Genomic DNA, 286,385 nt, shown 5'->3' with positions numbered 1-286,385 from the left:
GCATCACAAAACGGATAGGGTGTGGGTTTTACTAACCTCGTTTTACAGATGAGGAACTTGAGGCACGGGCCGTTAAGAGACTTGCCCAGAGTCACACAGCTATGTGGCAGATGGGGGAAGGAACCCACACCCGTCTGACTTTGAGGCCCAATTCTTTTTCCCTATTTTCCTATTCTACCGCTCTAAGAGCCCGGGGAAGTAAAGGACAGGAAAGGAGGTTTATCCGCAGCTGTAGAACGGACGCGTGGGTGAGACGGGCTGGGCGATAAGTGTGTACCGGAATGATCCTGGACGTATGTGGGGTGGGGTGGTTTTCAGATGCTGAGAGGAGGGAGAGGTCCGGCCACAGCTAATGCCTGACACCAGACTCTGAGTTGGTATATGGGTGGCAGCTGGCAAGAATGAAATACAGACTGATGCAGGCAAGGGACTGGTGCTTGTGGAAAAGAGCAAACCTGGGACTGGATAGGTCGCAGAGGAGGGAAGATGAAGGGCTGTGTTCTACTGAGGAGCTTCTCCTCTCATAAGCAGTCGGGTGCTATCTGCACTGTATACATTATTATAGTATTATGTAAGTAATAAATGTTCATGGCAGGAATATACAGACAAATAAAAAACCATCCATGATCCAGCCTCTCAGCAAAACTTCTTGAAAGCTACGAACCGTTGCCAACTATACATTCACGCCTCTCCTTCCCCGTACTCCAGTCAGGCCAGCATCCCAAACTGCGTTTGTCACACCCACCATAATGTCTTAACCTGTGGCCAGATCCCATGTTCTTATCCCCTTTGCACCCTTGTCTTACGCCACTTCTGGTGATGCCCACACACAGTTGACCACATTCTGCGTCTGGACACACCTTCCTCAGTGGGAACTGGGGAAGCTCCACCCTTCTGGTGTCCCTAGGCTCCTCAGACCCTGTTTTCTCAACCTGCAAATGCAGGAGTACACCCGGGCTGTCCTCCACCCTCGGATCTGGTTATGCTCTCTCCCAGGGTGATCCCTCCCAGCCTCATGACTCCGTGCTGGTAACGCACAGATGGAAATCTACAGCAAGGACCTCTCTAGGAGCTCCAGACTCAATTCTCCAGCAACCATTTGTCATCGCCACTGAATGATTAGCGTCTCACAGTCAACATGTCCAAAGCCAAACGCAACTTTTCTTCCCTAATCTATCCCTTTCCCAGTTGTCTCAGCAAATGACATCACCACCCACCCTAAGTCATCCTTAATTCCTTCCTGCCACTCACCCTCATTACCAGTCAGTCCATCAGCAAGCCGTCTATCTGACCCATAAAATAAACCCTGTAAGTGACCACTTCTCTCCATGTCCTTGGACGGCTTGGACACAAGCTGCCAACAACTCGGCCAGAGCCAATACCACATCAGCCTACCTTGCCCCTGCTTCCATTCATGCCTTCTCTCCCTCCCTCACTCCAAGCCATCTATCTAATGGTTTCTAATCCTAGAATAAAATTCAAAATCCTGACAATGATATGCTATAGCCTTTGCTCGCATTCATCCCATCCCATACTACTTTCCCCAGTACCCCACTTGGCATTCACACGGGCATGCTGTCCTCAAAAATGCCAAACTTGTTTCCCATCCAAGGGCCTTTACTCTTTGTTTTTCTTCTGTCTAGAATATCCTTCTCCAGATCTATGTCCCGCTGACTCAGCTTAAATATCAGCTCTTCTTCAGAGGACTTTCTTCTGATCAGTTTAATCTCAAGTGATTCCCTGAGTCACTCTCATGTGACCCTGATTGACTTCCTACTGACTTTCCTATTGTTCTTTCTCTCCTTGCTAGACTGTGAGCTGTGAGAAGCCAAGATCTGTATCTGTTTTGTTCCCTCATACATGCAGTGCTTAGAATGGTGCCCAGCAAACGGTGGGCACACAATAAATATTTGTTGAATATCTAAATGAGTAGGAGAAATTTTAGAAATAAGCATGGTTTGGGATGCCTGGGTGACTCGATTAGTTAAGCCTCTGCTTTTGGCTCAGGTCATTGATCCCAGGGGCCTGGGACCAAGTCCCACATCCGGCTCCTCACTCAGTGGGGAGTCTGCTTCTCCCTCTGCCTGCTGCTCCTGCTGCTTGTGCTCTCTCTCTCTAACAAATAAATAAAAATCTTAAAAAAAAAAAAGAAATAACTATTGTTCATGTTTTGTATAATAATACACACACACACACAGAAAGAGTTCATAGTTTCATATATTATTTGTCTAATCTTTTCCACCTCTAGATCTTTCCTAGTTCACACACCCAACATCTCTCACCTGACTGAAAACAGCCTCATAGCTGGGCTTCCCTCTTTAGATAAACACCATAGATATGTAGGTTTAGATATCCAACAGAGCTTCTTAGAGAAGGGACGTGATCAGATTTGTTTTTTTAGGTCAATAGCTGCGCTCCAGGGTGGGGGTGGGGGGATTAGAGACCAGAGACAGAAAGAGGCCTAAGCTGTAAGGTAGAACCAAGGCCTGAACCAAGGTGGGGGTGAGACAAGGTGTCAGGCTATAGGTTTAGAGGTTTTAAATTCTGAGGTAGAATTGACCCCCTGGGCTAGGAGTGGGCTGTCAAGAGGAGGATGCCTGCTACCTGGAAATACGTGGAAGTCCAGCGCTATAAAACCTGTTGGCCCCAAGGCTTAGTAGGTTAAGCATCTTTTAGCTCAAGTCATGATATCAGGGTTGTGGGATCAAGTCCCACACTGGACTCCCCGCTCAGCAGGAAGCCTGCTTCTCCCTCTGCCTGCTCCCCCTGCTTATATGCATTCGCTCCTTCTCTCTCTCTTTCTCTCTCTCTCTGACAAATAAATAAATAAAATCTTAAAAAAAAAAAAAAAAAAAAGTCCTGTTGGCCCTAGGAGGGTGGGACCCAACCCCATGGGTAATGTCGTCTATGATCCCTTTTCTGTACACTGACTTTAGAGCCTCTTCCCCACTCCCCTCTCTGGTCCCATTTCATATGGACCCCATAACAATCACAAAGTTACTTAAGTACGCATAATGTCTTCTGCAGGCCCCAGTTCCAGGAAGTAGGGTAGATATTGTTATAAGCCCCAATTTATACATGACAAACTAAGGCTAGGTTACTCACAAGGCTGAGACTTGTGTCTTGGGTCTTCGACTTTTCTAGCTCTAAATGCCATGCCTGGAGTGTATGACTTCTTGACTCTCCGATCTCTCTCTCTATCTCTTACACACACACAACACATTTAAGAATAATGAGACACCTGTGTCATTTACCCTCACAGCCCCAAGAGAGAAATTAATCAGCGATTATTTATTAAGCAAACCCTTACAATGTTCAGGACAATCTGTTCAGTGCTGTAAAAATTATAAAAGAAACACAAGATGTGGTTCTTGTCCCCCTGAGGGATTAATTGTTTAATCAGAGGTACAAAGCCAACACATAAAACAATTAAGGCAGAATGGAAAAGTCTATCACTGAGAGTCAAGTGTGTGTGTGTGTGTGTGTGTGTGTGTGTGTGTGTGTGTGTGTTTCTATGTGATGGAGTTTCAGAGGGAAGAGACAGAGCCGCGGGCCAGAGTCGGCCAAGGGTGGTCTGATGGATATAAATGTCAGCTTTTACACAGGCTGGCTCTGGCCTTACATAGGACTGATCCAAACCTGGCCATCAGCTTTTAGGCAGCTGTCCTGGGGAGAGACATGACAAAAGACCTCTGTCTCCCAAATATTCCTTTCTCTAATTAGGATTTCTTAAATTTGAAGCAAGTTATAAGTGATGGGATTACGTAGATTTTAAGAGGGAGGGTGGGCCTTCCTTGAATGTAAATACTTAAGACTCCTTACACTATGTTATTTTTAACACTGGGCCCTAAAGACCTCCATGGTCTCTCATATCTCAATCACAATGTGTGAATTTGGGAGATTGGGGGGAGGTGGTATTGAAAGTATTTAAAATAGAAAAATGGAAGCCACAAGATACACAACCTCATTTTATCTGTCAGGTTTGCAAAAAGAACCTATTCAAGCTAGTTTAAGCAGAAAAAGAGTTAATGGAGGACTATTTAGTCTCTTTCAAGATCTTCAGGAGGGCTGAAGAATCAGGCTGACAGGCTTGCCACTCAAGAGTGATGGCCAAGTGACGCCATCAAACTCTGCCAGTGGAAATGCCGTTGCTCTGGCCGCTGGGCTCAGGTGTCTCTGCCCACATTGCTGATGCTGGACGCAGGATTAGCCAGGACAAGCCACAGCCACCTTTGACAATCGGTATCTGTCTCTCAGCATCCTTGCTAGAAGGAATTCTGCACAGCATCTCCTTTATGGTGTTCACATCCAAACTGACATCTTGCAGCTGGCTGATGGAGCTTAGGCACGTGCCCATGCCCTAGCCGCAAGGGAAGCTGGGAAAGCAACCCCAGGAGTCAGGAGTCGTAACTTGGAAAACTGGGCTACATGAGGCCAAAGCTTGATAAACATCCACCACACCCAGCAGTCACTGAATAGGCTACTTCGTGAAGTTTAAAGGGCCCTTAGACAAATTGGCTTCCTAAAAATCCAAAATATATCAAAAGCATTAAAAAGCATGGTGGCACGCTGAGGCTCACATGGGAACCCCATGTGGTCTTCGGCCTCCGGGAGCTCCAGTTTCCTTACCTGCAAAGTGGAAATCACGAGATGGAATCTAGTTCAGGACCCAGTATATAGTAGATCCCGAATACCGGTTTCCTAAACTCGTCACTCATAATATCAAGTCTTCTATGCAATAGGAACTCCATGATTTTAAAAAATTCCAGATGTCAGAAATAGTGAATGCAGAGTCTCAGGGATGTGGGAGAGATTGGTTTGTTCCAAATGACATGCAGTGCTCTGGTCTAGAGAGCCACTGTCAGTGAGGAATGGCAGGAGGAAGGTTGGGCAGGTAGGCGAGAGGGTTCAGCAAAAAGGGAAGTATTAGCATCCCGTCTGCACCTGGGGTAGAAGCAACGTGGAGGACAGATTGGTGGGGAGTAAGACCAGAGTTTTGGGGGAAGATGCAGGGGGAAGATTCTACAAGGTTTATGGCAAAAGGTCAGAGAAGTGAAAGAAGTGGGAAAGGTAAGAGGTAGCTCAAACAGAACATGAGAGATGATGAAATGGGAGGGGTGAGGACAGGAAAGACTAAGCCTGTGATTCTCACCCTTGGTAGCTTTTGGGAAGAGTGGTGTGCCGAGGCGTGGAGGCCGCTGGCCTTGGGTACAGACAGCAAGGGGTACCTTGCCATAGCAAATGTATAAATAATAGTAAAACCTTTCGTCAGTTTGGGTTTTTATTATCGTCATGGGCTGGCAATTCTAAATAATGGCCTTGACAATGTATGCTTTCCTGGATTATACCTCAGGGCCCTCTCTGCATGCCCACTTCCCACCCTGCAGTCACCACTGTATTAGAATCATCTGGAAAAGGCACCTAGGTGGCTCAGTTGGTTAAGGGTCTGCCTTCAGCTCAGGTCATGATCCCGGGGTCCTGGGATCCAGCCCAACATCAGGCTCCCTGCTCCGTGGGGAGTCTGCCTCTCCCTCCTCCTCTGCTGCTCCCCCTGTTTGTGCTGTCTCTCTGTGACAGACAAATAAATAAAATCTTAAAAAAAAAGAAAAAGAGGAATCATTTAGAGAACTTTTACAAATCCTGATGCCATATAAACAATCAACAGATGTTAATGGCATCTTTTCTTCCGTTGTAATAGTGAACAAAAAGACAAAATGTCTAGGAATTTAAATAAACGGACAAGGAACTCGGGATGCCGACTAGTACAAGTAGGGAGGTGCACCGTGGCTTCACAGAACTTCATTTTGTCTTATGTAAACTTGTAAACTTTAAATATGATCCAACTGAAAATAATGGATTTTTTAAAATAAACAGGCTGATTATAACATTCATATGGAAACGTAAACAAGACTTTCCTCCCAAATTCTGGAAACCACAGGAAGAAGCTTGTTCATTTGCTTTTTCTAATGTCAGAGCAGTGAAGTCTTTTCTGAGAGAGACAAAAATCTAAATGTCCTAAGAGAAGAGACCCATGTCCCGGCTCAGCAGGGAGTCTGCTTCTCCCTCTGCCCCTCCTCCCCTCGTGCATGCTCTCTCTCTCTCTCTCTCTCTCTAATAAATAAATAAATAAATAAAATCTTTAAAAAAGAGAGAGAGAGAGGACCCTTAAAAGAGTGTCCATTATGTAAAATCAAAGGTCAACCTAGACAAAAATACAGATCAGACATAAAAGGCTCATTTTTCTACTATATAAAGAGCTTCTTCAAATTAATAAGAAAAGGAAATAAAAAACCCTTGGGTAAAGAACACAGAGAGTTCACAGGAAGGGAACAAATGGCTATTTGATATATGAAAAAATTATTAACGTTGCTCGGAATGGTGAAAATGCACCTATAAAATATACTGATAGACCATTTCTCACACATCAGGTTGGCACAAATCAAACAATGATAATACACTTTACCATGAAGAACGAGGTGTTCTTTCTCCCAGCATATTGTTTTTTAAAAAACATTTTATTTATTTCCTTGAGAGAGAGCAAGCACAGAGGGAGAGGGAGAAGCAGACTCCCCGCTGAGTGGGGAGCCCGATGTGGGCTTGATCCCAGGGACCCTGGGATCATGACCTGTGCCAATGGCAGACGCTTAACCGGCAGAGCCACCCAGGCGTCCCCTCCTAGCATATTATGGATGAAGAAACACAGCCTCCATAAGGTCCGCATGACACTCTCCATAAATCCCAAGTACACTGGCCCATTGACATGGAGAGCCCATTTTTCTTACAGGTAAGCCTACACATGCTGTGTGAGGTGATTCCCTGGGGCATCCATTGTCAAAGCAAGGCTGGGGCCAACTTAAATCCTATCGCTTGGGGACTGGTTAGGTAGAGTAAGGCATATCCATACCATGGAATAACTCGGCTGCATATAAAAAAGAAGACGCTCTCTCAAAGTATAAACATAGGGCAATCTGTAAGGTACAGTGAAGTCAAAAGTGCTAGATGTAGAAAGTATGCATACAAAGTCCTGTCAAATAAAAAGGAACTGAAAATAAAATAAACATATACCCACACAGAGTTATGAACTATCCTCTAGGTAAAGGAACTGAGTGACAGGGAGACAGGTACCTGTACCAGGTACAACGAGTATTATCTATTCACAAAAAAAGAGGATGAAGTTAAGAGAAGAACCTACTGGTGTAAAGGTAGGGGAGGAAAGGAAACTAAAGGGACCCCGTGAAAAACTGCTTTTCTGCTCCTTTTCCTGATTCTGTTCTTGCTAGGACCTACACCCTTCCCCTCCCCTGCCGTACACATGCCTCATGAAACAGGTAATGTGGGTCCTCCTTGTACAGGTTAAGGAGTTAATGATTTCTTTAGAGTTTTCCAGCACAAGACAGCACATCTAAGGGGTGACCAGGTGGGGCCATCAGGAACATTTTCTAAGACCACTGATTCACCAAGACCCCTGATTCCGGGGCAGAAGTGACATGGAGGAAACCTCAATGCTCGTCTATGTTCCTGGACACCTGAGAAGGCATCTGCACCAAACTACAATCCTCCATAAAAACCCCAGACCCAGGGTGCCTGGGTGGCTCAGTGGGTTAAAGCCTCTGCCTTGGCTCAGGTCATGACCTCAGGGTCCTGGGATCGAGCCCCACATCGGGGTCTCTGCTCAGCGAGGAGCCTGTTTCCTTCTCTCTCTGCTACCTCTCTGCCTACCTCTCTGCCTACTTGTGATCTCTCTCTCTCTCTTTGTGTCAAATAAGTAAATAAAATCTTTAAAAAAAAAACAAAAACCCAGACCCCAAGCAAATACCAGACACGCTCTTCTTTCCTTTCTGAGTATCCAGGATGCTCTGTCTGTATTTGCTTTCTCTGTGTCTCAGTAAACTCTGCTCTCACTTCCTCTTGGCTCAAGTTTGATTTCTATCCTGCATGAAGCCAAAACCCGACCCTCTTAGCTGGGGCTGCGGGCACACCGTCCCCCCCCTCCCCCGCCCGGGTGCTCCAACCCAGCCAGCCTGCTGCAAAGGCAACACAATAGAGTAAAAAGGACAGGGGACACCTGAATCCACCAAAAAAAAATTTTAATCTTAAGTTAAAAGAAAAAAAAAAGGATGCCCAGGTCACACCCCAGTCCAATTATACCAGGATGTGTGGGGGTAGGGCCCAGGCATCGGTATTTTTAAAGCTCCCTAGGTGATTCCACTGTGCAGCCAACAGTAAAGACCATGGCTGTAGCATGACTCTGGGTTCTTGGTCTCGGTGCTCGGGGTAAATTTGCATCTAAGTCTGACTCCTCCACTCACTAAGCCCTATCCCTTTGCACTTAACTTCTCTGATCTTTGTATCCATTCCTGGTCAGGGCTATCTAGTCTTTCTCTTCTTAGCTGCCTCATTCTTCCCCTCTAGACAGTAGGTGCTCAGTTTTCTTATCAACTTGCCAAGAACCCAAGTAAATTCCTGACCTCCTGTCACTTTGATGATGAGAAATGTATTTCTTTTAATTAAGAGGGCACCTGTCCCGGTCCGAATGGGCAAGGACGCTGCCTCTCTCTCTGCCAGTTTGATGGTTTCAGGTGCAAGGAACAGAACACTCAGGCTCCAACAAAAAGGTATTTGTTGTTTCAAATAAAAAGCCACCCAATGGTGGGCTGAGCTTCCTGGGAGCGTCAGGGCTCTGCCCCTCCTTCTCTGAGGAGCTCTGGGCTTCCTGAGTTGACTTCATCTTCATGCTGGTAGTGAGACGGATACAACGTTGCCTGCGTTTCAGCTACAAACTGTAAAATCCAGAGAAAGGGAAAGGAACTGCTTCCTCCCTGGTCTCTCTCTCTCTCTCTCTTTTTAAAGGATTATTTTATTTATTTGAGAGAGAAGAGAGCACGTGCGTGAGCCAGGGGAGGGGCAGAGAAAGTGGGAGAAGCAGACTCCCCGCTGAGCAGGGAGTCTGATGGGAGTGGGGGTTCCACGTGGGGCTCTATCCCAGGACCCTGGACTGATGACCTGAGCAGAAGACAGCCACTTAACCAACTGAGCCATCCGGGTGCCCCCTGGATCTCTTTTTTATAAGGAAGAAAACATTTCCTCAAACCTTCCTGCCGTTTTTCTTCCCCCTAATCTCATTAGCCAAAGGGTCACATACCCATTCTTCTGACAGCTATCTAGAAAGAAGAATGGATTATCATGGTTGGCTTACACCCATGGCTTGGAGGGGTGCACTTTTCCTCCCAGGAGACATTTGACAATATCTGGAGACACTTTGGGTTGTTTCAACGGTAGTTGGGGTTCTACTGGCAGAAATGCTGCTCAACATCCTGTCCTACACACAACAGCCCTGACAATTCCCCGGGCTCAACGTCAATAGTGTCAAGACTCAGACACTCTGCCTGAGACTAATCAGGGCCCACCCTCCAGCTGAGGACAGGGTCACCTTCCCTTAATCATGTGATGGCTAAAAGAGCAGGGTTTTTTCACAGAGAAGAACAGACCAATCTTCCCTACATCATAGGTGTTGGGATCCTATACCAATTTCCTGCAGAGTAATCCAAATGGAGAATTTCAAAATCAGTGGTCTAATCACAATAGATTATATGGATCTACAGTTCTAGAACACAATGAGGTTAATATTCTTTTTAAAATTTTTCTATTGAGATATAACTGACATAAAACATTATATTAGTTTCAGGCATACAACATAATGATCCAATATTTGTGCACATCAAAAAAATGATCACCCCAATAAGTCTAGTTAACATCCACCGCCACACAATTTTTCCCTTGTGATGAGAACTTTTAATATCTACTCTCTTAGCAACCTTCAAATATACAATATTATTAACTATACTCACCATGCTGTATATTACATCCCATGATATTTATTTCATAATTGGAAGTTTGTACCTTTTGACTTCCTTCACCCATTTCATCCACTTCCATACCCCCTAACATTCTTGATTTAATAGGCATATTTCTGCAGAACTAGAAGGCTAGGCACTCAAGATGGCCACAGGACATTTGCTCACTGGTCAATCAAAGAGCATTACAAATGTGCTCTCTAAATCTTTTCAGAGAGGGAGGTATGACTTTACTATTGGTAGAATTTCAGCAGTCAGGGAAAATGTGAGGTTGGCTGCTTCTGCTTGCAACATTGGCTGGTATCTCAAGGAGACATGGGAGTTCAGGGAGTCAAGATTAAAGTATCAGCTGAAATACGCAGAAGAACAATATATCCCTGTTCTTTGTTTTTTTGCTGAGACAGTTATTTACCCAATATCTCTCTGGCCTGAAAACAAAACCATTCATTACAAAGACCAACTTTTCAGAGCAAAGAGCAGGGTTAACGTGCCATCCCAACAACTGCATATGTCTGTGTAGATTTCTGATTCCTACACCTCTGGAAATCTGGAGAACTAACTCATGCCCATGGAATAGGCACAGATTCCTGGTGTATCAGGACTCAGCCACCCTCCAGTGGATGGCAGCAGGCTTGCATGCCAACAGAACTGTCCCAGAGTTCTCTTCTGAAACTTAAAGTCAGGTTCATTCACTCACACCCCTATAAGTTAGTCACTACCTGTGGTAATCATTAGTTCTAGTCACCAAATATTTCTCGTTTCCCCTCAGGTTCATGGTAGGATTGCACACCCTGTCCCTTTAAATTCAGAGGTGGTCATGTGAATTGCTTTGTTTAATGAAAACTCCAGCAAGTGCACACACAAAAAACTGAGCTTTAGGGGCTCCTGGGTGACTCAGTTGGTTAAGTGTCTGCCTTGTCTTGGGTCATGATCCCAGGGTCCTGGGATGCAGCCCTGCATCGCATCGGGCTCCCTGCTCAGTGGGAAGCCTGCTTCTCCCTCTCTCTCTACCCCACCCCCTGCTTGTGCACACACTCTCTCTCTCTTAAATAAATAAATAAAATATTTTTAAAAAATTGAGCTCTGGCTATCATGGAAGCATAGAGAGACAGTCTCCATCATCCTAGATCCCTAGGTAAGGAGGACATGGAGCAGGGTCCACACCAACCTGTAATGGACAAGTAGTATAAGCAAGAAACCACCATTTAAGCCACTTAGATGTGGGGTCATCTGTTGCAATAGTAGAGACTGGTATATCCTGACTGACACAGTTCCCAAAATGCTAACTCACCTCCTGTCTTTTGTGCCCTCCATCTCCTCCCTGTATTTCTCCAGTCTGATCTTCTACTTCTCTTTCCGCATCCCAACACAGTGTGTCTTCTGGAGCCCCAGTTTTGCACCAAACCAATTCCCTTGCATCCTTGGCTTCTCCATAGAATGTGTCCTTCACCTTTGGGCCTTACCCGACCCTGGCTCTCCTCTAGAGGCTTCTCCTCTCTTGCACCTCAGACCCGAGGGTTGGGAGGTGATATTGGTAGTCCCAATGCCAATGCTGCTTTTACTCTTGAGTAAAAGTTCCACTCCTTTTAGGACTCCTGGCCTCCAGCTGGGTCACCCCAGGCCTTTTCACATTTGACAGACATCCTGGTCACTCCTCTTCCACTGCCCTCTTGGGCACTTGGATCATAGTTCTCTTCTCTTCTCCAAGTCCTGCAGAATCCTGGGAGGCTTCAGTTAGCCTATGGACAACTACCAAACACCCTAAACTGGTAGCTTCCTGACTTTTCCAAGTGCGGTAGTCTCCACCTTGTTTGTGCTCTGGGCACCTTCTCTGAGGTTACATCGTAAATCCTGTCTCCACTCAGAACTGCTTCCCTTTAGCCATTGAAGCTGTGATGACCCACCATGGGGGGACAATGAGTTGGCTCAGTAGGTTGAGCTGCACTGGACACTAAGCAAACTTCCACTTGCCAAACCATGTCCTAGAGCAGAGGTTCTCAAATTTTAATGATTTATTCTAATCACCTGGGGATCTGGTTAAAAGTCAGACTCTGCTGAAGCAGATCTGGTGTGAGACCCAAGTGTCTGCATTTCTAACCAGCTCCCAGGTGATGGCCGTGCCTCGAGATCTCACTTTTAGTCACAGGGAGTGAAATATCCCTGAGATGGGGCTGTCCTGTGCTTCCCAGTCTTCCTTGGAAAGAGCCAGCCACCACCTCTTTGAGCTGTCATCAGTCCCCATGGAACCCACCCAACAGTGGGAGACCTGTCTCAAGGAGTCCACACCAAATGGTGAGCTCTGCCTGGAGTCTTCCATTTTGACTTTTAATTTTTTAAAGGATCCCAGATGCAAATGGTTCACTGATCTTCACTGCATAGCACACTCTCATCAGCCCATGAAATGCCCCTCCACTTGTGGTTTATTTCTTTTCATTTTCATTTTTTGCAACCCTTCAACCCTGATACCCATACCTCTTTCCTCCCCAGCCCTTGTCATAGGTCAGCACACTAATATGTTTGGTATAGGTCCTTAAATATGCCTGCATTCAACCTTGTAAAATGAGTTTTATATGTTTACGCTTTTAAATTAGGTAAATGACGAGCAATTTAAAAAGAAAAAAAAAAAAGAGACCTTCCATATGCAGTCTTGTATGGCTCTTCCTGATGAGGTGGCTGACATTATGTCCCCCTTACTTATACAGGAAAACAATGCACCCCTTATTATTTGAACCAGCCCTGGCAAGTCTGTCTCTTGCAACCAAAATGACCTAAGGAACACTCTGCTCCGTGGAGGTGGTTGTGAGGCTTAACTGAGAACAGGATGTGGTGTCTGGACTTCCCAGACCCATGGATCCTTAATGTCAGATCCTCTTTTGTTGTAGTTGGCAAGGGGCTGAATGAAGAGTGATTTAGGCCAGGATTAAGGATTCAGTCTCCATATGGCCCAGTTAGCTTTGCCAGATACCAAGAGCACCCCTAACGCTAGCCTAAAATATTATTGCAACCCCTTTGACATAAAGATAGAAGTAAAAATGTTTAAAACATGCAGCCAGACTTGACTAGACAGACAAGCCAGTGGGCAAAGTAAAAAGTCCGGAAACAGACCCAGAGACATACAAGGGTTTAGTTTACGCTAAAGGTGGTTTTTCAAATCAGCAAGGAAACGATGGATTAACTCGTAAACGTTGGAACATCAGGGTGGCCATCTGGGAAGACAAATTAACTTGGATTCTTATCTTACTGCTTCTAATACAATAAATTCCAGATGAAGCAGAGAATAATATGTTAAAAAATTAAATTATTAGAAAAAATTATTAAAAATTAAATTAGTAGAGAAGTTTTAAAATAATCTCCAATTAAAGCTTTTCTAAGCATCACACAAAAACCCAGATACCTCAAAAGAAAGATGAATTTAGGTACATTAAAATTTTATAATTCCTCAAGACAAATCCACCATAAACAAATGTCCTTAAAACATAAGTAGCCAATATAGGTCAATAAGAGAAAGACCATTGTCCCATTTGAAGAAAAAGGGGGGGGCAGGAATATGAAGAGTTCATAGAAAAAAATATATAAATGCTCTAAGTATATGAAAAAATACTTGATATCGGGGCACCTGGGTGGCTCAGTTGGTTAAGCAACTGCCTTCAGCTCGGGTCATGATCCCAGCATCCTGGCATCAAGCCCCGTGTCAGGTTCCTTCCTCAGCAGGGAGCCTGCTTCTCCCTCTCCCTCTGCCTGCTACTCTGCCTGCTTGTGCTCTCTCTCTGTCATATAAAAACAAAACAAAACAAAACAAAAACTAACCTAAAAAATACTTCAGATCACTTTTAAAATGAAAATATACTTATAATATTAAAAAAATTACAATAAAAATGTATTTTTCAGCTCACAGTTTGACAACATTGGAAGATTTAGAAACCACACTGACAAAGATGTGTGAAAATAGGCACTTTCATAAATTTCTCCAGAGGATAATTTGACAATATCTATCAAAGTAAAAATGAGGGCACCTGGGTGGCCGAGTTGGTTAAGCACCCCACTCTTGGTTTCAGCTCAGGTTACGATCTCAGGGTTGTGAGATCTAACCCCCCTCCAGCTCCTCATTCAGTAGGGAGTCTGCTTGGGATTCTCTCTCCCCCTCCTCTGCCCCGCCCTCCCTCTCCCACCCCGGGTGCATGCTCTCTCTCTTTCTGTCAAATAAATAATTCTTTAAAAAATATTAAAAATGAACATAGCCTTTGACTTTTAGGAATGTATTCACAAACATACTTGAATATGAGTGAATTACATGTGTCATTTTATTACCGTCAACTATGATTTGTCCAAGTAATGGAACACCATACAGCTATAAAAAGCTGTGAAGCTTTTGGATTACTAACGCGGAACTCGTCATTTAGAGAAAAGAGCAAGATACAGAACAACATCGAGTAGGGGGAGGAGGAGAGTGAAAACACAGGCCTGCTTGCAAGTGCAAGGAAGATCTTCGGAAGGTGATGAAAGTGACTTTGAGGGGAAGAGGGAGCAGCTGGCATAGGAGCGAAATTTCACGTTTCATGTTTGCCTTTCATACGAATTGAGTTTTATAGCATGGGCACCATTATTAAATGTAATATAAAATTTAAATAATACTAAATATCTCAAACGCTACCGGTTTTTCCAGCAGAAACCTTGGTGCCCACTGAGTTTTGGTTCTCATTTCTGTGGACTGTGTAAACAAACAAATAAAAAAAGGAAGCTTAAAAAGGAAGTAGAAAGAAACTCTCTGGAGAGGGTCTGTTTTTATTCTGCAGTTTGGGTGTTCTAGGTATTTGGTGATGAAGTAATGCCTGCTCTCTCAAACCGGGAGCAGGAGAAGTGGCTCTCCCTCCCTCCCTCCCGAGAGGAGGGTATACACGGACACAGAGAGTGGGCGCCAGGTTGTGAACCTGACAGACTGATCGAGGAGAGCTGGTGCTGACTGGTGGGGACAGGCAGGCAGCAGGGGCTCTCTAGACCAAAGGGAGAGACAGGAGCCCACAAGCTGCTGATTCAGCAAAAAATCAAAGGCCAGAATGCCTGGGACCCCTCTGGAACACAGTTGACCAAAAAGAAAGGGAAGCCTTCTGGGCGTGGAGAAGGGAGCACAAAAGAAATAAAGTGATAGATGAATAGCAGAGGCAGAAGCCAGGGAATTGGAAAGGCAAAGAATATCAGGGTTTGGAGTGGGGATGTAAGGACTGGGGGAGAGGCAGGGGTTCAATGCAACTGAGGCAGGGACTCCAGATCTCTCTTCATTTTCTGTGTGTGGTGATCAAGTCGGGAGATAAGGCCTTCCACTAGCACTGCAGGGCCTGATCTCACATTCAGGATAATGACAGCAGGTTAATATTTAGCCCCACTTGGAAACCGATCAGCACACAGTTCTAAGAGCTTTCACAGATGGGCCTCTAAGAGCAGCACCAAGTGTACCATGCCCTCAAGCTTCAAAATTCTCTGGGTACTGGTACCGTGTTGTTGCTCTGGTCGTCTTTACCCAGCCCTCTATCACCCTGCTTCCCTTGCCCTATAGACTTGCATTCATTCATTCAACCGGACCTACAACACCAAGCACTGTACCAAGCCCAGAAACACAGTGGTTTACATGACAAACCTCCATGGAGCTTACAGCTTAGGGAGGAAACAGACAGTTGAAAAGCTAAACCCAAATAAGTGTGTAATACAAATTACGACACGTGCTATGAGCAAAAAAGAAAATGTATTCTGAGAGTGAGAAGCTGGCAGCCCAGTTCAGATCGTGTGGTCAGGAAAGAGGGCTGCCTCGATGCATAGCTCTAGGGGACATTGCCCACGGAAAACACAGTGTGCACGGCACGCCGGGAGGTCAGCCAGGCAGAGTGGGGCCAAGTAGCCTTCCAGGAGAGGGAAAGGCATGCTCACAGGCACCAGAATAGGAAATATTTGGGCAAGGACAAGCCACTGCAAGAAGTACAAGGGAGAGGCAGCATAGAGGAAGGGAGGCATGAGATGAAGCCCAGATTCATGGGGAGTATAGGAGACCATGAGAGGAAAGTGGGAATTCCAAGCTGAGTGGAAAGACTCTAGAGAGCACTAAGCCGGTAAGTGACATGGTCCAAAGTATAAATGCTTACAAGCCACTCGGGCTTCCCTCTGGGACACGGGCTGGAAAAGAACAGGAGAAGAAGTGGGTAACCAGTTTGGAGGCCACTGAGTCAACCGGGCCAGAAATGAAGGTGCATTGGCAAGAGATGACAGCTGCAGAAAGAGAGAGACCAGGGGAGGGAGTCAAAAAAGTTCTAGACATGGAAGACAGAACACTTCCTGGTAGGGTGAATGACTCCAGGTTTCTGGCTTCAGCAAATGAGTAGTTCCATTTATTGAGACAGGGGAACATGGGAAAGAATGGGTTAGTGAGTAGATTCAGAGTTCCATAAGCTGAAATGCTTACAGTAACTAAGGAGACAGACTTCATGAGCTTGTGTTCATATCAGAGATCTGATTGGAGACAGAATATGGGCAGCGTAAGGTTGTATTCAAAGCCTTGTGGAAGTTTGGATCCTCTAGTGAGGGAGTGTACACAAGGAAGCCTTATTTTCCAACGTGTTTAAAGTTTTTCAGGGTCTCCCATACATTGCAGACCACACCCTATAAAGTTTTTTGGGAGCAGCTGAGAACAGTTCTTTACCTCTGCCTTCAGCAATGCAGACAGCTAGAGCACAATGCCTCACTTCCCAGCATCTCTGCTCATTCACATGTGGGAATCCTTCATTTATTCTCTACCTCTGATTCTGGGTCTAGTCACACACTAATTAAAAGGCCTCTTAATTGTCTTAGGACACAATGATATCACAGTGCAAAGTTTCAAGCATGGATTGGAAACAGCAATGAGGGTACAAGGGAGTGTGAGGGCATGCAGGATCTGTTCATCCTTAACTATTTCTCCCAGGTTCCAATGGATCCTGGACTGGGATGCCCAGCCGGCCTCTGGGAGAACTGAAACACCCAGAGCTTTGCTTACTAAGGGTATGCCAGCATCTCTCTTCGGCTCTGACATTCGTACTCTTCAATAGAGAGGATTTGTTTGGGCTTATTGTCCCAGTCAACGTGGGTCCCCTGCACTGAGTTAAGTTTTTCTCCCAGCCGCCTCCCATGGGTTGAGCTCCATCATGTCCAATCTATACCAGTTTCCTTAAGTATGGGTGATGATCCCCATTTCAGGCAGTCACTGTGATGGAAATGAGGGTCGTCGCACTCCTGGTGCAGGCTTGGACCCCTGCAACAAATACAGCCTCTATTTGAGCCTGCTGGCCTCTGAAGGGGCTGCGGATACAGCATTTCAGAGCATTGGCTTAAAGTAACTACAGTTCCTAGTCCTGAAGTCACAGCTGTTGCTACAATTCTTCCTCATCTGAAGGTGCCAATGTGTGAACATTCAGTCTCGTGAGGTTTTAAAGTGACATGAGGAAGGATCATTGGAAGGCAGGAAGGCAGGGACAAGACCTACCCCGCTCCCCAAGGGGAAAACCACCCTTAAAAGGATTTTACCCTGCCCTGAAAGAAGCCCTTCACCCTTTCCCATATGACAGACAGGTAACAAAAATCTGATAGAATGATGGGCGCAGGGAGGGTTAATCAGATTAAAAGTTGATTAAAAACCCCTAGCCATAGATACTCCAGGGACAACCCCTTCAAGTCCCCACCCTCCCCGGGAGCTTTGTACTATCACTTTGCTGTTGTTAATAAACCTTGCGTTGCTGCCCACCACCCTATGTGGTCTATCTCTTCGTCCTTCAAGCGGCATGACCAAGAACCACAGGCAATGACGGAGAAAAAAATCCTGCAATGCCAAGACTGGTGGTTTACAAGGACCTTCAACAGCCTCATAAACTCTTTCCCTGGGGTATGTGCTTGCGCTGTTTTACAACTCCTATCTGCCAAGTTCTACATGCATTTTATTTCTCTCAAACTTGAGAAAACTCAGTAGGAAAGTTTCTGAACATTCCTCAAACACCTCTTAATTATGGGCTCAGCCTTTGGGTCCAAGTAAGTAAGACTGATCCAGTTTCACAAAATTCCAATCTAGTCAGGAACTGGGGAGCTTTGAGGCAAAGCAATCAAGGTAGCTTGAAGACCCAAGCGGTGAAGGGTCATTAAACTAACCATGTACAGACAAGTTGAACTTCCCTTTAGGGTTGAACTTCAGTTACAGATGGTCAGATCTTTGAGACATTTTAAAGAGTACCCAGGTAATAGAAGTTCCCACCTTTGAGGTCAACCAGAAAAGTCACCTATGTGTTATGGATCCAATGGAGGAAAGGGATAGGGACTGAAGGGGTTTTGTCAACCCTCCAGGAGGACATCATTTTCAAAGTCTTGTCATTTTAGGACACAGCTCTCACAGTTTCCTGACATTTCTGAATATCCTGGGGTCACAGGACTACCTGATGGTGAGACTGTCTTCTCCAGGATATTGGCCTAGCAAACAGCCTTGGAAGACAGAGATAATGTCTCCTTCCAGAGCACTGGCAAGTTTAAATTACTGTTTGGTATAATAAAGATAGTGTCTCCCTCCAGGGCAAAGTTCAGGTAGGCTTACTGTCCATTATAAAAGATTCAAGTTCCCCAGGCTTGGGGTTCCTCTCTTCTGATGTAGCCCCCTCCTTGTACAAGCATTACCTGGCACTTTCATGTATTACCCTGTGGAAATTGAGGTTTGAGGAACAAACACCAAAGTGATGTTACCTGAGTTACTGCTATTGCTGTAAGTAATAGCCTGTGCTTTATCTCTGACCCAGGAATTTTATGTCTTCTGCCCACACCTGTGAGCAGGCTTACTAGCTTGCAAGTAAGGTAAAATCTCAGACCCCTCATAATTATTGATAGTCAGGCACCTGTCTATGTAATCCTGGCCTGGAACTCAAGGCCAGTGTTTATTTTATTTTTTTAAGATTTTTATTTATTTATTTGACAGAGAGAGATCACAAGTAGGCAGAGAGGCAGGCAGAGAGAGAGAGAAGGAAGCAGGCTCCCCGCCAAGCAGAGAGCCCGACATGGGACTCAATCCCAGGACCCTGAGATCACGACCTGAGCCAAAGGCAGAGGCCCAACCCACTGAGCCACCCAGGCGCCCTCAAGGCCAGTGTTTAATCTTCCAAACAAAACTCCCTTGACAGCCCAAGTGGAAGGATTCTTTCCCTTCTGCAGATTGGCAGACTGCATGAATGAGTGCACAGTATTACAATTTCCTTGAGACTCTAAATCTGAAAGTTTATTCCAGAAGTTCTTCAAAAAAGTCCCAGCACTGATCAAAGGCAAGCAGGCAGGAATGACCATCTGTGACAGTGACCGCACATCTGGACCAGGTGTTTTCTAAGTTTTCCTCCCTGGTGGCAGCCAAGAGCCTCACCCACGACCACACCAGAAGCTCTCCTTCCTCCCTCCTGCCTGAGGTTGGGTTCTTCCCTCTCCTGCCTGTTGCTTCTCCCTGCTAAGTTCTTCAAGATCACCTTGTTCCCTTCATCTCTGCTGCTTCCTCCATAAACCACCCTCATCATCTCTTTCTCACCCTGACCCCAGCTTCTACCTTCTCCCACTCTAGTCTGGATCCCACGCAGCCATCAGAGTTTCAGTTTCCTTAGCTTCCCATCACCTTCCGCAGGGGCTTTCAAGCCAGGCAAACCTGGTGGTTGCTTGTGTCTGCTTGATTTATTGGACTGCTTTATAATATTTTGAAAAAAAAATGCTAGCCTGAAAGATAACACTTCAAACCTTTAGCATATCACGTAAAGCCCTTCCTGCTAGTGCCCCACCCCTATCCTCTCCCCATCCTCAGAAGCCCTCATTTGAGCCACTTTTCCTATACCCGTATCACCTATATTTTTGTTTCTTGTTTTGTTTTGTTTTGACCATACCGCTGTTTTGATCAAGCCTCACTGCCCACAAGATCAGGTCCAAACTACTTAAGTTTGTATTCATCGCTCTCCCTGTTCTGCTATGTGTCCTTCCTGATACAAACTCTCCCCACCAGCAAGTTTGGTCTCTTCCTAATACAGTAGAAACTGGGTTCCTAGGAGCCTTCTTTGAACGTCTGTTTACATTATGATGGCACCTTTTCTTTCTGCTATCTGTCCCCACCACCCCTGGGTTCCCCATCCTCCAGCACTGCAAGCACAAGACACATAGAACCACAATGGACAAAGCCATCTCTGATCACTCCAGCCCATGGAGTACCCCAGTGTGTGTGTGTGAGGAAGTGTATGTGTGTGTCCCCAACCTGTTAACTCTGACATCTGGAACACCTCACTCCACCCCAGTATCCTCTCTCCCCCAACACTCATATACATGCTTAGTACCTGGCAAAAGTCGACTCCCAGTGAATACATGTTGCTTCATTGAACCCAAGGATCTTTCCTTCTGGTTTCCCCCATCTTTCCACTCGAGTAACACAAATTCCTGATTTACAACATTGCCTCTGATTCCTGACTTGTGCCATATGTCATGCTATCACCCCACAATCCAACCTGAAATGCCCTGTTCTTTTCTTCCTTCCTTACCTACTCAATTCCTATGTATTATTTTTTTTTAAAGATTTTATTTATTTATTTGACAGACAAAGATCACAAGTAGGAGAGAGGCAGGCAGAGAGAGAGGAGGAAGCAGGCTCCCTGCTGAGCAGAGAGTCCGATGCGGGGCTTGACTCTGGGGGACCCTGGGATCATGATCTGAGCTGAAGGCAGAGACTTTAACCCACTGAGCCTCCCAGGCACCCCAGTTCCTATGTATTATTGAAGATACAGTTCCGTTGTCACCTCTTTGTCCAGCCCAAGTCCTGGGTCAACCTGTACAACTTCAACCATGAGGCTGATTTATTCTGTGGATTCAAAGTTCCTTGATCTTATGATTTATTTAATAGAACGAGGTCAAACTTTGTATCCTACAAGCAGATAACCCATTGCTTACCTCTAGTACCCCTTCCATCCTGATACTCATCACTGTATATTATAAATATCTGCTTCTATGTCCACCTCACTCCAAGAGATGATGAGCTCCTTGAGGAGAAAAGGATTGGGTCTTATCCATTTTTATGTTCTCAACCATAGAACACTCTATGTGCTCAATAAATATATGCTAAATGAAAATGTGAGTTCTTCCAGCTCCTCACTATGATAGTTCATTTTATGCATCAACTGGATTAGGCTATGGTCTCCAGATGTTCAGTCAGATTCTTTTTTAGACATAATTACATTGAAATCAGTAGACTTTTAGTAAATAAAATTACTCTTCATAATGCAGAGTAAACTTCAAGTAAAGCAGATTATGTTCCATAACCATCCAGTTAATTGAGGTCCTTAAGAGAACAAATAATGACATCCCCCAGACAAAGAAGGAATTCTGCCTCTCGGAAGAACGCTTACTAATGTATCAATCATGTGGGTATAGAAGTGAAGGCAGCAGCTGGGAAGCCTAATCCAGAGTTGGAAACTGGAAGGACAGCTGGAGCAGAAGAACCAAGAGAAGGGAGTAGAAGTTTGGGGGAGGAAAGTGACTGAGATAATGGGATGTGGAAGCGGAAGCTGGGTCAGGACAAAGGAGTCATCCAGAAGAGGGCTGGTGGATGGTGAAGAAACAGGAGGATGACAGGACTGAATGAGACCACAGAAACAGATTTAGACACAGGTGTAAGAGTCAGAGGGTGGCCTCTGACGTTCCTTGTGCGGGTACAATTTCAGAGCTGGTGCAGGCTCTGACCATGGCACAGTCCAGATATGGTTAAAGAAATGGACAAGGGAAGAAAAATATAGGAAGGACCTTGTATTAGACTCCAGAGAAGTAGAACCAATAGGACATGTATGTATTCAGAGAGGAGTTTATTTTAAGAAATTGGCTCACACAGTTGTGGGGGATGCCAAGTCCACAATCTGCAGGGCAAGCCAGCAGACTGGAGACCTGGGGAGGAGTTGATATTGCATTCCATTATATTCCACATGTATTGTTTCCGATTTTACTGTTGTAAGAAGTATTGGAATAAACATCCTTGTCTAAAGCAGCATCAGTTTTTGTAAGTATTTCATGTATATACAACTTTGTATCTTAAGACCACACACTGCCTTTTCCAAAATATGTATTTCTGGACAGCAGATCAACCTAGTGATTGTGAAAATTGCAGAGCATGATGCAAGCTTTTAGGGTGGAGAGGAAGTGTGTGGCCGTGAACATGAACTGGTAAGACATTTTTTCTTTCTTCCACCTTCTTTATCTTGTCATCGTGTTTTTCACTTGCTGTTTAATGTTGTTCTCAATAGAGAAAAATTAAAATTTTAAATTATTAGCATGAATTTTACTGTTCCTCTTTATACATCGTGCAATGCCAATTTCAAATGCAAACACAAGAACACCTTGACTCATATGCAGAATAACTGCAATTACAGAGTTTGTATTTTATAGCTGGCACGTGCACGTGTGTGTCATTCTTACCAGAATAAAATTCACTCACCTGTTTTTCTTTTACTTCTTGATGTACATACCCATCTACAAACACTCTCTACCTTAGGCTTACCAATGAGTAAGGAAGGAACTGTGGGTCTCCCAGTCTCTCCCTTTCCTTCTGCGTCATCATTTGCAGAGTAAGTGGCTGGCTTATGATACAATTAGAAGGATATGATAGGGTTCCTTGATTTTTTGTTTCTTAAAGTGCCTTCTTCCTGCATTTGAAGCAAGTTCTAGTTGAAACAGGAAGCGTGGCCTCTGGGGCTATAAAAATCCCACTTAAACAGTCATAGAAATAACACACTTACCTAGTATTCATTTTAGGTCTCCCTGAACTCCCACACATCATGTGTCCACCAGGATTCCTTTCTTGTGGGGCATCATGAATGCAGTATACATGGGACAACAAGGAATGGCAGACCCACATGCTGCACGTATCCCCACTGTTCACAAGCCTGCTCCATTGTCCTACTGGATTTCACTTGTTAACACAAGTTCAAAGACAAAATTATTAAGAACTCCAAGACGGGGCACCTTGTTAGCTTAGTCAGGGAATTCAAGTGCCACATTGGGTGTAGAGCCTACTTAACAACAACAAACAACAACAAAACCCTTCAAGATGGCAACAGAAGCGTTAAACCAAGTGTGGGACCCTTCTGACCCAACCCTGGGACCACCCATGTCCATGATGAGATGAAGGGGCAGAGTCAGATGGCATGGTCCTCAAATGAGATGGTTTCTGGGGCATCTGTCTGGCTCAGTCAGCAGAGAATGTGACTCTTGATCTTGGGGTTATGAGTTCAAGCCCCACTTTAGGTATAGAGATTCGTTAAAAACATTCTTTTAAATAAAAATAAATAAATAGGTAAGTAGTTGGCTTCTGAAAAACAAAGGAGACTGGAGGAGTGGTATGTTAGGAAAGAGTTTGGAGAACAGCGGTAACTTGGCTTCTTGGTAAATACCCCAGGAATGCCAGAAAATACAGTATATTCTCTGTAAGATAGAAAATTTAACGTAGATCAGTTAAATCAATACTAAGATCAGGGAACTTAGAGTCCAGATATAGGGGGGGATCAACTGCATGGTTAAGGTTTTCCAGGATGACACAGAACTTGGGTAAAAACACTGGAACCAGGGTCCCTCGGACCTCAAGGACTAGGAAGAAGATCCACAAGGCACACTGACAATATAGGCTGGTGATGCTCTCTTGACTGTCATGGTTGTCCCCTCTCCTCTCGTAAGTGCCTCCTAACCAGTCTCCCTGCCACCAGTCCCATGCACACTCATCCACCAACAATTTTGCTACCGGTTATTGTCTTCCTAAAATATAACCCCCAGTAATTTGCACAGCTCACAAGGCCCATCCCAGTGCAACCGTCCATCATCCATGCAGCCTCAGTGCCTACCACTGCCCAGTCAACTCCTTCTGGGACAGTCAGCCCCTTCTGGCTGGCGTTCCCAAACACACCAGTGCCTCTATACCTACCTGCCTGGTCTCTTATAATTTCTGCCTAGAATGTTCTTCTCTCTCCTCTGCCAGGTAAGAATCCACTGGTGTGCTAGTAAATTGGCTCTCCTAAAAATAAATAAAGAAGCCCAGATTTGTAGCCTTTGCTAATGTACTGTGGTATAAGTACTCCCACCATGGCTGACTGCAAGCTACTGACAGGAGGTTACTGAAAAGGAAACTGAGATGAGACGGGCATAGTCTTTTCCTGGGAGCCAGGATGATCCATTCCAACACACCACTGTCCCTCAGCAGATCACCTTTCTTGCTTGAAAATTCCTTTCAGCAAACCCTACATACTGGAACATAGGAGAGACACATCAGTCTATTTCTTCCTCAGAGACTCCAGAAAAAGCTAAACCTGCCAACACCTTGATTTGGGATTTCTGGCTTCTCGAACTACAGAGAATAACTTTCTATTGCTTTAGGCTACCCAGTTTGTGGTCATTTTAACAGCAACCCTGGGAAACTTATATAGTCCTATGCTTCAAATTTTTCTGTATCAATTCTATATTACTATATATTTTAACTTGAAAATGAAAGTTTTATGGCTATCCTTTTGCCTACCTATTAAATATTATGTTCGTATCTGCCTTTCTATCCTTACCTCCCACTCCTCCTCAGCTCAGTGTGAACTCTCGCTCTTTTCTTAGAGAGAGGGAAGCAAATCATAAGAGACTCTTAAGGATAGAGAACAAACCGAGGGCTGGTGGAGGGAGGTGGGGGTGGGCTAAATGGGTGACGGGCATTAAGGAGGACACTTGTCGTGATGAGCACTGAGTGTTGTATATATAAATTCTACTCTTGAAACCAATATTACACTATATGTTAACTAACTAGAATTTAAATAAAATTTTGAAAAAGAAACTGCTTTTTTCTTACAATGTGTCAGTTTGCAGTTCCCCTAACATGCCACATCTTTACATACTCTACCCCACAGTACTGTCTCCATGAACACATGGCCAGTGCAGTCACACAAGTCTCCACATTCACAGGGCTCCGTGCTTGGAGTAGAAGGCTCTGTAAGGGCTCTCTTGAAATTCTTAATTGTCTCTTTGAATTTCTAAGTGAAGTCCAGTGGGGCATTGAAAGGTATGCCAGGCGCTCAGAGCCTCTGCTCATACTTGGTCCCACCTCTTGGCCACCTGCTCCCTGCCCCTACAGGCCGATATCTCCCTTCCCACTCTGCAACATCTGCTACCCTCTGCCTGGGTGAACAACTGAGTCAGTCCTCCATTGCCCTCCAGCCTGAGCTGCGGCCCAGGGGTATGAGTGGGGAGGGTCAGGTTTGGGCATAAGCCCTGCCGGCCATGGTCACAGCCATCCCTGCCCCCTGGGCTGGCCGTGCCCTGGTGATGTGTTTTGGCAGGTAACTCAGTGGGGGCCTCTCCCCCACCTTTGATCCAGAATCGGAACATGTCCCTGTGTAGAGACTGCAATCTCCTGGGGGTCACCATCACATATGGGTTGGGGCAGTGGACCGACAGGAAGGGGGACTGATTTCCCAGCTCCCTAGCCACACCTCAAATTCTCACTTTGCTCCAGGACCCCAAAATTATGTCACCGACCCCACTGTTCTCTCTACCTGGGGTGCCCTTCCCCTCTTCTCCTGTTTAATACAAAGTAACAACAATAAAAATAGTAACTATTATTAACTGAGTTCTTTTCTATTGCTAAGCACGTTAGACTCTAAGGAAGACAAGACATACAGAGATGGTTATAATACCAGGTAGCTGGGGAGCAGAGTAGGTAGAGATGAAGCGGAGATGGCTTCTAGGTGAGGCATCTGAGAGTTGGAAGTTTTGGGCTGTCCCTGAAGGATTCACAGCAATTCAGAGTCCCCCTGACCTCCTTGTTCTGTGGGAGGCCAGGTGGGAGGCTCTGTCCTCGGATAATGGGAACAAGCAGGGAGCAGCCACATGGTCTAGAGAACCATCAGGGAACACATTGTAACACCTCAGGACTAGAGGACCCAGCGTCTTCTGAGGACCTCTTTTGGGTTACTTCTGGATCTTTTTAACTCAAAGAGAGAAGCAACTCATTTGAGAAAGCACTGGGAAGTCTGTCCCTCCCAGACGCTTCTCTGCCAGTAAGTAAAACCCCAACTAGTCATTCAGAGGCACGTCCTCGCCTCACTGCTGTTAGGGAAAGGAAAAGGACATCTCTACAGCTGGGAGAGCCAAACCGGGGGACCTGCACAAGAGGTTAATAGATAATGGAGGCAACTGGCTCTTTTTTGCTAGCTCACTGGGGGCAGAGACCCTTGTCCCAACTTGGGAATATTTTACACCAGGGGTTTTCAGGTTTCAACATGCACCAAAATCACCTGGTGCTTTATTAAAAACAGAGCTGGGCTCTATCCCCAGAGTTTGATGCAATATGTCTGGGATGGAGCCTGAGAATTCACATTTCTTTTTTTTTTTTAAGACTTTATTTAATTGTCAGAAAGAGAGAGAGAGAGAGCCCACACACAGCAGTGGGGAGGGGCAGAGGGAGAGGGAGAAGCAGACTCCCCACCGATAAGGGAGCCCGATGAGGGGCTTTATCCCAGGACCCTGAGATCATGACCTGAGCCCAACACAAATGCATAACTGACTGAGCCAACCAGGCGCCCCAGAATTCGCATTTCTAGAAAGTTCCCAAGTGAGGACAGTGCTGCTGGTCTGGGAGCACACATTGAGACAGACGGCTTCAAGCTGGGACAGAGCGTTATAGAGCCTTTGAAAAACAATGACTCCACAAACAGAATCTCTCCTGCCCCATTTGCGACCTCTCCACACACCCCCCTTCCAGCCACACCCGGCCTCTTGTGGTTACCCAAACCCTCCTCACTCAAATGTCCGTACCTTTTTTTTTTTTTTTTAATGCAGAACCATATAAAAATAAAGTAAGAATCAACTCTAATTCTGCTCTCCAGAGATAGCTGCCACGGATGTTTGGGTATACCTGGTAGGAAAAATTGAGTTGCCAGCAAGTTACTCTGGAGCAAACTTTGCAAATAAATCTCTCAAATACCCACTTGTAAGCACTCAAGGATAAAGCAGCTGAGCCATTGCCTCAGTAAAAGTGGCACGCAACATTCTCTCACGTCACAACTGACCTTCTAATGAAGGTTGGCCAACTTTTGCAATAATATCTTGTTCTTGTGTGACATTTTATTTATTTATTTATTTATTTATTTATTTATCAGAGAAGGGAAGGACAAGCAGAGGGTCAGAGGCAGAGGGAGAAGCAGACTCCCTGCCGAGCAAAGAGCCCAAGATGGGGCTCGAGCCCAGGACTCTGGGAACATGACCTGAGCTGAAGGTAGCTCCTTAACCAACTGAACCATCCAGGCATCCCCTGCTCAAGGTTTAAAAAACACAAGTTAAGACTGAAATTCTGATCTTCTGGCTCCAGAATCTACTGTTCCCACATGGTGACATGGGCTCACCGTTGTGACCACAGCATGATTGACCATTTCCTGAAGTGGTCACTTGATAATAACAGTCAACTGTCTGCCATTTCTAGCAGCTTTTTCTCTAGTAGACGTGTACCCTCCCCCACTCTGTCCCAGCTGACCCTGCCAAATACCTTGGGACAGAAAATGCAGGGGCTCAAAATCCTCACCTTCAAGGCATTCTCTCCTCGTCACCTCTGTGCCCTGTTGCCAGTCCTCCTCTCCCTCCCACCATTTTCCTCCTCACCCTGACAGGTGGTCACAGAAGACCAGATGGTGAGGGGTAGTGGGGAAGTGTGGGCGCCATCCAGCCCGGGGGGGGTGCCTGGAGCTGGAGGCCCGGAAGCTGTCTCCCCGACTCACTGGGTGATCTGGGATGAGAAACCTGTTTCTTTATCTGTAAGATGTGGATGATAGTAAGGGTGTGGCACTGAGGAAGTGTGCAATAGGTTTAAACAACTCTCATTAATATTTTCACAGCCCAAGGAGAAGAGATGAGCTTGGGACAGGGAAGAGGCTTTGGAGTCACAGGGGAAAAAATGGTGGCAAAGGTAGTTCGAGCCAAAGATAAGTGATTATCAGCAAACCCTGAGCACTCCCAAGGCCGTTTGGGCCCAGGTGATCTGACGGTGATCACAACCTCATCAGCTCTTCTCCTTGGTCTACTTATAAGATGTCCCTGCCCGCTTCCCGCAGCCTCCTCCCTGCAGACGGTCACCCAGCTGGTAGCTCTTGTGCACACTCGGGGTACAGCTGCCGGAAGTGGCCTTTCACCAGGTGTGCACAGGACTCCTTGCTCACTTGCTGCACGACTTTATTCCACTGCTCCCTCTTGCTTCGGCCTTCTCCGGCCACTTGGTCTGAACCGGCAAATGCTCTCGCTGCCTCCCCCCTCCCACCCTTTCATTGCCGGTTTCCCACCCCTGCTCTCCATTTCTCCTTAGCATGTTTCACCTTTTAAATACTACATAGTTTATATCTCATCTTAATTACTAAGATTGCCCCCCTGCCCCCCACAAGAATGGTAGCTCTATCAGGGCAAGAATTCTTGTCTCTTTTGTTCACAGTTATTTCCACCGTGCTAAAACAATGCCTGACCCAATAACCATCTGTTAAATAAAGGAATAAATAATACAATAATTTTTGTTCGGCAGCTCATTCACTTCCCGGACTGAGCCTTCTGTATTTTGCTATCAGCAAGCAACAGTTAAGAATCAGGAAGTCAAAGGATGGTTCCTCATCTCTCTACAGCTCATTGCAGTTTAAGAAGCACTCAGACACGGGCAGCATCACAATCACTGGAGAGTGTGTTCCAACAGGCTCCTGGGCCCCACCCCAGAGTTTCTGATTCCACAGGTCTGAGCAGGGCCTGAGCTCCAGCTCTGCTGACAGCCTCCCAGGTGCCAATCCCAGGACCACACTGTGGTACAAGGGTCCAGATCAGGAGCAAGCCAGGACCAAGTCCCTCCTTGCAGCAGTGACTAAGTGTCTGGTATATTTCCAGCTCAGCGCACCTTTCCTCATTGTCTCTCCAGAATGGGTTTCCCCCCATCCCACCTTAGACTCCCACCTGAGCTTTCCTTGACATGCCCACGAAGGCCCTAGAGGCCATCGGGTGGCAAAGACCTGCTATACCTCTGGCCAGGCTGGCTCTCAGACCCTCTGCCACTGTCACCAGCCTCTTCCACAGCCTCAGCTACACTCCTAATTCATCCCTTCTGCTTTCTTTCCTTCCCTCCCCTCCGCACAGCTTTTCAGTCATTCAAGTTCTGCTTTCATCACTACAATGGGTTTGCCCATCAGGCTCTCCAGGTCCATGACTAGCTCAAGCCCAGAAGCAAGTGCTAGTCTCAGAGCAGCAGCGGGTTCCACCCCATCTGCACTAAAGCAGTGGGAGGCTAGAAGGAGCCTGATGGGACAGCGTCTTCCCAGTGCCCAGTGCGAGCAAAGGCTGAAGGTTCTGGGGTAGGGGAAGCAGGGGGAGAGATGGAAGCAACCCACAAAGAGAACTGGAAGAGAGTTTGTGATAGGAACCAGTGACACCAGGAGGTTATGGAAGGAACGAGGGGGTCCAATGGGGCAACAGATTTTAATCCAAAAGACACACATGAAGAGTTGACTGTGTGTCAGGCACAGTTCTAAGATCCTCGCATTTATTAACTCTCTTTAATCCCTGCAACAACCCTATCAGGTGTTTTGACAACAGGAAAGTTTACCTTAAGTAAACTTACCACTCCCCGCCATGAGGCTCCACTCCTCCCTCGCAGAGTCTGGTTCTGAGCTGGTGCCTTGAGTTCACAATTAGGAGCTGGATGACCTGAGCCCAAACTGCATTTTTCACTTTGCCTGCTAAGCTCTGCCTTTCCTGGGCTTGTCCCTTCTGTCCCCTCCTCACTCCGGCAAGTCCCGTCTTAGCCCGTGTTACTACTAAATGCCAGCCTCCCCATCTGTGGACAGGAAGTCCTGGCTTCAAAGAACACCTGCTTTTTACCTCTTTTGGCAACTGCCGGGATTTGGAGCCAGGTGAGGTGTGAGCCAAGCACAACTCATGGTAACGAACCACAAATCTGTTGGCCCTGTCAGAACCAGTTGGTGGAAGGGGGGACCTAAAAAAGTACCTGTTCCTGGTACTCCTGAAGCCAAATCAACAGAGATGAGGGAACATTTAAAAGCCCAGGGGGTGGAGTTCCACGAGCTAGGGCAAGAGCAGGACAAGATGAGGGAGATATTCTACACGTCCAGCTTGCATAGCTTTCAGCAAAGCCACTCTTCAATTGCCCGTTGTTATCACAATAATGACAGTGATAATAATGACAAAGATAACCAGCCATTTTTGTTTGTTCCTTTCAGTTGTGAGGCTGAGTGCATTCTCCATCCTTCTGTAGAGCATGCACTCGGAAATGGATTCAGTTTTCTGCCTTTTGTCATCATATCTTGGCGTTTGAGGTTGCAGCCAGAGAACAGTAAAGGTCGAGAGCTCTGGGACTTTCATATATTTGGAACCTGTGACTTCAAGCTACCTCCAGGCTCGGAGTTGGTAGGAACAAATTGACTGATTGGAGAATAGTTTCAAGCAGGTTAATTCTGGCATATTTTAGCCCCAATCCCATACCTTATATTTTATTTGCTTTAAATTATTGACCTGAAACCACTTTGGAATGTGTAGCTGAATGCCCCCCACTGCTCCTGGGAATTGAAAGGAGCATATTGAAGGCAGCTATCCTTGTCTATGCTGCTGAGCAAGTGTCATCTTTTACCAAGAGGTCTTAACTGATCAGCCCAACTGTTGTCAGAAAGCATGACCCAAGACCTACCCTTCTAGGATCAACATTGTCCTTTATGTTTGTTCCTACATTTAGCTGGCTCATTGTCAACAGTCATACTCAGTAAGTTCTTTCATTCAGTTACTCAGTGATTCTCGTCCCAGGGCAGTTTTGCCCAGGAGACACTTGGCAATGTCCAGAGATATTTTTCATTATTACAACTGCGGAGGGGGGCAGAGGACACCACTGGCATCTAGTATGGAGAGACCAGGAAAGCTACTAACAACCGGAATGCCCAGGACAGCCCCCACAACATAATTATCTGGCCCAAAGTGTAAAGAGTGCCAGAGTTGAAAATCCTTGAGTCACCTGGAAATACATTTTAAGATGATTATATTTTGGAAGGTTCAACAGGAGGTTACATTACTTAATATTATAGTTCATGGTTTTTTAATGGTATGTCAGGCAGGCAATTGGTCGAAATTCTTTGAAGCTCTTCCAGATAAAATATTTTACAGTCCTGCCTTTGTGTGAAGAACATTGAGGACTTCACGACCTACGACCTTGGTATCCACGTCCTTGGTATCCACAGGTACTTTTCCGAGAGAAATCTTGGCCCTCCCTGTGTGCCGGGCATATGGCTCAATTAGTAGCTTTAAATTTCATAGAAGAATGTCCTCTCTGTCCTCAGTTGTGTTCACAGAGTCACCCTTAATCAACGTTCCTATCCACACCCAAGTTCTTGCCCACCCATGTGGCAGGGGCTGTCGAGAACCCATCACCCTTGGACTCTCTTCCACAAAAGAGTACCTACAGTCTCTATCAGCACTCCCCACACCCCCCTTTGATGTCTAAATGTGGTCCCACTGTGTGTGCCCCTTCTGGGCTGATGCGGTTGAGAAGCAAGCACACCGTCCCCTCGTCTTCCCCATCCACTGACGGGGAGTGGAGCCACCAGGAGGCTAGAGCTCGGGTCCCTGGTTCAGCCTTTGGAGGAGAGCCACCCACTCCCTAGGAACACCTGCTTGGATTGCATGGTAGCAGAACTACCCCTACGGTAAGCCCCTGAAACGTCGAGGTTTGTGTGTTATAGTAATAATAGCAGTAATACAGCAGTTACTGCCAGTGGTCTCCAAACGCACCTCAAACCCTTCACTTCCTACTTTCTTAATTGGTGATAAAAATTACTCTTTATGGAGGAGGATCCTTGGAAGCAGGAGGCAGCAAACTATAGCACATGCACCAGTTCCAGCCGCTGCCTACATTTCAATAGCTGGAGCCCACAAGCTGAGAACGGTTTTCGCACATTTGAATGCCTGAAAGAAAGGAACCATAAAGAATTATATTTGGTGACACATGTACTCGAATGTTCTGTCATTGCCTTGGCTGTGCTGGGAACTCTGTCTCACAAAATCTCCTTGACTGCCTATCTGGTCATGGGTCTCAGCAGCCATCACCTCCTCTCTTCGAAGAGGGGCGAGCTGCCCACAGAGGCACAAGCAGTCTTCCCACTCCTCGACTAGCTTCTTGTCCAGCTCTCCGCCCCTATCATCAGCCCCACGGACCAGTAGTGATGCCAGCTCCCACCACCAGACAGACATCTTGCTTCAAACTGGCTCAGCAATGCCATGCCGAACCCCCCACCTTCCACAGACTTCTACACCAGCCCCCTTGGTGGGGTAAGTCCAGTGGCAAGGTGTGCCCGGCTTCCAGATTTCCCTGCAAGTTTCACCTCATCTACCAGCACTATGGCTGGTTAGTGACTGTTCTGTGAGCCTTCAGATCTCCTTCTCAGGCCTGTGCTCTCCCAGTCTCTCCCACAACCGTGAACCAGTCTACTTCCTCCAAGCTCCTTGCTCTACAATGTTCCTCGTGTTCAACTTCCCTGACTGAGCTCGGACCAGTACAAATGATGGAACACGTTTCACTGCAAGTAGGGTTTACAGTAAAGAACATTTCTCTACCAGACCTCCCAGCTTCTGATACTGGCTGCCCACGATATTCTTAGTAAGTGAAATTGTCCTCATTTCTAGATTCCCACTTGAGGAAGAAACATCTCTATTCATGCAAGTTTCTGGTGCCATGAAAAGTTCTCAAGCCTTGGCCCAACAGCAAGGTGCAGGCTGTGTTATGGGCGGGTGGGCTCTGCGCCACTTTGAGCCACCTCCTTCTTCCTTCCTCCCCAGAGAAGTGGTGTGGCCAGTCCTCAAGGTTCTCCTCTCAGGAGACATAGGTTCGTGATTTCGATTGCTGCTTCAGACCAAAAACCACCCTGCTGATGGAGTATTTCTAGATCTCCTGTCAGTCCCAGCAAAAGAGATCCTGAACAGGGTCTTCAATAACATTGCCTTTCTTGTAGATTTTGAGAAATGTTGGAATTCGGTCACTAATGATTCATTCTTTGGGGCTATAGGCAATCTTAAATACATCTGCTTTTGGAGTCTTTTAAAAATACAAATGCTGGGGCGCCTGGGTGGCTCAGTGGGTTAAGCCTCTGCCTTCAGCTCAGGTCATGGACTCAGGGTCCTGGGATCGAGCCCCACATCCGGCTCTCCACTCAGCAGGGAGTCTGCTTCTCCCTCTCTCTCTGCCTGCCTCTCTGCCTACTTGTGATCTCTCTCTCTCTCTCTGTCAAGTAAATAAATAAAACCTTAACAAAAATACAAATGCTTCTCAGGTGCCTGTGTGGCTCAGTCGATTAAGCATCTGCCTTCGGCTCAGGTCAGGATCCCAGAGTCCTGGGATAGAGCCTTGTTGTGGGCTCCCTGCTCAGTGGGGAGTCTCATCTTCCTCTCCCTCTGCCGCTCACCCTCCTGGTTCTCTTTCTCTCTCTCAAATAAATAAATAAAATCTTAAAAAAAATACAAATGCTTCTCAAAGCAATAATAGCAAATCACCGTCTAATTCTCCCTATGTGCTAGAGAATGTTCTAGACACATTCCAGAGACTAACTCACCTAAGCCTCACCACAACTATCTGAAGGAGTTGGTTTTATAATCATCCCTTCTTTTTCGGATAAATAAACTGAGGCACAGAATAGTTCAGTAGCTTGCCCAAGCTCTCCTAGCCAGTTAGGACCAGGACTGGAACCCCAACAGTCTGGCTCTGGAGTCTGTATTTAACCAGCATGTTGTATTGTATCTTTGCGGAGAGAAGTGGATTTGGCTTGACTTTATTTATTCATTGATTTAGTTGATGAATATCTATTGAGGACTTACTATGTGCTAAGTAGTTTGCCAGGCCCTGTGGATGTGGCAGTGATGGTACCCTCCGTTCCCCTCCCCCACCCTTCCACCATGGATGGTGTCCCTTTTATCCTAGACCCATTTGCAGTCTCATATCCATTGGCTTTTGCATTGTCTGGGATTTCCAGCCTGCAGAATACTTTGAAAAACAATAGTGTGCAAATAGTAATAATAACTACCATTTATGAAGTGTGTACTACGTGCTAAATCTTGCGTTTGTTTCTGCAAGGACCTTCCTGGTTTCCCACAAAGTAATACCAACTACCCCACCCTGTCGTGCTTTAGCCAGCCCTCCACAGTCCACCCCTGGGGCATTTAACCACCTTCCTGCCCAGGACCAGCTCAGACCCATCCTAATTTCTGTGCTGTCTTGTGCTTGGCTTGGAGGGAGGAGAGGGACTGGGGCAGGACCCCTATCGGTCCTAGAAGTTGGAAGCTGTCATTACACTGGAATTAAGTCAAATGAGCCTTTCCTTTAACTGAAAAAAGACTGGAATTTTTTAAAGAAAGGTTTTTAAGTATTTATGGAGAACTTCTTTTAGAAAACTTTTTAAAAATCTTGTTTCTGTTATCACTATTTACCTGTACAACATCAAAACATGCTTACAGAACTCAGAGTAAAAGAAAAGTTTTTATCTCAAATTCCCCCTTTGCCCCACTACCCCTCTTAGCCTTGCATTCACTCATACCTATTGTTGGTGGGCATCGGTACGGAATGAGGAAGCCCCGGATCTGGGTTCTGATTCCTTTGCTCTGTAAGCCGTAAGAACTCAGGGAAGTGTCTCACCTCTCAAGGCTTCAGCTTCTCATTTGAAAATGGGAGTGGGGGTGGCTGTGAGGATGAAGCAACCTGAGGGAAGAACAGTGTTTTCCTCTGGCCTGGTGAATTGGTAAAAATGATTAGTCCCTCACATGGACCTCAAAGAGGCTGTCCAAGTTTTCTTCTAGAACTCTGAGGCCTGACTATATCTTGGCAAGTTGCCCCCATTCCTCCTAATCTATCTCATCTGGAGGACCACTGTAAGACACCATTATGGAAACACAGGGGCCAGTGGAGAAGACAGGAGCTAAGCCCCTCAGTTCATACTGAGAAAACTCAGTCCCAGAAACGACAAGCTCTTTGCCTCACCCAGTGAGTTACAGTTGAACTGAAATTGAGCCAGGTATCCTGATTCTCAGCTGGGAAGCTTTGTTCTGAGTAGTTCTCCACCTGGTCTCTTTGGGCATTCCTTAATCTGTGGGAAGAACTTTGGAAAGACTAGAGCAAATCCACCAAGCATCCAGTGGCGCCAAGCCCAAAGGCCCATACCCCAGTTGCTCTTCACTCTTTACCTCCACCCTTGAACTCTCTTCTGAACTCTAGACTTATGGAGTTTGCTGAGTATAGGACAGCACCTGGATATCTCACAGAACTCTAAACAAACAGTTCAGAACTGAGGTCAAAATGTTCTTCCCCAAACACATTTTTTCTCCCATATTCTCCATATTGCTTAATGGACTCTCCACTCGTCAAACCAGACCCCAGAGAGTATCCTCACCTCCTCCTGACCCTTGTCTACCCATCTTCTCTCCACAATTAGTCCATTTTTTAGCCTATTCATTTGAGAGGGTTTCACTAATCAGTGCTCATCCAGTGAGCACTCATCCAATGAGTGTTGTGCTCATCTAGCTCTAGGCCAACCAACCCCCCTCCCCGAGACCAGGTCCAAAAGCTGGTGCCAAGGTTGGAAAAGAGAAAATGGTGCTTAAGGAACAAAGGCTCCCTTCTGCCTTATCTCCAGCCTATCTGGATCCTAGGAGAAACTTGTTCAAATGCTTTGAGGAAGACAGGTGTACAATTAGGTGTTATCTAACATCTTCGCTAAATGTTTGGAAAGCCCAAATTAAAATTCTGGGATGGGACGCATTTATTCTCCAAACAAGAGAAAGGTAGACTCTTCATCTTGTGTGCTCATCCCTCTGTCCTAAGAGTCAAGTCCTGTTCTGGATGCTCAATCCCCAAAGGGCTGAAACTGCCACTAAAAACCAGTTGGGAACAGCTGCAACCACCTCTGGGAAGACCAAAGGCAACTAAGGGCCTGACCTGGGATTGGTTTTTAAATTCAACTGTATTAAAGGCAGAGAATTTTTTCATTGTTAAGTAATTAAGTTCACTTCTCCTTAACTTCCCGTAATGTCTTCAGTTTTCACTATTCTCCAGAAACTACCCTTACCATGTTACCACTGATTACCAGTTTGCTTATGATGCACTTTCTTGCCTCACTTCAACTTGGGCTCCGGAGCTTTTACCACTTTCTAAGCCCCCTTATTCTTTCTCTTTAGTTTGTATTCTTTTTTTTAGTCTTAAACTTCCCTTCTTAACTGGTTCTCATCTCCTTCCATTTCTCTTGATCCCTCCCCTGGATCTCTTGAAGATTCCACTCTCTATTCCCATCCTCTAAATGCCAGTGTTTGCCAAGGACCAGTCCCTGGATCTCCCTTTGTCTCTCTCTACAACTTCTCCCTCAAAGAACTACCACTCCACCCTAATTAACCCCAACAATGTCTCTTGCAGGTGAACTATTCACAGGTATTGTCATCTGTAATAACCCATCCCAATTTCCTTGCCTTTCTTAAGACCAGTGCCATTCTTTTATCTCCAAGTTCAACACTGAGGAGTTGTCTCTGCCTCTTCCCACTCCTTTGTCTTCCTTATTCAATCAGACCCCAAGTCTGTCCCCTTGTCCAGCTAAATCTTCCAACTCCACTCTTGTTTCCATTGCCACCGCTGTAAAATGAGCCTTCAAGGCATGCCTACATAAAAATCTCAGCCTTCAGGACCCCTGGGTGGCTCAGTCGGTTAAGCATTTGCCTTCAACTCAGGTGGTGATCCCAGGGTCCTGGGATGGAGTTCCGCATCAGGCTCCCTGCTTGGCAGGGAGTCTGTTTCTCCCTCCCCTTCTGCCTGCCAGTTTCCTTACTTGTGCTCTCTCTCTCCCTCTGTCAAATAAATAAATAAAATATTAAAGAAAAAAAATCTCAGTCTTTTAACTGGTCTCTACTGGCATAATCCTGAGTGCTGACTCTAGGCTCTATGAAAAGGTCATATTTGGCTCTTAAACTCCCCTTAGATCCAAATAAGACATTTGAGTCATTCTGATCATTTCTTCTTTGGATTCACAACTTTTTAAAAAAAAGATTTTATTTATTTATTTGACAAAGAGGGACACAGCGAGAGCAGGAACACAAACAGGGAGAGTGAGAAAGGGAGAAGCAGGCTCCCTGCCAATCAGGGAGCCCAATGTGGGGCTTGATCCCAGGACCCTGAGATCACGACCTGAGCTGAAGGCAGACGCTTAATGACCGAGCCACCCAGGTACCCCTGGATTCACAACTTTTTAAGTCAGATGCCAAGAACGAACTCACCTTCCATCAATCCCCATCCCAGTGATATGTTGGGATATTAGATTAATCCTCCTGTTGATAATTAAAGATCCTAGACCAAAAAAAATTTTAAACAACTGTTTGAAGATACTGGAGATCAGTTTTGGACAGACTGGAGGGGATTTGATCTTTAAAAGAAGGATAACACACTAGATTAGATTTGTATTTACCCAATCTTCTCCTTAAGGATGGTGGGGTGTGGTGAATGGAAACAGACTCAAACAGAAAGCATCAGTCCTACTTAGCTAAATGAGAGGTCAGAATTTAGGGCTACCAAAGCAGCTAGACATTTAAGGGCGGAAATCTTGGAAAGGAGGGAGTCACAGAGAAGGAATCCCAAAATCTGTGTAAAAATTCCCTTCAAACCAGGGCACTTGGGTTGCTCAGAGGATTAAGCCTCTCCTTTCGGCTCAGGTCATGATCTCAGGATCCTGGGATGGAGCCCCGCATCAGGCTCTCTGCTCAGCAGGGAGCCTGTTTCCCCCTCTCTCTCTCTGTCTGCCTCTCTACCTGCTTGTGATCTCTCTCTCCCTCTGCCAAATAATTAAATAAAAAAATTTTTAAAAATTCCCTTGAAACACTTGGACAACTCTGAACTGTACATGTTCAGGGAAAGAATCCAAGAAATCCAGCAGAAAGCAACAACTTAAAAGACTGAAAGTCCATACAAAGATTTCAACAGCTGCCTGATACTGAGGAGACAGAGTCTGAAGTTTAATACCACCAATTTAGAGAACCCTAATTTTCCAATGAAACCCCAGAAGAGCCATATCTTAGTAGTAAGAATTCCATCCCAAGACTAAAAGCTATTGCTTCTTGGCCTTTTGGCTAAGATCATATGTAGTATCTATTATTATCAGTTTAATATCTGCTACATCCTCTGTCCAAGAATAGAAGATAAATTCTATGATTAAGAGAAAAATAACCTAGCTATATAACAGAGCCTGAATGAAGTCTCTAAGTAATCCATTAGCAATTTAACTGCCTTCTAGAACAAAACTGAACCCTCTCTGGAGTAAAATAACTAAACTCAGAGTCTCCACAATGTAACATCCACAATACAAAATGTACAATAGAAAAACTATTAGACTTATGAAAAAGCAGGAAACTATACCCGATAATCAAGAGAAAATGAGAAAACAGTCAATAGCAATCCATACATTATAATTAGCAGACAAAATTTTTAAATAACTATGATAAATATGTTAAAGCCTCTCTGGAGTGATACAATGGATGAAAGGATAGGAAGTTTCAGGATAGCTACAAAAATCCTAAAAAATAACCAAGTGGGGGTTATAAAACTAAAAATGCTAATATTTGCAATCTTTCAAAAAATGTATTGAATAAAATTAAGAGTAGATTAGACAATGTAGAAGAAAAGATGGGTGAATCTAATAATAGATCAATAACATCATCCAAACTGAATCACAAAGAGGAAAAACACTGAAAGAAATGAAAATAACCTTATGATTTGTGAAGTAGTAAAAAGTCTAACACACAGGCTGGAATCCCAGAAAGAGACAAGAGAGAGAACTGAACAGAAGGAATGTTCTTCAAAGAAATATGGACCAGGGGCTCCTGGGTGGCTCAGTGGGTTAAGCCTCTGCCTTCAGCTCGGGTCATGATCCCAGAGTTCTGGGATCAAGCCCCACATCGGGCTCTCTGCTCAGCGGAGAGGTCTTCTCCCCCCTCCCGCCTCTCTGCCTACTTGTGATCTCTCTGTCAAATAAATAAATTTTAATAAAATAAATTTTTTAAAAAAATCTTAAAGAAATATGGACCAAAATTGTTTCCAAATATTATTGAAACTATCAATTTATAGACCTAAGAAGTTCAGCAACACTTGAGTACGACAAAAACAAAGAAAATGACATTATCTTTTAAATTTAGAAAATCAAAGAAAGAGAAAATCTTAAAAGCCACAAAAAAGGGTGAACCATTACATACAGAGGACCAGTAATAAGAATGACAACTAACTTCTCACCAGAGACAATAGAGACCAGAAGACAATAGGGTGATAGCCATAAAATGTTGAAAGAAAAACCCTGTTAAACTAGAAATCTGTATCCAGTGAAAATATTCTTTAAAATTGAAAGTGAAATAAGGGTATTTCAGGGAAATGAAAACTGCACTTATCATCAGTAAATTACATATGAGGAACATTAAAGGAAGCCCTTCAGGCTGAAGGGATGTGATACTATATGAAAATTTAAATCTACAGAAAATTACAAAGAGCATAAAAAGTGGTAAATAAGTGGGGAAATATTTTTAATCTACTTTTCGATCTTATTCATTCTCCACAGAAGGGGAAGCTGTTGATTCTATTCAGGCTGCAGGCATTGACAGTCTTTTTTCTGTAGGGTCTTTGCATTCTGCTTCCTCTTTTTTTTTTTTTTTTAAGATTTTATTTATTTATTTGACAGAGATCACAAGTAGGCAGAGAGGCAGGCAGAGAGAGGAGGAATCAGGCTCCCTGCTAAGCAGAGAACATGATGTGGGGCTCAATCCCAGGACCCTGGGATCATGACCTGAGCCGAAGGCAGAGGCTTTAACCCGCTGAGCCACCCAGGCGCCCCTGCTTCCTCTTTTTAAAATGCTCTCCTCCTCTCTTCCTGTGTTTAATTCTTACTCATTCTTCAGATGACCACACAAATATAATTTCTTCAGGCAATTTCTCACTTCCCACCTCCCCTTCTCCTCCCCCACCATCGTGTCCCATGTCTTTGTCCATGCCTGGGTGCCCTGCCCAGTCTCCCACCCTCTCTGGACAAGGCACTAGTTATGCCTCTAGTTATGTCTCTTAACTAGAGACATAACTAGTTATGCCTGGGTATGCCTCGTTATGCCTCAGAACCCTAAGGGTGAGTTCACACAACCGCTGCCAAATTCATGGAATACACACCTACTTGTTTAATTTTCACCTGCCTGCCAGGATAGTCATCTTGTCTGAGCTATTCAGATCTTCTTGATGCTGATTGATTGCTAGTCTGAACATCTCGTCACTAACTGAGAGATTATTCCTGCCAAGGAAACCTTCTTTTCCTCAATCCATCCAGTCTGCTGTCACGGCCAACTTGTTTGTTTCTAGTAAATGCCGTTCTGTCTGCATATAACTGAGATTTGGAAATGCGCATATGTAGAAGCAGGAGAAAGGCAAGAAGATGTAGGAGCCCACCTTGGTAGAGAACCACCCCCCCAGGTACTCCTAGAGCACCCTCCTAGCCCTCATGACTCCATACTGTAGTTGGCCGAAAACCCTGTCCTTTTTGGTTGTCCCAGTGCGTAACAGAGTCTGGCTGTATACATGCATTCAATCCATGTTTGTCGAAAAAATAAATGAAAAATCGAAGAGTCAGGAAAGACCAAGGGAATGGATTTGCTAAAGCGAAGGAAGGAAAGTTTCAGGAAAGCATTAGGAATCCTATTCTTTGCTTCCCCCACACCTCTTGCAGCATTGGTGTGACAATTGGTAGGTGACAGTCACCCAAGAGAGGCTGTATGAATGCCTGTTCATTTCTGATGCTAAAAAGTACACCCTTCAAGTTATGCTTCCTAAGAGGTTTCGGTGAAGGTCATTTTCTTTTTTGTACTAAAAGGCACTACATATGAGGTTAAGTCGCATCACTGCCATAAAGCCTGGGGCTAATCGAATAACATACTCTTAGGATAGTCCCTGCAATATCTGAGTGTACTTGACATTTACATCTAATTCAGTGATGCACGGTCCTGGTGTGACTGCTTTGGAGGTACTGGTAACTACCTCAAAGACATCAACAGACTCTCCAAATGAAATGAATTTACATTCACCTTAATACAGATTCCCGGGGCCCACCTCAGGCATATTTAATAGGGATCGGTGGATTGGGCTTAGAAATCTGCATTTTTATTAGTTTTTTTAAAAAGATTTTACCCAATTATTTGAGAGAGCGAGCAAGAGAGAACATGAGCAAGGGAAGGGAGAGGGAGAAGGAGGAACAGACCCCCTTGCTGAGCAGGGAGCCTGACCAGGCCCAATCCCAGGACCCTGGGATCATGACCTGAGCTGAAGGCAGATGCTTAACTGACTGAGCCACCCAGGTGCCCCAAAATCTGCATTTTTAAATAAAGAACTCAGATAAGTCTGATGCAGCACTTTGAAATCATTGCTCTATTCCAGAAGGGTAAAAATGACTTGCCTACAGTCATCCCATGCCAGAATTAGGGCCAGAATCCAGGCCCGCTGACTCCAATTCCAGTGCTCTCTCCACGATAGTGCACTGCCTCAGAGTCCCCAGACAATTCATTGCTCCTGGCTTCAGGGAAACTGAGCAAGGCTGAATTAAAGCAATCCTGCTCTTCCCGGTCTTGCTCCTAAATCCCTTGCAGCCTGCAGGGGCAGGGCAGCGGGTGTGGTGTAATGCAATCAGCTACAAGGGGCTTCACCAGCCACCAGTCTTGGTGTAGAGCTTCGAACACCTGCAGGAGCCACGGCCCCACAGGTGTGCCGGGAGCCCCATCACCCACCAGCTGTTTTCCTACCCACGCTCTGCTCAGCCTCTCCCCACTGTATTTGCCAACAACCCCTCCTCAACTTTGTAGCTTCCTAGAGATAAGAAAAAAAGAGGAGACAGCTATGCGTGTGTCTCCTTGGAATGAACAGCGTTGAAAAGGGAACCTAGAAGTTGTGAGTGGAAAGGCTGCCTGGGCAGTTTCCATAGCAACGCCTCCATCCCTGCCCTGACAGCTACGTGCTATCTCGCACGTGCACTCTGCCAGGTCCCTGGAGGGCACAGCTGTCCCTGGCTTGCTCAGGGTTCAAAAGTGAGTTTTTAATTCTGGTATTCAGATAATAATATACAAGGCATTTATGGGACCTGGAACCAGTAGGAGCTGAAGGCACGTGTCAACAGACCATCCAGGGAGGGGTCCAGAACTTGGACACCTTCACATTCCTCCTCCTGCCACAGGTCTTGGCACGCAGCAGGTGCTTAAACACTGTTGGCTAAGTGACCCAACCAATGAGAGTTTCTTTGATGCTTCGGGAAACTCTTCTGCTCGTTGAGGTTAGAAAGGTCAGAGCGGGGCAAGCAGCAGAGCATAGAGGGGAGAAAGGCCCTCCCCAGGTATGGGGGGCACACACTGGTCTCCAAGCGGCTCCTAAGAGCCTCCCCTCTTCACACTGAGTGTCAGCTGCCCCCCCACACCTCAGGCTGCCAGCCACTAGTTCTAAGGAGATAGTCACCGAGTGTTACCTCTCCCAGGGGCCTGCGCACCCCTCCTTCTGTTGAACTTTATTTGCATACCACCTGCCCGACCCCCCAACACACACACACACACACACACACACACACACACACACACTTTGGGAGAAAGGTGTATGGCAGAGAATCATGAAGAATGGAGTTTCGAGCCCTTGTGATGAAAATGTTTTTAGAAAAGGGTAGGAAAGACTTGGAGTTGTGCAAATAAATGATTCGCCACCATAATCACAGCCTGGACTGTATTTTAAAACACGTATCTTAAATATCTTCCTTCGAGAGTAGTTTTCCTATTTGACAACAGCAAACAAGTCCGGTAAACCAGGTAGGTAAAGAAGCTGGAGAAGACCTTTAGGGGATAAAAGACGCCTTTGGGCTTTAAGAAAGTGATAAAGACTTGGGGTTTGTTTGTTTGTTTGTTCTGGTTTCTGCAGAGTCAATGAATAACTTAGGAAATATTCCGTGGGTGTGTCCCCTGATTAGCCACCCGCCCCCCCCCAGCAGGCCTGGGCTGGGCTGGGACTCCTGGCCCGGAGGGGTTGGGGGTGGGGTGGAAGGGGGTCCCTTGGAATGGGGAGACACACAGGCAGCCACGGGATACAACTGCTCCCCCTCTCCCCACATGGCCTCAGACCTCATCCACTCTGACGCCCCCAATCTGCCGGCGCCCTCTCTCCTTCACTTGCTGCAGGCCCTATGCTCAGGGTCTGGGGTTGCTGAAAATTGCCGGGGAAGACTCAGCTGAGCAGACCACCACCACGGATGGCCTATGGAGCCCTCACAGCAGCCCACCCGCTACCTCGGGGCCTCCTCGAGGTTTGCAGCTTTCCCCACAGTAGCTACTTTAAATTTTAAGCACCGTCCTGTCCTCCCGTCCAGTCCTCCCGTGGCTGGGCCACCATCTGCTCCCTGAGGAGCGGCAGATTAACTTATCTCCCACTTTCCAGAGAATATAGAGGCCCTGAGGCTGGAGCTCTGTCACCCCACCCCAGCCCCAGGTTACGTCTCTCAGGGACCAGTCCTCCCCTTACCACGTCAGTCCCCAAGGAAGGAGGTGTGTTTGCTCCTGCCCAAAACTGGGGTCTCCGTCCTGATCCCGCGTTCACTTCTTGGATAACTGGCCCCAGCCGCCTTTCCTTTCTGCCATAGTCAGCCCGGTCACAGGGACACGACAAGCCCCTGCTGGCTGTGTGAAAACACGGGGAGGACAACAACAAATCCTTGACCCTCTGACCCTTCCTGTTGCCATTTTACATCGCTCTTTCCCTCCCCAGGAAAAAGAAACTTTATGTAAAGATGAAGGAATTCTTCTGGAGAGGTTAAATATCCACAGGGCTTTTTTCTAAATCAATATTTAAAAAGCACACGGTGAAATATGTCTTCTTTCTATGCCGGTCCTCTTCCCGGAGGCCACCTTTCCTACCGGCCTCTTCCCGGCCCAGAAAGAGGTCTGTTTCATACCCCTCTCTGGTCTGACACTAGCTGTTTCCACACAGGGACAGTCGTTCCATATTAACATATATAGATTGGCCTTATTTTTTTTGAACACGCCACAGAGTACTTCAAAGTACACATAATGGACACATTAAAATGTGACAAGTTGTCTATTGACAGATGTTTGGCTCTACCTTCTGCCTTTTCAAATAATATTACAGTTAATAATCTTGTACATACTTCATTTTGCATGTGAATATTTCTCTTTTTTTAAAGATTTAATTATTTATTTGAGAGAGAGAGAGCACGAGGCAGGGGGAGAGGGTGAGGGAGAGGGAGAAGCAGACTCCCTGCTGAGCAGGGACACTGATGTAGGGCCCAATCCAAGAACCCTGGGATCATGATCAGAGCTGAAGGCAATCGCTTAAACTGACTGAGCCACCCATGTGCCCCTACATATGAATATTTCTATAGAATAAATTCCTAGGTTTGGAATTACTGGATCAAATTGCATGAACACTGGGAAATTCAACTGATAGGGCAAAACAGGCCCATCACAGTAAATATGCTACTTTATATTATGTCTCATCCCCACCAGGGATTCAGAGGGACTTTTTCCTAAGGGCCTGACCAACAACTGAGTTATCCAACCTTTTTTTTTTTTTTTGTCTTTTACAATCTAAGTGATAATTATATTTTAGTGTAGTTTTAATTTTATTTTCTTTTACAGTTAGTGAAAATGGTCTTTTTTCATGTGTTTAAGAACCATTTTTATTTTCTTTCTTGTAAACTATTCATATCTTTGACCCATTTTTATAGTGGGTTGCTCTTTTTGTTATTGATTTGCAGAAGCTCTTTATATGTAAATCCCTTTTTATGGTAGGGTACCTTATTTTTTTCAATTTATGGTTTATATTTTAATTGTGCCTATGTTTTTTTGTGATGAAACTTATTGTGGTAAAACATATATAGCATAAAATTTGTTATTTTAACCATATTAAAGTATACAGTTCAATGGCATCAAGCTCATTCACGTGCAACCATTTAGCTCCAGAACTTTGCATCTTCCCAAACTGAAATGCCCTACCCATTAAACAATATCTAACTCCCCACTATTGAATTTATCTTTGTTTTCTTTCAGAACTTTGGAGTTTCTCTTTTCCCAGATTCTTTTTTTTTTTTTTTTTTTTAAATCTCTACATTTTTCTTTTGGTCAGTGCTTCTCAGTCCTGGCTACATTCTAACCACCAGGGGAGCTTCTAAAAATTCAGGTCTAGGGTGACTGGGTGGCTCACTTGGTTAAGGGTCTGCCTTCAGCTCAGATCATGATCCCAGGATCCTGGGATCCAGCACCCCCCCACCCCCCCTTGCTCAGCAGAAAGTCTGCTTCTCCCTCTCCGTGTGCCTGGCACTCCCCTGCTTGTGCATGCTCTCTCGTGCTCTCTGTTAAATAAATAAAATCCTTAAAAAAAAATAAAAATAAAATAAATTTTTAAAACTAAATAAATAAAAGTTAAAAAAAATGTCTAGGTCTTACCTCCAGAGATTCTGATTTAAATTTGGAGTGAAGCCCAAACACTGGTAATTCTAAATTAATACCCCAGGTGATTCTGAAGCTCACCCAGCACTGAGAAGCATTGTTTTTGCATATTTACAATTTTATCTTTTTTTTTTTAAAGATTATTTATTTATTTGCCAGAGATTGAGAGAGACAGAGAGAGAGAGCACAAGCAGGGGGAGCAGCAGGGGCAGGGGAGAAGCAGGCTCCCCACTGAGCAGGGAGCCTGATGCAGGACTCGATCCTAGGATCCCGGCATCATGACCTGAGCCAAAGGCAGACACTCAACCAACTGTGCCACCCAGGCATCCCAATTTTATCTTTTATATTTAAGTCTTTGACTCATCTGGAATTTTTTTTTTAAAGATTTTGTTTATTTGACACAGAGAGAGAGACACACAGCGAGAGAGGGAATACAAGCAGGGGGAGTGGGAGACAGAAGCAGGCTTCCCACTGAGCTGATAGCCCGATGCGGGCCTCGATCCCCCGACCCTGAGATCATGATCTTAACCCACTGAGCCCCCCGGGGGTCCCTCATCTGGAATTTATACTAAGATAAAGTGTGAAGTGAAAGTCAACTTCATTTTTTTTCTAGATTGACTATTTGATTATTCCAATACCATTTAGTGAGTGTAATCTACCAAAACAGACTTCAGAAGAGAGAGAAATTCCTGCCCCCACCACTTAGTATTTGCGTGATGTGAGGCAACTTATTCAAACTCTCTCTACCTCAGTTTCCTCATCTGTAAAATAGGGGTAATAATACCACCTCATAGAATTGTTTTGAGGATTAAAAAACCTTATAAATTTAAAGTCCTAAGAACGGTACCTGGACCTTAGTAAAATAGTATGTTAATATTTTCTACTATTATATGTTTCCATTCAGCAAATAAACACATGCAGAGCCAACACGGATGTGATAGAATATATTTATATATAAATATATATATGATATAAAATTAACTCATCTAGATTCAATTTCTATAGGCACTGAATGAGCACTGCAAAGAATCACACTGACGTGTTAGCAGTGGTTATATTTAGGGAGATCAGGAGATCACGAATCCTCGTTCATTCTTCCCTAGCCTTTCTTCTATTTTTCGAATCACCCACAGCGAGCAGGTATTGCTTACATTCGGGGATGGGATGGTGGCAGGGGAGGTTTCAAAAATTGCCAAGCATGGTCTGCCACTCTGGATTCCATCCCCCAGCACGTATGTTGCCCTGCCCAGCGCCAGGCAAAGAGCCTGTTCTCTCTGTTGCATCCGTGTCATGGACAGCGTTCTCGGGGGTGATGACCCAGATTAGAACTCTGCCTCCAGGCTGGAATGAAGAGCATTTCTGGGTTATTCTAACACAGCCGATAGCCCTGGCCTCCGGTCTGCGTTGTGCTAGCACTTTATCAACCAGGTCAGAAAGACCTTCTCAAAAGCCTTGCAAAAGCCTCCATTTGTTCTGTCAACAGATATGGATTAAGTGCCTATTATGATTAGGCTTTTGTCTATTTCCTTAATAGATATTCTATTACAGATATGATATTAAGGAACAGAAAAAGTCAAGCTGACACACTTCGTTTTTGAACTCTCAGGCTGCATGCCGGTGATTGTTGCTTTTCTAAAGTCTTCCAAACTTTACTACTATCACTACTTATTTTGAACAATCGAGTCTAGGGCCCTGTGTAGGACTGAAGCCAGATTTGGCCAGCAATATTTGAGCAAGCAGCATTCTCCCCGCTTGAACATCCAAATGACTTTTACTTAACTCTCTTCCCCCACAACTTCTGTCATTGCTCTAAAATGACCCGAAGAACATCACTGGGGCCATTCCTTTATCCTGCAAACTTCCCAGGAACTGGGATATGATTCCTTCTCACCCAGAGTCTAAAACACAGAACAGCAAAATCCTAGAAACTCGTCCCTTACCTTGGCACTAGTATGGGAGAAAGTCAAGGCGACTCCAGACACTTTCAAAGTGCTAGAGAAAATTTCTCCCACCTCATTCAAATTCTTTACAAGTATAAACTTCCAAATATCATCAAAAATACTTACTCTTTAAAAAAAACCTGGGGGCTGCTGGGTGGCTCAGTTGGTTAAGCATCTGCCTTTGGCTCAGGTCAAAATCTCAGGGTCCTGGGATCAAGCCCCACATCAGGCTCTCTGCTCAGCAGGGAGTCTGCCTCTCCTTCTCCCTCTGTGTGCTCGCTCTCGCTCTCTCTCTCTCAAATCTTTTTAAAAATTTTGAAAATAAAATCAGATCCATTCTTTCCTAATGCACAAAGGACCACTCTAAGCTGATAGATGACAGACCACTACTTCAGAGAGCTGAAGTCTGCACAAACTAGATATGGTAAGTGGCAACTACAGAAAAGCATTTTCTGTTTTAGAATTTAGAAGGAAATTAGGTATATGACCCAAAGTTCTTTTTATAAGTGGTCCAGAGACATTTAAAATAATGCTTTCTTTAATGTGGGTTCTCATTGCCAGCCCCCTTCCCAGGCTCTATGCCAGGAGAGCCTGGCTCTCCACTTTTCAGCTAAGAAACAGAAGGAAAAGAGCAAGGGGCACTCTTGTGGGAGGGCTTGATGCTTCTATCACTTGCTACAGAAAACACAAAGGGGAAAAGCGTGACAACACCATCTAACATTTGTGGATGGTTCCACTGTCCTCTTTTTTTATACAGGTGACTTCATTTAATCTTGAATCAAGCCGAGGAGATGAGTATCAGCACAGTCATCACCATCATCACCATCTCTACCACCATCATCATCATCTGCTTTGAACAGATGAGGACACTGATGCACACAGTCATTTAAAAAGCCAAGATTTGGACCCAAGAGTTTTGACTCCTACATTAGCATGCTTCACCCCACCCACACTACCGACCTTCCTGAGGAACATCTGACCACTTGGCCATCCCCCACTAGAGCAGATGTTGAATTGTCTTTCCCTCATGACCACTCAGAAATGCCTTATGGACAGTCCTTCACACAGGACCACTGAGAGATGGGACCCCACCACCACCGGCACCCAGAACCGGTTCTTTGGCAAGAGACCCCATGAGCATAGGACAATTCAGAGGAAAGCCCTCCCAGGCTAAGGGCCCTGTTTTGGCAACCTGGGGACAAAGCCACATGGTCAACGCTACAAGCATTTTACATGCTGTTATCTCTAATCCCCAACATCCTCCAAGGTAGATTTTTATCATTTTCTTTATTTTATAGGTGAAGAAAGTATCGCTCAGAAAGTGTTAAGTTCATGGAAAGCCTCATCATGCCTTGGGGGACCCCCTCCTAGGCTTTTAGCAACACCGGCCACCCAGGGAGCTGTGCGCTACGCACCACACTGACCCTCTGGGGCCACCTCCCGCAACCCCATCTGTCCCACCGTGTGATGGGACAGTTATACTGGAGCTATCCATCTCCACCCGGCCACGCTGCATTACCTCAGCCTCACGGTGTGGTGCAAATGAGTGTTTTTTGAGGTGTGAGTCCTGGTTTTGCCATTCACAGGCTGCAGGACCCTGGTGTGTCCCATAACCTCTCTGAGCTCAGTTTCTTCATCTCGAGAATGGGGGTTAGAAATAGCACTAATTTCTAGAGCTGTTGTGAGAACTAAACAAAGGAATGCTCCTGAAGTGAACACTAAGAAATGGGAAATTCATGTCATGTTCCCCATTCCCACAGACCCCTTTTGCCGCCTCTGGCCACTCTCCCATCAACCCTGCAGGGTACGACTTCAGAGGCCCCTCTCCCTCCAACAAGCTTGGGGCAGCTTAAGTGGCTTCAGCCCTTTATTTTGGGGGCTCACTGTGCTTCCTAGGATAGACTAGGGCCCAACACTCATCCACGATTCAAATCTGGGCTTCTAGGAGTCCCCTGGGGATCTGCTGGGGAACAGGTAGGGGAAATGTGTGTGGTGAGCAACGGAGGCAACGAGGAATAATTTCTTTTGAAGAGAGTTTCATGACTTTTTTGCTTGTTCTATTTTTAACTTGAAAACCACTGACTTGCAACATCCTTTCTGTGAAAGAGAATGTGCTTCAAGTTCCAGACCACACGCTTAGGACACAACCTGTTCCTTCCGCAGGTAACAATACAATAATCAATGAGCCAGTGTCTAAATGCCACGAGGGGCACTGACACAGAACCTGGCCTCTCAATCCAGACATCAAAAGCGTTCCAAGATCAAGAGTGGCTAATATTATGGCTTCTTTTCCCTTCTCTTAACTAAATGCATCTATTCATTGGACAACAATTCAACCAGCCCCTGCTATGAGCCAGCAACAGAGGCCAGCGCTGGGGATACAGAGATAAACAAGTCCTGAGTCCAGTCTTCCAGGAGCAATTAGCCTCACGAGAGAGATGGACAGGGAAGCTAGGAGTTCTCTCAAATAGGGCAGGAACTCAAAGACACAGAGGGGGCCTCCAAGGAGAATGGCCAAACTTCATGGGGAAAGGAATGCTGAGCTGAGACTCAAAAGATGAGTAGGGGGTCCTGGGAGCAGGTGATTCTAAAGCATGGAGCACAGTATAGCAAGATAGGAAGGTCCAGATGCCACACAGGTCCACAGACACCTGCCACTCCAACGTCCCCTTCAGACTGAAAGTTCCAGGCCCACAAGCCCCTAAACTGGCCAACTGTGACAGCTGGTCTTCAACAAGATCGGACAGGTATGCACCCAACGCAAAGGCTCAGGCTGGTCCGAGTGCCCTGTGAGGTATTCACTATAGGTGATATTAATTAAATTAGCCAATCACCCTGGCTCCCTTTGCAATTTCAAAAGGAAGAATCGCAAGTATCTGGCCGGTAAGTGAACAGAGTCAAGTTCAGAAAAGCAGGACGCTACATGAGATGGGACACTGTGCGCTAACGCAGTTATTTCAAGTCTCTTCCACATAACAAATCTCCCAACCTAGTGACTTATTATAATCGTCATCGTTTTATCTCACAATTTTCATGAGTCAGGAATCTGGGAAGGGCTCTGCTGAGTGGTTCCGGCTCAAACCGTCTCCAGCAGTCATAGTCGGGTCAAGAAGAGGTAGAACGGCAGGGAGCTGCTAGCTCTCTTTATATCCCCCTCAGAACATTTGCCATGGTGTCTCTCCCGCAAGTTAGTCTGGGCTTCCCCACAGCATGGCAGCTCCAGGGCAGCCAGCTGTCTACATGGCCACTGAAGGAGACAAGAGGGAGATTTCCGGAAGCTGATTCACCTTTTATGAGCTAGCCTCAGAAGTCCCCTAGGGTTATTCCCATATTCTCTCTTGATTGAATGTGTCACAAAAGCCCACCCTATTTTCAACCCCCCTGACCTAATGGAAGGAATATAGAACAAGGTTGTCAACATATGTTGGAATTACCACACAGTCTCAGCTCAGTGAAACTCCGTTTTCCTCAAGGATTTAGATTAAGGCTAACATAGGCTCTCTGTTCCTTGTACATGAGACAGTTACAGTTAGCTCAGCAGGGCTGAAGCATAAAGTATGAGGGGAGTACAGGGAAGGATAAGTCTGGAGAAACAGGCAAGGGTCTTTCACGTCAGACTAGGGACAGGACTTTTTCCTACAAGTGCCTACTCTTCCTTGCAGGAAGAGCGAGAACAGGTATGAGTGACTTTTGTAAGCAGGTGGCCTCTAGGGAGAAGATTGAAAACTGGTGGTCCATGGCAGAAGACACCCCATACAATATTCCTTAGATTGGGATATTTCTTACAAAAAGTCAGCATTTCTGGCTTCTCTTGAAAAATTAGAAAATCTAACCACAGTGAGCTCTCCTTGCACAGATGCAGAGCAGGGAAGAAAATAACATCTGTCCTCCAAATGGGGTGTGTGCTCTCCCCATTTCCTATTGCATCACAGTTGTCTTGTTTCATTATTTATGTTATATCTTCCTTGGGTCTGTGACCTCTGATCTCAGGCTTCCCATAGGCAATAGCTTTTATGGCTCCAGACTAATAAATCCCCCTCTTATTTAACACTTGGTCATAGAATGCAGACATAATCTCTCTTCATTTAAAGTATAATATACTTATCACTTTGTACACACTATATGCATACATGTGATTTCAACTATTTTTAAAGAGAAACTTTGTGCTTGGGGCCATCTCCCTTGCTGAATTGGATTTGGTTAATTTATTTAGAACAAACAGGAACCATTATAACCCCCGTAAAATGTAAATCAGGTCCAAGGTGACATCCTTGCAGAAGTTACTTCAGCTGCCATGGTGAGTCAGCATCCGGGCCTGGGGGCGGGCCCATTAGCCCACAGGTGAGTACAGCCAATCAGAGCATGGAAATGCCCCCTCAGTGATATGTGACCTCACCTCATGCATCGCTGGAAGTGGCTTGTCATACCCCTTCTCCGCTCTGGAAATCCTACCCTTTTCCCCAAATCCAGTCCCAACTGCTTCTGAAAGCCTTCCCAGATTCTGCTAGTTAGGAATGTGGCTGGCTTTGTGTCTGTGTTTCCAAGTTCCTTCATCTCAGCTCCTCCATCCCCAAGTCTCAGCTTCTGCCAGACTCCTTTTTGGCACAGAGCCTGCCTGGGTGACGGCTGCAGGTCTAGCTTGTCCGGCAGCCTGCCGCATGGCTATAGCCTCTCTGGCTGAATCCATTCTCCCGAAGCCTGTGCCTCCCCACGGGCTAGTTTTAGAGCTAGTACTGCACACTCTTCCCACCTGTTCCTCCAGAAATGCCTATTCCTGTGAGAGGGTGAGAAGAGGAAAAGACCAGGAGAACAGAATCTCAGGAGGCAAAGAAATGGCCAGAGGAAACTCCAGCCATGAGTGGGTGGATGTCCTCATTCAAAATTGAAAATGAACCATGGGAGACACATGGGCCCCTGAGTGGCCGCTATTAAGCCATACCTTCGTTTCCATTCGGGTTGTGTCTTTAGATTCGAGAAGAAGAGCTTGAGAAGGCAGGCTATCTGAGGAACCAAGTGGGGGAAGCACCATAGTTAGGAATAAAGAGAAGAGCAAGAGGACAGTGGGGATCTCAGAACTGTTCATGAGACGGAATCGTGAGGGTGAGAGGGACTGGATGCTTTTTGCCGATTGGCAAGTGTCAACAGGCAGGATTGAACAAAGTGGCCAGACCCAAACATTTAAAAATCAAAAACTATTGTAATTGAGAGTGTAAGGATGGCGTAGCAACAGGAGCTCACATGACAGAAAACCTCATGCTTGGATTAGAATAGTCAGATAAAGGGGTGCCGGGGTGGTTCAGTCAGTTGGGCGTCTCTTTTCATCTCAGGTCATGACCCTAGGGTTCTGGGATCGAGTCCCCTGTCGGGCTCACCACTCAGCAGGGAGTCTACTTCTTCCTCTCCCTCTGCCCCTCCCTCTGCTAGGTCTCTCTCCCTCTCACTCTCAAATAAATTAATAAAATCTTTAAAATAAAATAAAATAGATAACGTAAATGCAAGAAGCGACAAAGATTTTACTCGTGTGTTTAATGCATAATAAACACTGAATACTATCACGGGCATGACTGAGATTATTAGATTAGGATTAGATATCCTACATGACGTTTAAATGCTGCCCATCTATTGTCACACGTTTTTGCATTCGATGACCTGTCACCTACTAAAGGCCTGCTCTGAGCCAGATGCTGGGGATCTGGGGGTGAGCAAGAAATACACAGACACAGGCCTTGACCTCATGATCAGTATATTTTAGGATTAGTTATCTTCAACTGGAGGACGTAACGTTTCTATCCTCAAGGGACATGTGGACATAGGCGGACACTACTGGCTGCACATTGACCAAAGTCCTCATTGGCATTTACCTGGAGGGGACCAGAGGTGCCAACCTGCTACACTGTACATCCTCTGACTGAAGGCCAACAGCACCCCCCTCGGGAAATACTGGTTGTACAAGATATGACGCATCATTTTTGGAGGCAGATTTTTTTCAAAATAACAAGACCAAGCACATAATGTTTATTTTCAAAGCATACATTTTTCAAATTCCTTCACAGTGTTCCTATTTAAATCTCGCTGAATGTTTGTCTTCGAAATGACACACTTTGGAAAATACTAGAATACAGGTTAAGAGCAGACACTTCTAGGGTTGAATCCCAACTCTAACGAGTTTAGACTATGCTGAAGCTACTTAACATCTCTGAGCTTCCTGACATGAAGTAAATAATAGCTAACTCATTGAGGTTGGGTTTTTGAGAGGATGAAAGACAGTGATGTCTATAAATTGCGTGGAAATCTGGATGTTCAAAAGAGGTGGCCAGTATAGACAATGTAGCCCGAGCAGTTTTGAGGTGGAAAGGATGATGTGATAGATGGAGAAGGAACAGGGGACAGGGGATGGCTTCTTGAAGAATAAGGACACCTGAAGTAGGAAAGGACACAGAGGAATGATGAGAAGGGGAGAGGAAGGCCCAGCAGGTGAGGCTGGAGGACAAGGGGGGAAATGATCCAGGCCAGAAGACACACCTGGAAGACGTTCTTCCCAGTCCATTGCACATCCCATCCAAGGAGTGATTCACCTCCCATACAGAATCCCCAAAGCAAATAGGTCTCTCCTGATACTCACTCTACTTCTATCCTTCAACTCCTTTGTGTATCCAGCGCCACTCCCAGAGGAGACATACAAACTATTCTCTTGGTCTCCTGTGGTCCTGCCACGGATGATTCACTCACGGAACAGCCCACTGGCGGATATGGCAGTGTCTAGGCAAGATCTAACTTAGCCCTTTGGCCTAGTCTCTCTTGGCAAGTCATCTCGGGGGCCCCATCAGTGTTTGGTGAGGTCAGGAGCAGGGACAATAGCAGGAAGTCTAAGCAAACAGCAGAATGAGTTTGCTTCTACTCTCTACGGTTTTGCTTATTCATTTGCTTTCTTGGCATGTTAACTATCTTGACGAGATTTCTGCAAAGTTCCTTTTGATCACTTCTATCAGGCAGAAGCTTGTCTCTTCGCCAAAGAGTTCCCCCAGTGACCACGAACAGTGTTCTCATGTTCTGGAGGTAATTCACGTGCCTGTTGTGAAATACAGAGCAGTGCTTCAGGTGTATGGTAGAGAGAGGAGGTAGAACCATGGGAAAGACGCTCTGTTTCTTGGCATTTATCCCCAGTAGGCCACTGTAGACTTCCTGCTTGTCGTAGGAAGCCCCAGTTCTAAAGTTCAAGTGTTGGTTTCACGCACACTTCATTTTTTAAAAAAAGATTTTGTTTATTTATTTGGCAGAGAGAGATCACAAGTAGGCAGAGAGGCAGGCAGAGAGAGAGAGGAGGAAGCAGGCTCCCTGCCAAGCAACGAGCCCAACGCGGGACTCGATCCCAGGACCCCGAGATCATGACCTGAGCCAAAGTCAGAGGCTTAACCCACTGAGCCACCCAGGCGCCCTCACACTCACTTTAATAAAAGAGAACATCCCAGCTGCTGTCACCTCCCCCTTTGTCTCCTTCCCTACATACAAATATTCACAAACTGGGTAAGACTTGTCCCATTCTTCATCTCACCCTTGTTTTCCTTTCATTCTCTCTCTTCTATCCAGGTATTTTTCTGGAGCCAGCTGCTCTCCAAGAAGATGAGTTATGGCTGCTAGTCATGGCCAGTGGGGAATACCTCTGTCTTGTGCTTTTGGATGTCACCAGGCAGGTTTTCCTGGTTTGGTTTTGGCGTCTGTCCTTAGCCAGATCCTGAGCTCTCCAATTGGTCCCCTTGATCAGGGTATATGGGGTAATAAAAGTGTGGTGCTGTTTGGTTTGTTTAGGAAGGGAAAAAGTTAAGACATGCAACTATCCCTTCTTTTCCTTATGCACAATCTAGAGTTGATGGTGAGGCAACATTACTTATAGAAGAACTTGACCTTTCATACTGATGAGGTCTTCCCCCAAACCTGTCTTTCTATGTAAAATCTCATCTTCTGCTTGTACTATGGATTCAATCATCCAAGAGGCAGTAAACACTCTCTGTAGGTAAATGAGTTGTGATAGATCAGTAATGTCTGACTTGCAAGCAGAATGAGAAGTGGCAACAGGTATGCCGTGTGTTCATCATCCTTGGTCTGTAACCAACAAGATTATGGAATTGCTTTTCCTATTATTTTTAGGGTCACAGTTCAGTCCATTGTTTCTGTTCCTGGAACCTATAATTACCTTTGAAAGAAATCTATTTTTACCTGGGTAATTTTATCCCATATCTCCATGCCACTCAACTTCTTACATTCAGTCAAGACATATTTATTGGGCCCCAGCTATGTGCCAAATACTATCCTAGGACCCTGACAATCCAGCAGTGAACAAGAAAGACAAGATCCCTGTCCTCATAGACATTATTTCCTAAAGCAGGGAGGCAAATAATATGTAAACAATGATATACATAAGAACATTTCAAGTAGCAAGTGCTTTGAGAAATGCACCAATGTGATAAAGAGTGACTAGAAGAGGATGTTGCTATTGTTGGTTTTTAAGATGAGAGATACCCTATGGCCTGCTCATATGACATTGGAGAATTGCTGGATGGAAAGAGAAAGAGAAACTGATTATTCAGGAGAGAGAAAGAATAATTACAGAAACTCCTTGGATGTCCCTTTCTTTTCTGTACACTCTGCCTTCCCCAGAGCAGATAAGATTTTCTCTCTCCAATTGGTCCTCACCTTCTCTGTGCTTCCAGAGCTGTTTTCCATCATATACACCATGTCCACCACCTTCCCAAAGAAAGTCATGCATGACAGCATTATTCGCCCAGGTATCCAGTATTTTCATATAGGTTATGATATTTTTCTACAATCTAGACTCACTTGCATGTTCTCAAATGTTAAGTGTGGATTGACTTCCTTCTATTTCTTCAAGAGGATCTGTTTTCTTAATCCTTTCTCTCAAATAATTCTCTGCCTCTGTTTTTGGCAATATATCAAAGACAACTATTGCGGTCATATAGTATAACTCTTCCCCTGCAGAAAGTGAGAGAGAGATTCCTATAACCAAATCGCCAAATTTATGGTCAGCTGCTCAACTCTTTCATAAATTCTTGACAAAATAAGCAAACACGTGATTCACAAAGGAAATTTGGCCCTAAATCCCCACTTGGATTTCCTAAATTTTGTGAGCTTAGCCAGGTCATGCATGAATCTTTCAGACACCTTACCCCAAAGCCCAGGCTAACTCCAGACCCAAACTTACTCCTGATCTGAACTTAATCTTGACCCAAGAAGGAGTGTTTTTCTCTAAAATTCTAGAGCAAAGCCAACCAAGGCTCACCCCAGGGCAGAGTTTTTCATTAACCTGGCTGCTGTAGAGGAAAAGGGCCAAGATCCAGGAGGTGTCAAAAGAAAGAACCTAAAGAAATATCAACAGGAAAAAGGAACTAATGCGGAAAAGCTTTTAATCCTTTATTGATTTTACCACCGTGGCCCAAATGTTTCCTTGGCTTTGACCCATATCGAAGTTTCTCTTTTCTTCCTCTTCCTCTTCCTCTTGGTCTTCCTTTTCCTCCTCCAGTGTGTACATGAAAGGGATTGGCAGAAGGGTTCACTGGCTCTTCCTAGAGATTAGAGCGTGCTATTGACATAAAGCTGACAGTTCATAATTAAGGACAATCAGATTTCCAACTGTTACTTCTTTAGCAGCTCCTCTCAAAAGCAATTTTCATGCATTCTTACTCTTACATTATTTAGAGCAGAGATTGAGACCTGGATCCCTGAGACCTGTCCCCTCACCACAAGGTACTTGTTTGTGATGGTTCAGTGAAGGAACAGCCCTTCAGGCAGCCAGCTTGTCTCAAAGACAAGCTCTTTCACAAAATTTCCATTTGCTATCGGTTAGAATCCTAATTGAAAATGTCTCTTTTATACAGTGTTTAAATTCTCAGCCCAAAGCACAATTTCTGTTTCTTTGCTTCGAGTCTTAACCCTGACCCCACCCCTACCTCATGTTAATTAATTTTGTCGGGTAAAATCTGTTTTGGGTGATCTCTCTTGGTCAATTTAATTCTACTATCAGGTGCCAGTTGAATAAAAGCAAGCAGTCATATTTGTTAGTTGTATTAATTTCAAATGTTTCATACAGTTCTCTGTGTTCTGTTGTTTCCAAGATGTTAGAATGAATTCAAAGTCAATTATACTTTTTCTTTTATAAAATGCTTATGTTCACTTTTCTACTCAATTGGTGGACCTTTTCCTTATTGATTGGTAAAAGTTCTTTCTATATACAAATGTTTCTCCAGTTTTTCATTTGATATTTATGTTTGTTAATTTTTTTAATGTGGAAAAGTTTTTATTTATTAAATGATTAGATTATCATTTTTTCCTTTGTTTTCTGGTTTTTATTCTTGCCTTATGGTAGTCTTCATCATCCCAAGCTAATGAAGTTATCCATTTAACTTTCTTCTAGTGTGTTTGTGGTTTTATTTACATTTGTATATGACATAGGTCAACAAACTACAGCCCTCAGGCTAAATCCAGCCAGCTGCCTATCTTTGTAAATAAAGTTTTATTGGGACACAGCCACATTCATTTGTTTATGTATTGTCCCTTTGCCTGCTTTCACACTACAGTGGCAGTTAAGTAGTTGTGAGAGAGATGATATAGTTCACAAAGGCTAAAATATTTATTATCTGGCCCTTACAGGAGAAGTTTTGTCAACTTCAGGTATATGGCATTAATATTTATTCTAGTTCTTTGTATTAAATAATCAGTGCTTTTTCGCACTGATTTGTCACCCTCATTAGATACACACACACACACACACACACACACACACACACACACATATATACAGGCTATTTTGTTCCACTAATCTGCTGCCTATTTCTACAACAGTATCATACTTTAAAAAAAAAAATGTAGTTTTAAAATATGTTTAAAGTGCTGAGAGTGAAAAATTTTCCACTATCACTGTGAAAAATTTTTTTTAAGATTTTATTCATTTATTTGACAGAGAGAGAAATCACAAGTAGGCAGAGAGGCAGGGCAGGCTCCCCGATGAGCAGAGAGCCCAATGTGGGACTTGATCCCAGAACCCTGAGATCATGACCTGAGCCGAAGGCAGAGGCTTTAACCCACTGAGCCACCCAGGTGCCCCACTGTGAAAATCTTATTGACCATCTTTAAGTCCATTCTTCTGAATGAAGTACAGAATCATTTTGTAAAATTCTTATATCTGTTATGAGCATTCATATACAAGTCCTTATGTGGACATATGTTTTTATTTGTCTTTTTTAAAATTTAAATTCAATTAATTAACATATAATATATTATTGGTTTCAGAGGTGGAGTTCAGTGATTCATCAGTCTTATACAACACCCGGTGCTCATTACATTCTGTGCCTCCTTAATGTCCATCATCCAGTTACCCCACCCCCAACCCATCCCCTCCAGCAATCCTCAGTTTGTTTCCCAATTACTAGTCTCTTACAATTTGTCTCCCTCTCTGGTTTCATCTTCTTTTATTTTTTCCTCTCTTCCTCTATGATCCTCTGCTTTGTTTCTTAAATTCCACATAAAAGTGAGATCGTATGATAATTATCTTTCTCTGATTGACTTATTTGGCTTAGCATAATACCCTCTAGCTCCATGCACATCATTGCAAATGGCAAGATTTCATTTTTGATGCCTGAGTAATATTCCGTTTCATATATTCATACACACACACACACACACACACACACACATCTTCTTTATCCATTCATCTGTTAGACATCTGGGCTCTTTCCATACTTCGGCTATTGTGGACATGGCTGCTATAAATATTGGGGTGCTATTGTTTTTATTATCTTGATAATTATTATCTAAGAGTGGATAGGACTGCTGGGTTATATAGCAAGTGTATGTTTAACTTTTTAAGAAACCACCTACTTTTCTTCTGTTATATTTAAATTTCTTTTTCTTTCACACTATTTTGATTTTCTTTTTTAGGGAAATCAATTATGCCTCTGCTGTATCTCTTTTGACTGTTTCTTACGTTTACTATTTTCTCTTTAATCCTTTTTTAACTTTTATTTCCATTTCACTACATTTAGTTCCCTCATTCCTATCTTACATTCTGCCACAGAAACACCATTTCTTTGGTGTTTTCTGGGTCTTCTCTAGTTGTTAGCCCCCTGATCTCAGAATTTCTAACTAAGCTTAGCCTTTCAATGTATTTCTGTTACTAACAACTTTTGCTCCAGCTACTACACTTTAAGGTTCCATTTGGTACTCATTTTGGAAAACTCATTTGGAAAGGTTTATCATTATCTACTAAATTGAAGATATACACAGCATAAGATCCTGTGAACCCTGGATCTTTATATATGAATCTTAATAGGTGATCTTTACATATGAATATATATGTATGTATATATAAAATTTGTTAGTCATATGTATTATGTTAGTCATATGTATTAGTCATATGTATTTTTAGTCATATGTATTAAATATATTCCCCTTCTTTGGCTTCCTTTTTTATTTTCTTAATGTTATTTTTGATTAACAGAATTTTTATTTTAATGTATTAGTAGATAGAGAGATATATAGATAGATGATAGATTCCTTATAGTTAGTGCTTTATATATATATATATTTATATATATATATATTTTTTATTTGTTTATTTGACAGACAGAGATCACAAGTAGTCAGAGAGGCAGGCAGAGAGAGAGGGGGAAGCAGGTTCTCTGCTGAGCAGGGAGCCCGACGCAAGGCTCGATCCCAGGACCCTGAGATTGTGACTTGAGCCGAAGGTAGAGGCTTAACCCACTGAGCCACTCAGGTGCCCCTAGTTAGTGCTTTTTAATCTTCTAAGAAGTCTTTCCATATCCTGAGATCATGATTCATTTATTTATTTATAATTTATACTATTTTCTACATTTATACTACTTTATTTTTATTTATTATTATTATTATATATAATATTATAGATATTATATATTAAGGATAACATATATAATATTAAATATAGTGTATATTTATACTACATTTATACTATTTTCTAGGAACTTTATTGTTTTGCCTTTCTTTTAAAAGAATAGTTTAACTGAATTTTATTTTTGTTTATGTGTGAGGCAGAAATTAATATTAATCTTTTTCCAAGTGGGTATTCAAATATCCCAGCACATTCATTGAAAAGACTCTTTTTCCCACTGCTCTATTTCATCACCTTTGACATAATTGAGTCCATATATCTGTTTTACTGTTCTAATCCATTGATAAATTTGGCCATTCTGGAGTCAATACCACAAAATCTTAGTTGCTATAGTTTTATAACAAATCTTGAAATTGTTAGCTAATCTCTTCCATATTACCCTTATTTATATAGACATAATGTTAACATAATATTTTATATATTAAATAAATTAATTTCCTATTAATACATATATGTTATTTAATAAATAATACATTTATGTAAATACTTACATCCATATTATTTAGTATCTATTATTTGTATATTTATACATATATTTATATGTATGTATATATATTTCCCTCTAGGCACAGCTTTATCTACATATATCCACAACTATGAACATGCAGTATTTTTATTATTGCTCAGCTCAAAATATTTTATAATACTATTAGGTTCATAGCTATTTGGTATTGTTGTACCTTCCTAGTGAACTAAACCTTTAATTTTATCTTTTTCCAGAGTGAATTTATGTTACTTCTGCCATGTGCCCAGAAGCGCTAGTAACCTGGGATGATGGAAATCCAATTTTGGAGGACGAATAATTAAACCTGAGTTGCTGTCCCTCTAAAGGCCTATTTATTTCTGAGTCAACCTACTCATAGGGTACAAGCATCCTTGGAGGTCTCAATCTAAAGGGAAGAGGGTTCATCAAGCTTATCTCTTGTTTTGTTCCTATATTATCAGTTCTGTTCTTCATTGGCTCCCTGTGCATGTTTAAATTTTGTTATCTCATTTGCTTATCTCTTCATGGGTTTCTGTACTGTTTCCTAAAGACTATCACTTCCTCTTTACTGAAGATACCAAGCGGCTTCCTGAAATTTTCTTTTGGAGCCTGTAGTACATTATTCTGAAGATATATTTGACCTCTGAATCCTCCGCCTATTTTCTTTTGCTTGTTTCTGTCATTTATTTACAGGTTCTATATTAAATTCTTTTCCTCTTTAATCATAATTCTCATCACATACTGTAGATCACATTTATCGAGTGCTACTGTGTACTGTCCTAAAGCACTTCTCATGTATTGACTCATGTAACCCTCACAACAACAATGAAGAAAGAATTATTAACTTCATTTTATAGATGCGAAGCTGAGACACCAAAGTTAGGTAACTTGCCCAAGGTCACGGAGCTATAATTGGTGGAGTCAGAATTTGAACCCAGACAGTCTGGCTCCATAGTATTGATGCCATACTGCCTCTCAGTCATACTTAAATCATTTTCAAATGGTAAAACCTACTAAAACTCAGTATTCTGACAACAGATAAGGTGTGTAGGTTTCCCCTGGCTCCATTTCTATTTGTGTGAAGGTCAAACTCCATTCTCAGTTCCACAATTGAAGGGCAGGTTGGAGTACGTAACATTCAGCCCAGTTCTGATTCCAGTGGGTGTTCATCCATTTAAACCCTGCACCTGAGACTCTGAACCAATTTGATTCTTGAAAAGCTACGGTTCTCACTGGTTCCGACAGAGCTCTTTCTCTCAATGCCAACTTCAATAGCTCTTTACTTCTAGGGATTTATCTCACAGGATGTAGGTACTACGGCCAGCCCCGACCCCAGGGTTTCTCAATGTACATGCGCATGCATGCACACAACACACACACACCATCTCACTACTTACTGCTTAATTAACTCTTGGGGACTTGTGGTCTTTAAGTAGATGCACAGAGATGACAAGGGAAGAGAGGAGAATCAACCTTGGTTATCTTACAGGACCCCACAGCAGAATGGTGGTTGGGTCTTTGAATCAAGAGGTAAACAGTGGCGAGTTCTGAAGAGTCTTATGTTTTTCATGTATGTTCACTTTCATGATCTGAACGAGGGGAAGAGATGTCTTAACCTCCATTTGTCTATGTTGAGGATTCCTCTAAAATTCTGGGTTTAGGCTGTCCATAAGACTTAGTTTTTTGGGGGTGGTTTTAAGTTTCCCCACACCACTCCCTGCCCTGATTTCATAGATAATTTATTTAAAATAAGTGAGAGATTGGAGCACCTGGGAGGCACAGTTGGTTAAGCATCTGACTCTTGATTTCAGCTCAGGTAGTGATCTCAGGTCCTGGGATCAAGCCCCACATCGGCCTCTGAGCTCTGCATGAAGTCTGCTTCTCTCTCTCCTTCTGCTCCTCCCGCAACTCATGCTTTCTCTCTTTCTCTCAAAAAATAAATAAAATCTTAAAAAAAAAAAAGTGAGAGATTGGGTCATCTGGGTGGCTCAGTTGGTTAAGCATCGTCCTTCGGCTCAGGTCATGATCCTGGAGTCCCAGGATCAGGCCCTGAACTGGACTCTGCTCAGTGGGGAGTCTGCTTCTCCCTCTGTCCCTCACCCTGCTCTCATGTTTTCTCTCTCTCTCTCAAATAATTAAATCTTGAAAGAAAGAAAGAAAGAGAGAGAGAGAGATGCTGTGCTAACAGCTGTTAATCAAGAATTCTTCTCAGCTGGGGCGTCTGGGTGGTTCAGTGGGTTAAAGCCTCCGCCTTCAGCTCAGGTCATGATCCCAGGGTCTTGGGATGGAGCCCCGCATCAGGCTTTCTGCTCAGCAGGGAGCCTGCTTTCCTTCCTCTCTCTCTCTGCCCGCCTCTCTGCCTACTTGTGATCTCTGCCTGTCAAATAAATAAATAAAATCTTAAAAAAAAAAAAAAAAGAATTATTCTCAGCTAATGAGACTCTTGGGTGGCTCAGTCAGTTAGGTGGCTGCCTTTGGCTTGGGTCATGATCCCAGAGTCCTGGATTCAAGCCCTGCATCGGGCTCCTTGCTCAGCGGGAAGACTGCTTCTTTCTTTGCCTCTGTCTGCTTGTGCTCTCTCTCTCTGACAAATAAATAAATAAAATCTTTAAAAAAAAAAAGAATTCTTCTCAGATATTATTTTTAAAGCTTACCAAACAGATCAATGATCAAAGAAATTCATAAAGGTATTCATATTCATAAAGTGCCATATTAAATTCAAAACCTGATCACAGCTTCATCAGTGCCCTTTGTGTATCTACAGATACTTTTCACCCACTTACCACCTCCCAAATGCTCAACACATAAAAGTAACCAATCAAGCCTGTCTGTAAGGACAACCTCCTTTCTTGGATATGACTAGGAAGCAACCACTGTTTTCCTATCCAACTAGTACCACTCTTCTCTTCTTCCTGAGTAACGCAACTCTAATCTTATTTGGAGTAACTACACTTTTGATCACTATTTAAAACTATGGCTACGTGACATTATTTTAGCTAAGGAAATGTGAGTAGAAGTTGTTGGGGGAGGGGACAATGCACAGAAAAATTCTTTCTAGAGGGACAGGCAGCTGGGGATTGCTCCTCTCTTCTTGTGTTTCCCCACTTCCTCCGGCTTCCTGCCTGAACACACACATGATGGCTGGATCTTCAGCAGCTGTGTTAGACCATGAGCAGCCTAGAGATGCTGACACAGAGCAGATGGACAGAGTAACTGGTATGGGTCCCTCACGCCAATTTGGGGCTTCATCCTTCTGGACATCTCTTGTACAACAAAAATAATAATACAACATATTTTGTTTAAACCACAGTTACTTACAGTCTTTTACTAACAGTCCAATACAATTTCTAGCTGAGATTTTTCTCTAAATAATAAAATTAATAAAAAGTGAATGCATGTTTAGTGCCTATGATGTGCTGAGCAATGAGTGATATTTTATGTGATTTTAAGTGATGTGAATGCCTTGAAGTCTCACAGCATCGTCATTACCTCACCATACAGGTAAGAAAATCTCCATGAGAACACTTGAACAACTTGCCCAAGGAGCAAGTAGTGGACCTCGAATTTGGTTCCAAGCAAGGCTCCATACATGCACACTCAACCACGTGCTAACTGGGTCTAACGTCCCAGCCCAAACACCAACAATGGCCCCAGGATGGGGTGCCTGGGTGGCTCAGCTGGTTAAGCGTCTGCCTTCGGCTGAGGTCATGATCCCAGGGTCCTAAGATCAAGCCCCTCATCGGGCTGCCTGCTCCGGGGGAAGCCTGCTTCTCTCTCTCCTACTCCCTCTACTTCCTGCTTTTGCTGTCTCTCTCTCTCTCTCTGTCTCTCTCTCTCGCTGTCTGTCAAATAAATAGATAAAATATTTTTTAAAGTAAATAAATAAATAATGGCCCCAGAAAACACACGGGGCACAGCGTCTGGGCAGCGGCAGTGCCTGCAGTTAAAGCTGGGTAGTCTCCAGGCTGCTGGGCGTCTTTCACAGCATTCTCTGACTTTTCTAAGCCTCAGATCATAAATGCCACCCAAACCCCAAACTACACAGACTGAGCAGCCGTCCCGGGCAGGGACTGGCCAGCAGCTGTTGCATCCAGGTGCTGGGCCTCCCACCACCGTGGGGCCTGCCAGCTGGAGTTCCACATTCCCATACCATTCGGGAATCTTGCAGTATAAGTCATCCTTTGGCAAAATCCCATTTTTCTCCTGAGTAAAACAGGAGCAGAGCGGTTGTCAAAATTACTGATTAGCGATCCGTCAGCATTTCTACCACTAAGTGGTCAGGCACATTAACACATATGCAGGCCATCCCCAGTTTTTCTGTTCGCGGCTGTGTTAGCCTTCACAGGTGAGCCCCAAGTAATAATCAGATTCATTTCTAAGAATTTGCCCAGATACAATGGAACATTTGTATATATTCTTATAAGGTAAAGTTTTTTAGCCCTTTCTCACTCAACTTCAAACCTTTTGTCTATGTTGAACATTCCTCTGAAATTCTCACTCAACTTCAAATTAAAATGTTACTATTATTGATACAAAAGTTGGGTATTCATCCTTTCTGATGGAGGCATAATACTCCATAGTGTATATGGACCACATCTTCCTTATCCATTCATCCGTTGAAGGGCATCTTGGAAGAGATTATGCTGAGTGAAATAAGTCAAGCAGAGAGAGTCAGTTATCATATGGTTTCACTTATTTGTGGAGCATAACAAATAACATGGAGGACATAGGGAGATGGAGAGGAGAAGGGAGTTGAGGGAAATTGGAGGGGGAGATGAACCATGAGAGACTATGGACTCTGAAAAACAGCCTGAGGGTTTTGAAGGGGCAGAGGGTGGGAGGTTGGGGGAGCCTGGTGGTGGGTATTATGGAGGACACGTATTGTATGGAGCACTGGGTGTGGTGAATAAACAATGAATTCTGTTACGTTGAAAATAAATAAAAATAAATAAATAAATAAAAAGAGAAAACTTAAAAAAAAAATGTTACTATTGTGCTTATAGGATGGTGCTGCTTTTCCACTTTTCTCTTTCTCACCCGAAATCTGTTCAGACTGAGAGCATCTGACTGAAAAGGTAGAGTCAGTGATATACAGATTTCAACAAATGGGAAAAACACTGAAAATTTTACCAAACCTCAAACACACATGAGCCAATATTGCACGAGGACCCCCTTTTGAATGCATGCGTTGCTGGGTCTCTGAGTTTGAGAAGCCTGAAGAGATGGGCCAGGTGACAGGAACAAAGGACCATTCCTAAGGCAATCTGGATAATTCCTTCCCTGCAAAGCATGATTTGATAGTGAATAGGAAGACTCCTCTAGCAGCAAACCCCGTGCCCACCGCCCCCCCCCCCCATGACCTATCACTAATGTCTGAAATCCTACCACAGAATTTTTTTCAGTTCTTACACTTAGGGGATACAGACGCTACCGGGAAAGACAGCAACATATGGTTTTCTTCAGTAGGTAGAATGACCCAGTTTATCAGTGCCTAAGAGCTACCAGCGCGTATATAAATCAGGACACCAAAAAAGGAGTGTGGTTGTGGGGGGCGGTGAGGGCATGAGGGGCACCAAGAGACATGCTGACCAGTGGGGGAGGTCAGAAGCTTAGGGGCAGGGGAGGAGGGGCCCAGGAGGGGCCCCAGGAGGGGTGAGCTCCGTGGAGAGGTGGGGGCTCACAGAGAGGTGGGGCACAGAGCAGAGGGGTCCAGTGAGGGAGCCTCAGAGAGGACAACTGGACACAGAGTCTTCAGCACCCAGCCTTGGCCCGGGTGGGGCACCTGGTAGATCTGATCATTGAGTGAGGGGCAGCAGCATGTGGGCCCCGGGTCCCAGAGGGAGAGGGGGTTGAATGAGGGAAGAAGAGGAAGAAGACAGCGTAGTCCATTGTCTCCCACTTCACACAGTCACCCTCCTCTGTGAGCCTAGCCCTGACACATGGTGGATGCTTTCCCAGTCAGCCCCAAGCCCCGCCTCACTGCTCCCCTTGCCAAGGTCAGTCTCCAAAAACTGGTTGTCCAATCACATGGGGTTGAGTCAGGGCCCTGCCGGGCTGCGGAGGGCGTGGGTGTGGGCGGGAGCCGGCAAGACTTGCACAACCCTGGACCGCTGAGGTCACTGGAGGGAGCCCAGCTGCCTCATGAAGCCGCAGAGGGACCCTCCAAAGACTTCAAGAGGAGGGGTGCCAGGCAGCTGGATTTCTGGCTTCCCATCTGGCTTGGCCCTCTGATGTGCTCTGTCACTTCCTGGACCAGAGTATTAGCAGGGATAATGAGTCCCTTCCTGTCTGCCCCTGCGGATAAGGGGAGGTCCTAGGAAATGTTAGAGCCAACACCGCTGACATCCCCAAGCTTGACTTTCTGTTCCAGTGTTGCTCTGAGCATTCCTGGGTTGTAAAGTGGGATTGTGGCATCCAGGGCACTTCCAGAACCTCTGGCAGCGTGGAACGTTCCACCTTTCCCAGGACAACTGGCCTGGGGGATTCCTGGTCAGTTTGAATCTGATGGGAGGCGGTTAAGGGATGCCAAGTCTCCAAGCCAGGTCAGCTCAATCTTGGAGACTTCAGAGCCAGCCCGAACTTGTGCCAAGTTTCAGATCCATCCACCTCAGTCCTCCAAAACCATCTGCTGACGCAGGAAGCCAAGCTGATAGGAATAAGGCACATATCCCTGGAGATGGTACAGAAAACACCAAGTTAGAGATAGAGAAACCTATCCCTTGTCATATATAGAGCTTGTCCCACCTGAGCTGAAGGCAACAAAGAAACTCCAGGGCAGCGATCCCCAAAGTATATGCCTCTAATCGGGGGAGGGAGCAGAAGAAGGAGGGGAGATTTTTAAATTCCCCCCAGCTGTCACCACACCCACTTGCAGAAATTCTGAATCATCTTCCAGGTAAGAAGGGCTGCAGTATTGACAGCCAAAAAGATTCAGTAACTTTACTAAGCACCTCCTTATTCTGGCGTCATGTGTAGATTTCCTCAAGTGCTGGGACACACACGGTTAAAGAACCTTTGCTCCCCAGTGGGTCATCACTCTGGACCTGTCTGAGCATGACGATTTATTTACTCACGAGACAATCCTTTAGGGAGTACCTGAACCAGCCTAACTTCACCCTTAGGGTGGGATGCTACTGAGGAAGTAATCCGCTGGCCCAGCCTGATCCCAGATGCTCATCCAGGCAAGTGAGGCTGGGTCTCACGGTCAAAGGCAGCCTCCAGCTCTGGTGGGAACAGGTAGCAAAAAAAGCAGGGGTTAGCCCCACAGATGGAAAGAGTGCAGGCAGTTTCAACTGTGCAGCATTTGGGAGTCTGGCCAATCAGGTTTCCATAGCCAGGAATCTGCAACTGAGCTCCGGAATTTAGGAGAATTCTCCAGTCTGCGGGCTGGGCAACAAGCAGGTATAGGCAGAGAGGCAGGGGTCTTAGGAGGTGACCAGGAAGGGAACCCAGGAACAGAGGCCAAAGGGAAAACAAATGGGGTTTGTTCTGGGATGTTGGGAGTTGGCTCTGGATCACCTTGCCTTGGATCAGACGGAGGGAGGGAAGGGGAATGAACAGCACAGTCATGGGAGAATATGGGCCAGATGGAGGGAGCACTAGTGAGCCTGCCGCAGAGGGCATCCATGGCTCTGTGGAGGAGAACCGGGAGCTGAAAATAAGGGTCTAGTCGCTGAGCAGCAAAGGAGTCTGTCCTCTGTCTCGTTAGGGTGCACAGTCAGGGTCCTCACCAGCCCACATGGGGCCATTGTATGAACGGAAAACGGCACCCCCGGCAGGCAGACCAATTGAGTAGATGCACCAGAGACTCTCAGGTGGCACCTCTGTACAAAGAGAAAGACTGCGCATCCTTCTGCAGAAGCAGCCCACACAAAGACACACGACTTGAGAACAGAGCAGGCGCTGAGTTGCAGCACCCACTTAGTCTCTCGGTCGGCTTCTGCTTGCAGTCTGCAAACGGCACGTCTGTATCTAGATGCTCTGGGAACTGCTCAGGGAGGGGGCGTGTGAACCCTCCTGTTCTCCATGGCTGTGGGCAAGCCTGGACCTCCCAGCAAGAAACAGCAACTGTAGGTGGGCTTAACCCCGCAGTGGGAGGAAGGGGTGTTGAAGTAAATGGGAGATCGTGTCTTTGAAAATCCCACCCACGCCTCAGCTTCCACCCCGTTGTGTAGCCCTTAATCGATTTCCTGTTCTCACATGTCGGAATTTCCAAGAAACCGTGCTAGTGACACTCTCTCCCCACCCCAGTGGCCACCGAGCCACAGCTGGAGACTGACAAGATAAGCAGCCTCAGCCATAAGCTTCTGGCATGAATCCTGACCTGCAGGTTATAGTAATTACCAGTAACAACTAACATTTATGGAGCACACTGCAATTTATCAAATGACTTCACACAGCATCTCATTTCCTCCCTATGAGGCAGGGATGACTGGCAGAGCTCTCACAAATGAAAAGACAGACTCCAAGAAGTCTGACCTGGCCAGGACAGGGGGCGGGGAGGGGGTGGGGCAGCAGGGTAATTGGGAGCATGCCCCTCTGGAGTCTGACTGCCTGGGTTCCCATCCCAGCCCTGCCATGTCCTGGCTGTGTGACACAGAGCAACTTGCTTCACCTTTCTGTGTCTCTGTTTCTGCAAGCATGAGATGGGGGTGTCTGTAGCTGCTTCATGGACCTGGGGGTTGTGGCAATTAAAATGTTTAGAACACTGCCTGACATGGGACAGATGATCCCAGCAGAGAGCGTCTGCTTTCCTAGCCAACTCTGGAAAATCAGATCCACCACTATGTCCAAAATCTCACATCTTTCAGCAGCCCATTTGAGGTCCAAATTAAGATTGGGTCCGATCGCAGTGTCACATGTGGGAAATTTAACCACCTGTAAGTTTGTGGAGCATGACTTGGCCCCCATGTATCCAGACACAGTGGGCTGAACACTCAGGGAAGGTGGCCACAGTGCAGGTGACAGGATAAGTGAAGCAGATGGACTGGGTCCGGGCTGGGCTGGCCAGTGTGTGCCCCCCACGAAGGACCCCCTAGCCAAAGGGGCTCAAGGGGGAGTACCGACTCAATACAGCCCCTTCCGCTTTTCAACAGTATCCTCCCAGTTTTCCACAGAAGCCCCAAATACTGACTTCTAATGTGCAATGTCTTGGTTTTCAATTTTAGGAACTATTTTGAATTTCCTAAAACACTGCATGGGCCAGACCAGAGCCAGCCGCAGGCCCCCAGCCTGAGCTACTTCTCCAGGCTGCCCTCCCTGACTGCCACGCTCTGGAGCCTTCAGTGCCTGCTGACCTCATACCTCTTCCCAGACCAGTTCTTTTCTGTCCCAGCTGGACACCCTGCTGGTTGCTCTCCTTGAGGTCTGTAGGTGGGAAAATGCCGGCCACGGAAGCAGTGGGTGTTCCACCTGGGGCGCAGCAGAGGGAAGGTGCCGTAAGTAATTAATTACTCAATTACCATGGAGCATGAAAAAGACAGTGCTATGTAAACAAGATAAACCGAGTCACACTTCTGCATGGGAAGGCGTGGGGGAAAGTGTTAAGGAAGTGTCACACACATGTAAGATACCATGTGTTTCTTGGAAGACAGTTCGGCAGCTCCTAACCATGGTGATAGTTGCACAACCTTACACTCATACAAAAAACCACCGAATTATATGTTATAAATAGGTTAAAAAAAAAAAAAAAAAGAAAAGAAAGACCATGTGCTTGCCGGAATTTGTTAGTAATACTTGACTCGGGGGAGAGCTTGACACCGCATGAAAACCCCTTCTGAAAGTTAGGAACCTCAAGATCATCTCCCCCAACCTCTCATAGTAAGATGGGGAAACTGAGGGGCGCCTGGGTGGCTCAGTGGGTTAAAGCCTCTGCCTTCGGCTCAGGTCATGATCCCAGGGTCCTGGGATCGAGCCCCGCATCGGGCTCTCTGCTCAGCAGGGAGCCTGCTTCCCTTCCTCCCTCTCTGCCTGCCTCTCTGCCTGCTTGTGATCTCTGTCTATCAAATAAATAAATAAAATCTTTAAAAAAAAAAAAAAAGATGGGGAAACTGAGAGGAACACACTTACAATTCCAGAGCTGGTGCCCGGCCTTCCAACACCGACGTGGAGCTCCCCGCATACCCACTAAACCCACTCTCCCGGCCGTGATTGGCCATCCTCGCTTTCCTCCTCATTTCGCTCCCCGGGGTACATCCCCATGCCTGTCCCCAGGCATGCTCACTAGGATCACGTGTGCACTGGAGCCTCGGGAAGGTGACGACATAGAACTCACATTCGTAGGGTGCCTTGTTTGTTACCCAGGGGCCTCAGGGTGTCCCTTTTTCTGAAAAAGGCACAAAGCATGGAAGAGAGGACCCAGCCCAGGGTCAGGCAGACCTCGTACAAACACCACATGTGAGCCAGGTGACCTTGTGTGGGGGCATTTGGCATACTTCCTCTCTCCGGGGCTGCATCTGGACTCGCTCCCACTTGGTATGGGTGTAATCGTTAGGAGGTTTCCCTACCCCCCAGCTGCAGACATGTTGCTGAGTGACTGCAACACTGAGCCCCTGACTCTGGTCCAGGAATGCTTTTTGGCTAATAAGTAACATCTTGAGAAATGACACAAGGTCCCTCAACCTACCAAAGGGAGAGTTACACGCACACACACATACACACACACACACACACACACGCACACACATGTACCACCGAGTGGCTGTGGGCACAGGGCTGCTGAGGAGGTGGCCCTCGGGAACCCACCCCTGGAAGCTAAAAGCCAGTCTTCAGGTCACCCAGGTCCTCCCGGCACCAGGGGCCAGCAAATGCCCAGGCTGAAGGTGGTGGGCCCTGTCTTCATCTGGTCGCTGGCACCGAGACGCCTTCTCCCTGACTTCTGAATCCATTTGGCAATCCCAGTACACGTTGAGACCAGACTGCTTTAGCAGTGAATTACAGAGACAATGATCTCAGCAAGACTGAGGCAACAGGATGAGAGCTGAATGGCACCTGTACTCCTATGTGTGTCAGTAAACACAAGCTACTCGTGCCTACACTTGAGGGGATCTGCATTCAGGGCAACAAGGATTTGCCAGAGAGGAACAGCCAGGGACTGAAGAGGAGCAACATTTGAGAATCTATACAGGCAGTGACGGAACAGGCAAAAGAAATCAGGGACTTATTATAAACTCCATCATTTGGGTCCTGATTAAGACAATCGCCTAGGTTTCTCGGCTATTGTCCTCTCCATCTATAAGGGGGTAAACTGTCTGGTAGTTAACGGCTAATAACTGTTTTCAATACGCCAGGTGCTGTATTGAGCAGGGAATCAATACTGCCCACCCACAAATGCATGTGTGCGGACACACGGGGGGCGCCCAGACCCGGGAAGAGAAAACAGTAAGAAAGAAACCAGGAAGGAGGTGATTCTTCCTAAGAGGTAGCTGGAGCAGTAAAAGAGGTGGGTCACAGAAGCCAAGGGGAGAGGCAGAAGAGGGAGCAGCTGGCCGGCACGTCACACGTTGCCAAGAGGTTAAATTGGATGAGGACTAAAAAAAGGCGCTGGGATTGAGCAGTGAGAAAGTCACGAGGGACCGCGAGGACAGTTCCTTGCTCTGTAGACTGGAACACAGACGGGAAGAGGAAGGGGTGGAGGCAGTAGGGACAGATTGGTGCGTTCAGGAAATTTGCAAAAGGAAAGACAGAAAGAGTGATGGGTCCGGTGGGCTCTGTAGTTTGTAGGGAGGGATGAGGAGCACAGCGGCGGAGGGGAGCTTCCCGCAGGTGGAGGGGGTACACAGGAGGAACGAAGCCTGACCAGTAGAACAAATGTTTGACAGAGGAGATGGTCAGGCAATGGGGATGGGGAGACAGCTTAGAGCTAAGCTCCAGTTTTCCCTTGGAGTGGCAGCTGAGGGGGATGTGGGCCATCCGCTTGAAGGAATCTGAGAAGTGGGTTTCCATCCCTTCCCCGAGGAAACACTGTTGTGGTCATTGCCCCAGCTGCAGAATCCCGACACATACTCCTGTCCACCCACTCCCCCCAACACACAAGCAAGCTCACATGTTTCCTCACTCCACGTACCCAGGGACAGTCCCTTCTCTGGGCCTCATTTTCCTGTCTGAAGCTCCTGACAGTCATGGGGCTACCTTGGGGGTCATCTGGGGAGGGGAGATGGCAGGGAGTGGGGAGGTGTGGAGGGCGGTAACTCAGGGCTTGGTCACGCAAGATCAAGGCTTACGGATTCCACATTCAAAGCCCAGCCTCCCTTCGAGGGCTGGGATCTCCCCAGTTGATGGGCAATTCCCGTTCTACCTGTTCTCCAATAATGCTTCCGTTTCCAGTCCAAAGATGAACTCAAAGAAGCTTGTATCCAAAAGAAGGATTAAAAAAGAGTGAATCGGACGGGAGAGGTCTCGGCTGCCGGCATGTACGCAACACCGCCTGTTCCCGAGTGCTTTCATAATCCACAGTGAGTCACGGCTGCCCACAGAGCTGGAACCTAGGTCCCCACAACCCCTCTGCCTGGAGCAAGGTAAGGTATGCTCCTCACCCCATCTGCGGCCGTAGCCTCGCCGGGGAGAGCGCGGCCCCTGAGCAGGCAGCCACTCCAGATGAGGCTGGAACACTGGGAGAGATCCCCCCTGATGGGCAAAATTCCTCTCTGAGACAACAGCAAAATCGTTCTGTTCCACCCCATGAACACCTCTGGGAGGGATAACACAAGGAATCCCAGCATTTTAAAGCTGAGAGGAACTTTAGACTTGTCCAGTCAAATCTCCTGGCTTCAGATGAGAACATGGAGGCCCAGTGTCCAGTGGGAGAATAACAACCACGCAAGGTCACGCCGTGAGCTAGTAGCGGAGTAGGGACTTGAACTTGGGTTTCCTGACAGTAAGCCCACGATGTATAGTAGGGCTGATGATGATCTATTAAGAATATTGTCCCCATTGGGACACCCGGGTGGCTCAGTCGGCTGGGCGTCCGGCTCAGGTCAGGATCTCAGGATTGTGGGATCGAGCCCCGCATCAGGCTCCCTGCTCAGTGTGGAATCTGCTTGGGATTCTCTCTCTCCCTCTCCCTCTGCCCCTACCTCCCCACACACACTTGCTCTCTCTCTCGCTCTCTCTCTCTCTCTCAAATAAATAAATAAATCTTTATTTTAAAAAAAGAATATTGTTCCATGTCCACTGATAGATGAGTGGGTAAAGAACATGCGGTGTATATATATGCAATGGCATATTATTCAGCCACAAAAAAACACAAAATCTTGCCATTTGCAACAATGTCGATGGATCTAGAGAGTATAATGCTAAGCAAAACAAGCCAGTCAGAGAAAGATAAATACTGTATGATTTCACTCATATATGGAATTTAAGAAACAAAACAAAGCAGGGGAAGGAGACAAACTGCAAAACAGGCTGTTTGTAAGAGAGAATAAACAGATGGTTACCAGAGGGGAAGTGGGTGGGGGGATGGGTGACATAGGTGAAGGGGATGAAGAGCATCCTTATCCTGACCAGCACTGAGTAATGTACAGAATTGCTGAATCACTCTATTGTACACCTAAAACAAATATAACGCTGTCTGTTAACTATACAGGAATTAAAAATTTTTTTAATTAGAAAGAATATTACCCCCCTATATTTCATCAGGAGACCAAATGGTTCCCCCACTTCACTATGACCTACCTCCACCTGCTCTCCTTACACAGTCTTAGCAAGAGTGATCCCAAAGAAGTTTCCCTTAAGCTCCCAAGTTGTCAAAATTCTCATAGTTGGAGTTCTTGAGAAAACAGTATCTGGATGCCGGTGGAATCTCCAGGTCTGGAGCCTGTCCGTCTGGATGTGGTTCTATCTCAGACACTTCCCAGTGTCTTTAGGCGTTACGCATGTTATCTAACTTACTTGAATCTCAGTTGTCTCCTCTGTAAAATGGGATAAAAACATAAAGATTATTGTGAAATCACTGAAATAATTTCTGAAAAGTGCTTCACACGTGCCTGGCACAGAGCAAACGCTCACCAGAAGGAAGCCACTGTTTAAAAGGGAGACACTCCCATACCTCCACACAGAATGGGGACTTCCGGCTGGGGGCACCCATGGAATGCTGCCTGCAGGCTGACCCTCAGATCCTTGCAATCCTCATGATAATCTCTGTCCAGAGCCTTCTGGGAACACCTCAAACTCCACCAGCAACATAGGCACTGGGTGACCTGAATCCTTTCTAGGTCCTGGCCCTGTGGTTGCTGGTGTCCAGGTATGAGAGCATCGGAATTGCAACATCCTACCTGGTATTTTCTCTGGCAGTGGCAGCAAGGGATTGTCTGAAGGAGAGCCGGCTGTCTTATTGGCTTCCTCCACAAAAGGTTAAAATGCCACCCCCCACCACAACATCTGTCCTGGTCTCACTTAAGAAGCAACCAATTCTGCATTCCGAGAGTTATCTAACAAGCGATTGTCAGAAAATCTTTTCTTTTTTATAATTGTTTTATTTGAGTATATTTACTTGTTTTTTAAATATTTCATTTATTTGACAGAGAGAGAGACCGTGAGAGAGGGAACACAAGGAGGAGTGGGAGAGGAAGAAGCAGGCTCCCCGCTGAATAGAGAGCCCAATGTGGGACTTGATCTCAGGACCCTGAGAACCGAAGGCAGACATTTAATGACTGAGCCACCAAGGCGCCCCTATTTGAGCATATTTAAAGTATATATTCTTCTAACACTTCTCAGCCTTTGGGCTAAGATCAAGTGTAAAGTATGTATTTTAGAGGAATATTGACAGAAGTGAGAGAGGCGTCTGACTAGAGACAGCAGGCAAAGGGGAAAGTTGGTTCCTATGATGCTGGCAGCCAGATTCACATCCCCCAGGAAGGAGAATAAGGCACCTTGAATAGGAGAACTGAATCACATGTGGAGAAAGACCTACAGATCCTACAGATAATGACATTTGGAAGTGCCTCATTGCAAAAGTGCCATCCTTGCCCTGGTTGCCCTATGGCAGTTGGCTTCAACTCTACTAGATTCAACACCTTTTTTTTTTCTTTTAATAGCTTTATTGAGGTATAATTGACATATAGTAAGCAGCTCATTTAAGGTATACATTTAGAGAGTTTTGACATATGATCTACTCATGAAACCATGACCATAATCAAGGTAATGAACATATCCATCCTCTCAAAAGTTAATCTCCCCTCCTGCCACTCCCTTTTTCACATCCAATCCCCAGTTATTGATCTTCTTTCTGTTGTTATAGGTTAGTTTGCATTTTTGAGAATGTTCTTAAAATGGAATCATATGTATGTACTTTTTTTTTGCCCAGCTTCTCTCATGGAGCATAACTATTTTGAGATTTGACCATGCTGTGGGTGCAAACACCTTCTTTTTTATAAGTATTTTGAAATATCCCCTTTACAAACAGAAGTGAAATTCAGTTAAAATAATCAACCTAATAATCATTATAGCGCCCTTACAAAGGAGAACTAGAAGAAAAGTAATTATGATACAATTAACCGTGTTTCACTGTGAAAGCACATGGGCAACATAATAGTGGATATTTTCATCTTTTTACAATGAATAAGCTTGGATTTAAGATAAGTTACACAATATTCAGCTGAATTTTGCTGAGACTTCTTTCATTATATATTTTTTTAAAAGATTTTATTTATTTATTTGAGAGAGAGAGAGCTCAAGCAGGGAGGAGGGTCAGAGGCAGAGGGAGAAGCAGGATCCCCGCTGAGCAGGGAGCCCCATGCAGGACTCCGATCCCAGGACCCTGGGACCACAACCCGAGCTAAAGGCAGATGCTTAACCGATTGAGCCACCCAGGCACCCTCTTTCATTATATTTTGTTACGTTTTTTATATTTGTCATCTTAAAATAAGGTCTAAATTGGTATATTTGAATCCCCATGAGTAAGACATTACTTGCAGACTAATATCAGCATATTTGATTACAAGCTGGGCTGTTGTCAGTGATATGTCCTTCTAAATGGTAAAGAGCCCTTGGTTATGTTTTAAACAAAACTAAGCCCAGTGTTCCCTTAATTTAGATGGTCGTTGCATTCTTAGAAATGCAATTTTACAGAAATCTCAAGGTATGTTAAATCCATGTAAAAAAATTTATTTGTGTTTATATATCCTAGATCAAATCATTAAGTGAAGCAGAACACAGATAGGGTTGCCAGATGGAAAAAAAGCAATATTTGAGACATACTGATACAAAAAAAATTTGTTTGTTTACCTGAAATTTCATTTTAACTTGGTGTTCCTTATTTTATCTGCCAACCCTTCACACGTGGCAATCTTTATTGCATGGGAGTATCTGGCAAGCCAACTAGCCCGCCTGGCCCCACATACTAGACCCTGGTAGACCTTTAAAAGAAAACTTGATTCCTCTACACTTGCAATACTCCTGACACCAAATGTGTCAAATTTTCTAACTTTCTAGGTATATATCAACTGAGTATCCTACAATTCAATTTTGATACTTAACTACCCAAAGTTAACTCATACCCCCCACAGGTTAAGGACTCAGTCCCACAAGACTGTCCCCACTTCAGATACAAATCACAAGTCCCAGGTTGTCAACTCTACTTCTGACCAATCAGCTATAAAATTAGGCTTCCCACAACCCCCTACTCAGGTTTGATAATTTGCTATGTAGCTGACAAAACTCGAAGAAACATTTGCTTACATTTACCTGTGTATTATAAGAGATATGATAAAGAATACAGATGAACAATAAGATGAAGAGGTACGTAAGGTGAGGTCTAGAAGGTTCTGAGCACAGGAGCTTCTGTTTCAGTGGAGGTTGGGGTGCATGACCCTCCCAACACCTCATTGTATACACCAACCCAGAAGTATTCAACATTCTCTCGGTTGGGAATTTTCATGGAGGCTTCATCATTCAGACATGACAGTTTTTTAACTAAATCTCTAGCCCCTCATCCCTTCACAGAGGAGAAGAAGTAGGGCTGAAAGTTCCAAGCTTCTAATCATGACTTGGCCTTTCTGATGGACAGCTCCTATTCTGTCCAGGAGCCCAACAAGAGGTACCTCATTAGAACAAAAAAATGTTCCTATTACCAGGAAATAAATCAAGGGATTTAGGAACTCTGTGTAAGACACTTGTAGCACTACTATTACTCAGGAAATTACAAGAGCTCTAGGAACTCTAGAGGGCAAAGACCAAATACATATATATTTCTTATGACACAGTCCCCCAATAACTATGACTACTAAAAATCTTCACAACTTTCCAAAATGTTCCTAGGAGCTATCCCTAATGAGAACCACTGTCCTACAGTGAAGATTACCAGACGAAAACCCTACCAATGCACTCAGAGACCCCCCATCAGCATTTTAGCAATTGACTCAAATATTAATGAGCAGCTAAAAATCCACAGACATTGAAAAAGACCCCAAAAGTAAAAAACAAAGACCAGAACAAATACACAAGAAATTGAGACTTGGAGAAAAGATTAAGAAGAAAAGAACTTCGGGAACAAAAATTGTATTCAATGTTTGGAAGAGATAATAACAAGAAGGGGATCCTAATAGAATGGGCAGAGGAAGTAGGAAACCTATAAGAGCACCTGAAAATTAAATACGCAATAGCTAAAGTTGGGGGAAAATCAATAGGAGGGATGGAAGATAAATTCAAGGGAATCTCCCAGAAAACAGAACAAAATAATAATGAAAGAGAGAATGAGCTGGAAATTAGGATAGAATGATCAGGAATGCCAGACAATAAGGAGATTAATTCAAGGAGTCCAATAAGAATTAATAAGCATTCTAGAAAGAAAAAAAAAGAATTCTAGAAAGATAAAACAGAAAAATGAGAAAGGAATTTATCAAATAATTCAAGAAAAAATATTAGTAAACAAAAGACTTGAGTTTCTGGATTAAAAGGACCCATGAAATGTCAGCACTAAAAATACAATCCATATCAGGATAACATTTCAAAACACCAGGGAAAAAAACAGAGGTTGCTAAAGAGAAGAAAAAAAAAGTTTACATCAAAATAATCAGCAATAAGAATGGTCACTTCTCGGCTGTAATACAGGAAGCTAGAACACATGGAGCAATGCTTTCAGAATTCTAAGGAAAAATACCATTTTGAGTCTACAATTCTATACCCAGATGAATTAACTACCAAGAGTGAGGATAAAGAAAAATTCAGGTTTGAAAATCTCAAAAGACTTTTCTTCCATGCCTTTTTTTCTCAGGAAGCTATTTAAGAATGTGATCCATGAAAACGAGGAGGGTTAATGCACAAAAGAAAGAAAAGAGACATGGGATTCAGGAAATTGGATCAAACACAGTTGAGAGTCAAAGGGGATTTCCAGGATGGAAAGTTCCAGAGCCACTGCTGTGCTGCTAGCCCAGAGAGTGACAAGTCAGCTTAGAGCAGGACCTGGGAGGCAGAAAGTTTATCTGAAGATACTTGGGAAGTTATCTGATACATTTAGCTATGCGAACAATCATGTTAAGAAGCTATCCATTTGGAACCAAGACATTTAAGTGGGGGAGGGGGAGCGATTATTAACCCTAATAATACCAAAAAGTTTATAAGAAAGGAAGCATAATTACAATATAGTCCTTGGCTTTGCAACAAACAGTATTTACACAGACATGATAAACTAAATACTGAAAAGAGATTTAACCAAAAATAACACCATTGGCAGAGAGGGGGTGGAAAAGGAAGGTTGAAAGACAGCAAGATAACTCATTTAAATGATGAGAAAGCCAACAGGTAAGTTGAAAACTCACAACTTAAACCAACAATAGATGCATACCGCATAGGAAAGAAAAAAACAGAGATAAATAGTAAAGAAAAAAAACTAAAAAATAGTTTGAGTAAGATGGGGCGGGAGACAACTGTTTTGCCTCATGAGCCTTTGGCATTGCTTAACGTTTGAAGCTATGTGTGTTTGTCTCAGAGAAATGTGAAAAGTGATTTCTGGAAATTAATATGGCTGTGGTGGAAGTGGTCTGGAAATTTTCAAGGGCAGGAAGATCCACTGATTTGGACTGATGTAAGCTCCTCTCTGCCCTGGGATGAGGCAATGCACACCAGCCCCTTTGAAAAGGGAAACCACTGACTCTTGATTGTAACGGGTTGGTGGAGGGAGGGGGGTGGTTGGGAAGGACCCTGCTGTGCACACCTGCCACGGCCCTAATCTCTCTCTCTCTCTCTCTCTCTCTCTCTGTTCAGTTTTGTCAAGTCACCAGGAGCAGGAAGCTGCTTTCTCTATTACACAGAGCAACAAAGAGGGAATGAGTGGTTTTGATAATGAGAACTGATAACTGTCTCTCACAGGGAGAGCCTGGGCCTCCCAAAAGCTTTAAATTACAACTTTAAGGGCACTGATCGGGGTTCCTGAAGTGGCAACTGGGGCACGGAGAAGCGGCAGAAGATGCCAGGTGTTTTTCTCAGACACAGACAAAGACCTGGAGTCAGATTAAACAAAGATTCCCAGCTAGCAAAGCAGATGGGTGGGAAAAGAACTAAGAGATGTGCCTGTCTCTTTAAATCTGGCTCTAAATTGCAGGTTGCCTCGTCTGTATGGTGAAGATTAGAAATTGTTTAATTGCTGTTTGGTTTTAATGGAGATTTTTATTTTGGGAGGAAAAAAAACACAAATGGGTTGGGTGGGGTGCCATCGTTTGTGACTCAGTCAGCCATACTTGGGAAAAACCTGTCTGCTTGGATCACAAGCCCACGATTCACACAGGTGTGAGCTTTACCTGGGCTACAGCGTCTAGGAAGAGAAGCACCTTGTGGCCTCCTCAGCCTGAACCTGGGACGTGATGAGAAACAGCACGTCCCTTCTTGAGGCTATATTTTCAACCGAGGCCACCGCAAGCCTCGGTAGGATTATTTGTACATCAGTTTATCACAAATTCTGGTTGAGACATTGACATGAGTTGGCCCTACAGACCAGAGCATCCTAGTCCATGCTGTGTGTCAATAGCAATCCCATTTAGAAACTTCGGCTGTTCAGTAAGCACAGTTGAAGATCTGTAAAGTAGAGTTTAAAGTAATTATTTCCAGGGGCACCTGAGTGGCTCAGTGAGTTAATCCTCTGCCTTCAGCTCAGCTCATGATCTCAGGGTCGTGGGATCAAGCCCCGCATTGGGCTCCCTGTTCAGCAAAGAACCTGCTTCCCCCTCTCTCTCCGACTGCCTCTCTGACTACTTGTGATCTCCCTCTCTCTGTCAAATAAATAAATAAAGTAATTATTTCTGAAGAGGTTTTTACCAGACTGGCTGGTTTTTCAAGACATATTTTACTACCTAGACCCAAAATACCACCCCTCAAATGGACCTGACTTGACCAAAAAGGACAAAAAGGCAGACATAGGACACATACAGTAAGTTACCCTCTTTAGAAAGAGCACCCCTTAACTCAATGGTGTCTTACAGGATTCTCCGCGTCCTGGGATGCTGGGATCCACCGTCCCAAACCACAGAGCTCTCGGTTCCCCAGACAATCTGGGGCAAAACCTCCCTTCGTGAGGGAGAAAGTTTGGAGTTCTCCTGGACCCGGGCTACAGGGTCCTGCCCAGTCGTCAAGAAACAGTCACTCGCACTCAGGGCGCTGTGGATGTTCCCTGGGGAGCTCGTGGTGGAGGAGGGTGTCAGCCACGAGACTGTCCACCCTAGCAATGTGTGCAGTGGGACACGGGAGAATGAACGACAGAGTGGACATGTAGAAAGGAAGCTCCTGTCTCACTCCTTGTCTCCTGCCTTCCAGCTTCCATTAGTAACAACAGGCTAGCAACACAACCTGCGGACACCAGATACTATTCAATTACCGCCGATACCAGATGCCACTTATGGAGTGGTACCGTGCATCAGGCACACGCCCTATTTCATTCAAACTCTGCAACAACTTCTCGGGAAGATGGGTACCATTTTCAAGAAGAGGAAACACGGACTTTAAAAGGTTAGGTAATATGCTAAAGACCACGAGAGAGCCAGTATTCAAATTATAGCACCTGAGCAACCACTGTTTCTTTTGTATTTTTTTTTAAGATTTTATTTATGAGAGAGAGAGAAAGAGAGAGAGAAGCAGACTCCCTGCTGATCAGGAAGCCTGACATGGAGTTTGATCCCAGGACCCTGGGATCGTGACTTGAGCTAAAGGCAGACACTAAACCAACTGAGCCACCCAGGTGACCTGACATTCTGTTTCTATTCATGCCAGTTGGGTTTCTGTCACTTACAACCAAAAGGGTTGTAGCACCCATGGGCAAAACATGAAACCACTAAGCCACAAGCACTGAGTCTCAGAAGCTTCTGGAGCTGGAGGTTCACACGTTTCCAGTGCTTTATCTCTTGTTTCTGTTTCTCTACGTGTATTGATTTCTTATATTGAGTGATTAGTGGTTATGTTGCACAGGGTGATTACTCCTGAGATTACAAGTGATTTTTTTTCATTTATTTCAATATTTTGTCTTTTTTTAAAGGTTTTATTTATTTACTTATTTGAGAGAGGGAGAATGAGAGAGAGAACATGAGAGGGGGAAGGTCAGAGGGAGAAGCAGGTTCCCTCCTGAGCAGGAAGCCCAATGCATGACTTGATCCCAAGACTCCGGGATCATGACCTGAGCTGAAGGCAGTCACCTAACCAACTGAGCCACCCAGATGCCCAATATTTTGCCTTTTTAGAACAGTTTTTCTGCAACGAACACTAGTTTCTTATGTACTTTTTAAGAGGTGTGAAGAAAACAAATAAAATCAAGACAAACTCCTGCGTGCTAATTGCTCACCATCACTTAGCTGCTTATGATTCCAGAAAATACAGCAGGCAGATTCCTGAGTGCCAGAAGGATGGACCAAATGTGGCTAGATAATATGTTGAAATGCCCCTTTTTTTCCCTCTCTGTCTCATTTTCTTTCCCTTTTCCTTTCACCCCAATTTAAGGACTGCCCTGCTCCATCTCAGGCGAGGTATGCGGCAGGACAGGAAACAAAAATAGGGTACAACACCCTTTCTTTCTTCCACACTTGCACACTTTAGTTCCCAAAATATAAGTACCAGAGAGAGGAGACAGCTTGGGATGAGAGCTGAGTATGTGGAATAAGCATGAACAGAAAAGGATTTCCTCAAGACTAGAAAAAGACTCCCCAGGGAGCTGAGGAGAAGGCTGATAGTCTCCGAGCATTGGCACCAAAAATTAAGCATTTTTTTTTTTTTGCTAACATTAAATAATTATCTAGAAAAATTTTAAACAACTTTCTAGTAATCACACACTGAAGAATGTACAACTGTACATGGAAAGCACAGACGTTAAGACAATGTCTTCTCATCAACACCTAAACAGACACTCCCACCAAAAAATTTTAGGGAGTTTTGAAGCGAGGAAAAAGCCACTGAATCAAAGGTCTGGAATTATTTCTACTTGCAAGCCACTCCTTTAACTTTACAGCTCACTAGAGACAGAGTTAAATTAAGCAAGATATAAAGTCCTGTGAAGACAATTTTGGGACTCTGCTTTCTTAAAACTTAGGGGAATTGTACATTCATGTTTTTTCTGCATAAACACCTCTGTCCTGGTTTGTGCTTCTCAGCTTGTGCATGTCTTCCACCAAAGATCCATGAATGGGAAGCTCCGTGGGTGTGGGGCACAAAACCTTCCCTGCTGACTTTTTTCCTTCCATGCTGGGATCACCCCAGGACCACAGGTAAGTCACCTCCTCCTACCAGTTAAATAACCAACTCTTCAAACCCAAGAAGGAGAACAGGGCTGGGAGTTGGGGGTAGGTAATGGGCAGCAGCTTGCCACCTGACTCAGTTTTCTGTTTAAAGGGTTTTTTTTTTTTCTTTAAATAGATGTTTTATTTTGGAATAATTCTAGATTTACAAAAAAGTTACAAAGATAATCCAGAGAACTACCTCTCACCTATTTCTTCTAATGTTAGTATCTTCCCTTATCTGGTACATTTGTCCAAACTAAGAAACCCATATTAGTATATTATGATTAACTTTATTCCAATTTCACCAGCTTTGCCATGAATGTCCTTTTTCTGTTCCAGGGTCCAATTCAGGATAACACATTTTGTGATTCACTGCTTTAAAATTTAATTTTTATTTTTATCAAGGTTATACATGTTCATGGTTTAAAATGTGAAATGATCATATACGACTCCTAACAAAGAAAAGCCGCCTTCTGCCCAAACCCACCTCATTTCCATTTCCTTCTTCCAAGGACAAGCAATTTCAGCTTTCCCATTGCTTTCCCTCACTCACCGCAGACCACCCCAGAGCCTCTGCCCTGCCCCTTGAACATGACACACTTGCTCTCATTGTAAGGCCACGTCTTTACTCAAATGTCTTCTTCCCAAAGAAGTCTACCCTGACCACACTATTTAAAATTGCAATACTCGGGGCACCTGGGCGGCTCAGTCAGTTAAGTGTCTGCCTTCGGCTCAGGTCATGATCCCAGGGTCCTGGGATTGAGCCCCACATCCAGCTCCCTGCTCGGCAGGGAGTCTGCTTCTCCTTCTCCCTCTGTCTCTCTCCCTGCTTGTGCTCTCTTTCTCTCGCATGCTCTCTCTCAAATAAATAAATAAAATATTTTTTAAAGATTTTTTTAAGATTAAAAGGGGCAGAGGGAAAAGCAGGCTCCCTACTAAACAAGTAACCTGATATGGCACTCGATCCCAGGACCCTGGAATCATGACTTGAGCCAAAGCAGACGCTTAACCCATGAGCCCCCTAGGCATCCCTCAAATAAATAAGTGAAATATTTTTTAAAAATTTTAATAAATAAAATTGTAATGCTCACCTACGCACTCCCAACCACCCTTACTCTTTGTTCTTTCTTTTTCCCTGCAACACTATGTAATTTATTTGTAATATACATTGTTTACTATCTCTCTGCACTAGAAAGTAAGCTCTATGGAGGCAGCATCATTGTCAGCAAGTCCTAAACACTTAGAACAGTGCTTGGCACACAAAAGTCACTCAATCAATCTGTGTTGAATAATTGTATGAATGAATGAACACTAGAGAGAAGGAAGAAGATGGGAAGGTGTATACGCTTTCCTCTTCCAGATCTGCACCTTCACTGTAGTTCCCTGTTGGCAGAGCCTCACACAGAGCCAGCGAAGAAGAAAGGCAGTTTGCAGAGCAGCAACTCCAGCATTGGCAAGGCAGAGTATGGAAGGCTGGGTTTGAAGCCGAGACACAATAGCGCAATAATGGGCACACGCGTGCATGCACGCACACGCGCGCGCACGCACACACACACACACACACACACCCATTTATCATGCCCTAATCTTTAAAATACAGTTATAGCTCAATTTTTGTTTGAGTCTATATCAATAGTTTATGTTCTCATTAATCTATAATATTGTTCACAGCTGAGTCAAATAATGTGCCACAATAACTCTTCCTTTCTGGTACAGCTGTCTGTTTTTCCTGGATTCGATTGTTGCCTTATTTTCTATGTCTCAGTTTCATTCCCAGAATTCTCACATAGGACCATAAACCTTCTCTCAATACAGCTAAGCACATCGAGAGTCTATCAGCTCAGTTCTTTTCTTGGCTGCCCTCTGTCCTCCTACCTGTGCTTTCATCATTAGTCTCTTTATTCCTGTGGTTAAGTCTTCCCATATTCTGTCACGGCCTTTCAGTACAATTTTCCCTTGGTCAGATGTATGAGATGATCCATCAGTTCTACTTTCTTTCTTCCTGAAGCCCTATACCCTCTGCTCCAGTCTGGCGGCTGCTGCTTGAGACCGGCTGCCTAGTTGTTCCCCATCACCCAGAGTGTCTTCTCTCTTGCGTAAATCCCTTACTTCCTCAATCCCAGTCTTCCTCTTCCTGGTTTAATTGTTTTAGAGGGCCATATCCTGCACCATCTTCCGTAGAAAGTATACATGGAAGATAAGGCTTTTGCCTGTCTGAATTAGCCTATTTTCAGACTTGATGGATGGTTTGTCTAGGGAAGGAAATCTAAGTCAAAAACTATTTTCTGTAGAATATTGAAGGTATTCTTCCATTGTCTTCTAATTTCCAACTTGCTCTTGAACAGTCTTATGCTATTCGGTCTCCCAGTTCCTTACGTAAAACCTGTTTTCCTTTTTTGTACTCTTGTCTAGACCATAGGCTCTTCCTTACTTCTGAGATTTCCATTTGTTTGTTTGGGCCTCTGGTGATCGTGACTGTTTATTCACATGCGAAAGTGAGAGGACCAAAGGCTGACTGACAGCTCAGTGTGCATGGGCAGGGCTTGTTGGAAACCAGCCATTTGTTGATCAATCTTCTCTGTCAGTATTTCCTCTTAGACTGGTCGGTTTCTCCAGATAGAAGTGACCCAGTTTTTTGTTTCAGATATTTCTGATGACAGTGTACTAGGGGAGGGGAGCCTGCTCGGTATGTGGTCTCTCACCTAATTCCGCTCCTCAGTAGGTGCCCTGCTCTAAGTCCCAGCTCCAAAGCCTCCTCAGCTCAGCCTCCTTAGAGAACACATTTGCTTTCCCCCATGACTGACTGGCTGTGTGGGGTAGGGAAAGTGTTAAGAAGTCTAAGGGTTGGGCACCTGGGTGGCTCAGTGGGTTAAAGCCTCTGCCTTCAGCTCAGGTCATGATCCCAGGGAGCCTGCTTCCTCCTCTCTCTCTCTCTCTCTCTCTCTCTCTCCCTGCCTCTGCCTACTTGTAATCTCTGTCTGTCAAATAGATAAATAAAATCTTAAAAAAAAAAAAGAGAAGTATAAGGGTTTTATTTAGTCCTTCTGTTTGGAGTCACACCCTGAACTGTGTGACCCTGACCAGATCATATAGGGACCTCAGTTTCCTCCTTGGAACCCTGAGGGCCTTTGAGACACATCTGGTCTCTAGGGTGCTCCCAGCCTTGGCATTTTGTGATCTATTCACCATTTACAAGGTGGAGCTCTCTGCCTAGTGACTAAGACAGACAGGAAGATACCAGAGGTCAAAGAGGGGGAGGTAGCAGAGGGATGGAGTGGTAGGGAGACTGCACACAAAATGTGGAACTTGAGAACTAGAGCTGGCTGGAGAAGGAGGGGCAAGCAGGGCCTCCTCAAGTGGTCCAACCTGAAGATATATATTGGGGTCCAATAAGTAGAACAGAGGGTTCTAGAGGATAATGACATTGGGTCAGACTGTGGAGAGTTTGAGGCTATTCTCTACGTCGGTGCATCTCATGATGAAGATCATCTGGGGAGCTTAAAAAAATGTCAGACCTTATACATCAGAATGTCCAAGAAGAGAGCCCAGAAACGTGTAGTCCTTTAAACCTGCCCCATGATTCCAACAAACTGGAAAGCGTTGGGACCACTTCCTTAGACAATGAACCATGGATGGTTTATAATCAGAAATCATGATAAAAGTGGGAATTTTAGGAAGATGAATTTGACAGCAACATGCAAGGAGGACCAAGGTTGAGGGACAGGGACCAGGATGCAAGTGAAGCAATTTCACTACTCCAGGCAGAGGGTCATGTGGGCCTACAGGACAGAAGTGGTGAAGAAGAGACAAAGAAGGGACCACCAGGCCAACCCATCTGTTATGGTTTGAATTGTGCCCCACCCCCAAATTCATATATTGAAGTCCTAACCCCTGGTGCCTCAAAATGTGACCTTATTTGGAAATAAGGTCATTGCAGAGATAATTAGTTAAGTTAGGATGAGATTATTAAGGTAGGTCCTGATCTAATATGACCAGTGTCCTTATAAAAAGAGGAAATGTGGGCTCTGGCATGGACACACATAAGGAAGAAAAAGACAGCCCCCTACAATCCAAGGAGAGAGGCCTGGAATAGACCCTTCCCTCACAGTCCTCAAAAGAAACCAACCCTGCTGACACCTTGATCTTGGACTTCTAGCCTCTAGAACTGTGAGACAATAAATTTCTGTTATTAAAGCCACCCAAGTGTGGTCCTTTGTTATGGCAGTCCTAACAAATTAATACACCATGTTTTCAGAAACACATTCCTGGTTTGGAGTTACCTTTTTTTCACTTCTTCATGACGAATGGTTCCCCAAAGCCACCCTCCTGAGAGGGCTGGAAGCAGTGGTTGCAGAGTAAGGCAGTGGATCTACCACCATACGGTGCTCTCTAACTGAGGAGGGAGTGTGAGTTGCTTTTCTGGGTCATTGCTCAGTTTGTTCCCAGAACCCACCTGAGAAATCAAAGGACCAAATCTTTTAACTGGAAATCTCTGGACAGAAATGTCCATTCTCCTCATGTGAGGAAGTAATCAATGCCAAGAATCTCAGACTGTGAGTAAAACCACAGAGGAGAAGGGAGACTCATCTCTGTGGAACCATGAACATCCCACTAGTGGCTCATCCAGAGAGAAGAGAGCTGCAGGAGGTGGAGAAACCTCCAAACAAGGTAAACCCTGGCTCTGTCATTTTATGACCTGGCCTTTGCCAAAACAGCTATCCCCCTTGGCTAAACAAAGAATATCCAAGAACTCTACGTATCAAGGTCGAAGGCATGATGATTGATGTAACCACGTGGGACCAGGGACAAGCAAGTCTACCACAGAGCTCTTGGCCTCCAGCCATTCAGTGCTGCCTTTGCTAACATCCTTGGCCCCCTTGGCCCTTTTACCTGCCAATGCTCCCAACACCAACCCTCACACCAGGTCACCTGCCATCTGCTCACTCCAGGACTGCCAAGTTTTGCTGGAGAAGGTATCACAACTGTACCACAGGGCCTGCTAAGCGTTTCCATTCCCCACCTTCATCTGGGCCCTCCCTGCTCCCATGGTTATCCATCTGGAATTGGCTTACCGTTGTTTCTCTCCAGCCCACGCAAAAACTTTCTAGGATCGACAAGTCTTCCTTTTCATCACCATGTCTCTCGCTTTCATCTGAGAATGCCATTTTCATTTTCCTGTTAGGCAAAAAGTCTGCCTCAACTGTTTCTCTTTGCCTGGGAATTTCTCTCTGGCTACATCCATCCTCTCCTGGATTCCTCCTATTTCAGAGAAAGAGGTGAGGTTTTTATTTCCTTGTCCATGTAAACCTATCTCTGCTCTGGCTCCTACCCCTCATTACAACATCAATTAATTAATTTTAATTAAAAGACCTATCATAGAAAATTTTAAATACATACAAGGGATTTTACTTTTATATCTTCAAATTCCACTGGCTTTCCTGCCAGAAAGCTCAGGTCTCCTCCAGTCTTTTCTTTTTTTCTTTAAGTAGGTTCCATGCCCAGTGTAAAGCCCCAGTTCAGGGCTTGAACTCAAAACCCCAAGATCAAGACCTGAGCTGAAATCAAGAGTTGGACACTCAACTGACTGAGCCACCCAGGCACCCCTCTCCTCCTCCAAAATATTTAAAAGCTATTGTAATCTTGCTACTCCCTTGAGCTACTTCCTAACTTCACATTTTTTAATGGCCAGATGTTGCAACATGTTCTTTCCCGTCTCCCTTTATTTCTTAATTCCCTAGAAGCTAGCTTCAATCTCTGTAATTCTACTGGAATTCCTCTTTCAAATTTTTAGCTGCTCCTTTGAAGTAAATTCAGACTAACAGAAAAGTTACAAATATTGTGAAAAGAGTCCCATATGTCCTTTACTTAGCCACCCCAAATAGTAACATCCTATAGAACCATAGCACATTTATCAAAAGCAAAAAAATTATGTTTCTACAGACTTTATTAGAATTTCACCATTGTTCCATCAATGCCTAATTTCTTTCCTTCTTTCTTTTTTTTAAGATTTAGTTATTTGTTTGAGAGAGAAAGCATGAGCACAGGGAGGACCAGGGGTAGAGGACAAGCAGACTCCACAATGAGCATGAAGCCTGACTCAGGGCTCGATGCCACAACCTGAGCTGAAACCAAGAGTCAAGTGTCTGACTGAGCCCCATCAATGCCTAATTTTGGAATCCATTCTTTTAAGAAAGATTTTTACTAAAGCTATCTTAAAGAACTTTTTTTAAACTTCTTAAGTTCTGAATATAAAAATAAGGAGTGATGAGTAGAAAACTTGGAAAATATGAAAAGATATAAAGAAGAAAATAAAAGCCACCCAGACACAAAACTATTTATCTACATTAAAGAGGCATAAGAACACGTTAAATGATACCACCATGGGACACCATCAGCAAAATCCACACAGTGGATTTCTTCAGGGAAAAAAAAAAAAAAAATCAAGGAACAATAGAAGAGATGAAGGGGGAACCTGCAGTTTAAACAAGATTAATGAGCTAGAGTAAAGAATTGCAACATGAGGGCTTTGGATCCCAATCTAAATAAACTTTTAAAATATTATAAGACAATTGAGAAACTGTGAACTCTGAATATTTGGTAACCTATGAAATTATTGGTAGTTTCTAAGTGTGACATAGGTACTATGTTTATATTCAAAGAACATTTATTTTAGACTTAGCTACTGGAATATTTATAGATGATATGGAGAGGGAGAAGCATGTGAGGTATGTGGTGAAACAGACTATTCATGTACTAGTGACTGGTAAAGCTGAGGGATGGGTGAATTAGGTGCATCAAACTATTTTCTCTATTTTATGGATGTTTGGAAATTTTCCATCATGAAATGCTTTTTTTAACTTTTTTTTGTAAGATTTATGTATTTTTTTAGGGAGAGAGTGCGAGCAAGAAGAGGGACAGAGGGAGACCAAAGGAGACAGAATCTCAAGCAGACTCCCCGCTGAGCATGGAGCCCAACATGGGGCTTGATCCCATGACCCTGAGATCTCGACCTGAGCTAAACCCAAGAGTCAGACACTTAACCAACTAAGCCATGCAGGGGCCCCAAAAATGCCTTTAAAAAAAAAAAAGGACTCATCTATGCAACAACCAAAAAGTCATTAAAAATAAATTTATATTTTTGTCTCAAATTTTCCAATAAACCACATAAGGAATCACATTCTTTGAAACATGGCAAACATCAGTGCAAACATCAGCAGACCTTTATATCTTCTATGGCTCTCACCAACGAAAGCCATGTCCTCCCTCCTACTGGCAAGCTCTCTGCCCTGCCTTGGCTCTTCTGCTTTCTTCACCACCTGTCACTCTTGCTTCCTCCTGCCCTCTTCCTCATCTTCCCTGATCCTTTGTGCACATTGCTCCAAGCCCTTTCTGTTAGCAAGCAACGAAGGCTTTCGAAGTTCTTAGTGCCGTCTATAACTCTGCTCAGCTCAACAAAAGCAGGAGCGTCTGGCAGGAAACACAGGAAAACACTCCAGTATATGTTAACATTCTGTTCATTGCCAAATCCTTACATATTCTTAGAAAGCCTGGTTTTTAATGTCTATAGAATATTGCCCCGTTTACACATGGCCATAATATGTGTATCTCATCCTCTAGCATTAGATCTAGTGACCCCCCCTAGTTGCCAAAGCAATTCAGTCCTCTTCCTCTGTGACTTTCCACAGTACTTGATGCTTCTGACCATCCTTCTGCCTTGAAAAGTTCCTGCATTGGCTTTTGTGATGTCCTCTCAGTCTCCCTCCTCAGGGACCAGTCCCTCTTTTGCCTTCTGTGACTTGTCTTTCTCCGGTTCTTCCCCAAAATCCTATTTAGGACCCCCTGGGCTCTCTCTCCTCTTCTCTTTCCTCTGTCCCCCTGGTTGGGCTCTGTCTCTCCTGGCTTCACTGTGAAGGATTCCCAAATCCATACCCTCAGCTCTAACCTCACCAGACCAGCATCTCCCCCACCTGTTACACGCAACCACCAAAATATAGTCCACTGTAGTTCCACCAACACTACTGACCATGCAGAGGGAGCCATCTTGAACCAGCTCTACCTGCCTCCTGGCACCCGGCCATGTTGCTGCCATTTCCTTGGGGCTCAGCTTGATGCCTTGGAGTCACCGTCCACTCTTTCCTTCACCCTCCACTTCACCAGGTCACCAAGCCCTACAGAATCTACTTCTAAAATGTCTCCACAACAATTGCTAATATTCCATTCTCACTGCTCAGTTCAGTCTTTTGAGTTTTCATCCCCCGCTTGCTTTCACCTCCTCCTTGTTCTTTCCTTCTCTGTTTGTTCTCTCCAATCCATCTTACCTCCAATGCCCATATTTCATTGGGTGGCTTCCCTGTTCAATAGTCATCAGCAGCCCTCCATTACTTACCAAACTGAGTTCTAACATTCAAGGCACAATTTAAAGTCATCTGCCAAACAACCTTCCCAATCTTCTCACTTCCTTCCATACGCATGAGATGGAATTGTGTGACTCCAGAGTCAGACCCCAACTTGGTAGTGCTAAGACCTCGGGTAAATTACCTGAGCCTCTGCTTCCCCATCCATAAAATGGGAATATCAACAGCACATACCTCATGTGTTATTGGGAGGATGGGATAAAGTAAATAAAGCATGATACCATGCATACAGTAGGCTCTTAATAAATGTCAGATATTATTACTTTTATTACATTACTGCAATCAAAATGAGTTGCTTGGTTTCCCGAGTTTTAGTACTTATTTCACATCCCTGTACTTTTGCTTATACCATTCTCTCTGCCTCCATCTTCACCTTCCGAAATCTTTCCTATACCCAGAGGCCCTGCTCAGACGCCATTTCTCTGAAGTTTCCTCGACAACCAGCCACACAAGCTCTCTCGTTGCCCCTCTGAACTTTAAGGCTCTTTGCGTCCAACACTCTGAGACATTTACATTGTGAGCCGTGTGATGAGCTGTGTGGTGAGCTGCGTGAATGCATTATCTCCCTACAAATTAGAGTGGGACTTTGTCTACTTTGTATTTAATGTACTTGACACAGCCCAGCACGGCGTCTTGGCACAGAGCTGAAACTCAGGAAATGTTCATCAAAAGATGAAGAGGCTGAACTTTCCTGTTTCTCAACAATAAACTTTCATCTCGATACCTGTCTATTAAACAAAAATTTATTAAGCATCATATTAATCTTATTAATACATCTTATTAAACCTAGGATTAATGAATATGGTCCTTGCCCTCTTGATATGCACAGCCTAGTTCAGAAGATTATACTTTCAGAAAGAAAACTGAGAACAAGTCAGGGCACTATTTAACAATGTGTTTAATCAACTATAATCAAATTTCATAATGTATAATCTAGACAGTTTCCTGGGTGGTCAAGCTAGGGCAGAGTCTGGAGAATTTAGGTGAGGAGGGGAAGGGAAGAGACAGAAATCGTCACTGGAAGGTTGAGCTCACTGAAAGGCAGATGAATTTAGCTAGGGAAAGTAGAGGGAGGAGTAATTTTACAGGAGAATAATTACACTCGCTTTCACAGGGGGGTAGGGCACCGATAAACGAAAAGGAGTGTGCCACCTACTAAGTAGGTGCTGGAGTACCAGGAGATAACAATGGATGCCAGCTACGATGTTCACATGTGTCAATTACCATAATTACAAACACCGAGGATTAACATTCACCTGTCAGAAGTCCATGGGAGGAAGGGGTGTCTCCCACACCTGTAGTCGAATAAAAGCAACTGCAATTCCTAGAGAATCAGGTTGATTAAAGATATTCTGAGTTTCATGCTTTCTCTATTTTGAGATTCTAAATTGCCCTTCAGATTAATATGGTCACACCTCCATGCTTCACCTAAGAGGAGGTTTGCCAAAAAGCTAGACTTCCCTTTCAGCCACATATGTTTGGCCTTGCCTAAGTTATGAGATGTCATTTAAGGAACTGTAGAAAGAACCTCCTGCCCCTAGGGATCTCCCCATCGTGCCTGAAAGAATGCTATGATTTGTCATGCTGTCCTGTCCAGTTCTCTCCTCACAAAGGTAAGTACTGCTGTGGAAGGCCACAATCACTCTGGAATCTTTTGGTTTGCCTGTGAGGAGTTATTTATTTGAGGGGAGGAGAAAAGGCATAGAAAGAGGTGGTGACCAGGTCCTTGCACAGCGGAAGTGGGACAAAATAAGCACCACCCTGTCTGGTCTAAAAGGAAAAGCCTCCTGTCCCCAGACTGCACAGACAGACCCAGTTCCACTGGCCGGTGCCGGGCCCTGCACAAAGCGAGAAGCCAGCACCTGGGAGCCCACAGCAGCCCAGCCCTTGGCCATGCACAGGGACAGGCCTCGCCTGTGCCCTGGAGGGACAGCACGTGGGAGGGCGGCAGATCGCTGTCGCATCCTCTACGGCAGAGGATGCAGTGATAAAAGGTCCTGTGAAGGGTTAAGGTCCAGCCCCAGTGCCGCAGTATGGCAGACAACCTGGGGGAGGGGGGGGATACTGCTCCAGCCCCTGCACCCACCGGGTCCCCGCAAAGCCTCTGGCGCTGCCGGTCGGAGGGTGCTGCCCCTGCCCTCCTCGCCTGCCCGGCACAGCAGCTCCCCTGGGCCCACGAGGCCTGAGCATGGGGAGTTTCAAGTTCAGCTAGACTGCAGGGGTTGAAAGGAATGACGTGTTTTATCCGAAGTCGGAATTCATGGGATCTTGTTTCTGTATCTAACCCCATTCTCTTCTGTCTCTAAGTGACTCGCTCTGGGCCTCGCAGAGATGGCCCTCGTGCTGCCACCTGCAGGTGAAAGGGGGATTGAGCTAACTGTAGTTGGCAGGCCGGAGTCTGAGGGAGTCCAGGACCCGGCAGAGACTTGATCCAGCCTCCACACATCGTCCAGAGGTTGCCCTTTGGTTTGTTTTTTCCATCTTGCAGATTTGGGAGGGGACTGATGATACATATTTGCACAAATGTAATTCAGCATAGATGTTCATAGGATTGCTGTGCATTTTAAAAGAAACCATGCACTCGAGTACTGCAGTATATAGCACACTGGGAAAGAGGACCCAGGGGTGCATTCAGGCTTTGCCAGTTGCCAGGTTAGGGGATATGGGATGAGTTACTTCTCTGTGCCTTGGGTTTCTTATCTATAAAATGATAGTGAAGAGTATCTATTGCATCGGTTATTTATGAGAATTAAATGAAATACATCTACTACACTTAGACACAGTAAGTGCTCAAATGTTAGTCTTTTACAGTTGAGCTAGTTTTTGTTATTTTCAGCATTCTGTTGCCTGGAAAATTCTGGTTTTTAGATTCCCAGATAAACAATGCCATCTGTTCGCTCATCATTTTGCAGTTGTCTTGAGTACACTTGTATATAATCCTTCCATCGCCCTGGGAGTTAGATGTCCTCATCCCATTTTGCAGATGAAGAAACTAAGGCTCAGAGAAGTTTAGTGACTTGCCCTATGTCACACAGCACGTGGAACCAGGACATACCCAGCTTTCCTCTCCCCAAGACCAGGGTTCTTTTTACTATATCACAGTTGTCATAATTCCTCTAAATGGGAAGAGTATGCATTTGATTTTACAACCATTTGCCAATATCTATGCTATGCAGGAAATTTTTCAAGTTACAGCAACTTCCTAAAACCAGGCCTCAACTTTCAGGTAAACTAAAAGAAATACAGTCAAGGCCTTTTCTTGGTAATAAACCTTTTCTCTGTGACTTATCGGTGAACTGGTGGGTTAGGTGCTGCTTTGGGAAGGGAGGGTGGAGGGGTGCAGCAGCTTGGGCCTTTGGGGGAGCAGTGTCTTCACCGCAATGTGTTAAGCACCCCCCTTTGAACTCCTGGGCAGTCATGAAATGATTTATTCCCTCCTCTTTCTTCCCTGACAAACTGAGCCCTGTCAAGTGTAAGATGGGGCTAACCTGTCAGTTCCCTACTTGTAGAAAAGAAATGCAGAGGAGAAGCTTTTCACTGAAGAGAGTCAGGAAATGATGACATCTACTTAGACACTTGATGACAGATTCATCTCAATCTATAGAGAAAGAGATTAGGGATAGTTTTGATCATTTTTGGCCAAACAGCTTTGATGATCTTCCTCTCCTGACTAGTAGCAACAACAACAGTAACTAATACTCATCCAGTGACAACCATGAGCAGACGTGAGGCACATGAGCTCATTCGAGTAACCCTGTGTGCTAGGTACTCTCACTATCCTCATTTTACCAATAAAGAAGCAGGCTGAAGGAGAGCTTGGGCTTCCCAGCACAATACAACTAGTAAGTAAAGTAGCAGAACTGGGACTTGAACCCAGGTCTGTCTGACACTGAGAAGGCTCTAACATCTGCCCAGCCTGCCTCCCAGAACCGGCAGGATAGCTACTGAGGGTCTTGCTCAGAAAGCTGCCTGATGGGAACGATGGATGGGGTGAGTGTGTGCATGCTTTCTACCCTAACTACCTTGATTCCTTCCCTTTGATTTATTTTCCACCTCAAGCAGCAGGACTTTATATCAGAGTCATCTTCTTTGGCTCTTTCCCTGCCTGTGCCTGGCATCCCTGGTCCTGACTCAGGCCCAGAGTGCTCTCTCCCCTAATTCCTGGCACCAGGGCAAGGGAGAATATCCAGTGTCAGAGATCAGCAAAGCCCTCCATGTGACAGACGGGCACTTGCCTTCCCAGCTCCATACCCATGCCTCCAGGGAGGTTCTGATGACGGTCAGCTGGGCTGAGACCTCGTCTCTCCCTCAACAAGTCCCAGATGCCCAGTTCATGCGGAGCAGGTGCTCCTCTCATGCTCCTGGCCCCAAAAGGCCAAACATTTCCACTTGGTTCACGTAGTCCCGAAGCCTCCGCATTCTCTTCCCTTGTCCCTGTTTGTCCTGGCCCATCAAGCCTTTGGGACTGCATAGTTTTATCACTAATGGCACAGCCATTTTGTTTTCTGGAATCGAATTTCCAAATACTCAACACTCCAACAATTTCAGCAATAACTGTGCAGACGATCTCAGGCCATTCGTGACTTTTGTTCCCAAGATTTTTTTTTTTAAAGTTTCAAAGGTGGTTAAGAATTTTCCTGTCATGTCTGTTTCTAAATAATCACTAGGTATTGTGGCGGACCCTAGAAACCACCGCTCACACACCTGCACTTGCAGTCAAGGCCGAGTATCTCTGTGCCAACGAGGAAAGGCAACTACAAGTAAAGAAGGACTAGAGAGGAGGTGGAGATTTAGGAAAGAGGTTCTGAGTAACCTCCAAGGCCAAAGAACAAGAGCTCCTCATCTCCCAGGTGCAGAGGAAGCATCAAAGAAGCTTGTCAAAATGCAGATGCCGAGTTCTGATTCCTTGCGTCTGAAGTGAAGCCCAGGACTTTCAAGGTCTGCAGAATCTCTTTCCAATGCAGGAGATCTGTGGATGACACTCTGAAGAAGGCCACCTGAGGGACCAGGAACACCCAGGAGTGGGAGGCGAAGCCCACCAGGGAGGAGCCCAAGGAAGAGAAGAGAGAGGGGGGTTCCCCAAGGCAAGCGTTCAGAAGGAAAGACAAACAAGGAGGAGGGGATGGATGAGAAAGAGGTTCAGAGACACCACCCCCCCCACCAGCATCCCACATCCTGGAGGATCCTAAATGTTAAGCTCTTTATACAACTCAGAAATCTCACATTACCAGAGACCAGTCAGGCAACGTCTCAAATATGAGCAGTATGGGAAATGCAAAAGCTGGTTGTCCCCCTTTTAATTCTCCTTCTTAGAATTATTTTTACTCTCTTAACCAAAATCTATCTCCCTTTATTTTTCTATCTTATCCCCAGAGAAAAAGAAAACTTAGAAAACTAATTAATGTATGACTGATTTATATCCCTTCATCTTCCTAGAGATTTTTTTTAAACTTATTTTCCAATCCAGAATCTAATCTGGGATTATGAATTGCATTGATTTTTTTCAAAGACATATTTCAAAATATAACTGGAGTGAATCCCTAGTTGGCCAAATGCCAGAGAAGAGAGAGAGGGAGATGGCAGACTTGCCCTGCTAGGCCTGGCCTGGGGTTCTGCCCCCATTGTCCATCCCCATCCCTAATTGTTCAGGTTTTTCCTCAACCTTGCCCTCTGCCTCTGCTCCTCTCCTTTTCTTCCTCTCTGATACCGCCAGTGTCCTGGAGGCCTCCAGCTGGCCGAGAAGATGGAGCGGCCCACAAGGGACCTTGCCTGGCCACTGCCTCTGGGAGCCTCTACCTGGTCCTACAGACAGGCTGTCCTCATCCTCACCTGGCTCTTCAGTGAGCATGAAGCGGAAGCACTCAGCGGTGCTCAACGGGGCACAGAGACTAATCAAAAAGAAGAGATTTCAAGTAAGTAGACAAACCCAGGAGTGAAAATCAATGAGATAAAAACTCTCCTGCCGGAAAATAAATGAGGTGCAAAGGGATCAACCAGGAAACACGAGTCAGCAAACCACTTCCAGACAATCCTAGTCCGGTCTTGCTGGTGCTGGGAGCCTCTCCGAGGCAACTCCAGGACTCCTCATCTGTTCCCACCTGCCCCTCCTTGCCATCGCACCCACATGCTTCGGCCTTCTGGAGAAGCCTAAGCCCCACTTGCTGATCCTGGAATCTGACCTCGAGTCCACATCAGATCTCGCTCCCTGGCTGTGGTGGCCAGGGGCCACATCTCTGCGTCTCCACGGCCTTCTGTCGTGCAATTTCGGTGCCGCTGGTCAGGGACTGCCTGGGCCAGAAGTCTTTGGGTATATGGGTGCTCAGCTCCTCCCAGACTGCAAGCTCCTGTGCTGTCACCAAAAAAACTTTAAATCTATTTATCTAATGATAATATCTAATGATAATCTATTTATCTAATTTATCTAAATCTATTTATCTAATGATAAATGCTTTGGAGTCAGATCTGGCTTGAAATTCCCAGAGATGTATGACCTTGAGCCAGTTCCTAATCTTCTGTGAGTCTCAGTGTCCTTATCTGTAAACTGGGACCATAAGATCTCATGCAATTATGGTGAAAGTTAAATGGATTAAGTTATGCAAAGAACTCAATCCAGTGTCTGGCACATTAGAAACTTTCAACAAATATATGTTCTTTTCCCCTTCTTCATTTTTGAATCTCCAAAGCCTAAAATATGTTGCCGGCAATTTTATGCAAATTATAATGGCTTATAATTACATGACTAATTCACAGTCATCACAGGACAATCAGAAAATATGGAGAAGTAAAAAGAAGATAGAAAATCTTATGTAAATTTCAAATCCAAAGATACTAGAGTATAAATTGGTATACATCTTTCAAAGCTTTAAAAATATATAAATATTCATTATAACACACTGTACACAGTGCTTTCTTTTTTTTTAAAGATTTTATTTATTTATTTCGAGAGAGAGCATGCGTGCATGCAAGTGGGGTAGGGGGAGGAGAGGCAGAGGGAGAGGGAGGGGCCATTCTCACACTCTTCGTCTACACAACAACAGCACGTTCTGTGATCATTATTTAGCTGCCAGCAAAGATAATTTTTCGACGTGTTATTTCATTTTAAAATGACTAAGAACTTTTTCAAAAAAGGGGTAGGAAGGAATCTCAAGCAGACTTGAGCTGAGCATGGAGCCAGACGTAGAGGTCCATCTCCCAACCCGCCGAGATCATGACCCAAACCCAAACCAAGAGCCAGACGCTCAAGGGACCAAGCCAGCCAGTTGCCCCTACACAGTGATTTATAATCTGGTTTGCTATATGAAAATATGTAACAAAGATCTTTCGCTGTCCACAAAGCGATTTACGTAACATTAGCCATTACGGCTGCAGAGTGATCTCGTATGGGGATGTGTCTCCACTTACTCAGCCAATCCCCTACTATTGAGCATGTAGGTCATTGGCAATTGTTTCACTGATTCTACGCAATTGTTCTGATGAACAAGTTGTAAATCTTCACTGTCACTCTTTTTTTTTTAAGCTTTTATTTATTTATTAGACAGAGAGAGATCACAAGTAGGCAGAGAGGCAGGCAGAGAGACAGGGGAAGCAGGCTCCCTGCTGAGCAGAGAGCCTGATGCGGGGCTCGATCCCAGGACCCTGAGATAATGACCTGAGCTGAAGGCAGAGGCTTAACCCACTGAGCCACCCAGGCACCCCTTCACTGACACTTTTTTTTTTTTAAGATTTTATTTATTTATTTGACAGACAGAGATCACAAGCAGGCAGAGAGGCAGGCAGAGAGAGAGGAAGGGAAGCAGGCTTCCCGCTGAACAGAGCCTGATTAGGGGCTCAATCCCAGTACTCTGGGATGATGACCTGAGCCAAAGGCAGAGGCTTTAACCCACTGAGCCACCCAGGCGCCCCTTCACTGACACTCTTAATTAAGTTCCTATGAGTAGAATTGCTAAATTGAAGAGTGTGTGAAAATGTTAGTGTATGAACACTTTTGATACACTTTGTTGAACCGATCTCCACAAAGGTTATATAAATTTATGTTCCTCATCTACTCAAGGTATGCAGTCATTCTTTTCCTGTCTTTGCCACAGAGAAAATGACATCTAATTGTTATCTGAATTTCCTCTGAAAAAATACCACTTGTGTTTTGTAACTGTTGAACTGAATGAATGTACTTCTTTCATGCTGACCCTCAAATCACATCCATGGGGGTGCCTGGGTGGCTCAGTCGGTTAGGCATCTGCCTTTGGCTCAGGTCATGATCCCAGGGTCCTGGTATCGAACCCCGCATCAGGCTCTCTGCTCAGAGGGGAGCCTGCTTCTCCCTCTCCCTCTCTTGATCCCCCTGCTCGTGCACTCTCTCTCTCTCTCTCTGTCAAATGAATAAATAAATAAATAAATATTCTTTAAAAAAATTAAAATACAGGGTCGCCTGAGTGGCTCAGTGGGTTAAGCCTCTGCCTTCATCTCAGGCCATGATCTCAGAGTCCTGGGAACGAGTCCCGCATTGGGCTCTCTGCTCAGTGGGGAGTCTGCTTCTTCCTCTCTCTCTGCCTGCCTCTCTGCCTACTTGTGATCTCTGTCAAATAAATAAATAAAATCTTTTTTAAAAAATAAAAATATAATTTAAAAAATCACACCCATGTACACATTTGCAAGCTTTGCTCATCTAGAATAAGTGGCCCCAAACAGAAAATGATCATAATTTGGATGAAGCTCACTGAAAGACAAAGAGGCTAGGGAACAAGGACATCTGCGATGTTACGAGGAAGCGAAGAGAAGTGGAGTGAAACAGAGACACAGACAGCTGGGGAGAGGCCAAGACACAGCCTCTGGCTGCTGTAATCAGGGAGCGAGACCTCCATGTTGGATTTCAAGGAAGACAGGAATGAAGCTCAGGATTGTGGGGCTGGGGGTGGAGAAGGTGAAACGATGGGAAGAGACAAACCCAGGCACCATTCTGGAGCCAATCAAGGCCTGCTAATTGGGAGCATTGTTGGAGATGTCTGGTTACATTTCAAGGCAATACAGTTTTCACTCTTCTGTCAGCTTGTTGTACATTAGTCCCTTAATAATCATTCTTTCTCATTCCCGGTTGGCTAAATAGTAGTAATAACCAACTGTGGAAATGTAATAACTAATGCAGAAAGTATTAAACACTTTCCACATGCCAGGTGCTGTGTTCCATTAACATTTTCTCATTTAACCCCTACAATGACCTCAGGAAGTTTGCACTATCATTATACCCATTTTTCAGATGAGGACACAGGCTCAGAGAGATGTAGTGTCTTGTTCAAGGCCACAGAGCTAGTAATGGAGGGAGCCAGGAAGAGAACCCAAGCCTGTGTTTCTTCAAAGCCTAAGTTTGTGGTTTTTGTTTGTTTGCTTATTTGGGTTTTTTTTTTTTAAGATATTTTTATTTGACAGAGAGAGAAACTACGCACAAGTAGGGGGAGCAGAAGGCAGAGGGAGAAGAAGGCTCCCCCCGAGCAAGGAGCCCAACTCGGGGCTCAGTCCCAGGACCCTCGGATCATGACCTGAACGGAAGGCAGACACTTAACTGATTGAGCCACCCACACGCCCCTTATCTGGGCTTTTTAACCACAACATTTTACAAGGGCCACTGTTTTTACCAAGCACATGAGTTGTACTAGATACTAGTTCAAGTTGAAGGCCAAACAACCATGAGAAAATAAAGGTCAGCAATTCCACATGGAGAATGAGAAGAAAAAGATCAAGAAGGCTCCCTTCCTCCATCCTCAGTATACTCGAAAGCCCCATTACCTAAGTCTTTGTTTTTTTCCCCTACTGTGTTAGAATAACTCAGTGCCTGCCTTACCAAGCAGGGGTGAATTTAATGTACTTGATTCCTTGGAGATCTGACTCATTTAGGCCCAAAGAACCAATTTATTTTCTGATTCACACATCCTGACCTCTTTCTCCCCTCGCAATCCAATCTAAAATGGGTACCAGGAACTCACACTTGTCAAGCCCCATTTTGCACCTGGCTACCACCCCCCCAGGGTTGTGGCTGTACTCCTTGGGGCTTTTCTAACAAAGACCATCGAGGGACTTGGCCACATCCACAGAGAACAGGTGCAAGCTCAAAGACTTAGGAAGGACACAGAAGGATCCTCATGCTGGTGGCTCCTGGTAGATAAGCAAGGGCCACCTGTGGCCTGCTCACATTTTCATGCCACACAGAGTTGGAATCACCTCGCGGTGGAGGTTGTTAGTGAGTCTCCAGGAGTTTGGTTCCTACTGAGTTCAAAGCCTGACCTTCCCCTGAAAGCTGTGTTCTTCCTCCAGCCCTTTCTGACCGGCCACATGGGCTTCCACTGAAGCCACTGTGACAGTTTCTGTTCCTGTTATAGTGTCTTCTCATTACAGCAACTCCCTGGAAAATGCCAAGTTTCATGTTTCTTTTCTACCCATTGCAACACAAGTTGCTTCTCAGCAACAAATGGGAGGGGAGCAAGGGCAGGGAGAAAACTGGCTTCAGTTTTCCAGCTAAATTCCACTCCCTTCATGAAATTTTTTCAGACTATTCCTGCCAGTGGGTCCTTGGGTCACATCCCTCCCCTGCTCTTTCCAGCTTCTCTGACCTTCTAGAACATTGCTGGTCTCCACCAGCCATTCGTGTAAGGCCTTATTTGTTTCATTGCTGATTGACATGTAAATGATGCCTTGTCTCCTAGACCAGATTGTGCATTTCTAGAGGGCCGGTACTGTATTTTAAGATATTTTTGTATCTTCCTCCAGGTCAGAACATAGGGTTATGTGCCTTCCTTGATCACCCTATTTAAAACTCCAAATGAATCACCCTTAGCCATCCAACAAAATAAATATAACATTTATTTTGTTTAATATCTGACCCCCATCAAATCTTAGTCTAGAAAACAGGTATTTTGCCTGCTTTGTTCACTGACATTTTTTCCAGCATTTAGAACAGTGCCTGACACATAATGAGTATTCAATAAATATGTGTTAATTAATGGGTGAATTAAGGGATGAATAATGTGAAAAACTAAAATTATACACCCGTATTTATGGAAAGATTATCTTTTTGCATTTCAACTCTTCAATGAGTATTTTATGTATTGCTCCTGATGAATTTCAGAAGAATTTCTTTAGGCCCTCAAACCTATTTTATTTCTTTACTACTAGCTCAGGAAACCCTAAGATAGAGAATAACTACCAGTACTTAACTGGGCTTTCCCTATACACCAATAACTATTTATATTCTCATTTAATTAATACTCCTCTCCCTCAGGTGTCTGGGTGGCTCAGTGGGTTAAAGCCTCTTCCTTCAGCTCAGGTCATGATCTCAGGGTCTGGGATCGAGCCCCGCATCGGGCTCTCTGCTCAGCAGGGAAACTGCTTCCCCCTCTTTCTCTGCCTGCCTCTCTGCCTACTTGTGGCCTCTGTCTGTCAAATAAATAAATAAAATCTTTAAAAAAAAATATTCCTCTCCTTCACTGATACTGTTAAAACTATCATTTCACTGATGAGGATCTGAATCTTCTAGAAGGTAAATAACTTGCCTGGTTCTCATAGCTAGTAAATGGTGAAATCAGGACTTGAACCCAGGCCTTTCTGATTAATGACCACTCTGCTTTCCTGCCTTAATAGAATCCAGGCTTCCAGGATAATCCTTGAGCTTCCTCCCCTAAGATCTTCCAGTGCTGGCCAGCCCAGCCTAGCCCTTCCCAGGATGAGAGACACGTCTTGGGGCTGCCAGAAAGGGTTGAAAGACACAGCTACTACCCAGAGAGCTAACATAGGGTAAGTGTATGGTGGGGAAAGCAGTGGAAGAAACAACAGCAGTAGCAGTTCCTGATCACCATGGTTTCTAACTTAGATGCTGATGGACAATTTTAGCTGCACCATGAACATTAACCAAAATGGAAATGTCTATGGATAAAGCAGGTTTTGGGCAGAGAGAGGAATTAAGTTTTGGTCCTCTTGCATTTGATATATCTGTTCAATACTCAAGGGTAGATGATGTGTACACAGTAGGATCCACAAGTCTGAAGTTCAAGCAAGAGGGCTAGAGATCTTAATTTGTGAGTCAACAACATCATGGAAACTTGTCTTTTTTCTTTTTTTTCTTTTTCTTTTTTTTTCACTTATTTATCTGACAGACAGAGATCACAAGTAGGCAGAGAGGCAGGCAGAAAGAGAGGGAGGGGGGAAGCAGACTCACCGCCAAGCAGAGAGCCCAATGCGGGGCTCTATCCCTGGACCCTGGATCATGACCTAAGCCAAAGGCAGAGGTTTTTAACCCACTGAGCCACCCGAGCACCCCAAGAACCTTGTCTAATGCAAATGCCACAGGACAACCAAATGTTCTTCTAGGCCAGCAGAGCCCCAGTCCTGAAGATTGTGTCAAATGTTTTAGAAAGGTTGATGAGTGCCATGTAGAGATTTCATTGTTCCCTGTGTTGCTGCAGCGGGTGCATTATGAAGTTTAAATTTGCCATATTTCTTTCTCACTGGGGTCTCAGTGGGTGACTGCGTGTGTGTGTGTGTGTGTGTGCAATCAGTTGCAATTGTTCAGTGATTGAAATGGTTCATTCTAGAGATTGCCTCTGGGACTCCCTTTTCCTTGGACTTTCATGGCTGACCAAGGCACTTGTAAATAGACACATTCTTTTTGGATATGTTAAAACTATAATCCAGGCCTGGGAGACAACTCCACTCTTTTCAGGGATTCTGTGTTTTTCTGATCTGAAGCACAGACCCCAATTTCATACTGTGGTTGGCGGGCCCTCTGATTTCCTTTCCTTTAATATTCTGGGCATAGCATACAACACCTTCACTAACTGCTCAGTCAGTATGCATCCCATCCCCGCCCCAGTCGTGCAGACAGAAATTACAGAGAGTGAGAGGGGGAAGGGGCTCAAGAAAGCACAGCCAGAGCTCAGAGATGTCAGCATGGGGTATCTGAAAAATACTGACAGAGGCATAAAAAGATTTTTTAGCAACACTGAGAACCCAGCTGAGGGTGGAAATCATAAATTTGTTCTGGAACCAGTCAGCCTGGCTGTGGAATTTTCTCTAGCTGAATTCCCACAGAGAAGACAAATAGTAGGACCACTTCAGGGTTGGGATATGGCCTGACAGGTGCATAGGGAGAGCAAGTGATAGGTCACTGATGAGAATGTAGCTAGTGGGTCCCAGGCTGGAGAAGGGAGGGCAGAAGGCAACAGAAAAACTGATACCCAGAGTGTCCCAGCTCAGAAAGGCTGTGGGTGAACCCTCAAGGATCTCAAGGGTACAGAGCATGGCAGACACCTAGGAAAGGCGAGTCTAGGACAAAGGAGACTCATGCGGCTGGACACTCCCATGCCAGGTCTGGCTCAGTCCCTCAACTGCCACACCGCCTTTCTCATGCAAGACAGTGTCTTCCTACAGAATCCTCCTTGGCGTCAATATCATACCTTGCCCCTCAGAGATCCCCAGATATCAGGGCTACATGAAACTTCAGTTTCTCAGAAACAACACAGCCTGTCCAGAAAAATCTCTCCGGTTTCATCTTTTATTAAAATGACACTGGGGTACCTCAGAGCATCAAAGGCATAGCTGAAGAATTAAGTCTCAAGAGAGCAGGAACCAGGAAAGCTTGGACCTCAAGGACTAGAACCAGGACTCAGACACCATCAGGACCCTCACCCTCTCTTTAGCTTCCTTCTCATCCTTGCTCCTTCTTTCCCTCTTGAAGAAACTTAAGAGCTTAGACTCTGGAACCAGATACCTGACATTCTAATCCTAGCTTGGCTCTCCTATTTACCAGCTGAATGATCTGGGGAAATTTATTTAGCCTTTCTGTGCCTTAGTTTCCTTGTGGAGATAATAATAGACCCTACCTCATGCGGCTGCTGCAGTCATAAATAATTTGATACTTGTATAGCACGTGGAAGAGTCCCTGGCCCCTTGGGCTCTGTCTCATCAAGAGAATAGTTTGGACCCAAAGGTATTAATCAGTAATTTGCCCTCAAAGTTAAAGGTAATAAACTGGGGGCCCATTCAGGCCACCAATGGGATCCACAGGGATCACCCTCATCAATGGGGTAGAGAGGGAGCAGGGGCTGTGGCCCTATTCACAGTCAGACAGGAGACATGTCATTTTGTTAGGAGTAGGGTAATCTATTCCAAACCTTGGTATTTACTCTCAGAATCTACGCTTGGTCCCCTTGGTCATCAGTAGGTGACCATACCTACTATGTCAGGGGAACTGGACATCTTTCCCTCTGCTCTCTACCCCATCTATCTCTTGTCTGGCCCCTTCCCACTAGCGCTGGAACAAGCTCAGGTCTCTAATCTAGAGACAAATGCATCTTCCTAGACTCCCCCCTTCCTTAGGTACCCACTTCCCTTCCCAGCTCACTTTACTCCACTTCCTCCCTCCTTTTCTCAACTCTCTGTTCTTTAGCTCTCACTCTCACTTCTCCCCAGCTGCCAAATTCCTGGGCCTCTGCTGCCTTAGACATCACTGCTACCCCTACTTTAAACTCTCTCCTCCCTGGGTTTCCATAGTAACACTCTCTCCAGTACGTCCCTAGCCTCTCCAACCACTCCTTCTCCATGTCCTTTGAATGTTCCTCCCTCTTTGTCCACCCATCCTTGAACAACCCATCTCCCCCTAGGTTCCATCCCCTCTTCACCTTGAAGCCTCCCTGGGCAACTTTATCTACTTGTTAAGGTTTTGATCACACTATGCAAGCTAATGATTCTCAAATCTATATCCATCGGCTTAGTCCTTTCTTCTGAATGTCAGGTTATCCATCCAACCGACAGCCCAGGCATCATCTTCACTTGGAGCCCCTTGATACGCTAACAACTCAGCATGTGGGTTTAGGAGACAGTTCTTAAGGACAATAATAGAGAACAGTTAAAGACACTAGAGGTGTCTCATCCACAAGGACAACTCAGATGGATTGTGGTAGTAAATGGGGCCATGGTGGCCAACTGGGATAGGAACTGGAGATATCCTGGAGATATCCTGGATGGACCCTAAGGGGTCAAATGCAGACCAATGATTAGAAAATTGGAGAAGACAGATCTCAGCTGAACCTAAAAAAGACCCTTTGGAAGTCAGAGTGGCTTGAAGGTAGACTCAGCTGCCTTAGAAGGTTTTGAGACCTTGGTTACTTAAAGCATTCAAGCACCAGGCTTTAAATTCCTTCCGACTGCACGATTCTGTGAGAAAGCAAAACAGAGCATATGAAGACTTGACCAAATGCAGTAAAACCTGGTCCTACTGGTTCTGGCGCCAAATGTATGTTGGCTTACTGGCTGGAATCCCCAGTCCCGTGAAATGGAAATAATAGCAGAGACAATTTAGGAGAGCTGAAGGGCAGAAGAAATTGAATAAACTCTCAAGTGGGGAAGGACTGATAGTCAAAGAATCTCACTGCAACCTGACTCTCTTGGAGGTATTTGCACTTGGTTCTATTTTTATGCAACTACTCAGTTGATGTGGAGTCTACATTACCCATACTGCATCGGGACCTCTGAATTAAAGTTCTGTTTCAACAAACCTAACCAGGTATTGTTTGAGGCAAGAGCCCTGAATCTGGGTGGAACATAAAAGCCTGACCTGACCCTGGAAGCACTTTCGTGCCTGAGTCTACAGATCTCTCTGCCTTCTGTGTGAAAGATGGAAGACTTGAACTACTGTGGGAAAAAGAATGGTTCCCACTTGCAGTCAGCTCCATGTACCTTCCCACGATAAGACAAGAGCCCAGCTCTAGGATACCTCCCTCCCTGCCCATCCCTGGGTCATCTCATCCCGTAACATATAGTGTACTTGTGCCTTCTTGCTTACTGGCTTCCCACAGCCTCTGTCTCCCTAGAGGTGCAGGCTGGAGTGAGGCCAAGGAAGAGAAGGGGCTGGCCAGAAGCTGGCATTTTCCATTTGTGCTCTGGATCCTGCAAATCCAAGGTTTGGATGGATATGAAGGAGAAGAAGATTCAGTCTCTGGCCCTGAGGAACATCAGTGACATAGAAAACCCTTAAAAGGGGATGCCTGGGTGGCTCAGAGGGTTAAGCCTCTGCCTTCGGCTCAGGTCGTGATCTCGGGGTCCTGGGATCGAGTCCTGCATCTCTGCCTGCCTCTCTGCCTGCTTGTGATCTCTCTGTCAAATAAATAAATAAAATCTAAAAAAAGAAGAAGAAGAAGAAGAAGAAGAAAACCAGGTTTTAAGGTAGGACTTGAACTGATATTGTTTCTTTCTTCTCTTTTAAGCCTGGATTCTAGAGCCACCCTTCAGTGTGCTCTTCTCCACTCCTTCTTCAGGACCACATCTCCCAGGCAGGAGGCACCAAAGTTCTGCCTCCTCAAAATGCTCTCCAGCTCAGCAAGTCCTCAATCTTCCATCTGAGTCCCATCCCAGGAGAGGAGGGGGCAGTAAAAGGGTACTGTCTCACTTCTCTGTGCCTCCATTTCTATGTCTTTCAAGTAGAAATCATCACAACTACCTCTCATGTCCCACAGAATCCCTTTGAGGATAAAATTAGAATTGACCACCTGATTGCCCAACATCCAAGGTTATTCTGAGCAATAGCCTCTCAAAGAGAAGTTCAGGGAAGAGCTAATTTGGGGTGAGAGACACTGATACACCAGAATATGCATCACACACTGGGTGTGCCAAGTTTTTAAGCCGAGGATGGTTCCCCATGTTACCAAGCACGCCTCAGAACTAATGGCCCTCAACTGACTCCAACCAGTATTAAGACGGAACATAATTTAATATTAGTCCACACAGAATATAATCTGGGAAGACAGATTCCCAGCAAGGAGTAATTCTAACTATGGGGGAATCGGCATACTTCTACTCTACTGATGGGATTGAAAAATGACACAGCCCAATGGAAGGCAATTTGGCAACATCCATCAAAACTCCATCTGTGGTTATCTTTTGACCTCACAAATGCACTGCTGGGCACTTATGCCACAGATACACCAACATTCCTACAAAGGATGTCAGTTTAAGGTTAGTTATGGCAGGCACAGGTTGTAAAAGCAAAAGACCAGAAATCATCCAGGGGTCTATAAACAGGAACTAGTTAAATATATCCTGGTACGTCCTTACTTGCAATTTCTTAGAACAGAACACGGAAACTTTCTGTGCATTGCTATGGAAAGATTGCTTCTATAGACTGTGTTAGAAAGAGTGGGAAATAAGAATGTGTTTCAATATTTTTATTACAAGATTTGCTTGTATTTTCACAAAGAGACCCTAGAAGGATTATGTAAGAAATTAATAACACAAGCGCAAGGGAGGCTTTTCAATGTACAATTTTTGTATTGTTTTTACTTTTAAAACATGCTACACTTTTAACTTGGCAAAAAAGAAATTAATAAAGGAAAAAAGAGACCCTCTAGAATGCATTCCAGAAGGGCAAGGGGAACCAGACTGGGCAGCAGAAGAGCACACTTGATCCTGGCAGGACCTCTGGTAGCCCTGAGTTTCCCAAGCTGAAAGACAAGAGGGGTGGCCCTGTCTGCGGCCAGCCTCCCAGCCTCACTCTTCTTTAAATAAGAGCCTTCCCAGGATCGTGCCCTGGTTTACATCACGGCTACCTTCTGTGCCCTTTCTCTTGGACAGACAAGTGCAACTTGACTGAGTGTGTTCAGCACCACTTTCCAGAGAACGCCCAGACTCTTATCATCCCTATTCAGTTATTCCTCATTCTTGCATTGTATCTATCCATTGGCCATGCCCCTTTACTGCTATCTTAGGTTTTATTCAAGGGCTTTTAAATTTACACTTTAACCTGGATGAATCCTTTTAACAAAGCAATTTGGTCATATAAAAACTAAATCATTAAAGTTTAATCCAGCATCCTGTTTCTCGGGTAATTACCTTCAAAGTGACAAAGTCCAGTTCTCATTCATTCATTTGGAGTTATTTCAGTTAAGCGTCAAGGGAATGTGGGTGCAGGGGTAACAGAAGACTGGAGGCATGGGATATGGAAGCTGAGATGACAGAGGGCAAGAGGGACCAGAGAAGGCAGTGGCTGTGCCTGGGGCTTTTCCATGCTACATGGACGGAAGCCCTGTGAGCTGAGCACTGAGGATTGTCCAGGGAGATGCACGGCATGAGAGGATACAGAGAGGGGCGGGCTGAAGGCTAACAGGAGCTAGAGGAGCTCTAGGACTGTAAGGCACCAGCTCGAGTTTGGGTCTGGGCACAGCTACAGAGGCGGTGGCTTAACTGTCCCATCTGGCCCCGTGCATGGCAGTGGTGTAGACAGTGTTGGTATAGACCACTGAGAAGCCCAGAGAAGCCAGCACCTCTGTTTTCTTATTTTTCTTGAAAAACCATTTTTGTCCAGGGGCACCTAAGTGGCTCAGTTAAGTACTGACTCCTGTTTTCGGCTCTGGTCATGATCTCAGGGTCTTGAGATCAACCCCCCACTAGGGCTCCAGGCTCAGGATAGTCTGCTCAAGATTCTCTCTCCCTCCCCCCTCACTCTGCCCCTCCCTCCCATCAACTCCCATGCGCTCTCCTCTTTCTCTCTCTCAAATAAATAAAGTCTTTAGAAAAAAAATTTTTTATCCAAAAACTTAAAATTTCTGAATTAAAAAAATCCATCCCATCATCCAAACATGAATCCTTTCATTTCTCTGTGTTTACGTCCAGGCCCTAACTGTAAAAACTTACTTTTCCAGAAGTGGAATAGTTGTGTAGGCAAACCTCCGAGTTTTTATTTAACATTACTTTATAAGCCCGCTGTCTCAAAGTCTTGATAACAGTTATATTAATGATTGAATTATATTCCATTGCAAGGACACACTCTGGTTTAGTTCACCATTTCCCTATTATCATGGAGTTCCTTGTACTTTAAGCTTCCCTATCCTTAAAATTTGTCCTTACATTGAATTCTGAGCAGGGGGATAACTAGGTTAGAGGATATGAACGCATTGGACATCTTCATTACTTTCTTACTTTTTCCCCTCTCCTGACTTTACCCTGTCTCCTGTCCTGGAGTTTACTAATTCAATCAGGCAGATTATCTCATTGTGTCTGTCCACACCTCTAGCTCAGTATTTGGGGTGGAGGCATTGTTTTCTTATGTACTTGAATAAGCTTTTTTAAACTTGAGTTTAAGTTACCATGGCTACTGTTTTTATTTAAGAAGGAATGCTTATTCATTATAAAACTCAGAATGTCTTTTAAACTTTTTGTATAATCTATCACACTGACACACACAATCTTACTGTTTTCTCATTTATCTAAATTCTTTTTTAAATTTTCTATTATTATCTATCAATCTTTTTCTTTATCATTTTTTTTCTGTAGCTTCAATTCTTATAAAGTTATTCTCCATCATAGGAATGAGGGCCCTACTCTTTGTTAGGTTTTCCATGACTTGATTTAGATATTTAATAAGCTGTTAGGCCTGGAGTTTACTTTAGTGTGTGGTGTGAGGGCCCTGGGAAAGAGCAGAACCCAATCTTGATTAACTGTATTTATCTTATAACTATTTTCTAACGTATACAGTCCCACTTCTGGGAAGTCAGTTCGGCAAATTATCTGGCGGGAGGAGTTATTTTTAGGCTAACCAGTCAGCTAACACATTGCTTTACAAGACCAGGCTTCCATTTGTCCCACTCTGAGTCCTGATTTACCCTTCTGTATTTCCTACAGCAACCCGTGCCTTCCATGTGGCTGTTGTTAATCCAACCTGATTTGATAGCAGAATGAAAACAAGCAGCCCAGAGCTGTTGTCTAAAAGAATCGTCCAGAAGCGAAGGGTACCATTTTTAACCAGTAGGACCTATCCCCACCATTCAGTCTTTCCCAGAGTGTTATTAGGGATCGAATGGGAATGCCAGCAAAGAGGGGCAGAGGGGCATGGCTAACAGGGCAGGACCGTGGAACAGACACCCTTTACTTGGAATTCTGCATCTACCACTTCCTACCTAGCAGGGGTTCTCGAGCAAACTGAGGTCTGGGTTCCTCACCTGTAAATAGAATACAAAGAGCTGCTGGTATGGCCAAAGTAAGGGTCAGCAATAAGACTCAGCACTCAGCCTGGTGCCTGGCCTGGGGAAAGGGCTCCACGTGTGGCCACCGTTATCATATTCCCTGCTTCCATTATGCCCTGGACAATCGAAGTGCATAACCCTTGAGGCTGAAGGGTGTGCACGGTGACGAGAGGCATGGGTATCAAGAAGGAAGTATGCAAGGATCCAGCCAGCACTTGCCCGGTGGGGGACACACACGTAGGTGCAGGAGTCCCAGTCCTGACTGGTTTTGCCATGGATGTTTTGTCAAATGCGGGAGTAGATCATTGCCCAGTTATCTAAGCTCTGGTTATCTGAGTCAGAGTTTATCTGCCTACTTATCTCTCTCTAAAATGCTGAATGCTTCCCAATTCATTCTTACACACACAGCAGTCCTATTTCTGAGAACTCTTTTAAAGTGTACCCACACATCTATGAAATCGTGTATTCGAGAGGCTCCCCGCCAACATAAAAGACTGGAAAGACCCCACGTGGCAATGACTAGGCGGCTTGTTGAATAAACTGTGGCACAAGCCACCACAGGCAATGACTAGGCGGCTTGTTGAATAAACTGTGGCACAAGCCACCACAGAACACCCCGTACCTGTGACAAACAGTGAGGAAATGCCCCGTGAATGAGATGGGATAATTTCCAGGATGTGTTGTTCGGTAAAAAGAGCAGGTTGTAAAAGAGTAAAAGAGCCCTTCAGTAAAAAGGGCGTGAAGCATGCCGCCTCTTCCACAAGATTTCCAAAAGCAGCAACGTCCCCTTCCCGGGCTGCAAAGTCACCGACCCAGGCAGACTCAGCATCAGAACATGAACAGGCTAAAGGAGAAAAACTACACCATCACCTGGATGGACACTAAAGACACATTTTGCCAAACTCAACAACCATCCTGATGGTCTTAAAAGAAAAATAGAAAACCCTGTTAGGCTTTAAGATAGAGATGGAGACTCCATTCAGACTATGAACGAATTAGAAACCAACGGGAAGCATGAAAAGCAATGGTGAAATCCTCAAGGCCCTGCTACTAAAATTAGGTTCAAGTCAAGAATGAGCTCAATCTGAGCTTGTTCTGGAAATTCTAGCCCATGTGCTGAAAGAAGAAAAAGAAGGAAGAAACAAATTTATCACTATTTTCAGCTGATATGATGCTAAGCAACAGAAGACTAGTTAAAATAAGAAAATAAGTCGAATGAATCCTATGTTGCTACCAAAGATGATAGAACCATATCTATTATTATGGAGGTTCCAAGTCAGAGTACCAAATAGACGAAACAGGTTACAAAACAGAATTAGACTATGATTTAATTTAAAAAATGAATATGCATAAGCCTTTGTTGAATATATACAAAGAGAAAAGTCTGAAAGGAAATTCATCAAAATATATTTAGAGATCATATCTTTGGCTTACAGGGTTTCAGGTGATTCTTATATTTCTTATATAAAACACTTTTCAGTATTTTGTTAATGTTTTATAGTAAGCATATTTAGATGACAAAAAAAATTAATCTTTTTGCCCAGAAACACATGGACATGGGAGTGCATGGAAATTCATGTCAAGGTCATTGGGATGAGCTATGTTTCTCCTAAAGTGGTCAGTGTTAGTGACTTAGGGCAATTCCCAACTCACCCTCGTCTACCACAAAACCCAGATTGATCTGCTCTGCCTGGTCTTTTCCTCTCTGAAGGGGATCCCCAGACCTGTATGTTCCAGAAAAGCCTAGGATGGCCTGATTCCCCCAGCTGACCATGGCCCCTGGCCTTAGCACTTACAGCCGGTTCTAGCCCCATCCTAGCTGTTTGCAAAGACTCCCAGCCTTCTGCAGACCACCCATCTTGCCCAAAGGAGGCTCTTCCTTGCAGCCATCCAGCAAAGGCATTTGCCTCCCCCGTGGGTGATTTAGAAATCATTCTGGCAGCCTCTAACCTCCATATGCCAGACTTCTCTGCCCCACTACTGGGCTGAAGGTCATGCACAGAGCATGACAGGTCCAGTAACCTCATCCTGGATCTCTTGAAGACCTTAAATATCTCTCACCTGTTCCCCTTCCCAGGGCCCCAAACCCCTGCACTTCAGACAGCTTGACTGCGTCCATTCTGCTACCTCACTCCTATTGGCTAAAATTTTGTGTCTGAACCCTGCACCTGCCATCACCCACCTGTTAGAAGACAATTGCCTGGCACAGGTTGCTGCTACATGTGGTACATCCAGTTCTCATGCTGATTCTCTACTCTGTACCCTGGAGGCTCTAAGAAGGCCTTGATTGGGTCTCAGTACCTGCTAGGAAGAGAATGAGATTTGCTACCTCCCTATTTCAACTTGAGTCACAATCTAGCAGGCCCTCCCTGCAGCCTCTTCTGCCTCATACTCATCTCATAGCCCCCCAACTTCCCTCCTGGCCCAGAACCGACCACACCATCATCAGAGGACCGTCAGGCCAGCTCCATAAGGCTGGACATCCTTGTCGTAGCCTGGCCCAGAACCCACCACACCATCAGAGGACCGTCAGGCCAGCTCCATAAGGCTGGACATCCTTGCCGTAGCCTGGAACATTCTCTTCCAATTGCCACAGTACTGGAGTGAGTGACGGAGAGAGTGAGTGACTCAGTAGACTGAAATCAAGGCTGGCCTTGATTATACTAGGACTTGAAAAGAGACTGGCATAGTTGTTCCTCATCTCTCCAGAACCAGCTCCCTATCAGTATCCCCTTCCCATAATTCAGGTACAAACCAGGAAGTAAATGCACAAATACAAATGCCTTCATATAGATTGGCTTTGAACCTGATAGACGTTACTTTATACTCATTTCTACCTGGCTTGGTTATTTGATTTCTAACTCCAGAACATTTGAAGAAAAGCAAACGAGGAAAGGGAAACGCGGCAGGAATCCGGAAGTGACAGCCTGAGAATGATCACATTCGAGGATCAGGAAAGTGCGAGATCTCAGAAGCAACAGCACGCGGCCCCACACTCCTGACACCACCATAGAGCACAGCGCCGAAGTTTATCATGCTAACCCCAAGTCAGCGCAGGCTTGGCTCATATTCAGCATGCTCCCAATGCTGCCTAGGTGTTTGCAAAAAGCTCCCAGATTCTGAAGGCTGCCCACCTTGCCCAAAGGTGAGAGGGCGCCCCTTTGTACAACCACACTGCACAAGCGGGATGGGTCGATTCTCATCATTTGAATGGCAGTTCTCAGAAAGTGAATCCAAATGTATTTTTACTGTTAATACATTTATATGCTAATAAATATAAACCACAAATAGTGTTTTCTTGCTGCATATGTGCTAATTTCTAGCACTAGCCAATGGAGGGGAAAGAAGGCTCGACGGGTGAACTGTTAATGACTTAATTTCCTGGTTAACTTCACTTTCCTCTCCTGTAAAATGGAGTATATAATAGCTGCCTGTGTGTTTCAAATTACTATGGAGATAGGCTGGCTACGCAAAAGGAACAAGGAGTGTGTTTTACTTTAGTAATTCCTCTTATCTAGATTGAGTCATGGATCAAAATTACAAGAGGAAGGAAAATTACAAGTACATAGTACTCAAAGGTTAGAGATTAGGTGTATCTCGCAGACAGATAATTGATTTAGAATTGGGCATGGTCGGAGGACTTCCCGCCATTAGCCATGTACCATTCTCTGGGAAAGGGCGACACCTACTGCATGCTTACTGTACTGCAACTGACCTGGAAAACCCGGAGGCTTCAAACCTAACGACTTGCGTACAATTTTAGGCAGGTGCGAGATACCACCGCAAAAATAAAAATTAAAAATAGTCATACAGTATTGTCCTTTAAAAATTGTCAATTTTCCTTCACTTAGGGACTCCTGGGTGGCTCAGTGAGTTGGCCTCTGCCTTCAGCTCAGGTCATGATCTCGGGGTCCTGGAATCCAGTCCAGCATCAGGCTCTCTGCTCAGCCGGGAGCCTGCTTCCGCTCTCACTCTCTGCCCATCTCTCTGCCTGCTTGTGATCTCTCTCTCTCTCTGTCAAATAAATAAATAAAAATCTTTTTAAAAATATCAATTTTCCTTCATTTAAAACTAACTTCTATTTTTCATATTCAAATGTAATGCGTATTCATTGTAGAAAATGAAGATCATCCAATAGCACCATTCTCAACCCTTAATCAACACTTAGTTCAGAACCACAGCCACCGCTATCGTCAACATTGTTCTCTCTTCAGTCTTCCCTCCCTTTTTTTTTCTTCCTGTTCTTTCTCTCTCTCTCTCTCTCTCCCCCCACCCGTGCATATTGTAAAAACAAAGCCAAATAAAAAAAATCATTCCTCATCAGAGATAACCATTGCTAACAGCTTGGTGTGTATTGTTACGCACATTTTTATGACAGTGGAGATGCATATCTATCACAAACCAAATGGGCTCTACTGGTTGTCCTTCAAACCCAAAACCGCCGGGAACTCGCCTGCACTTGAGCTTCTCAGTCTGCGGTAAGGGAGAACACACACCATGGGAACTTCGGGCCCTTTGGTAAGAGGCTGTTAGGATTTATAGCCCTTGGGATGGAGCAAGGTGATTTGCAGGAGGGTTTAAGGAAGCTGGGCTCCGCTCTGGATTGGATGTTGCCAGGAAGCAGAGTAATTCTGTGATGGCTACCTTAATTAATGTCACCCAGGAGGGACAACCAGGGCGAGGCTGAAGCTGGCAAAGAACTGGTAAAGGAACAGCAGTCCCGACCATTAGCCTGGACAGGTGGATGCTTGGTCGTGTTTGTGCTTTGGACGAGGCTCCTGTGTGTGCAGACATGACTACGAGCAGTCTTGTTTTTATCTGCTCCATGATGTCACAGCGTGGCCTTATCTGCTCTCTCTGTGCTGTGACACAGAACTCCAGAGCCTCACGGTGCTGCCAGGCCAGCTCCCAGCTGTTAGAGCTGCTCTTCTCCCTCTCAGGGTTGTCTCTTCTCTTCACCTAACAACCTTGTGGACATTTCTTCCAAGTCAAGATTGAGTCTTATGTAACCAAATTTCTCTTGTTAAATAGATGTTTTCTGGTATTTTAGGCATACAATACTAAAATGAAATCCTTCAGAAATATATCTTGGCACACAGTCTACTGTTATTTCCTCAAAATAAATTTTTAGACGTGTAATTACTGGGTCAAGCGATGTATACATTTTAAGGTGTTTAGTAAAATCTCACCAGAATGCCTTCCATAGAGCGTGAACTAATTTCACTTTCAATAGGATAGGACAGAATGCTCCATTGCCCACCCCCAAACCCTCATCAACACAAAGTCACGAAGTATCATCAATCTTTTTTTTTTTTTATCTTGGCCAGTTTTGTAGACTGAGGCACATCTTGTTTTTAAATTTCTGTTGTGTAAAATTGGACACCTGACAAGGACCAGATGTGGCATATGGATCTCACTGGACTCTGCTGCATTGGACTGTGTCCGCAGCTCTGAGGCAGTCTAGTTAGGAGGCACAGAGCCTTCTGTTGATGTCTCAAGTCTGTTTCTCAAGCTACCATCTAAGAAGAGATGTATACAGAAAGGGGTGTCTTGGTGTTCCTCCAGACTTGGGACGCATTTTGATAGCAGTGTTTTTCAAAGTGTGCTGTTACCTCCTCTCTTGTCTGCCTCCCCACTGAATTAGGAGCTTCAGGGGGACAGGGACTGTGTCTTCCTCACTTTCATGTCCATTTTTTTTTATTGCAGTAAAATCCACATAACATAAAACTTATCATCTTAACCACCTTTAAATGGTATTAAGGACATTCATATTGTCCTTAACCATGAGCACCATCCATCTCCAGAACTCTTTTCACCTTGTAAAACTGAAACTCTCTCCCCATTAAACAACCCCCCCATCGTCCTCACCCCTGGCCCCTGGTCACCATCACTCTAGTTTCTGCCACTATGATTGCAACTACTCTAAGTTCCTCATAGAAGTGGAGTCATACAGTATTTGTCTGTTATGACTAGCTCCCTTCACTTCTCATCATGTCCTCAATGTCTATCCATGCTGTAGAATGTGCCAGAAGCTCCTTAAAGTACTGTAAGAAAGAAACATGCTCTTTTAAGCCACTGAGAGTATTCAGTTGTTATTGCATCGTAACAAAGCCTGTCCTGACTAGAACAGCAGTAAATGCCCCAAAGAATACGAACTTCTCTAGCAAAGCGCCCAATGGCAGTTTGTCATAAACCTTTGTAGTAGTAGCATGTGGACGTCTTGGTTTCTGAGCTAGGACCCCATAGGTTCGTGTGTCTCTTATTGAGGACATTTACCCGGGAAGTGCAAGGTGATCACAACTTGAGCGATAGTATTACAACAAAACCACAAATTACCTAAATCTAGTACACTGGGTGGTGATGGGTTTTGAGTCTGACAAAAGATTGATTTGCTGGGTATCTGTGAGGAGAAGCTACGTTAGGGCGAATGGCTCTTACAAAGGTTGTCCTTCACTTCAGACCCCTTCAGCGCTCACTCAGCTCCACCCACCCCCCCTCCAGGCCCTTCTGCTCTCTCGCCTCTACAGGCCAGTTCATAATGCCACACTCTGCTCTCTGCCAATTTTAGAAATGCTATTAGTTACAGTGGGCGTGAATTTTTCTCCACAAACCCACAGGTACAAAAAAGATTACTTATTTCCATAAATCATATTAGCTGGTTCTCAGCCCCAAGTCTCTTTTGGGGGAAAATATTCTATTTCAGCCATCTTGGGGGTGGCCATCCTTCTCTGTAGAACTGAATGCGAATTCAGGGAACTTAGTGGGGCTCCTGGTGAAGGCCCGGAGAGTCTCTGGTTCCTATGATCAGTGATGAGAAGTTCACTGTCTGAGCTGAGAGAGACAAAAGGTAGGCGGCTCCATCCTTCTACACTAAATATGGGGACACTTTCCCATAACCTCAAGGTCGTGACTGCCTCCAACATCCATACATTTGATCCCCCCCAGAGCTTGTGGAGAAGCTGCATGGAAAACAGGGGGCAGGTCTAAGTCACTAAAAGAATAAAACAGCCATCCCCACCCTCACCTCAGGGAAGGACCACTCCTGCCTCCTCGCTTCTTCTAGGGAAAGGAACAGGAGCTCACCCATCACACACAATGACGTGTCTTGAATGGAGAGTGCTGGCAATGGGTGCCCAGTCTCGGCATTCTCGGGCTTGCAGGGGAGTTCCAGCGAATCCATCTGAGGCCAACTGGAAGCCCTTAGCTGACAGATAGGAAGTACACCTCCCAAGGCCCCGGGCCTGGGCTCTCCTCCCAAGTTCTCTGCTGAAGCCTCTACTACACAGGTCTAATCAGCCTCCTCAATTCTTAACTGTCAGGGAGCCCCTGGAGTGAACCCAGCCATGGCAGGATTTTATTCCCAGCCTCCTCAACTCCAAAGTCCTTGCCTGAACTTGAGGGCAGCATGTGGGTCTTTGGGGCCGGTACCAGTTGCTGATTCCTCCTGCTCCAAACGTGACTCCGGCTGCAGGTAATGAAAGCCCTCAGCTTGTGTCGGCCAAGCCTCCGAGCCCACGAGAGGAGGGCCGACTCTGACATAAACGAGGGTTACCACACCCACGGGCAGGCAGGTCCAGGATTCACCTGTAGCCCTAAGGCCCAGGCGCAGCCTGTCTAGGGAAAACCTGAGTCCCGTGGCTGGGAGTCCTTGAAAAAGAGAGAGGCTGAGAGTTCATGGCTTGCACTAATTTCTCCACAGAGCCTGGAGTAGCCGCCTGAAGCTGATCTCTTGTCTGCACCCTTCCGACCACACCTGGCCTCACCTAACATCCTGGGGGAGCTAGATCACTCTGTGGCTTGCCCTTCCCTCCCCCAACCAGGACCTGGTGTTTTGCATCAATCCAGATGGCCCACTCTGGAACCACACGTGCTATCTGCTGGCCACACAAACTGCCGTGTCACAGAGAGGCCTGTCCCTAGACCTCACCAAGGGTCTGCGTTTAGAAACAACTGCAGAACCGCGTCTTGTTATTTCTATTGCTAGCTTCTCCATCAGTTGGCAAAGGTGATTTTTAAAAATTTCAGCCTTGCCTCTGCTACAACCAGACCCTGGAGACGCGATCTGTGCAGAGATGACCAAGAACCGCCAGTGGTGGCCATGACTGCCCCCCTCTGACAGGGACATAGTAGCCAGGAGGCTCAGGACCCAGCAGAAATGGAATGCATCCCTCTCCTGCCATCACTCAGCCACCAGTGAACTTTCGGGACTGCTGGGGAGAGGGAGGGTGCCTGAGAAAGGAAGTGAGTCAGCCTCCTGCTGGGTTAGGCCAGTGCTGGAGCTCACTTGGCTGGTAAGAGTCAGCAGCCAGCATCCCTCTCTGGCTCTTCCAGTAGGGCGGTGTGATTAGCAGCAGACCACTGGTTAGGGGCAAGCCAAGAGTCACAATCTATGGACCAGGGGCCAGAGCCAAAAACGAAGGAGAATTTAAGAGTGAGGGCCAGAAAGTGTGCCATCTTTGGAGCCTGGGGCTAAACACTAACACAAGGCCCAACCCGCCCCCTCCCCGCAGCTGCTTTAATGTGTGAAGCCAGGCAGGTCTCTGGCTGCCAGAATCCTCACAACTCTCCCTGCAGAAAGCCTACACCCACCTTTAGCTCCCTTCCCCACAGACAGATCCTCTCCTCCTCACACACCGTCACAGGTAGAAGTCATGCAGCCATTACTCACACTATCTCTGTGGGGGTTAGCTTTACGTTCCTATGCGATCACTCATGTTTGGGGAACTGAACTTCACACTAGCCAAGAGCTGGCTCTTTTCCCTTTATGCCTATTTCCCTCTTCCTCATTTTTTCCTACATTACTCATCTCATTTTCCTCCAACCAGAGTCCTGTCCAAGGACCAAAGGCCCCAAATCCACTGTCATCTGGTCCCTTTCCTCCTCAGAGAGACCCCAAGCCCCTCTGACATCACCTCACCTCTCTTCCTCCCCCAGAATGGAACAAATCCATCACCTTAAGAGACCAAAGCGAGGATAAACACAAGAACACAAGACCAGTCCCATAGAGGACTAAGAAGGTCACTAAGCTCATGCACATCTGAGGATCATAAAAACCACGGGCCCATCCTCCCCAAACCTGGATATCAGCAGCTAAGACCTGGCCAGAGATGACCCGGGAAAGGAAGTCTGTGTGAGGCCACGATTCTCCTCCCGCAGAATGGGGCTTAGGTTGACTCAAGTGTCATGGTTATCACACGGTTCAGCTAGAGGATTATGGCATCAGAGGTCAATGTTTGCAATAACAACATCTACTGGTGTAGACACAGCTTTATTGTTTACATGTCTTCCCATTCAATCCTTGCAGCAACCCCGAGGTAGGTATTACTATCCCCACTTTACAGCTGAACATACCAGTGTTCCTACATTAGATCACTTGCAGAATATCATACACGTATTAGTGGCAAAGCCACTGGTAATTCCAAACCCAAGGGGACTCTTTTGAATAGTTCACAGGTTGCTGCCAAGGAGAGTAGAGCCGAAAACTTCCACTGGGAAGGGTTGGATCATTCACTGGAGCTTAGGGCGGGGTCCCTCACCAGGGATGAACGAGGCACATACATGGGCCAAGACCAGAACCGAGCAGGAGAAGCCTAGAGCATCTGGGAGCTGTGAAGCAGGAAGAAGTCTTCATGTTTGGTAGGAGTTGATAGTATCTTCAAATACACGCAGAGCCCAGCTTCCAAAGACCGGAGAAACAAGAGGGCATCCAGCGGCTGCGAGTCCCAGGGCTGACCACAGGGAATGGGATGGTAGGGCTGGAAGAACTGCCGCTGACTGGCACTCCCTCATCTTGACCACTGGGTGGCGACCTCGAGGCATAGTCCTTTAACTTGGTTAAGGCCTTGAGAAGCTGATGAAAACCATACCCACCCACCCCATCCCCCATAAAAATACAGACTCACATGTACCGACAACATTTTGCATACGATTTCAGGGAGTCCATGGACCCCAGGTGGAGAACTTCTGACTTAGGGCAAGGGTGTCAACCTGAGTAAAGTCACTGATACAAACCTATTTTTACGCAACTTGTATTTCCTATGACTGTTCCCCTTTTGTTGTCCCTTAATACTTAGAAGGTTGTGAAGTCTTTTTAACGGGAGCCAAAGAGAAAGAACAGCTGTGTGTGGCAGTGGTGGCAGCCGGGAGGCAAAAACAAAGAGAATGATTGGGTCACGGGTACCGCTGTCCCTCCCGCCCAAAAGGTCACTTTGGGAGTTTTTCCTCTACTCAAGAGAAGGGTTGTAGGAGGTGATGGGGCGGGGGTTGTGGTTTGTTTCTTTTTAGAAAGGAAAGCCATTCCTTCACTGGCTACAGGGTCTGAAGTTCTGCAGGCAATGCCTCATTCCCACCTTCCCCCATCTGACCCCCCGGGGTATACCTGAGCACTAGGTCTGACCCCCAGGTGTACACCTGAGCACCAGCCCAGTCATGCATGCACGTGTGGCCAGGCCTTCCACAAACACCTGCATACTGACACTCACTTTCATGGAAGGACAACTGGGTTGGGGGACATCTCAGGGCAGAGATTTCATCTTGCAACATGGGGATCATGCACTCCCCACAGAGAATCCCATAAACTAAGAGAATGAACAAAAGAACTTAATGCACACTAGCCCCCACCGCCTCTAGCGCTCCTCCTTCTGGCCAGGGCCCACCAGAAGGCAAAGTCAAAGCTACGGCCCATTCCCCATCCTCGAACTAACAGGCCCAAGATAGGGAGCCGAGGCTGAAGGAGTTGCAGCGGTTCAGAGGGCAGAGGTGGGAAAAGTCCTGATTCACTGGAGACAGCAGCTCTGATCTCTCATGAGAATCAGGAGATGAAGCACAGGCCTGGCCCTGAGCCCAGCCAGGCCCAGAGAGGGCAGACACGGAAGTCTAAGTGATGACGCAAAGACCAAAGAGAACTCATAGTCCATAACCATCCTCCAGGCTCAGTACCCCCAGCATCTCAATGGTCATCCCCCTCCAGTGGCCACCCATGCACTAGCGGTCACTTGCCCTAGATGGACGTTTCATCACATGTGGCTAGAGGAGCCCCAGTAAGCCGAATGTGGGCTGGGCTCGGACAAGGATCGAGCAGGAAGGGTGGAGGGAAGCCACCAAAGCCACTGCCCCTCTTGGCCAAGGCCAGGGGCAGCCGTTCATCTTCAGGAGAAGGTGAGGGAGGGTCCTGGCTGTAACTCGTGGTCCCAGACGGGGGGGCCCCCAGATCCAAGCCCACCTTGTCTCTAGCCAGAAGCTCCCTCTGTCGCCGCCGCTGCTGACGCCGGCCAATCAGAAGAAGAGTCAGCGATGCTGCAAGAACCCCCAGGAGAAAGCCAGCCAGTCCAGCACCCACTGTGTGGGCCTGACTTGGGGGACCCCGCTGGCTGCCCCACACCAAGCTGTAAGCAGCCACCACACGGGCCGCGCCCCCCTCCTGACATTCGCAGGCGTAAGCACCCAGGGCGCCTGGGGTTACTACCACCTCCAGCCCCTCCCGCCGGGGGGGAAGTGCAGTCACCCCACCAGGCTGATGCCACACACAGGACGCCCATGCTGAACTTGGGGAACATGGCAAGACCACGTGTGCCGCTGTAGCCACAGGAACTTCAAACACTACTGGGCGTTCTGCGGAGAGAGAGCAGAGACACGAAAGGCGGTAATGCTACTGGCTGGGCTGTAACACAGCGAATGATGGCATGGTATCATACCCAAGAAGGGGCTGTGGGGACAAAGATACAAAGCAGATACCCAAAGACAGTAAGACCATAAGTCACTGGGTACCATATCTTTCAATTTTTAAAGTGGGTCCCAAATGGACAGCATTCAAGCCCCCTTCACCCACTCCACCCACATTCCCCTAAACCATACAGACCTCCCGGCTCTTTGGGACACAAGGAAGACACATCTGCCGACTCTATGTCTTGGACCAGCCTGTACACAAGAGAATACTTGGTAAATCCAGTGCCAGCATCCCCTTCTGATTTCCTCAGTACCAGTGAACATTCAGTAACAGAATGAAATCACAGCTCCCATCATCTCATAAATCACTCCTAAAACTATCAGTCAACATTCTCTTAATGTAAAATTTCCCCCCAATACCCCCTTGACTATTTGTGACACTTGCCAAGTCAATTCTAGACATATTTCCATCAGACCACAGAGAATTAAATTTGCAGTAAGTCTGTTGGAAAGGTGTTTGGAGGGTGCTTTTAAAAAAATGCATACTAGTGTTCCACGAAATGTATTTGGGTATCTATAACCACAGGATTTCTCGGGGGAAGAAAAAAAAAAACATAAAAACTACAGTTAACCTGTTTTCTATTAAGAGAGAAAATTTCTTTTCTATAAAAGTTAATCAAAATTCTATGAGGGTCAGGGAGATGACTTTTTGTTTCATAAAGGCTGCTCCTCTCTATGGAGGAAATTTCTCTCTCCAACACCTGCTTCAAACAACACAATCCTGGTACTTCCAGGATATGTGTGGACTGTGCCTGAGAGCAAGGCAGACTGCCCACTCCGAACTCCCATCACCACTCCCTAGAGGGAGACCTTCCCCGAGCTATCAGTGGAGATCAAGTTCTATCTGAACACACAAAAGCCTCAAGCAAAGACAGACTCCATTTGAGTGTGAATGCCTTCCACATGAATTAAGGTCCCTGAAATGAGCTCCAAGACTGGTATGAATATATTACAGTCTTCTGGGTAAAACCAAGGTCACTTAGTTTGGGTGAGAGCTAGGAACATGGGAAGGCCATACATGCAGCTATAGCCACAGGAACTCCACAGTCTCTTTTTCTCACTTGTATGAATTGAGGTGTGGAGGATAGAGATCATAGAAGTACCAACCTGGTGGGATGCCTGAGTGGCTTAGTCAGTTGGGTGTCTGCCTCTTGATACTGGTTCAGGTCATGGTCTCAGGCTTCTAGGATGGAGCCCCACCCACCTCACCTCAGACTCTGCGCTCAACAGGGCATCTGCTTCTCTCCTTCCTTCTCTCCCTTTGACCCTCACCCTTTACATGCACTCTCTCTCTCACATAAATTTTTAAAAAATTAATTTAAAAAAAAAAGAAGTACCAACTTGGTAATTTCCTGTATTACCAAGAAGTAAACTAGCATATAGACATACCTCACACCCCCCAAACACATATATCTTAAGGGGACCCTGAGTACACAGGATATCCAAAAACAACGAAATTCTTATTTTAATGGGTATTAAAACAATAAAGCACTTGCCTTGTCTTAGCATTTAGAAGTTCTCCCAAAAGAAACTACCAGATCAAAGTTCTTAATGAAAAACTGATTCCCAAAAAAAGTCTTTACTTCTAAAATTTTGGTAGCCTTGTGGTTCAGTAATATGTACAAATATACTGTAAATTAACTGGGCTTCAAAATAGGAAATCTCAAAGTCAGTTTGAAAGAAATACTTTCCAAGCAATCAATTAAAAATGTTTTATCAAAGGGAATATCACCAAAAATGTCAAAGACTTAAGAAAAACACCAATTTCAATTGATGGACATTGTCTGGATCCTAACTTAAGCAACTATCTTAAAGTATATGCTGGCTTTGAGAAAACTGGAAAATTGGAACACTGACTGGATGTCTCTTGACATTAAATTTATGGGATAATAATGATAATACGGTTTCATTTTTAATTCCATCTGTGTTAAAGATGTATACTGCCAGATTTATGGATAAAGTGACAAGATGTTCAAGATTTGCTATAAAACAACAGGGAGTGAGTGAGGGTATCAGTGAAGCAAGGTCAGGAGTTGATAGTTGTGAAGTTGAGCAACAGATGATAGGAATTCATTATTGTATTATTTGACTTTTGAATGTTTGAAATCCCTTATAATAAAATGGTTTTTTTTTAAAGATTTTATTTATTTGATAGAGATCACAAGTGGGCAGAGAGGCAGGCAGAGACAGAGGAGGAAGCAGGCTCGCCGCTGAGCACAGAGCCCGATGCGGGGCTCGATCCCAGGACCCTGGAATCATGACCTGACCCGAAGGCAGAGGCTTTAACCCACTGAGCCACCCAGGCGCCCCTAATAAAATGTTTTTTAACAGAGTTCTTGTTGGGGGCAGGGGGCACACCTGGGCGGCTCCGTCGGTTAAGCACTGACTTCAGCTCAAGTCATGACGCCAGGGTCATGGGGTGGAGCCCGTGGTGGGCTCTATGCTCACTGGGGAGTCTGCTTGTCCTTCTACCCCTCCCTTCACTCATGCTCGCTCTCTCTCTCTCAAATAATAAATAAAATATTTTAAAAATTTTAAAAAGAAAAAAATGAGAGAGAGTCCTGACCTGAGAGAGATATATACTGAAATATTTCCAATGGATATGATGCCAGGGATTTGCTTCAATATGACATAAATTTTAAGCTGGCTGCTGAGGGGAAAAGAGATGGTCAGATGCCCCAATGGTTGAAGGAGACCAGTGAAGAGATTGCCAGAATAATCCGGTCAAGAAGTAATGATGGCTTGGACTTGAGTCATAGCGGCAGAGAAGGATGGGAGTGGCTGTGGACTGAGGATATGACAGATGGAGCTAGAGTCAGTACAAACTGCACGATAGCAAGGGCAATTCTGGCTTGGATGGAGGTCCCTTTCTTACAATGATGAAAATCACAGGTAAAGCACGTGAAGGAAAGAGGAAACAACAGTGCGTGCTGAGACTCGCTAAGCTTGAGTTGCCTGTGAAGCCTCCCAAGGGACTATCAGGTAGACCGTGAGGCAGGGAATCCCACAGGTCAACTAAAGACACATCAGTGGTGGTCAGCGACACTCGGCATTGAAGATAATGGGAATGTGACCACTTCAAGAGTGTGTGGAAGTGTAAGGAGAAGGACTGAACCCCAAGGAATACCAACATTTGGAAGTGGGATGGAAAAGGAATCAGTAAGGGAGACAGACTGGTGGGGGAAGGAGGAAATCCGGGATTACGCAGGGTCACAGAAGGCAAGAGGATCACAAGGAAGTTCGGAGGGAGCAGTCAAGAGCGCAAACACTTCTGAGAGCTTTTGTAAAGTGAAAACTGAGAAGTGTGTGGCAACCTGGAGGTCAGTCACACAGTCAGGGCAGGTCCAGCAGAGAGGCAAGGACACGGATGAGGCAGCACCAGACGGTCAGTATGGACTGACGGATGGACACACAAGTGACACAAACAGAATCATACACACACACACACACACACAGGATTAACAGATGAGAAACTTTTTTTTTTTAAGTAGCTCCACTTGGGGGGCCTGGGTGGCTCAGTCAGTTATGCACTCAACTCTTGATTTCAGCTCAGGTCATGATCTCAGGGCTGTGACATCCAGCCCGGCATCGGCCCTGCACTGAGCATGGAGCCTGCTTGAGATTCTCACTGTCCCTCCCCCTCTGTACCCCAACCTCACCATCTGCACCCCCCCCCACTCACGCTCTCAAAAAAATAGAATAAAATAAAAACAAAGTAGGATCCACGCCCAATATGGGGCTTGAACTCCTCACGCTGAGATTAAGAGTCACATGCTCTACCAAGGATCCAGGTACCCTGACAGATGAGACATAGACACAAACACGTGGATGGGCCGGTGCCCTGGGACAACAGGCAAGAGACCAACACAGCGATACTCACCCGCCATGCTCGCCAGCATGGGCCACACACGCATCCAGCCGGAGGCTCCAGGCACAGGCAGGGTCTTGGGCCAGAATGCACTCCGAGCAGCTCTGGAGACGGCCACAGTTGGTGGTGTTCACTTGTGTCACCTCGGTCCGGGAGCCCACCAGGAGCCAATTCTACAGAAAGAGAGTGAGGAAGAAGACACTGGCTCTCCCAGACCTTAGGGTAACACACTGGCTTTGGACTCAGAGGTACCCCCACCACACTCCCCCAAATCTATAACTCACCTGATACAATTTCATACTCTCAACTGGCTGCGGCTCTGGGAATAAGGCCAGATCCTCCAGGACGCTGAGCTGGGCTCCAATCCGCACAGCTCGGTGGAGGTGTCCATCCTCTAGGAAGCAGACAGGTGGCCAGACAGAATGACAGAACTGCCCCTGTGCCTGGCGACACTAACACCTGTACGTGCAAGACCCGCTCCTTGACAGGAGCACGTGTGCCCTGGGTGTGCTCCTCCCTGGGCCGTTAAACATACCTGTCCCCAGGTAGAGCACATCATACTCTGTTCCTGAGAGGCTGGTCACCCTGTGCGCCACAACTCGGAGATAGGCTGTATCCGTAGTGACGAGCAGGGGATGGTCATCGGTTGGAAATACTGGCCGGTCCATGAGAGGGTGGTCCCGGATGAAGGTGAGCACACGATCAGGCAGGGAGAGCGATGAGCCAAACTGCTGGAGCTTCATGTTGTTGGTGAGGCACTAGAGGAAACACAGGACAGGTGACAGTTTCCCAGGGGCCAGGAAGCATCTGTGATGCCTGGTTGGGCCCTTTCTCTCCTGTGGCCACGCAGGTGTGAAGTGAAGAGACGTCCCACCCCCTCACCTCTCCAGGTCTAGGCTGGGGGACATCATTGTCCATGACAGGCAGTCCCCTGTTGCAGTCATGTTTCAGCTCTCTGAAGGAACCATTCAGCACTGTCCGAATATCTTGGGGTTGGAAGGCACAGACTGCAGAGATGGCCGCCCCCTCCCTGTAAGAGTCACAGGTTGGAGGCAGATATTTGGAGGGAACAAGGGAATAGCAACTCACCCCTGACAAATAAGAGGACCCATGAGAAATGCAAAGGGAGCCATGAAGCACGCTCCAGGGACAGCCCACCCCCTCTGAAGCAGACAGCACGACACTGCACCGATCCCCCATCATCTCCACCCCGCAACTCTCCCCCACAACAGGCTCCCCTCACCACTGGGAGGAAAAGATGCCGTAAAAGATGGGGGTCTCCGATCCGTGCTCAGGTCGGAGAATGGCCATGTCCTGCAGGACACTGGAGGCCCGGCCATGCTCAGGGCCTGGGCAGAGTAGGTCAGCCTTCAGAAAGGTCGTCCATCTGTGCTGGAGGGTCTTCCGGCCCCCAAGGTCTCCCTGGGGTGACAAGTACATGGGAAGTTCTCTTTAGAACAACATTGTGGGAGGCATGTGGACACCAACAGAGGTTTCCCTATCTTCAGGGCAGACACAGACAGATGGGAAGACAGATGCACAGAAGAGCAAGGATGGAGATACGGAGTACTGCAGGGGATAAGGAGATCTGGGGTTGGATGGGGTCACAGTAACAATGGCGGTGACTGAGTTCATTGCACACTTATGAAATACCGCCCTACAAGCTTTCCATAAGCCACCTCATTAAGTCCTCAAAACAACCCTTATAGCTAGAGGTCATTACTATCCTCATCTCACAGGGGAGGCTCAAAGACGCTAAAGGACCTGCCTAGAGTCACAGAGGCAGAAACTGGTGGAGCCAGGACTTGAACCCAGGACTAGCTCTCAAAAGTTCCTGCCTTTGACCTCTCCACCAGTCTACCTCCCGTGGACATGTGTCATAAGGGTAATTATAGGGGTGAATGGCCAGAGCCTTTCCCCACACTCCCCAAGCTCCCAGAAAAGAAGTTGGGACAGAGGAAAAAAGGAGACAGAGGACAGACACAAAGACAGAGGCCCAGAGAGGAAAAGACAGGACAGGCAGAGCAGAAGAGGACAAACAGTTGGAACAGTGGTCTCACCGCACACACACGGGCCACCCGTGGGACCTTAATGCGCTCATATGAGTCAAATGCTCGGGAAGTCTCGGTAAAGAAGAAGTAGATCTCATCATCTCCGTCTTCATCCCCCCACTCGGCTGGGCTCAAGGCGACGGCTGCAGCAAAGGCTGGGGCTGGAGAGACCAGTGGCCTCAGATACCACAGACCAGGCTGGGGCCACTCGGCCTCAGCCAGCTCTGTCCCCCACCAAGCACCCCGCCCCCTCTCCCCACCGTTAAGCCAGGAGGGCAAGGTCTCTGTCCGAATCCAGTCCTCGGTGCGACCCACAGCCCGGGAGATAATCGGCTCCGTCCCCAGGTAATTTTTCACAGTGGCAGCATAGAGGACGCCCCCTGCAGGGCGACAGGGAGGAGACAGGCTGTCACAGACAACTGAGGGAAAGTGTTGCAGACACAGCAGCATCTCACTTCCAGTCAACATAGACACAAAGCGCTCCAGGGTGGGAAAGGCCACCAGTGTTAAGGGAAAACTGCCAGTATGCTGATGTGCAGGAAGGAAGGGGAAGGGCTGCCCTGGTGAGAATCAGGCTTTGTCTGTTGGCTTGTTTGTTGTCATAGCTGTTTTTGGGCCGCCTCTATCCCATACTGTAGTGATAACACAGCGACGCTCCAGGAAGGGGGCTTGCTTTGCAGCATGCCCGGTCTGACTTCCGCTCTCCCACTCTGGCACACGTCTGAGGGAACTGGTACTCTTTCTGACTGGGGGTGGACCCTGCTCCAGAACCAGGCACAGCTTTAGGGTGTACCTGCACCCATTGGGGAATTGATCAAAACACAGGTTCCCGGCCCCCGGGCCCAGTAACTCTCACCCAGCAGAGTTAGAGGAGGGTCCAAGAACTAAGTTTAAGCCACCCGAGTTACCCTCATGTGGGTGATTCAGGACCTCCCTCGGAGGAACACGAGCCTTCGGGATTCGTGAATGCTGCACAGGCAGCCAGAGGAAGCAGCAAGGAGGCGGACCCTCTCTCCTGGTACAGTGCAGGAGCACAGGTCCTCCAGGGATGGTGGGGACTGGAGAAGACAGAAATCACAGACCCCCAGTAGGAAGGGGAGGTAAGTTCTGTGGGAGGAGTCTAAGACACCTATAGCCGCCATATAACACATACAAGCGCTCACACGCAACTAGGAGACAATAACTCAGGAGTAGCAGGTCGTGAGCCCCGGAGGAGTTCTGAGTCTCCCAGGAACTCTGGAGAGAACAGAGTGGCATTCCTTCACCATCCACTATGTCTGAGCCACTGTGCCGTGTGCTGAGCACAACACTGCCTCTAAGAGCCCCCTTAGAGTCTGGAAGACAAACGTGGGCTCAGGTACCAGGAGACACTGGGGGAGCACAGAGGAGGACCCAGCTACATCTAACCAGAGGTGGGGGGAACAGCCCCCAAGAGGTGACATCTGAGCTGGGTCTGAAGAAGGAGCAATTTGCCAGGGGGCTGGACTTCAAGGAGGAAGGCAAGCAGGTGGGGAAGAGAGGAGCCATGTTCAGGGACGTGGGGTGCTCCCTGTGGCTACAGCTCTGGTGGGGGCCGGGCGCCTGCTGGGCTAGTGAGTGGAGATGGAGCTGGAGGTGAAAGGTGGGCACCCAATTGTGAAGAGGCTGCTCTGCCACAGGATGTGGACTTTATTCTCCAGGTAAGAGAGAAAACTGCAGATTTTCTTGAGGAAGAGAGTGGCATGACCAGTTCTGGGCTTTAAGAAGGTAATGCTAGTTAAGTCCATTCACACACTCCAAGCAAGAGTGGAGGCCGGAACTAAGTAGCAGCAGAGGAAAGAAAATTGTAAAAAAAAAAAAAAAAAAAAAAAAGTAAATAAAATAAAAGGGCTGGATTGGGGGGATATTTCTGAGGCCAGATCAATTAAAAAGATTTGAAAGTCAACTGAATATGAAAGGTGAAAGAATGGAATAAAATAATGTCTTTAAGATCTCCAGCTTCTAAGATGGATGACAGCAGAGGGTGATACTATGAGCAAAGCAAGGAAATGAGAAGAGAGAACCAGATAAAGGAAGTAGTTGGGATTACCAGATGTGGAATGTGCTGAGGTTGAAGTCCCTTCAGGACATGTGATTGGAGACTCTGAAAGGCCATCAGACAGACGGACCCAGGCAACAGGGCTAGTCAGGCAACTGGGGAGTCAGGCTTAAGCCAGGCCATGAATGTGACAGCCAAGGAGAAAGAGGAAGTGAGAAAAAGGTCCCTGGGGATACCACCATTTCAGGGGAGGGGCTACTGAAGACAACGTGGAAAATCAAGTCCAAGAGGCTAGGGAAGCAAGAGAGACTGGTGTGCTGCAAGGCGATGCAGGGAAGGCCCAGCGCGGGCCATGCGGACTCATGCGCCTGGAAGGAAGGGGTAGAGCAGGGCCACTCTGGGGGAAGCACCAGCATCCTGGGGTCACAGAGGCCTGAGCAAACTTGCTTGTCTCAGGTGCTGGAAAAATAACCACTATTTTAAAAAATACTTCCTACAAAGCAAAAAAGGGTCAGAAAGCCTCTGAGGGTGGCAGCAGAGGGTTAGAGGGTAGGGAGGGGAGACTATTCTATCCCTGGAGATGGTGAAAAGAATCCAAAGTGCTCTGGAGCTCGGAAGGCCTGGCTTTGGACCCTGAACACTTATAAGCAGTATGATCTTGGCAAATAAGCTTCAGGAACCTCCAACCTAGAAGGGAGATAATACCACCCTCCACTCGGAGCCCTGCTGAGGGTTAAATGCGATCCAAACGTAGAGCCCACATAGGGCCTGGCACATGGCCACCATTCAGTGCGGGTGAGTTGAGGCTCTTTGTGAAACCTCAGGGACCACATGCTTGAGTTGTTGCCAGAAGGGGGGCTATAAAATAGCACCCCCATTCCCTCCCAGAGTACTTCAGGAAGGACAAAACCAGGTTGAGGGCATGGTCTGCCAGCACACAGAACAGCGAATAAGCCAACCATCTGTACTTCCACGGCGGGTGGAAAACTGATCCGGGGGCGCCTCGGTGGCTCAGTGGGTTAAAGCCTCTGCCTTCAGCTCAGGTCATGGTCTCAGGGTCCTGGGATCGAGCTGAGCATCAGGCTCTTTGCTCAGCAGGGAGCCTGCTTCCCTTCCTCTCTGTCTCCCTCTCTGCCTACTTGTGATCTCTGTCTGCCAAATAAATAAATAAAATCTTAAAAAAAAAAAAAAAACTGATCCAGAAGCCAGAGTTACAATGAAAAATCCCCCTACAAGAATTATACACAAAACGCTCTACAACCAGAACTCCCACGGAAGCTGTGTCATGGACATCCTGAGAATGGAGAGAGATCTGTGGAGGAGATAGTCATGAATATTTAGGAGCATGACTTGGTGCGGAGCAGTTGGGGTGGGGGGGTGGCTACAAACAAATATTTTGTAAGGACCCAAAAGCAGGTGGAGGTAAAAGGTCCCAACACTTTCTAAGGGATCAACGGGGTCAGTCAGGAACTCTAGAGCCCAGAATTGCCAAAGAGCACACTCACTTGGAGGAAAAGAGGAGAAGGTCACTGACACTAAGGGACAGCAGGAGGGATCAGACACTCTTGGGGGAAGCAGCAGGGTTCCAGGTAGTCCAGGAGTACCAAGGGGCTTGTAAAACATGCACACACACGCCCCAAGGAAAAGGAGCAGCAGCCATCACAGTCACAATTTCAGGAGGACACAACATCACCACATGTCCTAGATTCTCCAGGATGGTGTCAATCTCAAATATTATGTTGCATTGCTCATTAACAAAATATCCCTGTATGTGCAATCGTTGGCAGGTTAGTACTGAATGGATCAATTCAGTAAACATTAAAACACACATTTGCTATTGACAAAAGAGAATGATGCCCACAATGCTGAATTCAGTGAACAAGCTGGTTAGAAAAAAAAAAAAATACAGCAGGTACGATATAACCCTATACTTTTAAAAGACATGTATATGTCTGCAGACATAGGAAAGATGGGAAGGAGCGACAACTCTACAGTGTTAATAACGCATTTCTGATTAATGGAATTACAATGATTATTATTTTCTCCTTTCTACATTTTTGTACCCGCTGAATGTTTGTTGCAGTTACCATCTTTCACTTTTATATCCCTCCAAATTAAGATATATTTCATTTTGGAAATACCAAGGGAAAAAAAAAAGACTGAAAGCCACAAAAGATGAATCACAACCAAAGAAACATCACAATTAAAAGTGGGAATAGAGCTCTCCTCACCCAAGCCTAAAGCCTGAGACATAGGCTTCCCGGATGTGTTAGCAACAACACTGACAGCCTCGCACATGCCACGGCAGTGAGCACTTCCCTGCACCTGGGGTTTCAATTTTTCACTCTGCTACCAAAACGGTCACTTCTAAAGAAGATGTAATTAATAGGATTAATCATTCATTAGCTTTTTTAAAAAAAAGGATTTTAAACACACCCTAGCCTGCCTTCCTCCACTTCCTTTTCTTCACACAGTCAGAGCTTTGCAAGATAGCTAGCTCCTAGCCTAATAGTCCCCACTTCCTTATCTAAGGATGAGGCCAGCTGGATACTTTTTTTTTATAGAACAGCCTACGATGAGGACATAATTAGCTAGCTGGAGATGCAGCGTTTATTCTACCTTTTCCTTTGTTGTTCACACAGTATTTCTGTCTTGTTTCAGTGTGTGAATGCTAGTCTTGGAGCAAACACGCCTGAATTTAAGAGGGAAGTCTAAGGGGCACCTGGGTGGCTCAGTGGGTTAAAGCGTCTTGCCTTCAGCTCAGGTCATGATCCCACATCGGGCTCTCTGCTCAGCGGCGAGCCTGCTTCCCCCCTCTCACTCTGCCTGCCTCTCTGCCTACTTGTGATCTCTCTCTGTCAAATAAATAAATAGAATCTTTAAAAAAAAAAAAAAAAGAGGTAGGTCTGACCCCAAAATGCCAGCAGCACCCAGTATATCGGGAACATTTGCAGTGCTTCTTGGCAGATGCAGTCATCGCAAGATACCATGCGAGCAAACAGAGATGATTAAACACAGGATAGAGTCCCAAAGAGAAAGAACAAATACTCCTTCCTCCCGCTCTTCTCAATAAAAGCCCTATCTGTTACAGGATGTTGCTAGGAGAACAGAGGGTAACTGACTGCTGTCTCCAGCTGGGGTACACGGGAAGGTAGCAGCACTGTGCACTCAGAGGAGGGGACTCTGGTGGTGGAGCAGGTTTGGGGGAGGAGAGTGAGGATGATGAGCTTGGTTTGGGACATGCTGACTTTGAGATCTGTGGGACAACTACATGAAGATGTCTGGAAAGCAGCTGGATACATGGTCTATAGCTCCAGATAACGTCTGGGAGGCATCAGAATGCAGTGGAAACAAATCTGTGAGGCTGGTTGAGACCACAACCACATAGAATGAGAAAAGAACAGGACCCTGAGAGGGGGTCCAAGGAACCCCAACCTTGAAAGGATGAGTGGAAGACAAAGACCCTCCAGAGGAGACAGAAGGAAGTGCCAGTGTTCTTAGGCTAATGTGAACATTACTGTCAAATTATCTGCATTTTTCCAAACTGGAACAGTGCAAAAAGAGACACTGAGAAAATGTTAATTTTATCTAAGTGCAGTACAAATACATGTCATATTTGAAGACAAGATTTCTAAGGCTTTTCCCTAAATAAATGCCAGTACTAATAAACACATGGAAAGTTGTTCAACCTCACTCATGGAGATGCAAGCAAAAATACATAAAATTGGGCTCTGGGGGAGGTCATAATAAACTGTATGTTTATTTTTTTTTAAAGATTTTATTTATTTGACAGAGAGAGATCACAAGTAGGCAGAGAGGCAGGCAGAGAGAGTGAGAGGGAAGCAGGCTCCCCGCGGAGCAGAGAGCCTGTTGCGGGACTCAATCCCAGGACCCTGGGATCACGACCCGAGCCGAAGGCAGCAGCTTAACCCACTGAGCCACCCAGGCGCCCAACTGTACGTTTATTAACTGTATTCCCTGGGACTGACAAGGGTGCAATGAAAGAGGCCCTCTTGTCAATGCTGGTGGGACTAACTGGAGGGCAATTTGGCCAAATCCACTGAGTACCATAAAAACCTTTACACTCTTTGGCCCAGCAATTCTACTTTCTGGATGGACTCATATGCAATTAATTAGATTTGTGTAAGGGATTTACATAAACATTTATGTGAAAAAATTTCTCCTGCAGCAATATTTATAAAAGCAATCATTTATCTTACATTTTGAATGTATAATTATATGGGAATAGACTGTGCTAATTCAAGTGATGGGAGAGTATGCAATCACTGAAAATCATGTTTTGAGTAATTAATTCTATGAGAAAATGTTCAGTATACAAAATTAAGTGGCATATGTACGATAATGCCAATGTATTACAAATATACACACAGACAAACACAGTAGAAGAAAATACTCGAAAACAGTATTAGAGGCTACCTGGTGATAACTGAATTACAATTGGCTTTTCAGTTCCTCCATTATATATTTCTATATTTTCTCAATTATCCACAATGCACACTGTAATTTTTAAAATTTAAACAAGAAATACTCTGCTATTATATTCTAATAATATTTTCATTACTAAAAGCTCTTCTTTCTATTTCAAAATACCTCTATTATCCTCAAGGACATTTTTATAAATCCTAACTGGGAATTTAAGTTCTAGTTCTTACACAATGTTGTCACTACTCTCTATACTGCTATTTTCAAAACAAAGGGGCAGCAGGATATAACAGATCAACACTGAAAGCTCCAACTGAATACTCGTCCTTAGGTCAAGTTTAAAGAAATTTAAATTATAGCCCTATAAAGTACCAACTTCAGAGGAAAATGTATAATATTGGTATTGACTGTGATTTGGATCGAATTTAGCCATTCTAAATAGTTACAAAGTGACTTCTGATCATTTCCATCGGTTATCAGATGAAAGGCAACCTGAAAACAAAAAAGATTTAAAACCCTTTTGAGGGGCGCCTGGGTGGCTCAGTGGGTCAAGCCTCTGCCTTCGGCTCAGGTCATGGTCTCAGGTCCTGGGATCAAGTCCCACATCAGGTTCCCTGCTCAGCGGGGAGCCTGCTTCCGTCTCTCTCTCCATCTACCTCTCTGCCTACTTGTGATCTCTCTCTCTGTGTCAAATAAATAAATAAAATCCTTAAAAAAAAAAAAACCCTTTTGAAAAATGCCTTTCCTTTTTGAAAATGTTCTTTTGTCATACAATGATCTTATTTATGAAAGTTGTGTTCTTAAACCACATGCTAATATGAATTCACCTGCTGACTGGAACACAGAGATTACAGGCAGAACACAGAGTATAAATATTACTGCTTGAAATAAAGATAGTATGTTAATTAATTACCTTGGAGTTTATAATTAAGAAGTCATTTTGTTGATAAAAAAATTATGTAGAATTAAGAGACAACCGATAAAACTGATCTTTTTTTTTTTTTTAAAGATTTTATTTATTTATTTGACAGACAGAGATCACAAGCAGGCAGAGAGGCAGGCAGAGAGAGAGAGGGAGGGTGAAGCAGGCTCACCGCTGAGCAGAGAGCCTGATGCGGGGCTGGATCCCAGGACCCTGAGATCATGACCTGAGCCGAAGGAAGAGGCTTTAACCCACTGAGCCACCCAGGCGCCCCTGAAAGAACTTTCTTAATGACCCAATGACTGGTTCAGAGTTTTGCCAAAGATGCTAGATAAAAAGCCAAGAAAACTACTAACTAAACTGTTTCTATGAAAACATGTATGACTATAAACAAGGTCTCATTAATTTCAACTGCAGATGAATGATAAAAATGACGAATTTTGTATTTATCAGATTGAGAGTTCATGTTCATTTCCAAAAACTTTTTGTTATTTTATTACTTTCCAAAAAGGGAAGTCATTAACTGTAGGACTAAGTAACTTGTATAGCTAGTTTTTAAAACTTTTTCTATAAAGCCACAAGGAAGAAAAAAATTTCACTGTTAGATCTTGTGTCTCAACTTTTGTTTTTCATAAAATGTAGCCCAAAAGAATGGGTAAAAATTAATTTTACAATAATGAACAGCAAAAGTCAGTAAAGAAAGAAAAAGCAGTACAATGAATGCTGCTGAGTCAACTGATTAGCTAATTGGGAAAAATAAATTTAGATTTTCACCTCATGCCATTCATCAAAGTAGGTTCCAAACAGATCAAAGAGTTAAACATTTGGGGGAAAAATCTGTAAGAAGAAAAATTTTTATCTGCTCACTAACTGAAGAAGGATTTAGCTTAAAGACAAACGTAACCACAAAGGAAGAGATATAGATCAGAACACATATCACATCTGATAATTGGCCCAAGAATATGAGTATTCTTGGATTTACCAAATCCAAGAATATATATTTGGATCTATATATAGGTGTGCATATATATGGATCTACCAAAGAAGAAATAAAAATAAGTACTAAAATATGAAAACTTCCTAATATTAACTTTCCTAATATTCAAAGAAATACAAATTAAAACAAGGTGCCATTTTTTAGCCTCAAATTAGTAAAGATTTTTCAAAGTGACAACAATAGTATTCTAGTGAAATTTATGTGAGAAAAAAACAAAACACTCTCATTCCCGCTGATTTAGAGTGTAAATTGGTACACTCTTTCTAAAAACTCAATTAGCAACAAATAATGAGCCATAAAATGTTCACACCCTTTGAGAGTAATCCATTTCCAGGAATCTTGAGATAATCTAAAATGAGGACAAAAATTTATGCACAAAAATGTTTATTACAGTGTTACGGGTATTAGCAAAAACTTTGAGGTAAAATAAATAAATCTGGAAATCAAATAAACTTATATAAGTGACTTGGGACTGCTTAATTAAATTATGGAATGTTCACAGGATGGGTAGCATCATATTATTAAATTTTTCTTCACAAAAAATTATTAAATCGGACATGCCTGGTTGGCTCAGTTGGTTAAGCATCTGTCTTTGGCTTGGCTCAGGTCATGATCTCAGGGTCCTGGAATCGAGCCCCGCATTAACTCCCTGCTCAGCGGGGACTCTCTTCTCTCTCTCTCTCTCTTTCCCTCCCTCCTTCCCTAACCCTCCCCACTGCTCATTCTCTCTCTCAAATAAATAAAATCTTTAAAAAGTTTTTTAATTGCATAAAAATGCCTATGATATAAAGTTTCATGACAAAACTCAAAATTAAATCTATGTGGCATGACATTTAAAAGTTTTACAATATACACACACTCATAAAATTTCTATTTACCTGTTTGTTTTACATTGTTGTGAGAAAATGGCTAGACTATCACTGAATTTGAAGGGTGTACGTGGGGGTAGTCTGACCTAAAAGATAGGCTATGTGCCACACAAACAATTCACTTTGTGGTTGCTGCAGGATTACGCATTCTCTAGAAAAGATTTAGGGATCAACTGTGATTGAACCATTGCACACTTGAACTGTATACAGCTTGGTCAAAGGAAGTAAGAGCAGGAATTTGTTTAATAGTCATTACCGATTACTGATTCCTCTGCGCAACAAAGGATTGGCCAGCAAAATTTATATGCACAAGTGCAGATGCAAGGACACACACACATTTATTTTAAAAGCTAGAAAGAAATATCCCACACTATTGGCAGTGGTTTTCTGATACCCTAGAACTGTGTAAAGCTGGTAAATACCAGACACTCAAATTCCTTCCTCCCGTCAAACTATTCACATTGTCCAAGGGCTCAAGTGCCACGTGTAGCTCGTGGCTACCGTTTTAGACAGCACAGATGTAGAACATTTCTATTGTCCCACAAAGTGCATTTGGACAGTGCCTTTCTACAAGATTTCTTAGGTTCTTCTCCATACTTCTTCTAAATGTATTACAATATGCATTGTAGTAGATTCCTCGTATAAATGGGGGTGGGAGGGAGAGCATTATGAGAAAAGAAAATGAGGTTAACAGAGCAAACACTCACACTAGAGGTGCAGAGAATAGGTTCTAGAGAAAACCTAGGGGAAGAATCTGGGGAAAAGCAGGAGGGCACAGGCACTGTGGGAAAAACAGGAAAGGCCAGAAAGAGACACAGGAATAACAGACATTGCAAGGAAAGGAAAGAAAGACACAGAAATCCCAACAGCAGGGGTGGGGAAGGAGGCAATTACAGCAAGGAGCCACAGGTTCTGGGCTCTCCCCACTCACCAGCCATTACAGCTGCTGACCGCTGAGCTGGCTCAAAAGGACATTTCCCCCGGCCATTCTCAAGTCTTTCAACCTGCTGGAAACTGGACACATCCTACAGACCAGAAGGGGGCAATTGGTTTAGGGTCATGGACAGGCTCATGGTAAGAATTACAAAGATGGTCAGATGAAGGAAAAGCTCAATTTCCATTCATCACCCATTCGTCTGCTACTATCCCCATAACTCCCAGTCTGCTGTTCTGATTCACCCACCCATTCCAGCATTTCCCACCTCTGCCATCCCCCTTCTTGCCAGTTTATTCTTCTTCCCACTATTCCCCTAGTACCAACACCCACATGCCCTGCTGAAGGAACCCCACGGATGGTCCTAGAAGACACTAAGAGGCCGAGAGGCAGATCTTTCCTCCAAAATGCTAGGATTTGCAACTGGCTGGGGTCTATGTAACAGGACAGGGAGGACGAATGGAAGAGAACAGGCCTCCTGACGGCTGGAGTTCTTAGGAAGGGTAAAGAAGAGTGCAGGCTAATATAAGATCATCTGAAGCCCAGAGGCTTAGAGAGAAGGGCCTTCCTCCCTCTACTCCTACCCCAAGGATAAAGGACAGGACCAGAGTCAAGGATACATAGAAAGGGGGAAGGGAATCCGCAAAGTTAGCGAAGACCTGAAACTCAGGTCAGAATTTGAGGATTTGGCAAGTAACCACCTTCTTCATTCAGCGACTACAGCAGAACTGACCTGGACAGGAGGTGAAAGATGGAGAAGTCCGCCAGTACTAGCCAGAAATTACCTTACCTGAGCACCAGCACTAAGCCAGCCTTCAAGATAACATTCAAAAATGGAAACCAGGGATGACTTCAACCAGAGACGGGCAGAGAAGTTAATGTGGCTGGTTAGGAATAGAAGTTATGGCATGGAAGAGGCAGACACGACACGTCCAGTTCACTAGGGAGGGCATATGGTGTCACTGGAGCACAATTACACCGATGGTGGATGGAGGAACCACACTTAGCCCCTGAGTGTAAGTATACTATGGGCCCATTCTGACCACTTGTCTAGTAACTACTGTCCACAAATACAGTTTTGTTTTACCAAGATAGCCTTGAACAGGGCCTGTTAAAATTAGGTGTGATCTGAGGTCCCCAAAAAGGGAACACTGGGTGAAGAGAGTCTTCCAGAATGAGGGAGCCCACAGGGGCACAAGCAGCCCACCTGTGTGGGAGTGGGGGCAGCCTAACCTGAGAAAAGAGATGGATGACAGCTCAGTGAGAGATTACCAAGATGCTTGGGCACTTTGGACAAAGATTAATACGTGCTGCCAGGGTTCTTCTTACCTGTCCCCGGAAAGGCAGCAGTAAGCTCCTCCTCTCCACACTGCCTAGCCATGCCTGCAATTTACACCACAGGTTAATATCCCTGCAGTATCAGTCACTGCCTGGATAAATTTTTGAGCAAGAGACTGACAAAATGGCTCCCCATTGCCTAGAATACAAACCTGTTAGCCCAAATTACTTCCTTTCCACTGCTCAAAATGAACACTTTCTTCCAACCAGACCTGGATCCCTTGGTATTCCCAGAAAACAAATCACGCTCTCCCATTCCCATGCCAAAGACTACCCCCTTATGTTTCACCAAGGACCCCTTTTCTCAGTCCTCATCCTCTTCATCTTTATGGTGCAGCTAGTAGTTTTGGCTCACCCCCTCCTTCAAATAGTCTGTCTTCTCTTTGAAAGTCTACCATCCTCCCCTATCTAATTGCTGCTTCTCTATCTCCTTTGGTTGTTTCTATTTTCCTTTCTAGATCCTAACTATGTAAAATCTATCCTTAGTCCTCGTCACATATACTCCAATGACCTCACTCATTCCTACAATTCCAGTTAGACTTTCTGTGCAAATTATTCCTCAAATTCTCTGAAAGTTTGATGCCTTCCAATCTCTGGTTTGTGTCTGCACTTGGCAGCTGGACTTCCTCACACAGATGGCCTATGAGCCCCTTAAAACTCAGTAGGTCAAAACGAGTCCTCATCCAGTTTCCCCAAATGGCATCACTATATTATGTAGGCTTATAATTTTTGAGCAAGTGAGGCTCCTATTAACTAGATAGGTTATGCTTACTGTCTCATCAAAGTGACATTTAGTTAGGGTCTGAAGGGGATAAGACCCCTCCGCTACATTCTCTGCTGAAGGTTGGGATTCCTCATTGTATCATCAGTGGTGTGGAGGCCAAGTCCCTCCAGATGAAAGACAGAGCTAGGCAGGAAGGCTCTCACTGAGCTGTAGGGCTGGAATCCAACCTTTGGCTTTGGCCAAGAGTTCTTGAGAATAAGAATGCATCTTCCCCAGGTGGTTAGGAGGAAAAAAAGAAAAGATGGTCCCTGTCACATGAAACAGAACGAATGTCACAAGACACTGAAACCAGATAAGGTCTTCTGTGCTGCAGGCTGGATTAGAAGAACTGGGTTGTGGGGTAGAACGACACATAGCTGGATTTAAATCTTGGCTCTGCCTCTGCTAGCTACATATTAGACATGGTGCCTAACTTCTTGGAACTTCCATTGCCTTGTTTGAAAAATGGATATAAATAATACCTAAATATCACAGTGCAGTGCTAAGAACTAAACTCAGTCTCAAATATAAAGTCCGTAGTACCACGTCTGGGACAGAGTACATCGTCAACAGAACAGGAAGTCTTGTCATTGCTATTGTTAAGTCTAGCATTCTCCTCTGTTAACTGCTAAAATTCCCTCAACAAAGCCAACTAAAATATTTTCTTCCAATGTCCAACGAGCTGTCACGGAATGGCAGCACTCCACATTGTTAGAGCTGGGGAGGTCCAGTGCTTGAATTGCCTTTTGTAAGAATCTGCATTTCTCTGAGCAATCAACTCTGAGTGAGTGGTCAAAGCTTGCACATAATAGTTATACATGGTCTCAAAGTCATCACTCTGGGACGTGAGAGGTTCAGCACTAGGGATAAGGCAAGAACTTGCTTAAACAGAAAGGAGTTGCCAGGTAGCAGGATCAAACAGTAAAGGCACGAGAGCACTGAGGATGTCTAGAGGGCAGTCTTTGTATATGGCTTGATGAGTTAACACAGCTGATTTCAGGGGCAGGGTGCTGTACCCTATATTTTCCTACAAACACACTTTGGCCAAAGGATGGTTTTTCATTTCAAATACCTGCTAGATAGGAGAGTTCAGAGAACAAGACAAAAGTCATGGGAGTGCAAAGGCAGACCCTGTACTTCACTCTGGTTGCTGAATTTTCTCATGAATGGATAGAAGTCCAATCCTGACAGGATGTACAGAAAACATTTTATGTCTATACAATCTAACAACCATTAGGGTCCCCTCAGGGAGCCAAGGAAGAATAGAAAGCTCTAGGAGACTAACTGAAAGTGATCATGTTGTCTCTGAGCCATGGCGCCAGTATTCATACCCACAGGGTCCCCAAGTGTGTGCAGGCCGGAAGAAGACCTATGTGGCAAGGGTAGTTCTACCATTACTTCCCAAGCTTTGTGAGAACTGCAAGGAAACCATACCCTCAACATCACCTGATGGGATATAGAGATTTTCAATACCACCCCGAACTGGAAACCTTCCCAAGATGAGGAAGCTATCCACACCCCAGTGAAGAGTCTTTCATCCACATTACGAAAAGGACTCAACCAAAGACCGGCTAACCTCGGGGGCAGCCTAGATGGACTGACTGGGGCAATCAAACGTATAAATTACAGCATAATTTACATCTCTGTATAAATTACAGCCAGAGATACGAGGATCATCTTCAATAAGGAGGGGTTTGGACAAATGCACTGACAAGATCCAGCTGGCAAGGAGTGCTCCAGTTTGCAGAAGGGGTAAGTCAGAATCTACGGTTAAGGATCAGGGCCGGGAAAGGGAGTCATTGCACTCCTCCTATTGCTCCTTGGAGCAGAAAGGAAAGCCACTGAATACAAAGAACATGGGAGGCTTTTGACTCATCCTAGGTTCCTGTCACAAGCGTGTGCTGGCAGAGGACCAGAGCTATCCAGAGGACTGCTGGATAACTGATGGGAAAAGCTGAGAGTTCAAAAACATCAAGACCTTCCTGGGATGCCACCAGTCCCCTTACCTCCAGAAGCCATGACTAGAGGTGATCAGGGGAACACATGTCCCAAGCCTGCCTGAGCGTGAGAGTAGAGATGCCCAGGGCTCCAGCAGCAATGAACAGGACCCAGAAGAAAAGGTAACCGACAGAATGCCCACTTTGAAGGCAAGATCCGGGTACTGTATTAGTGGGTAATGACCTCAGAAGCCATGAGAGCAGAGGGTCACAGCCCACACAGAATGAAGTTGGCAGTGGAAGTGGGAGAAGGGAGTGAGAGAGAGTCACATGCCCTGGGACAAAGAAGCAGGCATGGATTGTGCTGACTAAGAAATGGACCTAGGCTGCCTGGACAAAGCGTACACAGAGCAAAGGAAACATGAGTTACTGGCCTCTGAAGTCTCTCCTGGATTTATCCTCTCCGGGGCTTAGTTAGCATCCCTAATTCCCTTCACCATCCCTCCTCTCTCCACACTCTGTATACCTTACCTTCTACAGACAACCTCCTCCCCCTCCCATGGCAGACAAAGGCTCCACCCTGTGAGGACATCCCTCACCCCCAATGTGTATCATGCACAAGTGTTGCCTTAAGCATGCCCCCCTTCATGGTCACTCACAGAAGACCCTTCCCATCCTCCCACCCGTCACTCACAATAACCCCGCACTTCGGATCAAAAGCGAAGGTGCCACAAGTGAGGAGGTGAGAGGCATTGGCAATGGCGAGAATCTGGACAAAATTGTGACATTCGTCCTGGGGGTCAGAGATGATTAGAGAGAATTAGAAGCAGCAGGTACAAGGAAAGGTAGGGTAGGACAGTTAGAGGCAGCTCTGGGATCAGAGATGACTGGTGATGACATGGCGTTAGAGTCCCTGCCTGGGCCCACTGGGATGGGAGCACTGCAGAGGACAGACACAAGAGTCAGGGCTGGAACTAGGTCTCAACTGACACTCAGGACCAGGACAAGATTCACACCTACCTCCTTCTTGCCTTTTTTCCTGCAGTTCTGTCTGTGGGCTTCAGGCACCATCCAGTCAATCTGAGAAAGGAGAAGAATTGTTTCTTCCAGATTCTCCCCAAATTCCTCCCAAGTCAGAGTAGGTCAAATAGTTCCACAACCTCCCTCAATTTGAGAACTGCAGAGCCCCCCACCCCCATCCGGACCCCGACCACCACCACCACTGATCAGAGCATTGTTTTTTAAACTGGACATCTCCACCCATTAATGAGTAATAAAATCAACTGCTTTTATTTTTAATGAAATAGGATATATCAGAATGTATCACATATAGGGGAGTAGATATTATTTCAAGAAAGGGTTCTTTCAATACATACTTCCTGTCCTGGGTAAATGCATCAAATATTTCTTACTAAGGGGTGGTCAAAAAAGTTTAAAAGCTATTGCCCTAAAGAAAGGTGATTCTAATGATTCCTCTGCCCACAGTGACCTGAAACCTGGTCACTGTGTCCTCCTCCCTATCACGAACCTCCCTCATAGCCTCCTCAGTCACCCCCCCACCGCTGTCACTTTTAGCGAAGATAATGAATATTCTTCCTATGTTCATTTTCACCAACACTCCCCCTCCTACCATCACCACTGTTACATATTTGGTTATTATGAATACCCCCCCCACCAATCCCAAAAAACTATGTATCTAACCACATGCTCTGGGGTCCTCCCCATTTTCATCTCTCACCCTGCGGGGTCTCTCCCCTGAGAAGGGCAGGGATAAAGCGAAGATGGTGTCCCGGGCGCCGACATAAAGCGTATGGGAAGCAGGATCCACAAGGAGGACAGAGTAATTATATGTCTGAGGGACAGTGAACCGGGTGAGATAGGAGTCAGCCTCTGGCAGGAAGAGAGGATGAGAGGGGAGAGTGATATCAGCCATTGCTTCATAAGGGTTGGGTCCACAAGAGCAAAGCTCAAGGGCTCAATTTCTGTTTTCTTCCAAGTACCATTTATTTAGCAGCCAGGAGGGTGAAAAATAGAGCTTTTACAGGCCAACCATCAAACCTCCCCAAAGAGAGAGGACTGAGAAGGCCAGAATATTTAGCACACAATGCAGTCAAGTATGCTTTTTCTATAAAAATAGAACACTTTATTAAAATAACAGCATAAATATTAAGTCTAATTTCTATTCATAGCAATATGATACATAATTTGAAAGTTCCTATAGAAGGTGTAAGTACTTCCCTCTCAATTTCTTTTTTTTTTAAATTATTACTTATTAGTAACTTCTTTTTACTCAGAAGGGAAACAATTCACTCTTTTCACCAACACTTTAGGAGACTATCCCCTATCTCTCCCACTGCTCTTGTCCTTCCCAACCCCACCCCATTTCCACCCAAAGAGGTAAAGGGTAGACAAGAGTGTGTGCTTTGGAAATGGACCAGCCTGTGTTTAATGTGGCTCTGTCACTTACCAGCTGTATGATCTTGAGTAAGTTACTTGCCCTGAGCATCACTTTCCTCACCTGTAAACACCAACAACCAGGCTTGTTGACAGAATTAAGTGAGATAACATATGTGGAAGCAACTGACATGTACTACATGTTTCAAAATGGCTCCTTTCTTTCTTACCTAGGCATGTGCTCCATTTGGGCCAAACCTAAACTTCATATCATCATTCAAAACTCTATTTAAAGATGATGACAAATAAGTTAGCATGAATTTACCCTCTTAGCTCACTCTGGGGCCCCTATCCCTGCACCAACACAGCTCTACGTGCTTTGCCGTCTCAGCCACCCTCAAGACAGAATGGCTCCAAGCCATTCATTCCTAGTTGTGCTGATGTATGGGGCCCCACCCACCCCATCCTCCCACACCCAAATTCAAGTCTATGCTGTACCTGCCTATACTCTCATGCTCATTATAAGTCCTGGAACACCCAGATTCCCTGCATATCCCCAGCTCCGTTTCACTCTGCTATCTAGACTTCTCTGAATTTCTGGTTATCAACCCAGCCAGACAACCTCAATTCTATCTTGTGGCTATTGCTCCAGCACAGACAAATCCCCAGTCTCTGACCACAAGTTTGTCTTCTGGATTCATAGCAACCCTAAATGTCACTAGTCTGAAGTTCAGACTCTACACTACTATTGCCCACTTCTGAGGTTTTGCCAATAGGTTGTCCTTTCAGCTTCACTAGCTCTGTCTGCACAGGAAGCTAACACTCATTGTCCACGGAGAAGAAAACAAGGTCAGTGGCCATGCTCACACCCACCTCAGCAGAAAGCCATTAAAGTGTGAATCAGGGGCACCTGGGTGGCTCAGTGGGTTAAAGCCTCTGCCTTCAGCTCAGGTCATGATCCCAGGGTCCTGGGATCCAGCCCCACATCGGGCTCTCTTATCAGCGGGGAGCCTGCTTCCCCCACACACACACTGCCTGCCTCTCTGCCTACTTGTGATCTCTGTCAAATAAATAAATAAAATCTTAAAAAAAAAAAGTGTGAATCACTCCAATGACCATTTTTAACCCTGTGGCATCCTCTGCCTTCTTCCTCAACTCCTTCCCTTTTTTTTTTCCTTCTGAAGATTTTAGAAATCATTTAAACAGAATTTTAAATCAACTCACTGAACAGTTTCCCAACATTCAGTGTAGGGAACGAGTAGAGAGCAAGCAACACTGAGGAGTTGAGAGGGTTAGGATGGATCATGGTCCAGAGAATGGGAGTTGTGTCAGAGCTGTGAGAGGCCTGGGAAGTGGGTTAGGGAGAAGAGGGCTACCAGCAGGGCAAAAAGCTTGCAGAAAGATATAAACGATGATAAGGGAATGGATTTGAGAAGTGAGCAGATGGAAATGCTGAGCTGGAGAAGGATGGGCGGCTTGAATAGAATGACAGACCAATGAGTTTGGTAGAAGAACAGGCGTCAAGCTGGCGTGAGGGACATCGGTGTACGTTTGGGAAGACAGAATAAGGGAGAGGGAACTCAAATGGAGGACCTCAGGAACTCCCCATCCCCTGCCCGGGGCTCAGGGTCCGCGTCTGCCTGGTGAGGGGCTTAACCCTCTCTCTGTTCTGCGAGTAAGGGGCCGCGGGGTCCACCGGGGCGTGTCTTAGGAGCCGAAGCGCGAAGCGGGTGAGCGATGCGGAGGGGCAGCACCGCGTGGGGGTCCCGCCCTGGTCCCGGTGGGGCGTGGGCGGCGCGAGACGCGGTGCGCTGCGGCGCGGGGCCCCACTGCGCTTGCCCGGGTCCGTAGGGAGAGCAGGTGGGTGCGGGCACCTGCAGGCGGGGCCTGGGCGCGGTGCGAAGGGCTGAGGGCGGGGGCGCCCACGCCTTACCGGAGATAGGAAGCGAGGTCCTGGGCACCGAGCGGGGGACGCGGCCGGATACTGGGCCGCTCAGCACCGCCAGCAGCAGCAGCGGGAAGGGCGAGGCCGGAGGTGGCAGGGAGCCCAGGAGGGGCAGCGTGGCAGAAGCCAGCATCTTTGGCTCCGCCTGGCCGCTGGGTGGGGCGCGTCCAGCCACCTGCGCTCAGAGCCGCGGCTCCGCCGGCCTCGGTCCAACTCGGATCTCCTCGGTCCGGTTCGGCCTGCGTCGGCCAGACAAGAACGCAACCCGGCTCCGCCCCTTCAAGAAAGGACTAATGATCGGGCCGATTTCCTCCTCCAGCCAATCGGGGTAGGGTGGAGGCGGAGCTAAGGGGCGGAGAAGCCCAACGCAGGTACAGGAGGAGTTAAGCCTAGGTATAGGTGGGAGTTCTGCTTCGGAACCGGGCTGGAGGCGTGGCTCCAGGTCTTACAGTGGCAGGTTTGCTCAGTGGGCTCCAAAAGCTCGAGTGCCTGTTACCTGTACTAATAGGGAAAATATGTGTATAATGGGTACACACACCAAATTTCTCAAAAGTATTATTTTAGCAAGCATTTAACAAATAACTGCAAATAGATAATTGCAATGCAAAGTGATTTATGGTTGCTATAATAACGTGAAATAAATGCTCAGAAGATTTAGGTTTTGCCTGAGCGAATCAGGAAGGTTTCACAGAAGTGACATCTTAACTAAGTGTTCAAGGATGAGTAGGCCTTTGAGAGCAAGGGACAAAGACTAATATGGATATAAACGCTTGGAAATCCTAGAGACAAGACAAACACGAGCCTGAAAATAATCACTATCTCATCCCAATCTCTTCTTGTTCCTTCTTCAAGTACTTAGTACTCCAGTTTATAGCTTTGTAGGTAGTCTTTTCTTTCTCCTCTTTCATCCCCTAGATAATCTTTGGTTATCTAGGCTAAATAACAAATGTAACAAATTAACATCAAAATTTAGTGGCCTAAAACAATAAACATTTATTATCTCTCACAGTTTCCCTGTGTCAGGAATTCAACAATAACTTAGCTGAGTTGTCTAGCTCCCAATCTCTCAAGAGATTATAGGCCTGGGATGCCTGGGTGGCTCCGTTGGTTAAGCATCTGCCTTCAGCGCAGGTCATGATCCCCGGGGGAATGGGATCAAGTCCCACCTGGAGCTTCTCCATCAACAGGGAGCCTGCTTCTTCCTCTGCCTGCCACTTTCCCTGCTTGTGCGCTCTCTCTATCTCTGTCTCTCTCACTGACAAATAAGTAAATAAAATCTAAAAAAAAAAAACAACAACTGTAGTCCTGATGTTGGATGGCACTACAGTCACATGAATGTTTGACTAGGGCTGGATGATCCACTTCCAGGATGGCTTAATTCCATGCCTGGTAAGTTGATAGTGGCTATTGGCAGTAAGTCTCAATTCCTTTCCATATGGACCTCTCCATGGGGTTGTTGGAACGTCCTCAGAATATAGTGTTACTTCTTCAGAGCGAGTGATCCAAAAAAGCAGGGTGAAAGTCACAGTGTATTTTATAATCTAGTCTCAGAAGTAAAATATAATAACTTATGCCATATTCTGTCAGTTCCACAGAACAACTCTGATGCACTCTGGGTAAGGACTACACAAAAGTGGAACACAAGAATTGCAGGGGTCCATCCTGGAGGCTGGCTACCATGTCCACATGTAAGCAGTCATCATATCCTGTTAATTCTGCTTCATAAATAACATAAATATGTCTTTTTCTTTCCATTATCATCATAGTTCAGGACCTTATTATTGTTCACCTACATTGTGCAATAGTTTCATTTAAAAACAACACAACAAAACCTGCCTCCAATCTCTCCCTTTCCAGATTGCCATCAGGGTAATCTCTCTAAAGTGCCCATTCTGGTTTATTCATTCACTAGTTATTGAGGACCTACTATGCGCTAGGCATTTTTAAAGTACCAGAGGTAAGAAGAAGATTAAGATACGGTTTCTACTGCTCGCTTGGGCAGCACATATACTGAAATAGTGACAATACAGAGAAGGGTAGCACGGCCCCTGAGCAAAGACACACAAAACATGGTTCCCGATTTCAAATTGCTTAGTCTACAAGGGAAAATAGACGTTTGAGATTGATACAGCAAGCCACCAGGACACTCCTATCTCCACTGGATTTTGTCAAAGGTACTGTAGGAATCAACAGCAAGCAAATGAGAATGAGCGTGAGTAGAGAGGAGCAGACCCTCTTGGAATGTAGAGGTTTGAAGACTTGAAAGGACTTCTTGAGAGTAGACTAAACTCCATCAGGGCAGGGACCATAGGGTGTCCACTGAACCGCAAGCCTAGCACAGTGCCTGACACGTAGTTTGCCCTCAACAAGTGTTTATTGGATAAAAGAGTGACTGACTAAGTGAATGAATGATGTGGAAGAGAAAGGTTAAAGCTAAGGACACAGTGGGGGTGCCACTGGAATGTGGGGGGGGGGGATGTCGTTGCTGGAATATTTAACTGAGGGTAGAAGTTAGCTGACAAGGAAGTACCAAGTTTAGCATAGCATTCTCAACAGAGATCCAAAACTCTACCTCAGGGCCAAAGCAGAGCCATTTCCTTGGCGCCCAAGGACTGGGGAGACTGTGGTCCTGAGGTAGACCCTGAGGCGGCCCCTGAGGCTGCGCGCGCAGCTAGCAGCACCGCGCAGTCGCAGCCCGCCTGACGCGGCGTGGTGCAGGCAAGCTTCGAGAGCTGGGAGGACAAGGTAATGGGGTCTCTGCCTTCCGAAGGAAGTGGGAACACCCTCACTCTTCCCTGCCTCTGGGCAGAGGAGGGCTGAGGGCCTCAGCGGGAAGACGGCGCCGAGAGTGCGCGGGGGAAGAGCGCCTCACAGGGTGGGCTCAGGCCGAGCTTGAGCCACCCTCAGGCAGGTTTTGGCGGTCCAGGCCGGGGCAGCACCGACGCCCATCGTGGGCCCAGGCCGCCTCTCCACTCACTTGTCTGAGGACCGCGACGCCACCTCGGCTGGGCGGCGACTGGCTGGGCTGCCAATCCTCCTGCACAGTGGGCGCGGTGCCTAGGCCCCTCGACGCTTTGGGGGGGAGCCGACAATGTTTGACCTTCTTGTAAAGTCGAGAAAACAGTGGCCCTTTAGGGTCAAAAAACCTGTTTTGATTTTTTTCTATTTCTGTTAGTTAATTTTTATTATTATTTTTTTGATGAAGAAGTGCCTCACGAAGGCAAAAGTGCTTAGGATTCAAGAAATTTTAATGCGGCCCTGCGGGAGGGAGAACCCTTGAATCATTTATCAGACACTGAGTCATAAGAGCTATAAAGTCATAGTATATATATAAAGGCTCTTTTGTGAGGGAACCTAAAGGGGCCCTAACCTATAAAGGCCTAAAGTCAGAGACCTAAAGGATGAGTAGGGTTAAGGAGGGTAATGATAGAAAAGAACTTTCAGCAGCTGCAGGAGCCACAATGGGAGGCCCACGGGTTTGTGGACCTGAAAGGTGCCTTGGGGGTGGGTTAGGGTGGGAGAGGGCTGGGCAGGGGATGGCATGGCATGAGGGTGGACACTTGGGAGGGAGATACATGCAGAACTTCAGAGCCAGGATAAGGATTTTGTTCCAAATGTAATTGGAAGCCATTGAAGGGTTTTCAGTAAGGGAGTAACTTGATGGCTTTCGGTGGTTCAAGGCCCAGTTCCAGGTTTAACCAGTTTGCAGAGAGACACCAATAAGTGGGTGTTTGAACAAAAATGGTGAGTACAGGATCAAAAGTAGTCAGATCCTGCTTAGCCTTATGCCCAGATGCATCAGATGCATAAATTGATCATGTTTGAGAGTAGAGGGAAGAGAGCTGTCTCTTACTTCATTTGAAATACAGTCTTGGAATTGCACACAATGTGAGATCTAAAAATGACTTGTGCAAGCTGAAACCGTTCAAAGTGATCTTAACAATCAACGGGGAAAAGTTAGATTTGTTCCAGGACCTTTCAAATTGTCAAAATGTTAAAATCTGTCTTACTATCAGCTGTAAGTGGGAAATAAAAAATAGTAAAACTAGTATCTATCCAGCATAATGTAATTTAAAACACTGGAAATATTGGATATCAGAATGTTCTATTTCTTTGTAAAAAAAAAAAAAAAAAAAAAAAAAAACTTACCAGGAGTACTTTGAACAACCCTTGTGCTTGTCTTCTTCTCATGGTATAATTTATAATCGAGCAAGCATCTTTTCTATGCCTTAGCTAATTGTCATACTCCTCTCTAAGTTTGGATCCACTTCCAACATTATATCCTTTGTGGTTTGAATTTTTTAAAATAGCTCCAAGAGTTCCTTTAATATGAAGGTGGGGTTTTTTTGTTTTGTTTTTGGTTTTTTTGCTGGTGACACTTTCTCTGGGCCATCTTCATACTTTTTGTCACAACCACTTTCCCCATTTATGTTAAGTTCACCTTCACAGAGTCCTCTAGCTGCTTATCTAGAGCCTATCAAATGGTGGCATTGTCAGCATTCTCACAATCAGCTTTTTCTTCTGTAACTCCATTTATGTTCAACTTTGACTTTTTAGCATTACCACGTGTCATTTATTTGCTGTACTTGAAATGGTACATTTCATCTTGAAATCATTTCAAATTTCATCTTGAAATGCCAGTTTTGGCCATTTGGTACATTTCATCTTGAAATCATTTCAAATTTCATCTTGAAATGGCCAGTTTTGGCCAATCTCCTCTTTAAATTATCCATTTGTAAAATGTCACATGGGCTTACCACTAGCAGACAAGGTAAAACAACTACACACTTTGTTGTCTGTGCTTAAACTGAATAAGCATCTGCAGGGACCAGTCACCGACAAACTCTGAAAAAAGTGACATAATTGATCACTGATCATGATGAGCGTCTGTTACTTCTGTAGTGATTTGTGGACTGAAGAGCTAGCTGTGATTTATATTTTATGTAATTACTCACAGTTAATATTCCATGGTAACCAAAATTTGAACTATGTTGATGGGGACTGGTGTTAATTAACTAAACTATAGTAATAGATTTGTATATATTGGAACCATGCAAACTTAGAACTTCCTGTACTCTAAAATGACGAGAGCTTCAGATGTGAGAGAAGATGGCAAGGGGAGGGGAAGTAGAAGCTCATTCTACATTAAATAATAACTCTGTCTGGGTGCCTGTCTATGTGAATCTGTGTGCTAGTCTCAAATTCAGCATTACATTGATCCCATGCACTTAATTTAAAAGTACAGTGAAAAGATATAATGTGCTTCTTGTTGAATACATTAGTCATTGATTTGGATTTCTAGTTCAAAATTACTTATAATTGATAGCATATTTATTCACTTATTTGTTCACTTGTACCCAGTACATAATTGGAGCCCAATAAAAAATTGGTGAATGAACAGATGCTGATTTCCACTAACCAAAAAGGAAAGTTTGAAGGGGAATAACTTCACAGGTTAATTTTGAGGAACACATTTATCTGTGCACTCTTAGATCACTTCTCAAGATCCTAAATTCTGAAGTGTTTCTGAAAATTATCATAAATAATATTATATTTCTCTTGGACCTGGGGAAATCAAATAAGTTTTTATTATCCCTGCACTCTTTAGCTAACAGGCAATTATATAGAATTATTTCAGTTCCCAGAGAGGATTTTTTTAATCTAAAAAATATTTTCTTTGGGGCACTTGGGTGCTCAGTCAGTTAAGCATCTGTCTTCAGCTAAGGTCATGATCCCAGGGTCCTGAGATTGAGCCCTGCATCGGGCTCCCTGCTCAGCGGGGAGTCTACTTCTCCCTCTCTTTCTGCCCCTCTCCCCACTCATGTGTGCACATGTGCTCTTTCTCTCTCTCGAAAATAAATGAATAAAATCTTTTTAAAAAATGTTTTCTTTTATGATCATCCTAATGTTCTTTTTGAAATATTTTATGATTAAATATAACATGTATAGAGAATATTTCATAAAATATGAACTTACAGCTTAATAATTATAAAGTGAGCACATAGGTAATCACAAGGTCAAAATAGAACATTGACAGTACCCCAAAACCTCCTCTTCTGTCCCTTCTCATCATGATGCTCCCCTTCTTTTCTAGAGAAAATTACTACCCTAATTTTATGATAGTTATTTCCTTGATTTTTAAAAATGGTTTAACTATTATGTACATATCTCTAAACAATATAGGTATTTGTGCTTATTTTTAAAATCTATGTAAGTGGAATTGTACTATATGTATTCTTTGTGTCTTGCTTATGTTTCTTAGAGTCATCCATGTTGTCATATGTAACTACTTTCGTTTTTTTTAAAGGTCTTGTTTGTTTGTTTGTTTGTTTATTTATTTGACAGAGCGATAAAGAGAGAGCACAAGTAGACAGAGTACAGGCAGAGGGAAAGGGAGAAGCAGGATCCCTGCTGAGCAGGGAGTCTGATGTGGGGCTCAATCCCAGGACCCTGGGATCATGACCTGAGCTAAAGGCAGGTGCTTAATGACTGAGCCACCCAGGTGCCCATGTTTCATTCATTTTTATTGCTATATGTGTAAATATACCAGAATTTATCCATTCTAATATTGATTGACATTTGTGTTGTTTGCAGTTTGCAGTAATTGTGAACAAGACTGTTATGAATAGCCTTTTGCTGCTATGATCTGATTTTGTTCATGTGTCCTAGTGCATGTCCTTATTCACAGGTTATATGATTCTTTTTTTTTAATATTTTATTTATTCATTTGACAGAGAGAGACTGCAAGTAGGCAGAGCAACAGACAGAGAGAGAGGGGGAAGCAGGCTCCCTGCTGAGCAGAGAGCCCGATGCGGGGCTCGATCCCAGGACCCCGGGATCATGACCTGAGCCGAAGGCAGAGGCTTAACCCACTGAGCCACCCAGGCGCCCCACAGGTTATATGATTATGGACAAAAAATCCAAAAGGGTTTACAGATAAATTATTATAATTAGTAAGCGAGTACAGCAAGTTTGTGAAATACAAAATATACAAAAGTCAACTTTATTTTTATATATTGGCAACAAACTAAAAATGAAATTTAAAAAGATGTCATGTAAATTAACATTTAAAAAATAAGCTCTCTCTGTGAGGCAGTAAAAAACCAATAAAGACAACTTTTTAAGCTACAAAAACATAAGTATCTAAGAATAAAATTTAAAAAAAGATGAGACCTTTGGGAAAAATTATAAAATTGTATATTCTTTTAGATTTTCCGTATATACAATCATATCATTTACAGACAATAACAGTTTTCTTTCTTCCACTGCAATGCATTATATTTACTTACCTTGCCTTATTGCTACCTTCACTACAGTGTTGAATAGAAGTAATGAGAGCAGTCCTCTTATCTTGGATGGAAACTTTCAACATCACCATTAAGAATAACATTTGCTTTTGGGGCACCTGGGTATTTCAATTAGTTAAGCATCTGACTCTTGATTTCTGCTCAGGTCATGATCTCAGGGTTGTGAGATTAAGCCCCATGTCAGGCTCTGCTCTAGGTGTGGATCCTGTTTAAGATTCTCTCTCTCCCTCTACCCCTCCTCCCCAAAAGATACTTGCTTTAGATTTTTGTAAACATATTTATGAGATTATTTCTATCATCTATTCCTAGTTTGAGTCTTTATCACGCATGAGTGTTAAGTTTTAACAAAAGTTTTTCTGCATCTAATGAGATGATCATATCATTTTTCTCATGTAATCTTTTAACATGATGAATTACAGTGACTGTTTAACTTCATATCAATGTTTTGTTCTTGCAGTAAACCCAACTTGGTCATGATGTATTACTTGTTTTATGTATTGCTGTTTTCAATTTGTTTGTATTTGTTCAGGAGTTTTACATCTAGGTTTGTGGATGAGGTTGCCCCACAGCCTTATAATATTCTTATCTGATTATGGTACCAAAGGTTATGTTAAACTAGTAAAACTAATAGGGTGGTAATTCTCCTTTTCTCTGAAAGACTTTGTTTAACATTGCAATTCTTGGTCTTTGAAAATTTGATTGAACTCTTCAGTGGAATCATCCAGCCCTATAGTTTACTTTGTGGGGAGATACTTGACTACCAATTAAATTTCTTCAATAGTTACAGACTATTTAGGTTTTTTAATTTTCTTTTTGATCTAGTATTGGTTAGATATATTCTTGTAGTGATTTTTCTACTTTATCAAATTTATTGGCATAAAGTTGTAAATTACATCTTTCCATAATCCTTTCCATTTACAATTTACAGCATTTACAAATACATACGGATGTCCCCTTCTCAGTCCTAATATTGGTTCTATGTTTTCATTGTTCTCCTTTCCGAGTCTCAGCCCTGGGGATAGATGTGAATAGCCAAAAAGAAAGAAAACAAGGGTGTTGGAGATAGAGAAAACAGTATGAGCAAACACACTGAAATGAATGGTATATTTGGTTTTAGTCAATGAAAAGCTTAAGGTGAAGAATAGCCTTCAGTAAGGCTGAAGGTCAAGTCATAAAGGGTCTTGAATGGATCTTGTGGGAGAAAACTTGGTCATGTTTTTATTTTTAAGAATTACTATGTACCAAATAAACACTGTGCTAAACATTGGTAGATAAAGTTGACAAGACAAGTTCTTTAGTCTTAGGAAGCTCACAATGTAGTGGGAGAGGCAGTCGTAGAAACAAATTATAGAATACAGTACAATAAATCCTGAAAAAGAAATAAAGTTTATGAGAGCATATACTTTGAGGCTGAAATTTGGCCTTTGTGTCTCTTTTTGTTTAGTTCCACTCAGCATCTGCAAGCACTCTCAGCCTTACATTACAGGTAAACATGGAGATCCCTGGGAGCTGTTAATATGGGGTAGCCCAGAGAACTTGAGTTAGTACCCAGTCTGACTCCTTTCTAGACTTAATTTGCTAAGCCTATGTTCATCATTTCAACCAAGCATAATTTAGTTTTATGAAAGCCAATGATTTCTCTTTCTTTCCCTGTAGGTATAGAGAATATCCAGGTAGTGGCTGCAGTTCCACCTCTGGTCTGGTTACCATGTATCATGGGCGAAGCACTGGTAAAGGACCCTCCACTCCCACGCAGATTTACCAGCAACCTCCAAGGCTTCTCATTGTGCAGGTTGCTCTACCATCCTGGGGCAACACCTGCTCCAACCTCTGTGAGGCTCTGCAGAACTTTTTCTCTCTAGCCTGCAGCTTGATGGGTCCCAGTCGTATGTCCCTCTTCAGCTTATACGTGGTACAAAATCAGCACGAGTGTATCCTTCCCTTTGTGGTGAGTATATCTATATTTGATCATTTTATCCTGAAAATAAATATGAGGTTTCTGGGGCAGAGATCACAGTTATTATTACTTACGGTAATAACTATGCTCATACCTCACACCCAGTACCCCACAGGCAACGCAGGAGAGACAGATGCCATCCTGCACACGAAGGGTTTATGTAGAGGCTGCTTTTAGGCCACAGGCTTGAGCAATGGAAAGTTGATGAAGGCAGAAGGGCCCACAGCCACCACCTGGCTGAAAACAGACAAGCCCATCAGACAACCCACCTCAAAACATCCATAAGCCCTAACTGACCAATGGGCTACTTAACCAGGCACAGCTACCAAAAAAGGGAAAATTCCATACAACCCATACATCCTCACGTTCCCCATACATTCTCACCTTCCCACTTTAAGTACAGCCCCACTCACTCCCTCCTTGCAGGCAGTCTCTCCTTTGCAGTCCTGCCCACTGCTTCCTTTTGGGTGTATTCAATAAACTTCTATCTCCTTTGTCTGCCTCACATTGGCTTCCACCTGATTGTCACCCCCACATTTGGGGGCCCCCATCTGATCAAGAGAGACACCACAGTTTATACTGCAGAAGAGGAACTCCATAATTATTAATCTGAGAGTAAAAATAGGTCGCATCTTGCCCTGTTCCTCTCCTTAGATGGAGAGAAATCTTGGCATTTACAGTCCTTTGGAATGTAAGCAACCCACTCCTTTCATCCCCTTTTGAAAAGCAAATACAGGGAACTAAGTCAAGTGTCTTCAGAGGTCTCTGGCTAGTAAATCACCCTTTAATTTCCAAGACTTGTCCTTTAACAGAGGTTCTAGCTTTCTTTGATCAGAAAGTCTAACTATGAAGACACATGAAAGTATTTTCTTTACAGTTCCCTATAGGATTCAGGTGAAAAATCCTCCAAGATTTCAGAAGGCAAATGCTGGGCCCGGGGGTGGGGGATGCTTTTATGAAGCTTTTTCAACAACTGTCTTTCCTCCTCTTCAAAGAAATCACTAAAAAATATTTTTTTAAAAATGCAAATCTTCACTTATATAAAGTTCAGAATCACAGGGGTGGGAAAGACTTTAGAGGTTCTAGTGCATCCTTTTCCTAAGGTCACCATGCTGCTGGGATAGTCAGAGAAGGCCTAGTGGAAAATCACAACTTTTATCTCTACCTGGTGGGAATAAGACCTCCTCCCCCTAGGGTCTATGGAAACAACAGAGCCTGGACTCCCACCCACCTACCCGACAATAACTGGATATCTCTGCCCCTCTCTATAGAGGTGTTATCTGAGGAGACTGAGTGGAGGCCCTACGGGAGCTACAGTAAGGTGTGGTGTCTGTCTCAGTCGTATGGGGCCCCCCAAATGTGAAGCAAACCTATGGGATGGAAGTGGGCATGGGCGGTGAGGGTGGAAGTGGGCATGGGCTATGAAAGGATTCACCGGAGACAGAACAAAGATAGAAGTTTATTGAATACATCCGCAAGGGAGCAGGGAATGGGACAGAAAAGGAGAGACTTCAGCAAGGAGGCAGTGAGTGGGACTATACTTAAAGCAGGAGGGTGAGGAGGTATGGGGATGTATAAAACTTTCCTGTTTTTGGTAACTGTGCCTAGTTGTAAGTAGCCCATTTGTCAGTTATGGCCTATGGATATTTTGAGGTGGATCTCCTGATAGACCTGCCTGTATTCAGCCAAGGGTTGGGATCAGTGTGGGCCCTTTTGCCTCATTTTATATTCCATTGCTCAAGCCTGTCACCCAAAAGCGGCTTCCGCATGAGGTACCTTTTTACCTCCAAGGCAGAGTGATGTCAGTGAAGGCCTTAGCAGAGAGCCAGCACTTTTTTTTTATTAACATGCAATGTATTATTTGTTTCAGGGATACAAGTCTGTGATTCATCAGCGTTATGTAATACACAGTGCTCACCAGTATACATACCCTCCCCAGTGCCCATCACCCAGCTACCCCATCCCTCCCACCCTCTTCCACTCCAGCAACCTCAGTTTGTTTCCTGAGAGTGAGTCTCTTATGATTCGTCTCCCTCTCTTCTTGTTTCATTTTCCTCTCTTCCCCTATGATCCTCTGCCTTGTTGCTCAAATTCCACTTATCATTGATATCACATAATTGTCTTGCTCTGATTGACTTACTTCACTTAGCTTAATACCCTCTAGTTCCATCCACGTTGTTGCAAATAGCAAGATTTTATTTTTGATGGCTGCATAATTATTCCAATGTATGTATCTGTGTGTATGTGTGTGTGTGTGTGTGTGTGTGTGTGTGTGTATATATATATATATACATACATATACATACCACATCTTCTTTATCCATTCATCTGTCGTTGGACATCTGGGCTCTTCCATAGTTTGACTATTATGGATATATCCACAATATATTGGGGTGCAGGTGCCCCTTTGGATGACTCATTTGTATCTTTGGGGTAAATACCCTGTAGTGCAATTGCTGGGTCATAGGGTAGCTCTATTTTCAACTTTTTGAGGAGTCTCCATACTGTTTTTCAAAGTGGCTGCACCATCCACAGTGTAGGAGGGTTCCCCTTCCTCCACATCCTCAACAACATCTGTTGTTTCCTGACTAAATTTTAGCCATTGTGACTGGTATGAGGTGGTATCTTATTGTGGTTTTGATTTGTATTTTTCCAATGCCGAGTGATGTTGAGCACTTTTTCATGTGTCTTTTGGCCATTTGGATATCTTTTTTGCAGAAATGTCTGTTCATGTCTTCTGCCCTTTTCTTGATTGGATTATTTGTTCCTTGGGTGTTGAGTTTGATAAGTTCTTTATAAATTTTGGATACTGGGATCCCAGGGTGGCTCAGTTGGTTAAACATCTGCCTTTGGCTCAGGTCATGATTCATGGGTCCTGGGATAGAGTCCCACATCAGGATCCTTGCTCAGCAGGGAGCCCGCTTCTCCCTCTCCCTCTGCCCGCCACTCCCCCTGCTTGTGCTCTCTTTCAGTCTCTCTCTCTCTCTGGCAAATAAGTGAATAAAGAAAATTTTATAAATTTATAAATTTATAAATAAATTTATTTTTTTAATTTTTTTTATTTTATTTATTTACAAATAAATAAATTTTGGATACTAACCCTTTATGTGGTATGTCATTTGCAAATAACTTCTCCCATTCTTTCAGTTGTCTTTTGGTTTTGTTGACTGTTTCCTTTGCTGTGCAAAAGCTTTTTATCTTGTTGAAGTCCAAATACTTAATTTTTGCCCTTGCTTCCCTTGTTTTTGGTGTTGTGTCTAGGAAGAAGCTGCTGCAGCCAAGGTTGAAGAGGTTGCTGTGTGTGTGCTCCTCAAGGATTTTGATGAATTCCTGTTTCACATTTAGATCTTTTATCCATTTTGAGTCTATTTTTGTGTACGGTATAAGGAAATGATCCACTTTCATTTTTCTGCATGTGGTTTCTGATTTTCCCAACACCATTTGTTGAAGAGACTTGTCTTTTTTCCATTGGATATTCTTTCCTGCTTTGTTGAAGATTAGTTGACCATAGAGTTGAGAGTCATTTCTGAGTTCTCTATTCTGTTCCATTGATTTATGTGTCTGTTTTTATGCCAGAACCATACTGTCTTGATGATTACAGCCTAGTAGTAGAGGTTGAAGTCCGGTTGCCATCAGCTTTGGTTTTCTTTTTCAACACTCCTCTGGCTATTCAGGGTCTTTTCTGGTTCCACACAAATTTTAGGATTATTTGTTCCATTTCTGTGGGAAAAGTTGATGGTATTTTGATAGGGATTGCACTGAATGTGTAGCTTGCTCAAGGTAGCATAGACATTTTCACAGTATTTGTTCTTCCAATCCATGAGCATTGAACTTTTTTCCGTTTGTGTCTTCGTCAATTTCTTTCATGAGTATTCTATAGTTTTCTGAGTATAGATCCTTTACATCTTTAGTTAGATTTTTCCTAGGTATCTTATGGTTTTTGGTGCAACTGTAAATGGGATCAACTCCTTACTTTCTCTTTCTTCTGTCTCATCATCAGTGTATAGAAATGCAACTGATTTCTGTGCATTGATTTTATATCCTGATTTTATATCCTGTGACTTTACTGTATGAGTTCTAGTAGTTTTGGGGTAGAGTCTTTTGTGTTTACCACATAAAGTATCATATCATCTACAAAGAGTGAGAATTTGACTTCTTTGCTGATTGGTTTTTTTTGTTGTTGTTGTCTGATTGCTGAGCTAAGATTTCTAGTACTATATTAAATAGCATTGGTGATAGTGGACATCCCTGCTGTGTTCCTGACCTTAGGGAAAAAGCTCTCAGTTTTTCCCCACTGAGAATGATATTCTCTGTGGTTTTTTTGTAGATGGCTTTTATGATATTGAGGTATGTACCCTTTATCCCTATGCTGTGAAGAGTTTTAATCAAGAAAGGATGCTGTACTTTGTCAAATGCTTTTTCTGCATTTATTGAGAGTATCATATGGTTCTTATTCTTTCTTTTATTAATGTAATGTATCAAGTTGATTGATTTATGGATGTTGAACCAACCTTGCAGCCCAGGAATAAATCCCATGTGGTCGTGGTGAATAATCCTTTTAATGTACTGTTGGATCCTATTGACTAGTATTTTGGTGAGAATTTTTGCATCCATGTTCATCAGGGATATTGGTCTGTAATTCTCCTTTTTGGTGGGATTTTTGTCTTTTTTTGGCATCAAGGTAAAGCTGGCCTCATAAAACGAGTTTGGAAGTTTTCCTTCCATTTCTATTTTTTGGAACAGTTTCAGAAGAATAGGTATTAATTCTTCTTTAAATGTTTGATTGAATTCCTTTGGGAGCCCTGGCATTGGGCTCTTGTTTGTTGGGAGATTTTTGATTCCTGCTCCAATTTCCTTGCTGGTTATGGGTCTGCTCGGGTTTTCTATTTCTTCCTGGTCAGTTTTTGTAGTTTCTACATCTCTAGAATACATCCATTTCTTCCCGATTATCTAATTTGTTGGCATATAGTGGCTCATAATATGTTCGTATAATTGTTTGTATTTCTTTGGTGTTGGTTGTTATCTCTCCTCTTTCATTCATGATTTTATTTATTTGAGTCCTTTCTCTTTTCTTTTTGATAAATCTGGCCCAGGGTTTATGAATCCTATTGATTCTTTCAAAGAACCAACTCCTAGTTTTGTTGATCTGTTCTACTGTTCTTTTGGTTTCTGTCTCATTTATTTCTGCTTAACTTTTATTACTTCTCTTCTCCTGCTGGGTTTAGGCTTTATTTGCTGTTCTTTCTCCAACTCCTTTAGGTGTAAGGTGAGGTTGTATATTTGAGACCTTTTTTTGTTTCTTGAGAAAGGCTTGTATTGCTTGAAATACAATGGTAAAGGAAGATCTTGAAACAGAAAGGAAATTATAAAAGAAAAAATCTTGGGATATCCAGAAGGAAGAAAGAACAATGGAAAGAATAAAATATAGATAAATATAATAGACTTTCTATTGAGTTTTCTAAATTATATTTGACAGTTAAAGCAAAATTTGTAACATTGTCTGATGTGGATGTTAATGTATATAGAGGAAATATTTAAAATAATTGCATTATAAACAGGGAAAAGTAAAGAGACCTTCTACATAAAATATATATATAATGTAACACTTAGAGCAACCACTTAAAGATCAATACAAAGACACTCAAACACTATAGATAAATCAAAATGGAATTCTAAAAAATTCTTTAAAAAACTTAAGTAACCCGCAGTCAGATAGGTAAAAAAAAGAGAAACAAAAACAACAACAAATAAATTGGCAGGTTGACATACCAATAGTTACATTAAATGAAAATGGTCTAAGTATATCAATTAAAAGACATAGGTTGGCAGAGGGTAAAAATGACCCAGCTATATATGCTATCTATAAGAAACTAATTTCAAACACAACAGAATTAGGTTGGAAAGTATAGGGTTGAAAAAGATATACCCTGATACATTAACCAAAACAAACCAGAAGTTGCTATATTATATATCTAATATAGTAGACTTCAGAACAAAGAATATCAGGTAGAGAAAGGAATATTAAATGATGATAAAAGAATCAAACCAAGAAGAAAAAATAGCGATCTTACGTGTGTGTACACTGAACAAAAGAGCTGCAAAATATGTGAAGCAAAAACTGATAGAACTGAAAGAAGAAATAAACAAACCCACAATTATACTTGGAGGCTTCAGATGTCCTCTTGACAATTGATAGAACAACTAGAAGAGAAAAATCTACAAGTAGCCAATAGGATCTAATCAACATTTATAGTATATTCCACTCAACAAGAGCAGAATACACGATCTTTCCAAGCACCCACAGGACACTTATTGACCATATCCTGGGCCATAAAAGAATCTTCAACCAATTTGAAAGAATTTGAAGTCATACACAATTTGTTCTCTAACCATAGTAGAGTCAAACTAGAAATCAATAACAGAAACATAACCGTAACACCTCCAAACACTTGGAAACTAAACAACACATTTCCAGATAACTCATGGATCAAAGAAGAAATGGCAAGGGAATATTTTAAAATATATTGAATTGCATGAACATTTAAATACTACATATCAAAATGTGTGGAATCCAGCTAAAGCAGTGCTAAGAGGAACATTTATAGCACTAAATGCTTACATTAAAAATGGAAATATAGGGGCACCTGGGTGGCTCAGTCGTTAAGTGTCTGCCTTCAGCTCAGGTCAGGATCTCAGGGTCCTGGGATCGAGCTCTTCAAGGGGCTTCCTGCTCAGCAGGAAGCCTGCTTCTCCCTCTCTCACTCCCCCTGCTTATATTCTCTCTCTCTCTCTGTCAAATAAATAAATAAATCGTTTAAAAAGAGAAATGGAAATATATAATTCAAAATCAGTAACATAAGATCACACCTCAGGAAACTAGAAAAGGAGGAACAAAAACCCAAAGCAAGCTGGAGGTAGGAAATAATAAAACATATAAATGAATAAAATTGAAAACAGAGAAAAGGAAAATGATGAAACAAAAAGCTGATTCTTCAAAATGATCAGTTAACATTGACAAGCCTCTAGCAAGATGTGAATCTACAAGAGTGGTAATATGGCATAGAATTCAAAGCAAACATTGTAGCAAAGTCAGTTTCTTGGTTTTAAAATTAAGCTATATAGTTATGTAAGACGGAAGCACTGGAAGAAACTAGATGAAGGGTATATAGGACCTCTCTACAATTCTGCAACTTTCTGTGGATCTATAAGTATTTCAAAACAAAAAGCTAAAGAAAAACAAAGGTGATTTTACACACTCACTAGAATGGCTACAATGAAAAAGGCAATCCTGACAAGCAATACCAAGTGTTGGTGACAATGGGAAGAAACTATAACTTACTGTTCATTGCTAACAGTAAGGTAAAATGATACAACCACTTTGGAAAATAGTTTGTCAAATTCTTAAAAAGTTAAATATACAACTTCCATGTAACCTAACAGTTCCACCCCCAGAAATCTAATCAACAGAAATGAACAGAAATCCACACCAACACATTTATATGAATGTTATGGCAGCATTATTCATAATAGCCACAAACTGGAAACAGTTTAAATGTCTATTAACTGGTGAATAGATAAACAAAATGTATAATTCTTGGGGAACCTGGGTGGCTCAGTGGGTTAAAGCCTCTGCCTTTGGCTCAGGTCATGATCCCAGGGTTCAGGGATCGAGCCCCATATCGGGCTTTCTGCTCGGCAGGGAGCCTGCTTCCCCCCCCCCCCCGCCTGCCTCTCCACCTACCTGTGATCTCTGTCTGTCAAATAAATAAATAAAATCTTTTTAAGAAATGTATAATTCTCACTGTATGTAATCTGTGATTATATATACCGTATCAGTACACTGAGGGCACAACGGAACGTGGTAGTGATATTTGCAGCCATGTGGCAGGTATGTTCTTCTGTTGTGCCATTTTCCTTGTGCATGTCTGTCCCATGATCACATTTGGCTTTTTCTATCTTCTGTCAGGCAATAGGGGTAGAGAAAGTAGAGTTATCTAGAAGGGCAAATGAAGATAGATATCCAGCATAAGGAGGTTTTTTGAGAGATGAGCTCATGTACCAAAAGTTAAAGGATTTTCCCCCTTTCTCAAGTGGCTATGTTGTATACCTTAGGCACTCCTCAGTACATTTAACCCTAGATAAATCCCTTGATCCCTTAATCATTTCATTGGGAATGACAGACATTTCTAGACTATAAATCACTGACTAGTTACTCAGGAAAAACTTCAAGTCAAAAATCCTTCCAAAAGAACAGTAAGTTCAACCTATTTACGAGCTCAAGAAAATTACTGGAACAATGCCATTACCTTATGTATAGAGCAACCCGATCTTTGTTTAAGGAAAAATGTTATCTTAAATCCACTGTCTCTAACCTATATAAGTATCTAACATTTTCTATCCACAAAGTTAGCTCAAAATACAATGGTAAAATATAGCAGGTAGGAAATCTTGCCCAAGATGAATACCTCAATATATCGCTTCATATTTAATTTCTGAGTATTCCATTTCTGAGTATAACCCAGAGTTTTTCATAAGGAATAATGACAGAGGAATCATAATTAAAATATTAGAATTCCTTTTATATCCATTGTGCCCTTAATATAAATAAATCTGACCAAAATGATTAATCTCTTCTCAAAGCAGAGTTTTGGAAGAATTACAGTGAATATCTTACCAATTCTTCTATCTTTTCATGAGAACAAAGGAATTATTTAAATCATATATAATCTACAGTGGAATTTTAGGACTAATAGTGGTCTAATTTGGCTATAACATTTACTTCCTCATCCTTAATAGCTAACATTCAAATGAAATTATATGAAAGTAACAGATAACAAGGATATATTTCATTAAACAGGATAAAAGTAAACTCCAATAAAGATAATATATTAAACTATTATTGAGTGCTACGGGAGAGGGAGGAGAAGAGTAAGAAAAGGAAATAAATTTTGTCATTGTTTATTTTGAAGATCTTTGTTATTCATTAATGGATAGTACTAAAGAAATAACTTAAGGGAATTATATAAACATGTAGTTATAAATACTAAAACAAATACAAACCTTTTTAATTATGACAGTAAAAGCTTACGTATAACAAAAAGATATACAGTGTAGTGATTTTCCAAAAGCTATGAAAATAGATCTGCCTTCAGCTCAGGTCGTGATCCTAGGGCCCTGGAATGGGGACCTCTGCTGGGCTCCCTGCTCAGTGGGGAGCCTGGAGAGTCAGCTTCTCCCTCTCTTTCTGCCCCTCCTCCAGCTCTTGCATAAGTGCACATGCATGCACATTCTCTCTCTCTCTCTAAGTAAATAAGTAAAACCTTAAAAAAAAAAAAAAAAAAACTATGTGGGGCGCCTGGATGGCTCAGTCTGTTAAGTCTCTGCCTTGGGCTCAGGTCATGATAGCAGGTCCCTGAGACTGAGCCCTGCATCAGGCTCCTTTTTGGTCAGGGACCCTACTTCTCCCTCTCCCTCTGCCTGCCTTTCCCCCCTGTTTGTGAGCAAGCTCTCTCTCTGTGTCAAATAAATAAAATCTAAAAAAAAAAAAAGTTTATGAAAATAGAGTATATGTTAATATAAAAACAAATATATCTGTCATATCAATAAATATAAGTATGCTAAACCCACCTATTAAAAATTCTGCTGTGTTGGGGTGCCTGGGTGGCTCAGTTGTTAAGCATCTGCCTTCGGCTCAGGTCATAATCTCAGGGTCCTGGGATCGAGCCTCGCATTGGGCTCCCCCGTGTCAGTGGGAAGCCTGCCTCTCCCTTTCTCACTCCCCTAGCTTGTGTTTCCTCTATTGCTGTGTCTGTCTCTGTCAAATAAATAAAATCTTAAAAAAAAAAATTCTGCTGTGTTACAAAGAGACAGCAGCAACAAAGTTATTCAGAAAGGTTGACAATGAAAGAAAGGGCAAAGGACTAGGCAAATGAACCTCCCCCCACCAAAAAAAAAGGACATGATCTTAATATCAGACAAGGTTGAATTTGGAGCAAAAAGCACTAAATGACACTAAGAATGTCACTTTAACACTAGACACAGAGAAGAGTAGAGAATATGAATGCATATGGATGATATTCAGTACAGAAGGTTTGTTGGAGGGGGAATCTATAGAAAATATATCAGTTTTGAGTACCTATGTACCAAATAACAAAGCACCAACATTTTTAAGAGAAATATGATCATACATATGTATGAAATCTCCACCCTCCTTAAGTGCTCATGGAATATTCACAAAAGTCAGTCATATATTAAGCCATAAATAAATCCAAAACTTTAATGAATTCCAAAAACGTTAATAGTTCAGTCAACATTTTCTGAACACTCTGCAGTAAAGCTAGAAATAAATGACAAAAGCAGAGGAAAAAAGTATCTACCCAATGGAAATTTTTTTTAAGATTTTTATTTATTTATTTGACAGACAGAGATCACAAGTAGGCAGAAAGGCAGGTAGAGAGAGAGGGAGGAAGCAGGCTCCCTGCTAAGCAGAGTCCAACGCAGGGCTCGATCCCAGGACCCTGAGATCATGACCAGAGCTGAAGGCAGAGGCTTTAACCCACTGAGCCACCCAGGCACCCCCGCAATGGAAATTTTTAACTGTTAAATAAATTTGGAGTCAAAAGGAAATCCAAACTAAAATTAAATTAAATAAATTTGGAGTCAAAAGGAAATCCAAACTAAAATTGCAATATGTGTAGGAAATAATAATAACAATAAAATACTACATATCAGAACCTATGGGTTATAAAAAAATGCAATACTAAAGGAAACTTTATATCTTTAAACTGTATTAATTTATTTTAAATTGCATTAGTAAACAAGAAAAACTGTAAATAAATTAAGCATGCAACTTAACAACAAAAGACAAAAAAAAAAAAAACTAAGGAGAGCTGAAGGAAGGAAATAGTAAAAATAAAAACAAAAAATAATGAATATGAAAATGGAAAATGGTGGAACAAATTAATAAACCCAAATGTGTACCTTGGGGGAAGAGTAGTAGACAGATAAACCATTAGTAAACTTAGTTTGAGGAGAAGGTGCCTATATACAAAATATGATAAGGGGGAAAGAACCACATACACTTGGGTGAAATGCATAACTCTACATGCAAATATAATTACCAAAATCAAGTTCAGAAGAGAGAGAAAAATCTAAACTCACCATTTCCCATAAAACAAAGTTGCCCAAGAGCTGCCTTCCTCCAAAATAAAGTACTGAAACCAAATGATTTTAAAGGAGAGTAATACTAAACTTTTAAAGAACAGATCATTATTGTGTTTTTTAATTGTTTCATCGCACAAGAAAGAAAAATCCTCCAAATCCTTTTATTGAAGATGACATAATATTGATACTAAAACCCAGCAAATATTGCACAAAAAGAAAAGCCACAGGGGCACCTGGGTGGCTCAGTGGGTTAAAGCCTCTGCCTTCGGCTCAGTCATGATCCCAGGGTCCTGGGATCGAGCCCCGCATCAGGCTCTCTGCTCAGCAGGGAGCCTGCTTCCTCCTCTCTCTCTGCCTCTCTCTCTGCCTGCCTCTCTGCCTACTTGTGATCTTTGTCTGTCAAATAAATAAATAAAATCTTAAAAAAAAAAAAAAGCCACAGCAAGTCTCATTTATGAGTATTCAAAATCCCAAATAAAGTACAGGCAATAGAATCCAGCCATATATTTTTTTTCCTAAGCTTTATTTATTTATTTGAGAGAGAGAGAGAAGGGACAGGGAGGCAGATGGAAAGGGAGAGAGAGAATCTCAAGGAGATTCCCCACTGAGCACGGAGCCTGACAGAGGGATCTGTCCCACAACCCTGAGATAATGACCTGAGCTGAAATCAAGAGTTGGAGGCTTAACTAACTGAGCTACCCAGGCACCCTCAGCTTATATTTAAAAAGATCACATACCAGGAATTTTTTTTAAATGGTACAATATTAGGATATCCATTAATATAGTCTACTGTATTAATACATCTAAGAAAAAATATGATCATGTTCATTTCCATAAATACTGAAAAAAACATTTAATAAAATGCAACATCCAGTCTTGTTTTTAGAAGATTTTAATATAATAGGTATAGGTAACTATCCCTGAGCACAATATAGGTTTATGACAGCTCAAGAGTCAAATCATACTTAATGAAGACACTAAATATATTCCTGTGTTATCATCACTATTACTTAAAAGTATTCCAGAGATTTTCACTGATGGAATTGTACAAAGGAAATAAATTAGAATATAAAGATAGGAAAGAAGGATAAAAAATGATTGTTATCTGCAGATTAGTGATGTTCAAGAGAATAAACTAGAAAATTATTTCTTTTCTTTTTTTTAAAGATTTTTATTTATTTATTTATTTGACAGACAGAGATCACAAGTAGGCAGAGAGGCAGGCAGAGCGAGAGTAGGAAGCAGGCTCCCTGCTAAGCAGAGAGCCCAATGCGGGGCTTGATCCCAGGACCCTGGGATCATGACCTGAGCCAAAGGCAGAGGCTTTTACCCACTGAGCCACCCAGGTGCCCTAGAAAATTATTTCAAACAATGAAAGAACTCATGACAATAGTCTGGTACAAGAACTAATACAGATATTAATACTCTTCATATATTCCAAACAACAGGTTTGAAGGTAAAGTGGCAGAAAAGATCTCATACAATAACCAAAATTATCAGACACTTAGGATTGAAATTAATAACATATGTGCAGGACTCATGAATTAAAATGCTATTGAGAAACACAAAAAAAGATTGCACAAATTAAAAATCATTAATTTTGGGGAAAAGTCAGACCAGAAAGATGTCCATTATTTCTAAATTAATCTGTAAGTATAATGGAATTCCTGATGAAATTTCCAACAAGAAAACTGGACATCCTAGACTCCTTTTTTTTTTAAGACTTTATTTATTTATTTGACAGAGAGAGATCACAAGTAGGCAGAGAAGCAGGCAGAGAGAGAGGAGGAAGCAGGCTGCCTGCCTTGCAGAAAGCCTGATGCAGTACTCGATCCCAGGACCCCGAGATCACAACCTGAGCCGAAGGCAGAGGCTTAACCCACTGAGCCACCCAGGTGCCCCAAAACTGGACATCCTAATAATAAACTTCAAATTAGAAGCAAAAGAAAAAAAAAGGCAAAAAATAGCTAGGAACTCTTCCTCTCAAATATTAAACATATTCAAAGTGTGATACTGGAGATTGAAAAGATAGGGCAATGTAATATAATTTAAAATCCAGAAAAAGACCCAAATATATGGGGGAATTTGTATATAATAAAGATGATATTTAACAGTAATTGGAGTGGGGGGCGCCTGGGTGGCACAGTCAGTTAAGCATCTGACTCTTGATTTCAGCTCAGGTCATAATCTCAGAGTTGTGAGATTGAACCCCCTATCAGGCTCCATGCTGGGGTGGAGCCTGCTTAAGATTCTTTCTCTGCTCTTCCACTGTCCTTGCCCACCTCTCTCTCCCTCTTTTTAATTAATTAATTAGTTAATTAATTTAAATTAATAGGAGGGGCACCTGTCTGGCTTAGTCAGAAGACCATGAGACTCTCTGGATGTCAGGGTTGTGAGTTTGAATGTCATGTAGAATGTAGAGATCACTAAAAATAAATAAATGTAGCAAAAAATTAAAAATTAAAAAATAATATAATTTATTGGAAATAATAATCCAGTAAATGCTTGGGTCAACTGGATAACCATGTAGGAAAAAAGTAAGTTAGATCCATATACATTGCTTACATCAGTATAAAGTCCAGATAGTTCAAAGTTTTAAATGTAAAAATTGATACTATATATGTAGGAGAACAGACTTATCAGTCGGAGTCCAATCAGGAGAGAGAAACCACACAGTGATTTAAACAAAGGAAGTTTATATGGAAAATTTTAACATCATTTAACATATTAAACTATGATAATAAAGCAACTGTAAGATATGAGAACTTTCTATGGTACCTTAGGGCTGAGGTAGTGATCCCTAGGAAGGACAAACTTGAAAAGTGTACTCCTTTCCCAAGGCTGGAGTTCAGGACCAGTTCGATAAAGTATAGTTGCAGTTGACCAGATACAAAGAAGTTCACTGGTTTTTCCAAGCCAGAGCTGGTCCGTGGTTACTGTGAAAGCAGGATGCAATCTTCCAGATGTTGGTGAGCTGTAATCAGGGACTGGTGCATAAGTGTGTAGAGTGGAGATATCAACATAGAAAGGATGCCTAGACCGGACAGCGTCCATGTGGAAATTGCAGCATCATTGGGAGGGCCATAGGAGACAAATTTCTGAGGTGAGCAGAGGGAGTGAGGCATTTGTGCGGGCAGGAGACCTGAAGCAGGCAGTGTCTGTGCCAAAAGGACTGCTGAAAGGTGATCACCAAGCCAGGGCTAAGAGGTTGCAGTGTCTTAGCTCAGGATATCATAACAACAAAATTCTATAAACTAGACAGCTTAAACAATACATATTTATTTTCTCAAATTTGGGGAGACTAGAAGTTCAAAATCAGGGTGTGAGCGTGGCCAGGTTCTGGTGAGAGCCCTCTTCTGGCTTACAGACAGTAGACTCGTTGTTTGCTCAGACGGCCTTTCCTCAGTGCATGTATGTGAAGAGAGAGAGAGCTCTGGTGTCCTTCCTCTTCTTTAGAAGGTCACCAGAGACTGCATCCTTATGACCTCCTCTAAATCTAATTACCTCTCAAAGGCCTCACTTAAATGCTACTACAGTAGGAGTTAGGGCTTAAGTATATGAATTTTAAGGGAACATAAACATTTAGTCTCTAAATTCAAGGGCCTGTTAATTTGGGGCACTATCTGCTAGTGTGAGGCACTATCAGATGTTCTCATACCCCACTGCTTTCAGCAGGAAAGCATCTTCCTCCTGCAGTGTTCCTCCAGTGGTCGCTACTCAAATGTTTAACATCATGTCCATGTAAAGGAGAAATGTTTAAAGGGGTTTTGTCCATTACTGCAGCGATCTATTGAAAGGTAAATTAGATCTTAGAGGCAGTAAGTTGACAATTAGCTCACAAAGCATGGAGGAAAATATCAGAGTAAGAAAGGCTTTTCTAACCATAACATAAAACCCAAAATTCCAAAAGTGAAAGATTAGTAAATTCAGCTGTATAAGGGCACCTTATACATAAAAGAGTGGTTTAGTCAGTTAAGCCTCTGCCTTCAGCTCACGTCATGATCCCAGGGTCCTGGGATCAGGGCCTGCATCGGGCTCCCCGCCCAGTGGAGAGCCTGTTTCTCCCTCTCCCCCTGCTGTGCCCCCTGCTGTGCATGCTCTCTATCAAATAAATAAAATCTTAAAAAAAAAAAAAAAACTCAGCTGGAAAAAAATAGAAAATATGTGCTTGGCAAAAAAAAAAAAAAAACAAAACCAACCGTGCATAATTAATAAGGTAAAGACCAATAATCCAAAAGGAAATGAGAAATGACATATATAGCTTTCAGAAAAAGAAATATAAATGACCCATCAACATATCAAAATATGTTCAATCTCACTTATAAAAGAAATGAAAAAAAAACTTGAAGTACATTGAGATACTATTATTTTTCACCTGTATGGGGTTTTTTTGTTTTGTTTTGTTTTTTAGTAACCTAATGTTCATGAGGTTTTAAAGAAATAACCAAACTTACATGCCATTTATGGGTATATAAATTAGCACAATTTCAAGGGTGGGCAATTTGGTGACAGTATCACAATTTACATACCCTTTGACCTAGCAAGTCTGCTTTTAAGAACTTATCCTACAGATATATTTTCATATGTGGAAAAATGACTTAAGTATTATTTCAGCACTCTTTGCAGTAGCAAAAGATTGAAAGCAATCTAATGTCAATCAATAGGGAATTGGTTAAATAAAATTATGTTCCATCCATTAGTGGAATACTCTGTAGCTGTAAAAATTAAGACTTTTGGGGAGTCTGGGTGACTCAATCAGTTAAGCCTCTGCTTTCAGCTCAGGTCATGATCCCAGGATCCTTGGGTCGAGCCCCACATTGGGCTCCCTTCTCTCTCTTCTTCTGCCCCTCTCCCCTACTCATGTGCTCTCTCTCTCTCAAATAAATAATCTTTTAAAAAATTAAGACAATTTTTGGGGTGCCTGGGTGGCTCAGTGGGTTGGGGCCTCTGCCTTCGGCTCGGGTCATGGTCTCAGGGTCCTGGGATCGAGCCCCGCATCGGGCTGTCTGCTCAGCGGGGAGCCTGCTTCCTCCTCTCTCCCTGCCTGCCTCTCTGACTACTTGTGATCTCTGTCTATCAAATAAATAAATAAAATCTTTAAAAAAAATTAAGACAATTTTTATCTATTAAATGACATGATTGCCCAAGTACACTATGCAATAAGATCAAGATATAAAAGCCTATCATAGTCTATTTTATTTTGGTAAGAAGAACAAATTTATCTTTTATATTTTCTTTCATGTAAAGAAAAGAATCTCTGGGAAGATATCCAACAAGCTACCAATATAGATTGCCTAGCTGAAGGATGAGTGAAAGGTGATTTTTCCACATATAATTTTATAACCTTTAAATTTTGAATCATGTGCATGTATTATATATTGAAAATAAATAAAAACAAAATATTGAAAATACATTTGTGCTAATAAAATTCAATCCATATATGGAGATTCTACATAAATTTTTAATTTTTTTTAAAGATTTTATTTATTTATTTGTCAGAGAGAGAGAGAGAGAGCACAGGCAGACAGAGTGGCAGGCAGAGATAGAGAGAGAAGCAGGCTCCCCGCCGAGCAAGGAGCCCGATATAGGACTCAACCCCAGGACGCTGGGATCATGACCTGAGCCGAAGGCAGCCACTTAACCAACTGAGCCACCCAGGCGTCCCAAATGTTTGATTTTTTATATAAGTTTCTACTGATAAAAATATTTTTGAAAATCAATGACCTAAACTATGTTCTAACTTTTTTCATCTGATTTCCAATAAGACATCAATCTGAGTTGCCCTAAACTGCCTAGACCAAGGAGAACACACTGGCACTAGATTTAGGGAGAGAACATCCTGTAGGCATATTTGTACAACTAGTCTACACAAAAAGCTGAAAGAAATGAGGTGAGAAAAAAAGAAAGGAAGAAATGCAGTGAGGATCCATTAGTCCTTACCCATTCATCCCAACTTCCACTTCTCTGTGAAAATCCCATCTAACTGAATCAAGGTCTCCACTCTGCACCTTGAAACTCACCCAGATATCTAAGACAAAGAACCTGAATTTGTGATAATAAGAGGTAATAACTCAAAACAATGTTGTAGACAACTTCAGTACCTGATTCACCAGGCTGCATTTCAACTCAGTAACTTCTGAAAGCACATTTGAATCTTCCACAGTGGAAATCCCAAACTTTCCATCCAGGAAAGGGGAAGGAGGAGAAGTTATGACATTTGACTGCTCAGATTGCAGATTGCAGGTAATGGCACAACTCCAGCTGAGAGACACCAGGTCTTATCTTCCTACCATCCATTTTCTCCCTCTTTATCTAACAGGTCCCTATAGATCCCTGGCCCCACCTTTTGGGTTTGGAACACAAGTCTGAACTATTTACACTATTGCTGTATGGAATATTGCCGAGGCATTTCATGAGGAAAAAAGCTAATAATGTAAGACTTTCTGTAGCATTCATCAATCATCAACCTTTGATATATAGAAATTGTTTTCCGGCCAAGCTATATGAGCTCTTCACATTCTAGGCAATTAATGTTTCTGCAAAGCCTGCATTTTAAAATCACTTCCAGAATCAAAATGAGTACCTGAGAGATCAGATACCATTTTCAAGGGATATAATATATAGTTATGTTTTAGCCTACTTTCTATTCAGCTGTTTCTGAATGATGATCTAATCTTTTAGAAGATTTGGGCACATGACCTCTTGCTACAAGAGTTTATCAACCAGGAGTGCTCTTGAGCAATAAGTGACCCTATTATTTGATTAATGTAAGAAAGAACAGCTTAATTTCCAATATTTCCAAAGCTATTGCATTTGGCAAAATTACTCAAATAGGAAATATTTTCAAACCTTGTTAGAAGATCACTTCCTTTTCCTAAAGGTTATTGTAACCTGGCTGTCAGAGACATCAGGAGGTCATCTTTTTTTTTTTTTTTTTGCATTTTTTTTTTGTTTTTTTGTTTTTTTGTTTTTTTGTTTTTTTTTTTTTAATTTTTTATTTTAATAAACATATAATGTATTTTTATCCCCAGGGGTACAGGTCTGTGAATCATCTGGTTTACACATTTCACAGCACTCATCATAGCCCATACCCTCCCCAATGTCCATTTCCCCACCACCCTCTCCCGTCCCCCTTCCCCCCCGCAACCCTCAGTCTGTTTCTTGAGATTGAGTCTTTTATGGTTTGTCTCCCTCCCAATCCCATCTTTTCATTTTTTCTTTTCCTACCTCCCCCCAAACCCCCCCACCTTGCATCTCCCCTTCCTCATATCAAAGAGATCATATGATAGTTATATTTCTCCGATTGACTTATTTCGCTAAGCATGATACCCTCTAGTTCCATCCACGTCGTCGCAAATGGCAAGATTTCATGTCTTTTGATGGCTGCATAGTATTCCATTGTGTATATATAGCACATCTTCTTTATCCATTCATCTGTTGATGGACATCTAGGCGCTTTCCACAGTTTGGCTATTGTGGACATTGCTGCTATAAACATTCGGGTGCACGTGCCCCTTCGGAGCACCACGTTTGTATCTTTAGGATATATACCCAGGAGTGCAATTGCTGGGTCGTAGGGTAGCTCTATTTTCAGTTTTTTGAGGAACCTCCACACTGTTTTCCAGAGTGGTTGCACCAGCTTGCATTCCCACCAACAGTGTAGGAGGGTTCCCCTCTCTCCGCATCCTCGCCAGCATCTGTCATTTCTTGACTTGTGAATTTTAGCCATTCTGACTGGTGTGAGGTGGTATCTCATTGTGGTTTTGATTTGTATTTCCCTGATGCCGAGTGATGTGGAGCATTTTTTCATGTGTCTGTTGGCCATCTGGATGTCTTCCTTGCAGAAATGTCTGTTCATGTCCTCTGCCCATTTCTTGACTGGATTATTTGTTCTTTGGGTATTGAGTTTGATAAGCTCTTTATAGATTTTGGATACGAGCCCTTTATCTGATACGTCGTTTGCAAATATCTTCTCCCATTCTGTCAGTTGTCTTTTGGTTTTGTTTACTGTTTCCTTTGCTGTGCAAAAGCTTTTGATCTTGATGAAATCCCAATAGTTCATTTTTGCCCTTGCTTCTGTTGCCTTTGGCGATGTTCCTAGGAAGAAGTTGCTGCGGTTGAGGTCAAAGAGGTTGCTGCCTGCATTGTCCTCAAGGATTTTGATAGATTCCTTTCGCACATTGAGGTCCTTCATCCACTTTGAGTCTATTTTCGTGTGTGGTGTAAGGAAATAGTCCAATTTCATTTTTCTGCATGTGGCTGTCCAATTTTCCCAGCACCATTTGTTGAAGAGGCTGTCTTTTTTCCATTGGATATTCTTTCCTGCTTTGTCGAAGATTAGTTGACCATAGAGTTGAGGGTCTATTTCTGGGCTCTCTATTCTGTTCCATTGATCTATATGTCTGTTTTTGTGCCAGTACCATACTGTCTTGATGATGACAGCTTTGTAATAGAGCTTGAAGTCTGGAATTGTGATGCCACCGACTTTGGCTTTCTTTTTCAATATTCCTTTGGCTATTCGAGGTCTTTTCTGGTTCCATATAAATTTTAGGATTATTTGTTCTATTTCTTTAAAAAAAATGGATGGGATTTTGATAGGGATTGCATTAAATGTGTAGATTGCTTTAGGTAGAATAGACATTTTCACAATATTTGTTCTTCCAATCCATGAGCATGGAATATTTTTCCATTTCTTTGTGTCTTCCTCAATTTCTTTCATGAGTACTTTATAGTTTTCTGAGTATAGATTCTTTGCCTCTTTGGTTAGATTTATTCCTAGGTATCTTATGGTTTTGGGTACGATTGTAAATGGGACTGACTCCTCAATTTCTCTTTCTTCTGTCTTGTTGTTAGTGTAAAGAAATGCGACTGATTTCTGTGCATTGACTTTATATCCTGACACTTTACTGAATTCCTGTATAAGTTCTAGCAGTTTTGGAGTGGAGCCTTTTGGGTTTTCCACATATAGTATCATATCATCTGCAAAGAGTGATAGTTTGACTTCTTCTTTGCCGATTTGGATGCCTTTAATTTCTTTTTGTTGTCTGATTGCTGAGGCTAGGACTTCTAGTACTATATTGAACAGCAGTGGTGATAACGGACATCCCTGCCGTGTTCCTGACCTTAGCGGAAAAGCTTTCAGTTTTTCTCCATTGAGAATGATATTTGCGGTGGGTTTTTCATAGATGGCTTTGATAATATTGAGGTATGTGCCTTCTATCCCTACACTTTGAAGAGTTTTAATCAGGAAGGGATGCTGCACTTTGTCAAACGCTTTTTCAGCATCTATTGAGAGTATCATATGGTTCTTACTCTTTCTTTTATTAATGTATTGTATCACATTGATGGATTTGCGGATGTTGAACCAACCTTGCAGCCCTGGAATAAATCCCACTTGGTCGTGGTGAATAATCCTTTTAATGTACTGTTGGATCCTATTGGCCAGTATTTTGGTGAGAATTTTCGCATCTGTGTTCATCAAGGATATTGGTCTGTAATTCTCTTTTTTGGTGGGATCCTTGTCTGGTTTTGGGATCAAGGTGATGCTGGCCTCATAGAATGAGTTTGGAAGTTTTCCTTCCATTTCTATTTTTTGGAACAGTTTCAGGAGAATAGGAATTAATTCTTCTTTAAATGTTTGGTAGAATTCCCCTGGGAAGCCGTCTGGTCCTGGACTTTTGTTTGTTTGAAGATTTTTGATGACTGTTTCAATCTCCTTACTGGTTATGGGTCTGTTCAGGTTATCTATTTCTTCCTGGTTCAGTTGTGGTAGTTTATACATCTCTAGAAATGTATCCATTTCTTCCAGGTTGTCAAATTTGTTGCCATAGAGTTGCTCGTAGTATGTTCTTATAATTGTTTGTATTTCTTTGGTGTTGGTTGTGATCTCTCCTCTTTCATTCATGATTTTATTTATTTGTGTCCTTTCTCTTTTCTTTTTGATAAGTCTGGCCAGGGGCTTATCAATCTTATTAATTCTTTCAAAGAACCAGCTCCTAGTTTTGTTGATTTGTTCTACTGTTTTTTTAGTTTCTATTTCATTGATTTCTGCTCTGATCTTTATGATTTCTCTTCTCCTGCTGGGTTTAGGCTTTCTTTGTTGTTCTCTCTCCAGCTCCTTTAGGTGTAGGGTTAGGTTGTGTATTTGAGACCTTTCTTGTTTCTTGAGAAAGGCTTGCACTGCTATATATTTTCCTCTCAGGACTGCCTTTGTTGTATCCCACGGATTTTGAACTGTTGTGTTTTCATTATCATTTGTTTCCATGAATTTTTTCAATTCTTCTTTAATTTCCTGGTTGACCCATTCATTTTTTAGAAGGATGCTGTTTAGTCTCCATGTATTTGCGTTCTTTCCAAATTTCCTCTTGTGATTGAGTTCGAGCTTCAGAGCATTGTGGTCTGAAAATATGCAGGGAATGATCTCGATCTTTTGGTACCGATTAAGACCTGATTTATGACCCAGGATGTGGTCTATTCTGGAGAATGTTCCATGTGCACTAGAGAAGAATGTATATTCTGTTGCTTTGGGATGGAATGTTCTGAATATATCTGTGATGTCCATCTGGTCCAGTGTGTCATTTAAGGCCTTTATTTCCTTGTTGATCTTTTGCTTAGATGATCTGTCCATTTCAGTGAGGGGAGTGTTAAAGTCCCCTGCTATTATTGTATTACTGTCGATGTATTTCTTTGATTTTGTTATTAATTGGTTTATATAGTTGGCTGCTCCCATGTTAGGGGCATAGATATTTAAGATTGTTAGATCTTCTTGTTGGACAGACCCTTTGAGTATGATATAGTGTCCTTCCTCATCTCTTATTATAGTCTTTGGCTTAAAATCTAATTGATCTGATATAAGGATTGCCACCCCAGCTTTCTTCTGATGTCCATTAGCATGGTACATTGTTTTCCACCCCCTCACTTTAAATCTGGAGGTGTCTTCGGGTCTAAAATGAGTTTCTTGTAGGCAGCATATTGATGGGTTTTGTTTTTTTATCCATTCTGATACCCTGTGTCTTTTGATTGGGGCATTTAGCCCATTAACATTCAGGGTAACTATTGAGAGATATGAATTTAGTGCCATTGTATTGCCTGTAAGGTGATTGTTACTGTATATTGTTTCTGCTTCTTTCTGATCTACTACTTTTAGGGTCTCTCCTTGCTTAGAGGACCCCTTTCAATATTTCCTGTAGAGCTGGTTTGGTGTTTGCAAATTCTTTCAGCTTTTGTTTGTCCTGGAAGCTCTTTATCTCTCCTTCTATTTTCAATGATAGCCTAGCCGGATATAGTATTCTTGGCTGCATGTTTTTCTCGTTTAGTGCTCTGAATATGTCATGCCAGTTCTTTCTGGCCTGCCAGGTCTCTGTGGATAGGTCCGCTGCCAATCTAATGTTTTTACCCTTGTATGTTACAGACTTCTTTTCCCGGGCTGCTTTCAGGATTTTCTCTTTGTCGCTAAGACTTGTAAATTTTACTATCAGGTGACGAGGTGTGGACTTATTTTTATTGATTTTGAGGGGCGTTCTTAGCATCTCCTGGATTTTGATGTTTGTTCCCTTTGCCATATTAGGAAAATTCTCTCCAATAATTTTCTCCAATATACCTTCTGCTCCCCTCTCTCTTTCTTCTTCTTCTGGAATCCCAATTATTCTAATGTTGTGTCGTCTTATGGTGTCACTTATCTCTCGAATCCTCTCCTCGTGTTCCAGTAGTTGTTTGTCTCTCTTTTGCTCAGCTTCTTTATTCTCTGTCATTTGGTCTTCTATGTCACTAATTCTTTCTTCTGCCTCATTTATCCTGGCAGTGAGAGCTTCCATTTTTGATTGCACCTCATGAATAGCTTTTTTGATTTCAACTTGGTTAGATTTTAGTTCTTTTATTTCTCCAGAAAGGGCTTTTATCTCTCCGGAGAGGGTTTCTCTAATATCTTCTATGCCTTTTTCGAGCCCGGCTAGAACCTTGAGAATTGTCATTCTGAACTCTAGATCTGTCATGCTACCTATGTCTGTATTGATTAGGTCTCCAGCCTTCGGTACGGCCTCTTGTTCTTTTTTTTGAGGTGAGTTTTTCCGCCTTGTCATTTTGTCCAGGTAGGATTTGCTTTCTCCTACTGTGGAATTCCGCTGTTCTTGGTGACTGAAGTTGGTTTTGGATCGGTTTCTTGTTGATCTTCTGGGGGAGGGGCCTGTTGTAGTGATTTTCAAGTGTCCTTGCCGCAGGCGGAATTGCACCGCCCTTGCCAGGGGCCGGGCTAAGGAATCCGCTCGGGTTTGCTTTCGGGAGCTTTTGTTCCCTAAGCGCTTTCCGTAGAGTTCCGGAGGACAGGAATGAAGATGGCGGCCTCCCAATCTCTCGGCCCGGAGGAGCCGAGAGCTTGGGGTTCCGCTCCTCAGTGCGCTCTCAGAGCAAAGCGCCCAACAGTCCCGCCTCCCTGGCTTGCGGTCGCGCCTCGAGGAAAGCAGTCAATTGTTGGAGCTGGAGAAAAGCGCCGGGTCGCTTTTGTCTCTGTGGCCTCCGGCCGCGCTCCGAGCCCACCCAGCCTGCGACCGGCACAAGGTAACCCTGGGCTTAGAGCTCACTCCTCGGCTTTGTCGCTATAGCCGGCTTCCCCGCTCCAATACCTGCGAGCTCTGCGGCACTCAGACACCCCCAGTCCTTCTGTGACCCCACGGGTCCTGGGGTTATGCTGACCCCGCCTGGGTTTCCCCCCAGTTTAGCCTCTGGAGCGATGTCTCCCACTGGAGCCGACTTTTAAAAGTCCCGATTTTGTGCTCCGTCGCTCCGCCGCTTGCCGGGTGCCGGCCCCTCCCCCCGAGGTCTATCTTCCCGTCGCTTTGGATTCACTTCTCCGCAGGTCCTACCTTTCAGAAAGTGATCGATTTTCTGTTTCTGGGATTGTTGCTCTTCTTCTCTTTGATTTCCCGTTGGATTTGTAGGTGTTCACAATGGTTAGATAAGCTATCTAGCTGATCTCCTGCTACCCGATGTCGTCTCAGCCTGCTACTTCTCCGCCATCTTGACTCCTCCCTTTTTTTTTGCATTTTAATTACAGGAGGTAAGTTAAGCTTTTTGTTTCAGTTTTCAAAATAGAAATGCATTTTCTGATAAAAAAGTTTTTATTTTAGAAAACATAAATGTAGAAAAGTATAGTCTTTTGATCATTGCAAAGTTGACTGTTGGAAACACACTTTTACTGTTGATTCCTCCCAAAACACTACCAAAAAGAAAGTTGAGGAATTTTTTTAAAAATTTTATTTATTTATTTGACAAAGAGAGAGAGATCACAAGTAGGCAGAGAGGCAGGCAGAGAGAGAGGAGGAAGCAGACTCCCCGCTGAGCAGAGAGCCTGATACTGCAGGGCTCCATCCCAGAACCCTGAGATCATGACCTGAGCCGAAGGCAGAGGATTAACCCACTGAGCCACCCAGGCACCCTGAGGAATTTTTTTTTAAATAACATTGAATCAGTTAAGATTAGGCTCAGCTGTGAGTCATAGAAACCCCCGAATAAAAGTGTCTTCAATAAGATATAAATTTATTTCTCTCTCAAATAGTTTTATCAGTCCAGGGCTAGTGTGGCAACTCCATAATCAATAAGGACCCAGGCTCCTCCTGGCTCATTGTTCCACCATCTTACTACCACCAGCAACACAGATACTGTCTTGTAGACCAAGTTGGCCATTCTTAGGCTTGTGTTTCAGCAAGCAGGAAAGAGGAAAAGCAAAGCAAAGGGAAGGAGAATAATAAAGATTAGAGCAGAAATAAATGATATAGAAACTAGGAAAACAATAGAACACATCAGTGAATCCAGGAGCTAGTTCTTTGCAAAAATTAATAAAATTGAGAAACCCTTAGCCAGACTTACCAAAAAAGAAAAAAGAAGGACCCAAATAAAATCACAAATGAGAGAAGAGAAAGAACAAACACCACAGAAATACAAACAATTAGAATATTATGAAAAATTATATGCCAACAAATTGGACAACTGGAAGAAATGGACAAATTCCTAGAAACATATAAACTACCAAAACTGAAACAGGAAGAAATAGAAAACTTGAACAGATCTATAACCAGCAAAGAAATTGAAACAGTAGTCAAAAATCTCCCAACAAGGGGCGCCTGGGTGGCTCAGTGGGTTAAGCCTCTGCCTTCAGCTCAGGTCTTGATCTCAGGGTCCTGGGATCGAGCCCCGCATCGGGCTCTCTGCTCAGCGGGGAGCCTGCTTCCCCTTCTCTCTCTGCCTGCCTCTCTGCCTACTTGTGTACTCTCTCTGTCAAATAAATAAATAAAATCTTTAAAAAAAAGAAAATCTCCCGACAAAGAAAAGTCCAGGACCAGATGGCTTCCCAGGGGAATTCTACCAAATTTAAAAATTCTACCAAATTTAAAGAAGAGTTAATACCTATTCTTCTCAAACTATTCCAAAAAATAGAAATGAAAGGAAAACTTCCAAAATCATTCTATAAGGCCAGCATTACCCTGATACCAAAACCAGACAATGACTCCACGAAGAGATCTACAGATCAATATACCTGATGAACATGGATGCAGAAATTCTAAATAAAATAGTAGCAAATAGAATCCAACCATACATTGAAAGAATCATTCACCACGATCAAGTGGGATTTATTCCTGGACTGCAGGGGTGGTTCAATCAATGTGATATGCCATATTAATAAAAGAAAGGATAAGAACTGTATGACCCTTTCAATAGACACAGAAAAAGCATTTGACAAGATACAACATCCATTCATGATTTAAAAAAAAACTCTCAACAAAACAGGGTTAGAGGGAACAAACCCCAACATATTATAAAGGCCATATACAAAAAACCTACAGCTAATAACCTAATGGGGAAAAACTGAGATCTTTTTCTTTATGGTCAAGAACAAGACAGTTATGTCCATTCTCACCACTGCTATTTAACATAGTACTGGAAGTTCTAGCCTCAGCAATCAGACAATAAAAGAAATAAAAGGCATCCCAATTGGCAAGGAAGAAGTCAGGTTTTCACTCTTTGTAGATTACATGATACTCTATACAGAAAACCCGAAAGACCCCACCAAAAAACTGCTAGAACTGATAGATGAATTCAATAAAGGCTCAGGATACAAAATCAACATACAGAAATCTGTTGCATTTCTACACACCAATAATGAAATAGCAGACAGAGAAGTCAAGGAATCATCCCATTTACAGTTGCACCAAAACCCATAAGATACCTAAGAATAAACCTAACCAAAGAAGTAAAAGATCTGGACTCTGAAAACTTTAAAACATTGAAGAAAGAAATTGAAGATGACACAAAGAAATGGAAAGACATTCCATGCTTATGGACTCTAAGAACAAATACTTTTTTAAAGATTTTATTCATTTATTTGAGACAGTGAGAGAGAGAGCACAGGTGGGGTGAGGGGCAGAGGCAGAAGCAGAATCCCCACTGAGCGGGGAAACTGATGCAGGGCTCGATCCTGGGAATCCATGATTATTACCTCAGTTGAAGGCAGACCCTTAACCAACTGAGCCACCCAGTCACCCTGGAAGAACGAATACTGTTAAAATGTCTGTATTACCCAAAGCAATTTACACGTTGAATACAATCCTTATCAAAATACCACCAGCATTTTTCACAGAGCTAGAAAAAAAATCTTAAAATTTGTATGGAACCCCAATGACCCCAAATAGCCAAAGCAATCTTGAAAAAGAGAAGCAAAGTTGTAGGTAAAGTGAGAGAGCTAGGTTCTTGTCTCACAGAATCAAAGAATGAATCTCATGGACAAAAGGAGTGAGTAAAGCAGTTGAGTTTTATTAAGCAAAGATACAGAAAAAGCTCTCAGGAGTGAGAGGGATCCCAACAGGGTTGCCACTGAGGGCTTTTAGAGTTGGTCTTTTATAAAAAGCTATCCAGGGAAGTTAAATCTTTTTGGCTTCTCTACTGGTAGCACCACTGATTAAGGACTAGCGTTAACATCTTTAATGGCTTCATTCTTTTTAGGTTCTGGTTATTTTCTGTTACCACAGGAGATTGTCATAAGTAAGACTTTCCCCTTTAAAAAGTTAATTAATTAAAAATAAATTAAAAATTAAAAACGGGGCACCTGGGTGGCTCAGTGGGTTAAGCCTCTGTCTTCGGCTCGGGTCATGATCTCAGGGTCTTGGGATCGAGCCCTGCATCAGGCTCTCTGCTCAGCAGGGAGCCTGCTTCTCTCTCTTTCTCTCTCTCTCTCTGCCTGCCCCTCTGCCTACTTGTGATCTCTGTCAAATAAATTTTTTAAAAATCTTAAAAAAAAATAGTACGACTTTCCCCTTGGACACCTAGGGCAGGGTGGCCTGGAGTGTTCCCTTATCTCTGGTTTCCTTATACCTCCACATTTTTGGAATTTCTATGAACCTGGTCACATAGCCCCCTTACCTATCTCTCCCTACCTAGCCCCACCTGTCCCTTTCTCAGAGGCATCACCATTCTGGACTTCAAATTATATTACAAAGCTGTAGTGATTAAGACAGTATGGTACTGGCACAGAAACAGACACATAGATCAATGGAACAGCATAGAAAACCCAGAGATGAACCCACAAGTATATGGGCAATTACTCTTCAACAAAGCAAGAAAGAATGTCCAATGGAAAAAGACAGTCTCTTCAATAAATGGTGTTGGGGAACTGGACGGCAACATGCAAAAGAATGGACTGGACCACTTTCTTACACCACACACAAAAATAAATTCAAATGGATTAAATACTGGGCACCTGGGTGGCACAGTTGATTGGGCATCTGACTCTTAAGCTTAGGTCTTGCTCTCGAGGTTGTGAGTTTGGACCCCGAGTTGGGCCCCGAGCTGGGCATGGAGCCTACTTTTAAAAAATGGATTAAAGACCTAAATGTGAGACAAGAAACCATCAAAATCCTGGAGGAAAATACAGGCAGTAACCTCTTTGACATTGGCCACAGCAGCTTCTTACTAGATATGTCTCCTGAGGCAAGGGAAACAAAAGCAAAAATGAACTACTGGGAATACACACACACACACACACACACACACACACACACACACACACACACAAAATGGAATATTAGCCATTAAAAAGAATGAAATATTGCCATTTGAATGATGTGGATGGAGCTAGAGGGTATTATGCTAAGGAAAATAAGTCAGAGAAAGAGGAATACCATATAATTTCACTCATGTGGAATTTAAGAAACAAAACAGATGGAAAATGGGGTGGAGAAGAAAATCATAAAACAGACTCTTGACTATAAAGAACAAACAAGACTGCTGGAGGGGAGTTGGAGGGTGTTAAATGGGTGATTGGGCTTAGGGAGGGTACTTGTGATGAGCACTGGGTGTTATATGTAAAGGATGAATCACTAAATTCTACTCCTGAGATTAATATTACATTGTATGTTAACTAACTGGAATTTAAGTAAAAGCTTGAGATAGATAGATAGACAAAGTGTATCAGTCTTCAGATTCTTTTAGGGGGTACATGAAAAGAGATTTCTGAAGGCCACTAGTCTATACATATGGTCTCGTTTTCATTTCTTTTTTGCGTAGGTTTCTTGTCTTCCCAACTTAATTACAAATTCTCTTTGTGTAAGAATTACTTCCTATTTTTTTGTGTTTTTCCCATAGACTCAGGGAGAGGAGCATGCTACCAAAGTAAGCAACTGTGGAATTGAGTGAGGCAGGGGTTGACTTAAGTAAGCTGGCATAATGGCAGCTCATGCTCATGAATTTTATGTGCATTTTGCAAATATTGCTCAGTTCTTCCCTTTGTCAGGGTGGTTTCCTCATCCCAAATATAATTCCTCCTCACCCAACCCCCATCTGCTATTGATGCTTAGAATTCAAACAGTGTCACATATTAGCATTCCGCATTTATTCAAAATGTATACATCCTTAGGAGAGGTACCACTGATATAGAATCAGATTATATTAGATTACTTCCTGATAGTAACTTTTTATAAAGGGAGGCTAGATAGAACCAAGAGGTTTACATGTTGGCTCCTTGAGCTGACTGCAGACTAAGTCAAGCATCTCTTCTTTATTGAAGTGATCCTGAGGAGCAGACTGGATAGGACCTTATCCATTCTGGAATGACCAACCATATCAAAATCCTCATTTCTGGAAACTAGAGAGGCTCCCTGTGCCTAGACTGACTAGGAAATGAAAATAATATTTAAGAGTAATTCTACTAAGCCTCCAGTTTGCAGAGCCCCCCAAAGTAAAACTCAGCAATCACAACTGGACTTCCATTTGGATGAGTGAATGAGTTCAAACACTTCCTTTCCTGTTCCTGGTAACTCCACATAATCAAAGCCCTTTGGCTACAAATTTTCTTTCTTCTGGTATAGGGAAGATTTTAGTGCAGTGCCTAAAGCATAGTAGGCATTGAATATATATGGTCAAATAAAAAATCTTCAGGAAGGGAAGGGACCCCTGAGGAATAATTGATAAAGAAGATGGACTGCCCATTAATCCGGAACCTGGGTCACTAAAGATCTTTGGTTCATTTTTCTCTGCAGCAAGTGAAAGGGAACTTTGTTAGGCTGAAGGCCTGCATCTCAGAACTCCGCATGTTGCAGAGAGAAGGCTGTTTCAGGCCACATAGCACTTCCCTGCACCTGGCAGTACAGGATGGGCTTCAGCAGTTTAAACAGTACAGCAGACACGTGACCACAGGTGCATCTCTGAGCTTCACTTCCCTGGAGGTAAGAGATACTGGCCTTAGGACTCTAAGACCATTGCGGGCCATCTAGATGCTTCATTATTTATCATCCTTATATTGTTCTTTGTTTCATACACTTTGATGGTAATTTTCAAGTCTAGATTTTCATCTCCCTGTGGGCAAGAGATATGTTCTCTTTTTCCTATAGCCTGTGTAATTCTTATACAGAGCCAGCATAGAGAGAAATGCTAAAAATATGGGCTGAAGTGAATTATGATGAAAAACTGAAATCAAAATCTGAATATGCCATCTGCCTCTGGATTTTTGGAGCTTGTAAAGTAATTGTTAAACTGCCTAGATTGCTGTCTGTATTTATATTTCCTTTGCACCCTTCAGAATTTAAAGTTGTTCTTAATCAAATCTTGGCATCAAATTGAGTAAATTTTCTTGGACTTAGCAAATGTGCAAATTTAAAGATTGCTAAACTTCTAGTGCAGACTAAGACAATCTTAAAAAATATAAGTAAGTCATGCCTGGGTACTCCACTGGGTGCATGAATGACTATGAGTTAAAACACATTCAGTCTTTGGAAACCTCAGGCATCAAACAGATATATTTTTTAAAAATAACTGTGCTTTTATCTGCATCCTTCATTAATCAAAAATGTCTAAGCACTGGGGCACTTGGGTGGCTCAGTTGGTTAAGTGCCTGACTCTTGATTTCTGCTCAGGTCACAATCTCGGAATCCTGAGATCGAACCCTATGTGCATCAGGCTCCATGCTGGTGGTGGAACCTGCTTAAGATTCTCTCTCCCTCTCTCTTTCTACTTCCCCTCTCCATGCACACACACACGTGCTCTCACTCACTCTTCCCCCCAAAAAACGTTCCAAACACCAAAAATAAATGTGTAAGTACAAAAGAGAATAGCACATATTTAATATTTGCCTTCCAGATTCTCAAATTAAAGACAAAACTGCTAATGAAAACATCTTGCAGGGGCGCCTGGGTGGCTCAGTGGGTTAAAGCCTCTGCCTTCAGCTCAGGTCATGATCCCGGGGTCCTGGGATCGAGCCCCACATCGCATCGGGCTCTCTGCTCAGTGGGGAGCCTGCTTCCTCCTCTCTCTCTGCCTGCCTCTCTGTGACCTCCATCTGTCAAATAAATAAATTAAATCTTTTTTTTTAAAAAAAAGAACATTTAAAAAAAAAGAAAACATCTGGCAGATTCACTCAGGTGAAATAAAATATTCAGATTATAAACAAACACCTCAGTATCCCTTCAGGTTAGATATATTGATCAAGAGTGAGTACATTTTAGAGTTAAGAAAGCAGAAGAAACAGCTCATCTGTATCCAGGTTGAACAAGGAGAGAAATCTATGTGGAAGCACCACCATGAGAAAGAAGCATAGAGATTCTCTGATATTTAGTACACATTCAGTGAGTGGAATTTAAGGATTCTATTTCCTTTTTTGCCTTATAAAACTGAAGCATTTTGAGCCTGAGAAATGCTACCAGTGCCTCAAGCAATCTTAAAAAATTAAAACATAGGGATGACTTCTCACTGGTTGGTTTCTGGGATAGGCCTCACCTGTTTGGAAGGGTCCTGTAATGATTTGTCCCACCAGACCTCTTCCACCAGAATCTGTCAAATGAAATTTGATTTGTAAGTTACCATAAAATCTTCTCTGCTTCAAAGACAATAGCCACTGGCACAGACTTCTGCTGTGTCTATCCTCCAGATCTAACTATGTTCTTCACTGTGTACCTCAAAGTAGACACATTGATTCTTGGATTTATTTCCAGATTACTGTTCTGACTTCCCAGCCTGGAAAGGAGGTGATCAAACAATTGGAGGAAGGTTTGAAAGATACAGACCTAGTCAGGGTCAGGAGACTTCAGGTGGTTGAGATCACAAAGGGAGACCTAGAGTATATGGACTCAGTATCCCCTGCTGAAGAGCCTAGCAGCGATGGTAAGAATTAAAAGAAAAGGTAAAAAGAATTTTAATGAGTAGTCAGGAAGATTATGGTCTTTTTGTTCTTCAATTAAATGAACCCAACAGATTTCTCTACAGTTTAGACAGGTGTTTCTAAGTGCATATATAGGCCTAATATATATTAAGTATATATTTAGTATTTTAACAGAATCATAATATATGTAATATTCTATAACCTTCTTTGTGTGTTGGATAGCCATCTCTGTTAGTATCTATAGATCTGTCTTATTTTTTACTGGCTATATGATTTTCTTATTGTGTGGTTGGATCATAGTTTGTTTAATCACTTATTAATGAACAATTTTGTTTATTACACTTTGCTATTATAGCCAATGCTGAATAAACAGACTTATGTGCAGGGCTGGCTTCATGGACTTATGACCAATATAGTCACACAGGGCCTGGCATTCAGAAACACCCTACGCTTGGGATTTAATGCTCTTTGGTTGCTCTCTTGAAATTCTTAATAATTTTATCTTTGGATTTATATTTTATAAGTGAAGTTTGATGGAACAATGAAGCATGTGCCAGGGAACTAGAGTCTCAGCTCACATACGCCCTGCCTCCTATGTCCTTCCCACCTCCCCATAATGGGGTTCTTAGTTGCTAGTTTCCCAGCTCTTGTGTCCCCAACCTGCCTACCCCAACCCGGCAACCACTAAAGCCCATGTCCCTGCCAATAAATCCTACATAAATCACTAATAATTCTAAATTTCCTAGAGCAGAAAATATTTGAACTGAGTCTTAAAGAACATATAGGAATTAATCATGTAGAGGAAAAAACAAGAGCACTCAAAAAGGAGACATGGGGGCATGAGAAAGCAAGATTAATCAACTTTCAGGGAAGTGCCCATGGTTCCTTATTACTAGAGCAGGTCAGGCAGAAGCAGGAGTTAAGTCTATGAAGGTAGGCAAGAATTTGATCAAGAAAGGCCATATATGCCATTCTAAGGCAGTGGAAATTTATGAAAAGATTTTGGTCAGAAAGTCAAGGAGAGATCCCCAAATTATGGAGTTTAAGATATTTTTAACCAGTTTCAATTTATCCAACACTCAAGTTATTGTTCACCCTTCAACAGTCCTTTCTGCATGTATTGGCCTTCTCCAAAGTTATACATATGGGAGGAGCCCCTGTTCTGATACCATTGATCCCTTTCTGGTCACACTTGGGTAACACACTAATTAGGTGAGAGAGTTAAATCTAAGGGTGTGGTTTCACTCCAAACCTGAAACATGTGGATCTTTCCAGCTTCATGAGGCCACTGACTTTGTTTTGGTCCGGGAGGGAGGATAACCAGCCTTAGCTATGTCGTTTATGAGCTGTTACCCACTTGGCACACTCTGCTTTTCTCAAGTCAGTCTCCTCACTGAATGTCTTTCTTTCTCTCTCCATCTCTTCACTTTTTGTTGTCTTTTCCTTTGAATTCCCTCTTCTTTCCTCTGAGTTCCTTCCCTTATCTTCTTCCTTAAGGCCTAATTCATGTTCCTGATTACTATATTGATTTTCCTCTCCTTAGAACAACAATAGTCTTGTGGTGTATACCAGACATTTTAGCACTTTATTATATGCCATGGAGAACTGTTCACCACTGGGTGATAATTTTGTCTTCTCATCTAATCTGAAACTACTTGATATCTTTTCTTTCTGGATTAAATTCTAAGTACCTTAGGATTAGGAATTTGTTTTACTCATTTCTATGTCCTAGTGTGTAGAATATTCTAGATTACAGGTGATATTTGTTGAATGAATTGATGACAGTGATACCTATGGAGATAGCTCTTGGTCTGCCCAGCATCCGCTGAATCCCCATTCTCTAGTAACACTTTACTTTCATGGTCACAGAGAGTGGGCCATGACCTCGGTGAAGCCATCATAGTTCCTCACGCCACTAGAATCCTCCCTAGTAAGTTCTCAAACTGAATCTATGAGAGAGAAGCTCCTTTTCTTTCTCTTTGGCAATGGATATGTCAGGCTTGGACTATGTCCTTTTCCCTCTTCAGTGACTGTATCCAGTAAGAATTTCCTGTCTCTTTAATGGCACAGAGCTCAGAGTACTCTGAGGCCACCTGATGTCTTTATTTAGAGTAGTTGGTGTCTAGAGCCATATAGAAGAACTTTTACATTTAGGAAGACAGTTTTCTACCTTGTGTCGCTCCTGATGATCTTCCAGTAACCTCCTATTTGCTTATAAATAATACATCATCCCATAAATTTCTTGTAATTCCTCTTTGCGGATTAAGTATATGTATGTATGGTTCATATCTTGAGATCTTCCCAGTTACCTGTACTTTCCTCGTAATTATTTCATTCCATTGATGTTTGCCTCATCTTGGTGTCCTTATGAAGAGATTAGCAAAAGCAACTTCTCTCATTCTCAAAAAGATGAGTGTTCCAGAATCAGGTTGTCTGAGTATAAACCCCAGTTCTATCACTTACTAGCTGTGCAACTTTGAGAAGGTACTTAGTCTGTTTAAGCCTTAGTTGCTAATTCTTGCCTTATGCAATAGTACAGACTTAATGAGATGATGTGTGTTAATTCGTGCATGATAAATGTTCAGTAAAAGTCAGCTAATCTTGTTAATAGTTCTGAAATTTTTTGCATATGGGTGGTTTAATATTTCTGAGATTTGTTTTTAATGGCCAGGTCCCAAGTGCATTGTAAGTTACCTGAGGATAACTACATCTAACACATCTTTGTATCACCAGCATGTATCATCCAGCCTTGCACATAGCAGATTCTCAATAAATGTTTCTTTAAAAAATAAGTGAATGATTGGAAAAAATAAAATGATTTGGGAGAGGTAATGGTCTCCCTTTTTTACATCAACCCAAATAGTTTCATATGTCAAACACTCAGCTTCCCTTTGTAACCCATGAATATCATAAATTAATTCAAGCACTTTTTTCTTATCTTTTTTTTAAAGATTTTATTTATTTATTTGGCAGAGTGATAGAGAGCACAAGTAGGCAGAGCAGCAGGCGGAGAGAGAGGGAAAACAGGCTCCCCACTGAGCAGGGAGCCTGATGCGGAATTCGATCTGAGGACCCTGGGATCATGACCTGAGGCCAAGGCAGCCACTCAACCGACTGAGCCACCCAGACACCTTAATTCAAGCACTTCTTGAGTCTATTTATATATATATATATATATGTGTGTGTGTGTGTGTGTGTGTGTGTGTGTGTGTGTGTGTGTGTGTGTATTTTTAACTCTGTAACCATGATCATCTATTAAAGGGAAAGTATCTCTATTCCACTTTTAGAGAGACCAGTTACAGGGAAATGTTGATGCAGACTCGTTTAAAAAGTAAGTATGAGGGGCACCTGGGTGGCTCAGTGGGTTAAGCCTCTGCCTTCAGCTGGGGTCATGATCTCGGGGTCCTGGGGTCAAGCCCCACATTGGGCTCTCTGCTCAGCAGGGAGCCTGCTTCGCTCCCTCTCTCTCTGCCTGCCTCTCTGTCTACTTGTGATCTCTCTCTCTCTATTAAATAAATAAATAAAATATTTTTAAAATAAATAAATAAAATAAATAATAAAAAGTATGAGAGTATGTCCTTCAGTCAGTCAAAATTCTGCCTCCTGCACACAAATATAGACTCAAAATGGATGAAGGACCTCAATGTGAGAAAGGAATCCATCAAAATCCTTGAGGAGAACACAGGCAGCAACCTCTTCGACCTCAGCCACAGCAACTTCTTCCTAGGAACATCGCCAAAGGCAAGGGAAGCAAGGGCAAAAATGAACTATTGGGACTTCATCAAGATCAAAAGCTTTTGCACAGCAAAGGAACAGTTAACAAAACCAAAAGGCAACTGACAGAATGGGAGAAGATATTTGCGAATGACATATCAGATAAAGGGCTAGTATCCAAAATCTATAAAGAGCTTAGCAAACTCAACATCCAAAGAATAAATAATCCAATCAAGAAATGGGCAGAGGGGGTGCCTGGGTGGCTCAGTGGGCTTAAAGCCTCTGCCTTCGGCTCAGGTCATGATCCCAAGGTCCTGGGATCGAGCCCCACATTGGGCTCTCTGCTCAGCAGGGAGCCTGCTTCCTCCTCTCTCTGCCTGCCTCTCTGCCTACTTGTGATCTCTGTCAAATAAATAAATAAAATCTTTATTTAAAAAAAAAAGAAATGGGCAGAGGACATGAACAGACATTTCTGCAAAGAAGACATCCAGATGGCCAACAGACACATGAAAAAGTGCTCCATATCACTTGACATCAGGGGAATACAAATCAAAACCACAATGAGATACACCTCACACCAGTCAGAATGGCTAAAATTAACAAGTCAGGAAATGACAGATGTTGGCGAGGATGTGGAGAAAGGGGAACCCTCCTACACTGTTGGTGGGAATGCAAGCTGGTGCAACCACTCTGGAAAACAGAATGGAGGTTCCTCAAAAAGTTGAAAATAGAGCTACCTTATGACCCAGCAATTGCACTACTGGGTATTTACCCTAAAGATACAAACATAGTGATCGGAAGGGGCAGGTGCACCCGAATGTTTATAACAGCAATGTCCACAATAGCCAAACTACGGAAGGAACCTACATGTCCATCAACAGATGAATGGATAAAGAAGATGTGGTATATATATACAATGGAATACTACGCAGCCATCAAATGAAATGAAATCTTGCCATTTGTGACAACGTGGATGGAACTAGAGGGTATTATGCTTAGCGAAATAAGTCAATAGGAGAAAGACAACTATCATATGATCTCCCTGATATGAGGAAGTGGAGATGCAACGTGGGGGGCTTGGAGGGTAGGAAAAGAAGAAATGAAACAAGATGGGATCAGGAGGGGCGCCTGGGTGGCTCAGTGGGTTAAAGCCTCTGCCTTCGGCTCAGGTCATGATCCCAGGGTCCTGGGATTGAGCCCCGCATCAGGCTCTCTGCTCAGCAGTGAGCCTGCTTCCCCCTCCCTCTCTCTCTGCCTGCCTCTCTGCCTACTTGTAATCTCTGTCTGTCAAATAAATAAATAAAATCTTAAAAAAAAAAAAAAGATGGGATCAGGAGGGAGACAAACCATAAGAGACTCTTAATCTCACAAAACAAACTGAGGGTTGCCAGGGGGAGGAGGGTAGTGAGAGGGTGATGGGGTTATAGACATTGGGGAGGGTATGTGCTATGGTAAGTACTGTGAAGTGTGTAAACCTGGCGATTCACAGACCTGTACCCCTGGGACTAATAATACATTATATGTTTAAAAAAATTTTTTTTAAATTCTGCCTCCTTTAGTGCAATCCTGCCCAGTGAGAACTAATTATAAAGATGACTTGGAGAGTGCAAGATCCAGAATCATCAAAATAAGAATGAATTTAGAAATGAAGAAAATAGGTGGCTCAGTTGTCGCATGTCTGCCTTCAGCTCAGGTCATGATCCTTGGGTCTTGGGAAGGAGCCCCACATCCAGCTGCTCAGCGGGAAGCCTGCTTCTCCCTCTCCCACTCCACCTACTTGTGTTCTTGCTCTTGCTATCTCTCTCTGTTCAATAAACACATAAAATCTTAAAAGAAAGTTACAATTAAAAAAAAGAAATGAAGAAAGTAGATGCACATTTTAGAAAGTTTTTTAACAAAATCTAAAATGAAAAGATTAACTTTAAATCACACTCGTATCAGTTTTTCTATAAATATTCAGACCATATAGCCTATTTTATATTTTCTTTCAACCACATAAATGGTGCTTCTTTTTTAAAAGGTTACATTTATTTATTTGAGTGAGAAAGTGCAAGTGTGTGTGTGCGCACCCATGAGAGAGAGAGAGAGAGAGAGAACACACGAGGAAGGAGGGGCAGAGGGAGATCCAGACTCCCCAGTGAGCAGGAACCCCTGGGATCATGACCTGAACTGAAGGCAGAGCTTAACTGACTAGGCCACCCAGGTGTCCCATAAATGGTGCATTTATTCATCTGTTCCTGTTTGGTCTAACTGGTGCGTTTTTTCTTTATTTTAAAATTTAGCTAAAAGTTCCAGCCTAGGGGCGCCTGGGTGGCTCAGTGGGTTAAGCCTCTGCCTTCGGCTCAGGTCATGATCTCGGGGTCCTGGGATCGAGCCCCGCATCGGGCTCTCTGCTCAGCAGGGAGCCTGCTTCCTAATCCCCACCCCCCCACCCACCCCGTGCCTGCCTCTCTGCCTACTTGTGACCTCTGTCTGTCAAATAAATGAGTAAAATCTTAAAAAAAAAAAAAAAAAAAAAAAAGTTCCAGCCTAGCTCTCTTTGTAGTAGCTTTTGTCTGGTCATTTTACCATTTTTTATTATAAGTTGTACAAATTTAGGGCGCCTGGATGGCCCAGTTGATAAAAGCAACTGCCTTCAGCTCAGGTCATGTTCCCAGAGCCCTGGGATCAAGTCCCACATCAGGCTCACAGCTCCACCGGAAGTCTGCTTCTCCCTCTCACCTTCTCCCCTCTCATGTTCTCTCCCACTTTCTCTCTCTCTCTCAAATAAAAAAAAAAAATCTTTAAAAAAAAAAAAGAGCAATATGATCTCTTAAAAAATGTACAAATTTAAACATTGTATAAGTATATAATATAAACTGTTCAAAATGATTCAAAATTCTGCTCTCCAGAGATAACCACCATTAGTAGCATAGCGCACATTCTGCTGAATAATTTTCCTTACATGTGCATGGATATGGACATACATGTAACATTATTACTGTTATCAATACTTTTACCAAAATGTAACTATACAGTACTCACTATTCTGTCTGCATTTTTATTTTTTTCATTTGGTTAATTATCCATTTTTTTTCATATATACACAGAAAGAACTAATCTATTCCTTTTAACAGCTGTGAGGCATTTTACTGTATAAATTCATCACTATTTATTCAACCATCCAGTTGGGTTTTTACATTTTACTGGAGAACTGTGTGACCTTGAACAGTTATTTAAACTTCTTATTTCACAATTTTTTTCATTTACAAAATAGGGCTAATAAGAGCAGCTGCCTCATAGGGATTTTTTTTATTAACATATAATGTATTATTTGCCCCAGGGGTACAGGTCTGTGAATCATCATGCTTACACATTTCACAGCACTCACCATAGCACATACCCTCCCCAATGACCATAACCCAGCCACCCTATTCCTAGCCCCCCCCACCTTCCAGCAACCCTCAGTTTGTTTCATGGGATTGAGTCTCTTATGGTTTGTCTCCCTCCCGATCCCATCTTGTTTCATTTTTCCCTTCCCTACCCCCCATAACACCCTGCCCTGTCTCTCAAATTCCTCATATCAGAAAGATTAAATGCACCTTGCATGTAAAGCACTTAGAACAGTGCCTGGCATATGTGAGCAGTAAATAAATGTTATCTGTGGTATTAGTACTAGTAACAGTATGGGATGCGGGGGTGACTCAGTTAAGTGTCTTCCTTCTGCTCAGGTCATGATCCCAGGGTCCTGGGACCAAGTCCTGCGTTAGGCTCCTTGCTTGGCAGGGATCCTGCTTCTCCTGCCTGCTACTCCCCCTGCTTGTGTTCTCTCTCACTCTCTATTTCCGACAAACAAATAAATAAAATCTTTTTAAAAATAGTAGTAATAATAGAACCTTTTTATATATGCCTTTTTACTGAGAAAATTTTCAAGCTCTAATAAATTTTTATGGAAAAAGAAGATACGACCATAAAAAATTTTTAAATTTAAAACCATTTATAATCCAACTATCCCAATATACTGATTTTATTTTTACACATTGTTTCTTGGTTTTCATAATCATGTTTAGATTACATAGTTATAATTCACATATATGGTATTTTGTTTTCATGTAACATAGTATTATAAAACTTTCCCAAAGGTTTGGTAGCCTTTCTTTTCTGTTATTTATCCATTTTGTTCCTCTTTTGCTCTTAAAAGAGGACTAGAATTGTTAGTCTTTGAAATAGAGTTATGATGACGTATACCTCTCACGGGGAAGCTGGCGGCCTTCTTTATCTTTATATGCCCTCTTTACACATATACCAACCCTGCTCATTAAAGCAGATCCCTAAACCTGGATCTCGATCATAAATTTAGGGTCTAGGAGAGCCTTTCAACTCCAGCAGCCAAAGTTAACACCATAAAAGAGCCATTGGTGGAGGGAATAATGCTGATAGCTTTACTCATTTTTAAGTTAAGTTCTGAGCCTCAAGGAGAAGATATATGAAATGAAAACACTAGTCTCTTAACCTACACTAACTTTTGTTTATGGATCATAATAATAGCAACATTTATTAAACACTGACTATCCAGGGGCGCCTGGTGGCTCAGTGGGTTAAAGCCTCTGCCTTCGGCTCAGGTCATGGTCCCAGGGTCCTGGGATCGAGCCCCACATCAGGCTCTCTGCTCGGCGGGGAGCCTGCTTCCCTTCCTCTCTCTCTCTCTCTGCCTGCCTCTCTGCCTACTTGTGATCTCTATCTGTCAAATAAATAAATAAAATCTTTAAAACAAAAAAAAAAAACTCAATTTGACAAGTTTTCCCTTGCAGAAGATCAGGAAAAAAAAAACATACAGATATCTTAGTAGTATTGTTGATATTCTACATCTTAAGCTGAATAAAGGATTCATGAATGTTCCTTTTGCTGTTATGCTTGTAGCTTAACATATATGTTGCATGTGTTCGCTTGCATATAATAAAAATTTTATAATAGCTTTCTAAAGAATGGCTAAGTAATAAATATGCCAAAATTAAAAGGGCTGGTATGATCAACGCACTTTGGTATCCAAAGGGCATCTGTCCAGATTGACAGCAGTGCACTGGTTGAGTATGTAAGTCTTTCAGCCAGTTACAAATCAACCTAACGATGCTGTCAGCCAGCCTGCACTTCTCAGCCTTGTACACAAGGATATCAGGTTCCCTTTCTAAGTGCTCTCAAACCATCTGTTTAGTATTTCCTTTGCTAGAGATCAATGTCAGCTCTTTTGGAAAGCTATTGTATCCATATGTGTTCTCAGGAAACACCAAATGTTAACAACCCAAACATAGAAGGTAAAGATTCGTTGCTTCCTAAAGGAGTCCAGAAAAAAATAAAAAATAAAAACAAAAACAAAAAAACCTATTGTATGCTTCATGCTTCAGTGCAGTTGTCAAACTCCACAAATGAATTGTTTCCCCCTTCCAGTGTCTTGGAAAATATACCAGAAAATGCAGTTGTTCATTGAGTTTGTCTTTGATAACCACATTAAAGTCATTTCCCTGTAGTGTTAAGACTAAATTAGAACAACTGTTGTATTTATTACCTAAAGATTTTCAACACAGAGGGACATGTGCTTATTTCATTAACAGAAGCCATGGTCTCAGAAAATGTTAGTTTTTCCCTTTTTTGAAATTGAATTAAAGGTTTTTTTAGAGTTAACAGAAAATCTAAAGATATTTGAAAATGGAGGTTTAAAAAAATGTCCTCTCCGACATTTTGAAGGAGTAATTTACATACCGTACATTGCACCCATTCAAAGTATAAATTCAATGAGTTTTGACAGTTGTATATGCCCACAAATCATCACCACAATCAAAATACAGAACATTTCTATCATCCCTAAAAGATTCCTTTTGCCCCTTTACACTCCTTTCCTCCCTCATTCCCTAGTGTATGCCACTGATGTGCCTTTTGTCTGTAAATTAGTTTGCATTTTATATAAATGGAATCGTATAGTACATATTCTTTTATACTGACTTGTTTCTTTTAGACTTTGAGATTAATCCATGTTGTTGTTTAAACCATAATTTCTTATTATTGCTGACTAGCAGTATATTGTATGAATATTTTGTTTAACCATCCACCTGTTAATGGGTGTTTCACTTGTTTCCAATTTTGGGGTATTGCGACTAAAGCTGCTGCAAATATCCATAAACAAATCTTTATATGACATGTTTTTATTTTTCTTGGGTCTTACTGTATTTATGGTTCACCTTTTTTCATCCATTTGTTTCAGCCCATTTATGTTTTTATACTAAAGTGTATATCTTATAGACAGTGTGTAACTGGGTCTTGCTTTTTAATCCATTCTGCTAATTTCTGCCTTTTACTTGGAATATATAGTCCATTAACATTTACCATAAGTATTGATATGGTTGGATTTAGGTATACCATTTTATTTACTTTTTGTCTTCTCTGGGTTTTGTTAACCCTTTCCCTGCTTTCCCACATTTTTTAGATTATTAAATATTTTTAGAATTCTGTTTTAATTAATATTTTGTCATTTAGCTATATTTCCTTACATTAATTTTTAGTGGCTTCTCTAGGGATTATGTTATAGATTCTTAACTTTTTATAGTCTACTCAGAGTCAGTATAGTACCACTTAACATAAAACACTGAAGCTTCAAGATTATAATACTTTAGGGTGCCTAGCTGTCTCATTCAGTGGAGTATGAGACTCTTGATCCCAGGATTGTGAGTTTGAGCCCCACACTGGGTATAGAGATCACTTAAAAAAATAAAGTAAGAGGGGCACCTGGGTGGCTCAGTCAGTTGTTTGCCTTCAGCTCAGGTCAAGATCCCAGGGAGCCCCAGGTCTCTCTTCCTGCTTCTCCTTCTCCCTCTGTTACTCCCCCCACTGCCCCCCTTCCCTGCTTGTGCTCTCTCTCAAATAAATAATAAAATAAAATAAATAAAATAAGATGATAATATTTTACATAAAATGTGGAAACCTTACAGGGGTTAAAAGATATTTTTTAACTTTTCAGCAGCCTACTTAGAATTAATATAGTTCCATTTCATGTGAAATATAGAAACTTTGCAACCATGTAGGTTCATTTATCCCCTACACACACACACACACACACACACACACACACACAGAGTCTTTTATTTTATAGTTGCTATGTGGATACATCTACATTATAAATTACATAAGACATTATTATAAATTTTGCTTTAAATTGTCATGTGTATTTTAAAGAAATCAAGAGAAAAATATTCTTTTCTTTTCCAGTGCTCTTCATTCATTCCTGAAGTGTTTCCTTTGGATATTATGTCCTCCAGCTCAAAGAATTTTTTTATTTCGTATAGCTAGTTCTGGTGGTGACAAATTCTCTTAGTTGTTATTTATCCAAAAATGCATGTTTCAACTTCATTCTTGGAGGGTATTTTTCTTGTATATAGAATTATGGGTTGACCAAATATTTCTTTCTTTCAGCATGTTAAAAATGTTATTCCACTATCTTCTGGTCTTCCATGGTTTCTAATCAAATATCACAGTCCTTGAATCACTTTCCACTGTATGTAAAGGTTCATTTCTCTGGCAGCTTTCAAAAATTTTCACTTTACGTTTGTTTTTCAGCAGCTTTACAATGATGTGACTAGGCACAGATTTCTTATTTAGGGTTCACTGAGCTTCTTGAATCTATAACCATTCTGTACCCGATTTCAATGTGTGGGGGCATTTTCCCACAAGCAATTCTATACCAGCTGCGAGTCCTACAACTTAACTCAATTCCAGCACTATCTGGAGATAGCATCAGATCCACAAATTAAGGGCTCAGTCCCATAAAATCTCACACATGTGTACATGTACACACACACATACCAGATACCAATCACAAGTCCGGGTTGTCACCTATGCTTCTGAGTGATCAGCTATAGATCAGAACTTCCAGTGACTACCTCCTTGGATTTGATAATTTGTTAGAGCGGCTCACAGAACTCAGAGAAACATTTTACTTACTAGATTACAGGAGGATATAATTCAGGAACAGCCCAATAAAAGAAATGCATAGGACAAAGTGTGAGGACAAAGGATCAGAGCTTTCAGGCCCTCTCCCAATACACCACTCTCCCCAAATCTCTACATGTTCATCAACCCACAAGCTCTATGAACCACGTCCTTTTAGGGGTTTTCATGGGGAGTTCATTACATAGACACAGTTAGTTAAATCACTGGCCATTGACAAGTGATTCAACTTCTGGTTCCCTTTTTCCTCCCCAGAGGTTACAGTGTGGAGCTGAAAGTTCCAACCCTCTAAACACAGGACTGACTTTTCTGGCAACTGACCCCATCCTTAGGTGCTTCCCAAAAGTCACCTCACTAACATGAGGAAAGATACCTTTATTGCTCTCTCACTTAGGAAATTCCAAAGGTTTTAGGAGCTCTGCCAGAAACAAGACAAAGATCAAATATATACCTCTTATTATAAGCCACAGTATCACAACCTATAAATGTATATCTTTGATTCAATTTGGGAAATTTCCTGCCATCATCTCCTCAAATATTTTTTCCATCTCATTTCTCTTTGTCTCTTCTTCTGGGACTCCAGTTACCCACATGTTAAGACTTTTAAAATTGTTTTACTGTTTTCCAAGCCTCTGTGGTTGGTTTTATTTTGTTCAAAATTTTTTCTTTCTCTTTTTTAGATTAAATTATCATCTCCATTGACCTATCTTTAAGTTCACTGTCTCTCATCTCTCATTCCCAAGCCCATGTGGTGAATTTTCTTGTTCAGATACTGTATTTTTCAGTTCTAAAATTTCCATATTATATTTTTTATGTTTTCTATTTCCCTGATATTTCCTATATCATCATTCACTATGAACATATTTTCTACTCCTCATTGAACATAATTATAAGTTATAGGTATAGTTATATAATTATGCTGCTTTAAAATCTTTGTCTAATAAGTCTGATACCTTTATCATCTTGGTGTTTGCATCTGTTGATTGTATTTTCCTTTGAGACTGGGTCACATTTTCTGACTCTGTATGCCAGACACATTTGGGCTGTATTTTGTGAATGTTGTTACAACAACAGGGACTCCGGATTCTAGTATATTACCCTGAAAAGTGTTTGTTTTGGTAGACAGCTAACTTTGTTAGATGCAAACTGCAGCTAGTTATGGTCTGCAGTAGTCAGGAACTCAGATCTCCATTGCATTCGTTAAGCCTCCACTATGAGCTGCTTCTAGTTTGTCCCATACATGTGTGGTATAAGGGTCAGCAAGGTGCCTGGACTGAGTTTTAAACACATAATTTAGGGTTCTCAGGCTCCCTCCCTTCTTGGATTTCTTCCTCACTTTCTGGAGGCTCTCCTTGCCCCTGGCTCCTCCCCCTGATAAGGCCAGTGAAAGACAGAGATCTTTCTATTAAAGTTTTAGCTGCTATACTAGGTTCACACTGTTACAACTGAGGCCACCCTTGGGGGAATTCATTCTTTGCTGGTCACTTGTTCCCAAGTTTCAGTTCCTCTCTGAAATCTACCTTTGTTCAGTCTCCACAGTCTTCATATAGCTGTCCTCACATAGTTTTATTTTTTAATATATTATCTCAGATAGCTGTTTTATTTTTTGAACTATATTATCTAGAGTTTATAGCTATGGTTTATAAGGAAATAAGAACCCAACCAGACTGGAAGTCCCCCTTCACTGTTGATCAGTTTGGTTCTTTCTTTTTTACTTCCTTTCTACATTCCATTCACTTCAGTAAGCTCAAGTGCTCCATCATTTCTCTCTGTCTTTACAAGACTATGACTTAAAAGTTCTTTTGATTAAATCCCAAGTCTTCTCTGCTCCTCCTTTCTCCTTCTCATCCCCTAACACTTACAGATGTACATTCTCCTGCTTTACTTGGCAAATGCCTGGTGTTACTCCCTCCCATCCTTGGACAATCTGGCCACTTTCCCATCTGAAATCAGCCCCACCATATAACTAGCACTGGAGCACTAGTTAGCACAATACAAGGACTAACTGGGGACAGAATTAAACACGAGTACAGATATAAATTTAGTATAGGATGAAGGTGGCCTGTTACATTACAAGGGCAAAGATGGATCGTTCTAAAAGTGGTACCAGGCAACTGGTTACCATCTAGAAAGTATTCTACGTGTACCAGGGACCTAAATGTAAAAAATAATATTTCAAGAGTAGTAAGAGAAAACATTGGTGAATGCCTTTATCATCTTAGAATAGGGAAAGTTTCTCTACCTGTGACTCAAAATCCATGTGCAGTAATTTATTTATTTTATTATTTATTATTTATAATTTATTATTTTATACATAAAAATAAATATATTTTTAAAATACATTTTAAATAAATAAAGCCAAAAGACAACTGAAAAAATTGGAGAAAGTATTTGCAATTTATGTCTTGGATGGGGGGTGGGAACATGGAGAGGAAGGGCTAATATCTCTAATAGAGAAAGAACACTTGAAAACTTAGGGGAAAAAGACCAAAAACCCTACAGAAAAATGGACAAAAACATGAGTGGATAATTCAAAGGGTATTTTTAAATGGCCCTTAAACATATGAAGATTAAAAAAATATATGAAAATATGCTTAACCTCACTCATAGAGAAATTATAAAACTGCACCAACATACTACTTCCCATCTATTAGATTTGCCAAAGTTAAAAATTATGAGAACATATTTGCATTACTGGTAGAATGCACAGTGGCACAACCCTTCTGGAGGGATATTTGGCAATATCAAACAAAATGCCATGTGCATTTACTTTTTGTTTTGTTTTTGTTGATTCACTTATTGAACATTTATTTTTTATTTTAGTCTTTGTTTAAAGTTTTTATTTAAATTCTGGTTAGTTAACATATAGTGTAATGTTAGTTTCAGGTATACAGATTCATCCCTTCCATATTATACCTGATGTTCAGCACAAATGCCCTCTTCAATACCCCTCACCTGTTTAACCCATCCCTCCCCACCTCCCTCTGGTAACCATCAGTTTGTTCTCTATAGTTAAGAGTCTGTTTCTTCGCTTGCTCCCTGTCCTTTTTTCCCAATGCTCATTTATTTTGTTTCTTAAATTCCTCATATGTGGGAAATCATATAGTATTTGTCTTTCTCTGACTGATTTATTTCGCTTAGCATAATAGTCTCTAGCTCCATCCAATGGCAAATGGCAAGATTTCACTGCAAATGACAGGATTTCTTTTATATGGCTGAGTAATATCCATTAAAAAATTAATAAATAAATAAATATATCTCACATATTCTTTATCCATTCATCAGTTGGTGGACACTTGGCCTGTTTCCATAGTTTGGCAATTGTAGATGATGCTGCTGTAAACAGTGGAGTGAACGTATCCCTTTCAACTAGTATTTTTGTATTCCTTAGGTAAATACTTAGTAGTGCAATTGCTGGATCATAGAGTAGGTCTATTTTTAACTTTTTCAGGAACCTCCATGCTGTTTTGTTTATAGTAAATATAAATACGTTTGTGCAGAAAAAGAGGACTGTCTAAATACCTCTAAGTCTAGTGTTTTCCAGTCAAACTATATTTAGACTTTGGTATATCTCAATCAGTAAGGACCAGCTTCTTTTGCATGTGGGTTGCATTTTTTTTTTTTGTAAAATGAAAATAGAGCTCTTAAGGCCTTAGATAAAATGTGTTTTCTTACAACTTGGATCATATACTTCCTGAAGAGAAAACTCTCTCTCTCTCTCTGTCTCTCGCTCACACATACACAAAGATACACACATACACGCCATACCCTTACTGTGTTTTATTTTTCTTCATAGTACCTACCATTATCTGTAATTGTTTTTTGTTTCTGTTGTTTGTTTATTGTTTGTTCTCCCACTAGAATGTAACCCACAAAAGTAGATAATTTGTCTCTTTCATTGTTGACACAATAAGTGTGCCTGGATATTAGAAGGCATTAAATAAATAGTTATTTGAAAGACAAATGAACTGAGTGAAAGGATGAATGAATGAATGACATCTCTTCTCTCCCTGAGAATAGTTCTGGGAAATAAAGTCTGTCTATTCTCATTACACTTCTAGTTTTGCTGTCTTGTAGATTGGAACCCTAGGAAGATGGTCACCGCTTGGTCAGTCCTGCACTCACTTCTCTAGAGAGTCTGCATCACATAATCACCACTACCCTGCTACCTCCTTTCAAGGAGCTTCTCCTTTTTCCCAGGGTCCAAGCATCACTTCCATAAATGAGGCACATGAGCTCAGAGACAAGCCAGACTTCTCCCAACAGTGTGAGCTATTAGAGATTATCTGCATGAAGATAATCTCTAATAGCACATTGCATGAAGATAATCTCTAATAGCACATTGTTGATTTAAAGACAGTGGTTAAATGACTCCGCGCAGTTGTTCCTGAGCAAACTTTGTCAACTCTGATTACTTATCCTAGTTATTAACATCCTGTACTACTCCTATATTCAGAAGCTAGACAGCAAAGATTGCAAACTGGCCCAGAGAGGCTGAGATATCACAGTCCCACAGTTTTTACAGTGGCTCTTGACCTTTTTTGGACTCACAACACTCTCAAGGATCTGATGAAAGCTAAGGACGTGTCCCCCTCTTCCACCCTATTAGAATACAACTATACATGTACAGGTGAAGTTATATACAATTTCAGGGGGTTTCCAGAACCCCTAAAGCCTATCCTACTCAAGAACAGGCCATAGGAGGGCCATTTGGAAAGGAACAGGTCTGGCTTATAGGTCCAGGCCTTTGTAGGACAGGGGAGGATCTATAGGATTGAGCTGGAGCACAATTTTCCTAAGTCTCTACTTTAGATATTCTACGTCTGTTTGTGTATTAAAGTGTTACATTCTCGGCGCCTGGGTAGCTCAGTGGGTTAAAGCCTCTGCCTTCGGCTCAGGTCATGATCCCAGGGTCCTGGGATCAAGCCCCATGTCGGGCTCTCTGTTCAGCAGGGAGCCTGGATCTCCCCTCTCTCTCTGCCTGCCTCTCGGCCTACTTGGGATCTCTGTCTGTCAAATAAACAAAGAAAATAAAATCTTAAAAAAAAAAGTGTTACATTCTCCCTGTAACCTTTTTGCAGGGTTGAATTCTGAGAAGGACTGCTTTAGGCATTGCCTTATTTTCAATCATTTGGCTCTCTTAATTTTTCCTATTATTGTGGCCTTTCTGCAAGGGCTCAGTAAAAGGTATCACTGCTTGTGGCCACAGGAGGGCAGAGCAGATCCAAACACTGAATGTGAATGCTGTTTGCAGCCTTGCTGCAGTGAACCGGTCCTTCCTTGTCCTCACCACCCAAACACTCCCAGCCACACTCACTCCCATAACCTTCCTGTTTCATACTGTGAATGGGACTGGCTCATTACTGTTCGCCAGTCAAGGTGAGAGTTGCTCTTCAATCTCTGAGAAGTGACAAGTCTCTTCCCCATTTCCCAGGTTTAGTACATTTCCTTTTTTTTTTTTTTTTTAGTTTATTTGACAGAGATCACAAGTAGGCAGAGAGGCAGGCAGAGAGAGAGGAGGAAGCAGGCTCCCCACGGAGCAGAGACCCCCAACGTGGGGCTCGATCCCAAGACCCCAGGACCATGACCTGAGCAGAAGGCAGAGGCTTTAACCCACTGAGCCACCCAGGCGCCCCTCCTTTTTTTTTTTTTTTTTTTTATGATTTTATTTATTTTTGAGAGAGCACAAATGGGGGAGGGAGGCAGAGGGAGAAGCAGACTCCCCGCTGAGCAGGAACCAGATGCGGGACTAGATCCCATGGCCCTGTGATCATGACCTGAGCAGAGGGCACACGCTTAACCAACTGAGCCACCTAGGTGCCTGGTTTAGCACATTTCATTGTATTTGTGAGGAACACAGTTCTCTGTCTTTGGTGTTCTTACATATGTTAGTGGTGGGGAGAAAGCAGTCGCCAAGGGAAGTGATGGGGGGAGAGCTTATAAAAAAAGAAAGCACATTCTTATCCTGTAAGAGCAAATCATTTTGTTGATGAGAGAAAAAGAAGAAAATGCCATTTGTTGGACCTAGGCATGCCATTCATAGATAATCATCTCACTTCTTATGCTTCACTATAACTACAAAATAGGTTGTAATATCCCTACTTTGTCCAAAGTCACATAACTATTCCAAGTGGCAATTCAAACCCTCCTTTCTCCATCATATCCCACCACTTTTCATAAACTCATAGAAAGAGAAGAAAACCCTTCTGAAGAAACAGATTAGCAAGAGTAATTAGTATTGCCTAAATGAAGCCCACCGATACCCAGGAGCTGATGATTAAACCCAAATAAGGGAGGATATAATTAAGCATAACTTCCGGACAGAGTCAGTTTGGAGGTGAGTTTTGGGGGAGGAGCGAGCCATGGATTGACAGAGTAATAAAAGCACTAAGGAAGGAAGGAAGTCATGTGGCAAGGAGACTAATTTAGTTGAAGCAGAAGAGTTACAGGAAAAGGTAATGAGAGCTGAGGAGGGGGAGCAAATGTTGAGCTCAACAGGCATTTGCTAGGCTTCAGCTCTAAGCTAGCTACTGAGCTAGGGGATGGGGAATGAATGGGCATGTAAGATCTCAACAGGCAAGGGTGGGAAAGAATCATATGAGCCATCACAGAAGGGAAGAGTGGGGTATTTGATGAATAATGAGTAGAACCAAGTGGTACAGGGTGAGTGAGGGAAATAAAGAAAATAATCAAGGAAAGCAGTGTGTGCTCTTTAGCGAAGGAGAGAACTGAGGAAACCACGTTTTAGAAAAATTAACTGGTACGGGGTGCCCGGGTGGCTCAGTCTTTAAGCGTCTACCTTCCGCTCAGGTGGTGATTCCAGGGTCTGGGGATGGAGCCCCACTTTGGGCTCCCCACTGGGCGGGAAGCCTGTTTCTCCTCCCACACCCCCTGCTTATATTCCCTCTCTCTCTCTTATCCTCTCCACTTTCAGAGATCCTTCACTCAATTCCATTTCTTTCGTTTTATATCTGCCTTTTCATGCTTTAATAGTGATTTTTGCCTCACTGAAGTTTTGGGTTCAGTTCTTTCTGTACTTGTTACTCAAATTGAAGTCCAGGCCTCAGGCTCAGTAAAATTAAATTACTTCTCATTTTGCCTGAGACAGAATAAAATTCACATTATTAAAAAGATACTTTCTTTTGTGGCACCTGAGTGGCTCAGTGGGTTAAAGCCTCTGCCTTCAGCTCAGGTCATGATCCCAGGGTCCTGGGATCGAGCCCCACATTGGGCTCTCTGCACTGCGGGGAGCCTGCTTCCCCCTCTCTCTCTGCCTGTCTCTCTGCCTACTTGTGATCTCTGTCTGTCAAATAAATAAATAAAATCTTTTTAAAAAAAGATACTTTCTCTTTACTCACAAGTAACACTTCTTGGGCAGTGACTTTGTATTTATCACTGTAATACCTAAAACATAATGTGGCAGATGACAGTTTGAGGAGGATGGTCAAGAATAGTGTAGCAGGGCACCTGGGTGGTTCAGTGGGTTAAGCCTCTGCCTTCAGCTCAGGTCATGATCCCAGGGTCCTGGGATGCAGCCCCACATTGGGCTCTCTGCTCAGCGGGGAGCCTGCTTCCCCCCGCCCCCCCACCTGCCTCTCTGCCTACTTGTGATCTCTCTCTCTCACTCTGTTAAATAAATAAATAAATAAAATCTTTTAAAAAACAAAAAAACTCTTTAAAAAGAATGGTGTAGGGGCGCCTGGGTGGCTCAGTGGGTTAAGCCTCTGCCTTCGGCTCAGGTCATGATCTCAGGGTCCTGGGATCGAGCCCCACATCGGGCTCTCTGCTCGACGGGGAGCCTGCTTCCCTCTCTCTCTGCCTGCCTCTCTGCCTACTTGTGATCTCTGTCTGTCAAATTAAAAAAAAAAAATTAAAAAGAATGGTGTAGGGGCACCTGGGTGTTTCAGTGGGTTAGGGCCTCTGCCTTCGGCTCAGGTCATGATCCCTGCGTCCTGGGATTGAGCTCTCTGCTCAGCGGGGAGCCTGCTTCCTCCTCTCTCTCTGCCTGCCTCTCTGCCTACTCGTGATCTCTGTCTGTCAAATAAATAAATAAAATCTTTAAAAAAAAAGAGAGAATGGTGTAGCTTTACAAACTCCTTTACGTATAATCTTTGTACCCTGTACAATATTTCATCTTCTATATAATATATAATAAAAATTACTGCTTGGTGGAATGAATGAAATACTTGGTTAATGAATCCTCAGAACTGTTCATGGAAGATGGCAGAGTTTTAATCATACTGGTCAAAGAGAAATGCATTTAGTGCCCCTTTTCAGCCACAGAATAAGTCATTAATATGACATGAAGTCATCTGAGTCTCACCACACCTCCCCTGTGTGGGTACCAGCATGCTGGACTGAAGCCCTTTGTTCCCTGTGGAGAGTCTGCCACCTCTGCCTCCTTGTCCTCAGGAATGTCGTTCTAGAAATAAACCAGCCTTCTCCATGGAGTCTATGAGTCATACACAGAAGTTAATTCATCAATTTTCTTAGGCTCTTTGTGAAAGTATTTCAGAGAGTCCCTCATGGTAAGGAAAAAAAAAATGAGGTTCCTCTTCGGTTTCTTTCCAGCTCTTGCCTCATTTCCTCTCTCTGTGCTTCCTCTACTACCTTATATTTGGCTTTTACTGATAACCTTTACCTGTAGACCCAGACCCAGTTCCTGAGCAAGTGTTGGCCTAAAACAGGAAGTAGACCAGCAAAGCCTCATCACCCAACATACCTAGTTCCATTCACTCAGATTTGGAATCAATTCACACTCTACTAGAACATTTCTGTCTTCCCGGCTGCTAATCACACTTGTGAGTTACAGCCTGCCAATGACAAACTTGTGTAATCTGTGTCTGAGGTGAAGCCCGGGAGTACACTATTTTTTTTTCTTTTACTTTTTTAAAAAATTTGGTTTTTACAGCAGAAGTAATAATTGACTACATTTTTACTGTGAAATAAGAGGTGAAGAAGCAGCGCCTGAGTAGCTCTGTTGTTTAAGTGTCTGCCTTTCCCTTGGTCATGATTCCAGGGTCCTGGGATCAAGCCCCACATCGTCATTGGACTCCCTGCTTAGCGAGGAGCCTGCTTCTCCCTCTCCCTTTGCTGCTCCCCCTACTTGTGCTCTCTCACTCTCTCTCTCTCGAATAAATAAGTAAATAACATCTTTTTAAATAAATAAATAGAAAGAACTATTTATTTAAATAGAAAGAACTGAAGAAGCTGAAGCTCTCCCTTGTTAACTAAGTCTTTAACTTCCATTTGTGTATTATTTTTGGCTGTTTTTGTATTCCAGAATGTTTTTTAAATATAATAAAATTAAAACAGAATAGAAGTATGAATAATTTTTAAAAAAAAACATACTTCAGAACTCTGCCCTGTTTCCATTCCTGCCCACCATTAACAGTTTGATGGTAGCCTTCCAGACCTTTGTAAAAGGCATTTACATACATATGTATGTACTTAGGCCAAGGGTTTGATTTTTATTTATTTTATTTTATTTTTATATAAAGTGTTCATACATCTGTTCTACAACTTTATTTATTTATTTACCATTCTTAGATTTCCCTGCCAGTACATTTAGCTTTACTTTGTTTAACAGCTGTGTAATTATCCCAGCTGTGTAATTATCCAAAGGTTGAGTGTGCTGTAATTTATTTAAACATTACCCTATTGATGGATATTTGAATTGCTTCCTGTTTAAGGTTTTGATTATTTGTTATTACAACAATGCTGTACTGAACATCTTTGCATATGTGTCCATGTGTACTAATAAGAATGTCTCTAAGCTAGATATCTAGAGGATAGAACTGGTGGGTCAAAAGATGGGTGCATTTAAATGTTTACATTTTTCAAAGTTTGCAATTAAAGAATTAAATACTTTACCCGCTAATTCCCTTTCTTCTGCAGAGAGTTCTATCCTGGGAACTGACATTGACCTTCAAACTATAGACAACGATGTTGTCAGCATGGAGATTTTCTTCAAAGCCTGGTTACATAACAGTGGAACAGACCAAGAACATATCCATCTTCTTCTTCCTTCACGGTGTTCCAGCAACATTTCCAAAGCCAGAGATGATTCAAGTACACACCCCAAAAAGACATAATATATAGCCTATGATTATCCTACTCTCAGATTAAGACCCTAGATTTGTGAGTTGTCAGAATACACAGTAGTTGAGGTTTAGGGACTGAAGGAGGCTGTGTAGTATAAGTACAAGGAGTAGGAAAATAATTTCTAAAAAGTAACCACAGTTAGAAAAACTGAACCTAATTAAGCCTAGACAGCAAGGTCCAATTAGTTTAGGAGCAAAGACTTAGATACCTCAGTTATAGGGCAGCACATAAACTAAATAAGAGCACAATGAATCATCTATTTTTCTCAAATAATTCATTTTGAATTATAGTAGATATTATTGACTTGAGGCATTGACTATATTATTGACTATATTAATTAATATAATATAATATATAATAATATAATTAATATAATATAATATAATTGACTATATTATTAACTTGAGGCATGCTGGTACCTCAACAATTATCAACAGGGCCTGTGAGAAGGTAAGGAACCAAGATTAAATAGAGGTCTTCTGGATAGGAAGACACCAAACTGAGGTAAAGTAAAGCAACTAAAGAAGCAGGCCCCACAGAGGACAACTAGTAGCCCAACTAATAGAGGCAGGAGTTTAATGAGAAATATGGGTATAGACTCCTACCCCCTAAGGGGAAGACACATGGTGGCCCTTTCTTTCTGGGGATAGCCATCAGATATTTACCCGCCCACCCCTTCCCATGCCCCCATTTCAACCAAGGGCCTGGGATGCATTTGATGACTTACCTTGATTTCAATGTGTCTTTCCTTGGTGTGTAAATCTTCCCTGGACCTCCTTTCCACTCTTTTGTCCAAGGCTGATGGTGCCAATTCCTCCATGTCCCATCTTCTGGAATCCACTTCATATCTGTTTTTCCCCAAGCACTCTGTCATCTCCTTTTCTGTATTATACCATTTCATCTTCACCCACCACCATGAAGCAGGTACTGTTACCATATGTCATTGAATCTCAGATGCTATCAGTTATGAGATACACCATTATTTATGTACCACTAAGAAAGAAAAACACTGCCAATTAAACATGATACAACGCTTTCTTTCCCTTAGAAATATTATTTTATCCTTACTGAGAAGTTAAAGTAGTAAGTGTTTGGAGTGTGTGTCTGGCCAATGGTAATTGTAAGATACATGGTGAGATGTTAGTATGTGGGGAGAAAAATGTGTCTTCAAGTCAATTAAATACCAATATTATCTCCCTGTTTTACAGATGAGAAAACTGAGACTTAGAGAAATTAGACATTTTCCCAAGACAGCACAGAAAAATTAATAGCAGAATTTGAAGTTAGGCAACTCCAGAACCCACTCTTAATGCTTAAGATTAGAAGTTTATTTTTTGTACGTTTGACTACACTCAGCCCAAAAACCAGGTCTGTCTCCAGAACCTGGACCCTTACCTACTACAAAACCTGTTTCATGCTGGGCAGTTCTGAGCAAAGATGCTGCCTCATGCTGGGCACTTCTTTCATTAGGAGGGCTGGGGCCCTCCAAGGCCAGGAACTCCAGCAACCAGCCTTTCTTCAACTGTTGCACAGCACTTTCCCATAATATAGTGGAGAATTTTTCTACCTTTTCCCTCCCTCGTTCCATGGCTTTCAGCACCAGGGTCAGAGCCAGAATGTTTATCTCCATCTGCAGTCATTTTTCAGTAATTTGCAGGTCTTCTAGGTGCATGTTGGAACTTAGATCCAGATTCATCAGCTCTTCTACTAGGGAGGCCAACACTGGAATCCAGATGCTCAGGCACAATTGGAGTAAGGTCTGGGGAAAGTAGCCCTCCTCCAGGGAGGGTGCGACCCACCTGAGAGTTTATACAAGTACAATAAAGACCATACTATAGTTATCCACTGTTCAAAAAAGAGAAACTGACTCATTACCACACTAGATTTCTGGAAATGTGGCTCACTATCAAAAATGAAACAGAATAATACAGAACACTCTCCTACTCTAGAATGTTTTGAGGACTGCTCTTCAGATGTTCACTCTGACTCCTTACAAGGTTCTCTATCCACTCCACCTTTTATAGCTGCTCAGGGCCCTTCACTCCACTCTCTAGGTGCTTCCCTCAGAGGCCTCCTCCTGGCAGAGTGCACAGTTAGCTTCAGATGAGTATCTTTTCTCGTTTTGTGGATCTGGAGTCTGTCACCTCTGCATCTGGGTTCAGCATGGTGAGAAGCACACCTGATTCTAGATTCTAGTTCTGCTAAGACAGCTTTCCCAGCTTCAGAACACTGTTGAGACTATGGTGCTAGTAGTTCTCAGCCCTGGCTGCAGTAAGAATCACATGAAGGACTTTTTAAAAATACCAGTATCTGGATTCCATCTCCAGAGATCCTGATTTCACTAGTGTGAGCTAGGGCCCAGACATCAGTATATTTTAAAAGTTTGTTAATGTGGGATGCCTGGGTGGCTCAGTGGGTTAAGCCTCTGCTTTCAGCTCAGGTCATGATCCCAGGGTCCTGGGATTGAGCCCCACATCGGGCTCTCTGCCCAGTGGGGAGCCTGCTTCTCCCGCCCCCTCTCTGCCTGCCTCTCTGCCTACTTGTGATCTCTGTCAAATAAATAAATAAAGTCTTTTTTAAAAAAATAAAAGTTCCTTGGGGCACCTGGGTGGCTCAGTGGGTTAAAGCCTCTGCCTTCGGCTCAGGTCATGATCCCAGTGTCCTGGGATCAAGCCCCGCATTGGGTTCTCTGCTTTGTGGGGAGCCTGCTTCCTCCTCTCTCTCTGCCTGCCTCTCTGCCTAGTTGTGATTTCTGTCTGTCAAATAAATAAAATATTAAAAAAAATAAAAGTTCCTTAATGAAAAGGTGATTCTTACGGCAACCAGAGTTGAGAATCTCAGCCAGGTGAACACAGCTGTCCAGTCCTAAAGCCCAGATATCTAACAATAGAGAAGTCAGGCACAGAAGAAATGAGGGGAGTCCAAGACCAAGCCCCTCCTACTGACTTCCTGGGCTCTGAGACACATCAAGCCAAAACTGTCTTACCCAGAATTAATGTCTACGTTTAACTGCTGGGCCCAGGAGGCCAGCTGGATCTGACCTCTATTCTGCTATCCTATCTCCTTTTCTACATTATTTCTACTTCTGCTTTTACATCATGTTTGTTAACAGTATTCAAACCTGGTGTACATTATTGAAAAACTTTGTAGTATCAAGGCTACAAGCTTAGAGCAATAGCACATTATACACTGTGGCATGCGAAAATACCTTGATGAATAATTCATACCTAGGTGAAGCCCCCTCAGAATGGTTGCAGAAGGTTCTACTCTCAGGTTTCTTTGGGGAATTAAAAAATAAACCATTTCAGGAACTTATTCCTCCCCCTCCCCTGAATGTCCTTAGAAGAGCCCACAGAGAAACAGTAGCTGTCACCTGACTCCCTGACTTCTGCTTTCCTGCTCTTCCTTCATCTGACCTATAGTCTTGCCAAAGCTTAGCTACAGGGAAGCAGCAGCAGCAAGATTTCCATCTGTGATTGCAAAGGGCCTCTGCATATCATAGTGTTAGCTGCCTCCTCCACAGAGAGCCCATGTTCCTCTCAGACTGGATCATAAGCCAGATCTCTCACTATGAGGCAACTGCTCAGCCAGGCCAGAAGTAAAACAAGTAAGAACCGTATCAGACACAGAAAATAAGTTAACTATCGTATTGAGCAACTCTGTAGGTCCAGACCTGCTCTGCCTTTCCAAACCAGTCATACTTTCCTGTTTCTACTCCCCTGCCTCCTCCCAAGCCTTACTTGCCTGGTGAATGTGGAATGGGTAGCAGATGTTGTGTCTTAATCACATAGCCTGAGGTAACTTGTGACAAACTGTCCCTCCCCCAATGCCATTTTTATTGTAGTGTGCCTGAAATGTGATCTCCAAGAGCGACTCCTCAGCCCATCCCTGCTCCCTGGTACAGCTGATGGCTCCTTGAGAATGGATGACCCCAAAGGAGACTTCAGCACACTCTACCAGATGGCCTCCCAGTCGTCAGCCTCTCGTTACAAGCTCCGGGTGATCAAGTATGGGACAAGAGAACTTCCCCCACCCATGCAAATGCCTATTCTTACCGGTTCCAGCTAGGAAGTCCAGAGGTAGAGGGCATCTCCAAGTGTCAGGCAGGTGGGAGTCAGTTCCAAAGCAGAAACTATAGTTATAGGAGTGAAAGAGCAAGCTCAGGCTGCCCAGCATGTGGAGACTAACGGCCAGATGGTAGAAGATATGCCTCAGTAGGATATTCTAAAGCCTGGATGAGGATTGTGAATCCAGAAAGTCTCTGAACACCAAGAAAAACAAGATCAGCCGTGTTTATCCATTCAGCAACTGCGTATTGAATACCTTACTGTGTTTAGGCATCAGGAGAGAGGTCTGACCTTCAAGGAACAAGGGGTTAGATAGGATCTACTCCTGCCTTGCCATTTCTCTAAGTACTAGAATTTCTGCTTCCAGAGGAACTAGTTCTTGGGTAGAATTAGCAATGATGGCAAAGACCATTTTTACTGCTTCCTAGTTCCTATCACCATGTCTGTGCTCAAGTATCTAGGTAAGCTTGTCCAGTTTGTGACTGCAGATGCTGCTTGGGGAACTTTCTTAAATTTCTTTTCTTTTCCTTTCTTTTCTTTTTTTAAGAGAGCAAGAGCAAACAGGAGGAAGGGGTGGGGGGGAGGGAAACAGAGGGAGAGAGTGAATCTTAAGCAGGCTGCATGCCCAGTGCAGAGTCCAATGCAGGGCTCAATCTCATGAACCTGAGTTCATGATCTGAGCCAAAATCAAGAGTCAACACCTAACTGACTGAGCCACCCAGGCACCCCAATTCATCCCTTTTTTTTTTTAAGATTTTATTTATTTATTTGACAGAAAGATAGAGAGCACAAGTAGGCAAAGCAGCAGACAGAGGGAGAGGGAGAACCAGTTTTCCCACTGAGCTGGGAGCCTGACACAGGGCTCCATCCCAAGACCCTGGGATCATGACCCGAGCTGAAGGCAGACGACTAACCAACTGAGCTACCCAGGTGCCCCTCATCCTCTTCTTAAATGCATCTTCTCTCAGCACTTGCCGCAAGAGAGCCAGGACTGGGATGCAGATGGTTAGCATACTATCATGTTACATGGTTATTATAGCAGGGGTGTTCTGGGAGTATCCCCAGAAAAGTCACTTGGAATTAAATAAGATCAAGAGAAGAAACGTCCATCAGATTGCTTTTCATGATGGTGCTTCCTTCACTGATTAACAGGCTTTGAGAATCTGCTATGTGCCAGATACCTTGCTAGGTGCTGGCCATGCTAAGGTGATTAATTCACAGGCCCTAACCCAAGGGATTTCACAGTAGAGTCTTAGATATAAGCTGAATTTAAGCTGATCTGGTGTCAAGGTTGTACATTATCACTGAGGAGACTTTCACGGCCATTGTCTCTTGCCAGGGCTCTAAATTCCAGTGGGATCTGCGAGTCATTGACATATGGACTGCCCTTCATCCTCAGACCCACAAGTTGTTGGCAGCTGGACTGGGATGAGCTGGAGACAAATCAGCAGCACTTCCATGCCTTGTGTCACAGCCTGCTGGTGAGTATCCATGTCCCCACATGAGGAAGAAGAAGAGTGTTAAGGCACCAACCACAGAAAAGTACCACAGAAAAGTAATCCTGCCCTGCTCCCAAACCTGTCCCAGTTCTTAAGAGGACAGGAAAAAACTGGAAATATTCTGAAACGCAGATTAAATATGACTTGCCTTTGTTGGTTTCATGCAATAGAGAATACTTCCCGAACTCAGTTATATGACACTAAGCTTGAAAATCCCTAATTTTGGATGCCTGGGTGGCTCAGATGGTTAAGCGTCTGCCTTTGGCTCAGGTCATGATCCCAGGGTCCAGGGATCGAGTCCCACATAGGGCTCCCTGCTCAGCTGGGAGCCTGCTTCTCCCTCTGCCTCTCTCTCTGTCTCTCATGAATAAATAAATAAAATAAAATAACTTAAGAAAAAAGAAAATCCCTAATTTTGTACATTTAAGTGGAAACGGTATTTTCCATACGTAACTGTATTTTAAGACTTCTCTAACTCTGGGCTAGACATTATGGTTTATTTAAATGAAGAACACCTAGACTGTGCCAGACATCTTGCTAAGCTGTAGATATTCAATGGTAACATGATAGACATTATCCATGGCCTCAAGAAACTTACTCTGTAATAAAAAGAGATAGAATTTTATATATATATATATTTATATATATAATAAGCATAGAATATATAATTATAATTCAGAAGTTTATATATATAAATTAAATAATTATAAAATGTAATTTATAAATATAAATAATTGTGAGAAGTTTATGAAGGAAAAGAAGAGGCTGCTGCCAGAAAGCCTCTTTGTGAAAGGAACATTTAAACTGAGACCCACCAGTTTATGGGAATAGAAATTAGCCAAGTGAAGGGTGGCAGAAAGAGTATGCCTGGGAAAGGCATGTGTGAAGACCCCAAGGCTGGAAAGAGAGAAGAATCAAGAATGGAAAGGCCATTGTGACTGAAATAAAGAAAGCGAGGGAGAGAAAGCCAAAAGGTAGGCTGGAGAAGTGAGGAGGGATCAAATCATGCAAAGCTTTGTAGGTCAAGTTCAGGACCTTGGATTTTAAGTACAGAAAGAAATCATGAGAGATGATTTGAGTTTTTTAAAAGATTACTTACACCAAGCATCGGAAATGAACTGGCAGAAGCAAGAATGGGAACAAGAAAATGAGGTGGGAGAGCATTGCTGTAGTCTGGGCAAGAGATGATGGTGGCTTGAACTAGAATGCTGGAAGTCAAGAAAAGTAAACCAATTAAAGAAATATCTTAGGGGCGCCTGGGTGGCTCGGTTGGTTAAGCATTGGACCCTTGGCATCAGCTCAGTTTGTGATCTCAGGGTTGTGAGATGAGCCCCACATGGAGTCCTGCCTCGGGCTCCCTGCTCAGTGGGCAGTCTTCTTGAAATTCTTTCCACTTCCCACTCCCTCCCCCTCTTCTCCTCCCTCCCTTTCTCCTCCCCCTCTGCTCCCTCCCCTGCTCCTATGCTCTCTCTCTCATTCTGTCAAATAAATGAATAAAATCATTTTTAAAAAGACATTTTAGTGAGAGTGTCAGAACTTGGTGAAGGATTGGATGTAGGGAGTGAGGAAGAAGAAGTTATCAAATAACTGCTTGGTTTCTGATTTGATTATCTTAGTGGATGCCCATTTCCTGAAATGGAAAAAAATAAAAGAGCTTAGAAACACTTAGAAAAGAGCATGAAACACTTAGAAAGCAAAATAAAACAACTGCAAATATAATCTAGGACAGGTCTAACTGTGAGTGGAAATAGAGAAACAGTTTGACCTGGTAGCATATGGATGATTAGACCAGCACAGCAATGTCTCTTTCACTATCAGATGCAGGCTTTTTTCCCGTTTCAAAGCCCACACTCCCTTTTAGGCCCACCCACAGAGTTCCTGTTTCCTATCTGAAGAACACACATCCCCTGCCTCAGCAGAGAAGAGACAACAGACACATCCTGACCATCAGAGCCCAACAGCTCAGTTGACTCTTTACTCCACCCCATTCCTCAGGATCTCAGAGATGCTGCATCACTCGAGAGGAATTTCCCTCAAGTGGCTTCCCTACATTCTTAAAATACATGATATTTTAAACAGGCATTTGCATTTCAGTACCCTGCTGGAAGGAGTGTAAATTTTCTGGAAAGTGATAGCTACTTCAAAACTTTAATTCGGTTGTTGGGAATGTAGGTAGCACAGGAAAACAATGAGCAAAAGGAACAGAGATATATAGACCAGCGTGCTTATCCCAGTGTTATTTACAGTGGTAAAAAAGTTCAAACAACCTAAATGTCCTAAATAGAGAAATGATTAAATCAAAATAAGGGAAAGGTTATGGGAACAATAATTTGGCCAAGTAATGAAATATTATGTAGCCATTAAAAAAAAAGGAGGGGGGCACCTGGGTGGCTCAGCGGGTTAAGCCTCTGCCTTCGGCTCAGGTCGTGGTCTCAGGGTGGTGGAATGGAGCCCCACATCGGCTCCTTGCTCAGCAGGGAGCCTGCTTCTCCCCCTCCCTCCATCTGCTTACTTGTAATCTCTATCTCTCTGTCAAATAAATAAATAAAATCTAAAAATAATAATAATAAGGATGGGAAGGAATAGTTTAGTCCCTCCTGACTTACATATATAAATATGCTTTACATATATAAATAAAAAATGGCTTTACATATATAAATCAGACTCTTCCTGCCTCTGAATTTGGCATTTGAAGATCTAATGTTTATTTGTTTATTTATTTATTCATTTATTCCTTCAACAAATATTTGTTGAGCACTATATGCCAGGTACCATTCTACAGGCCAGAGAGACTCTTACTTATCACTCCTCTATCATGGAAATTCACAAGTGTGTGGTTGACCCATCACTAATAGATTACCCTTTTTTTTGGAGTACTTACTAGGGGCTAGTCACTTAACCAAGTGTTTTGTATAATTTATCTCACTCAATCCTCACAATAATTCTGTGTGATAGGGATGGTTGTCCCCATTTTTACACATGTAGAAGACCAAAGTCTATAGAGATCAAGTGACTTACCAAAAGTCACATAGCTACTGAAGTGGCCAAGTCAGAATTTGAACCTACTTATAGAGGGGAGAATGCCCCACAAGCCTCTTCTGATGCATTCAACAATAAACCTTTTTCCAGTACCTACTCTGTGACCAGACCTTATTTAGAGTTTGAACCTCTCTGATCCTATATTACAAGTTTTCAGCACTTCACTAACTCCTTGGTTTTCTAGTCTTTCTTACACCTTTTTCATATGTTCTTTTAAAATCTGATGTCCTCAGCTCCCTGTGTAACTCTCATCTTCTGTTTCTTACTGTGACATTTCCCCTCTAGCTAACTTCTCATTCTAACTTCTGTCTTTCTGTTAATAGCAGCACCGCCACTGTCTGCTCACCCAGGCTTGAAACCTCATGACCTGTAGGCTTCTTTTCCTTTACACACACTTCATCACTAAGTCATATCAGTTTTCTTCTCATGAGTTGTAACTGTCTTTTCCTTCCTGTTCCCACTGTTTATTCTCACCAAGGCTGTAAACTTGTGTAAACTCCTAACTAGTTTCCCTACCTCCAGTCTCTCCCTCCTCTAATTTGCCCTGTTTATTAGACCACGTTAATCTTCTTGAAACACTCCCCCTGACTGCCACATGTTTTTTGGAAGTGCCAATACCCAGCAACGTAAGCCTTGCCTGTTCTCTCCCCATAGCATCTGCTGCATGTGTCTCTCCTCTCCATTCTTATCATCACTATCCTGGTTTGGAGTCTGTTTACCTCTTCCCTGTAATGTTGCAACAATCTCTTGTCTCAGTGCCTTTAGTGTTTCCCTTCCCAGTCCATTTTATATACTGCCACAAGATTAATCTTCTTGAAACACAACACTGGCCCTGCCACTGTTCAGCTTAAAGATATTTTGTGGCTTACTATTGATTATACTTTGAAGTCTGTATTCCTTAGCCAGTTTTCAAACTCTAGTCTATCTCCCATCATCCCCTTTTGTGTACCATAGAGTCCAGCCAAATTAATATATAAGCTTTAAATTGCCACACCTTTGAAACTTTGTTCATGTTGTTCCTTCTCCTCTCTCACTATATGTTCAAACCCTACTCCAACTTGAAAAACTCAACTCAGATGGTACTTCTGCAATGAGGTCTTTCTGAATCCCTTTATTTATCATTAGACCTTTGTGTGCTCTATTTTCTTTTTAGGGAAAAGCATATTTCTATTAGCTTTTCAAATATATAGTCTTATGATTTGGGTTAAAGTCTGTGATATAAGTCTGACTACCTGACTCCAAGATAACAGGATGGCCTTTTCCTGGCATTTCTACCACATTCCCATTTTACCAACTAATTTCTGAGCCTTAGTCAAAGTTAGGTCAGAGTAGAAACTCTCCTCTCTTTTTGAGAAGTCAAGGCAAGGCAGCCTTCTAATCTATTGAGGTAAGATGTAGTCTGTATTGTCCATGAAAAGCATGGACTTCATCAGAATCAGATGACCCTAGGTTCCTGACAGTTTCGTTATTTCCCCACCTGTGTAAATTCAGGCAACATACTTAACCTCTCCATGCAACAGTAGTATATTCATTTATTTGAAACCTTAACAAACCTAGTGGCCCCATTTGGCTAATCTCTGCATAAATGGTATACAAAGAAGCACTATCCAGAGGCCAAAAAGTAATTTTAAAATTTATTTGTGCTTTCAAAGAACACCAAAGAGGAAATAGTTCATAGCCCACAATGACATTTCTCAAATATTCGTCCTTCACTCCTCAGTTATATCTAACCAGGGGCTATTCCAAGAGCCTTTCTCTCTCTCTCTCTCTCTCTTTCTCTCTCTCTGTCTCAGACACACACATACACACACACTTAAAAAAATAAAACTGTCTACATCACCAGTCCCTGTTCCTCTACCTTCTTCCTCCCTCTCTCAGCTATATACATATTCTATAGATTGGCTTAGCCCAGAGGGGCTGCCTCCCCCTCAGGTCCTGTCTGTTTCTTCCTGTTTAAAACATCCAGGCATAGAATTCACAAGCCTTCTCCTTTTGTGAGTAGAAGTAGAGTGGGGGAGAATGGAAAAAAGGGAGAAGGTGCACGACAGACACATATTAGTAACTCTTGTCCCTGTCACATATTGTATAGGGACAATAAGATATATGTCATATAGTTTTTAAGTTTGCTAAATAATATTGCATGTTTAAAGCACCTAGCTTTTGCCTGGCATATGATTTGCATGTAGTGGTTGGTTAACAGTTCTATGATTTACATTTGTTTCTTTTTTAAAATAGATTCTAAATCTCTGGAGATATTCTTCATATTTCACCTATTTTTTTAAAGATTTTATTTATTTATTTGTCAGAGAGAGAGAGCACAAGCGGGGAGAGCAGGAGGCAGAGGAAGAAGCAGACTCCCTGCTGAGCAGGAAGCCCAATGCAGGACTCAACCCCAGGACCCTAGGATCTTGGCCTGAGCCGAAGGCAGACTCTTTAACCAACTGAGCCACCCAAAGTATCTTTTTTCACCTATTTTCTTGAGCATACTAATCACAGCTATTTTGAAGTTCTTGTATGCTGATCCCAATACCCGGATCACCTGTGGCTTTGTTTTAGCTCTCTTTTTTCTTCTGATTTTCAGACATGTGGGCCTGTCTTTTGGTGCACCTGGTAATATTCTAATGAAAGATGCTCAGTGTGTCTGAATAAATTGCGGAGGCTCCAGTTGGTATACCTCCAGAGAGGGTCCATCCTGACCTGTGCTATGCAGATAGAGTGGTGACAAATCCTCCTATTCTGTTAAGAAGCTGTACTGAGTCCAGGCTGGACTGTGATCCTACTAAGGCTCAGTCTAACCCTGGTTTGCTCCTGGCCTTCCAGGATTTTCCAATGAAATCTGATCTATTATGTGCATCCCTTTCCCTTGGACAATTCCAACTGTAATCACTCCATACCATGTCTGTTAAAATACTCTGCTTCTAAAGGCTTTCTCTTGGATGTTTTTGCCTCTTGCTCCATGTAGCCTCCATATTTGGTAAATGTGCTGAGAGAAAAATTGATTTGAGCACCCACCCACCCCTGACTGGTCTCCACCAAAAGATCTGCTGGTTTTTCTCTTCCCTTGCAAGTGCCTCAGCATATGCAAATCCTAGATTCTCAGCTACCAGCTGCTCTCCCTCCAACTCAGAATCAACATGTGCCCTCAAGGTAAAAGCAGTTGCAGTAATTTCCTCATCTCTCTGGATTCTTTCCTCTCCAGAAACTTAGCTACCTCTCATTTTCATTGTCTTAGCACATCCTCATGCCTTCAGACAAATGGTTTCTGTATATTCCAGCTTCTCTAGTTGTTCTAGGCAAAAGAACAAGCGTGCTTCTGGCCTTTCCATCCCACATGGATGCAGAAGGAGGTATTTATTAAATGTTCATTTATTCCCCCACTTTTCATCTCTTATTTGGCTAGGCAGCCTGTAATACATTTTCTGGTTTACTCTCAGCCAGTTGGCTGGCTCCACCAAGTTTTCATTTTCAGGTTCCTGGGTTTTCTTACAATTATAGGCATAGGTCAGTTCCTTCAATGCTGTCTCTTCCTCTGCCCCTTATTTTAGAGTAGTTCTTCCAAGCAAAGTCCACACTGCCATAATTAAATTCTAGTCATTAGTGCCAGCCCACCCATCCTCATCAACTATAAATGTTGGGTAACTTTTCTAATTACACTTTACATGTTCTCTAAATCTTAGTCAACTTCAGCCTTATGTGTTATTCCATCCCCTGATTTTCTTACATGAGAATTGACTATTACATCTTTCCATCCTCCTTGTAGGTGATTTTGTTTAATTTGAGTATTTTACTTCCTTTTCCTCAGAAGAATATCACTTCATCAGATAAGCAAGGCTCTTGATAAACCCATTCCCAGGCCCTTCCTGAAAGATGTCTGCCATCCATCCATTCCCATAAATTTCACTCTTAGATCAATCCAGACCACAGAAGAAAAAATGTGTTTTTATTTCATTATCTGGAACTTTCATAGATCTATATCTAAGAATTATAAATTACTTCTAATTTCACAAAATTTAGTAAAAATTATCTTATAATTATTCAATATGTTTTTGTTAAAAATTTCAGTACTTGCCTAGTGTGTGCCTGAATCAGTTCTAGAGACTTCACAAATATTAAATTATATAATCTCCATAACTATCTATTAAAGTAGGAATCATTATCTCTATTTTACAAATGAAGAAATTGAGGCCCAGAGAGGTTAATTAGTTTTCCAAGATTACACAGCTGGTAGAGCCAGGATGGAATCCAGAAATTGTTGACTCTAGGACCCAAACTCTTAACCACTCTATAGCCACATGAAATTCATTATATTGATTGCAGGAGTTCTCTGAAGTACATTTACTACTCAGTAAGGACCCATAAGATAACTTCCCAAACACTTTTATCAGGAAAAGCTGTGGAGCTCCCTTTTAGCAAAAGTGGGTGGTTTGCATTTCTCTGAGCTTACCTAATCTTGGCTCTTTTTTTGCCCTACCCTATTTTTCTTTTGCCCAATCCCTTGTGTATTTTATCTTTTTTGGATTGTTGCATTTTTCTAAACTGGCATAACTGCTTTTTGGAATGTGGTAGAGAATATATATAATTAACTTTCCTAAGTATTTATGAGATGAATCTATCCACCACCAGGAAAACATAATTTCAATTACCAAATCCTACTGTGTAGTCTCAGTTATGCAGCTAATGACTCACTTTCCACATCCTCATTTCTCTTACAAAGTCATGTCTGTATGAACTAGAAAAAGAAATGAAAATACCACCTAGGTCTTTCAGTTTCCTACTTAAAATGTCAGAGTCTCTGGAGAAACATTACAGAGCTTTACAGGCCATGTCTGTCCTAATTGGCCACAGAAGTGACAGAGTTCAAGCCAGGATGTGTCCAGCAGGAGTCTAACTAGATAGGCAATGACCTGGTTGGGCTGTAAATGGGTGGGGAAATGGAAAGTCCTTGGTTACATTAGGCGAAGAGTCAAGTATAAAAATCCAAGCTGAGAGTGGGGTGATAGCAGGTCAGAAGCCATAAAAAAAAAAAAATTAGAATGAAGTTAGAGTGTTGAGCTGCATGGGAAACAGACAGATGCTAGAATAGACAGCAGGCTAGTATGGGATCCATGAGCTTCTTGTGACCCAGCCTTGTCTGTTTCTCTTGCTTCAATTTTTACCATGCCCCTTGCATCCTTTACTCCATGCACACTAATAAATTGCTAAATGTCCCCCAAATATGCCAAACTTCCCCATACCTCCATACTTTTTTTTTCATACTCTTAGGGAACAGTATGCCAGTATGCCTTTATCTGACAAATATCTATCCATTATTTCCAGATTCTGCTTAAATATCTTCACTAGGAAGCTATTTCTTTCCCCATCACAGCCTGCACCCATTCATCTTTTTTGTCTTTTACCCACCCATGTACCTGGTTCTCACATCTATCTTGACCTTCACAGCAGTAATAAAGGGTATTCTGATATGAAAAATGTCATATTATTATATTTTTTCTAACCTAATTTTAGAAAATATTAATCCCCAAGAACTAGGATGTTGACATACTCAATATTTTTTTAAATTTTTTAAAAGATTTTATTTATTTGTTTATTTTATTTATTTATTTGACAGAGATCACAAGTAGGCAGAGAGGCAGGCAGAGAGAGAGAGGAGGAAGCAGGCTCCCCACCGAGCAGAGAGCCCGATGTGGGGCTCGATCCCGGGACCTTGGTATCATGACCTGAGCTGAAGACAGAGGCTTTAACCCACTGAGCCACCCAGGCGCCCCAACATACTCAATATTTTTTAGTGTCTCTCTCTGGCTCATACTCAGAATCCTAGAGTCCTAATAGTCCAGAAAATGTGGGAAAGAGGCCTCTTATCTTCAGTACACCTCCAGTACATGTTGAATAGAAGTAGCAAAAGCAGGCATTTTTGTCTTGTTCCTGACCTCAGGGGCAAAGCATCTGGTCTTTCATCACTACTTATGATGTTATAGAGCCCTTTGTCAAGTTAAATTCCACTTTGCTTCTAATTTGTTTATGAAAGGGTTTTGGATTTTATCAAATGCTTTTTCTGCATCTATTGAGATGATTATGTAGTCTTTGCCCTTTATTCTAGAAACATGGTATATTACTTGTTTAATTTTGGGGTATTAAACAACCTTGCATTCCTGGGATAAGTCCCATGTGGTTGTGATATATAAAGTTGGTCCCTGAACAACATAGGGGGTTAGGGGTACTAACCTCCCATGCAGTCAAAAATCCATGTATAACTTTTGACTTCCCAAAAACTAATTGCTGAATTTGGTCCCAGGACATCATATTGATGACATACCAAGGAAATGTCAGTTTGGTGAGATTAAAGATTTTACCTGCTATAATAAATTCCCATCCATCCTAGCAAGGCCTATACCGGTGCCATTAAACTTGTCCTTTCTACTGCTGTCTCCCAATTAGCTATATCCTCTTCTTTTCCTTTGCTATCTGTAAGGGATTCCTTTGGATGCAACTAATAGAAAGCCAATCCAATTCTAACTTGAGTAATTTTAAACATTTATTTTTCTGATATAACAAGAAGTGTGGAGACAAACAATTCTGAGACTGATACCATCAAAGACCCAGGATCTTTGCATTTTTCTACTGCAGCATCCATAGCAAATGTGCTTCATCCTATGCCTGATCCTCATGTGGCTATTGTGCCTTAAGATCAAGTCCTGTCCTAGGAAAAAGGAGTACAGTCAAGAGGCAAAAACCCTGCCAGCATATTACAAAGCTTTTCCAGAAGTCTCACACAGCAACTTCTGCTTATGTCTCATTATTTAAATCTAGGTCACATGTCACCCCACACCAATCACTGAAAGACTGAAAAATGTGCAGAGAGAAGGGAGAGGGGCAGGAAAGTAGTGGCCAGTCAACCAACAGTGGTTACCACACCTTCTTTCACAGCTTTAGAAATCAAAAGTTAAGGCAGAGATGGGGGAGAATGAGCTTGGAGCATGGTATGCCCATAAACTCTGTCCCTGTGCATACCTGTTCTAAACAGAATCAGTTCCCACCTTCTAAAATCTAAGCTCCCGGGGAGCCTGGGGAGCTCAGTGGGTTAGGGCCTCTGCCTTTGGCTCAGGTCATGATCCCAGGGTCCTGGGATCGAGCCCCGAATCGGGCTCTCTGCTCAGCGGGGAGCCTGTTTCCCCCTCTCTCTCTGCCTGCCTCTCTGCCTACTTGTGATCTCTGTCTGTCATATAAATAAAAATAAAATCTTTAAAAAAATAAAAATAAAATCTAAGCTCCCTAGCATCTTCTGTAACAAACACAACAAATACAGACACATTTTTACGGCTTTCTGGTAAATTCAGCATCTAATCATTCTCCTTATTTTAGAATTAGCAAAGGGGCATCTGGCTGGCTCAGTCAGTACAGCATGTGACTCTTGATCTCAGGGTTTAGAGTTAAGCCCCATGTTGGGTGTAGAGATTATTTAAAAATAAAATCTTAAAAAAATAGATGAGCAAAAGCATATCCTGTCATCTACCATCATTTAGCATTGTTCACATTGAGGACCCCAAAAGCTAGTCCTCTGTGACATCCCTATGTCTTTTCTCAGCCTCGCATACCTGCTCTGGCAACTAACCATTTCCATCATAGGTACAACTGCCTGTACCTACAAGTCAACCCGTGACCTGGGTAATATATTCAAGCTTGGATCGTGTGCTTCAGATCTCTAGTGCCATTATGCTATCCAAGAAGGGGTTAGAAATTCAGAGTCCAAAATAAGGGCCTTAAAGTTCAACTTCCCCATCTCTCCCTTTCCCCAAATGCTCCTAGGAATTACAGATAAATTAATATTTTTATCAAACTCTAACAAGTGCATTTGCCTCTTTTACTTCCAGAGCCTTCTGCTAACCTCTCTGTAAATGAGAATCAGCCCAGATGTTCTTTAGCATTCTGTAAAATCCTTTCAACTTGATCTCTTGCCAGTCTTCTGATTTTCCACACATCAGGAGTTACTTCTGAGAGTTTTCTTTCAATTCTGCATACTATTTCTCTAATAGAAACTTAGCTATTGTCTCAAAACCTAGATGCTCAAATTCTAGGGATCATAATTTTTCTGTGTGCAACATTCAAAGTTTCTTAGTAACCCCACAATATAGCAGTCATGAACTTATTCCATAACACTGAGGTGTAAGGAATGTCACATTGCTTTAAAAAAAAAAAAAAGACCAAAAAAATGCCTATTCCCATATTTTTAGCCCCAGGGGACTTGCCACTGTGCCAAGATATTCTATGCTCTGTGAAGTCTTAGAAGGGTGACTGATCACCCCTGTTTGCCCATGACCGGAGGTTTCCTGGGATGTAGGACTTTCAGTACTAGAAATAGGCAAACCAGAACAGTTGGTCATCCTAAATACTGGACTAACATTAATTTACGAACTTTTCCTTTACTATATTATAAGATCTCAAGAGGCAAGGAACACATCTAATAAATTTCTATATACTCATGCCTAGTGCTTGGGACATAAACAGTCATGAAACATAAAAAAGATATAAAGTCAGAAAACATAAAAAATAAAAAGAATCAATACATTCTTAATAGATAAACTAATTTGCAAACAATGGATAAACCAGCATAAAAATAGAATATTGAATAACTGTAATAATCCAAGCCTGGTCCACGTCAGAAGTTATTTGAACCAGTTGAAAATGTGTAAGCCTGATGATTCACAGACCTGTACCCCTGGGGCAAATAATACATTATGTGTTAATAAAAATAATTTTTAAAAAAAGAAGTTACTTGAGCCAGTTGAAATGGAGTGACCTGCCACTTGCTACTTATCCCTTCCAGAGAACATCCCTTCCAGGCTTAAAGAGGCCATGTCCTCAGAACAGGGGCAAATCCCCCCACCCACCCCAACACACACATAAACAAACTGTGATTTCTACATCATCTATTTACAATTGAATGGATTTGAGAAGGATCAAGTAGACTTCCCATCTTGTTTTGGATCTGCTCTTCAAGAAGACAGCACATTACCAAGTATAAGCAAAGTGTTAAGGAAGGATACACTTCGGAAGGTACCTACCATCTGCCCAGCCTACCAGACCTCCTCAGAGTTCTGTGCTGCACAAAATGACGACACTGCTTTTAAATGTCTAGAATCTTCCACACCACCTCCACCCAGCACATTGCCCCTGGGGTATAACATTAATGCTACAGCAAGGCTTTTAGTGTGCTTCTCTGTGTCACTTTCCACTTGTCTTCCACAAGACACTAATGTTCCTTTATCCCCGAAGATCTTTTTTCCTCTGTCTGCCTTTCCTCTCATATTATTTTTTCCAACTTTTTTTGTAAGTTAAGAGTGGGGTAGAGCTAGTGTGCTTTCTTTCATCTTCTGTAGCAGGGAGGCTGTTATGTTTGTGCCAGGTGTAAGTGATGATCACCTCCAGCAAGAGGCACAATTTACAGATGATTGTAACAATCCTGACTCCACATTTCATGGAGTTTGGTGGTTTCCCTCAAAGCACTACCACAGCAAATTGCCTTATTCCTATGCCTGATTTAAAAGAGCACACCTGGGGTGCCTGCCTGGGTGGCCCAGTGGGTTGAGCCTCTGCCTTCAGCTCAGACTCAGGTCATGGTCTCAGGGTCCTGGGATCAAGGCCCGCATTGGGCTCTCTGCTCAGCGGGGAGCCTGCTTCCCCCTCTCTCTCTGCCTGCTGCTCTGCCTATTTGTGATCTATTAAATAAATAAAATCTTTTTAAAAAAAAAGAATTAAAATTCTTAAAATTCTGCATTTACCATTGAGTAATATGTTAGCCATCTCTGGAGAGAACATCTACTTCAGGTTAAAGGGCATCTCTTAACTTGTCTCTGCATCGTTAACCCTTCTGTGTACAACTCCAAGCTGGGAGGAAGAGCAGTACCTTGGGGCACTAGCAACTCAGCCAGGAAGTCCCTCTCTCTCAGGCCAGAGTAAAATGGTTTGGGCCTCCCTGACACCTCCAGAGGAACTTGGTAGAGTCTTGATGGGGATTGATCTTTAAAACATGCCAAAGACTGAAGGTGAACCAGCATTTACATATGTCCTTGTTTCAGAAAAGAGAATGGCTGCTGTTGGCCAAAGGGGAGCCCCTGAGCGGAGGACACAGCCTGAGGCAGCCTGCCAGCACCTTCTATGTGATTGTGCCATCACGCTCCCCCACTCTGCTGGTGAAGGCAGTGGCCACACGGGAACTGATGCTGCCCAGCCCCTTCCCGCTGCTGCCTGAGGACCCACCTGATGACAGCCTTAAGATTGTGGAGGCAAGTGGAGCTCAGATCTCATGGGATAGACAGAGGGAAAGAAGAGTTGGGGGTCGGAGAAAGGGATGAGGGAGAGGGTGAGCCTGTGGGGGAAAGGACTGGGGTGCAGAGGGAGAAGTGGTTTTGCCAAGAAGGTGGCAGAAGGTCAGTAATGTGATGTGTGTCTGTGTGATGTTGTGTTCCCACCGGTCTTTCTCTGCATTGTGTGTGTGCAGAGGTGTGTACCTGTTTGTGAGCATCTATGTTTGTTGAGGAAAAGACAGCCAATGCAGGCCCCCAGGATAGGAAGGGCTTCAAAATGAGACTCCCAGGCAACAGAGGGAACTGTGCTGCTGGCTATTTTCTCCCCCGTCTCCCGCTCCTCCCCCTCCTCCCCCTCTCTTCCTTGGACCTGGATTCTGGATTTCCTCTGCCTGCCCTGGGCTGAGGGCAGAAGGAGGGGCTCTGGGCAGGGAGAACTGGAACCACATCACTGCTGGATCTCTGGCTTACGTGCAGAGAGGACAGAGCCTGGGATTGTGTTCTTGCCTTGGCGGCCATGGGCATACAGAGAGAGGTGGGCACGAGTGGCCGTGGCTCGCTCAGCGTCTCACTTCAGGGCCAGTGGTTCCTGGCACAGGATGTTGTGGCCGGAAAACCTGACTGCTCAGGAATGCTGCGCTTGTGTGTCCTCAGGCTGTGCTCACCTCGCAAGCCAGGCAGAGAACTCAGTGTACTCACCGAGCAGACTGGGAGCACCCCCAGGCCTGGGACACTGCCTCGATCACAGCCATGCTCACTGGCTCCCTTATAACCCTCACAGCACTCCAACTCCTCTCAGGATCCCATGACTCACTTCTTGGGGCCAGAGTACATCCTGTCCCTAACTATTCAAGGTTGCACTCTTGCAGGAACTGTACATCATCACAAGCACGCAGATCTGGGAGCCAGGACACCCAATGGGACCCACATCTATTTCAGTCTTCAGTGAAGCACTGGGTCTTCACACATCCTCCAGCTTCTCACACTCCAAGGTCTCTGCCTCAATCTTGTGTTCTGTGACTTCAAGTTCCCTGGGTAAGGCTGTTCTTCTCTCTTCCTCAGGGCTTGCTGGACAGCCTGGAACTAGAGCCCTCTTACAACCCCTTGCAGGCTTGGAGCCATCTGTACTCACACCTGAGCAGCACCTTCATCAAGCCTCAGGGCCGGCTCCACCCAAGCTGGGAGAGCCAGGCCCTGAGAAAGGTACGGCTCCCTCCCTACTACCCTTCCTCCCCACGATGCCCAGAATCCCAGAGAGCCCTCCTTCCCTGTCCCCAACTCCCCACTCCCTGCAACCAAGGGAGTAGCCCTCCTCCCTGGATCTCCCCTGGTGGAGGGGAGAACCAAGCCAACAGGAGAAGAAAGAGAACAGCGCTTTGCCCTAGACAAAGGAAATTAGAACCCCTGCCCTGCCCGATAGGGACGCTTTTCTGCCTGGCACTGGGTGTTTACATATGGTAATGTTTAGGTATCTTAACTGTAGCACTTATGATAACTCATTAGTCATTTAACAGACCATTGTCCCACTAAGCAAACTGACAGCACTGAGACCACAGCTTCTGTTTAAAGAAAAGGCTAAATGGACGGTGGAAAAAGAAATGTCCAAAGGGAAGGAAATTAGCATTTACTGAATACCAGCCATTTACCAGGTTTTGTGACAAGTGCTTTCACATGTGTCTTTCTCATTTAATCCTCACAGCGTCCCTGCAAGGTAAGTATTAATGCTCGTTTTACAGATGAGGAAAAGGAGGCTGACCAAGGTTAGTTAACTAGATTGAGGGCTTTAGCAATGAAGGTTAAAGAGAGAAAAGGAATTGAGGGTGGAGTTATTCTTCTGAAATTCATATTCTATAATATTTCCCTTTGCCCCTAATTATCTTTTCCTCGTTTCTCAGTAACAGAGACTTTAGAAACTCCTCCTTTGCCTTAGCTGAAGTTACAAGAGAAAGAGCTTTCCAAACTATAGTCAGTCTAGAGATGGGAGCAGAACCCACTGTGAGTTATGTGAGTTAGCTGGTAGGCAAGCTAACAGAGGAGGGACCCTCAGCCAGGAGATGGGCACTGTGGAGAGGAGCCCAGGGGACTCAACTGCCCTAGGGCTTGAGGCTGTCACTCAAGGGATGGAGCATGGGAAGGAATTAGGATATGAGGCCCAACAGGGAACAGGATGGGAGATCAGGAACTGTGGTCTGGGCTTCAGAGAAGTCTGCTTGCTTTCTTTGCAGGCTGGGCAGTTACAGACAAACAGAGTTCGAGCCACAGTGGCCCCCCTGCCTATGACTCCAACCCCTGGCAGAGCCCCCCAGATGCCAGCAGCCAGCAAGTCTTCCTCAGAAGCCTTCTTCTGGCCTTCTGAGGAGGAAGCGGGGGAGAAGAATGAGGAGGAGTATTCCTGGGGACCCTGAGTTCCCAGCACCAGAGCCACCCTGCCCTGCTCAACCACAGCCATACGAAGGCTCATACAGTGAATGGCTTTCTGTAGTCAGACTTGCTTTCTGTCCACTTGAGCCTCCGTGATCTCCAGGTGACTGGGAAACAGAGCCTTCCCCTCCTTTGTCTTCAGTGCTGCCACTGCCCCCGCCCCACCACTCAGGCCCAGAAGAGACACACCTGAACTTTTTCCTTCTCCAAGCAGGAGTTCATTTTCTTTTGGATCATTTGATACCTTTAACACAGATGAAGATTAAATACCCAGTAAGTCTCCACCATTGTTAGGAGCATTCCCAACCCCGAATTTCTCCTCGTAGTTCCCTGTGAGCAAGTAGATGAGGTCAGGTCAACTTCAGGAAACTGGAGCTCAGGAGGCAAGGACAAGGTTTTCAGAGCTCGTGAAAAATAAGTACAATTGAAATTTAAGCCTCATTCTGAAGCCTATGCTCTTCCCACTACACCCACCACATAGCAGTTCCCTTCAACCTTCAAAGAGAAAAGTGGTTGGTGCTTGAGTACTTATAGGTAAAGTGTGTGCATATGTGTGCATATGTATATGAGCGCGTGTGTGTGTATTTTTGTGTGTTGGGGCAGGTGGTGTCATATAGCTGAGAATAGGAGGGAAAGATGGTGTGAAAAAGAGCTATTCCCTTCCTATTCTCCTCTCCCCATGCATGTCCACCTTTCTGTTGACCCTCCCCATCCATGGAATAACCACTGTTTATAAAATGCTTAATCTGTGCTTCAGACTGCACTAAGTACTTGAGAAACTTAACTCCTTTCACACAAACAACCCTGTGAAGTAGAGTCTGTTGTTGGGTTTCCCATTTTACAGAGGGGCATTGAGAGAAACTGAGGGTTAGAGATGTTATACAACTCGCCCAGCGTCCCAGAAACAGGCTCTAGCCCAAGTGGGCCTGACTAGACCACCCAGGCTCTCACCCTCCACACTGCTCAACTCACCTCCCTGGGACCCCTTCTTCCTTCTTTGGCCCCTGGTACATTCTGACCCCCTCCACACCCACCCAGCACACCCTGCCACCATGCCCCTCTGTGACTATTCACACACGTAGACCTCTTAAACCCAAGCTGACTTTAATGAGAAAAAACTTCTTAAAATCTAGGTCTCTGGCAAAGAACAATGCAGGGGTGAGGATCCGGGCACAGTCCAGCATCACCCTAGAGCCTCCATGCAGGCCCCTCTAACTGCACCAACTCAGACCAAGCACCCCTTTTCACAGACCTAGTCCAGCAGCTGTCCATTCCTTTGGGGAGGATAACTTGGGGGTGCTGGTCTCTCCCAGGTCCCATCCCTCACCCCTGCCATCTGTCCCACTTCCAGGACCTCTTGAGATTGCTCATCCTCCCCTTGACTCCCCTGATCCCTCCAGTCCCCTGGCTGGCTTACACAGGATCCTCCAGCCTTCTGGTCCCTGCAGATTCTAATAGGTTTCTTTGATCCCCAGTGCCACCTTCCCGTGGTGGTCCTATCAGCAACCCCAGCCTGGCCCCACCTGTCATGTGGAGCCCTCTGACTTGACCCCTGTCCTGTCAGCCCCTGTTCCAGACAGCTCACAGTCCCAGCTTCCTGAGGCTCTGCTCTTCTGGACCTGGCTGTACAGGACAGTGTCTGAGCTGTGGCCTTTGCTGCCACCACCAGCTACAGCTCCAGGTTCAGGGAAGGCCAAGCCCCGGGGCTTGGGAGCCGGGAGGGGCTTTGTGCTCCGGGGCGGTGGCACAGCGTAGTCATCAGTGGCAGGGTTGTAGGGGAGCTCGTAGCCCTCCTCCTTCATCCGAGCCTGGCACCACCATGCATCCTTGGGCTCCTGAGGCAGATCATAAAGGCCCCGGGGAGCAGCCGGCGCCAGGCCCTCGGGTTCATCATAGATGGGGTCCTCTTTGGGGTCCATCAGTTTGGCCTTCAGCAACTGCTGCTGCACATGCTCGTACAAGTCGCAATAAAGAGGTTTCTTGAACTGTACTCCCTCCCCTGCCCGAGCAGGGGTGCTGTCCAGGGGGTCTGAGTATAGGGAATCCAGGGAAGGGCCTGGAGGAATGCGCAAGGAGTCTAAGGGTTCAGCATACACGGTGGGAGGGCTGCCCAGGAGCTCCTGAGGGCCAGGCAGGGATGCCAACTTCCCCTCTGCCACTTCTCCTTCATGGGAATCAGCTTTGAGACTATCCTGCCCTTGCCCATCCTTTCCCTGGACCTTCTGCCGGTGAATAGCAGTCTCAACTGCCTGAAAGATGTCATTCCCCTGTGCGGTCTGGAAGGTGAAGGTTCCAGGGCCTGAAGGGCAGCGGCGACCAGCCTCAAAAGAGAACATGACCTGAAGAAGATGTGGAGGAAAACATGTTACCAGGAGCCATGAAAGGAGATGAGTCACAGGGCCTGCCCTAGTATAGAGCTTCTACAAAGAAAAGACTACCTGGGGAGGGAGGTGGGGTCATGGGCTAAGCAAGGAACCATTATCCAGAGGACAGAGCTTCCTGCCTTCCAGTCCTGCCCCCCACTCACCCCACAGCCAACCCAGAAAGTCGGTGCTCCCTGACAGCCCCCGCACCTTGTCCCGGCCATATCGTCGCAACAGAGTGTAAGGCCAGAAAAGGAGCGGCTCCAGTATCTGACTCTGAGGCCCCATGGTCAGGAGAGTCAGCCTCTCGGCCTCCACCCTCAGCACATAGGAGCCCTGCAGGCCACAGCGCTCAGCGGCTTCCGTCCTCTGCACTGTCACCCAGAACTGGGATCCTGGAAGGAATACACAATTAGATTGGCAGGACTGGTGGGTTAGGACGCTGGGGAGGTGGCGACAGGTTGTCCAAACAGTCACTTGGAAACCAGCTTCAGGAGCTACCTACTTCCCCAGGGGTCCCTGACCTTTCTTTATCACTCCCTTCCCAAGGACACCCTTCCTTTCCACCCCACCCCTGCCCAGGCGTCTCAGGCATCTACCTTCCCAGGTGGGGCTATACAGCGAGTTCTCCAGCATCTCCAGGGCAGAAAGCTTGGGTGGGTTCTCCGCAGGCGCCAGAGCCCAGCTGCCTTTCTGGGGTAAGAACAGAGAGTATCAGGACCCTGCAATTCCCTCACCGCTGTTCCCAGGGTCCGAGCCAGCCTAGGCGCTCTACTGCTGTAACCGCCCAACCCCGCATCTCCTCTAGGGCCCAGTGCGTTTCGCCCCAGCCTCTCTAGGGCAGCCCGGGCCCGCTCACCGGAAAGGCATTTCGGCACAATGTCTGCACCCACGCAGCGCTGGACGGCGCGTCCGCCGCCAACAGGTGGGAGCGCTGCGCGGTGTCCAGGCGGAAAGCTGCTGCGCCAGGCTCCGGGGGGCTTTCCACTGACACAGGGACCACGCTCACACACTCTGCCAGACGAATCACCTTGCAGTCCAGGCGGCGCGAGCCCCCTCGGCCCCCTCCAGAGCTCGACCCCTTGTGGTCAAAGAACTCGAGCCGCGCTACGCCGTGGGGACTGGCAGGATAGAGTACCGCCCAGGTCTTCCTCCATCTCTGGGAAGAGAGAGAGACACTGGGGAGGGAGCGGGCGAGCACCGGTGGTCAGGGCCCCGACGGGAAAGGAGAGACCGACTCGGGCCGACTTCGGGTCTGCAGCTTCCCGACAGGGGGCGAAGTTTCCCGATAAGGATGCAGCTCCGTCTCCCCAGGACCAGAGAGGGCATACCCTGAGGCCAGCGGACCTTCTCCCGAGTGTGAAATCAACTTCGCGGGAACGTCATAGGGCTCTCCAGCTCCCGGCCCGCGCTCCAACCCGCTGCCTCCCCCTCCTCCCTCTGGGCTCTACAGTCCACTCCTAAGTCTGATGGGGTTCCGCAACCCCTGCCCCCGACTACCTTGGTACCGAAACGCTGACTTTGCAAAAAGAGCGGCCCTTCCATCACGGCTCCGTCCATGGCCCCCGGCGGTTCCTTCCGCGCTTCCTGGCCCTGCGGGCTAGGGGCGGGGCGGGGGCGGGGCCGGGCCACCGGAGGCGTTCCCGCCCCTCCCCCGGCCCCCGCGGACTGCGAAGGGGGAGCAAGAAGAGCAGCAAAAAGAAAGGGGAGGGAGTCCCGAGATAAGTTGTGCGGTGCACCACCTTCAGACCCCTTCCCACAGCCCTGGGACGCGCACAAGTGGCTCCATCCCGAGAAACCTCGAGGTTTCGGTCAGAAGGCTCTGGCGCCTGGGCTTATGGGCTGTGTAGGACGTCATATGCTCAACGTGACATCAGAGTGAAGGCCGTGACGTCATCCCGAAAATGCCAGTGGGCACCCTGGGGCACCGGAGGGACTATGCGGGTTTTCATCGCCTCAGTTCTTCCGACCGGACCCGCCCCTAGCCCGGTTGGAGTACAGCTGTTTACACTCCGCGGAGCCCGGGACGTGGGGGAAGGGCTGGGGGCTGGGGACTGGAAGACTTCCCGGAGCCGGGAGCTGAGCAGGGGCCACCGCCCGGGCCGGTTTGCGGCCCCGTGGCCTCTCGCTTGTTTAGCTCCCTGACCGCAGCTGCCCGGCCTCCAACCCGCGGGAAAAGAAAGCTTCATTGAGCAGGCCGGGGAGGGTCGGCGGTGGGGGGTGGGGGGAGGTGGAGCGGCCGCGGCCAGCTCCACGGGGGAGGGGAGGACCAAAAGAGGAGGAGGGAACTGGCCAGGGAGGAATCGAAGGAGAAGGCGGAATGTGGGAGGGCTCAAGGGGACGTGGGAGGGACGAAAGGAGAGGGGGGAGGGAGGGGGGGTCCAGTCTCCCCTGGCCGAGCACTTTTTTTGGGAAGTCCTAGGATCGATCTCCAGGACCTGGACTCTTCTCCCAGCCCCTAGAGTCCCGCTCAAAGGTAGGGGGAGTCACGCTGCCGCGGGAGGAAGGGGAGTTTCGGATGGAGAGGATGGTGGCGGGACCACGGAAAAGGGGTGATGCAGGATGGGGTCGAGGGGAAACCAACCAACAGAGGGTTCTATCATTGTTTAAAAGAGAGAGAGAGAGACAAGAAGAGTGGAGAGAGGAGGCAAATATTTGGCTGGTAGAGGGCTGCAGGGTGTTCCAAATAGGGCAGCCGCTGGGGCCCTGGGGCTGGAGGCTCCTCTATGAGGCCCTACCCCTGGGCCCCCAAGCCAAAATGTCCCCAGAACAAAGCTGTCCTGTTGTGTTGTTGTCTGAGTTGGGGAAAGCATGTTCAGGGGGCCCCTTGCTGGAGAGGGGCTGTTCTCAGTCCCAGACAGAGGGAAGGCCTTGGCTGAGGAGCTGATTGGTGCCCTGGCCTCCAGTTGCCCGGTGACAGCGATGGCAGTGTTGGCAGGAGGTTTGAACAACCCCACCCCATTCCCCCTCCCAGCTTGAGGCCTGGCCCTTCTGGGCCCCTTGACCCCGCAGGGCATGTGAGAGCCTGCGTGGATAGGGTGTGCGGTGGGGGTTCTCCGTGCACCCTGGGCTCTGCCGTGGAATCTGCCCAGACAGGACTCTGGGCTTGGCTGCCAATCAGGGAACCTAAGGTCTGAGGGGCTCCTAAGCCGCCTCACCTGCTTCTCTCCACAATCAGTAGCTATCTGTCCTCTGTCTGACTGGCTGAATGGAATCTCTGGATCCCTGCTGTCACCCCTCCTTGGCTCCTGCCAGGCCCTCTCCTTACCTGTTGCCTGCGTCTCTCTGTTGCTCTGTGTGCTGCCTCTCTCACGGTCACCTTCTATCTATCTTCCACATTGTCTCTCTCTACGGTCTCTTTCTGTTTAATCCCCTTTCTTTCCCACAGTTTCCCTTCCTCTCACATCCTGTCTGGGTGTCCCTCTTGCTCAGTCTCTATCTCTTCCTCTCAACCATTCTCTGCCTCTTGGTCTCTAATCACTGTCTTTGATCTTTGGGTCTCTTAGACCAGTGGGTGGGGCTAATGGAGGTGATAACGACAGCTAGGGAAGGACCTTGTGGGACAGAACAACTGATGCTGAGGGAGAACCTCTCTATCTCTGTGTCTCTGTCTCTCTCCCTCTCACTCCCTCCTCCCTAGTCGGTGCCTCTCGGGCTCTGTTTCTGCTCTTACTGAATTTGTGTTTCTCACTTAGTCCCTGGGTCCCTGTATTTCTCTCACACGGTCTCTGTCTCTGTCCTTCTTCAGTGTCTCTCTTCCTCTCCTGACCTTTCTCTGGGATCCAGGCTTGGCTTGGTCTTGGTTTGTCTTACACACTCTCTCTCTGGGGCACCCAGGCCTTCCCTGCCATGCGACCTGTCAGTATCCGGCAGTGGAGCCCATGGGGGCTGCTGCTGTGCCTGCTGTGCTGCTCCTGCCTGGGAGCTCCGTCCCCCTCCACGGCCCCCGAGAAGAGGCCTGGGAGCCAGGGGCTGCGGTTCCGGCTGGCCGGCTTCCCCCGGAAGCCCTTTGAGGGCCGCGTGGAGATCCAGCGAGCTGGCGAGTGGGGCACCATCTGCGATGACGACTTCACCCTGCAGGCTGCCCACGTCCTCTGCCGGGAGCTGGGCTTCACAGAGGCCACGGGCTGGACCCACAGTGCCAAATACGGCCCTGGAACAGGTGAGCAAGGCTCCATGTGTGGCCCAGGTATTGCCTTAATGCAGGGAGAGAGAACACCAGGGCAGGCATGGGAAGCCAGGACACCAGAAACAGCCAGTGACAAGTACACCCATGGTTGACAGTCACTTCTCAGGCCTGTGTGACCTTAGGCTGCTCAGTGCCTTCTCTGAACTTCAGGTGCCCTAGGTACAAAATGACTAGGTGATCACTAAATTCTTTTCTTTTGCCTATGTATGATTCCACAAAGACACATGTTAGGACAGCCCTACAGGTAAGCCCTGAGAGCAGATAAATGGTGTCTGGATGTCCCAAACAGAAGGGATCACAGATACTGCAGCTGACAAAATCAAATTATAGGCAAGAGCTGAAACCAGCAAGCTGGAACTGGCTAAGAACAAGGTGTAAACTCTTACCACATGAATTGGGGGGCGGGGAGCGTAGGAGGAATTCTGAGACCTGAAGATGCTTCCATTGTATGACCCCACAGTAGGATTGATGGCCAGAAGCCCAGGCAGTCTGCAGCACATCCCCCACTTCCCACTGGCTGGACAACTTCTGGAATAAAGTGTCCCTTGTAGGTGCCACATTTAAGAGAGACAGTAGAAAATGAAAATGCTTTCAGAGGAGAGCTGCCCAGATGTGAAAGATTGGAAGCCAAGTTTCAAGAAGGAATAGCTGAAGGAACCAGGGGTGTTTGGTATGAAAAGAAAAAGCTTTGGAGAGCACTTACTTGAAGGTTGTCTTCAAATATGAAGACAGTCATTTGGCTGAGGGGGTTTTCTGAATGGCCTCAAAGGTCTGAATCAGACCTGGTGGGGGAAAGTCATAAAGAGTCACGAGAACTCTGTGATGGTTCCAGTGGCCTGGTGGAACAGGAAGTAGGCATCCCAGCAGAAACTGGGTAAGTCCTGTCAGGATGTACATGATGGGTCCTTGCCATTGGCTGTGACAGACAAGTCACATTGGGTGGAGTCCCATGTGGTTTGGGTCCATCCAACTCTGAGAAGTCAGATATTCATTTCAATGTGGTCCAGGCAGAAAGAAAAACAAGGGGCAATGTGGCAGCGCAGGCAGGGCAGGCCCATGGGAGAAAGTGAGGCTGAGGTGAAAAGATCTTAGATTTCCAAGTCTCACAAATGCCTTCAACCCCTAAGTCCCCATGTGTTGGCTGTGTGGCCTTAGGCAAATTACTTAACTTCTCTGAACTCCAATTTATGTAAAATGGGAGCAGCTCTAAGAATAATCATGTGTATGCATACATGGCAGAGTGCCTAACGCTCAACAGGTACTTGATTAATTGTAGCTATCACTGAATAGGTCAGGATTGATCAGAAATTCAGTGTTGAGTCTCAATTTTTTATTCACCGTACCAACTTCTCGAGTATCCCTGAGATCACCACTGGCCCTCCCATCAATCCTGTGCTCCCTTTCCTCCCAGGGTGTCCTGTCTCTTGCACACCCATTATCTTAGCTGAAAAATGGGATCATCTTGGCCAAACGTGAGGCCTGTATGCTTACTCTCCCCAACATCCCTATCACCTCCCCCCCTCCTCCATCCTGCCTCCACAAGTCTCTCTCTCCCCCATCTCTCTCTCTCCACAGGCCGCATCTGGCTGGACAACCTGAGCTGCAGTGGGACTGAGCAGAGCGTGACTGAATGTGCCTCCCGGGGCTGGGGGAACAGTGACTGCACCCACGATGAGGATGCCGGAGTCATCTGCAAGGACCAGCGCCTCCCTGGCTTCTCAGATTCTAATGTCATTGAGGTCTGCCATTCATATGCACGCACACGCAACATACACATCCCACCCAGGATGGCCAGGGCGGTTTATGTGGGTGGAGGGGATACTAGAGGGTAGGGGATCCCATATGCCTCACAAGCTAATTTGGGTTAGTGGGAAGCTTAGCAGGGTGTGGGCAAAGAATAGAGCTAGACATATTAAAGCCCAGGTTTGTTTTAGCATTGGCATTCACATCACTAAACCTGGCATGAGCCTCTCCAGCTTCATCCCTGGTCCCCAGGGCAGCCGTTGCTCTCCTTCCCTTCAGATGTTCCTGCTCTCTGGGAACATCTCCCTTCCTAATCTCTCCTACTGCTTCCACGCCACTTCTTCTGCGAACTGTTGCCCCATGCTGGGGCCGACTTGGGCGCTCCTTCCTCAATCGCTTCTCAGAGCACATGCCCTTCCACTCTGGCGGTCCAGGATAGTCAGTTCACTGCAGAGAGCAGGCATGCCTCTCAGCCCTGTGCCAGCGCCTACTCGCCATGGGCTTTACAGCAAGCACACTGATCAGGGGTCTGTGAGGGTGAGAGGACATGGAAAAGGCGCTACTGAGACTCCTTCCTCTGCTTGTGGTCCTATCCCAGGTAGAACAGCACCTGCAAGTGGAGGAGGTGCGACTTCGACCGGCCGTGGGGCGGGGCAGGCGGCCCCTGCCAGTGACGGAGGGACTGGTCGAAGTCAGGCTTCCCGATGGCTGGTTTCAAGTGTGTGACAAAGGCTGGAGTGCCCATAACAGCCACGTGGTCTGCGGGATGCTGGGCTTCCCTAGCGAAAAGAGGGTCAACACGGCCTTCTACAGGTGAAGGGATGTGGGCGCTGAGTGGAGAGGGCTGGGATTGAGGGGTGCTTACTAAAAGGGTTGGTGTCTCGACCCCCGGGAGGGTCCGGGGCTCTGCAGCAGTGGAGAAATATGGAGGCCCTTTCCAAACTGAAGAGTTGAGAAATCTTGTGGGACCATGAAGGGCTCCTCCGGGCGGGTCTGAACTGGGGCAAACAAGGCTTCGGCTCTCTGGGGCCCGCAGCCGGGGCGAGTGGCGCGGGGCGAGTGGCGCGGGGCGAGTGGCGCGGGGCGAGTGGCGCGGGGCGAGTGGCGCGGGGCGAGTGGCGCGGGGCGTGGGCCGGTGCCCATGACGCCATCGGTTGGCAGGCAGACTCTCCGCCTCCCGGGGCGCGCGCCAAACCTCGCGAGGCCACGCCCAGCGGCCAGTGGTCCGCTGGGCGGTTACGGGTACGGCGCGGGCGCGACCCCGGGGCGAGCTCAGGGAGCGCGCGGCCGCGCCCTGCGGAGGCGGCGCCTGGGTGTGTCCCCGCCAGAGGGCCAATCCCTGAGGGTCAGAGGGCGCCGGGAGGGTGGGGCCCTGCCCTCGGAAGCCCTCGGAAGCCCTCGGGAGCCCCCGGGACTCCTAGGCGAATTTTCCGGAATATCCTTCGGCGGAGGTGCCCGGTCCTCTCCACCTGCCCTGGAGCCGGGGTGTATGCGCTGGCTTCCTGAGTAACGGATCCCATGCGTGAACGGCTCTCTGCTTACAGCGCCTGGCTACCCTGGAGAATCTTTTGCCGTCATTTTGAGGAGTTTTAGAAATCTTTACAGTCTCTCTGCAATTTATTTTGCAGGCTAAAATGCTAATTGTTTTCAGCTCTTCGTTAGTTGAGCTTTGCCGAAAGACCTCTTGACATCTAGGTGACCTTGCATTGGGTACACAACTTCAGATACGGTCTGATCAGGGCAGGGTACAGTAGAAATGCTCAACTTTGGATAGAGCATGCCCAGACTTGGTATTGACTTTCTGTTGAGCAAACACCCCACTGTTCATATTGAACCGGTAGTCATCTAAAACCAATTCAGATCTTCCCTTATCCTTGATGCTAATAGAAAAGCCTATTTGAACCTAAATCTATGTTGAGTTTACCCTATTAAATTAGTTGGACACATCATTGAAAAACCATTACAAAGCCACGATGAACCCATAGATAATCCTGACTCTTGACATTATTTTCAATTTGCCATCCCTCCCAGCTTCCTCTCGAGGATGTACAAGATAGCTATGCCTTCCGCCTTCATCAGAGTGACTGTTAAAATTGTCGAAATGTTCAAAACCAAAGTCTAACTCTTCATTACCCATCAAGTCTTTACTCATTAGTTGTGAAATGTTTTTTCCACTAATTGGGAACATACTGAACACTACAATGAGGTAGCCAACATTTCACCATTTTATCTATAATGAAATCATGGGACATTTTGTTAGTCTCCCTTAAAATCCAGGTGTATTATGTTCATGGCCATTCTCCAGCCTTCCAATTTAGTAATCTTGTCAAAAAAGGAAATCATGGTGGTTTGAGCTAATTTTTACTGAAATCCTTCTAGGTTTCTAAGAATCTCCATATATTTTCCTCACTGTTCACAAACTTTCCATTTAGTAATGTATTCTAGAGTGTTATTATTTAGCTTAAGGAATCCTTTTTCTTCTTTTTGAAAGTCAATACATTATCCAACCTCTGGTCTTCTCCAGACTTGCTCAGATTTTCCTTGCCTTGGCTGTCTGCACATCTGAAAGTTCTTTCATCTCCAAGTAATATACTTTATCTGGTCTAGAGACTCAAACGGTTTTAAAATACCTGTGTGCTGTACTCCTTCACTGTTATCTGTCTTGGGACTATATTTCTTTCTCTGTGCTGTTCTTCACCTTCCCTAATGCAAACATCAGGTTCTGAAAGATTAGTACAATGTAAAAAGCAGGGATTTCAAGTGACAAGGCTAGCATGAACAAAGGTGAAGAGATCCATTCATTCAGTATTTGTTTATTGAGTGTCTACAGTGTGCCCGGGGCTGTTGTAGCCACTAGGGATTCAACAGTAAACAAAAGGATTCAACAGTAGACAAAACAAAAATCCCTGATCTCATGGACTAAGGAAGAATTGGAAAATAGAAAAATTTTTAAATGCAAGAATAGCAAAGAGTGTAATCGATAAAAATAAGGCAGGGAAGGAGTTAGGACGTTGGAAGTGGGATTGCAGTTTTAGATAAAGCAGTCAGAGAAGGCCTCTTTGAAAAGGCATCATTCGAGAAAAGATTTAAGGCACAAACTGTGTAGAAATTTAGCCAAACATTTACAGGAAGAGAGATCATCAAAGATCCTAGGGGGCAGGGGAGGGATGGAGGGAGGGAGAAAGCACTCTTGTCAGGCTCCTAGAGGCCACTGTGTCTGCAGCTGAGGCAACAAGAGAGAAAATGATATAGGAAGAGATCCAGAAAGAATGGGGAGCCCGATCATGTAGGGACATTTGGGAGACTGGTTTTTTTCTCTGTGTAAGATAAGGTTTTGAACAGAGGTATGACATCTGACTTCCATTATTAAAGTATTATTTTGGTTGCTTTAAAAATAGACTGTAAGGGATGCAGTAGAGTCAGGGAGGCAGAGAAATTAATTAGGGGGTTATCGTCTCCTGAAAGCCAAGTAGAGAAAGTGAGAGGTGATGGTGACCAGTGAGAGTGGTGAAAAATGATCACTCTGTGTGTATGGTTGAAGGTAGAACCAAAAGGATTTGCGGATGGATTTAATGTGGTGCGAGAAAAGGAGAGGAGTTAAGGTTCATTCCAAGGTTTTGAGCCTGAGCTCAGTATGGAGTTGGCCTTTTCGGATAAGGAAGACAGTGGGTGGAGGACACTTTGTGTGGGGAGGAGGTGGGGGACATTGAATAATTAAAACTTGCTCTTGGACCTGTTAATTTTGAGGTTCTCTAAGACATTGAAATGGTGAGGCTGAGTAGGCAATTGGGTATATGACTCTAGCGTTCAGTTGAATAAAAGTATTACAAGTGTTGAAACTGGACAGTGTCACCAAGGGAGTGAGTGTAAACAGGAAAAGAGGAGTCCAAGGACTGAGCTGAGAGCTTAAATGTTATGAGATCAGGAAGATAGACTGAACATGCAAACAGTGAAGTGAGGTAGAAAGAAAACCAGGGGTGTGTGGTAGCCTATAGCCAAGTAATGGGCTTCAAGAAGGAGAGGGAGCGAGTGGTCACCTGACTCAGTGCTGCTGATGGGTCTAAAAGCACAAGGACTGAGAAACAAAATCTGGATTTAGCGAAATGGAGTCATTGCTGACCTACAGAGAGGACAGGGATGAGGATATTTTTCAAAAGTGGTTGACTAGAGTAGAAGGTTGTGCTGAAAAATAATGGAAGAAAGATCTGGATACTTAAAAGCTAGAAAATGGAATGCTTTTCATGCCACATTGGAGAGTTTCATCTTTATTCTATGACACAATTAAAAATAAAAGTATTTGTGTGGAACACTGATAAAATAAGGCCAGTGTTGTCAAAGTTTACCCAATAGTAGTGAATTGAGGGGTGGAGGTTCAGGGTGCAGTAAGGCTAGTTAGGAGTTTATTACAAAAGTGAAGCTGATTTGGAGGGTGACAGCCAAGAGGGAGGGAGTGAAGACCTGTAGGATGACTGGTAGCAGAAAATAAGAGAAGACATATGGCAAATGACCCTGAAGCTGCTGGAAAGGAGGACGGTGTGTGCCATCAGTCATCTCTGGGCTCTAAGGTTATACCCACCAGCTTACCAAGTGAGCCATCCTTGGCAAGTCTGAGACCCAGCAATTATCCCTAGGTCTGAGGTAACGTTCAGAGATCGGGAATATTTGTGTAGACATTGCAAACTGTTACTGAATCTGAGGTATGAAGGCTGGAGAAGGACACATACTGAGTAGAGAGATCATTTGTAGTGAGAAAAGGGGTTATAGGAGTCCTGGGAGATTCTGTGATGGGGATATGATCTAGATTGCCTTTCACAGGTCACATCAGACAGAGGGAGCACTCCCACACATAATACCATCATAAAGGAGAGGCAAGGACGTTATGAAGAACTCCACCTTCCTTAGAGAAAGAAGATACATTGGCTAGCTTTTAGAGGAAGCCAGTAAGATGTTGAGAATGAGCAAATCAGAATATGATGCATTTAATATTTTTTCAAGTTGGTTTTATAGTTCTACCCTAGAACATGTGAAAGTTATAGAATTTTAGAAGAGGAAAAGGATGTAAAGATAATTGAATCATTTACTGTCCTTTTGTAGGCAAAGAAATTGAGGTTCTAAGAGCTTTAGTGCTGAAAGCTATTTATTGAACTGCTATTTGAAAAGCACTGTGCAAGGTGCTGAGAACACAGAGGTGACAAGAGATTGTGGAAGACTTTACAGGCTACATTAAAGATTTGGGTCTTTATAATAAAAGCCCTGGGAAACAAGTGAAGTGTTTTCACAAAGAGGGGTGTGAGAAGCTGTGATGAGGTTTTGGGGCTCCAAAAGGTCACACTGGCAGCATTTCTGAGAATGGTTTGGAGAAGAACAAGAGTGGATGGACTGGAGAGCTGTTTAGGAAGTAACACTGACAGGACTTGGTTATGGACTGACTTTGGGAGTCAAAAAGAGAAGTATCAAGGTTAACTCTTAGGTTTCTGGAGTGGATTTTACTGAAAATATTATGGGTTTATTTTTTGGACCTACATTACATTTTATAACACTTTGAGACATCTAATAGAAACATCAAGAATGCAATGGAGGGGCGCCTGGGTGGCTCAGTGGGTTAAGGCCTCTGTCTTCGGCTCGGGTCATGATCCCAGGGTCCTGGGATCGAGCCCCGCATCGGGCTCTCTGCTCGGCAGGGAGCCTGCTTCCCTTCCTCTCTCTCTGCCTGCCTCTCTGCCTACTTGTGATCTCTGTCTGTCAAATAAATAAATAAAATCTTAAAAAAAAAAAAAGAATGCAATGGAATACACAAGGTTAGGTATAAATGAGAACATATAAAGAGAGGATATGGACTGAGCAGAATGCCTCAGACAGGGCTCCAAAAATTTAAGTGACTAGCTAGGGGAGGAGCCTGTGAATAAGACCAAGAGAGAGCAAACAGAATTAGGAATCAAACCAGACTGGGAGTGTTAGGACAGCCAAGGAAGGAGAGAAGAAGAGAACAGCAGTTCTTCTGAGAGGTAAATAAGATAAAGCCTGAAACCGTCTACTAGATTTATTTTTGCAGAGTGAGGGGGAAAACCAGAGAAGAGTGGGTTAAGGAATGAGTGGTAAGAGAGAGGATATAAAGTGGAGCATTTGACAACTCTTGACAGTGCTTTCAATGAAGAAGGGGGGAGAAATGGGGTGGAGGGTGTGTGTGGGTGTGTGTGTGTGTGTAGGAGAGATCTGAACATGTTTAAAATGATTCAGTTGAGGAGAGATTGTACGTGACTTCTCAACTGAAGAGAAAAAAGATCCTAAGGGATGGAATTCGGAAATATTGGGGGGAGTGGACTTAGAGAAGAGAGATGGTTGGATTGAGAAGAGGTCACATAGATGTAGGTAGGTTTTTATGTTTGATGGTTGAAGAAACAAATGATGGGTGGGGGGAACAAGCACATTTGTGAATGAAGAAGTGTAAATAAAGACAGGTATCAGTACTGGTCCTAAACAAGCACCAGGTTCTTAATATAATCTATGTTGTACTTTATATATAACTAATTATGCCATAGGATATTTAATATAAAAACCTTATAAATAACAGAGAAGAAGTACTTCTAAATTTCTAGATAATAATGCATTTTTCTGAGTACTAGTCAGAGGATTGAGATATTCTTGAAAGAGAACACAAAATATATTTCATTTTAGACAGATCTGAGGAAAAGACATTTGAAGAAAAATTTTCACACTGTACTTGTATGATGAGAGTTTCTAAACTCTTAGTAATGTCTCAGGAAAGGGACCTGAGAGTTATTGTACACACTTTCCTAGGAATGTTGGACATAATGGATATTTTGGCAAAAAGATCAACTAAATACATCCCAGGAAGAAGCCAGGACAGGAAAAATCAAGCAGCTTCTGTGCTGTCTCAAATCTATATATTAACACCCAAGTGCATCTGCGTACAGTATGTTATGTCCAGATAGGACTCCTCAGGAGAAAACAGCAGAGTAAGAACATGTTTAAAGAAGGGATAAGTAAGATGATGACAGGGAGATCCATAAACTTGAAAGAACAGACAGGCCAGACCTGCATTCATCTGTACACAGTCAGAAAGGACAGAGAGGGGGCAAAATTAAAGTCTTTAAAATCAAAGGGAGAACGAAAGGAGAGACAGCCCTAGTTTCCAGACATTAGATTTAAGGCAACCTCTTGAAGAATAAAATAGGTCAAATATTTAGGCCAATTAAAAAGAAATAAAGTTTTAAACTTATTTCTCTGGAAGTAAGTCTGGGAGCTGAGCTCTGTTTGTGAATGACTAAAGCATATGGGATTTAATTTAGGCAGGAAGGATGCTGTCATCCTAACCTGCCTGGCCTCATGTTCCCCAGTCAAACCAATTTAACGTTCTTGGACATTCAGCCTTGGTCCTGGTCCACAGGCCTCAGACCTGGAAATGCCAGAAGTCAGAGAACATCCAAGAATAAAAGACAGTCAGCCTCCCTATAACCAGGCCAGAGCTCTCTCCTTGCCCGGTCAGTCTGACAATCTTAACAGTCCTAACACCTTCCTACTTATACCTTTCCCCAAAGTCCTCCCCTGAGGTTTAGAGCAACCCTGATACTGAGCCTGGTCCTCATGACCCATCTGCCCCAGACTAGTTTCTGTGGATGCTGATATAGGGGCTTTAACAGCCTGAGTCCCTTTGTTTCACCGCTGCTCATCAGCCTGGTTATGGGCATGTGAAGCCATACAGCTGTGAAGGGTGGAGCCTTGGGAGTATCTCATAACATCCCACTGACTTTCCAACTTCCCTGTTGGAAAAGAAATTTGCCCTTGGCCCCGGCTGCACCAGCCTTTCCCACTTGGTTCTAGACTGATCTTGACTCTGCTATTGTCTTATCCTCGCAGAAAGTTGAGGAAGCGAGCGGCCAAAGCCTCGGCCCGACGCCCCAAGCCCCTTGGAAGGTAATGGGGCAAGAGCCCCGGGACCTCCTGTTTGCCCCTGTGGCCCCAGGAGGTGGATGGATGGAAGGCAGCCTATCCATGTCCATCCCAGAACCCAAGCTGACGAATTAGGGATGTAACCGCAAAATGGCCATTCCAGGGGGTGGGGAAGCAGGCATGGGGATGGGCAAGCTTTGATCTTAGGGTGCACAAGGAGGAAATAATGTAGCAATAGTTGAGGAGAAGCCTCCTCATCCTTATACTTCCCCCAAATAACTTGGACTCCGCCCCGGCCACCTGCATGCTTCCTGCCCCCCACTCTTCACCCCCACCCCTTAATTCACCCACATTCCCCTTCTCTCTCCTCCCATTACCTCTTATCCCCTCTCCCCTCACCTCTGGACAGACTAGGTTTCCCATCACTGTTGTGGAATCCACACAGCAACCAGAGTTCCTAAAATGGAGTTCAGTGCCGTGTAGCCATCCGTGTGTGTGGAAAATCTGGCCCCCTTCACTTTACTCCTTCCCACGCTCTGCATCAAGGGTCCTTCCTGGACCACATACCTAACCACTACCTCCACTAACTTCTTTCTCCTTTTTTCAGACAACTCACCAAGCTTAAAGTCAAACCCAAACCCCGAGTGGGCAGGGGATCAATCAAGAGGTAAATGAAGTTCAGGTGGGGTGTGAGGAGAGGGAGAGCGCAGAGTGATGATGAGTCAGGACGATGGGGCTGTGGTCAGGAAGGGGTCCAAGAGGCCCTCACCAAGACGTGGAGGAGCGGCAGTAGCTATTGCAAACCACCTTCCAGATGATTTACTGAAATGTAAAGTGATGCTGGCCCTTATGTTGGTTTCTGGGGAATTACGCTTATCACAGGATTTTTGCAAGACTTGATAGAAGTTCATCTACTGACTACCCTTGTCCCACATGCTTATTTTTCTTCCCCCAGTGAATTCTAGCAGATCCTCTGGCACTTCTGTCCTTCAGATGCCATACCTGTGTCTCCCTCAAGTTCAGTTTGCCTAAAGGATCAATGTTCCCAGCTTACCTTTATTTGATTAATTTTTTTAAAGTAGGTGCTACCAGCTTGGAGGTGAGACTCGGGGTCCCCTCTGGAACCTTTGCCAGGGATGGGTTCCCATTATAGTCCCTTTGTCTCTGGCCCAGTTGACACAATTAGGCTCCCTGTTCCCTAATTTTCTCATGGGTTCCTTTGGAATTCAAGGGAGTGGAAAGCTTCCAACCCCAGTGATTACCCCTCAGTAGGCTTCCAAAGGCCATTTGTACGTGAGAAGTCTCCCTGATAACTTCTTCAGGAGTGGCTGAAGACACAGAGAATCTATCCCTTTCTTCCATCCCCTCCTCTCTTCTGCACATTCTAGCATCACCCAGTGGTCCCCTGGGGGCCCTCCTTCCCCAGCTCCTCCTTCTGGTGGCTTCAAAGGAGCTTGGAATTTGGGGGTGTTCTTGTAGTGCCTTCTAGCTAAGGGTCCTTTGTGCCCAACATGGCCATGCTCTGGTCTTCCCTGAACCCCAAATTCAAGTGCATACTGCTGCTTTTACTGTGTTCCTTGTGGGGAAAGGGGAGGAGGAAGTTTAGAAGAGTGAGATTTTTTTTTCCTGTGGCCTCTTTGGCTTTTATTTTCAGCCACACAGGACTTTGGGAGAGTACCTGATGTGTCTGAGCTTCAGAATCCACTGATCCTGGGCCTCCAAAGGTATTCCGTAAAGTCTCCAGGCTTCCTTTGTCTGTTGTATGTATGAACTTTCCCTCTTCTCTGTGTCTCCTAGCCAATAACTTCACGTCATCAGATTCCTTCCTCTGACATCAAGTGATGAGCACGTTACTACAATAACTCATCGCCAAGCCAGCATCACAGGCCCACTTCGCCACTACGAGCCCTCCTCTCTAGACACTGCTTTCATTACGCGGCCCACTGCCATCTTTTATTCTGTTAGTGTCAATAAATAAGCCCCCTCCATCTCCCAAGGCATTTCTCCAAAGTGCTTCTAAGTTTTAACGTCTCTAGTTTAATCCCACTTTCAAGCTTGGGTGGCTAAGGAACCTTCTTTCTGTTACATTTAAATTGCAGAACCATAGATGACCTTATTAAAGCTTAGCTCAGGTCTGGAGAGATCTCTACCATTCTGTTGTGCATATTCTCCTTCTCTGGTCATGTGGTCTCTAACTTCTGTCTGTCTTACATTTCTACATCTTCATTCCCACACATACCAGCCCCAGTCCTTCCCTGTGTCCACCTTCTGGTATATTCTTCTCATAACTACCCATCAAATTCTGGCCTGGAAGGCCCTCTGGCCTCAGAGAAGCCATTTAGACCCAAAACTTACTCCTTTGCATCCTGACCCTGATTCCATTCTCTTAGCCTCAGCTAACGGAAGGCTCTATGCTCCCGTGGGCTCTTCAGGCCTCCTGTTTGTGTCAGCCACTACCTCCTGCCCATCTCTTCCAGCCGGCCAGTCCTGGCTTCCCACTCTCTCTGCCCAGCAGCCTCAACCCCAGCCTCCGTTAGGGCCAGCAACTTGAAGCCATTAGGAGCAAGGTTTCTGTCAGGTAATTCAAGACTAGCTGTCCTGTCCAGAGGGGACTTCGGCCGCTGGTCCCCAAGAACCCTCCTGTCTGGGTAACCTGGGCTTTTTCAGCCTGGAAACTTGCCCATTCCCTTTGTCTCTATGGAGGGAAATGCAGCAGAGAAGAGGGAAGAAGAATGAATGAAATGATCACGAAAGGTTGGGGGATGGCGGAGGCATGGAGGGAGGAGGGCTTGGGGCAGAGAGGGAGGAGCATTGTTTTACCCTGTTGCACCCACTCCTGTCCCCCCAGGCTGCTGGCCCAGCGGCAGCAACACTCCTTTGGTCTGCATGGGGTGGCGTGCGTGGGCACCGAGGCCCACCTCTCCCTCTGCTCCTTGGAGTTCTATCGTGCCAATGACACCACCAGGTGCCCTGGGGGGGCCCCTGCGGTGGTGAGCTGTGTGCCAGGCCCTCTCTACGCAGCGTCCAGTGGCCAGAAGAAGCAACAACAGTCGAAGCCTCAGGGGGAGGTGTGTGACAGTGACTCTAACCTTCCCCACCCCAGGTGGAGGTCCCCACAGCCTAGCCACCCCCTGACCAAGCACAGCCCTGACCTTTGAGGACAGAGAGGAACCTCTCTCCAGGGGGTGGGCCACAGACCTGAGACCACCCCCTCCCTCCCACAGAATCTCATTCATCTCCCAGGTCCACTTAGCCCTCTCTGTGCTGTTTCCATTCACTGCTTTTGGGCACATCTCTCTCCTCTATAGACCCGAGTGCGTCTAAAGGGTGGGGCCCACCCTGGAGAGGGCCGGGTGGAAGTCCTGAAGGCCAGCACGTGGGGCACAGTCTGTGACCGCAAGTGGGACCTGCAGGCAGCCAGCGTGGTGTGTCGGGAGCTGGGCTTCGGGAGTGCTCGAGAGGCTCTGAGTGGTGCCCGCATGGGGCAGGGTGAGGGGGATGAAGATGGGTGGAAGAGGGAAGGAGAAGGTACACACTCTCCTGGGAGGCACATCCCTTGGGAAGGAGACCCCGAGGCAGACAATGAAGGTCCAGTTATAACCTCCTGATCTTTGACCTCTCACCCTAGGTATGGGTGCCATTCACTTAAGTGAAGTTCGATGCTCTGGACAGGAACCCTCCCTCTGGAAGTGCCCCCACAAGAACATCACAGCCGAGGACTGTTCCCACAGCCGGGATGCCGGAGTCAGATGCAACCTGCCCTACACTGGGGTAGAGACCAAGGTCAGTTTTCTTTCCAGTTCGGTTCAGGGATCTTGCATCCTCTCCAGTCCTGGTCATGATCTGCAGCCTGACAGCTTCCCAGCCCACTGTCCCAGGCCCTCGCCACCTGGCAGCTCCCACCCGACGCCCTGACTCGCCAGCCCATGTGTGCCTCTGAATCACCCATCAGAAACACGCCTGCTACGGACTCCCATTACCCTCCCCCAAAACTTACCCAGAACTGCCATTCTGTGTCACTACAGATCCGACTCAGTGGGGGCCGCAGCCGACATGAGGGGCGAGTGGAGGTGCAAATAGGGGAAGCTGGGTCCCTTCGCTGGGGCCTCATCTGTGGGGATGACTGGGGGACACTGGAGGCCATGGTGGTCTGTAGGCAACTTGGACTGGGCTATGCCAACCATGGCCTACAGGTGAGTGAGGAGAGGGAAACCAAGGCCATTGCCTCCAAAGCCTGTGTTTGGGGCAGAGGACTGTGGAAATGAATCCCTTGGCCCAAGAAGCTGGACAGCAGGGCCTCACAGAAACACCAACATATATTCCCAGGAGACCTGGTACTGGGACTCAGGGAATACCACAGAGGTGGTGATGAGTGGAGTGCGCTGCACAGGGTCTGAGCTGTCCCTGGACCAGTGTGCTCATCATGGCACCCACATTGCCTGCAAGAGAACAGGAACCCGCTTCACTGCTGGAGTCATCTGTTCTGAGAGTGAGTGAGGCCAGGGAAGGGAGGCTCGGGGCCACCCCCTTGGAGAGAAAAAGAGGGCTCTAAGCTGAAGGGGTACTCCTTGTCTGTGAAAAACCAGCCTCTCCCCCTCCACAGGGGGAGGAGAAGCACCTCCATCTGTCCCTCCCATCTCCCCCTCTACTGCTGCCCCAGCAGTGACCTCCCGCACTCTGCTTCCTTCCTTGGGGCAGCTGCATCAGACCTACTACTGCATTCGGCCCTGGTGCAGGAGACAGCCTACATAGAGGACCGGCCCCTGCACATGCTCTACTGCGCCGCGGAGGAGAATTGCCTGGCCCGCTCCGCCCGCTCGGCCCCCTGGCCCTATGGCCACAGGCGTCTCCTCCGGTTCTCCTCCCAGATCCACAACCTGGGACGAGCTGACTTCAGGCCCAAGGCTGGGCGCCACTCCTGGGTGTGGCACGAGTGTCACGGGTGAGCGGTACAAGCAGAAGGGCAAGGTCCCTGGCGCGGGGGCAAGCTTGCGGGGGGTAGGGAAGGCAACAGGGGTCCCTTTGTCCCCACAGGCACTACCACAGCATGGACATCTTCACTCACTATGATATCCTGACCCCCAATGGCACCAAGGTGGCTGAGGGCCACAAAGCTAGCTTCTGTCTAGAGGACACTGAATGTCAGGAGGGTGAGTCGGGCCTTGAGCAGACATCGGTATCTCCATCCCACAGCCGTGCCTCACACTGACATGTGCCAATCCCTCTCAGATGTCGCCAAGAGGTATGAGTGTGCCAACTTCGGAGAACAGGGCATTACCGTGGGCTGCTGGGATCTGTACCGGCATGACATCGACTGCCAGTGGATTGACATCACAGACGTGAGGCCAGGCAACTACATTCTGCAGGTGCCAGGGGCCTGAGTTCCAGCTGCCAAGGGGGAGGGATATTTGTTAAAGACACCCTTGGATCTGAGGAACGCAATGGGTTATGCTGCCTTTCCCCCACTCACAGGTGGTCATCAACCCCAATTTTGAAGTAGCAGAAAGTGACTTCACCAACAATGCGATGAAATGTAACTGCAAATACGACGGGCACCGCATCTGGGTGCACAACTGCCACATTGGTATCTGGTGGGAAGAGGAGCCCAGAGAGGCTGGGCAATGGGAGGGAAAGACCATCATTCCCGTCTGCCTACATGGGTTCTGTGTCTTCCCACCCGCCTCTGGATCTCCCAGCCTCTCTGCTTCTACCCACCCTTCCCCACATTGGGTCTGTTTCTCCACCTAAGCTGCCCATTCACCTTGTAGGTGATGCCTTCAGTGAAGAGGCCAACCGGAGGTTTGAGCGCTACCCTGGCCAGACCAGCAACCAGATCGTCTAAGGTGCCACCACCCTCCTCCACAAACCACCACTGGCCCCTAAGAGCAGGGGTCTGAGGCTGCCATTACCTCAGGAGCTTACCAAGGAACCCCTGACATCAGCAGGCCGGCTGGACTCATCCAGTGTGTGCTATGGATGTGGAACTCTCAAGCCGAGGTTATCGCCCTCCTTCCCAGGCCAGCTGCCGGATCTGTGGCCAGGCGTGGGGAATTTTTGATCCCGGGCCCAGCACCGAGCCAAGCACACAACAAAGAGCAGCACCTGATTAACTGCCCAGAACAACAGACAGCAGCAGCTGGTTTTCTTGAATAGGGAGGTCAGAATGGTCAGCTCCAGTGTCTCCCCTCAGTTGAGGGGGAGGGGGGAACACAGCTTTACCTCTAACCTTTTTGTGGGGGAAAAGATCAGTACCTCCCCTTATTTTTGACTATAACATGATGCTAGGTATAATTTTATTTTATATAAAAAGCATTTTTATGATTCCTCAGAGCCCAGGGATTGGTGCTGGTGGTTGGAGGGACCTGCCCCCCACTAGTTCATTTAGTCCTCTGTCCAGGTACCCTCAGAGCCTAGGCCAGGAAAGCAAGGTGGAAATCAGAGCAGGAGACTCATATGCCTGCTGACCCACTCATTCTGTGACTTCGGGGGTCACATATAAGGTCAATGTTTCCGGTCCCCGCCGGATGCGCACTGCCAGCTGGGATTGGGTTCGAACAGCTTCATAAATATCTTCAGCGTTTTGTACCAGCTGCTCCCCAATGGCCAAGATCACATCACCTGGCCGTAGACCAGCCCTATGGTGAAAGATGGACACAGAAAGAAAGGAGGGAATAGACAGCCCAGGTCAAGGGCACATGCACACCTCACCCATCCCCACCTCACAGTGCAGTCCCTCCCTCACCGGTGTGCCGGGGAGTCCAGGATGACTTTATGGATGAGCACACCATGCTGAACATCAGGAAAGCTGGGTTCTCGGAGCTGTAGTTCAGCAAGGATGCTGAAAGGACAGAGATCACTCTGTTAACCACACTCTCCCCATCTTGCGTTCACCTCAAATCTCGCATCAACACACTGACAACTGCATGAACAAGGCCATGCACTAGATACTCCGGATACAAAGGCAACTGGCTCTCTGCCTTCTGGAAGTTAGGAAGTGGGACATGTATATAAAAGGTAACTAATTCCAAGTGATACATAGTATTAAATCAATAACACTAATGTCATTCTAGAATCCTAAGAAAAACTTTAAAGAGAGAGTAGAACTTAAGCTGAGCCTAGAAGAATGGTTCTGGTATTTAACTATATAAAGTAAGAATGACATAAATAAAACACGGGAGTAGGAAATCAGGTTGGCTGGAACAGAATATATTCGTGTAAGAAGCCATATCTGGATGGTTAAAATGGAGACAAATGGAAAATGGCCACTAAACACCCCATTAATGGATTTAAGTTTTTAAATCAAAGCAGTAATAGGATGAAATCCATCTGGTAGCAGGTGTACAAAATGGACTGGAGTGAGAAAGTCAAGATCATGAGAGAGAACAGCTCTTCTGATAGCCCCAAGTGTGAGGCAACTTATCTTAGATAAACATAAAATTGAGAACAAAGCTCAACAGAAGTGCCAGCTGCCCACAACTGAATACACTAGTGGTCCTACAGGTCACTACCCCTAAAGCTCATACCTGGGAGTCAGGGTCAGCATCATCACCCCAATGTAGCGGCGCTGGGACCCACTGATTCCAAACCAGGAATCTGTGATAGAGGGACAAATGAGCCTCACCCAGCTAACTCCTTCCTTCCCCCACCCTTTCCTCCCAGTAGACCACCCCCCCAGCAAAGCCCAGTGAACACCCCTCCCACTAAAAGGAATTCCCACCCCCATCCCAAGACAGGCTCACTCTTCTTTTCCCCACGATGCAGAAATTCCCGAAGGCGATCAGAAGGGATGGCAAAGGAGATTCCAGCCGTGACCTTCATGGTATTCACTCCGATCACCTCCCCATCCTGCAGGGATACAGCCCACTATTCCCTAGCCCAGCCACCTATTAGGACATGGGGATACCTGAACAAGAGTAGCAGGGAGTATTGGGGAGCTGGGGAGACCTGGTTGGATTCTGGGAGATAGCCAGCAGGAGACTGCTCAGAAACTTAACCAAAATCACTGAATTAGGGGAAGCACACCCCTTCTCACACTGACCTGGGGCAGGGATTCTTGGAAAGAAGGGTGTCCCACTCACCAGGTTAACCAGAGGACCTCCAGAGTTTCCAAACTGCAGGACAAGGAGAAAATATGGAAGAAATCCAGGGACTCTATGCTTGGGGGCATGACCAGGATGTAGGCACTTTCTCCAAATTCTCTCCTTTCCCAGCCCAACCTCTGTAAATAGGCTCATGCACCATCTATCACAGTTGGTGCCTGCACCCCACAGCCTCACCCCCAGCCCCCAACCTAGTTTTCATTTTTCTTATGTCAGAACGCACATCAATAGCTGCATCAGTCTGGATGTATTCCACATTGGTTTGGGGGAGGCCCAGGTCTCTGGCTGGACGCTGAGCAGAGCTGACAATGCCAGAAGTGATCGTGTTCTGCAGTGCAAAGGGGCTTCCCATGGCAACAACAAACTCCCCTTGCCGGACATCAGCTGAGCGTCCCAGGGGTAGTGTGGGTAGAGGCTCCTGAGGGAGAATGGATGTAACAGACCTGTCACACGGAGATGTGAGCAAATTCACAGCTTCAGTCAGCCCCAGCCCGTCCAGACCCCCACCTTCGTCTGAATCCTCAGCGTGGCAATGTCTGCCACAGGATCCACAGCTGTGACCATGGCCTCATACGTGTCGCCGCTAAGCAGCCTCACACGGACCCGGCGCCGATCAGCCACCACATGAGCGTTGGTTACGATGAGCCCGTCGGCAGCCACCACGAATCCTGAGCCATTTGAGATAGGGACTTCGCGGCCCGAGAAAGGGTGCCTGGTATGGGGGAAAGCAAGGATGTAAGAAGGCTCAGACCCCTGCTCGCCCGCCCTCTAGCCCGCGGCTTGGGTGCCTTCTGCTCTTCCCCTCCGTTACCGGCCTAAGATCTCGATATAAACCACGGCAGGTGCTGTCTTCTCCACCACGTCTGCGATGAAGTTGTACTGGCTCCGAGGAGAGGTGGGCGGCGGGCCAAGGACCGAGGCGAGGACCGCTGGGGGACCCCGACCCCCGCCCCACAATAACAACAGCACTGCCCCCCCAGCGCCCAGCGCCACCGCCAGCCATACGCGCGAACGGGTTCCAGGGGTCCCTGAGACCTCCCGGGTCCTGGGATCTGGGGTCCCTGCAGTCAGCCGTGCTCGGGAATCCGAAGTCCCCGACGTCAGACACGTCCGTGGTTCAGGGACCCCCACAGACAACCGGGCCCGGAGACTGGGGGTCCCATAAGTCACTCGGGCCCGAGGGTCAGGAGTTCCTGACGTCAGCAAGGCCCGGAGGTCAGGGGTCAACAGGGGTCCCTTCCCCCAGCGAACCCCCCCCAAAGCCCGCCATCCCCGGAGGCTCCAGCCTGCACCCCGCCCCGCCCTCAGTGCAGCCATCAGCTCCGCCTCGGCTGCCTTCTCGCCCGCCCTACACAGAGGCGGTGCCCTGGACGCGAGCTGGCGGACAGAGGGACGCGGGGCACGCCGGTACCTGAAGTCCTCCAGAAGTGCACGCCGGGACCCAGGATTCCAGGAGTCCGACTCCGCCCCCGCCGCGCGAATGCCGGGAATTGTGGTCCCCGCGGGACACGAGTTATGAGGTGGCCCAAGGGCCCGCGAGGCATGCTGGGACCGCTAGCCCTTCCGGGGCGCCTCAAGACTTCGGGTGCCGGCACCCTGGGCGGATGCCCGAAGACTCCGCCTTCCCAGGAGCCCCTGCGGCGGGGCGCGAAGATGGCGGCGGCGGCGGCGGCGGCCGGACGGTCCTAAAGCAGCAGCGATGGATCCTTCCCCCGCGCTGGGGCCGGAGCGGCTCTTTGACTCGCACCGGTAAGAGCTCTGGCTGAAAGAGGCCGGCTCCCGCGTCCACTCGGCCTTCGACGCCCAATCACCCCGCCTTTCGCCCCCAGGCTCCCGGGTGACGGCTTCCTGCTCCTCGCGCTGCTGCTCTACGCTCCAGTCGGGTTCTGCCTCCTCGTCTTGCGCCTCTTTCTTGGCATCCACGTCTTCCTGGTCAGCTGCGCTCTGCCAGACAGTGTCCTTCGCAGGTAAGGACCCCGGGGTTTCGGGAGGGTCTGGGCTGGGTCCGGCCCGAGGCCGTCAAGTCACCACTGCCTGCTTCCCCAGGTTCGTGGTGCGGACCATGTGTGCGGTGCTGGGGCTCGTGGCCCGGCAGGAGGACTCCGGACTCCGGGATCACCGCGTCAGGGTCCTCATTTCCAACCACGTGACGCCTTTCGACCATAACATAGTCAACTTGCTCACCAGCTGTAGCACCGTGAGTGGGGGGCGAAGCCGAGAGCTCCACGGGGCGGTTCCCTGGGACCCAGCCCGAGGCTCCCCCTTGCCCGCCCGCGTTTCCCTTGGGGACCACGAAATACTGAGCCTTACCCCTAATCCCACTTCTCTACCGCCACATGTCAGTTTTTCTCACTTCCCAATGTTCTTTTCTTGCCTTCTCTCTTCTCGATTCCCAGCCTCTACTCAATAGTCCCCCAAGTTTTGTGTGCTGGTCTCGAGGCTTCATGGAGATGGATGGGCGGGGGGAGTTGGTGGAGTCACTCAAGAGATTCTGTGCTTCCACGAGGCTTCCCCCCACCCCTCTGCTGCTATTCCCTGAGGAAGAGGCCACCAATGGCCGGGAGGGGCTCCTGCGCTTCAGGTGGGTGAACACAGGTATCGTCTCCAGCTGGGTAGGTGGTCAAGCTTGGGGGCCCCTTGAGTTTTCACAATTTTCAGCCCTACCTCTTCCCTCCTAGTTGATTTCTTTTCTGTTTGCTTTTAGTTCTTTCTCTCTTGTACCTCTTTATTCCTCATTTATCTACTCGTACCGTTTGACAGTTTTCTGTTCTGACTCAGGTGCTGACCGGCTGGCTAGAATCCCATCCTATTCTCTCTTCCATCTTTCAGTTCCTGGCCATTTTCTATTCAGGATGTGGTACAGCCTCTTACCCTGCGAGTCCAGAGACCCCTAGTCTCTGTGGTGAGTGTGTGTTGGACTGGAAATCTCTGGGGCTTGGAGGGTAAGTTTCCCACTCCTGGCCCAGGCTTAGACCGCACTTCATGCCCTCCCTTCAGACGGTGTCCGATGCCTCCTGGGTCTCAGAACTGCTGTGGTCACTTTTCGTTCCTTTCACGGTGTATCAAGTAAGGTATTAACTGTCTTCACTTTTTGGTGGCTGGGAGAAGCTCACCTCAAGGTCAGGGAGGTTGTCTCTTCCCTGTCCATTTGCAGATCTTAGTTTCAAGGTTCTATCACAGAGGCAATACAAAGTGTGTACTGTTTTCCCACCCTGATTACAACTGTTACATGAAAAGAAGTATCAAAGTGGGGAGAGGGTGACGGCCTCTACCCCAGGCATACACAACATGGTCCTGGATTTTTTTTTTTTTTTTTTGCAGGTGGCTCCCTCCTGTTCATCGCCAGCTGGGGGAGGGGAATGAGGAGTTTGCCCTCCGTGTACAACAGGTGGTAGGGTACACAGGCAGGGTGGAGGTGGGGTTTTTCTTTAAGAGTAGGAGGAGGAAGTCTTGAGACCTTGACAATTCCAACCTTCCAATTCTCCCTAGCTGGTAGCCAAAGAATTGGGCCAGACAGGGACACGACTCACTCCAGCAGACAAAGCAGAGCACATGAAACGACAAAGACACCCCAGATTGCGCCCTCAGTCAGGTGTGTAGTCTCTATACATAAAGTTGTTTGGGTTTTCTCAGCCTGTTGTGATTCCCTTCCTATTCCTGTGCTAGTCAGCCTCTCCTTCCTCCCAGTTCTCCACTCACCATGTTTCGGATTTCTTTTTTGCAGCCCAGTCTTCTTTCCCTCCCTCCCCTGGCCCTTCTCCTGATGTGCAGCTGGCAACTCTGGCTCAGAGAGTCAAGGAGGTTTTACCCCATGTGCCACTGGGCGTCATCCAGAGAGACCTGGGTATGGGAAAGGGTAGCCTCACACAGGAGACAGACACAGAGAGGAAAAGTGGGTGGTGAGGGGAGAAGGTGAGCAGGAAAACAGACTCCCTTCTTCTCTTTTCCCTTCTCCCCAGCCAGAACTGGCTGTGTAGACTTGACCATCACTAATCTGCTTGAGGGAGCTGTAGCGTTCATGCCTGAAGATATCACTGAAGGGACCCAGTCCCTTCCCACAGCCTCCGCCCCCAAGGTGAGACCCAGGAAATGGTTAGGTCCAGGACTAGGGCTGGGATGGGCAGTCTACATTCTCCCTATACTTGATGTCTCTTTTGATCCTGAGACCCTAGCACAGTGCCTCTCTTGCAAAGTAGGCGTTGGATGCTTGTTTAATGATGATGACTTCGCAAGCCCTCTGACATTGTGATCACCTCAGTTCCCCAGCTCTGGCCCGGTGACCCCTCAGCCCACAGCCCTCACATTTGCCAAGTCCTCCTGGGCCCGGCAGGAGAGCCTACAGGAGCGCAAGCAGGCACTCTATGAATATGCGAGAAGGTGAGGGGCTTAGAGGACAGTGGGTAGGAAGGGGCAGGTTGGAGAAGAGAGCTAATTATAGGGCTAATGTGGCAAAGCCCACACAATGTCTTCTTCCTATGTCTCGCAGGAGATTCACAGAGAGACAGGCCCAGGAGGCTGACTGAGCACAGGATGGCACCCAGAGCCGCAGGACGGAGACTGGGGGCAGCCCTCACCCAACTTACAACTGGCTGGAAGGGTGGGTGGTAAAAAGGGAGGGATGGGGCTCCCCACAAAATCACATTAAATTCAGGGTTTTCACTCAAGTCTCTGTTGCCTCTCTGGGGCTCAAAAGCCCACTGAGCAGGTTCCTTTTCCCCTGGTTGGAGGGGAACAGCGGTGAGAGCCCCTTTGTGGGTCTGTGAGAAGTGGTTGAAATCACCCCTTTGTGTCAAGAAATGAGTGATATTATGGAAGTGTAACTGAACTGAAGACCAGCGGCCGCTGGACGCTAGCTTGGGTGTTCAGCCCAGTTTTGTGAAGACACAGCTGCAAAACTACAAGTCCCAAGATGCCTTTCACAAACAAACACAATGTACACTGTAGCACACACATGCTGGGTGTGGGATCCGGAACCTGTTTTCCATAGGCTTCTGACAGATTAAATAAGGTGGAGCAAATGGCCACACCCCAAAACCGGGCTTAAGGATTCCTATTTAAGCCAAGCCCCAGGGTGGAGCCGGAATTTACCTTTGTACTTCACTCGGGTCTGGGTTGGTGGTGACTAACTGGGTGGGTCTGGACCTGGCTGCCGTTGTGACACGTCTCAGAGCTGCAAGCAGGTTTGAATCCAGGATCCTTGCGGCCCTGCTCCCCGGTTCCTACCCTCTCCCTTCTCCTATTCTTTATCTCTTTAGGATTTTCCCCTCAGGACCTCCCACAGGTTACCATAATTCCTGCTGCCCTGGAGGCCGCCTGTGTTAGTCACAGGATTTTTACTACCTGACTAACAGGTTAATAGTCCACTTCTGATCGTCCCTCACTTTCAGACTCAAGTCTCCACTGTTTCCTGGCAGGCAAGAAATGCTGGGAAGGCTGGATCCCAGTGCATTACCGCCTGAGGGTACAGGTTAGGGATCAAGGGTGGGAAGTTGGTGTCAGTCATCTAATACAAGGCCTTAATCACTGCCCTGCCTTCTGTAGGTACTACCAGTCAGCTACCATGGCCTCTCAGCGTCTTGGGCTGGCAGAAGAGTCTGGCCCAAATCCCGGGGAGTCTGAATTGGCTGTGAACCCCTTTGATGGGCTCCCATTCTCTTCCCACTACTACGAGCTGCTTGAGCAGCGCCGAGCCTTACCCATCTGGGCTTCTCGCTTTATCTTCTTGGAGCAGTTGGAGAGTAGCCCCAGTGGAGTGGTGCTGGTGTCTGGAGAGCCTGGCTCTGGCAAGAGCACCCAGGTGGGGGAGATTCTGGGAGTAGACAAAGGAAGGGACTAAAGAACTGGTCCTTCCCCTGGCAAGGTGGGGATTGGGCTGCTTGGGGTTTCAGGGGAGTGGTCAAAGGGAGACTGGGTTAGACTGGCCCCGGGGGGCTGTTGAAGGACCAGGGGACTCCCCAAATGAGAATGGCCACAGCTCCCCCTGTACTTCTGACTGAAGTCCAGCATCTTGCTGACTGCTTGTCCTTTCCTGTTCCTACCCCAGATCCCTCAGTGGTGTGCAGAGTTTGCACTTGCCAGGGGGTTCCAGGAAGGCCGAGTGACTGTCACTCAGCCCCACCCTCTGGCAGCCCTGAGCCTGGCCATGCGGGTGGCCGATGAGATGGACCTAACACTGGGTCATGAGGTTGGATACAGCATTCCCCAAGAGGACTGCACGGGGCCAGACACCCTGCTCAGGTGAGGCCTCTTGGCAGGCCTGACCCAAATCTGATTTTCCTCACCCAGTAGAAACAAGCCCAGACCTCTGACACCTCACCCAATGCTCCCTCAGCCCATGTTACCCCTTAGATCATGCACAACACAATGCTGAATTAAGCCCTTAACTCCAGTCAGGGGCCTCACCTGCCCAACTGGAGTACAGCTTTCGACAAAAGCATCATCAGTGAGGTTGTGGATCTCAATACAGGTTCACAAGTTCTTTTTTTCTGACCTTGCTGTCAAAATCTGGGCCCCCCAGGCAGATGTTCCCCTGGGCTTCTGGAGCTGTTCAGTGTCCACCCTGACTTCTCTGCCTACTGCCAATGTCAACAGGTTCTGCTGGGACGGGCTGCTTCTGCAGGAGGTAGCCTCAACCCGGGGCACAGGAGCCTGGGGCGTGCTGGTGCTGGATGAGGCCCAGGAGAGGTCAGTGGCCTCGGACTTGCTCCAGGGGCTCCTGCGAAATGCCAGGCTGGGAAACCTTCCAGGGGACTCGAGAGTGGTTGTGGTTACTGACCCTGCCCTTGAACCCAAGCTCCAAGCCTTCTGGGGCAACCCTCCTACTGTGCATGTACCCAGACTGCCTGGCACGTGTCTCACACCTGTATACAGGGACACTGTCCCTACCGATCGAGTGGAAGCTGCCTGCCAAGCTGTGATTGAATTGTGTATGAAGGAGGCTCCAGGAGATGTGCTGGTGTACCTGCCCAGTGAGGAGGTAAAAATGGGCTGCAGAAGGAGGTCCTCACGTATGCTGCCTTCCTTTCCTGGGGGAGTTGGAGCAATGGTTATTAGGAACATTGAAGTTGTAGTATTTACTATGTTGGAGTCCTTAGGAAAAACTGAAGGATTTGGGGGTAAAGACCACCCATCTAATGCAGAGACTATGGCTCAGTGAATTCCTAAAATTTTGACAACTTTATGTGCATTTTTCCAGAATGAAAAGCCATAGCTTTCATCGGTTTTTTCAAAGGGGTTTGTCACCAAAAATGTGAGAACTGCCTTAATGCCCCACCCCTCCCTTCAGGAAATTTTGCTGTGCTGTGAATCCTTGTCCAGGGAGGTGGGGCCCTTGGCTCTCAGGGGCCCTCCACCACGGGTGCTGCCCCTTCACCCTGGATGTGGCCCAGCTGTTCAGGCTGCATACGAGGACACAGATTTGGGTGCCCGAAAGGTCGTGGTCACTCACTGGCTGGCTGACTTCTCCTTCTCCCTCCCTTCCATCCGACATGTCATTGACTCAGGACTGGAGCTTCGAAGTGTGAGTGAGAGAGATGAGGGGATGTGGGGGCTAAGGATAGAAGTAGCCCACTCTGATCTGTCTTGGCCTTGGTTGGGGGGCGGTGACAGGTGTACAATCCTCAGATTCGAGCAGAATCCCAAGTGCTGAGACCAATCAGCAAGTGTCAGGCAGAGGCAAGAAGACTGCGGGCAAGAGGGCTCCCACCAGGTAAGCACCTTTGCCCTACTGAGATCAAACATGAAAAGAATCCCCACACGCAAACCCAAGAAATCTGCAGTGGCCTTCTTTCCCAGGTCTTTCTCCCCTCAGGGTCCTGCCTCTGCCTGTACCCTAAGTCCTTCCTAGAACTAGAGGCACCCCTGCTGCCCACAGCCAGGATATGTGAGGAGAATCTGAGCCCCGTGGTGTTACTTCTAAAGAGGAGACAGATTGCAGAGCCTGGGGAGTGTCACTTCCTGGACCGGCCTGGTGAGCACCCACCCCCCAGGTCCTGCTGTCTGACCTCCAGGCTCTGATACTCACTGCCCGCTCAGCCCTCTTTCTTCACCAGCTCCAGAAGCCCTGATGCAGGCCCTGGAAGACCTGGACTACCTGGCAGCCCTGGATGATGATGGGAACCTGTCAGACCTGGGGGTCATCCTGTCAGAGTTCCCGCTGCCCCCCGAGCTGGCCAAAGCCCTGCTGGCCTCCTGCGAGTTTGACTGTGTAGATGAGATGCTCACCCTTGCTGCCATGCTCACTGGTATGAATCACTTCTCTCTCTGGCTCCTGCCGCCACTTCAGCCCTTCTCAGCCCTTTCTGGTGTTCTGGTGCTCCAAATGCCAGCTCTTGCCCCTCTGCTCCCCTTGCAGTGCCCACAAAACCAGCCCTAACCACTTAGCCCTCTCCTGTCTCCTTAGCCTCCTCCCAACGCTACTTCTTGCCCCCAAGGTGCGTAAATCTCTCCTGTTATTACTAGACCTCCACACTCCACTCCCCTGCAACTATACAGAATCATCTCTACCCCAGGCCCCGGGGTGTCCCCACCCACTGCATCACAGCCATTGGCACACAGCACTGACAAATCTCACAGCTCAGCCGGGACTGCCCCCCACCCCCACGGAGGCTGAACCTCCTGAATACTTCTGAGTCCTTATTCCTTATGACCTTCTAACACTTGAAAATGCCGACCACTCCTGACTTGAAACTGCCCCCTCAGCACCTGGGTGGCTCGGTCATTTAAGCATCTGCCTTTGGCTCAGGTCATGAGCCTGGGGTCCCGGGATCCAGCCCCCACATCAGACTCCCTGCTCAGTGGGAAGCCTGCTTCTCCCTCTCCCACTCCCTCAGCTTGTGTTCCCTCTCTCGCTGTCTCTAAATAAATAAAATCTTAAAAAGAAAGAAGGGAGGGAGGGAGGGAGGAAGGAACGAAGGAACAAAGGAACTGCTGTCTCCCTAAACCTCTATGACTCGCTCTGCCAGGTTTTAATCCTGCTTCTCCAGCTGTCCAGCAGTTCCCTTCCTCTCTTCCCTGGCTCTTTGTCCTCTACTCCTCCGCTGTAAATCGGGCCTCAGAGTTCCATCCTTGCGCCTTTTGCCTTCTCATTCCTTGAGCTCTCTGAGCAAGTTCGTGCACAGCCATCTTTACACTTAAAATGTCCAATCCTTCTACCTCCCTGCCAGTACCATTTTCCTGAATCTTAGATTTATATATCCGATGCCTAATGGACATTTCTATCAGAATTGGCCACAGTGCCCCAGCCAGGAACCAAAGTCAAGCACTTGCTTAAACTCTTCGCTCTCCACTACCACCAAATCATGCCATCCTCTCTGCAGCTCCACTACCATTATTCTAGACTAATCTTTCCCCAGATTCTTTCATTTTTATCTCCGAAATGTTTTTAAAATTCATCTATTTGTCTCAACACTCACTAGTAATGCCAATGTTAGATCCTCACCACAACTCAGCATGGATCCCTTTAGCCTCCTAAGTTTTCAAGTAAACTTTAAACACTTGGACTCTCTTCCCTCAAAACTCTTTTCAACAGCTATTCTCTATCTTCTGGACAGAATGCAAACTCATCGGCACAGCACATCCAGCCTCTCATGACCTGGCCCATACCTGCCTCTCCAGCTTTCTCTCCTGCCAGTCTGCCACACATGCCATTCCCCCTAGCCATACTAGGTGCATGCAGGTCTCCAACAGGCCATACTAGTAATTTCTGTGCCTAGCCATGTGCACAGTTCAGATTCTCTCTGCCCCTTCTCTATTGAGCTAATTCCTAACAAAACTTCAAATATTGGGATGCCTGGGTGGCTCAGTTGGCTAAGCATCTGCCTTCAGCTCAAGTCATGATTTTAGGGTCCTAGTTTCAAGTCCCACACTAGGCTCCTTGCTCAGCGGGGAGCCTGCTTCTCTCTCTGCTGGCTACTCCCCCTGCTTGTGCACTCTCTCTGACAAATAAATAAATAAAATCTTTAAAAAAAAAAACTTCAAATATTGGCCAACACACCTGTTGTGCTGATCAGGTTTGCTTATCTCTCTCACCAGACTCTAAGCTATTTGGGGCAGAGACTGTCTTTCATTTATTTATCCTCAATGTCTAATAAAGTGTAGAGCACCTAGAAAGTTATCAGTATCTTGAATACATTTCCCAAAGTGACACTTGCTACCTTTTCACCCTTCTGTACTTCTGTCCTTTCTCATTCCCCAAAACGACCTTCCTCTCTTCTATTCCAGCTGCTCCTGGGTTCACCCATCCTCCACTCTCTGCAGAAGAAGCTGCCTTGCGTCGGGCCCTGGAACATACAGATGGTGATCACAGTTCTCTGATCCAGGTGTACGAAGCCTTTATACAGAGTGAGTAGCCCACTCTGCATCTTCTTATAAAATCCCAGATTTTCCAAAGAGGGGAAATGGTGTGCAACCAGCTGGCAAATCTCTATGCCCAGGAGGAGGAGGCCCTTCCACCAAGGGCTGGATTCTCTTGGGGGACTCTTTGCAGCTGTAGCTGTTCCCTTTCCTTTTGTAGGTGGAGCAGACAAGGCTTGGTGCCAGGCTCGGGGGCTAAACTGGGCAGCATTGTGCCAAGCCCAGAAACTTCGAGGTGACCTCCTAGAACTCATGCAACAAATTGAACTTCCACTGTCCCAGCCAGCCTTTGGCTCTGAGCAGAATCGCAGAGACCTTCAGAAAGCACTGCTGTCGGGATACTTCCTTAAGGTTAGGGGAAAGAGTTGGGGTGAAGGTCATAAAAGGAGGAAATAGCAGGGGGGCCAAAAATTAATATGCCCCCTCTGAAACTGGGGTCTGGGTGACCGTTCAAAGGATTTTTTAGAACCAGGAGAAACTTTTCCTTTGAGGCGTTCGGGTATAGGGGCCTATGGGAAATGCCATATGGCAGGGACTCTAACACTTAGAGATGGTGCTTTACTTTTAATACTCTCACCGCCCTTCCTAATTCTTTCCCAGCCCCCCCCCTTTTCTTTTTTCTATTGCCTTCCTCTTCTCCCTCACTTACTCCTCCACTGTCTTTGCTTTTCAATGAGGTGGCTCGAGACACAGACGGGACTGGAAATTATCTGCTCCTGACCCATAAGCACGTGGCCCAGCTCTCCCCGTACTGCTGCTACCGAAGCCGAAGCCGCAGGTCTCCAACCAGACCCCCACCATGGGTTCTTTACCACACTTTCTCCATTTCCAAAGACAACTGCCTTTCCATTGTTTCTGAGATTCAACCACAGATGTGAGTTCCCTGATGCCCCTCTTACATTGCCTATTCCTCTTCTTGGGGCCAAAATTATGGCTGGGGAGTTAGAGAGCCTTAAGGAGAAGAGGATATCTTCATAGTCTGCAGTGACATATGATTCGAGGGCACAGGGTTTGTGGAAGGAATGGGAAGAAGTTTAAGAATCTGCATTATGAGAGAGGGTACAGAAATCATCTAATTGTGACTTTCTCTGTCAGGCTGGTAGAGTTGGCCCCTCCATACTTCCTGAGTAACTTGCCTCCCAGTGAGAGCAGAGACCTCTTGAATCAGCTGAGAGAAGAAATGGCAGATTCTTCAGTAGAGAGTGAATCCTCCTCCACCCAAGAGTTTGGAGATGCCTGTGTCCTGCAGTGACCTGCCTAAGGAGTGGAACTGAGCTCATCTGAGGGCATTAGATCTCTCTCAGGCTAGCACTGAGGTAGCCAACCAAAGGTTAGGGTCAAATGTAAATCCTAGAACCTGAGTCTCAAGAAATGGTGGACTGAGAATAGAGGAGATTGGGTAAGCCACAGTATACATAAGGTTGGACCCTTTCCTTAGCCTTCTTCTATTTATTGGAGAATGACTGATGTACCCCCCAAACCTGCAACTTATGCCAAACCCATCTTTGTGTACTTCATTTTGATCTATAAAAGTTCTTTCTCTGTGGTGCCAAATTTGTGTTTCATTCTGCAGCAGCACATACAGGATCCATGAGTTGGAAATGACACAGTATCATCCAACTCCCCCAGCAACATTTTCTTGCCTGGCCCCACCTGTGGGCAACCCTTTGCGGTATAAATGATCTGGCTGTCACTAACCCAGAAAATGTGTAGTTTGAGTACAGATGGTCTCTGACCCTGCCCCAAGCTTACTTGCCTTTATCTTGCTCCCACCTACCAGGGAGGAAGAATGAGAGTGCTATAAGAAATCAGACAAAATCTTCCCTGTTTTCTACATACAACTTAGATCCAGCTCCTTCTTAAACCTTAAGGCTATTGAAGCCATCCCCCAACTTTCAATTTTCCACCAACAAGCTTCCCAGCAGCCCCTAGCCCACCAGCATGCTGAAGCTTTTCTAACAACTTCAGAGACATCCTGCTTTCCTTTTTCCCCAGCTGGGTACTCCTTTCCCTTTTCTTCGTTTAAATTATTAATTTTTATATCTTCCATCATCTTGAACATTGTAAATGTGTTTGTAGAAATTGGTGAAAAGAAAGATTTAATCCTCAGAACTCTGTTTCTCTCCTCAGAGTGTCTTCCCTTGGAGAGTCTATCTGTTCTCATCATTCCATCTATCTCCACCCCTATGTGGATGTCACCCAACCTGCCCCAAAAGCACTTTTCCAGAATGTATTCCTTTTAGGTCTGGCGTTCAGTTTTGCCTGTAGTTATCTTGCTCTAATCTTTCAATTTCCCCTTCATTATCCACAACACCATTTATCTCCCCATGCTCTACATCTCCAACCCTGGAATTACCTTTGATTCTTCTTGGATAGTCCTAGTTATTTGCCAAAATCTGCTCACCCTAACTCCACGGGGTCCATTAATTTTATCCACTGCCTCCCCGTTTCCTCTGTCTGTCCCTATGGGAGACTAGAGCCGTATTAGTGTTCCTAGATTCTCTGTTGCGTCGGGTGTGTTAGTATCCGTTAGTATCCGTTAGTATCCACCCAGGCGTGTTGTGAGGCTCAAGGAGGAGGGGGAGTCAGAAGGTTGAACACACACAACATGAGGTTCAAAGTCAGAAAGGTATCCTTAGCGATTATTTTACAGTTGAAGAATGAGATGCCCGGTGTGGATAACCCTCTGGTTCCTGTCACAGTCAACCCTTGCCCTCCAGCTTCTCTTCCATTATTCCGCTGTCACTGGTGCCTTCCTTCCTTCGCACCTTTGATACAGACCCAGGCCGTGCGAGCTGCCGGGCTGCCGCCGTCCCTTCCCAGCACCACCTTTAACCTGCTCTGTGGGTCCAGAACCCCAGCTTGAACCCACCCTCCGAAGAATCCAAAGTCCTCGGGAGAGCAGCTCCCATTGGCCAGCCCGCCCCCTCCCCTCACCTCATTGGCTACCATACCGCAAGTCCCGCCTTCTGGGCTCCTCGGGTTCCAGCTGCGGTGCGACCGCAGTTAAGTGGGAATTGGCGGGAAAGGCCACGTCTAAACGCGTGGCACAACCTCGAAACGCAAGCCTGGGAGCCCGCGGCGGCCGCGGAGCCCTCGACGACAGCCTCAAAGCCAGCTCCTCCTCACCAGCTCCGCTACCACGGCACCACGGCTCCACAGCGTGGTCAGCCGCGCGCTCCATGGTCCTGGGCCGGGCGCTCCGCACGGCGCCTCAGTCCGTTAGAGAGCTTTCGGCCGGTCGGGCAGGCGTCGCTCACACCACCGAGGCGAGTCCGGACACGGAAGCCACCTTGTTGTCCTCGGCCCAGGGCTGCAGGTTCTGCAGCGCGAAGAGCGACGAGTTGTGCAGGCAGAGTGGGTCCGGGGGCAGCGGCGGCCGCAGAGGCCGCGGTAGGGCATCCTGCTGCAGGTGCAGGAGCAGCCGTCCTGCGCGGTGCCGCTCCGCTTCGCGTTCCTCCGCCGTCTGGCGCCTAGGCGAGCGGAAACGCGGGGTCATCTAGGCCGGCCCTCGCCTACCCCGCGGCCACCCCGCGCCTCGTCACCGGCCGGGCCCGCGGTTCCTCCCCAACCCCGCGCCGCGCCGCGCCACCACTTGACGCCTCCCGCGAGCCCTCGCTCGCCCCAAGCCTCACCGCCACTTGGTGCGCCGGTTCTGGAACCAAGTCTTGACCTGTGCGTCGGTCATGCGTAGGGCCTTAGCCAGCGCTGCCCTCTCCGCCGAGGCCAAGTACTTCTGGCGTAGGAAGCGCCGCTCCAGCTCCAGCACCTGCGAGCGGGAGAAGGACGTGCGCGGCTTCTTCCGCTTCGGGGGTGTCCGGTTTTGGTAGGGGTGGCCTATGCGCCGCGTCCCGGAGAAGGGCGAGAGTGCAGCTACAGAGAGGAAGAAGAAACAGGGCAGGGTGTTCAGGGCTGCCCTTCCAGGTGTCCGAAGCCCGGCGCCATCCCAGCAAAGGCCTCCAGACAAGAAAGGGCCTCGGAAGAAATGGCCCTCCCCCTTGGGTGAGGAAGAGACAGCCCCCGGAACTTCACCCTGCCCTACCCGCAGTGTGGACAGTGGGCTGCAAAGGAGGGCGCGGACATCGACGGCAGCTCCCTCCCCATTGCCTCTCTGAGCATCAGGACCAAGAGAAACATGTTGGGGGAGGATCCCCTGGGATGATCCGGGCGGGGAGCGTACGGGGAACTTGATTCGGAGCAGAAGGATCAAAGATGAGGAAAAGGGGTCAATGTGGGGCTGGACGCTGGAGGGTCGGGCAATCTCACCCGTGAGCCGGTCCTTGGCAAAGCGGCGGCCGCTGTCCATCCAAGGGAAGGTGAGTCCGGCTAGGCCCCCGGCTCCGCCCAAGCCCGAGGGTCCAGGCACTGCTGGCGCGCTTCCCGCGGGCGGAGGCACTGGCATTGGACGATGCGCCGGGACGCGGATCACGCCGCCTGGGCCCATGCCTGAGCTGCCAGGTAGCGGGGCCAGCGAACCCGCGGGACCGTAGCTTGAGGTTGCGTGAAATCCACCCGAGAACGCTGCACTCTCCCCATGGCCCTGGCCGGCGCGACCCGGGCCTAGGCCGCTCCCGGGGGGTTCCGGGCAGCTCAGGATCTGATCGATGCCAAAGCTGATTGGCTCGTGGTGCGGGAGGTTGTGCGAGGCCAGGACCGCCGGCTCCATGGGTCCGGGTCAAGGAGGACCACAGGAGTTTTGGCGGTTAGGGAGGTCGCCCCAGGCAACTCTGGGAACCCAGTAGTGGAGCGCTCGGAGCGGCAGCCTCAGGGGCCCGCGGGGCTGGCCGCTGCGGGTCTCCGGGGCCCCCGGGACAGCTTCATCCCTGTGCACGGGGAGTAGCCGCGCCCGTGCCGGCCTCTGCCGGGCGTCGGCGCAGGGACTCGCATCCCGGGGGAGCGCGACCGGCGGGGGCCCCAGGAGCGCCCTTGCTGTCCCTGAAGCGCAGATGGACGCTGGGCTGCCAGGGCCTCTGCCCGAGTCCGGGGTGGAGAGGGTTGGCCGGCTGGGGATGGGGCAGTGACTGACAGATCAGCACTGGGTGGATAGTGGGGGCTGGGGGTAGGGCAGGGGCGGGGCCGTACCCGTTAAAGGGAAAGAGACGCCTGTTTGAGCCAAACGCCGGGACGACTGGCGGGCGGGGATGGTGGGGATAAGGGGGGGAGGTGGCAAGGGTGTTAGGAACCAGGCTCAGCACGGGAGGGGCCGGAGCAAGGGCTGCTGCGCGCTGAGTCAGGCGAGATGCGCACAGCAACTCCATCCTCGCTGGCCTCCGCCTTTGGGCTTCCTCGGCCTCACCGGCTTCCTCGCAGGTGTCTTCTCCCACAGCCCCCAATTTTCGCCTCGCGATGGGTCCTGCTTGCCGACTCCCAGATTCGTTGTGGCCCCCGCCTAAGTGCCCTCGAAGACCAAATCTCGTTGTGGCTTCCTGGCTGTGATGGGAAGAGGTTGGGAACGGCGACGGCGATTTGGAGGCTCGGGAAGAGGACAGGTGTGGGAAGGGGGTGGCGGGGCGCGTCTAGTGGGCTAGGGCGGGGAGCAACCACTCCAGGCCAGGGACCCTGGGGCACCTCCCGGCCTCTACCGTAGGGACCCTACCTTCTTCCCCGAACCCCAGTAACCGGTGCCCTGTGTTTCTTAGAATTTCGATTTTCTGAAATCGGTGTAAAGCGTACCATTGGCTCAACCCAGGCTAAGTCAGGCGGATGAGAGCCTGGGGGTGGCGTTCCGCCCCCCACAGGGGACCACCAACGCGGGACTCTGCCGCTCCACTCTGCGCCTAGGAAGTCAATTCTCAAACACTTCCCCCTCAAAGGCGAGAGGACAAAATCGCCACAGGCGACACGTGGGTCCTCACTGAAGCCTTCGGCGGTCTCAGCCGCGTCATTTTCCTTCACCCACCCAACTCCAGAAACTGTGCCTGGAGTGTGTCAGGGATGGGAGGTGGGGAAAGACTGAAGGCGCTCGGTGACCTTGTGACCTCTGGCCGGGGACCCAGGAGCTGGGAGTGTGTGAACTCTGCGTCCTTCCCGGGATGGGACCCGGGCCCGGCGGGCCCCTGCGCTTTAGACCCGCCCCCGCCGCCGCCCGGCCCGGTGCAGGCCGCCATAATCGGGTTAGCTGGGTCGGAATTACATTACCTTCCCCGGCCCGCCCCGGCCCCGGGGGGGCCCTGGCGCCTCCGAGCCGGTGAGACTGGGCGCAGGGAGGGGGGTTGTTCCTACCATTCCGAGACGGGTGGGCACGGATGAGCCACTCGGCCTGCCTTGGACACGTGGGTGGCCAAAGGACCCCACCCTGCTGTGTCAGCCCTAGCCCCTAGACCCCACCCCACTCTGGTGCTCAGCTCCAGTCGTCTTGTTACCCGTGTAAGCCGAAATGCCTTCCAAGTCTAATAGATGGGTCTCCCTCGGTGCACGGATCTTCCAGTTGATTCTCCAGGATCTCCTGGGAAAGACTGCCCCTCCTTTCTCACCAGCAGATGGGCTGCAGCCCTGCGCCTGAGGCAGGGTGAGGGGTCTTTTCTCTCCAGGGAACTGCGAGCGGTATTTGGGCATCTGGGCAGGAAGATAAAAAAACGAAGGGAATGGACTCTCCCCACTAAAGCCACCACCCCCTCCTTCAAAGTTCTCAGAAGCCTTAGTCTGAAGGGGGTGAACCATAGAGGAGGGAGGCAGCATCAGTAATATGTGACTTCCTTCCCCAAATTCTTGTCCACTTCCACTATCCAATTTCCCCAGCCCTCTCTGACCCTGCAAATAGCCCCTTCTGAAGGCGGGGGGGGGGGGGTTCCCGCCAGTTTGGTAGCTGTGTTGTTATCTTGGTGGGTTGGTGGGAAAGACAGACATTATCACCTCCCCTAGTCCGTCACAGAAGCCCAAGCACCCTTTCTCAACAGTAAAGAAGTGGGGCTACTAGGGGCCATGAAACTTCTGCTGTTCAGGCAGGGAAAACCTCCAGAGGCCACTTGGGCTGGATCCCCTGAATGAGAAAGGTGAGCCTAGGGAGACAGCAAAGTAAGTAAAGACGCTGGCCTGCAGGTTAAGAATCTGTCAGTCCTTTTCTCCACTCCAGTGTGTGGGCCTCTGAGGAAAGGCTGGGCTCTAGTGTGTCTGCAATCAGGCTGAATAAATCCTTTTTGAATGAATCAGTGAGGGAGGAAGACCTGTATACCTGCTGACAGTTCACCCTGCCTTTTGAGGTCAGCCCTGATGGCACTGCCATCCAGAGATTGCCCAGCTGACCCTTGGAAGAGAATGGTCACAAACCCAGTAATATATACACATCTTCTGGGGAGTTACAAAAAAAGAAATGAGTGCCCTATTTTTAAGAAAAAAGAGTATTCAATTCTGTCAGCCACAGTCCTAGGAATTCCTCTGCTTGTTTCCAGCTCTTTGATCCCGATTCCCTGGAAAAGGTGGTTCCTGCTAATTTATATCTAAGATGGAGGTCAGGGCCCCTCCATCCAGGCACAGGACCCCTATATGCATGTGGTCCCCAACCTTCGTTTTCAGGCCTTCAAACTTGCAGCTTCACAGGAAGAGGCATGTCCCCAGCCTGTGCTCCAGTGTCCTCCCTTCCTTCCTGCTTTTTGTGCAGTATCTTTCCCATGAGATGGTCCCCACTTCTGTATCATCATTTCTCTCATTAGCTTAGTCCTTCCTACCCCCCAACTGTCTTAGGTCTATTTTACCTGGACAAAAATCCTTGCCTGACTCTTCAAGAGAGATTATGTTTTCCTTTTCCTTGTGCTCCACACAACCACTTCCTCTACTTCCTCATCGTTTATTCTTTTAATTTTAATTTTAAGGTAATTCTACACCCAGTGTGGGGCTCAAACTCACAACCCCAAGGTTAAGAGCAGCAGGCTCTACTGACTGAGCCAGCCAGGTGCCCCTCATCCTTTATTCTTTTAATCCACTACAACTTGGCTTTACCACACTCTTTTTCAAAGAGCTCCAGTGTCTATTATCAAGGATTTCTTGACATATTTTGCTCTGGTGATTACCAACTATTTCTTGAAATATCCCTTTTGGTTTCTGTAATACTGTCTTATTTTACATCTTAGGCCTCCGTAGTCAAGGCTTACATTTTTTTTCTCCACCGACTTCGCTTTTTCCACTGAAGACTGAGCATTCTGAGAGCTCGAACTTCAGCTTTCCCTCTCTCTATTATCTGCTGAAGGTTTCTTCTGTTCTAATAGTCCCATCTATTATATCCACTCAGAAAACTATGGGACCTCTATCCTTGGCTCTGACACTTGTTGTGTTCCAACCCTCTGTCCTAACCTTCTGGTGAGCTCCACCTGCCTTTGCTGCAGCCACCTTAAAGTCCAGCAGGCTGGAGGAGGTGTTCACCTCCCAAGCTCCTCATTCACTCCCTCCTATGCTTCCCTTTGAAATGTCTCATATACAGCCCTTTCTTCCCATTCCCACTGATACAACCTAATCTAGGCCATCATCACCACAGCATACATTTATTCAGTTGTTCATCCAGAAAACTTTGATTGAACTCCTACCACACACCAGGCACTGGAAGTAGAGCTGCAGACACAATAGAAGAAAAAAAAAATCCCTGCCATACAAAGCTTATATTCTAGTGGGGGAGGCAGGTAAAACACAAGACATATATTAAATAATAAATGCTAAGAAGAAAACAAAATAAAGGAAAGGGGGAAAGTGAAAGGACAGGGGTCGTGATTTATCTAAAGTGATCACAGAGGGCCTCACAGAATAACAACCTGGAGGAAGAAAGGAATTGTTTAGATATCTGAGCATTTCAAGTTGGTGATAATGCAAGTATATCTTGGTGTTATCTGTGGAACAAACAGTAAGGGGTCCAGTATGGCTGGAGAGACCATGCAAGGCCTTGAAGCATTATAGGACTTGGGCTTTTATTCTGAAAATGGAAACTATTAGGTTAAGGAAAAGATGCCTGATTTTAAAATATTGGTTTTTTTTAAACAAGTTTCTTAGGGTAAACTAACATACAATAAACTGTACATGTTTAAAGTGTATAAAAGTGTATGTGTACACACATGAAGCCATCACAATCAAGATAACAAACACATCCATCAACTCAAAAAACTTTCCTTATATCCTTTTTATTCATATGGAAACGTGGAGCAAGGAAAGCAGGCCAGAAGCCACTGCAATCAATCATCCAGAGGACAGATGATGGTATCTTGGACTGGGGAGGTAAGCAGTGGTTGTAGTGAGAAGGGGTTGATTTAAAAATCACTAATCTCATATTTTTTTGCTGCTTATCCACTCCAATTATTCAAAGATAAATGAGCAAAAAATGTTTCTTTCATAGGGTAACTCCCTCCCTTCAAAAAAATGTCTGCTAGCTCCCTATTGCCCTTAGGCTAAAGTCCCAGCTCCAAGAGGCCTTGCTTCTATCACTACTCTCAAATCCACACCGTGGCCTTCTTCCTGTCCGCCTTTCCAGTCATTCCCCTTCACTCTGCCTTTTTTTCTTTCCCCACCATATTTCTTATCCACGCATCCCAACCCTATTCTCTAAATTGTGCCTACACAAAGTCCCACTTCTTCCAGAGAGGAAGACCGCCCTCGGTGGTCTCCACTGGGATCATTCCCTTGAGTCTCCCAACTACACTTGATGTTAATACTTCACAGTAAACTTATCCTTGGTTTTTAGTCTCACTGGAAGTACCTAGAGATCGCGGTGTACAAGGTCTAGAGCTCCTGCGACTCTCCTGAGTACGGGACTGGGCCTATGCTACTGCAGTCTCTGGCTGCTTTGGCGTGTCTATGTGCCGTAGTGTCCCAATCCTCCTCCCCTCCTCCTTCGGCATCTGCTCTGCATTAGTCTGTCCCAGGCCTCCGCAGGCGCCGATGATTGAATCATCATCATTAACCAGGGTCTGCCCCCCCTCCCCTCCACAAGCCCCGGCGGCAGGGGAGGGGGGGGCGAATAAGATCACTACACGAAGTCCCTGGGGGTCCCTCCCTCCCCGCCACCCTCTTCAAGACTCCGCAAAGCCCCGAGAAACTCCCGCCGTGGAGCCGGGAGAAGGCCTGCCATCCGAATGAAGATCCGTAACGTGGACGCGTCAGCCGACGAGGGCAACAGTACGAGGAAAGGACCCAGGAGGGGCTTCTCTAGCGGGGTCCTGGTCACGGGAGGTCGACGACCCTGATCGGCGGCGGGCGGAGACCGCTGGGCCCTTTGGGGTAGAAGGGGGCAGTCTTTTGCTGCCTCCAAAAGTTAGTCCCGGGGTAGGGTAGGGTCTATTGTGATGATTACTACAAGAGGTCTGTGAGATAGGACCCCCTCCCCACAACCCCCTCCCTAATTACGGATTGAGGAGGGGGAGGGGCCCGTGGGGCTCAGGTGAGCACACGGGGAGAAAGGGACATGGGCGGGGCTTTACAGAGGGTCAGCGAATCCGAAAAGACCTAAGCCCTCGTTGCTGGGCGACAAGTCCCGCCCCGCAGGCGGCACCGGAAGTGGCAGGCCGGGATCAGCCTTTAAGATGGCGTCTCCTCAGGGGGGCCAGATTGCGATCGCGATGAGGCTTCGGAACCAGCTCCAGTCAGTGTACAAGATGGACCCGCTACGGAACGAGGTGCAGGGGCGGCAGGGTTACTGCTGTGGTCGGCTAGCGGCGCGAACTGGGGCCGGCTGGAGGACGGGCGGTGGCTGGCCTGGCGCCCAGTGCGCCTGCGCAGAGACAGGGTGCCCAATGCGCCTGCGCGATTGCGGTCGGGTTGCCAAACTCCGAGCTAGGACGCTTGCGCATTGTGCCGCCCACGTCGTGTAGTCTCCCCTGGGAAAGGAAGGTCGGGCGAGTCCAAGTGAAGGGAGCCCCCGCTGGGCGCGGAGCCCCCTGCTGGGCGGAGGGGGAGTGTCCGCTCCCGGGAACTAATCCCTTGGAGACCGCGCGGGGAGACTTGGCCAGACTTGGCCGTGGGGTTTGTTGAAAGGTATCTCCGGAGCTGGGAGGGCGTATGATTTGGGGTTGGAGGGGGTGATCGGTGACGGAGAGTGGATCTGCAGGAGGAGGTCCGAGTAAAGATCAAAGACCTGAATGAGCACATCGTCTGCTGCCTGTGCGCTGGCTACTTCGTGGATGCTACCACCATCACAGAGTGTCTTCATACGTGTGAGTGCCCTGGACCCTGGCTAGTTCTTCCAGGCCCTAGTCCCCACCAGGCCGGTTGCCACACTGCTGGCTGCCTCCCCCAACCACCCAGGCACCCCACCCAGCGCACGAACCCGATCCCCAGAGGGCCCGAGAATCTTTTTCCTTCCTGCAGTCTGCAAGAGTTGTATTGTGAAGTACCTCCAAACCAGTAAGTACTGCCCCATGTGCAACATCAAGATCCACGAGACACAGCCACTGCTCAACCTAAAACTGGACCGGGTCATGCAGGACATCGTGTACAAGCTAGTGCCTGGCTTACAAGACAGTGAGTGACCAACCTAACTTTGAGGGGCCTCTAGAAGACTGATGCTGGAGATGACAAGGGCTTTGGTGGGAATCACATAGGTAAAGAGGTTGACAGTCATGGGGACAAAGTATGAGGGAGGGCTAATACTTTATTTCCCACACTCCCCTCCCTTCTAGGTGAAGAGAAACGGATTCGAGAATTCTACCAGTCCCGAGGCTTGGACCGGGTCACCCAACCCAGTGGGGAAGGTATGTCCCTTGGCAGCAGGAGGGTAAGATAAAGCCCCCAGAACATCCCTCTTGCCCAGTTTTGCTCTCTGGGAAAAAAGGAATATGGAATCTGTGCCACTGTCCTCACTACTCTTTCTTAGAGCCAGCCCTGAGCAACCTCGGCCTCCCTTTCAGCAGCTTTGACCACTCGAAAGCCCACTACTATCGCTATGATGAGCAGCTGAGCCTGTGCCTGGAACGGCTGAGGTAAAGAGCAGGTCCTGAACTGTCTGCAGTAACAGTCAGTGACTCAGAACCAGGGAGGGGCTTGCAGTCAGGGAGTGTCTGTTCCCTTGAAGAGAGTATACCGTAGTGCTGGGTGGAACTGGGAAGGATCAGACTCCCTAACTTGTGTCTGTTTCCCCCAGTTCTGGCAAAGACAAGAACAAAAGCATCCTGCAGGTGAGAGGGGCTGAGGGGAGGGCCTCTCTAAGGACACTCACTTCCCTGTGGCCTTTCCCTGACATACCTTTCCTCTTGCCTTCCATCCCTGTCCCCAGAACAAATACGTCCGATGTTCTGTTAGAGCTGAAGTTCGTCATCTCCGGAGGGTCCTGTGTCACCGCTTAATGCTAAATCCCCAGCATGTAAGTATTTCTATAGTAGGTTTTTGGGGGAAGGAAGGGGTTGAAAGGGAGGGACAGAATCTGTAGTAGATCATGGTAGTTCTTGACCTACATGAGAGGGCAGTTTTTTGGGTTTAAAAATTTTATTTATTTATTTGACAGAGGAAGAGATCACAAGTAGGCAGAGAGGCAGGCAGAGAGAGGGGGGGAAGCAGGCTCCCTGCTGAACAGAGAGCCCAATGTGGGGTTGATCCCAGGACCCTGAGATCATGACCTGAGCCAAAGGCAGAGGCTTAACCCACTGAGCCACCCAGGCACCCGAAGACAGCAGTTTCTAAAGCTGTGCCCCCATTTCCCCTCCTAGGTACAGCTCCTTTTTGACAATGAAGTTCTCCCAGATCACATGACCATGAAGCAGATATGGCTGTCCCGCTGGTTCGGCAAGGTAAGCTGGGGCCAAGGCAGTCCCCAGGGCAGCAATGGGCTGAGGGGGCGTTTTGGGTAAGAAACTCCCACTGACTGCTTCTTCTGCTTGTTCTCTCCTTAGCCATCCCCTTTGCTTTTACAATACAGTGTGAAAGAGAAGAGGAGGTAGGGGCCAAGCCCCCACTACATCCCTGTCCCCTTCCTTCCCCAGATATTTATGTGAAATAAACTGCGGCTTTATTTTTTGAAATAAAAACTTTAAAAAGCATCTGTTTTTTTCCTTTCTTCCTTCCACATACTCATGCTTTGTTCTGTGTTCTGCTTCCCTCAGAAATCCTCTGAGTTTCATCATGGAGGAGGGCCTCTCTATGTCCGTGGTCCCTCAGTGAATTGCCAAAGGAGAGGCAAAGGAGAGGGGTAGAGGACCCTACACATATAAAACTCAGAAGGTGAGCTAAGTGGAACCAGGTTACCCATACCAGCCTTTTTTTTTTTTTTTCCCTTTGGTGAAGGGAAGGCTTTCTGGAGGGGAGTTCTCACTGTACTTGAATTTTGTAACATATGCTGCAGGATTGAGTGGAGGTGTCCTAACTCAAGAGCAGTGAGGGTAGGGCTAGGGTTGGACAGGGGCCACTGCAGGACTGAAGAAGATTGACATATTATTTATTTATGTGACACAGAGAGAGAGATCACAAGTAGGCAGAGAGGCAGGCAGAGAGAGAGGGGGAAGCAGGCTCCCTGCTGAGCAGAGAGCCCGATGTGGGGCTTGATCCCAGGGCCCTGAGATCATGACCTGAGCCGAAGGCAGAGGCTTTAACCCACTGAGCCACCCAGGCACCCTGAAGATTGATATTTTTTTTTAATTTTTTTTAATTTATTTATTTGTTAGAGAGAGCAAGCACAGGCAGACAGTTGTAGGCAGAGGCAGACAGAGAAGCAGGCTCCCCGCCGAGAAAGGAGCCCGATGTGGGACTCGATCCCAGGATGCTGGGATCATGACCTGAGCCGAAGGCAGCCGCCCAACCAACTGAGCCACCCAGGTGTCCCGAAGATTTATATATTTTAAAGAAAATTCCAAAGCATTGCACTATAGGAAGAATCTAAAAAATATATTAAAATAATTTTTTAAAAATAGGGGGTTACGGGGCACCTGGGTGGCTCAGTGGGTTAAAGCCTCTGCCTTCGGCTCAGGTCATGATCTCAGGGTCCTGGGATCGAGCCCCGCGTCAGACTCTCTGCTCAGCGGGGGGCCTGCCTCCTCCCCTCTCTCTGCCTGTCTCTCTGCCTACTTGTGATCTCTGTCAAATAAATAAAATCTTTTAATAAATAATAAAAAATTAAAAAAGAGGGAGTTAGGACACAGGGAACACAAGGGTGTTGAGTTGGAGACATGCTTGACCATACAGGATTCAGTAGGCCTTCAGGTACCTGGATTAGGTGAAGCCAGGGTGAGGAGAGGGAAGTGGTGCCCAGGAGAGCAAAGGCAACTTCAGGTAACAAGAGGAAAGCAGCAAGGTTGTTAATTTCCTTGATTAATTCAGCAAACATTCCTTGTCTCTATGAGCCCAGCCATGAGCCTTGGGCTCTGGACATAAACTCAAGCCAGTCTCCCTGTTCTGTAGCCTCTCAGTAGGGTAGTCAGAAACTTGTCTGACTGGGACAGTAACAGATGGAGGAAGAAGTTCCTGAAAGAAGCTAATGGGCTGTGGCTGAATCTGGGACGAATGGGAAAGGAGCCAGCAGCATAAATGTTGCCAGAACTCAACTTTGAAGCCTAAGTCTTCTATGGGCCCAAGTCTGACTCCAGTGAATTCAAAGGGGTCATTGTGCATGGCTGGGGAGCGCTGAAGGCATGGAGCTTCCAGGGATAGAGATGGGGTGGCCAAGACCTAGGGGAGGAGTTCCATGAAGATGGTGTGAACTGGCTAAGAGAGCCTGAGACTGGGGCATCCCGGGGTGGAAGGGGGCATGTTTGAGGGGCCTGAGCATAGCGACCAGTGCACAATAGACCTGGCCTTCCCTACACACAGATGAAGCTTGTAGGTTATGAGAAGAGCACAGTGTGGAGGGACTGCAGAAAGCAAGGAAGAGCCCTCAAGTGTAATGGGCAGACAATGAGGACCAGGGTGGGGACACTGTAGAACTTTCAGCCCGACAGAATCTCCATGATGCCCAAACCGTCGCATGTTTCTGACTTCATGCCTAGAATACTTCTCCCTCACTCCATACCCAGCTGTTTTTTCAAGGCCCAAGTATCACCTCCTCCAGAAAACCCTCTCTCCGCCAGAACCCAGGCTTTTTGCACCCCTTTGTGCCTGCCTCTAAACCAGTATATATCTTGAGGTTGGGGTTTAATTATATCTGCATCAGTTGGGCTCCCCCTCTGTCTTCTGGGACTCACGGCATGGGCTCCACTCAAGCATGCCCCACTGAGGCTGTTCTCCAGGGGTTTGCAGGTGAAAGGGCATTTTTAAGGAATTAACACCACCACCACCACCACCCCCAGAGGTGTGGGCTGAGGGGGAAAGAGAGTAGAAATGCTCCTAAAGACATTTTGGGTCCCCAAGCAGCTGCAGGAGTTGGGGACTAGTCTGATTGGGGCTTGGCAGCAGCTTGGCATCGAGAAGGCCCAGTCAGAAGATAAGGCTGACCTGGGAACCAGGCCTCAGGATGAGGCTTTTAACAGCACGTGGCTTGAGGCCAAGGGGCAGCAGAAGGTGCTCAGGCGGGGATCTGGGGTGCAGCAGGCAGCCTCCCCTCGCCCCCTGCTCAGCAGAACCTTCTTTGTGTCTGTCAGCAGCCGTGACAGAGGCAGCTGCAGTGCGTCTCCCATCTCCCAAGGTGACTGATGCAGGCCAGCTGCGGGCTGAGGGCTGAGTGCTGCTCTTCCTCTGTTTATGGGTCCCCTATCCCCTCCCTAGCTTGTGCCTCACAGATTCCGTCCCCCAGGGTCACTCAGGTTAAGATCTGCACCACGGGGAGAATCAAGCCCAGTTCTCTTGAGCTGGGCAACCGAGAATGCACTTGGTCACTTGGTTATGTTCAAAGAGGTTGTGTTCAAAGAGGCCAGCTCTCAGCTGGCCCTCTTCAGGAGTGCTGCCCTTGACCTCCCAGCACTTCTGGTTGGAGGTGTCAGTCAGTCCTCACTTGCTGGGTCGAGCTGGCCCTTGCCCCGTCCCCTTCTCATTGAGCCATTTCGGCAGTCCACACTCACCTAGGGGAAAGGGGCACCGAGATTTGCCCCCACTTTTGGCACAGCGGAGAACCAGTCCCTCTCAGCCTGGCCAGTCTCTCCCAGCACCAGGGGTGGGCAGAAAAGAGGGAAAAGGGACTTCACTGGTGGTGGAGCAGTGGGTCTCCGGGTGTGTGTGTGTAGGATGGGGTCTGAGTCTCCTGCCACTCCCCTGGCGCACACAACCTCCATAACCACGGAACAACGGGGGCGGTGAGCCAGCGTACAGGGCCGCCACAGGATCACACACCGGAGGAGGCCCTTCAAAAAACGAAACTAAAATGTTAAGTGTCTGAGTCAATTCTTTTCCGCAACATTTTCTGAAAGAGAAAACAAGCTCCAAAGTGTGATAGATGAAGGGCTGCCCCGCCCCGGTGCCCCGCTGCCGGGAGTTTCCTCCCTCAACTCGCACTTCCCTCTCGTTGGCTAACGGACTTCCCTAAGGGTCTAAAGGGGCGGCCAAGCACCTCTCTATGACTGTTCTTGTCCTTCCGCCTCCCTGAGGGGTTATTCTGAAGATCCCCCAGTCGTCCCTTTACATTCACAGAATTCAAAGGAATGCACTGGGAGGGAAATTTGGAGACTGAAGGTTGTTTATTGAGCAGATCTCTGCCAAGAAGAGGGGCATCAATTTGGGGTGAGCCTGGATCAGGGAACCCACCAGATAGGAGGCTGAGGTGGGCAAGGTGGTTGAGAGGTGCGGTGTCAGGGAGTGAGGGAGAAGGTGGGGCTACAAGGAAAAGGACATTTGAAAGGGGGTGATGAACAGAGGTGTGAGAAGGCATCCTTAAATAGGAATAGAGGCATCTTCCTGAGGGAGTGAAAGTTGGAATGTGGGGATCTCTATAACGGGAAGGAGCAGAGGACCCCAAATGTCTGAAAGGACAATGAGGGGAATCTGAGGAGATGGGAGACCACAAGGGGTTGCTTGAGAATCCTGAGAGAGGAAAACCTCCACCACAGGCGGGGGTGGGAGGTGGGGGTGCGTATCTACGAATCCCTCTGTGAAGGAGGCAGGGGACAGGGAGCGTTGGACCCTGGGTTAGGAGTTATGTGCGAGGGAAGCCTAAAAGACAGCTGAGCTCCACAACCTCCTCCCCACCCCCAACCCAGAACCCAGGTTTCATCTCTTAATCTCCCTCATTAATCATTCACCTTCCTCCTACCCCCATCAGCGGATCTAGTTTCTTCCCAGCTCAGGTTCCAGAGGTTTTGCTGGAAGAAGTCCCCTACTGTGGCCTCACCATCGTCTGGACACGTCCCTGGCCGCTGGGCTGACCTTAACAGGCTCTGTTGTCAGTGGCCTTCTGCCTTTACTAGTCTCTCCTTCTCTTTCTCATCCCCCAAATGCGGATCGCCCAACTCCTTTGTCCAACCACATTACTTGAGCCTGGTTGCTGGGGGGAGAAGGTAGGCGGGAGAGATGGAAGAGGAGGAAGGCAAAGGCCCTTCCGGAGAGAGGGTCCTCCCCACAAATACACTAGTAACTGCAAGCGAGGAAGAGATGACCTAAAAGCTGCAAGCGAGGAAGAGATGACCTAAAAGCTACACAGAGGACCCATGAGTGTCTGTTTGGTGACAGGCTTGGGACATGAGCTAGGCAATTCCAGCAGGCTCCCAAGACCCTCTTTAAATGCAGATTAAGTGAAACGTCAGAGGACTGAGGCCTCCAGCCAGGAGGGTCTCTCTTGGCCTCTTTCCACCTCCCCCCATTAGTAACCAATTAGCAAGGTCCTGAGGCATCTGGGTTTACTGCCATGGCCTGGCTCTGCTCTCAGCCCCAGCAGTGGCCCTCTGGGCTGAGTGTGCTGCTCAGGCTGCTGTGAGGATACTCGCAAGTGTCTGAGTGTGTCTGGGGGAGGGGAGGGGTCTTACCAAGAGGACCTGGTGTTTCTCCATCTCTGTTTGGTGGTGGGCCAGGCCAGTGCCTTCGGCTATGTGAGGTTTCCTCACCCCCACCATCAAAGCGCCTTCTCGTCCTTGTTAGAGTCTTCGGCCCAGGTGTCTTAGATCTCCCAGGCTCTGTTTAGAGCACCTCAGCTGCAGGCTCCACTTGCCCCCGGGAATAGGCACAGAGGGTCATTGCACAAGCGGTGGGAGGTGCAGAGGTCTACAGAGGTGGCGTGATGGCCAGTCCAGGAGGGACGACTTCTTGACACTGTTGGAAAAAAACAGAAGAATCCTGTGGAGGCAAGTTCCTTAGGAATGGTGAGCTCCTTGGGAGTGGTGGGGCTTCTCTCTCTCAGCTGTGAATCCCCTAGCTATTTGGGAGTGTTTATGTGAACAAAACATGCCTTCTTGGGCCTCCACTGGTGAAGCAACCCTCTCCCAGAGCTGCCTTCTTCCTGCGAAGGAGCGCTGTGGAGTGCTCACCTAGGTATGAGCTAAGTACTAGAACAGGTCGGGGAGAAAAGAAAGAAAGGACACAAATCGGAAAGGAATGAATATCCCTGGGGCACCTGAGTGGCTCAGTTAGTTAAGCGGTTAAGTGTCTGTCTTTGGCTCAGGTCATGATCCTGGAGTCCTGGGATTGATCCTCCTTGTGTGCTGTCTCTCAAATAATATCTTAAAAAGAAAAAAGGAATGAATATCCTAGACCTTAGAGTTTGTCCCCGAGGTGGCAGGGGTTTCTGTCCCAGGATCTGGTTGGGTCCATGAAGTCCGGCATTCAGGTCACTTTTCTATGAGGCATGACCAGTGGCCCTTTCCATTGCTGCTCCTACACAGTGGTTTCTGGGCTTCCCAGGCTGGGGAATCCTTATTTGAACTACAGGAGCTTAACAAGGAGGCAAAGACAGATCGGCTGATGGGTCTCTGTGGAGGCCAGACTTCCTTGGCAAAGACCCAGCCCAGGCAGTAGCGCTAGCTCTGGATCTGCTGTGTCCTCTCTCCTGAGGCCCAGGTCTCCTCTGCTTCTCCATGTGTTTTGACTTTCCCAGGGCCTCTGAGCCGCGGTGGACCGGCCTAGGTCCAGAGAGCCAGAGGAGTCCACTCACCTGCCTTTGCTTCCACATCGCATCCCCAATGCTCCCGGTTGCAGACACTCTGCCAGGCCAGGTCCTGCCGAGTCTCGAGTTCCCCCAGCCCCCTCGCGCCGCACTAATAACTTCCAGCCGCCAGGACCTCTTTAAGAGCGTTCCGCAGGGGTGGGGCGGGGACGAGGGGGCTAGGTCGGGAGACTGAGGTCCTTCCTAGGAGAGATCGGACATCCTAGAACACTCAGCTCTGGTATCCCTGCTCGGAATTTTGCAAATCCCCATCCGCTGGGGCCAGGGGAAGCAATTTTATTGCCGACTAGTTTATGAGCCAGAGCAGCGGCTTGGCGGGGAGTCGGTGACACACAGAAACTAGGGGCCGTCCAGGAAGGGTCCAGCCAGAATGTGCACCGCGCCGCACCCCGCAGCGCGAAGCGCGAAGCGGCCCGGTACGGCAGGTTGTTCTGGGGCTTCTCTCCGAGCCTCCCCACCCTGAAGAAATACCGCTGCCGGGTTATCTACTAGCTCCAGACCCACCGCGCGGCCCCGAGTTGGGGGTTGGGGGCGCAGGAGGAGGGG

At 45.3% G+C, this 286,385-nt stretch overlaps 9 protein-coding genes across 20 annotated transcripts; 5 read left to right on the top strand and 4 right to left on the bottom strand.

Annotated features, from left to right (window-relative positions):
- Positions 1-121,132: 121,132 nt before the first annotated feature.
- SEMA4F (ssemaphorin 4F) lies at positions 121,133-148,351 on the bottom strand. 4 transcript variants are annotated; one of them, XM_080813877.1, is made up of 14 exons: positions 148,073-148,351; positions 145,484-145,635; positions 144,766-144,825; positions 144,440-144,538; positions 139,705-139,798; positions 129,786-129,905; positions 129,535-129,686; positions 128,718-128,896; positions 128,357-128,504; positions 128,010-128,232; positions 127,759-127,868; positions 127,487-127,647; positions 123,740-123,798; positions 121,133-123,492 (listed from the first exon to the last, which is right to left on the bottom strand). In XM_080813877.1, exons 1-14 carry the CDS (start codon positions 148,215-148,217, stop codon positions 122,882-122,884), a joined length of 2,313 nt encoding a protein of 770 aa, XP_080670003.1. In that variant the 5' UTR covers positions 148,218-148,351; the 3' UTR covers positions 121,133-122,881. The 4 variants fall into 4 exon arrangements, with proteins under 4 accessions (XP_080670003.1, XP_080670005.1, XP_080670004.1 ...); XM_080813879.1 differs by lacking the exon at positions 148,073-148,351 and adding an exon at positions 141,037-141,090 and having other exon boundaries at positions 145,484-145,587; XM_080813878.1 differs by lacking the exon at positions 144,440-144,538 and having other exon boundaries at positions 148,073-148,316.
- Positions 148,352-157,099: 8,748 nt separating this feature from the next.
- Positions 157,100-232,249, top strand: M1AP (meiosis 1 associated protein; the record flags this gene model as incomplete). Its single annotated transcript, XM_080813641.1, has 10 exons — positions 157,100-157,339; positions 187,033-187,218; positions 188,980-189,148; positions 210,732-210,905; positions 214,783-214,945; positions 216,345-216,486; positions 229,617-229,823; positions 230,907-231,047; positions 231,544-231,555; positions 232,070-232,249. 10 exons carry the CDS (start codon positions 157,100-157,102, stop codon positions 232,247-232,249), a joined length of 1,614 nt encoding a protein of 537 aa, XP_080669767.1.
- Positions 232,250-233,354: 1,105 nt separating this feature from the next.
- DOK1 (docking protein 1) lies at positions 233,355-236,215 on the bottom strand. Of its 2 annotated transcripts, none has more exons than XM_080812778.1 (5): positions 236,129-236,215; positions 235,488-235,787; positions 235,228-235,321; positions 234,839-235,023; positions 233,355-234,604 (listed from the first exon to the last, which is right to left on the bottom strand). In XM_080812778.1, exons 1-5 carry the CDS (start codon positions 236,186-236,188, stop codon positions 233,792-233,794), a joined length of 1,452 nt encoding a protein of 483 aa, XP_080668904.1. In that variant the 5' UTR covers positions 236,189-236,215; the 3' UTR covers positions 233,355-233,791. The 2 variants fall into 2 exon arrangements, with proteins under 2 accessions (XP_080668904.1, XP_080668903.1); XM_080812777.1 differs by having other exon boundaries at positions 235,659-235,787.
- A 2,262-nt stretch (positions 236,216-238,477) lies between these two features.
- LOXL3 (lysyl oxidase like 3) lies at positions 238,478-254,800 on the top strand (the record flags this gene model as incomplete). The annotated part of the gene is made up of 13 exons (XM_080813801.1): positions 238,478-238,790; positions 240,393-240,556; positions 241,159-241,373; positions 251,320-251,539; positions 251,780-251,960; positions 252,100-252,254; positions 252,497-252,664; positions 252,798-252,960; positions 253,170-253,413; positions 253,506-253,621; positions 253,701-253,837; positions 253,944-254,055; positions 254,240-254,800. The coding sequence occupies 13 exons, from the start codon at positions 238,478-238,480 to the stop codon at positions 254,311-254,313; spliced, it is 2,262 nt and encodes a 753-aa protein (XP_080669927.1). The 3' UTR covers positions 254,314-254,800.
- Positions 254,748-257,924, bottom strand: HTRA2 (HtrA serine peptidase 2). Of its 2 annotated transcripts, none has more exons than XM_080813803.1 (8): positions 257,382-257,924; positions 257,078-257,282; positions 256,794-256,988; positions 256,475-256,582; positions 256,211-256,334; positions 255,995-256,064; positions 255,214-255,309; positions 254,748-255,106 (listed from the first exon to the last, which is right to left on the bottom strand). In XM_080813803.1, the coding sequence occupies exons 1-8, from the start codon at positions 257,885-257,887 to the stop codon at positions 254,941-254,943; spliced, it is 1,470 nt and encodes a 489-aa protein (XP_080669929.1). In that variant the 5' UTR covers positions 257,888-257,924; the 3' UTR covers positions 254,748-254,940. The 2 variants fall into 2 exon arrangements, with proteins under 2 accessions (XP_080669929.1, XP_080669928.1); XM_080813802.1 differs by having other exon boundaries at positions 256,211-256,316; positions 256,550-256,582; positions 257,382-257,909.
- A 3-nt stretch (positions 257,925-257,927) lies between these two features.
- AUP1 (AUP1 lipid droplet regulating VLDL assembly factor) lies at positions 257,928-261,234 on the top strand. Its single transcript, XM_080813804.1, has 12 exons — positions 257,928-258,319; positions 258,400-258,537; positions 258,617-258,767; positions 258,967-259,151; positions 259,400-259,472; positions 259,568-259,641; positions 259,892-259,958; positions 260,060-260,162; positions 260,295-260,414; positions 260,530-260,645; positions 260,829-260,947; positions 261,057-261,234. Exons 1-12 carry the CDS (start codon positions 258,270-258,272, stop codon positions 261,091-261,093), a joined length of 1,233 nt encoding a protein of 410 aa, XP_080669930.1. The 5' UTR covers positions 257,928-258,269; the 3' UTR covers positions 261,094-261,234.
- Positions 261,235-261,537: 303 nt separating this feature from the next.
- DQX1 (DEAQ-box RNA dependent ATPase 1) lies at positions 261,538-268,475 on the top strand. 4 transcript variants are annotated; one of them, XM_080813800.1, is made up of 12 exons: positions 261,672-261,750; positions 262,112-262,367; positions 262,614-262,807; positions 263,162-263,254; positions 263,441-263,546; positions 263,856-264,089; positions 264,179-264,539; positions 264,622-264,813; positions 266,792-266,911; positions 267,084-267,274; positions 267,601-267,797; positions 268,019-268,475. In XM_080813800.1, the coding sequence occupies exons 2-12, from the start codon at positions 262,131-262,133 to the stop codon at positions 268,173-268,175; spliced, it is 2,082 nt and encodes a 693-aa protein (XP_080669926.1). In that variant the 5' UTR covers positions 261,672-261,750; positions 262,112-262,130; the 3' UTR covers positions 268,176-268,475. The 4 variants fall into 4 exon arrangements, with proteins under 4 accessions (XP_080669924.1, XP_080669926.1, XP_080669925.1 ...); XM_080813799.1 differs by having other exon boundaries at positions 263,162-263,546; positions 264,179-264,278; positions 264,381-264,539; XM_080813798.1 differs by lacking the exon at positions 261,672-261,750 and adding an exon at positions 261,538-261,578 and having other exon boundaries at positions 263,162-263,546.
- Positions 268,476-270,179: 1,704 nt separating this feature from the next.
- Positions 270,180-271,589, bottom strand: TLX2 (T cell leukemia homeobox 2; the record flags this gene model as incomplete). Its single annotated transcript, XM_080814689.1, has 3 exons — positions 270,180-270,396; positions 270,559-270,796; positions 271,190-271,589. 3 exons carry the CDS (start codon positions 271,587-271,589, stop codon positions 270,180-270,182), a joined length of 855 nt encoding a protein of 284 aa, XP_080670815.1.
- A 5,797-nt stretch (positions 271,590-277,386) lies between these two features.
- On the top strand, positions 277,387-280,065 carry PCGF1 (polycomb group ring finger 1). Of its 4 annotated transcripts, none has more exons than XM_080814510.1 (10): positions 277,387-277,512; positions 277,944-278,049; positions 278,204-278,356; positions 278,515-278,586; positions 278,709-278,814; positions 278,976-279,009; positions 279,108-279,194; positions 279,538-279,618; positions 279,721-279,764; positions 279,931-280,065. In XM_080814510.1, exons 1-10 carry the CDS (start codon positions 277,420-277,422, stop codon positions 279,986-279,988), a joined length of 834 nt encoding a protein of 277 aa, XP_080670636.1. In that variant the 5' UTR covers positions 277,387-277,419; the 3' UTR covers positions 279,989-280,065. The 4 variants fall into 4 exon arrangements, with proteins under 4 accessions (XP_080670636.1, XP_080670637.1, XP_080670639.1 ...); XM_080814512.1 differs by lacking the exon at positions 277,387-277,512 and adding an exon at positions 277,744-277,870 and having other exon boundaries at positions 278,269-278,356; XM_080814511.1 differs by lacking the exon at positions 279,931-280,065 and having other exon boundaries at positions 279,721-279,861.
- The last annotated feature ends 6,320 nt before the right edge of the window (positions 280,066-286,385 follow it).

This window comes from Martes martes (genome assembly GCF_963455335.1).
Source record: "Martes martes genome assembly, chromosome: 9".
In the NCBI taxonomy this organism is placed as follows: Eukaryota; Metazoa; Chordata; class Mammalia; order Carnivora; family Mustelidae; genus Martes; species Martes martes.
The sequence above is the reverse complement of the archived record's forward strand: the minus strand, read 5'-3'. Positions and strand labels throughout refer to the sequence as shown.

Coding starts and splice junctions, on each gene's coding strand:
- SEMA4F (XM_080813877.1), bottom strand. CDS start 148,217: ATGCTGGCTTCTGCCACGCTGCCCCTCCTGGGCTCCCTGCCACCTCCG. Junction 144,539..144,765: donor GGAAAAAAGGCAAGAAGGAG/GTAGGTGTGAAT, acceptor TCTGACCCCCAG/GACGAATGTCACAATTTTGT. Junction 127,648..127,758: donor AGAGTATGAAATTGTATCAG/GTGAGTTATAGA, acceptor CTCTTTCTGTAG/AATTGGCTCCTGGTGGGCTC.
- DOK1 (XM_080812778.1), bottom strand. CDS start 236,188: ATGGACGGAGCCGTGATGGAAGGGCCGCTCTTTTTGCAAAGTCAGCGT. Junction 235,788..236,128: donor GTCAGCGTTTCGGTACCAAG/GTAGTCGGGGGC, acceptor CTCTCTTCCCAG/AGATGGAGGAAGACCTGGGC. Junction 235,322..235,487: donor TGTGCCGAAATGCCTTTCCG/GTGAGCGGGCCC, acceptor TTCTTACCCCAG/AAAGGCAGCTGGGCTCTGGC.
- HTRA2 (XM_080813803.1), bottom strand. CDS start 257,887: ATGGCTGCACTGAGGGCGGGGCGGGGTGCAGGCTGGAGCCTCCGGGGA. Junction 256,065..256,210: donor GCATCGTGGGGAAAAGAAGA/GTGAGCCTGTCT, acceptor CCTCTATCACAG/ATTCCTGGTTTGGAATCAGT. Junction 255,107..255,213: donor CTGGACTCCCCGGCACACCG/GTGAGGGAGGGA, acceptor CTTTCACCATAG/GGCTGGTCTACGGCCAGGTG.
- AUP1 (XM_080813804.1), top strand. CDS start 258,270: ATGGATCCTTCCCCCGCGCTGGGGCCGGAGCGGCTCTTTGACTCGCAC. Junction 259,473..259,567: donor AGAGACCCCTAGTCTCTGTG/GTGAGTGTGTGT, acceptor CCCTCCCTTCAG/ACGGTGTCCGATGCCTCCTG. Junction 260,163..260,294: donor CAGATTGCGCCCTCAGTCAG/GTGTGTAGTCTC, acceptor TCTTTTTTGCAG/CCCAGTCTTCTTTCCCTCCC.
- DQX1 (XM_080813798.1), top strand. CDS start 262,131: ATGGCCTCTCAGCGTCTTGGGCTGGCAGAAGAGTCTGGCCCAAATCCC. Junction 267,275..267,600: donor TGTCGGGATACTTCCTTAAG/GTTAGGGGAAAG, acceptor CTTTTCAATGAG/GTGGCTCGAGACACAGACGG. Junction 267,798..268,018: donor TCTGAGATTCAACCACAGAT/GTGAGTTCCCTG, acceptor TTTCTCTGTCAG/GCTGGTAGAGTTGGCCCCTC.
- PCGF1 (XM_080814510.1), top strand. CDS start 277,420: ATGGCGTCTCCTCAGGGGGGCCAGATTGCGATCGCGATGAGGCTTCGG. Junction 278,587..278,708: donor CACCCAACCCAGTGGGGAAG/GTATGTCCCTTG, acceptor ACTCTTTCTTAG/AGCCAGCCCTGAGCAACCTC. Junction 279,010..279,107: donor AGAACAAAAGCATCCTGCAG/GTGAGAGGGGCT, acceptor CCCTGTCCCCAG/AACAAATACGTCCGATGTTC.